At 42.8% G+C, this 288,358-nt stretch overlaps 1 protein-coding gene across 2 annotated transcripts; it reads left to right on the plus strand.

Moving 5' to 3' along the window:
* Nucleotides 1-24,862: 24,862 nt before the first annotated feature.
* Nucleotides 24,863-237,967, plus strand: LOC149451178 (galactoside alpha-(1,2)-fucosyltransferase 2-like). 2 transcript variants are annotated; one of them, XM_089691008.1, is made up of 3 exons: nt 175,847-175,891; nt 210,537-210,635; nt 235,008-237,967. In XM_089691008.1, the coding sequence occupies exon 3, from the start codon at nt 235,022-235,024 to the stop codon at nt 236,144-236,146; it is 1,125 nt and encodes a 374-aa protein (XP_089547134.1). In that variant the 5' UTR covers nt 175,847-175,891; nt 210,537-210,635; nt 235,008-235,021; the 3' UTR covers nt 236,147-237,967. The 2 variants fall into 2 exon arrangements, with proteins under 2 accessions (XP_089547136.1, XP_089547134.1); XM_089691010.1 differs by lacking the exons at nt 175,847-175,891; nt 210,537-210,635 and adding an exon at nt 24,863-24,913.
* The last annotated feature ends 50,391 nt before the right edge of the window (nt 237,968-288,358 follow it).

The raw sequence follows: 288,358 nt of genomic DNA on the forward strand, positions 1-288,358 counted from the left end.
GTTAAGCAGCTATTTATTTTACACATTTAATACTGATTTTATTAGATTTTTTTTACTACAATTTTCCCCCAAACTGCTGCAATTTTATTACTGCTCTTTCCATATGGTGCATGATGTGCTACTATTTTCTAGTGTTTGGGAGTGTACTGGATGATATCATTCATTTGCACAACTGTCTGAGGGTAAAAATGAATTTGCTAACATAATTATGTAGGATGTCATTTTTATCCTTCTAAAAATGTGTAATGCCTGATTGGCATTGGTACTTGTCATACACTGACTTGAAAGAAAAATGCAACCAGTAAGTCAGAGAAAAGACAGACATCATGATGATTGCTTGTGTCAGTTTAGTTACTCCAAAATAACTAAAGCCATTAGATGAGCACAGCCAAGCAACTAGCATTTTCAGAGGACATTCAGCAGTAGCAGGCTTCCTTTTTCATCCCATACAGGCTTAAAGTGGTATTAAACCCAAAAGCAAACATTTATTACATTGCAGCTTACCATTTCTTAGATATGATGGCTACATTCATTTTCTTTTTTTAGGCGTTCTTACTTCTATTTTCATCTATGATCCAGCCAGAAAGTCTGTTTATCAAAAGAATAAGCTCTCCAGCAGAATGTATCAGTTAGAGATGAGGCAATCCATTTACCACTGACAGGTGTGCTTACAATCATCAGCTTTTACAATGTATATTTATGTAATATCTTTACCCCCAAAAAAGAAAAAACTTTTTCTTGTAACTCACTATAAAGTATTAGCTGGAGTTTGGCTTTAATTTGTTAGTGTATCTAAATCTGCTAGTATATCTAGTAATCCCCTCCCCTCAGACTGACAATACTGCTATTCAAAGGTGTCTCTGTTGCTCCATCATCCAGAATGTAGGCGCTCCAATACAAAAGGTATGTTACTGACCAGATCTCCAGGTGAAAACAGAGGGGGGAAAAGCGTTAAAAAAAGAAAACTGATGTAGCCACCACATCTAATGATTACTAAGCTGCAATATATTAAATTTTTCAGCTTTAATACTGCTTTAAAAGTGAATTTGCCTTGAGTATACTATAGGGGCTGCCCTCGTTGACCTCCTACTGCGACTGCAATATGCCTGGCTGCTATGCAGTTTCTGTAGCTTCACTTCTTGGGTCACTGAGCAGATCAGAAATGTTGGAGAAAAATCAGAAGCATCTATCGCACGGGTGTCAAACTGGTGGCCCTCCAGCTGTTGCCAAACTACAAGTCCCATGAGGCATTGCAAGATTGACAGTTACAAGCATGATTTCCAACGGTAGAGGCATGATGGGACTTGTAGTTTCGTAACAGCTGGAGGACCGCCAGTTTGACACCCCTGCGGGTTATCTGCATACATATTCTGTCAGTGGATAAGTATATTCAAGCAGAGGGTGAGTGTTACAGGATTCAGCAGTGGGAAACATTTTTTTGCCATGATGTTTCCTTTTAAAGTGACGGGCACAAATACCCACTCCACTGTTATATTATGATCCAAATCATATACTGTATATACAGTATATTTGATAAATGAGGAGCTCTCTGTGAATGATGGAAGAAAATCCTAAGGCTCCGGTTCACTAGAATGTGGTGCAGGAAACCAGTAATCTGTGCACGTTTCCCACACCGCATTCAATCACACTGCCCTTGTGACCTGCAGAAGGTGCCAGTGCAATGTTAACACCCCAAACGCAGGTCGGAAATGCAGTGTGTTTGCCTGCACCATCTGTACAAAATGACCATGTGATCCGGTTATAATGAAATTTTAAAATTGGTACATGGTGCACTACTTTGGTGTAATGCAATGTGATATGAGCCCATTCAAAATAAATAGGCTGAAATTGCACATGTGAATTGCACAGGATTCGTAGTGTGAACCTAGGCTAAAAGCTGAAATGAGTTCCTGAGCTCTGTTCTGGCTGACAAATGTATGGTGCAATAAGAATGTTTATTTAATGAATGTACAGATTTAATTTGAATAATTTTTATGCACTGAAAGTATAGCATGTTTTGTCTATTCGATCAAATAATATAACAGAATTATGTTTATCTTGTGATGTACATAGTAGCCTTTTGTTGTACAGTCTGGTAGAAAAAAATTGAAATGGTTCCAGCCAGCGTCAATGCTAGCAGAACACCCCAGTTTAATCAGGTAATAAGGAAAGAGGAAATTGTGCAGGCCTATGTTATTATGATTGTGCTGGATGAAACCAACACAGGAGGCATTTCAAGATCAAGTGAAATGTCGTTTTAAAAAGGCACCTACAAAAATAGAAAGGGCTTCTGAGTAAATGTTATTTCATTCTCGCTCATTTAGGGACACAGGATCGATAATAAATCAGAGACAACTGGATTATACTGCCACCTACCTCTTAGGAGGATGGACATCTTTTCTCTAGTATAAAATAGTATACCTATTTTCACTCCACATATACAGATATTTCAAGATTTAATTAATACACTGCTGAGCTCTGTACTCTATAGGCTCTTTCTGATCGCCGGTATACCACCCTGCTTCAGAGTTGCCAACTTTGATGACTTGGCTATTGAATCCAATGTCCTAAGAAAAAGGGGGTCTTTCTGATTTGAAGCTCCCTACTCTCCTGAAAGCTAGGAGGTCTACCTCCCACAGGGTATACCATTGCACATGGAAATCTTACTTAACATGGTGCATGGTAAGACATTTTCATCCTAAGCAATACTCCATGAGTAGAATTTTCTCTTTTTTGTGATCAGGTCTGGATCAGCTTTCAACCCTCACTACTATTAAGGGTCAAATATTGGCCCTTGCTATCCTGTTCCAAAGACCACTTGCATCTGATTCTTTGTTAAGACATTTGTACAGTGTCTATATATATATAGTCCCACCTGTACAACCACCTGTGACTCCAAGGGACCTGAATGTGGTTTGTTCAGCTCTCCAACAAACATCTTTTGAACTATTATGGATATATCACTTAGCTCCCTTACATACAATGATGACCTTCTTGTTGCCCTCATCTATGCAAAGTGTGTGTCTCAGGTAGCTACCTTGTCTTTTAAGGACTTTTTCTGATCTTACACATGGACAAGGTTGTCTTGAGGCCCAGAACCTCCTTTCTTCCCAAAGTGGTTTCTGCTTTTCATCTCAACCAGGATATTGTACCTCCATCGTTCTAATAGCCCCAGTACACCATAAAGAGATTTCCCTCTCGTGTATAGATGTGGTTTGTGCTGTGCATGTCTGTCTTACTTCCTCTGTTTCTATTAGAAAGACTGACTCTGCTCGTGTCATTTGGTGGCCCTATAAATGTGAACCAGATTCCCAGTCCACCATCTCTCTATGGCTCAGACAGATCATCATTCAAGACTATAGGCCTAAAGGCAAGGTACCACCTTTTGCTGCCAAGGCACACCACTAGGTCTATAAGTGCTTGGTTGGCTTTTTGGAATCTGTTTCTCTTTGTCAGATATGTAAGGCCACATCTAGTTTTCTGTTGACACGTTTTCTCTAGTTTTACCCGGTGAATGTTCAGGAATCAGCTAATTCAAGCTTCATAATTGCATAATCAGGCAGCTCTTTCAGTTGCAAACTGTCTCCAGCAGGGGCGGACTGACCATTTGGGAACTCAGGCACTGCCCGAGGGCCCTGGGTCAGTAGGGGGCCCCATGAGATGCCCCTGGTACCTTTCTCATAGGCTTTTTTGGGTGTGGTTTGATTGTGGGGGTGAGGACACAGGGGCCCCATGATCCCCTATTGCCCGGGGGCCCCATGAGTTGTCAGTCCACCCCTGGTCCCCAGTATTTACATTGCCATGTCTTCAGGTCTCAACTGATGCTAGCTTTGAGACTAAGGTTCTTTGTTGCTGTTGCCTCCTCCTCTCCCTCAGTTAAACTGCTTTTGGACATCCCAGTTGTCTCTGAATTACTACTGAGTCTGTGTCCCTTAATTAACAGGAAAAAAAAGACAGGATTGTTGATCCAGCCCCTCTGTGTTTGAGATCCACTCCTTATATTGCTTTAATATAAAACTAAAGCATGTTGAAGCTGGAGGAATTATACCTGACTGGATAATGGCTTGTTTTGTTTGCCAGCATCCAATCCCTCCAGTAAATGGCAGTAATCCCAGTTGTCGGATTTATTACTGATCTCATAGTCCTTAACTCCTTCATGACCCGAGTCAAAACAAATCTTAACTCCTAGACACCGAACGCACACAAATATGCGGCCTCTCGGTGGCTGGGCCTTGACACTGAGTGGCCGCATATTTACGTGCCATTTTAAAATACATATGTGCTGAGAGCGTGCGCCGGGTGCACTCCCCAGCACATATGTCCGTGGCTCACGGAAAGGTCCCAATCTCCCCTTGCAATCGGGACCTTTTCCGATCATGTGACCACATGACCCTAAAACCCCGCCCCGCCTCCTGGCTTCTGAAACCTCTTAAAGGGCAAGGTGATGGCGCAAAGGGGTTAAAGAGGAATTAAACTCTCAATTTAAAAAAAAAAGCCCTAACAGACATAATGTTTATAACAGAAGAGACCCTAGGTTTACACAGTGGAGACCACTGTCATTGGCTAATCACAGTGATCACATGATTGGCAGCTGGTTCTCCCAGCTCCTGATCCTTAGGCCTCTTGCACAAGTTAATTCAAATGGATACTGCGCTAGGTGAACCCTTAAAACTTTATGAGCACTATGGAAACATTCACACCTCTGAAAAATTATCAAAAATTTAAAATAAAACTGTAATAGTTAAACTAAATAAGTGCATACATATGCCCTATGAAGACCCTCACCCCTCTGAAGGGTGATCGTTTATTCAATCAATTATTTTTCAAATTTTGGAGTACGATAATCATAAATATGTGTAAGAAACCGTGATGTGTGGTCAAATTAACCTAAATATCATACATTATCTATGCGCCCTATGAAGACCCTTACACCTCTGAAGAGTGATCGAGGGTGAGGATAGGTCAAATTTCAATGTGCAAAAAATTCACATTAAACATACATAAAGGTTAGTAGAAAAAACAATAACAAAAAATCCATATAGACATTAAGCATAATCCATAAGTATGAGAAGAAAATTCCACAATTGATGGTATTATAGTCGACAATGCTGTAAGTGCAAATGTAGATAAACTTGCTTCAACTGGTCACCAGAGTGCACACCACCACCAAAGTAATGAACGGAGGTTTAACCCCTAATTACAGGGGGTCCCAACCAGCTTTATAATGTAGTACACTGGCAGGCTTCCCGTATCACGCCCCAAAACATTTCCCGGACTCCAACTCGGATGAAACCTCAAAGTGTAGTGCCAGACAAGGTCATGAAAGAAAACACATGCCTCTCATAGTGCAATACGTATCAAAAAAATTCTTTATTTGCGCAAATAGGATCCTACTTACAAACTGTAGAACAATTAAAAGCATTCACATGAACCATATCCAAAATGGCTGATAGCGTGATAACGTCAGAGGGAGGCTCTCCCCAACATGTATCGTCATCAAAAGACATCCTCTTGGGGCTCTTGCACAAGTTACTGCTGTTTGAGCATCAGCATTTCTGGATGTAATTTCAGCTGTTTGTTTTGTGCGTAACCACATGTATTTATGCATGTATTTGCACAAGTATTTGCACAATACATTTCTATGCAAATCCATTAATATTTATGCTCATGTGCATATACCAGTGCAAAATACTGATCAGGAACGCAGATTTTTCTTGTTTTTTTTTTTATTCAAGAATATGCAGCACTTGTTTACACGCCTGTGTGTAGAGGCACATTGTAAACAAGGGGCTGCGTTTTAGATCAGTTACAAAAAATGCTGTACTGAGCTTTTTAAAGCTGCAGTGTGCAAGAGGTCTTAATATGAGACCAGAAGCTGTCAGTGACAGCTCAGTCTCAGTGCTGGGAGCCCCTGATCAAGTGGGCTTCTAACACAAAGTTATGCATATATGCAATGCCCAGGAAAAAAGCACACTTCCTTGACGCCACATATGTGTGTTATGCAGTAGGAAAGAAAATCTATAAGTAATTTTATGGTAGATACAAAAATTCTGGCTTTTGAAAGGCTTGTAACTGATTATCTAACCAAAGGTGTCTTTAACCACTTCAATACCGGAAATTTTCACCCTCTTCCAGCACAGGCCAATTTTCAGCTTTCAGTGTTGTCGCACTTTGACTGACAATTACTCAGTCATGCAACACTGTACCAAAATTACATTTTTATCATTTTATTCACACAATAGAGCTTTCTTTTGGTAGTATTTGATCATAACTAGGTTTTTTATTTCTTGGTAAATAAATGAAAAAAATGTGAAAAAAATGCATTTTTCTTCGTTTCTGTAATAAAATTTTGCAAATAAGTAATCTTTCTTCATAAACTTCGGCCAACGTCTATTCTGCTTTATTTCTTTGGTAAAAAATATCCAAATTGGTGTATAAATACCCCCACAAATTACTGCTTTTTGAAATTTTTGTCACAATTTTTTTGGAAATGAAGAAATTAAAATAATTAGCTTTTTTTACAATTTTTTTTTTTAACATATTGTCACCAGTGCTGTACAGCGTCATCATATAACTGGTGTGGTGGTGATCAGGGACACTGACTGTCAACCAGTATGTAAAAAAAAAATGTAAACATTATTTTTTTCAACTTTTTTTTCTGTTTACATTTTTAAAAACATTTTTAGGATTTTTGACCAGGGTAGTACAGTGTAATGATAGTAATGCTGTACTACTCTGGGAAGGTGATCAGGATTATTTTTTACATACTATAATCATTTATCAGTTATAATTACTGTTATCAGCAACCATTTCTTGTGAATGAATCCATTCATCAAGTGTGTGCTGTTGTGATTACCTGTGTTTGGCCACAGCTAGTCTCATGGTACAGATGGGCTGTGATTGACCCTGTCTGTACCATGTGGTCACTGTGACCAGTCACAGCTAGCAACACATTAGTACACACAGGTGATCACAAATTAAGGTAAAGGGCCAATCACAGTGGCCTTTTACAATTTGATCAGCTGTGTTCAATCAGAACTGATCACATGTAAACAAACTTACTGGTTATCAGCATTTAGTTTCATCACGCATTGTCACTGTGTGAGAAAAGGAAAGCCGATAACCGGCAATCCTGACAGCACACATTTACACCCTGATTATCAGTGCAGCCCCATCAGTGCCCATCAGTGCAGCTTATTAGTGTCCATCAGTGCAGTGCATGATTAAATACAACTGCCAATATCTGGCAAGTGGAGACATCTACACTGATTATCAGTGTCCTGATTATCAGTGCAGCCCCAAGAAGTTGAGTGCACGTGCTCAGCGTCATATCCAGAGGTTGTCTTTGGAAAATAGATGTATGAGTGCTGCCAGCATTGCTGCAGAGGTTGAAGGGGTGGGGGGTCAGCCTGTCAATGCTCAGACAATACGCCACACACTGCATCAAATTGGTCTGCATGCTTGTCGTCCCAGAAGGAAGCCTCTTCTAAAGATGATGCACAAGAAAGCCCGCAAACAGTTTGCTGAAGACAAACAGACTAAGGATATGGATTACTGGAACCATGTCATGTGGTCTGATGAGATCAAGGTAAACCTATTTGATTCAGATGGTGTCAAGCAACCAGGGGAGGAGTACAAAGACAAGTGTGTCTTGCCTACAGTCAAGCATGGTGGTGGGAGTGTCATGGTCTGGGGCTGAGTGCTGCAGACACTGGGGTGCTACAGTTCATTGAGGGAACCATGACAGCCAACATGTACTGTGGTATACTGAAGCAGAGCATGTTCCCCCTCCCTTCGGAGACTGGACCGCAGGGCAGTATTCCAACATGATAATGACCCCAAACACACCTCCAAGACGACCACTGCCTTGCTAAAGAAGCTGAGGGTAAAGGTGATGGACTGGCCAAGCGTGTCTCCAGACCTAAACCCTATTGAGTATCTGTGGGGCATCCTCAAACGGAAGGTGGAGGAGTGCAAGGTCTCTAACTTCCACCAGCTCCGTGATGTTGTCATGGAGGAGTGGAAGAGGACTCCAGTGGCAACCTGTAAAGCTCTGGTGAACTGCATGCCCAAGAGGGTTAAGGCAGTGCTGGAAAATAATGGTGGCCACACAAAATATTGACACTTTGGGCCCAATTTGGACATTTTCACTTAGGGGTGTACTCACTTATGTTGCCAGCGGTTTAGACATTAATGGCTGTGTGTTGAGTTATTTTGAGGGGACAGCAAATTTACACTGTTATACAAGCTGTACACTCACTACTTTACATTGTAGCAAAGTGTCATTTCTTCAGTGTTGTCACATGAAAAGATAGAATAAAATATTTACAAAAATGTGAGGGGTGTACTCACTTCTGTGAGATACTGTGTATACTGTATACGTGATTTTGCATTTCCATTCGCAGCTGTCTGTCCCGGCCGGTGATTACTCGCCGGTGCCTGGTGATTGCTGAGCATCTCTGATGGGGAGAACTGTTTGTAAACAAAACAGATTTTCTCCCTGTCAGCTCGTGCACACTGCTTTGGATGGCTGTGCACAGCACAGCCATGCAAAGCAGTGTGCTTACAGTGAAGCACATGGACACAGCACACAGTAAAACAGCACACAGTTAACCGTTTGATCACCCCCATGTTAACCCCTTCCTGCCCAGTGCCATTAGTACAGTGTCAGTGCTTTTTTGTTAGCACTGATCACTGTATTGGTGTCACTGGAAATGTCATTGACACCAAGTCCCCAGTGTCAGAATGCCCGCCGCAGTCCCGCTATAAGTTGCTGATCACCACCATTACTAGTAAAAATAAAAAATATTTTAAAAAGTCCCAGTATATATACCGCCATTTGGAAATGCTATAACTTTCATGTAAACCAATTAATTTACACATACTGTATTGGGATATTTTTTAGCAAACACATGTATCAGAATACATTTTGCTCTAAATTTATGATGAAATTTGATTTTTAAAATTTTTTTACTGAACATGTTTAATAGCAAAAAGTCAAAAATATTGTTTTTTTCTCAAAATTGTCAGTCTTTTTTTTGTATATAAAAAATTAAAAACACACAGGCGATCAAATACCACCGAAAGAAAGCTCAATTTGTGGGAAAAAAAGGACATATATTTATTTGGGTGCAGCGTTGCATGACCGTGCAATTGTCAGTTAAAGTAACGCAGCGCTGTAACGCAAAAAATGCTCTGGTCAGGAAGGGGGGTAAATCCTTTGGAGGGCAAGTGGTTATAAAGACTATAGTTCATGTTTATATGTGCACAGAATAAATGCATCTGAACAGCTATTATAGTATACATGAAATCTTATTCTTGAGAAAATGAGAGCATAGAAAAAGATTGTGATTGTGATTGTGAAATACAGCAGATGCCTATTCCACAGAATTCTGACAATGTTTCCTTTGCAAATAGCACGTTAATCCCCTGAGTACTTTCTTTGAAAGTATTAGTTCAAAATCAGATCCTGTTAACACAACGCTAGTTCAGTCAGCCTATTCAGCAAATGCCAACATAAGATGGGACTGTTACTTTTATGGCCACGCTTTGATAAACACAGTTTGAAAACAAAAGCCTTTGAACAACAGATCACAACAGACAATAGATCTCATTTCTAATGGCCATAGATATATATGCTATATATCCCTAATTCCGGCTTTATCACCTTCAGCCATAGTGCTTCTGCAACTTTTAAGACCTGCTTAAAGTGATAATAAAGGTTAGTTTTTTTTTAAATAACAAACATGTCATACTTACCCGCTCTGTTTTGCACAGAGAAGCCTGATCCTCTTCTTCTGGGGTCCCCTGCCAGCACTCCTGGCTCCTCCCCCTTGACCAGAGCCCCCAGTAACAAGCCGCTTGCTATGGGGGCCCTGGTGTGTGCTTGCTCCCGAGCCCCACTACTCTCTCCTCATTGGCTCATTGGTTGTGATTGACAGCAGTGGGAGCCAATGCTGTCTCAGCCTATGAGGGGTGAGGGAGCTGGGACAGATGAGGCTCCTGTGCACATCGCTGGATCGAGAGGGGGCTCGGGTGAGTATTGGGAGCTGAGTGGGGGAGCAGCACACAGAAGGTTTTTTTTGCCTTCATGCATTCTATAAAAACATTCAGCTTTTACAACCACTTTAATTATTAGACTGGGCATGATTAGGGACATACTGTATAAACAGGACCTTTTGAAGTAAAAAACATGGTTCACTGTGTTGTATATCTTCCAGTACTCTTTTCTGTCAAAGGATCCCAGTGGGACCATGCTGCTGAAATATGTATGACTAATGCAACTGAAGCTTGGAATGGTTTTGCATAGTATAAACTGGGAAGCATATGCCAAACATTATTCCCACTCTTATTGTACTCAAGCCAAATGTGTCTTTGGATAAATCAGCTCCCATGTACAGGGTAAAGTCATATTCTTAAAGTGGCATTCAACCTAAAAGCAAACATTTAATATATTGCAACTTAGCTTTTCCTAGATGTCATAGCTGCATTCATTTTCTTATTTAGGCTTTTTTTTGCTTCTAATTTCATCTGGTGATCCAGCCAGTAAGTCTGTTTGTTCTGTTTCTCCAATCTAAGCATTGAAAGTGTGATCTCTGTAACTTACAGTTGTGATGAGATAGCGATAACTCCAATCTTAGTTGAATATCACAGGCAGTGGCTCAATCCAGAACTCATCTTGTAGATCTTTTGACGTTTATTCCATAAACTGAGAGAATCTTACAACAATGAACATTGGATAGGTCAAAAGATCATAATGTGATCTGCTTCAATAAGACATGAGGCTTGCTGAAATGCATTACTGGGAAAGGGGGAGGGCTATCTATACAGCATGAACAAAACCAGAGGAAAGGGAGGAGCAAAGACAAAATATAAAGAACACTTAAAGGCAAAGTCATATGACAGTCATGTGAAACATGACACTATTGTTTTTTAAAAGAGCAAGCTCTCCAGAAGAATGTATCACTTACAGAGATGAGGCAAACCATTTAATACCAGCAAGTGTGCTTACAATGATCAGCTTTTATTTATTTATGTAAAACTTTTATTCCGAAAGGAAAAAAAATGTTTGCTGTAGCTGCTTATAAAGAATCAGGTGGAGTTTGGCTTCGATTTGTCAGTGTATCTAAATCTGATAGTACATCTAACACTGCCCTCCCCCAGACTGACAATACTGTTGTCCAAATGTGCCCCCTGTGTTCATTCATCGAGAGTAGGGACACTGTAATACAGGAGGTATGTTACAGTCTAGATCACAAGGGGAAAAACCTAAAAAAAGAAAACGCATGCAGCGACCACACATAATGATTGATAAACTGCAATATAGAACATTTTTATTTTGGGTTTAATGCTTCTTTATCGCTTTCCGTGCCAGAGCTGTTTTTGCAATTTTTTGCACACAGACTAAAAATAACTATTTTAGGCCTGAAGATTAGTTAAGCCCCAAACAGTACACAATTTCTGAAACCAGCGACTCTGGAGAAAAACATGGTGGTAGTTCCAATTTTATGTCACATGATGTTAGCAAAACTTTTATAATAACTATTATCAAGTGCAAATGTTAGTTTTAGTGCACCCACACTGATATCACATTGGGAGCAGTGACAGCTGCTGCATCACAATCAACTTTAATGGGACTCCCCAAAATGGGATGCACGGAACACCAGTGCTTTGGATCTGCAGTGGAACCCTTAGTGCGATGGTACCTGGTGCAGGCTGCACCCCCCCTAGGTACGTCACTGCCCCCCTCCTCCTCCACCCAGTACAGAACTCCCCCCTCTTCCCACACCCCCAGTACAGAGCTCCTCTCTCTTCCCACCCCCCACCCCCAGTACATAGAACCCCTTCCTCCCATTCCCCCTGCACGTATATTCAGCTCCCAAGGCACATGCCCCCTTCACCCACCACTGCCCCCACGCCCCTCCGTCCCAGCCCTATATGTGTGTACGTTTGTGCCCAATGGATCCTAGCACGTTACATTGCAGGAGATTTGGGTTGGGTGGACACACCTGAAATTTAGCATCTCAGACCATCACTGTAAAGTGGGGTACACACTATGAGAAAATTGGAAGAAAAAGTATGTACGAGGAACGATCGTTGGGTTTTCGTATAATCTGTATACAACTTTCGACATCTAATTTAGAGTTTCCAAATTAAAATGTCCAAAGGGACAAACTCCGAAATGTTTCTCATACATGAACAGAACTAATGATTTTTATTTAATGTGTACTGTTTTCATGCATGAAAAATATATGAACGTCTGCGTATGATCAGAAACAGTAAACAACAATAATCTACACTATAACTTTCTTATGTCAGACAAAAAAAAGCCTTTGTCGTTCGAGAATACCATCTTTGGGTTCAACTTGCTGTGAAACATCGAGGAAAACTGGACAATCGTTTGCTCGATTTCATTATGGTGTGTACCCTACTTAACTAAGATCAAATTACTTTGCTACAAATTATTTTCCTTGGAGCTGCCATTGTACAAGGTGCAATCCCAAGGCAGGGCCTTAGTGTTGGTTCACATATATGCGGATTGGATGCGGTTAAATCCCACGCCCATCACGGCAAATCGCATCGAGGGATGCTTTTGCGATTTTCCACAATTGCTGCGCAGTAAATCGAGCAACAATAGCAGCAAAACCGCATGGCGTTTTAGGTGCCATTGAAGATAATGACACTTGAACCTGCATTTTGTGATTGAAGTGTGTTTTGAGATTGCGGGCAGAATCGCAGCGATTCTGCCGCAATCCCAAAATACCCAGGTGTGAATGAGGCCTAATAGAGCGGACACAGAGCTTGATTTGGCTGCTCAGCAGGCACTAGTACTGACCACCCAAGTGCTTCCATGTGCGAGGATAACCTGAAGCAATTGTTTTCTCTCTCGTTGGAGCCAGGGTGAATAACTCTACACCGAGTTCACTATATGAACCACTGATGTATTTATACATGTTCATCATATCCCCCCTTAACCTCCCTGGCGGTATGATTATTTCAGATTTTTGGTGCTGAAAGCGGTACCATTTTTTTGCATGGAAATATGTATTTTTTTTATTGTAGGCTGTAATTTTTAGGAAAAACTCACTGAAATCTGTCCGAACAAGAGTCTAGTAAACATCCCGGGTATGATAAAATTTGAAACACAAAATCATAAATTATAATTTAATAAATAATCATAAAAATAATATAAAAATAATAAAAAATTTAATTCAATAATATAATCAAACCAAAAACACTGAAATGTGAAATAGAGCGCCAAGTTCGCACATTGCTGAGCTCAGTCGCAAAATCGTTTTCAGTTTCTGATGACGAATTTCCCCCACGAATCATTATCACTCAATTCTGTAAGTGGTTCTGATTTACTATCGCTGTTCTCTAGCTGATCTAAACCGCTTTTGACCTAAAGGGACACTTTTTGGACGCCATGGACATTTCTCAGTTTCCAGGCAGAAAGAACAGACAAAATGCAGGCAGGGCGCAGGACAAAGCACTAGGGACAAAATGTATGTGAAATAGGTTGAAACAGCAATGTTTTACTGTGTAAAATGAAAAAAAAAAAAAGACATTTTTTAAAATTTTTAAATTTCCCGCCGCCGGCGGCGCCCGTACGTCCCGACGTCACAGGGACAGGACACAGAAGCCGGATGCCGGCATCGGCCGGAGGAGATGGCCGGGGACGCTGCAGGGGACACATCGCGGGAGCGCAGGGTAAGGTAAGTGAAGAACACATGCCGGAGCAGCGCCGCATGGTATTCCCGAGTGTAGCTCGGGGTTACCGCTTTTGGTACTGAAATGTTACCCCGAGCTACACTCGGGAATACCGCCAAGGAGGTTAATCTCCTCTTCTCAAGAGAGAATACACTCAGTTCCTCTAATCTTTCCTCCTAGCTGATCTTCTCCATGCCTCTTATCAGTTTGGTTGCCCTTCTCTGTACTTTCTCCAGTTCCCCAATGTTCTTTTTGTGAATTGGTGCCCAAAACTGAACTGCATATTCCAGATGAGGTGTTACTAATGATTTGTACAGGGGTAAAATTATATCTCTCTCTGGAGTCTATACCTCCTTTAATACAAGAGAGGATTTTGCTCTCTTTAGAAACCGCAGCTTGGCATTGTATGCCATTATTAAGCTTGTGATCTACCAGAACCCCCAGATCCTTCTCCACCATTGAAGAGAAGAGAAATCCCCCAAACACGAAACAGATGGCAACTTATAAACTTTAAAGATATTAAAGTTTTTTTTCCCATGAAATAACAAACATGTTATACTTACCTGCTCTGTGCAATGGCTTTGCACAGAGCAGCCTGGATCCTCCTCTTCTGGGAACCCCCTCCCATCCTTCCCTGCTGAGTGCCCCCAGAGTAAGCCACTTACCTGAGCCCGGCTCTGTGTATCCATAAGACCCACAGAATGCGGCTCAGCCCCACTCCCTGCTCCTTGCCACTGGCTCTGATTGAGAGAAGCAGGAGTCATTGGGGCAATGAGGAGCGAGAGAGCCGAGAGGGCTTCAGCTGTCGTGCACATCGCTGGAACAAGATCAGGCTCAGGTATGTATTTAGGGGAGGCTGCAGGGGAAGCTGCATGCAGAAGGTTTTTTACCTTGCTACATAGAAAAAACCTTCTGACTTTATAACCACTTTAACAGGCTGAGATGTTTTGAAAAAGTAGATGGAAGATATACTTGTCTATTGGCAGATTTATATTTACCTCTACACAGTGGTGTATTTAGTTTTTGTGCTGCCCTAGACAACACAAAAATCGCCTGCCTCCACGGACACCGAACATTCCCCTCCCGTGGAGAGAGCCTGACATTGACCAACAGCACCCCTGCCCCCCAGTTGGGAGAGCCTTCCACTACCCAAATTCCCACCCAGGCGATAGAGAGAAAGATACTCATCTTTACAGCTCCGGCCATCCCCAGGAACAAGAGCAGCCTCTCTCGGAACCCACCTGGTTCCCATGGCGCGCATGTCTCTTCATTCATTCCCACTTCTGGGGGCAGCTGCTGCCCTCCTGAAAAATGCCACCCTAGGCAAGTGCCTTGTTTGCTGGTGCTGGTAGATTGTGAAGAGATGAAAACCATTAGGGCCTGTTTACATTAGTGTTGTTCTCTGAAGTGCAGTCTGAGGTGGATTGCTTTTCAGGTGTGTTTGAATGGCAGTGAGGATATATTGCCTATTGTCTGCTTGTTTTAACCCCTAATAGCCTGCTTGACCGCATTGCATGCTGTTGCAGTGTGACCAGGGCAGGCAAAAGAGCACCTGGATGTTCCACAGCACTACTGGCAAAATATACTGTGGACAGATGAAACCAAGATTGAGTTGTTTGGGAAGAACACACAACACTATGTGTGGAGAAAAAAAGGCACAGCACACCAACATCAAAACCTCATCCCCACTGTAAAACATGGCGGAGGGAGCATCATGGTTTGGGGCTGCTTTGCTGCCTCAGGGCCTGGACGGATTGTTGTCATTGATGGGAAAATGAATTCTAGAGTTTATCAAGACATTTTGCAGGAAAACGTACGACCATCTGTCCGCCAACTGAAGCTCCGCAGAGGATGGGTGATGCAACAGGACAATGACCCAAAGCATACAAGTAATTCAACAAAACAATGGCTGCAACAGCACAGAATACGCTTTCTGGAGTGGCCCAGTCAGAGTCCTGACCTCAACCCGATTGAAATGCTGTGGCATGACCTTAAGAGAGTGATTCACACCAGACATCCCAAGAATATTGCTACACTGAAACAGTTTTGTGAAGAGGAGTGGTCCAAAATTACTCCAGATCGTTGTGCAGGTCTGATCTGCAACTACAGGAAACGTTTGGTTGAGGTTATTGCTTCCAAAGGAGGGTCAACCAGTTATTAAGTCCAAAGGTTCACATACTTTTTCCTCCCTGCACTGTGAATGTTTACATGTTATGTGCAATTAAACCATGGCAGTTCCACCATCATCCTCGTACAGGGGCAGGTTAGGAACAATGAAAGTGCTGCACATGCAGTTGTACAGTTTCTCCATTTTCTCCATTTGTAGACAGTCTGTCTTACCGTGGACACATGAACATCAAGGCTTTTGGAGATACTTTTGTAACCCTTTCCAGCTTCATGCAAGTCAACAATTCTTGATCGTAGGTCTTCTGAGAGCTCTTTTCTGCGAGGCATGGTTCACATCAGACAGTGCTTCTTGAAATCAGTAAACCCAAAACAGGTGTGTGTTTTTTAAGGACGGGACAGCTGTCAGCAACACATCCAATATCATCACAGTGATTGGAGTCAAGGTTGGCTCACTCCTGGCTCCAATTAGCTCTGGGAGAAGTCATTAAGCTAGGGCCTCACATACTTTTTCCTCCCTGCACTGTGAATGTTTACATGTTATGTGCAATTAAACCATGGCAACATCTAATGTTTGTGTAGTATTATGTTCTGCAGACTGTGTTCTTCTATTGTTGTGACTTAGATGACGTTCAAAGCACATTTTATGCCCAATTCATGCAAAACTCCACGTAATCCCAAGGGGTTCACATACTTTTTCTTGCAATTACCCCAAAATCTGGCTGCCTTTGCAGCTGTGGCACAACCTCTTATTTTTACCACCCCTAACTGCAAGTGTAAATGTAGCCTTGCTGCTGGCAGTCAGCTGGACCAAGCTACTTAGGAAGGGAATTCTTCCATTCTCGTTTTCTTTGGCGTGGGGTAGGGGTAGCTTCCAATCCAGTTTCTAAACTCTAATAAGTGAGATTGCTTAAAGACTTTCCACTATGCAGTAAAAAATGGTGGAGCAGAAAGAAAAGGACTTCCCATAAGAAGCAGAACAAATGCGGAACTGAAGTCCATTCATACTATGACAAACATATATGTACACAAATATAATACACTTAACTTCTATAAAAAGTGAAGCTGAGAATAGTTTCCCTTTAGGGTATGACAACAACCCTTTGGTTTTTAGAGGTAATAGTTGCATTTCATGCCTTGGAATCTTCTTAACACTTAAGTGAATTAGCTCTGCCTCCTAATTATCCTTTTTCCATGCATTCCTTTGTTAGCATTGACAATTAAGATTGAGGTTTTTCCATTTAGCTCTTTAAAATGCATGCTGTATTGGATTTTAGATGTCCCTAAAGAATGCTTTGGAGTCATTTGTGAAATGCCTCATTTGGAAGTTTACATTTTTTGAGTTTTCTCTATTTAAATGCTTGCACTGTATTTACTACAGTAGAAACAGGCTGCACTCCCCGGATCCTGACAACCCAGGTAAGTAAGCAGAGGGGCACAGGACACCTTCCTGGTCAATACATTGAACATTTTGAGGGTTGACAACATTTTACCTGCAGGCAAACTTGCCCTTAGGAGATAAGGATATACATTTTTAGTACTGTACTTCTTTTCCATAAATGTAAAACACATTTTAAAAAAGCATTCTATTTCCCTCTCCCTAAGAACCCTGATACACCAGTAATGTGGGCTGGAATCCTCATAGCATGGAGCTGCTAGTGTGTAGGCCCAATTCTATTCTGAAAAGAGCCTGTATGCCCTCTAGAATTAGGGAGTGCTTTGACAGAGGGGCTTCAGGGGTCCCCTTGTTCAGACAAATACCAAATATAGGGAGTGATGTCCCAGATAACTCTTCCCCCAGTCAGCTAAAAGTATGTGAAAACCCCTAAAATCAGTTCACCACCACCTTGTTGCCCTCCGCTTGGGACAGGAGGTGAAAAAAGCCCCCTTTGCTAGCATCCTGTCCTGAGCACCTAGGGTACTGACGAGCCTCATGTCCATAAGCATTGGGCACCAGTGCTTTGGGAGTTGGGCCCCTGTTTTTGGGGAAAGCCACCTTAAAGCACCCTCCATGTTGAAGGGCTGACTGGTGTGCTAAACCTTTATTGGAAACACAGGTTTGGCACTCTCCTTTGATGTCATTGCAATTTCAGTAGAAGGTGCAATTATTTGATGGCTTGACCAGGCAGATATTACTGAAATGTTAAAGTTAGGATTTATTTAGACATGGAATTGGGGGTGGCAAAAATGCCAACCTCCCCCCTTTAAAGCTGCACTAGGCAGCAGACGTGTTTACATGCAGCGATCGTGATGCCTCACTTCACACCCATGACAAAGTTTACCTGACATGTAGGTTGCTGAGCGCGTCACACTCAAGTAAATGGGGAAGCACCACAAACACCTGCACTTGGTTGTGGTGAATTTGTCAGTAAAAATGGGGTTAGAGCAGGCGGTGAAGAGACTTAACATCACTTGCTCACTGCCTGTCAGTAGCCTTTGAAGCACCATCCAAACATGAATTATGCTTCAGAGGATATGGAGTTTTAGACTTACCCTTAGACATTTTCTTATTGAGGAGCAGATGTTGCAAAATACACCATTGGGCTGTCTCTTTGTAGAATATATTAGCCCGTCTCTTTGATGGATTGAGCCATCTCTTTGCTGGATTGGAGCGTCTCTTTACCGGGTTGGGCTGTCTCTTTGCTGAATATATTGGAATGTCTCATTGCTGAATAATTGGGGATGTCTATTTGCTTAAATATATCAGGATGTCTCTTTACTGAATATATCAGGATGTCTCTTTGCTGGATTGGGCCATCTCTTTGCTGAATATATAGGGATGTCTCTTTGCTGAATATATAGGGATGTCTATTTGCTGAAATATATGGGGGATGTCTCTTGCTGAATATATCAGAATATCTCTTTGCTGGATTGTGCCATCTTGCTGAATATATCAGAATATCTCTTTGCTGGATTGTGCCATTCTTTGCTGAATGAATGGGAATGTATTTTTGCTAGATTGGGCCATCTCTTTGCTGAATATTTGGGGATGTCTCTTTGCTGGATTGGGCTGTTTCTTTGCTGTATATATGGGGCTTGCATGTCAGTGGGTACCTGGAAGTGACGTCGCATCACTTCCGGGTCAGAACAAGAAGGGGAGGGGTGTAAATGTGTCCACGCTCCTCCCTCCCCAGTAGTCATCTTCTTTTTCAGCATGGGCCCTGGCAAATTCTAGGCGGGCTTTTTTGTGCATGGGCTTTAGGAGAGGCATCCTTTATGGACGACACCCAGGCATGCCATTCCTCTGCAGTTTACACCGTAATGTGTCATTGGAAACAATTGCCCCAGTTTTGCTTTCTACTGTAGCTAACTGCAGTGAACTTGCATGGCTGTCTCTTTGCTGCTCTTTGGCCAAAATATAACTCTTTACTGTAAATCTTGAAAACACTGATGACTTAGAATACATTTTTCATTTTCATATATTATGTTGTAAGAGTGTTAAAATAAAAGTGGGTACACTGAAGGACTCGGTGGGATGGCCAATGGGCAAATTCAGTGGGACAGCCAGTGGGTGGGCCCTGGGGAATGTTGGTGGTCAGGTATGGGGGGGCCCAGGCCTAAAGCTGTGTAAGAGGCCCCAACATTTTTTATGGCTGCCCTGGACAGCATCCAGCCCAAAATTAGCCTGTCCAATGCTCTGCAGGGCACTGTGGCAGACTAGACAAGAGAGAGCCCAATGTGCTTGCCTGCCCAGTGTCTACTGCTCTGTCCTGCTCCTGCTTTCACTCTGCAGCAGCAGGAGATAGCACTGCGGCAGGCTGGGGAACCACATTGATGAAGCGGTGTGGTAAAATTTGTTTGGGGGGGGTGACCGCACCAGGTGACACCAACTCTAGTGATGCCACTGGTTGGGTTTATTACTACTTTAATGACAAACTCCAGATATGGTATGGTTTGTATTGCATAATTACATTGGTCCAGCTTTAACCAATGTAAGTATGCATAAACCATACCTATGGGACCACAGTAGAAACAGAGAATCAATGTAGTGGGCACTGCTATTACAGTCATCTCTGCGGTCTTCCAGGTCCCATGCCGAATGGCTACCATGCTGCATAGTAACCAAAGAGGGTTGCTCATTTGGTATGACCACCTTTCAGACAATGCTTTGCATTTATATCAATTAATGCAAAGCATTCTGAGATTGGACAAGGTAGAGATGTTGACATCATTGCCCCACCTTGTCCAATGAGGAAAAGCTTTGCATTCATGGAAGAAAACTCAAGGTATTCTCTGAATGGCAGCCACTGCAAGCGAGTGTCCCCGTGGTTTCTAAGCAGCAGGGTAGTCACTCGGTAGAGAACCCGGAAGACACAGAGATCACTGTAGTTTCAGTGACTACTACAGTGATTCTTCTCTTCCACAGTGGTCCCAGAGGTATGGTAAATACAAACATACATTAGATCAAGCTGGACCAGCGTAACTATGCAATACAATCCATGCCTGGAGTTCAGCTAGAGAATGCTGAGCTCTGCAGTACCTGCATGCTATTCGGCACCCTAGGTATAACTGATTAAACACTGCTCAAAAAAATTAAAGGAACACTTTGAAAACACATCAGATCTCAATGGGGAAAAATATCATGCTGGATAGCTATACTGATATGGACTGGGTAATGTGTTTGAAACATAAGGATGCCCCATCGTTTGATGGAAATTAAAATTATCAACCTACAGAGGACTGAATTCAAAGAGACCCCAAAAATCAAAGTGAAAAAAAATTATGCAGCAGGCTAGTCCATTTTTCTGAAATGTCATTGCAACTCAAAATGGTACTCAGTAGTTTATATGGCCCCCATGTGCTTGTATGCATGCCTGACAACGTCGGGGCATGCTCCTAATGAGATGACGGATGGTGTCCTGGGGACAGATCTGGACCGGGGCATCACTGAGCTCCTAGACAGTCTGAAGTGCAACCTGGTGGCATCGGATGGACCAAAATATGATATCCCAGAGGTGTTCTATTGGATTTAGGTCAGGCAAGCATGGGGGCCATTCAATGGTATCAATTCCTTCATCCTCCAAAAACTGCAACTGCCTGCATAATCTTGCCACATGAGGCCGGGCATTGTCCTGCACCAGGAGGAACCCAGGACCCACTGCACCAGCATAGGGTCTGACAATGGGTCCAAGGATTTCATCCCGATACCTAATCGCAGTCAGGATGCCATTGTCTAAACTGTAGAGGTCTGCGCATCCCTCCATGGATATGCCTCCCCAGACCAGCACTGACCCACAACCAAAACGGTCATGCTGAACGATGTTACAGGCAGCATAACTTTCTCCATGGATTCTCTAGACCCTTTCACATCTGTTACATGTGCTCAGGGTGAACCTCTCTCATCTGTGAAGGGCACAGAGCGCCAGTGGCAGACCTGCCAATTCTAGTGTTCCATGGCAAATGCCAATTGAGCTCTATGGTGCCAGGCAGTGAGCACAGGGCCCACTAAAAGACGTTGGGCCCTCAGGCCACCCTCATGAAGTCTGTTTCTGATTGTTTGGTCAGAGACATTTACACCAGTGGCCTGCTGGAGGTCATTTTGTAGGGCTCTGGCACTGCTCATCCTGTTCCTCCTTGCACAAAGGAGCAGATACCGGTCCTGCTGATGGGTTAAGGACCCTCTACGGCCCTGTCCAGCTCTCCTAGAGTAACTGTCTGTCTCCTGGAATCTCCTCTATGCTCTTGAGACTGTGCTGGGAGACACAGAAAACCTTCTGGCAATGGCAGGTATTGATGTGCCATCCTGGAGGAGTTGGATTGCCTGTGCTACCTCTGTAGGGTCCAGGTATCGCTTCATGCTACCAGTAGTGACACTGACCCTAGCCAAATGTAAGACTAGTGAAAAACAGTCAGAAAAGATAAGCAGGGAAAAAAATGTCTGTGGCCTCCACTTGTAAGACCATTCCTGTTTTGGGGGTCATCCCATTGATTGCACCTGTTAATTTCATTAACACCAAAGCAGCTGAAACTGATTAACAACCCCCTCTGCTACTTAACTGGCCAGATCAATATCCCAGGAGTTTAATTGATTTGATGCTATAATCTGATTAAAAGGTGTTCCTTTAATTTTTTTGAGCAGTGTACCTGATAGTCCTATGTTACTCACTTTGCAGTATATGCAGTCTGATCTCTCTCTTTCTGTCTCTCTAAACTCCATTCTATAGTTTTTCACAGGACAGCTGCACATTTGCCTCTGAAAAGCTACAACTCTTACATGAAGCTCCTCACCTACTGATTAATTCAATATCCATTTTCTATCTGATTTCAAACAAAGAATACACACACATAAGGTTAGACATACTATATGCAAAGTCTTGTCAGGATTGCATCTTGCTACAAAAGGTATTAAAGCAGAACTCTGGGCTAAATAAATATAGTCTAAATACAAGAGATGTGTATTCTTACTTCTGTCTTGGTGTGCTTTGTGCACTTCTTACAGTTCTGTGCAGTCCAGTGTGAAGCTTCCTCTGTGCAAGACCAGTAACTGCTGCCCTCTCTCCTTGTGCAAGGTGACTGGTCTTGTCTCCACCCCACCTATAGTGTTTTGCAGACAGCCTGTCATGGGTGGAGTTACTGGGTCCCTCCCACATTTCTGCTCTCTGCACAGGCTATGTACAGCATGGTGATGATGTTATTACTACATTTACAAGGTAAAATCAGGGTTTGCCAAAGTGGTGTGCACAAAGTGAGTTTATGTCCTTCATGAGTACTGAGGAATATACAGTATATAAATAACAGTTTTTGTGTCCAGAGTTCAGCTGTAAATGAAATGAGGTGATAATGCCAGCGAGCTGCAGGAGGATAACCATACATGGTAGAAATCAATATTCTGCATGCTTACTCTCATTGTGGTTTATATAGAACTATAAAAACCAGTAAAATAAAAATGTCATGGCTGTTTAGTATTCCCATAAAATGGATCTGTCTAAATAAATGACTGTGAGCGTCTTTAGAGCTGTTTCATATTTTAGATTAGCTCTAATACTGCTCATTCAGATGCTGTGAAGTCTGACACATAGGATAGCATTTACTTGTCTTTGCAGCTTCCCTGGATCACTGGATTGTGTCCATAGGTTAGTCATTGGGCCAGATCAGTAAATCTGTAATAAAAGGGATTTTCCAGAATGTACTGAAACCAGCCTGCGTCTCCTGACTTCACTACGTTGTAACATGGAATGAACTTCTTTTCTGTCTAATAAGTAACTGGGTGACTCTTGTATTGCGGTTTCTTACTGAAATCAAGTCAAAGGTCATTAAAAAAAATATAATAACATGATTAACCAGTGAGTTGCAGATAGAAGTTAAACTCACTCATATTTCTCATATATTAACCAGTTCTGGCTCAGGATAATTTTGATATTCCTCTCCTACATGGAATAATCAGAATTTTTTTTATAGAATACTACTTAGAACCCCCAAACATTTTTTTTAAGCAGAGGCGTCTAGGCAATAAAATGGTGGGTGCTGCATATTTTTATGTCCCATGATATTTGCGTATCAGTTTTTAAAATGAAAGGTTTTGGAAAAATACAGTTTAATTAATTTTAATGCACAAAAAGCACAGTATAATACACAATTGTTTGGTAGAATATAAAAGATGATGTTATGATGAGTAAATAGATACCAAACATGTCATGCTTTAAAATTGCGTACCTCCGTGGACCGACGCCAAACTACCATACCTAAAAAATCTCCAAGCCTTTACAGGTTATCAGTTTAGAATTACTCTAAATTACTCTATTACTCATGTCATTAGAATTACTCTAATGACATTTCTACTTGGAGAGGTAGAAGTTAGAAAAGGTGGCCACAAAGAATATATATTTTCCAGCATGCTGGATAGTTGTTTCAAAGTCCACCATACACAGTATCTGGTTATCAAAGATATGTAAGTAGACTTTTGTGCACAGATTTTCTTCAACAGATACACTGCTGTTCAATAATATTTTTACATATTTACACATTTCCCATTTAAAAAAAAATTCTCCTTGTCCATTCAATTATTATTTTCCTGCTAATTTTTTTTCTGTTCATTTTTATTTTATTAATCATTAATATTTAAACTTTTTTTGTTTTTTTGTCAATAATATTTTTACATATTTACACGTTTCCATTTTTAAAAAGCACAAAAACACTTTTAATTTGTAAATAACTTTGCAAAGCATTGTACCAGAAACATAATCATTTTAAACAGGACAAATTCCAGAATAAAATGTTCACATCTTGTGTGCAACAACACTACTTGTTTTTACGCTAACACTGGTCAAAAAAAGAAAGTGTGTTTTGTTATGTATAATATACAATATATGTATTACATTGTTATCATCAGCAAACAAACATGCCCATAGCAGAATTGTAAAAATTGCTGTGGTCAATAGGGGGTAAACAGGTGTGAGAGATGAAGTGGTTAAAGTGGTATGTCTATAACTATCTGCCCAACAAAGACTTTGGACCAGGGGCGGAATGACCATGCCCGAGGGCCCAGGGTCAGTAGGGGGGCCCCAGGAGATGCCTCTAGTATCTTTCATAGGCTTTTTTGGGTGTGGTTTGAGTGTGGGTGAGGACACAGGGGCCCCATGATCTCCTATTGCCCGGGGGCCCCATGAGTTGTCAGTCCGCCCCTGCTTTGGACTCTCCCTTTAGTCTAGGTTCACACCTATTCAGGTTGCGCTTGATGTGTCTCTGCATTGCGTTTTTTATTTATTTATTTATTTATTTTCTTGTTGCTAGGCGCATTTTAAACACAGAAAAAATGCAGCAAAAATGCAATACATGCTTTTCTGCAGCATTTCCATTGAAGCCTATAGAACCAAAAGCGCAACGTTTTGCATTCAAAAAAGTCCCTGACCCTTTCCAAAAATGCACCGATTGAAAACGTGGAGATGTGAACATGTCCCATAGGAAATCATGTTAAATGATTACTGCAGAAAACGCTTAGGTGTGAACCTAGGGTAAAACAGGATAGTAAGTGAAAGTAATACTTGAACCTCTTTTTGAATTGCCTATTTTGCTTTTATTTCAGGAGCCATGTTTTATGAAGACATTCCCAATGAAGCATTTGGGCACTTCCTGTATAGAGGTAAGAGCACCTATTCCATTCAGTGTAATGACATGGTTTGCATAAATATATTTTTTATACCCGGTTTTCCTATGGTTAGGATGTATGCACTAGGGAAATGCAATGACAGAAAGCTACAACTAATTGTGATCATACATGATAAAACATTCTACACATCTTATGGAAATGGATTGCACTAGCATATTATTAATACAAGTTAAAAAAGAGATTTAGGCGCTAAAGAAACAAATATTGCTAAAGTCCTTTGTAGATTGTGGAATCATATAAAGAGTCTGTTAAAAGTCCAAAGTGGTATAGGTATAGATGGCGGCACCAGTGGCAGCATCCTCCAGAGGGAAGCAGTTGGATGAGTTGCCAATTTGCACTTTTAATAAATGGTATTGTTTTTACTGCTGCACTTAGTCTGGTGCCCCTTTGTGTTTTCTTATTATTAATACAAGAAATATCCTTTTCATCAAACTAGATGTTATCAAACTGATTTATTTCCATGTCAGCTTGAATGATTGTTCTCAAAGATTGTTTGAAAAGATACAGGATACCAGTTCTACCCACTTTTTTTGTAATTTTTCTGTGCTGTATTCAACTGCATGAGGTTAATCTTGTTCTGTAGTATAGAGACATCTAGTGGTGGTTTTGGGCCACTACAACTTGTTTATTATGTTATTTTAGGTTCCTCCTGATTTGTGCTAGTTAGTCCATTCCTAGATAGACCGTCGCCACTTTGTGCATGTTCCACAAGTTAGTGTTATTCACAGAGACAGGACTTAGGATATTCACGGTTTTCTTACACTTCAAAAGACTGGAAAACCATCCTCTGTACTGCAATTAGCTGAAGTTAAAGTATAACTAAAAGCAAAAGCTTTCTTTTTAGTTTTTGGAAAAGGATTAGAACAGCTGTCAGTTTGTATTGCTGTCTGTGCCCCCGTTTATCAAAGGCACCCTTTTCATTTGTCCTGTTTACCATTATCATTAAAAGTGAAAGAAAATCTACAAATTTTGGCTGTCACAAGAAAAGTATTAGAAGGGAAATTTTTCAATGGGGGACACTAGTTCTGGTTACCAGGGGGCTCCCAAGGAATTCCCTTAATTTGCAGGGATTTCCCCTCACTTCCTTTTTGTCTATAAGACAAGAAGTGAAGGGAAATCTCCGCAATGGGACACAGAAGGCAAAAAAAATTCTGACAGGGGTTATAACCCTCCCTTACTCCATCCAAAATGGAGTAGAAATGCATGTAGTGCATTTTTTATGCATTTTGCGCTTTTAACTTGCCCAGCAACAAGTAAAAAAAACATAAAAATGCTAAATGCAAAACACATCAAAAATGCATGTGCAAAAATGCAAAATGCACACGCAAAAAGCACTGCAGGAATGGATCAAACCAGGGGCGGACTGACAACTCATGGGGCCCCCGGGCAATAGGGGATCATGGGGCCCCTGTGTCCTTGCCCAAACTCAAAAAAGACTATGAAAAAGGTATCAGGGGCATCTCATGGGGCCCCCTACTGACCCCGGGCCCTCGGGCAGTGCCCGAGTTTCCAAATAGTCAGTCCAACCCTGGATCAAACACAAACTGCATAGGTATGAACCTAGCCTTAAGGGTTCACTCTATCCAATATGACTGTTTCTGTTTTGGTAGATGCTGGCCATTTTACCACCATGTGCAGCTGAGCACAACTTCCAGCCACTATGTGACCTATTTTAATTCTTTATATTCCTGATGAAGCTGTTTTCTGGAGCGAGTCTTTTTGTTTTCTTTGGGTCCTTCTTTGGGAGCACTTTTTGAATGCACATGGTATTCACTCCTCTCTCCCCCCTCTGTTTGGAGAGGTCTGTACTGTTTTACAGTGCAGCATTTGCATTCCTCAAGACAGTGAGGTATTTTTGGTGGATATGGTAATGTATGGGGCTTTTCCATGAGAGGCTGACATTTAAAGCCCGTGGATGAGTGTACCCTTACTACTTATCTGTAGCAAGATAGATTATACCAGTGATGGCGAACCTTTTTGAGCCCGAGTGCCCAAACTGCAACCCAAAACCAACTTATTTCTTTCAAAGTGCCAACACTGCAATGAAACCTGAATATCGAGCTTTTGGTTTAGAAAAAACAACTCGTACAGTAGTGCAAACTAATTAACAGTACAGGGATGACCAGAGACTGCGGACAGTACAGGGATGACCAGAGACTGCGGACACAGTACAGGGATGACCAGAGACTGCGGACACAGTACAGGGATGACCAGAGACTGCGGACACAGTACAGGGATGACCAGAGACTGCGGACACAGTACAGGGATGACCAGAGACTGCGGACACAGCACAGGGATGACCAGAGACTGGGGACACAGCACAGGGATGACCAGAGACTGGGGACACAGCACAGGGATGACCAGAGACTGGGGACACAGCACAGGGATGACCAGAGACTGCGGACACAGCACAGGGATGACCAGAGACTGCGGACACAGCACAGGGATGACCAGAGACTGGGGACACAGCACAGGGATGACCAGAGACTGGGGACACAGCACAGGGATGACCAGAGACTGGGGACACAGCACAGGGATGACCAGAGACTGGGGACACAGCACAGGGATGACCAGAGACTGGGGACACAGCACAGGGATGACCAGAGACTGGGGACACAGCACAGGGATGACCAGAGACTGGGGACACAGCACAGGGATGACCAGAGACTGGGGACACAGCACAGGGATGACCAGAGACTGGGGACACAGCACAGGGATGACCAGAGACTGGGGACACAGCACAGGGATGACCAGAGACTGGGGACACAGCACAGGGATGACCAGAGACTGGGGACACAGCACAGGGATGACTGCTGACCTTTGGGGAGGGAGGGGGAGCGGGTACCTGAATTTGACAGGTACCCGCTCTTACTTCCGCAGAGTTTTTTTTTTTTATCTTACCTGTTCCTCGATCCAGCCGCGCTCTGTCTTCCCGGCTTCTGTAGTGTGGGCGCTCGTCGGACAGCCGGATGCCCAGTGCGCATGCGCGAGAAGCGCTGCGCTTTGTGATTGGTCCGGCGGCTTCTGGGATCTGTCATGTGTCCCAGGTACCGCCTTACCATTCACAAGGAGCACTGCTTCTTGTGCATGCGCACTTGGGACCCGGCTGTCACGCACACTACAGCCGGGAAGACAGCGCGCCGCTGGATTCTCCTGGCGTGCCCACAGATAAGGCTCGGCGTGCCGGCTGTGGCACGCGTGCCACGGGTTCGCCACCACTGGATTATACTATTCAATTCATTTTATCCATGGGGTAACTCCATTTTCTTAACAGAGATTATATATTCAAGCTGATAGGTTTGTGATCAAACTACAGTGCCTCTTTGTATGCCGTCACTTCATCTAAAATGGTATGGTATTGGATTTGGTCTGGTGTTATTAACCATTTGGATGGAAAGTAATTAATTTTAATGGTATTCAGTTATATTGGTGTGCGCAGTACATTCCACTCCAATAGGCATTAATTACAGCTGGGCATACATTTTTTATATATTTGAATAAAGGTTATATTTTAGATTCATCAGTTGGCCAGATGGTGCGTAGGGAAACGTACTCTCGTTCCGTATAGATTTGTTATTTGCCAAAAATGATGATTTACAATTAGGGCTTAGTTCAATAGCTGAAAAAAAACCAGTCTGTTAGGGATAAGGCTACCAAATTAGGATACATACTTTTTTCTGCTTTCTATTTATATCCTCTTCATTTTAAAACCACAAAGGATGTTAGGGAACCAATAGGAACTGTAGCTAGTATGCTCCTAAAACTCTTTAACCTCATACTGGTAAAATCTGTGGTTCAGCCTGGGTTCACATATATGCGGTGCGGTATATTGCATGTGATTCGCACAGGAACTGCACCACATTCCTGTGCAAATCACAAGCGATTTGTGTGCGGGGCGATTGCAGCCATACATTTTGTATGGCTCTAATCACACCGCACCCACACCAAAAACGTGCAGGACCCTTTTTTTGGTCCGTACTAAAATCAGATCACATGGGTATTCACACCTATGCGATCCGATTCTGCACATTGCACCGCATTTTGCGGACCGCATTCAGGGTGTTGTTAACATACACACCCACAGAGGTTTGCATGAACAGGGTGTGATTCTGATGCGGTGTGGAAATCGCAACAGAAAATGCTGTGAATTCCGCACCACATCAGTGTGAACCAGGGCTCAAGGGCAATGCAAAATTTTGGTCTGCAACTTGGAGTTGAAGGGAATTTTGATTGATTCCCTCATTTCTAGCTTTAGTCTCAGCAAAGAGTATTTCCTTTTCTATAATGAATAGTCACCTGGAGCTGCCGGTAGCATATACCAGTGCCAAGGAGCAAATATCTAATGCCTAGTACACACGATGAGAAAATCAGATGAAAAATACCATTTTCAGAGCAATTGTCTAGATTTTCTAGAATACATTACATTATCTTGAGGTCATCACAGAGGACAAGGGGGCACTCTTTACGTCTGGAGGAAAATAAATTTAATCTCCAAATACAGAAAGGTTTCTTCACAGTAAGAGCTGTGAAAATGTGGAATAGACTCCATCAAGAGTTGGTTCTGGCCAGCTCAGTGGGTTGCTTTAAAAAAGGCCTGGATTCTTTCTTAGATACACAGAATATAACTGGTTACTGGTTACAGGTAAACTTGATCCAGGGAATATCCGATTGCCTCTCAGGGATCAGGGAGGAATTTTTTCCCCTGCAGGAGCAAATTGGATCATGCTTTGCTGGGCTTTTTTGCCTTCCTCTGGATCAACTGTGGATATAGGATTATAAGTTTTTCTTTTTTTTTTTTGGTTGAACTGGATGGACTTTTGTCTTTTTTTTTCAGTCAGACTAACTATGTAACTATTACATCTTTGTGGGTATTGTATTCTGTCTTACAAGAATTTTCGTAACTTTAGTAACCTATTCGTATGTGTTATGAGGCTAGCATGAAAAAAACAAGAAAAAAACAGTCTGATATTCTCATCGTGTGTACGAGGCTAAATTCTAAGCTTCTCAAACTGTTTTTCACTTATGATGGTGGAAAGGATAGTAAAAAAAAGAGCATTTGTAAAACACCTGAAATTCTCAAACCTACCTTAAGATGGAGACAAAGATCAAGGATTATGATCCTCAGTAAACCTAGACTTTGAAATGCATTGGAGCTGATTTACTAAAGCAGGGGGGAATGGTCTTTTTTTTTTTTCAGTAAATCAAGCCTTTTATGTATATTGTCCATTTCAGACTGCAGCTTAGGCAGACCCTTCAGCCTTTAATGCATATAAATATACTGCATTGTTCTCATACTCAAATTCACCTGTCAGTACGACAATAAACAATGATTACACAAGGCTATTATGCTGAACATTTGTTTGCTGCTGACAAAACAAAATGCACTTTTTTTCTTTTGGAATGCATTTTCCCATTATTTTGGGTTTTTTTTCAGGTTTACCTTCAAGCTTTTTTTATACTTTCGTTCTTTTTTTTATACTTTCGTTTTAATTTTTATGATTGTACATTGTAAACGTATCACTACAAGACAATATATGGCACATTTGTCACATCCAACAGCAATAGTGGCAATAAAAGTTTCTAAAGAAGACTAGTTATTATGCTTTTGAAAAATTGCCAGGATAAGGGACATTGTTAAAAATTAACCTTTCAAGTTGGATATAAATCCTGAGGTCTTCATATCATACAATATCTTATAAATTTATGCACACGGTTGAGAGTAGGCCAAATTATGGGTTGAGCTGAATCTGGTGCCTAATGAAATAATAAAAGTCACTCAAGGAAATTTACAGGGGTGGCAGGAATGTAGGGGGTCAGGGGATGGTGCTTTAAAGTAGAAAGCAAAGTGATTAATGGATGTAGGAGGATGCACTAGGCAGGGAGAGAGGCTCTTAGAACCCCAGGAGGGACAACATTAGAAAGGAGAAGGGTGAGGGGCATATGAAGGTGCAGTTATGCGATGGAGGTTGCATCAAGGCTTTAAAGAAGATCCCAGGTATGGATATTCTATACATAGTTATATTGATGCAGCTTGGACCAATGTAACTATGTACAGGTATACAGTGGATGTAAAAAGTCTACACACCCCTGTTAAAATATTACACAAATGTTACAACATCATAGAAACCTGACATTTTAACAGGGGTGTGTAGACTTTTTATGTCCACTGTATACTGTACCTGCCCAATGCCCCTGGAAGATGGCAGTTACTGTAGTTTAACATCTGTTTCTAGGTCCCTGCAGCAGCTGGCCTACTGCATTCTGAACACAGGAGGTCAGCCACTTAGCTTGAGAGATAGAGAGGCAGGGCGGTGCAAAGCATTCTCTGAATGGCACCTGTACTGAGCGGCTGACCTCCCGTGTTCAAGATGGAATTCTTCTTTAAACTTCAGTCAGAAAGAAGCTATTTGAACTCATCCATACAAGAAGATTGAGTCCAAGCTTTTTTTTTAAACCTTTGAAAAAAAATATTTTGTTAATATTTATTAATAAGTTAATAAAGATAATACAAAGTCTATAGGTAACCATTATCTAAATATAGCAATTATACACAAGGTTTATATTCCAAAAAATACTTCTAGAGGACATAGGGAGGGAGAGGGTTAATTTTGTAAAGAAAAAACGCTCTCCTTTTTTTTCTCTCTCTTTGCATTTTCTCATATATGGATACTTTAGAAAGGGGTCATTGGCAGTAGGTTCAGTATCCAATAGACCTCTGAAGCGGCTTTATATAATATTTTGTAAGGAATCGTGCATTGGCAGAACAGTGGCTAAGTGGTTAGCACTTCTGCCTAGCAGCACCAGCGTTGACAGTTCAAATCCCATCCATGGTACTACCTTCGTGGAGTTTGCATGTTCTCCCTGTGCCTGTGTGGGTTTCCTCTGGCTTTCTCCCTAGCTCCAAAGACTGGTAGGTTAATTGGCCCCTGTCTAAATTAGCCTTAACCTCCCTGGCAGTATGATTATTTCAGATTTTTGGTGCTGAAAGCGGTACCATTTTTTTGCATGGACATATGTATTTTTTTTATTGTAGGCCTGTAATTTAGGAATAACTCCCTGAAATCTGTCCAAACAAGAGTCTAGTAAACATTCCGGGTAGGATAAAACTTGAAACACAAAATCATAAATTATAATTTAATAAATACTCATAAAAAATAATATTATAATAATAAATTTAATTAAATAATATAATCAAACCAAAAACACTGAAATTTGAAATATAGCGCCAAGTTCGCACATCGCTGAGCAAAGTCGCAAAATCATTTTCAGTGTCTGATGACGAATTTCCCCCATGAATTATTAGCACTCAATTCTGCAAGTGGTTCTGATTTACTATCGCTGTTCTCTAGTTGGTCTAAAACTGACTTTGACCCCCCTAAAGGGACGCTTTTTGGACGCCATGGACTTTTCTAAGTTTCCAGGCAGAAAGAACAGTCAAAATGCAGGCAGGGCACAGGACAAAGCACTAGGGACAAAATGTATGTGAAATGCTTTGATACAGGAATGTTTTGCTATGAAATAATTGTTTTAAAAAAAATGTCATTTTGTTTAAATTTTCAAATTTGCTGCCGGTTCCGGCGCCCGTACGTCCCGACGTCACAGGGACCGGAACACGGAAGCCAGATGCCAGCATCGGCCGGAGGAGATGGCTGGGGACGCTGCAGGGGACGCATCGCGGGAGCGAAGGACAAGGTAAGCGCTGTAGGGAATCCCTGTGCAACGCCGCATGGTAAGCCCGAGTGTAGCTCGGGGTTACCGCTTTTGGTACTGAAACTTTACCCCGAGCTACACTTGGGAATACCTCCAGGGAGGTTAATGTGCATGAATGTGAAATACAGTCTATAGATTATACACTCCTTGAGGGTTAGGGACTGATTTGAATGTATAATACATACACTATATTGCCAAAAGTATTGGGACACCTCTCCAAATCATTGGATTCAGGTGTTCCAATCACCTCCATGGCCACTGGTGTATAAAATCAAGCGCCTAGGCATGCAGACTGCTTCTACAAACATTTGTGAAAGAATGGGTTGCTCTCAGGACCTCCGTGAATTCAAGCATTGTATCTTCATAGGTTGCCACCTGTGTAATAAGTCCATCAGTGAAATTTCCTTGTTACTAAATATTCCGCAGTCAATGGTTAGTGGTATTATAACAAAGTGGAAGTAACTGGGAACAACAGCAACTCAGCCACCAAGTGGTAAGCCACCTAAAATGACAGAGAAAGGTCAGCGCATGCTTAAGCGTACAGTGCTCAGAGGTCGCCAATTGTCTGCAGAGTCAATAGCTAAAGACCTCCAAACTTCATGTGGCCTTCAGATTAGAACAATAACATTGCATAGAGAGCTTCATGGAATGGGTTTCCATTGCCCAGCATGTCACATGCCTGGTGAAGGGGTCCTGCAAGACTCAGAAAAGTTTCCTTGCTGTAACTATGTAAAGCCTTTTTGGACCCATATTGGAAATCCTTGGTGACATTCCTCCCTGGTGTCATAATTGATCACATGTACAGCATTATGACAATTGCAGATCACACAGATGCTAAGATGGCAGAGGCACAGGCAGAGCTGCTCAGGACCGAGCCCACATGAGTGCCTCCATAGAAATTGACTTATTAATAAAACGGTAATAAAATAAAATGTGTATGGACAAGCTGGAGGGTCTCGCGGCTACTCCTTGTTTGTGAACACCACCTGAATTTTTCATTGTGTTTAAGTGCAATTCTTTTATAATAAACATTTTAAGTTGGTACATGTTGTGTTCTCGCCTTCTCTGCACATAATATATACCTTTGTGGATGAGTTCCCAGAGCAAAACTGAGTGGAACACTTTTTTTATTTACTAAAGCTGGAGAGTGCAAAATCAGGCTCACTTCTGCATAGAAACCAATCAGCTTCCAGGTTTTATTCCCAAAGCTTGATTAAACAAGCTGAGGTTAGAAGCTGATTGGTTTCTATGCAGAAGTGAGCCTGATTTTGCACTCCCCCCCCCCCCCCTTGAGGTGGACACAGCTGCTGTTTTTTTACTAGGACCGGAAGTGATATGATATATTTAGATTATTTTTAATGGAGGTTGAGCAGAGTTGCACTTTCATTTGATGTTTGTTTCGCTTAGTGGGAATGATTTATGATTATATAGCATTGTACAATATTGTTTATTGTTGGGTAAAATTGAGTTTTATATGCACTTTAATTTGCTAATTTTGCACACTTGCTTTTTTGCTAAATTTTTGTGTGGATTTTAGTATTAACTAAATGTTTGTATGAATTTTAAAAAGACAGTACACTAGTTTATTTCACTTGTATGTTTTAGAATCTAGTATTCACGGTTCCTCAGTGCAGCAGTCTGGCTTTATATATCCAAGTGCGAGGGTTTGATACTATTAATTAATACACAGAATGTAAAGTGTTACTAAACCCAGGACCCTGCATTCACTCTATCTGCTCTTCCACAGTACACTGAACATAGAAATGCAATTATTTTAGTATATATAAACACTAATGACCTTTTCTCATCGGCAGTTAGAGCAGTCTTGTGACTTCAACAGAGCACTGGTTAAAGCTTGTATGAGGAGTTTTCTTCTTTCTGCTCTAGGGAGATGCAGAATCCCCTGACCTCTGTCTGGGCAGTGCTGATTGACCCTGTGATGATCACACCCTCCCAAACCTCTCTAGCAATATACGCCAAACTGAGCATGTGCAGAGTGTCTCCACACAACATGTCTTATCAGGAAATAAGAGGGAGGCATTGGAAGAAGGGGAGGATAAGAGAAGTCAGGATCAAACAGCATTTTTATACAATGCAGAGGATTAACCCCTTAGGTTCCACAGTGCGTATATCAAACATGCTTTACTGCATATATAGACTGATTTTAATCTTGTGGGTTTAGTAACACTTTAACAAATACATAACATCTCTCTGTTACACTTCAAAATGTAACAACATATATATAGAACATATTGTAGTCAGATGCCTAGATAAAGTTTTGGTATGTTCTGTACTCCGCCCAGTTCCACTTTCCAGATCATGAGAGTGGAAGTTGCTGTTCAGGCTTCCAGATGTTTGTGTCTGTTATTTCAATAAGCCAATTAGGAGTAGTGTCTTGCCCAACCAAATGATCATTAACAGGTACTAACTTACTCATATGCCAATTTAATCCATCCTGCAGTCTATAAATTACTGGCCCCAGATGGCCGTGGGTTTGCGGATTTGAGGAATAGATAGACTGGGGTTAAATTTTGACTTGGTTGGTTATCTTCACACACTAGCCAAGAATAAGGATAATTGTTTTGGTGTTTCTTTTTGCATCACTAAGTTGTTGCTTTCATCTGGTACCTCTCCAATCCAGCTTGCAGGTTTCTGAGTTCTGCTACTTTATTTGGTGGCTTCAAATTTGTGATTGGGGTTTGCAGATCCTGATCTATCATCAGTTTTGCTACTGAGCAAGCATGGTTCACAAATGTGAGTGAAAGGTTCTATTTGGTTATCTATACCACCACACCTGCTTCTCTGATGACCTTCATAAGCAAGTTTTAGAATTGATTATCTCAGTGCAGTTGGCATTACTGCTCTGTGTCCTCTTAAAAGGCAATCATCCTTCCAAGATGACAACTCAGTTCTTGCTTGGTAGTATGGCTGAACATGTCCTGGCAAGGCAGGTGCAGTCACCAGGTCCTGTGGTGTAATTATGAAGACTGGTGAACTGGATATCTCATATGTTTGCTCTTCTTCTTGGTTTTCCTGTCCCTTTTCTTCTTGGTCTTCCTGTCCCTCTTCTGGTTTCAGGACAACACAGGAAAGATAATCAGCCACAAGATTTAACTTCCCTGGCTTAAAGCAAATGTCAAAGTTGTACTTCAACAGGATGTCTAACCAACTATGTATGCGAAGAGGACAGAGGCCAGACCCGGACACTGACAGCAAGGATGTTAGGTCTTGGAGATCAGTTCTCAGGGTAAACTTTTCTACCACAAAGGGATGCCAACATTCAGATGCCCATGTACATGCCAATGTCTCAAGTTCACCTGCAGAATATTTTTTGTCATCTGGGGAAAAAGTTACAGTTTATGTACCTATGTGAATATCTCCATTAAAACAATGCAGCTGCATTCTGATCTGTAGCTAAAATGTTTTAATAAAGTACTGTGGGAACTCGCTTCAAATGGTAGAGCTTGGTTAAACGCACACAGCAACTCTCTTTCTTTTTAAGGCCTTTTTAGCCCACTTTTATTTAAAGAAAATGTTCCACAAAGCTTCCCACGCAGGGGTATCCACCATCAATATAAACAAAATTCAGCCTCCTGGCTCTCTCAGCTATACACAATCTTCCACTGGCCTTCCTCTTCAGGCTTACATCTGGCTCCTGCAGACTCTTTCAAAAAATATGGCTCTCGCACACAGCTGGCCACTAGCACACAGCTAGTCTCGAGCAGCCCCTTGCTGCTTTTCGCTTCCACCTCTCCTAGGTTAAGCCCACCTGTCTCCTATCTGCCGGGGTGGAGCCCAGAACCCTGGTCCTGACTCTATGAAAAGGCCTGCACACACCTGTGCAATTAGTCTCTTGGCCATTCCCAAAACCTGGTCCCAGGATTGGAGATTTCATCCCTCCCAGATCTCTTTGAAATCTCCAGGCTCCAGATCCCAAAATGGACCTTACAAACAAAGGAAGAAAGTGAAAAGCCACTTTCCTCTGCATCCATCACTTACCCTGGAGCCCCTCAACCGGCCTTGTTGAGAATCCTGGGTAACAGATCGCCACACTGTCACAGTACATATATAGACTGCAAAGCCCTTTTATAGTTCTGTAAAATGGCAGTACAAATATGCAGAACTTACATACGCAGTGTGCTCGAAGATTGTTCTAAAATCATGTCCCCTTAGGATTACAGTGGACCTCCAGATAGGGTGCTGTGCTAGCGATTTAGACCATAAGGATGTGCCAATTAAAAGGCAGGCCGAGCAAAAGGGTCCATCCCGAAACTCCAAAAAATATCCAGGGATTCTGTGGACCACCCCTAAACTATCCCAACTCCTCAGTATCCTGTTCCTGCACTAATCCTATCTCTCCCTAGTCAGTGGGTCTCTGTCTCTATCTCACACTCCCCACACTGTTGGGTGCACCAAAATTCCCTTACATATTGCCTCTTTGTGTCCAAAATGGCCACTCAATCTTGGGAGAGCTCTGTGTCCAATCAGACCTCTAAGATGGATGCTAGGAGCCCAGTACAGAGGACAAGTCATTCTTCTATAAGGTTCCCCTAGGGCCAGAGAATTTGCTGTTTTTACTTCTGGCAGCTAATCAAGAAATGAGTGGATGATCTGCAGATCACCACTTTGCTCCCTGTTTTGCCACCAGCTTAAGCAATGACTCCACTCACTGCAGTATAGCAGCGGTTGCAGACACATAACCCAACTACACCTCTGCTTTGTTTCTCTGACAGTTTGTCGATACAGAGCTGATTCTAAAGTTACCTAAATGTTTCCCTATACAGCCAAGAGTTATTGGTGGGCTTTGATTCTTTTTGGGGATGAGCTCAGGTGTGTTCAGATTCTGGCCCAAACCCACCAGAGCAATCCCAAGAGGAAGCTGTCATCTGCACTGAGCTAATCATAAGTGGTTAAGTCATTCCCCACCCCGCAGTGTGTTTACTTCGGCCTTTGGGAAAAGGAATGCCTTGGACGTCTATTATTTGCCCAGTACTGATGACGGCTTGGTGGTGGGACTGCCCAGGTGGGTTCAGACTAGAAGCCAAACACTCCTGAGCTCATCCCTATTCCTTTTTAGCTGCATTAGACAACCTAAAAAGACTACATCCTGCGATCCTGCAGCTTTTAACCTCCAATATGTCAGTTGCTGAGTGATGGGACAACAAATCACTAGAATTGCTTCAACACAGACCTTCCATTGATCTACCTAGGAACAAAAATGCTAAGGAGAGCAGTTCAAATCACTTGTGTGACATGGCTTTAAATCGCAACCCCTTTTTTTGTTCAAGTATAGAAATCTAATAAACAAAAGGAATATTTTTCTTCCATCATTTCCTTGTGTATGGAACTGCTCCTCCCAGAAGAATATTCTAGAAGAAGCAGAATTCAGATTCCTTGCTGCTTGTTGTAATCAGTAGTAGACAGAAGGAGCAGCACATAGTGTAATCTAATCCTGTGCTATTACTTGCCACTGGCTTGCTGCACATTGAGAATTGTCCCCACTGAATTCATCTTCTGTTCTTTATTTTTCCTAACATAATATCCAGCTATTTTTAACATCTGCCACAAACAATTGCACATAACAAACCGACAAATTTTCTGCTGCCAGTGGCTAATTCAGTACAGAACCTGTATAAATACAACTTGCACTGAACATATCATTAAACTAATTATAATCACACCTGTCACCTTCTCCCAGGTATTACAGGAGCCTGCGTTGTCCGTCACCATGTAGTAGATGATCATATAATCTCACACTGTGCTGCAATAGCATACTGTAGGCTCCATTCACCAAGCTTTATATGAGGATTGGGATCTTTTATTTTCAGCACGGTGCCTGTAATTTCTATTGGATTCAGCTGAAAATAAGGATCCTAAAGCAAGCCATACATTATACACTTTTCTTTGGTTGCAGGAAACAAAATAGCTTGATTCCCCCATCAACACAGTGAGTGTTGATGGAGGAATCCCTCCCACAGGGCTATTGTGTTCTGCCATAGTGGCAGTGATTGAAAGATAAAACCCTACAGACTGGTTGTACGGAGTGTCCTTTCACACCATACCTGCACTAAAATCACGAAGGAATGCGCTGTGCGTTCCTGTGCAGTTCAACCGGCATGCAAAATGCACTGATTTTGTGATCTGCAGCAGGTGTAAATAAAATGTTAATGACACCCCAAACACAGGTTTCAAACACAATGCGTTTGCCCACACCTGCCATGTGCAGGTTTTGTACCATGTGATCTGGTTACACTGCGTTTTAAAAAGTAGTGCGTGCAATTTCAGTCCATTAACAATGAATGGGAGTGAAATCGCACTGCACAGAACTGCTTGTGAATTGCAGAGGAACACACAGAGCATTCCTGTGCAATTCAGATGGGGGCATGGTGTGAACTGGCCCTCAAGCCCGATTGATGGAGCAACTTCAGTACAACCAGCATGCCCATAGATGGATTGAATCTCGTTTGTTCCCTATGGATGGCTTTAGGCTACATTTGCACGGGTGATTTGGTAGTACTGCTGTGGCCACACCACAACTGCATGCAATGCATATGGCTGTGGCACAGTGGTGTAGACTTACAGGGTTAAGACTGGGTTCACACTCGAGCATTGCTGGACACCACATGTGACTCGCAGAGAAATCGCACTGCATGTTGATATCTGTGCGGTACGATTTGAGCCATAAATTGAGCCATATAGTTTGTATTGCATAAATTTTGTATTGCTCAAATCGCATCCACACCAAAATGGTGCAGGACCCTTTTTTTCCTCGCCTGAATCGCATCGCATGGGAGTAACTTAGGCTTTAACCTTTATTACCAAATAGAACCATTATTAACCATTAACAGAACAACATGCTTAGTCTTAGACACAAGCAGCAATATATTACACCAAGCAAATGACAGTTTACCAACCACTGTCCACCCACATTAAGATAGACTGCAACAAGGGAAAATGGGGGAGAGGGGGAAGCAGATCAGAAGATCTAAAAGGAAGGCTGAAGATAATCCAAAGGTGAACCCTGATGACAGCCTAATGCACTATCCAAAAGATGTTTAATAAAAATCTAAAATAAAACTACTCACAAGCATAGAAGAAAACATGCTTATCTTGCCACACTTCTGTGGCCAAATGGAACAATCTCCCAGGCACAGGGGAGCCACATCTGGGTCCCTGAAGGCTGATGCATTTTGAAGGAATATCCTTCTTCCTCAGAGCCTGTCTCAACATTTTCGACAATCCCATGGTGCCACTTTTCTGGTTTTCTCTTTTGTGGCTTTAACATGAGATGAGGGTTAGTTACAGTGGGCTGGTCTTCAACATTTTTTTTTCCATTCACAAATGTCCACCTCTTGAAGATAACATCATAACCCACAAGTTTATGATTTATTATAATCCTGTTTTCCTCAATGGGCACCAAGAAAACAATTGTATCATAAATACAAAAATCTTTGTTTTTCTTTACAGGTACATTTTTTCATTTACTAAGAAAATGTGATTCTTACATGGGGAAGTGACCAGGACATTATAAGCAGGTCTTGCAATTTACTGCAAGGTCCTCCTTAAGCTTGGGTTCACATTGATGTGGTGTGGAATTCACAGCATTTTCTGTGCGAATTCCGCACCGCATCAGAATCGCACCCCATTCATGCGAACAAAGTGTGAAGTGATAGTGGGCACCCTAATAAAGTTCTCTCAAATAAAACCCTATCTCTGCACCCTTAGCCTTCATTCCTGTACCTTCACACCTCAAATCACCTCAAATCCTGCACCTCCACACCTCAGATCACCCCAATTCCTGCACCTTTGTACCTCAGATCACCTCAATTCCTGCACCTTTGCACCTCAGATCACCTCAATTCCTGCACCTTTGCACCTCAGATCACCTCAATTCCTGTACCTTTGCACCTCAGATCACACCAATTCCTGCACTTTCACACCCCAGATCAACCCTTATTCCTGCAACTTCACATCTCTGATCACCCCAAATCCTTTTGCACCTCAGATCAGGCTCAATTCATGTTTCTTCACTCCCCAGAACAGACCCAAATCCTGCACCATCACAACTCAGATCTCTCCAATTCCTGTACTTTCACACCCCAGACAGCCACCTTTACACTTCAGATTAGCTGCAATTTCTGCACTTTCACACCTCTGATCAAGCCCAATTCCTGCACTTCTAGACCTCAGATCAACTCAAATTCCTGTATCTCCAGGCCTCAGATCACCCCAATTCCTGCACATTCACACTACAGATCACCCCAATTCCTGCACCTTTGCATCCCGGCTTACACTAATGCCTGCACCTTTACCTGTCAGATCACCACAATGTCTGTACTTTTGCACCCCAGATCAGTCCCAACTCCTGCACCATCACATCTCATATCGGCCCCAAATCCTGCACCTTCTGGCATAAATGGACCAAGCCATCTCCACATAGATACTCCAGAAATGAAAACCGGCCAATGCTCCAGTCAAGACAACACCACCTGTACCATACAGTAGAATTGGAGAATTGAGTCCCGATTCCTGCAGTTCCTAATTCCTTTTTCTAAAGTGGTAGTTACCAATATCTGATCTGAAGCTGTAGTTCTCAATATAAGGTCTAAAGTAGTAGTTACCAAACCTTGTTTTAAAGTAGTAGTTCTTCCTATTTCTATGCCACAGTAAATGGCAGCGGCAGGAATCTGCTGATTCTTGCTGCTGTTTTTGACACTTGTGAACTGCTAGCTGTCACCAAACAGTGGACTTTTGTGACAAGTTGGCAGCGGCCATAGCTATTTGTGGCTGTTCGCAGAACCTGCGATTACCTGTGGTGATCACTGCTGAATGCACACAAAGTGTGTGTTTAGCAGCAATCACCGTGGGTAATCACTGACTGTGTGAACAGTCACGAATAGCTGCAGCACCCAGTAAGCTGTCATTATAGTGTACTGTATGGGCTTGGTGGCTGCGGCTAACTGCTCACTGGTGTCAAAAAACAGCAGCAGGAACCAGCAGATTGCTGCTGCTGCCATTTGCACCGTGGCTGAATGCCCGTGTGAATGTAGACTAAATTAGTTCCCAATAGCTGTTATGTCAGAAAAGCTGTGCTGTGGAAAGGGTTATTAGCCATTTGAAGATAAACCTCTCTGGCTACATCCCCTCCAAGCTGAGTCAGGCACATGGATGCTGAGGGCGAGAAATGTTAGGAGGGAGGGAAGTACACCAATAGTAAAAGCCTGTCCATGAGTCGGCTCAGGCTAAAAGTGTGCTGTACCACAGAGGAGGAAAAATACTGAATATAATTACCCTTTCAAAGTGAGAATTTATCAGCCTTGGGAATCTGACTCGACTCAGCTTCAGGAACCGACACCAGCAGGAATAGAGGTGAGCAGGCACCAGCCACGCTACTTCTTCTGTATGCAGCTGCTGGCCAGCTTTATTTTTTGGGTGGTGGGTCTCCTAGGACTCCCCTTGGGTGCTGGCTGGATGATGTTGCATGCCACCTCTGGCACTAGTGCCCGGGATTGCCTACCCTGCATTAAAGTATATGTAGGATATTAAAATGTTAAAAATTATATTTATTAGTGGCAGGTTCACTTACAATGGCAGTAAATATGCTTCTTATGTAAAAAAAAAAAAAAAGTGCAGCATTACCTTGCAAACTAATCATGAATAATAGTACTATATGAGAAAAAAACATAAATTTGGTGCAAAGTGAAAAGATCTTTACAATCAATTAGTATACAATTATATACAATTAGTGACAACCACCCATACACATGTCAATCAGACAAACAGAGAGGCCCATTTAGTATAGTAAAATAAAAGAGCACAACTTTATTAGATTAAAAGAGTGCCCACTCACATTTTCCTGGAAAAAAAGTACTGCTCATTAAAACATCCAAACAAGCTTCAGTCCGGTGGTCAACAGCTGATATGAGTGACGTCTTGCTTAGTAAATACGCTTTCACAAGATGTTCAAGAGAATACGTGGCTTACTTTGTCAATGAGATTTTTCCAGTATTATTTTTTTTTCCTTTGCTTCTTTTATTTTTAGACAAACCTTTTATTTGCCATTCTGTGCATTGTAATTTCTAAAAGCAGATATTCCTGTTTAAAAACAAACAGAAGTGGCCCATGTAACTGGGGTCCGTTTATACAGAAAATAGAACTAAACACATTTTCCTATGACTGCAAACACAATGGGGTGGATTTAATAATGGCAAATAGGCACAGTCTATTTGCCTTTAGTATATCCACCCCAGTGAGAAGTGCAGTAAATGATGACTAAGAGCAATTAATCCCTCATATATACTCACCGGCCACTTTATTAGGTACACTTTGCTAGTACCAGGTTGGACCCACTTTTGCCTTCAGGATTGCCTTAATTCTTCGAGGCATAGATTCAACAAAGTGTGGGAAACATTCTTGAGATTTTGGTCCATATGGACATGATAGAGTCATGCAGTTGCTGCTGATTTGTCAGCTGCACATCCATGATGCGAATCTCCCATTCCACCACATCCCAAAGATGCTCTGTTGGATTGAGATCTAGTGACTGTGGACGCCATTGGAGTACAGTGAACTCATTGTCATGTTTGTGATGTGGTGAATTATCCTGCTGGAAGTAGCTGTCAGAAGATGGGTACACTAGCACCAGCTGTGGTCTTCTGCTGCTGTAGCCCATCTGCTTCAAGGTTCGATGTGTTGTGCATTCAGAGATGGTATTCTTTATACCTTGGTTGTAACGAGTGGTTATTTGAGTTACTGTTGCCTTTCTATCATCTTGAAATAGTCTGCCCATTCTCCTCTGACCTCTGACATCAACAAGGCAGTTTTATCCACACAACTGTTGTACAGGATATGTTCTCTTTTTCGGACCATTTTCTGTAAACCCTAGAGGTGGTTGTGCATTGAAATCCCAGTAGATCAGCAGTTTTTGAAATACTCAGACCAGCCCGTCTGATACCAATAACCTTGCCACGTTCAAAGTCACTTAAATCCCCTTTCTTCCTCATTCGGATGTTCATTTTGAACATCCATGTCTAGATGCTTAAATGCATACAGGTGATCAACTGACAGAAATCATTACTACAACAAACTATATATAAGCATATTTATAATGCTTCACACCAATGTTTGCACAAAATTACCAAGTGTGGTGCATACTACAAAAATGACAACTCTAAATAATCTCTGCCTCTCCAATCTAAGCATTGTGATTGATGATTTCTATATTTGATCCAGGTGTGGGAACATTGCTATAACTTACAGTCTTGGTAGAATTATCAGACAGTAACTCTCCAATATAAGCATTGCAAGTGTGATCTCTATAACTAATCCGGCTGTGGCAAAATCAATGTAAGTTACAGTCTCAGTAGAATTAGCAGACTAACTCGATCCAAATGATATCTTGCAGATCATAGAAAGTTTTAATGCAAAACTTGGACAGATCTTCACCATCTTCAAACATCAGATAGGTCAAAAATCATAGTATGAATAGCCCTAGCAATTACATTTGATACCAGAGAGGATCTGTAGATGTCCCCCTCAGTCAGCTCTCAGTAGCTCCCTGGATTTCAGCATTCTGGCCCTCGGGTCCCCCATCCGAAGCCTCCTGGCAGCATGAGCCAGGGAGGCAGGCGCTTCCTTGGCTGGAACTCCCTTCTCAGAGGAAGAAACACCCAGATCCCATGTGCTCACAAAACATAAATACCAGTACCCAGCATGGAAAGGGGCACCTCTCCCTGTACTTGGCTGAGATGGTATTCATAATCATGCTGCTGATCTGTATGGATCACTCCTGTTCACCCAGAACCTTCCAAGGTCACCTGGATACTCTCACTAAACAATTGTAGCTTTTCAGTTAAAGAACTCAGAGATAGGCAAAAAAATCACCCATTGTTACAGCCCCCTACACAAAACACTAAACAGTTAATACATTTGTGGAACTCCTTACTAAGTCTAACTGAATTTTCAGGAAGTCTTCATTGTAAATCAAAAGATAAGAGCATCTGCTCTCTCCCAGGAGTAGGTGTAACAGCCGGGGTCACATCATATCCTCTCCTCTGAAGAAAACTACAGTTCCCATCAACCTCTGTGAATTGCATTGAATGTGGGCAAGTACACTAGTCCTATACATGTTGAATGTGTACTTGTCCACTTCAAAAAAAATCACTCCCTCCCCCCGAATTCTCCAGGGACACTGCTCAGCACCACATAGCAGGACAGTTAGGTGACAATCTTAAAAATGTAAAGTAAGCATGTGTAAAATGTTTTGTTCTTTCCATGTAGTCTACCTTGATTAAATATTTAATTTTCCCTCCTCTAGGTTTTCTGTTACTGGCTGTGGCTTCTATCTTCACATGCAATCTCTCCCCCCTCCAGCCACAACAACATATAAACTAATTGATCAGATACTGTAGTCATACTACAGGAGATGACTTAAAACATAATCCATGCTCACACTTCTCTTTCATATGTTGTTCAGTGGGAACGCGACCTGGGAGTGGCTGTGGATCCGGAGGACTGGAGTAGGGCCTGGTCACTCATAGCTAAATGTTCATTTAATACAACCACGCTGGAAGCAGCCTACAAGGTATTGTTCCGTTGGTACTGGGTTCCGGCTCGTCTGGCCCAGGCTAACCCTGCCTGTAGTGATCGATGTTTTCGGGGTTGTGGCCATCGTGGCGATGTACTGCATATCTGGTGGTCATGCCCGAGGTTGGTTCGTTTTTGGTCTCGTGTGTTTGGCCTCCTTTTTACTTTGTACCATCTCTCCATACGCCGGGATGCTCGGTATGCTTTGCTTCATTGCCCCATACCGGGCCTCTTGGCTCGTCAGCAGCGGTTGGCTTTCTATTTGTTTTTATCGGCTACTAGGACAATTTCTCAGGCCTGGAAGAGTCCGTTTGTACTTTTCCAGGGGGTGCGGGATCGTATGACTATTATGATGCTCAACGAACAGATGTCGAGTATATGCAACGACTCTCAACATAAATTTTTGAAAGTATGGGAGCCGTGGTTGCAATACGCCTTTCCCACGCTCCCCCCGGCCAGTGTGGGGAGGTAATGGAATTTGGTACTGGTGCTCGTGGACCCCTGCTCTTTGTGTTTTGTTTTTTTTTCCCTTTCTTCTCTGCTCTTCTTCTCTCCTTTTCTGTTTGTTTTGATGTGACAGTGGACAACTGTCTTTAGTTGCGATAGTCAGAGTCTTATTGATGTTATTGTAACCTATGTGCCATTGATAGCCCCTGCGTGGGTGTGTTTTGTTGCCTCTGTTTTATACTGTTTAAAATTAATAAAAACCATTGAAATACAAAACATAATCCATGGGGTCACAGCCAAGAACACATTTATAGCACAAATACAAATTCTTTTTCACCTTCTTGAACTATCTCAGTCCAAAAAATTGCTACAGCAGGAAAATGGCTGTTACTGAAAACATGAACTTTCATGTGGTAGTCTATAACTTTGTCGCTGGCATTGTTGCAATACCATTGGAACCTGAGGAAGTTTCTCTTGTCTTCTTGAATGATAAAAACGGTGGAATATTTGCTGAATGTCAGCAATAAGAGCATCTGGTTCTTGTCTGAGGTTGAGCAAACCTCCTATAAGGTTGTTGTTTAGATTAGGCCCGATGAGAAGGACATAATTGAGGGAAACACCTTCATATCAAGCACTTGAGTCGAAGACCACTGTGTTCTGATCTGGATTGTGACGATGCTCCATACAAAGCATGAGGGGTACCAACATTCCTCTCCTTGCTTGAGAGGTGGTGCAAGTTCATCATGATCTCTCGCAAACACCTTCTGCATAAAGTCAACAAAGAGTTTTTTCAGCTCAGGCTTTCTGTTCAGGTTGCATTGTAAATAAATAAATTGTGCTTTTACATGCTGACTCTTATTTGGTAGTTTATTTCTTGAGGCACGAAATGGTAGTTTTAGTAGTGCCACCCATCTGTTGGAATTCTCCCATTAGAACTTCTTACTCATAGTTTTTAGGAACTCCTTGTCTTCCATGTTGCTTGCCAGCTCAATGTCTTTAGTCGTTACAGCAAACACTGTGATGTATACAATATCAACCCAGAAATGAAGGGCATTGATATCACCTTGTGTGAAGAACTGTTGCATGCCTTTTCTTTTGCCTTTCTTTGACATGGCAGTGATGTGGGCACTGGTTGAAACAGGTAATGCAACCATTTGGCATGAGTCTTGAAAGAAGAAACTGTAGACAACCTCCTGACAATACCCAGACAGATGTTGCCTATGATGACCAAGCCTAGGTCCACGTTTTTGGCAAATGGTGTGTCATGACACCTGTTGATAGGTTGGTGAGCCTTGTGTACCCTTGAGATGTTTCTGCCAAAAAGTAGGGGAATATCAAGATTTTTGCCAAGAGCTGGTATGTGGTTAGCTATGCTTCTCAAGTGAGAGTGCTGAGAGGTAGCTGCAAGAGTAGGGATCTCCTCTTCCATTGGAATATGGTTGTACTCGAGAGAGAGTTGACAAGAGAGCTGGCAATGGTAAGTTTACACTGCCATTCATGGAAGATACTGCAAAAACCAGTGGCTAAAATTTCTGTAATGTCAGCACAGGTGTCCAGGGTGTCTGGTAAGCTTTGATAATGCAAGAGATCAGTTGCTTTGATCATCTAGCATAGTATATAGTCTCACAGACTTTTCAGGTTGAACCTTGGGGTATACACAAACTAAGTATATTGTGGCAAAGGATTTGTCCTTCTCCATAGACATCTGTACTTGAAGAGAATACAAGGCTCTGTTTGGTCTGTGCTCTGCATATCATGCTTTGCCTTGGGAGGGTCACCCATGGACAAAGTAGAGCCATCTTGAAGTGGATGGAGCGCTTGCATGTGATCATTAATGTTGCATTCTATGCACGTATAGAATAGTAGCCTTATGGTCTTTAGCATGGTGTTTCGTGGAAGCACGGCATTTGAAGCAAGCCCCAAATTTCTTTAATATCTCTGCATTCTTGCAAGGGTATCTCTTTGAATCTGATACGCTTCCTGAACTGGTGTGGTTTGTTATGTATGGGACATTGGCAATTTGGGTACTTGATTTTCTTGTTCTGATCAGCATGGCTGGATCTAAGGGGATGCTGGGGTGGGCTATGCCCCCCCAGATTTTAGTTGTGCCCAAAGTCAGCCCTAACCTGCCACTATACTACCCTAATCTGCCACTATGCTTCCCTAACTTGCCACTATGCTGCCCTAAATTGACACAATGCCACCCTAATCTGATACTTTACTGCCCTAGTTTGAGATTATACTGCCCTAGCCTGACACTATACTGTCCTTGACTCACAGTATACTGATATCGATTATGCATTGTGTAGGGAGGAGGAGCTCTGCTGCATGTGCCCAGTCTGTGTGCAGTGCAGGAATGGGAGTAGGAGCTGTGCCCCTGTCCTCCGCTCTGCCAGTAGTGACCCCTGTCTTCTGCCCTGCCAGCTGTGACACCTGTCCTCTGCCCTGCTCACTTCCCATCCTCTGGCCCCTTGACATTTCTTTTTTGCACCCCCACATCAGACAGAGTAGATCTGACCCTGCTGATCAGTATTTTCAGGGACTGTAGTAGATACAGGTAGAATATCAGTCCTTTTCACATATATAATGTATGAGCTTGTTGGCCTTGGAGAAGGTGAACCAAGAGGGTTGGACTCCCCAAAGGGGAAATTTGGACCATTCTTAGTATCTGCAATTCTCCTAATAAACTATCAGAAGAAGGAAAGGGGAAGAATGGAAACTTTATTTTTCTCCTTGTCCCTTAATCCAAGTGATGCCCACTTTTCCTGTATACTAATAAGGTAAGACTATTGGGTTAACCCTACAAACTGTATCTAGGTAGCTGAGACTGGGTAGGTGGGTATCAGCCTTGGCGAGTTAAAGCTCCAAATAAAGGTCACTGAACTCTCTTGAAACTTTTAATTGTCTCTGCCATATATTTTTGGGCTACTGACGTTACCCTCAAGTCTCTCCCAAGTGGTTTTAAGACCTGCAGCAGGATTGACAATGTGAACAGCATTGAGCTTTTTGATACATTTAGCAGATTGGAGGCCTAGCCACCTGATAAGCAGATCTAGTTCTCCTTTAGTTGTGACATCTAGTTCACTGATTGTGGCTTTGAAGGTGGATTTCCAGCCTCTGTATTTTTCAGACAATATATTATGGGGTTGGAGGAAGATATCACTGGCACCGCATCCCAAATATTGGAGTATACAAATCAAGACAAGTAGGACTTTTACGGCACTAAATAATGAAAACAAAGTTAATGAGTATGACACATTTGTTGAGTAGTTACTCAATACATTTGTTATACTTTTTAAACTTTGTGTTCAGTTTTTTGGTACCTTAAAAGCCCCGCTGGTCATGGTCTGTGTACTCTGTAATTTTCAGGTTTATTGTCAGACTTAGTGAGACCTGTCTTGGTGAGCTCTTTGTGAAGCATGTATTTAGCAAACTGTGACATGTCTGAGTTTTCAAACTTTGTTTGCACAGCTGCTTGTGGAGCAAGGTTAGGTACACTGGCTGGTGTGCTGAGATCGTGTGACTTTGGGAGGTATGGTGGTCCAAAGGCATTCATACCTGATACTGGCTTGAAGTTGATTGCTGTGCTGGGTTGTAGCTGCAGGGCAGTATACTTGGTATGAGGTAATTGACTAGCTGTATTGTCTGTTGTCTGCATACCAATGTCCTCAGTTCACAGCCTGGAGTATTGAGCAATGAGTAGGTAGATTGTTTTGTGAAGAGGTATGCATAGCATACTAACCTTGAGTGAGGGATGGGAACTGAAGGTTTGGAAGATAGTATGAGGAATATGATGCATATGATGCAACTGAGTGTCGGCTGCTGTTACATCCTTCACTATCACTAGAAGCGGCTCTACAACCTTTAGCCTTGCCATGCTCACATTGATTCTCATAAGCTTCTATCTCTGCTGTCCTGTGTGCAGCTTCCACTTCCATCTCTGCTCTCATCTGTGCTTTCATGTGTGCAGATTCTGAGGCTTCCGCTTCCATCCCTGCTCTCATCTGTGCTTTCATGTGTGCAGATTCTGAGGCTTCCACTTCCATCTCTGCTCTCATCTGTGCTTTCATGTTTTAATAGATTAAATTGATGTGAATGATCACTTTAAGAATATTGAGTGGCTGGAAAAAAAGTTACTTTAGTAGAGGGCAGTTGTCAGATGCATGTCCCTTTAAATGAAAAAAAGTCAAACATGAGTGGCCAATTCCTTTCTTGGATGGCTTGAACTTGAATTCAAATGAATGCAAGTCAGACAGTACTTGATAGTAATGGGTTAGAATGGCACACTGCAGAAATAGATGGGCTCTGGCACATGTGCTGATTGTATAAGAATGGCAGACTGAGGCAATAGATGGACTATAGTGCCTGTGCTCAAATGCAGAGGCCTGTACTGAATGGTGTCCTTGAACTTACTAGAGGTAATTAAATATGGCCATAGAAGAGTCAGTTTTTTTCATTCAACCAAGGGGGTTAACAAAAAAACTGAATCAAATCCCTCATCCACACATTCTAGGTGGATGGGGGAATCCTCCCACTGGGCTATTGTATTCTGACAGCAGGGATGCTTCCCCGCCTGCAGAATACACTGATCAGTTCTACAGGCTTTTGAAAGCGCTGAGCAAACTGTTGGCGCTATATAAATCCTGTATAATAATAATAATAATAATAACTGAAGTAACTTTAAACAGCAAACACACTGACAACAAGGGAAGTGTTAAATGGATTAGGGCCAAGAAGGGTGAAGTCTGCTGGATGGAAACTCTGGCAAGTCTTCAAGGGATAGTTCATAGTTTACCCAATCCCTTGTCCTGGGATCAGATACCATAGCAAGGTGGGCTGGTATTTTGAACACTTTAGAGCTCCTACAAGTTGGGACTAAAATCCATTTGAAGGGGACTTGCACCTGCAAGTTGCTGTACTTTGCTAAAGAGACTACCAGGGTTCCGGCTGGACCACAGTCATTCACCTGTCATTGTTGTGGCATTTTTAAAAAAAGGAAGTTGTCCTCAAATCCTTATTCTGCAATCAAGTTGGGCTTCCCATAATCCCTATACCGAATCCAAGTTGAATTCCCTAAAAAAACAAAAAAAAAACTAAACCCATGGACTATTTCGTGTTTCTGGATGCAAGTGGAAAATGCAAGTTGCCTGGCTGTGCAGAAAGTAAAGGGCAAAACCAGTGGGTTTCTTGTCCGGGATCCCTTTATAACAACCTGCATGGCAGTTGTCCATAACAACCTCCTGTAAGGAAATAGCGGGAGGTTGCCAAAACCCTAGACAAATGAGCCATAGAGGGAACGGTGTGTTGTACTACTTGCTTTCTAGAACTGTGTATCTTGCCAAAGTAGAAAACGAAAAAAGCAATTTCAGGGATGTTCAATTCATATTGCCGGACGCCCAGAACATTAAGTTCTGGGCGCAGGGCAGATAGGATTTTTTCTACCTTTAGCCCTGCTGCGTGCCAGCAGCTGGGCTCATATGTCAGGTGGAAGCTGCCGCCCAATTTTTTCCACACAGCCAACTATGGTATTAGCCTCTGTCCCCCCGCTCAATGTCTCCCGGGCTCCACTTGCCCATCTGCAGGTCCAGGACCAGTCAGTGGCTATCGGAGTGTATAGGGGAGGGAGGAGAGCGGACACTTCTGCTCCCCTCCCCTTCTTGTCCTGACCTGCAAGTGATGTGACATCACTTCCGGGTCCCCGTTGACAAATTCCCAGCCATCGAGGCCAGGGAACAATGTAATGCAGTGCAATGTGCACTGCATTACATTCAGGGGAGACATGCAGGGTCTTTTAGACCGTGGATGTCTCAAGAAAGAGAACCTATCACCAAAAATCATCAAATAGGGGATTTTTTGTACCCTGTGTAAAGAAAAAAAAACAGTTACATTAAAACTTTTTTTTAATTTTTAAAAAATTAAAGATACACCCAAGCATATAACCCCCCACCCCCATATATGTATGCACTTACATACGTAAAAGCACTGTGGCATTGTGGTAGTATAGAAGATCTAATGATTGAATTTGTACAACCACCCTGCTGGAAAATTGCCTCTCGATCAGCACTACAGGCTTTAGCCTGTAGAACTGATCAGTGTATTCTGCAGGTGGGGAAGCCTCCCTGCTGTCAGAATACAATAGCTCAGTGGGAGGATTCCCCCATCCACCTAGAATATGTGGACGAGGGATTTGGTTCAGTTTTTTTGTTAACCCCCTTGGTTGAATGAAAAAAACGGACTCTTCTATGGCCATATTTAATTCCCTCTAGTTTTGTTATTGCAGCCATAGAGCCCCTTTGTAAAATTGGAGCTATGAAGAACTACCTGAATCTGTGCACAATTCAGTAAGAAATTCTGAAAAAGAAAAGTGTAGTTAGCACTTTATTGAATTCTCCACATTGTTAATAGAATGAGTAAGTAGTAATGCTTTTGATGCTGATTTATTACTGTCACATCCACGCTTCCTTTTTTTCTTTTCTTGCTGTCACAGATACAGGAAATGGGAGACAATCCCCATAATTAGGTCAGACTGAAATAAACTCCTGACAGACATATTACACTTGACAACGCAATTTTTGCTGAAGTGGAGTACTGGAGACCAATTTTACCTTGACTGCAGTTCTCTAAAATAAAGTGTATTTGAAATACAACAAAAGGGACAAAACAGTCAATTTCTGCTACATAATCATGTAACTATTTATCTTGGATAAACCACTTCAACATTAGCCCATCCCTAGAAATATCTGTTATATTTGGCAGTCATGTATGTTTGCTGAAGCAATCTGCATACACATGAAGGTAAACATTTCCGCCAAATGGCTTTGCTCACAATAAATGGCTTCTGTCACATAATCGGAGATAACCATACCAATCTCATATGACACCATGTGTGCCAGGCGCAGCAACTATAGCAACCACTTAATGCGGGTTGGCATGGTGTCAGCTGGTGCCTGCATACGCCATTACTCAAACCACAGATTCCTCACTGACACACAAAGCATGTAGAGATTAAAACAAAAGCAAAAAGGTGAAAAAGCCTAGTGCTTTAACAGCAAATAAATTGAAACTAAAGTCAATGAGCGCATATTCAAAAAAAGCCAAAGGCTAAAGAGTGATGTAAACACAACCCATCAGGACCCATGGTCCTGGTATAGATACATTTCATATGACCCTAACATCAGGGGTGTATATACCACAAGGCAAACAAGGCACTTGCCTAGGGCGGCATTTTTCAGGAGGGCAGCACCTCCCTCCCCAAAAAAGGGATGAAAGAAAGGACATGCATGCCATGGGAACCACGTAGGATCCAAGAGAGGCTGTGGGCTGCTTGATGGTGTATGTAGAGCCTAACTCTCATCTTTCTTTCTATCACGGGGGGTGGGGGGTAGTGGAAGGCTCTCCCGAGTGGGGGGTAAGGGTGTTGTTGGTCAACCTCAGGATTTCTTTGCAGGAGGGGGAAGGGGAGGTGGTGTTGGTCGGTGTCCATTGGGGCAGACAATTTTTGTGTTGCCTAGGGCAGCACAAAACCTAAATACACCACTGCCTAACATCAATTAGAATTGCCAACTGACGCGTTGTGAGGGACGGGCCCTCTTCTTCAAGGCTAGTCTGTGTACAAATCTCCTCTTATATAGTGGGGATTTATGAAGAGGGTAGAATTGGGGAAGCCTACCAGTCTCTGACGGGAGACAGCATCAGAGTGGTCACTCATTACAAGCCTCTTTGGGTCTCATGGTCTCCTTCTGGCTATGGTGGCATGCATATGTGTTTTTGTACACAAAGCATGTGATAGTAGGTTTAAAGAACTGAAATACTCATACACAGGGCTTTTTTTCTAAAAGACTAGGTGCAGAAACTCCCCCCTTCTGAGTCACGTCTGCCCCCCACCTCTGAGGCACCGTCCCTTGGTTCCACCCTCTACCCACCTACCAATAATGCCCCTTTCTCGAGAATACAGATCCATGTATCATTTTGTGATTCTACGTAATTTGTATGACATTTGGTAATTATAACAAGAAAAGCATTAAAATAGATCCCCTGCAGCAAGCAACAATAGATCCCCCCAGCAACAAGAGGCCCCCAGCAGCAACACCAGATCTCCCAGCAGCCAGCATAAATAGACTCTCCAGCAGCCAGCAACAATAGACCCCTCCCTCAACAGTAGACCCCTTCTGTCAACAATTGACCCCCAGAAAAAATAGATCCTCCATCAGCAACAATAGACCACCATGCAAAAATAGATTCTCTCCGGTGACAATAGATCCCCCAGCAACCAGCATCAATAGACCCTCCTGCACACCGCAGCACCCCTATCCATTACATACATTCAGTGCTGGAGGTGCCGGAACTACGTTCCACTGCATTCCTGCTGTAAAAAAGCCCTGCTCATACAAAAAAGGTATGCAGCCAGAACTGGGTGCACAACATTTCAAAGTCAATACTTTAATACAATAAATCACCCGCGCTTCTATGTGTAAAAACAATATGTGAATAAAATATATAAATCAGATATCACTAATCAATGCTGCTGTTCAAAAAGTGCAAAAAAACACCATAACATATAAAAATGAACACAACGCAAAAAATCTAATAATAATACTGAAGTCCACCATCTTAAATAATCTGTGCTTAAGTGCTCCAATAAAGAAATCCATGTCCAAAAAATATAGTATATATCCCGTTCCTTTAAGACAAAAGATGATAACACCACATAGTGCTCAGTGGACCCTCCCCTGTGTCTTCCACACTCACCAGATATGATGGACTCCTAGCTTTTTGGGCTTAAGAGTCAAAAATGTTTATTTCTGGTGAGATGTGCTCACAGAGATACCCAGGGTTCAATGGAGTACCAGACCCATGTATATGGAGTATAGGTGTAATTCATCAGTATGTTCCATAATTCACCATGCGGATAGCGGATAGCAAAATGTTATCATCTTGTCTTGAAGGAACGGAATATTTAATATATGTTTTGGACTTTCCTTTCTTTGACAAGGATTTCTTTGTTGGAGCACTTAAGTACTGATTATTTAAGATTGTGTTTTTAAAATTACATCCATTTTACATCCGTTTTTCACATCCACTACCAATGCAAAAACGGACCGTTTGTCCGTTTATATCTGTTTTTTTGTTCGTTCTGTACTTTAACCACTTCCTGTCTGGCCCATGTACATATACGGCCGGACGACAGCAGTGCCGAAGCTGGTGACCATTTATAAAAGGCCCCCGCATTCACTGCCTGTGTGCTCTCCCTGGGAGTGCGCGGAACCGCGATCCGGTGCCCACTGTTCCGGAGGACACAGCGGAACACCGATCGCTGTACAGGACCTCTGTGTGAGGTCCAGATCATGTGATCACTGATTAGCCAATCAGTGATCACATGAATAGTAGTAAGCAAGATGTCACTTCTGACATCATTGCTTATTACGTGTGAAATCTGTGAATGATTACAGAGGTCACATGGTACAAGGCTATTCACAACAATCTTGTACCAGGTGACAAGTCGTGACCAATCACAGCTCACTCAGTATTTCTCAATGGCTGCAAAAATGCAGCCAGAGAGAAGGAGAAATGATTGCTTTTACAGCCTTTATGGGTGTAAAAGCAATCAGTGTAAAAAAAAAAAAAATCTTCATCACCCCCCACAAGTAGTACAGTGTCACCATTGTGACACTGTACTGCTAAGGTGACAGTATGTAAAAAAAAAGAAAAAAGAATAATTTAAAAAAAATGTTAAAATTTTCCATTATAATTTTTGGTTAGAAGAAACTAATTTGGCTTTTGTTTTGTTTTTTTACTAAAAAGATAGCTGAATACATTTTGGCCAAAATTTATGAAGAAAGATTATTTATTTGCAAAATTTTATAAGGAAAACACTTTTTTTCAAAATGTTTGGACTTTTTCATTTATATAGCAAAAAAATAAAAATCCCAGTGGTGAATAAATACCACCAAAATAAATTTTATCTGTCTCAAAAAAATGTTAAAAAAAATTCATATGGGTACAGTGTTGCATGACCGCGCAATTGTCATTCAAAGTGCGATAGCAGTGAAAGCTGAAAATTGGCCTGGACAGGAAAGGGGTGAAAGTGTCCGGACATGAAGTGGTTAACATAAAAAAAATGCAGACTTGTTCCATGTAAAAACAGACCTGAAGTGGACAAAAAACTGATGTAAACGGATGATGTCCGTTTTTTCATCCGTTTCCCATAGTAATGCATTGCTGTCCGTTTTTCATCCATCAACAAACAGATGAAAAACAGACAGACGGAACGCCAATGTAAAAGGACCCTGGAGATCTATGCTTTGCCACACAGCAGTGGAGTTTCCTTCTTCTATATGCAATTGCAATGGCAATCATTTCAAAAGAAAACAGTTTAAAAGAGCTTATGATTTGAATCAGGAGAGCATACTGTACTAGTATGGGCAGAGAGACATACAATCTCTTCCTCTTGTGGTGTACAATCTATCCAGGAATTCTGCTGAACTCTTCGCAAAAATAAAATGCATACAGGACTTCTGGGAATGTTAGATTTATAGTTCTCTTCATTCTCTGTGAAGTTGACCATGTGTACTGCTTTGTCCTGATTTTTTTTTTTTAAGTCTGCATGTTACAACTCAGTGACTGCAGTCTATGAAAATAAATACATGGGCAAGAAAAAGCACAAAGATTCTTTGGGTTGTTGAAATGAGGCGCTTTGAAAATTGTCCAACTTGGAATATTTGAGCGTGAGTGGTCTTGGAAACACTAAAAAGGTACATTTTACTCGGCAAATTAGATTTAGATGACTTGTATTTTTATATTATCTTTTGTTTGCTGATGTAAACTATTGTAAACTGTGTAGTCTCGACTTCCTTTAGTACCTTCACTATTCTCTTTTTGTCTGGTTCCCAGCAAATCTGTTTTCTCATGTACCCAATCCTTTGTTCCATTTATTAGCAGTCGGTGTCTTATATGTTTGTAGCACCCTCCCAGTTAGCCAGGGGGAGCTAGCTAATTGTATTTTTAGTTAGATGGCTCAGTAGCAGCCTGGGTGATAGTCAGAGGGTTAAATTTGGGTCAGGGTTAGGAGGCTCTGCAGCTCAGCTCTCTGATGCCTCCCCCTGATCTAGAAAACTTGGAGAAGTTTCTAGAACTCAGTGGGCAAGGGGTGAGGAGGACCTGGTCTTCACTCTTGTGGGATCCTGACCAATCCCCAAGCAGGAGGCTTGGCATGGAGTCAGGACAGCCCTTAAGAGTGATAGAGCCTGCTCAGCAGCAGGGAGAATTTGGGTGGAAGATGTGAGAGCAGAAGCTTAAGTGTGGAGCCAGGGAGAGGGGCCCAGTGGGAAGGGGCCTGCTTCCAGGAAGGATCTGGATAGGTGGAAAGCTGAACCTCACCAACCCCCTGTGCGAGGACCATCTGTAGAGCTAAGGAAGGAGCCAGCCCAGCAGAAGGCCTGAAAGCAGCTACCAACCTGCAGCTTGCAGAAGAAGGACAGTGAATGTCCTGGACTGGAGTATGAGAGAGGGCATTTGGTTGGGAAACCTAACTAGCCCCCAGCTGGACTGTGCTCTAAGGTGGCAGATTCTAGATACCCTTGTCCATGGATTCCTCCAGATAGCTGGGTAGAGGAGAACTATCTGGGGTTTGGGGTGGTACAACAGGAGAGGCTGGAGAGCTCTCCAGGAAGAGAAACCCTTCTATGGACTTGTACAGTCTATAGTTGCCAAGATATTGTCCTAAGTTCACAGTTCATTGGGCATCCCATGCATTCCTTACCCCATCCAAGTGTATTACCCCTAATAAAATAAAATAAAAAAAAGTTCAGGGACTGTCTCTGGGATGCAAGTCTGTGGAGAATGTGTGTTGCCTCGCTGTGCAGGACTATAGGGGGACTCAAATCTTCAGCAACTCCTAAGGGGGTAGTGTTACATTTTTGTAGATTAGAACTACTACCTGTAGTGAGGTACCAAAACAAATGACACATTGGTCCAGTAGTTTATAATATAATACCCACATACTTACACTACTATATTGTCATTTGATACTATAATTCAGGTCAAAAATTCAAAATATATCTCTACCTCAGGGCTGTCAAACCTTTTGACTTTACTGGGCCACATGGGAACGAGGAATTGTCTTGGGCCACACATAAAATACACTAACAATAAAGACAGCTATAGGAAAAGGTCAGACAGATCAGGCTCTCTGCCATACAGAAAACAAACTATGCTGAAGCAAACAGTTATCTGTTCAGGACAGAAAAAAAGACAAAGGTTATTTCTCTCCCCTTCTATATACTTTATTGTGACTAGAATACATCAATATGTCCATAGATATGGAGCGGAGGTAACGGAGAAGATTGTCATACAGCTGTGGAGATTCGGCAGTGCCCAGAAACTTAGCATGGTCCATTTAAAGGGCAAAAGTGCATTTTGGCCGAAATGTACTGTGAGGTCAAAAAAGAATTTGAGAGAACATCCGTCGGTGGCTTTATGCATGCAGCACAACTAAATTTGAGGACAGAAGGTGGCTTATGTGTAAAGGCAAAGGAAACTTTATTAACAACGGTGGAGGACTTTTGATTATTAACACCTTTCCACCCGGCCTATAGCAGACTCACCGTTGTGACTGGGCGTCATATGAAGCCATATGACATCATATGGCATCATGTCAAAACAAGCCATTCACACGGCCACGGGGCCGCTCAGCGGCGCAATCTGTCACTGGCTGTGTCCCATGGACATATCACTACACTGGCCCGTTGCCAGTGTCATGTGGCCAATCACAGCAGATCACATGTCAATTGTATAAAATGGATGGCTTCCTGTCATGTCATCCATTGTATACAATTATGTTGTTAGCTGTCATTGGTCAAGGCAGTCACATGATACAGACAGGGCCAATCACAGCCCATCTGTATCATGTGATCAGCTTTGCCCAATCACAGCTTTATTCAGAATCATCAGTTTCATTCAGTAACAATCATTGCAAATATTAATGAAATACACTAGTATTAGCAATCATAATGTGTTAAAAAAAAAAAAAAAATCACTTGCCCAGAGTAGTTCGATGTTACTATGGTATGGTACTTTGGTGTGCTGAAAAATAAAATAGTGAAAAAAAGAAAAAAATTATTAAAAAATAAAAAAAGTTATAGAAACGTTTGAAAAAAAAATACAATGTCAATTATTATTATTATTTTCACCAAAGAAATTACATTTTCACCTAAATTTATGAAGAAATGTTATTTGTTTGCAACATTTTATAACAGAAACGAAGAAAAGTTTGGGGTTTTTTTTCAAAAGTTTCAGGTGTTTTTTGCTTATTCCGCAAAAAATAAAAAAAACTCAGTGGTGAATAAATAGCACCAAAAGAAAGCTCTATTTGTGTGAAAAAAATGATAAAAATATCATATGGGTACAGTGTTGCATGACCGGCCAACTGTCAAAGTGCGACAGTGCTGAAAGCTGAAAATTGGCCTGGGCAGGAAGGGGGTATAAATGCCCGGTATTGAAGTGGTTAATTAATATGTTGTCATATTTTTGTCGTTTATAATTTTTTTTGGTTATCAATATGTGGTTTTGATATAAGACATAAAACTGTTTGATGCTAGCGCTGCACTATTTTAGAATTTTTTTATCAGTTTTAGCACTGTGTTCTGATAAATGAACACATCAATATCTGGTTCGATGGATGTGGTAGCAATTCTCAATGGATTCTCAAAGTGTTCATTAGATATTTTGGTTCTAATTTGGCCTTTTGTGTGCTTCATCCTTGAAAATAGTTATACACAAATATAGGTGCTGCCAAAAACTAATGGCATGAATAAAGTGTGATTGTGAAGAGTGGGGTGTTTTCCTTTGGGAAAGTAAAACGTATAAGAGACACTGACAAATGTTTCTTAGACCACATGTGTTCACTAAGTGTGTTTTTTACAAAAAAAATCCCCCCAAAAGTTATCAACATTTTCAAGCAAGTTTACAATTTTGTGTTGGGCCACATTAATAGTCATCTGGGGCCGCAGGTTGAACCCTCATGCTGGTCTGAGCACAGGCACTGAATGATTCTCTAGTCTAGAGCAATCTTTCTCAGCCAGTGTTCAATGAAACCCTATGATTCCTACAGAGGTTGCTGGGGGTTCCTTAAAGCAGAGTTCCAGGTGAAAAAAAAAAAAAGAAGAAAAGTCAGCAGCTACAAAAACTGTAGCTGCTGACTTTTAAAATACAGCCACTTATCTGTCCCTCGTTCCAGCAGTGTCCTCACCACCACTGGTTTCACCAACCGTCTTCTCTCCCTGGCACCGATATCTTCAGTGTGGGCATCCGGCTGCGACAGCTTGGGACTTCACAGCCGGGTGCCCACTGCGCATGCGCAAGAAGCACTGCACTTTTTGAATGGCCCGTTGTTTTCTGGAACCTGTCACGTGACTATGAGGAGGGAATAAGGGGGAAGAAAACATCTGCTTCTGATCGCCTTAGGCGATCGCAGCGGAAGTGGGAGTGGGTATCTGTCGCATTTGGGTACCCGCTTCCCAAAGTTGGCAATCCTTAATGGGGAGCAGGGGACAAAGACTTAAAGTGGAACTTCCCCATTTGGGTGGAGCTCTGCTTTAAGTAATAAGCAACCCCTGCCACTCAGAAACCAATGATCTTTTTAGGTATCTGTAAGAGGAGGAATTCATCCCAACAATCACAAATGTTAGAAGCGTTCCTCTAAGTGACCATCACACTAATGTACTATGAATTGTAATTATTAGAAGGGCTTCATCTAGAATGTAGGCATCCTAAAGCAGGAAGTGACTGGCAGGATCACCAAGTGAAATAAAGAAAAGAAAAACTTAAAAAAGAAAATAATACAACCACCACATCTAAGACTTACCAAGCAGCAATATTCTGCATTCCTTGCTCTGAAGCTTGCAAAGAAGAAAAGGCATGTTTGGAATACTGTATATTACTTGTACTGCCTGCTTTGCATCTTTTACTTGCAGATCAGCAAACAAGGTACTGATTTTTCACATGTATTCCTGTATTTCTTCTTTTGATGTTTTGTTGTTAAAATAAACAAAGCAGGCAAAACTTGCCAGAAGTAAAATAGACAAATTTGTCACGCAAACCTGTTGGATGACAGTGACTTGTGTAACATAGATCCAGCATAAGAAGCCTAGGATAGGAAAAGTAACAAATGCTACCAAGCTCATGGCCGTGAAACTGCCCTGCGATCACCAAACAACACTGGTCTCCCTCACTCTGATGTTTGTTATGGTGGCCATACATTGGTAGATATTTGTCTGAGAACAATGGAACATGCATTGTAAAATTCACCAGAAGCTGACAACAGAGCCCTCATGGTAGGTGTATAGGATCAGCCCTGTGCATTAGTGAGAGTCCCCAACCTAGGGCAGCACAAAACCTAAATACACCACTGCTCACATGTGAACTTTTTGACTTTGTGACATTTTAAAATCATGGGATATTGGTTGCTGGATATTTTGAGCTGCAAGCTACAAATCGCTCATGGGTGAACAAGGTCTAACTCTCTGCGTGGAAGTAGTGGTCTCTCTGCAGAGGTTACAAGCCCTGCTAGGTCAGATTTTTACTGTTTTCAGCAAACCCTATGCCCCTGGTAATTGGGTAGCACTAGCTCTAATTTAGCAGATGTGTCAGACCTCAGCAGAGAAGACACAGAACAAGAGTCCTTCTCTACAGCATTGGGCAGAGGATGGGCTTATCTACTCAAACTATGGTTACTTTATAAAGGAAACAAATTGTAAGGCTATGCACATCTTTTTTTTCGATTCACTTAAAATGTATTTAGTTGATTTAAACTGAAAGTGTAGTTGGACTAATAATCAAAAGTCCTCCACCGTTGTTAACCACTTGAATACCAAGATACAGTATGTTTGTAAATGGCACGGTATAGCAGATGTTAAATCAAGCTGACAGCTGCGGGCTTATAACCAGCTTTAAGATCTGGCAAGGGGCTTTTTGAGTGAGAGCCACCCAATCACTTTTGCAGGACTCTTAAAGGGGTGCCCCCAGCAGCCCCCACAGTACCCGCATTGGTTCCTAGGCTCTCCTGTTCCTCTGGTAAACAGTTTCCCCAGTGAAAGCAGGAGAAACTCAAGGAACATCCTTTGCCCAATTGCTCCTATGACTAATTACCCTGGAAGTGACGTGTATTATGTCACTTCCGAGGTCACCGCTGTCATTCCCTGGCCAGTGTAGCCGAGGATGCAGCTATTCAAACATGATCTGTATTTGAACAGCTGCATTGGAAGGCAAGGGAGACACTGGGGATTTAATACAATCGCTTGAGCTCCCATCTCACCGACAACAACCTTCTCGACCCTTTTCAGTCCTACACTCCACCGAAACTGCCCTACTCAAACTCACCAATGACCTACTAACCGCCAAAACCAATGGCCACTATACTATACTCCTACTACTTGACCTCTCTGAGGCTTTTGACACGGTTGACCACCCCCTCCTCCTCAAAAAACTGCACTCTCTTGGCCTCAGAAACTCCGCTCTCTCCTGGTTCTCCTCCTATCTATCGCAGCGCTCCTTCAGTGTTACCTATAACGCTGCCACCTACCCTTCATTCCCTCTCTCTGTCGGGGTCCCTCAAGGCTCTGTCCTCCCACCCCTCCTCTTCTCCATCTACACCTCCTTCCTTGGCCAAGTGATAAACTCCCACGGCTTCAACTACCATCTCTATGCCGACGACACACAAATCTATCTCTCTACCCCTCACCCCCTCAGTCTCCAATCGCATCACCAGCCTACTAAGTGACATATCGGACTGGATGTCACTCCACTTTCTCAAACTCAACTTTTCCAAAACTGAGCTTCTAGTATTCCCCCCCAGCCCGTGCCCCCCCCCCCGACTTCTCCATCAAGATCAACAACACTGCCATCAGCCCCACCCCTCACTCCAGGGTACTAAGTGTAATCCTAGACTCCAATCTGTCTTTTCAGCCCCAGGTCCAATCACTGACAAACTCATGTAGACTTCACCTCCGCAAGATATCTCCGCATCTCTCCTAGATACGACCGTTCCTAACCTCGGAAACCACTAAGCAACTCATTCACTCCCTTATTATATCACGCCTTGACTATTGTAACTCCCTCCTCACTGGCCTACCTCATCGCAGGCGATCCCCGCTCCAGTGCATCATGAATGCTGCTGCCAGACTCATTCACCTTACTAACCGCTCTATATCTGCCACCCCTCTCTGCCAATCCCTCCACTGGCTTCTAATTGCCCAACAGATAAAATTCAAAACACTAACACTGACGTATAAAGTCGTTCATAACATTGCCCCTAATTACATCACCAACCTTGTCTCTAAATACCACCCAAACCGTACTCTCTGCTCCTCACAAGACCTCCTACTCTCTAGCTCCCTTGTCTCCTCCTCCCATGCTCATCTCCAGGATTTCTCAAGGGCTTCACCCATCCTCTGGAACTCCCTACCCCAAACTATCAGGCTATCGCCTACTCTGCTCACCTTTAGGTGCACTCTGAAAACCCATCTCTTCAGGGAAGCCTACTCTGCCCCCAGCTAATACAGGAATCCACTACTCCTCCTACCACTCCATCCCCCACAGCTAATCACCTCTTGTACCACTATCCCCTCCCTCCTAGATTGTAAGCTTCAAGGAGCAGGGCCCTCTACTCCCTCTTGTATTGAACTGTATTGTTACTGTACTGTCTCCCTCCATAATGTAAAGCGCTGAGCAAACTGTTGGCGCTATATAAGTCCTGTATAATAATAATAATAGGCCTCCAATATTTCCGTAATGAGTAAGTGTCATCTGCCTATGCTATCACATAGGGGGCGTAACCCCCCTGTAAGAACAATAAAGTTAAAAAGAACTACATAAAATACATTAAAAAAAATTTAAAGCACCCCCATCACCCTGCACACTACTTATAAAAAGTGCAGCATAGAGTGAGCACGTGTATGTAAACATCAATTGTGCCAAATATTGGAGATATCGTCATGAAAGTCTAAATGACAGCAATTCTAGGGCTATAGTCCATGGTTAACTCTAAACTGATTAAACTGATGATGACCTTTAAGGGCTTTTAAAAAATGTTGTCTATGGAAAGTTTTGAGTACCATAGCTTTTTGCGATTCCAAGGGGGTGCAAAATTTTAAAACCTGGCATGTTTGGTATCTGTCTACTCAGTGTAATATTGTGTTTGCCCTAAAATTCATTTTAGTGTATTTCTCGTAATAATATGCGTTTGATAAATAACTTTGCAAATATCATGCTACATAAAAAAACATTACCATTTAATTCTCCTGGATTTCTGTTTTCAGAAAATATATATTTTTGGGGGTGGTTTCAGTAATTCCAAGCAGAAATGCAGATTTTAGCATGCATTCCAAAAATTAAAAAATGGTCCCAGTAGGCAAGTGAATAAAAAATGATGGAGGGTTGTGCTGTGGTGCTATGAGAGCCATTTCTAACACCATTAATTATCTGCTCAATGATAAAATTGACAGATTCCTCCGTTTAATGACAAAAAAAAAATTAAAAAATTGAATATGTTTTATGCTATATCGAACTATGGCTAGCAATCTTCAGCATCAGTTCAGCGAAACATTTCTCACTATGTACACATGAACCAAAATGTGTCTAGTAAACAATGCGTAGCAGCATTCTATTGGTGAAGAATATTACAAGAATTTACATTCCTTCTAGTTACTGTACTACAGACATTGAGAACCTCACCAGCTGCAGCACGTTTGATCAATTAGGAAATGAAATACTTAAAGCGGAAAGCAATATATATTTTGCAATATCTCATCATCAATATCACTTTGGATACGCTGAACAGAATCATTCTGAAATGTTTACCACATAACTCTTCATTTTTCAAGTGCACACGTAAAGGTAAGGGTGAAATGAGGGAGGGTGCTTCCATGGTATAAACCTAAATAGTAACATTTTTGTTGAGAAAAACAACCTTCTTCTCTGGGTGATCTATATCCATTGCAGGGATTTTAACAAACTTTGTTGCAGATTCTTACCTTTTGTTATTCTGAAGAAAAAGCTTTTTGTTTGTGTCCATGTGCAAAATGAATGTGAATGGGAGCGAATTCATAATTACCAGTCAGCTACTGCACTTGCAAGGTTCAAATGTGGAAAGTGGTAAGGTCTCAAACCCTTTAAACGTGATATCCCTTTGGGACCATCTCACCAAAAATGACATTTTTGTTGCAGGGGATGCCCAAAATCTGACTTGTATCTTAGTGCAGAAATTAGTCAGCCAATCACACAAGCAGGAAATTACATTTCTGGGGGGCGTTCTGTACACCGTTTGTATATGAACGCCGATATGTTGCCATATTACATTGCATTTTACATAAAATTACTGCACTGCAGAATGAAAAGGAAAGATCATTTTAATAACATTCAATTACAATATATATCTGTGGGTGTAGCAATTATACACTATGGTAATTTGTTTTCATTTGCAAATTTTTTCCATGAAAGTAGAATTATCCTTAAAGTTAGGAGATAAAATACACTGTTCTTGTAAACTGCTTGCCTACCAGAGAAGTTTTAAACATTTTCACACATAAACGTTAGTTTTTTTTGCTAGAAAAGTACTTAGAACCTTCAAACATTATGTATTTTCTGAAATCAGAGGTCATGGGAAATAAAATGGTGGCTGAGTTTTTTATGCCACACAATATTTCCACATCCATTTTTTTAAACATAAATTGTCAGGAAAAAAAAAACATTTAAATACATTTTAGAGAATAAAAGCTTAATATTATACCCTTTTTCATAAAGTATAAAAGATGATGTTACATGAAGTAAATAGATACAAAATATGAAAGATTTAAATTTCTACACACCGTGAAATGGCAACAAAATACAGAACTTAAAATTATCCAAAGGTTATGCTTTAAAAGCCCTTAAAGGTTATTAGTTTGGAGTTTAAGATTGAATTAGGGCCCTAGATTTATTGCTTTCACTTTGAGGTTCATGGCAATCCCACATATGTGTGGTGCAACCATTGTTTACATATGTGTGCCAGACCTACATGTGAGCTTGTATTTGCATGTGTGTGCAGGGGGACGGGGTGCTATTATTTTATCTTTATTTATGTATGTATTTATTTTCACACTTTTTTTCATTTAAATACATTGGTATTACAAGGGGGCTAACAAGCCCCCTTGTGATAGCTTTGGACAAGTGATAGGTACTCTTTATGGAGACATCAGGTGTGTATTAGACAGCTCATGTCTCCCCTGCCTTTCAAAAGCAACTATCCAAGCACAAATCATGCTAGATTAGATGCTTCCCTGGCTGTATCAGACAGGAAATGAAGGCTCTGAAACCAAAAGTGACAAAATCCTTGTTGCTACCAGGATCATTCGTCACAGAGGAGATCTGGGAATGGATGTTCATCCATCTCCCCTGTTGGCAGCCATTCCATAGTGGAGAAGGTGGACATGACATAAACATTTTCTTAAGGGTATCACATTTGGACTTCATACTGGCAATCCCCCATTGCAAAGAAAGCAAGCAAAGCAATATTTAGGTATTTGGAATCATTTCACGAACAAACTTTCTTTATCTTGCCAACCAATGTACTTTTTTGAATGTTCCTGATGGCAGGCGACTAATATCAGGATCATGGCTGCAGCTGCAGGGTGGTTCACCGTGGGCAGCACCAGGAGGGGGGGACCTTCAGAGAACTGTAAAAGTGATCAGGTGACTGTAAAGCCACCCAGATCACTTCTACAAGAAAGCCAGTTGCACGCTGCCAATCCATACAAGGATCATGGCTGCAGATGAAGCCATGATCCTGGTATTAACCACCTGCCATCAGGACAGTCAAAAAAAAGTACATTGGTTGGCAAGATAAAGAAAGATTGTTGGTAAAATGATTCCATATAATATTGCTTTGCTTGTTTTCCTTGCAATGAGGGATTGCCAGTATGAATGTCCAAATGTGATACCCTTAAAACATTATTATTATTATACAGTATTTATATAGCGCTAAAAGGTTGGCTCAGCGCTGTACATTATAGTGTACATAATGTAGTGTACAATATATGTAATGTTTGTTATGTCCACCTTCTCCTCTATACCTTACTAACTAACTAACAGCACAACCAGGGGCGGACTGACCATTTGGAAACTCGGGCACTGCCCGAGGGCCCGGGTTCAGTAGGGAGCTCCATGAGATGCCCCTGCTACCTTTTTCATAGGCTTTTTTGAGTTTGGGCAAGGACACAGGGGCCCCATGATCCTCTATTGCCCGGGGGCCCCATGAGTTGTCAGTCCGCCCCTGAGCACAACTAAAACATCACAACATGGAGCTCCTGTTGCATCATGAGAGATTCTTTTTTTCCTGCTTCAAACCTATTGGGCTGTGAAATGCCGAAGTTGAGGAGTAGCCACATATACTGTAGAACCTACAACTGCATGTGCAGCACTTTCACTGTTCCTAACCTGCCCCTGTACCAGGATGATGGTGGAACTGCTGGAAAACTCACAGTGCAACCCAAATTAATACAAGAGTCTGTTTTATAGAGAAAGCCCTTTCTATAATCTTAGAAAATGTGTTTGTTGATTTGTAAGAGCAATGGCCATAGTCTGTGGTTTGGTGTTTACATACATATATACAAAGGATGACAGTCACTCCATTTACAATTAACAATGAAAGGTGTGCATAGGAAGACCAGCTACAAAATGCAAAAAACAATAATTACCCAGGTTTCCTTTGTTGTCTAGTGATGTTGGGTACTGGGGAATGTACTCTGAATGTTTGTGAATAGCCCTTCCCATTTGTGCACACATCCACAACTTCAGCTGAACATAGATTTTTATTTCACGAGTCCTACGTGGTTCATGTTCCCTGCTTATATGCTGATAACCCCCATTACTAATATAGTGTTTTTACCAATCAATATATTGATCACGAACAGAACAATACTAGTGCCTCCTTAGTATAGTGTCCCCAAAAACGCAGTGTTAGCAGGATCAGCCCCGTTCACTGCCAGCACTAGTGTTTAGCCCCTACGCTGTTTTTCACAGATTTGTATCAATTGATTGTGGGTCAAAGCAATTTATACTTACAACAATACATTGCCACCCACCCAAAATCAGCTCTTGCCAGACAATTCGCCTGCAAACCTATCATGGTTTCTGAATTTAAAATTGTTTTGGCTAACCTTCAACATGGGTATTACAATACAGAATGAATTGTGGTCATATTGGTTCACAGACCAAATTCATCATATTCTCTGCTGTTACATACTGTATATGCCCAACAAGGACCAGTAACATACCGGTACATCGCTGGACTTTGAGTGGTTATATCAGTGTCAGGGATCGGTGTCCCTGCCGCGATGCACCAGGCGGCGCATGCGCAGGACACCGATGCGCCCTAACCAGCGAGCAGCAGGACCTAGGCGATCACGATGGCCGCGCATGCTCACTCGCGATCGTGGACGCGCGCCTGGCACCAATGACAGCGCAGGGCCAGCTATTTAAACAGGACTAGATGTACGTCAAATTGCCGTTTGGTCTTTTGTGCTCTGTTCCTGATACCTGATCCTGTGTTACTTCATTGCCGACCTCTGCTTGTACTTGACCCTGCTGATTATATCCTGCTTAACCCTTGGCTTGCCTGACCATCCTTCTGCCTGACCCTATGTCCGCTAGTTACTGAACCCGGCTTGTGACACCGACCATTATCTGCCTACTCCTCCGGTACCTCACTGCCCGCACGTTGCCGACCTGGCCTGCCTGACTACGCTTCCAGCCACCCAGACGATCCATCCATCCCGCAGGGATCGTTCCTGGTCACCAGGTCCGCCAGCCTCTTCACATCAGACTCCTTACCCCGCACTCCTCTGACGGTGCTCTCTACCATTGTCGGATGTACTCAAGGGTCGCGACCTGGTCTCAGTCTGCTCCAAGTCCATCCCCACCATCAGGGGCCCTGGTGAACAAGGAGATTGGGACTTAGACCCCGCACCCTGAGGAACTCCGTGCTGTGGACTGATAGAGATGCCGCCAGAAGGATCGTGACAATCAGGATGATGCCTGCAGCTACAGGCATCATTCTGGTATTGTTTTTTTTCAGCTGGTGGTCGGCTTTTATGTAAAAGTGATCCTAGTTGCTGGATCACTTTTACAAGCAACAGGATGGGACACCCCCCTCCCTTCCCACTGCCTTCCATGGCTTTCTCAGGCTTTTCAGTGGGGAACCCGAGAATGCAGTCGGAAGTTCCGCTGACTGACCATACAGATGATCAGAGACCGGAATGGCTCCAATCATTTCTATGGTCTAAGTACAAGCATTTCATCATTTCAGTTTGGAATGCATCTGATCACACCAATCTTAGTATGATCAGATGCTTTAAGGGCAGAATAGAGATATAGGGGTTTATTTACTAAAGCTGGAGAGTCCAAAATCAGACTCCCTTCTGCATAGAAACCAATCAGCTTCTAACCTCAGCTTGTTCAATGAAGCTTTGGCAATGAAAACTGGAAGCTGATTAGTTTCTATGCAGAAGGGAGTCTGATTTTGGACTCTCCAGCTTTAGTAAATAAACCCCATAGAGTCTACTAGACCCTAGATTTCTTAGAAAAGAGTACCTATCACTGCCTATTGCTATCACAGGTGATATTTACATTTTATGTAATAACAATAAAAGTGATAAAAAAAGAAAGGGACAGTGTGAAAAAAACAAGCAAAATAAATAATAATATTAATAATAAAAATAATCTCCACCCTCCCCCATCCCTGTGCTCACGTGCAAAGGCAAATGCAAGCGTTGGTCCCGTGTCAGTATGTAAACAGAGATTGCACCATGCATGTGACGTATACAGCGCTGAGCAAACCCTTTGGCGCTATATAAATACTGTATAATAATAATAATAATAACCGCAAACGTCAGATCGAGGACAATAATTCTAACACTAGATCTCCTGTGTAAATCTTAAGTGTTGCCTATGGATTTACATAGTTTGTTGCCATTCTACGTGCATGCACAATTTTAAAGCATGTCATGTTTAGTATCTATTTACTCTACGTAACATCATCTTTTATATTTTATCAAACAATTCTGTGTTTTTGTGCATTAAAATTCAAAACAATTTTTCCAAAAAATTTGCATTTTAAAAAATTGCTGCGCAAATACTGTGTGACATCAAAAATTTCCACACCCACCCTTTTTTTCTCTAGGGCCATATAATGTTTAGGGGTTCAAAGTAATTTTCTAGCAAAAAAAATGGTTTTTCATGTAAACAAAAAGTGTCAGAAAAGGCTTGGTCTTCATGGTTAGAAGAGTGGGTGATGTGTGCCATAAGCTTCTAATGTTGGCCTTGAAATGCCAGGATAGTAGAAGCAACCCCTCAAAATGACCCCTTTTTGGAAAGTAGACACTCCAAGGTATTTGCTAAGGGGCATGGTGAGTATTTTGCAGATCTTACATGTTTCCACAAGTTTTTGGAAAATGAAGAAAGAAAACAAAAATGTATGGAATGTAAAAATACTCACAATGCCTCTTATGAAATTCCTTGGGGTGTCTACTTTCCAAAAAAGGGTCATTTGGGGGGGAGGGGGGGCTTTGTACTATCCTGGCATTTCAGGGCCTCATAAACTGTAATAAGGAGCAAGGAAGTGACATAAGAAAATATGTCCTTTGAAAGCCTAAAGGTGGTTGTTGGATTTTGGGGGTCTGTATGTGACTAGGCTGCAAAAAAGTCTCTCACATGTGGTATACCCATACTCGGGAGAGGTAGCAGAATGTGTTTTGGGGTGTTATTCCACGTATCCCCATGGCATGTGTGATATGTATATCATTTAAATAAACAAAAATTTTTTGTCATTTTCCAAAAATTTATGGCATAAATAAAATCTTCCAACAACAAACCTTCAAGATGCCTCTCAGCAAATTCCTTGGGGTGTCTACTTTCCAAAAAGGGATCATTTTGTGGGGTTTTGTACTGCCCTAGCATTTTAGCACCTCACGCAATGTGATAGACAGTCAGAAAGTAAAAACTGCGTAAATTCATATATATATATATATATATATATATACAGTCAGGTCCATAAATATTGGGACATCGACACAATTCTAAAATTTTTGGCTCTATACACCACCACAATAGATTTGAAATGAAACGAACAAGATGTGCTTTAACTGCAGACTGTCAGCTTTAATTTGAGGGTATTTACATCCAAATCAGTTGAACGGTGTAGGAATTACAACAGTTTGCATATGTGCCTCCCACTTGTTAAGAGACCAAAAGTAATGGGACAGAATAATAATCATAAATCAAACTTTCACTTTTTAATACTTGGTTGCAAATCCTTTGCAGTCAATTACAGCCTGAAGTCTGGAACGCATAGACTTCACCAGATGCTGGGTTTCATCCCTGGTGATACTCTGCCAGGCCTCTACTGCAACTGTCTTCAGTTCCTGCTTGTTCTTGGGGCATTTTCCCTTCAGTTTTGTCTTCAGCAAGTGAAATGCATGCTCAATCGGATTCAGGTCAGGTGATTGACTTGGCCATTGCATAACATTCCTCTTCTTTCCCTTAAAAAACTCTTTGGTTTCTTTTGCAGTATGCTTTGGGTCATTGTCCATCTGCACTGTGAAGCGGCGTCCAATGAGTTCTGAAGCATTTGGCTGAATATGAGCAGATAATATTGCCCGAAACACTTCAGAATTCATCCTGCTGCTTTTGTCAGCAGTCACACCATCAATAAATACAAGAGAACCAGTTCCATTGGCAGCCATACATGCCCACGCCATGACACTACCACCACCATGCTTCACTGATGAGGTGGTATGCTTAGGATCATGAGCAGTTCCTTTCCTTCTCCATACTCTTCTCTTCCCATCACTCTGGTACAAGTTGATCTTGGTCTCATCTGTCCATAGATGTTGTTCCAGAACTGTGAAGGCTTTTTTAGATGTCGTTTGGCAAACTCTAATCTGCCCTTCCTGTTTTTGAGGCTCACCAATGGTTTACATCTTGTGGTGAACCCTCTGTATTCACTCTGGTGAAGTCTTCTCTTGATTGTTGACTTTGACACACATACACCTACCTCCTGGAGAGTGTTTGTGATCTGGCCAACTGTTGTGAAGGGTGTTTTCTTCACCAGGGAAATAATTCTTCAGTCATCCACCACAGTTGTTTTCTGTGGTCTTCCAGGTCTTTTGGTGTTGCTGAGCTCACCGGTGCATTCCTTCTTTTTAAGAATGTTCCAAACAGTTGTTTTGGCCACGCCTAATGTTTTTGCTATCTCTCTGATGGGTTTGTTTTGTTTTTTCAGCCTAATGATGGCTTGCTTCACTGATAGTGACAGCTCTTTGGATCTCATCTTGAGAGTTGACAGCAACAGATTCCAAATGCAAACAGCACACTTGAAATGAACTCTGGACCTTTTATCTGCTCATTGTAATTGGGATAATGAGGGAATAACACACACCTGGCCATGGAACAGCTGAGAAACCAATTGTCCCAATACTTTTGGTCCCTTAACAAGTGGGAGGCACATATGCAAACTGTTGTAATTCCTACACCTTTCACCTGATTTGGATGTAAATACCCTCAAATTAAAGCTGGCAGTCTGCAGTTAAAGCACATCTTGTTCGTTTCATTTCAAATCCATTGTGGTGGTGTATAGAGCCAAAAATGTTAGAATTGTGTCGATGTCCCAATATTTATGGACCTGACTGTATATATATATATATATATAGTATCATAGTTTGTAGACGCTATAACTTTCACACAAACTAATTAGTATACACATATTAGGATTTTTTTACCAAAGACATGTAGCAGAATACATTTTGGACTAAATTTGAGTTTATTGGATATCTTTTTATAACAGAAAGTAGAAAATATAATTTGGCATTGCCATGGCATCTTGCATTTACAGTGCATGGAGGCAGAGAACATCACTGATGTCATTCAAAGAAGGAGAAGAATCAGCCTGTTGCATTACAGGTGAAAAGAAATCTGAAAATAATAAAAAGTTTTAAAAAAGTTCTTGCATAACTTTAACCACTTCTCCTCTGGAAGGTTTTACCCCCTTCATGACCAGGGCAATTTTTGCTATTCAGCAATTTGCTACTCTAACTGGCAATTGTGCGGTCATGCAACACTGTGCTCAAAAGAAATGTATATCATCACAAATTGAGCTTTCTTTTGGTGATCACTACTGGGTTTTTATTTTTTTGCTATATAAAGGAAAAAAATACTGAAAAAAAATGTAGGCCAAAATGTGTTCTGCTACATTTCTTTGGTAAAAATAACCCAAATCAGTGTACATTATGTCTGTGTGAAAGTTATTGAGTCTAAAAATGATGATATATATATATATATATATATATATATATATATATAGATATATCTATATATATATATATATATGAAAATTGATCATTTCTGATGTACTGACATGATGTATTTCATGAGGTCATAAAATGTCAGAACAGTACAAATTCCCCCCAAATGACCCCTTTTTGGAAACTAGACAGTCCACGGTATATAGTAAGAGGTATGGAAAGTGTTTTGAAGTTGTAATTTGTTATATTTTTTTTTTATTAAGAAATTAAATAAAATGTGGGGTTTTTTTCCAAATTTTTTTTAACATACTATCACCAGTGCAGTACAGTATCATCATATGATAACTCAGTTACTGCTGACATGCTGTGACTGGCTACAGCTAATCACATGGTACAGGTAGCCAGGTACATTTGATAGCTGTGGGCCAATCACAGCATATCAACAGTATGTCATGTACCTGGCTGGAGGGTGACTTGATGAGAGGTCTTCCCTCGCGGCTGAGCGCCGAGCACCACTGAAGGTGAGAACAGGGAGTGCAAGGATTGATTGAAAACCCAATCATGACAGCTTGCTTGCATAAATATGATGTGATCACTATGATTGTTCATAGTGATCACGTGATACCCTGGCTGCTAATAGCGGCTGGGTACTGAGCGCCGAGTGGTTAAAGGGTGAGCCAATGTCAAAATGACGCTGCAGTTATGGAATAGGTTCACACCCCATTTTTTTGGTTTTGATGAGACACTTGTGGCAAGAATTCCCACCCATTATTCCTCACTCTTTTCTGGTCCATACTGTAAATAAAAATAAAACTCATTATAATGACTAGGGAAGGCATGTAGGCCTGGGATTTTACCAACAGAGTTCTCAAGCCATATTAACCACTTGCCCTCCAGAGGATTTACCCCCCTTCCTGACCAGGCCATTTTTTGCGATACGGCACTGTGTTACTTTAACTGACAATTTCACGGTCATGCAACGCTGCACCCAAATTAAACTTACGTCTTTTTTGTCCTATAAATAGAGCTTTCTTTTGCTGGTATTTGATCGCCTGTGCATTTTTTATTTTTTGTGCTATAAACAAAAAAAGACTGACAATTTTGAGAAAAAAAACAATATTTTTGACTTTTTGCTAATAACCCCTTGACGCCGATGTAACACAAATATGCAGCCTCACAGAACTTGGCTTTTTTCCATGGGGCTGCATATTTGTGTACCTGTCTTTGTGCAGGGAGCGTGCCGTACAGCGCACTCCCAGCACAAAGACCAGGATGTCACTGAGAGCCCCGGGTCCCGTTCTAATGATCGGGGCCCGGGGCTCCCTATTTGATCACAGTGATCAGTCATTATTCAGCCCAGCCCCCTTATTTTTTTTGTTCTCTCTCTTTGAATGGAGGAGAGAGATACATTGTATCTCTCTAACTCCTGGCATAGAGGGGGGAAAAAAATGTTTGTAAAAAAAAAAAAGAAAAGATAAATGAATAAATAAATATTAATAAAAAAGAAAGAAAGAAAAAATACCTAGATCAAGGTTTGATCTAGTTCAGTGCCAGGGTAAGTGTTTGGGTCAAGGTCAGGGTCAAAGGTCAAGGTCAATTTTTTTTTCAATCGGTATTAGTATCAGTGTGTTTTGGTAAAAATAACAAAAAAACAAAATGCGCACTATTGTTTCTGGGCTGTACTACAGATACAAACAACAAATAACATACACATATATGGTATCGCTGCGATCGTCAAGAGCTGGAAAATTTATTTTGGGTTGTTCTTTGGTAGTAGGTTATGGTAGTAACAAGAAACACACAGTTAAATTTAAAAAAAAAAAAATTTTACTATTCTGGGCCAGTTTTTCTTTGATAATAAAAAAAATCAGGTGATATCCATTACCATTTACCACCAAATAAAAGCCCAATTTGTCCTGAAAAAAAACAAGGTATAAGTCACATGGATGTAAAAAGTAGTTGTGATGATATGTACAGTTTTACTAACACATGTCAATGTTGCAAAATTGTGCTTAGGCAATAAGATTTGTTTTACCCTTAGGCATGAAAGGGTTAAACATGTTCAGTAAAAAAAATTAAAAAATCTAATTTCATCATAAATTTACACCAAAATGTATTCTGCTACATGTCTTTGCTAAAAAATCCCAATTTGTGTAAATTAATTGGTTTAAGTTTTAGCGTTTACAAACAGTGGTATATATACTGGAATTTTTTTTTTTTATATATATATTCTAGTAATGGCGGTGATCGGCAACTTATAGCGGGACTGTGGCAGGCATTCTGACACTGGGGGGAACTGACTTGGTGTCACTGACATAAATAATGCCATCAATAGTGTCAGTGCTAATAAAAAGCACTGACACTGCATTAATGGAACTGGGCACGAAGGGGTTAACATTTGGGGCGATAAAAGGGTTAATTGTGTGCTGTTTTGCTATGTGCTGTGTGTGCTTTACAGTGCATGCACACTGCTTTGTATGGCTCTGCTATGCAGAGCCATACAAAGCAGTGTGCAGGAGCTGACAGGGGAGAGATCTGTATTGTTTATATATAGGTCTCTCCCCCATCGATATTGCTTGGAGATCGCTGCTTGCCAGCGGGGAATCACCATCCGGGACCCATTGATTGACATCCGAGGCCACGAATGGAAGCGCAGGTAGGGCATGCGCGTGCGCCCCTTACCCGAAACTGCAAAATAACGTATATAATATATATATGTGATTTTGTGCACCCGTGCCACCCTGTAGCAGTATTTCTATTATAGGGCGGCGTAGAAGTGATTAAAAACATTTGAGTTGTTTGAAAAACATAGTCAAAACATTTTCACTTTAATACATTCCCTGCATTAAGGGAATAAATGCCCCACTACCTGTCACCCTCCCCCCCCACCCAAACCCACACCCCTAAACACTTAAAATGTAGCCCCCAACTGTCGCTGATTTCGAGGGGCTGTCCCTCATTTGGAACAAAGTCCCTCCGTCCCTCTGTCCTCCTCATTTGTCCCTCATTTTTATCTGATCTCTATAGTTGTGTATAAAATGCACTATTTCTCTATCAAAAAGTGTTTTGCAGTGCTAAACCTTTCATCCAATTTCTAGATTGCTGCAATTGTACATTTCTACAGCCAATATAAAGGAATAAAACACATAAAAGAACACTCAACAAGTCATCGAGTAGTGCATAAACTCTTATACGTGTGGAAAATAACAAAAATATATATAAACAAAAAAATGGATAAATAAAATTAAAAAAAAGTGGCAGCATTTTGTTTATGTGTTTATACACAGTCATTATTTGTTTATCAGTGGTATTCATCACATCGCATTTAGCACAGTTTTTTTACCATTTATTATCACTCATTTTATTAAGGTATAGTAGTGGTCAAAAAATGACTTGTGGGTTTAACCATTTTTTTTTTTGTATAATTCTCTGTTAAAGGGTTGTGACTAGGTGGGGGAGGGTGTATGCTTAAAACCTTTATCAGACTCCAGTCCCAGCTGCAGCACTGCTCCTTTCACTGCTTGGTCTCAGAAGAGACACTGAGATCAGCGGGAGCCATAGGCTCTTTTCTTTTTTATTTTACAACACACACACAAATATCCCTTTAAGCATCAGTTTTGGGGGATCGCCCTTAAGTCATCTGGGGTTTCCTCATTTCTGCTGCACTTGTCAGTATAATGTACTATACATACACAAAATTTCATTCATAATAATTTATTCCCACAAGTATTATCCTGCTACAGCTGCTATTAAAAGGTTATTTTTTGAGTCAAGGTGTGCAAATAAAATAGCTATCCCATAAGTCACCATGACTTTTGAAAAGGTTGGCACAGGCTTAGTACTGCAGGATACACATTATACTTACAGCAAAAAAAGGTCTTGCTGATCACATCTGCTAATATTACGTACGACCCATTCAATGACTAAAATCTCATATATGCTTTAAAGAATAAGTTCACCTTTTCAGATAAAACGAAAAGGTGAACTAACAATTATTGAATACACAACGTAGTGAATAAAATGCAGGGGTCAGGTTTATGTAACATACTACACAGCACATAGAGTTTAGCTGTCAGGACAATGCGATGTACAACATGATGTTCAGTACAGCAGCCAGGAGTATGTATCATATAGCCCCTTACATTGCTGGTCAGTGGAAGAAAAAAAAATTTGACAGTGTCATTTGTAGGGAAAAAATGCCTTTTTGAAAAAATGCCCAGTGCTGGTGGGCAGGCAGCAAAAAATAAGTGGGTATTAAAAAAAGCCTGGAGTAAAAAGAAAGAAAAAATTGCCCGGTGTCAGTTGTCAGTAGGAATAAAAAATACCTAGTGTTAATGTCCATGGGTGTATGAATGTCTAAATGTTGGTGGTCGGTAGGGTGGGGAGGGGGAGTCCTTGCACTGGCTACCCGTCAGGTTTCTAATAGACTTTAAGATCCTCCTAATATATAAAGAAAACAAAACCTCAGCGCCCAGGACTCTCCTATTAACCATACAAATCCCCGTGAGATGCTGCTGTGCACAGGTACAAAAAACCAAAAAACTTTTATCAATGAAAACCAGCGCAAACCCACATAATCAATTGCATTACTCAACTTAGAAAACCACTTTTGTGTTAATAAAAATATATATAATAAATTATATATAAATAAGTTAATATAAAAATATTAAATTCATAAGTCCAGTGACTAAAAATCAAGTGACAAAAAAAATCAAAAAATCCCAAAAAATATATATTTAACAGTCCCGTGACAAAAAAATCAAATAAATTATAATTTTCATTGGATTCTTCCGTGTTTATGATCCCTTCACCATCCACCAGTGCAGAAATCAACATTAACCGCACTCACCAGATAGTAGTGAGTCACACGCCTTTCAGGAATATTAAGGGCTCCTGGACCCCCTTTACTTTTTGTGAGACCTCCAAATGCTGTTTCTTCTTATGTCTGGGTACCTCTTCTGCTTACTCCTCTCACCGAATCCCCCAAGGAAAATCAGGAAGAAGAAAAGACCATAGCGTGATAACGTAGTAATTTCTCCTCAAAGTAATCTCTCCAGACCACTCACATTCTTTTGCGGGATATAACCCGCCTTTTATTCAAAACAACAATAATTTTCTTCCAAAATGATCCACTTTTCAAGTACACCAACTTTTTAAGAGACCCCACAGCCTCGTGTGCAGCAGGATGGCAGACCTCAGCTACAGACTCATCTGCTAAGCTAAGATGGCCCCTTGGAACGCACCGCTCGGCGTGCGCTCCACTCACCGGAAATTACGTCAGACGACGGAACAGGCAACCGGAAGTGCGTCAACGTGTTTCGCCCCACCCACAGGGCGTTATCAAGTCTTGAAAAAAATTGAAAAAAAATCAATAAAATCAGAATGAACAAAAAATAACAAGTGTTAAAGTTCATAAAACCTGACCACCTGGAAAATGGCTAGAATGTAACAAAAATCTAATATAAAGTATCCCGTATAAGATATCAAGGATCGACTGGTGTCACAATTAATTTGCTTCCTCAGGATCTATGCCTACCATATACACATCAGATAGTCCATTCTGTAAAGTAAATACAACTCATAAATAACATTCAGCAAATGTTATTTGCCAGAGGGTCAGGTTTTATGGACTTTTGACACTTGTTATTTTTACATTTCTTTTGTGTAATAGAGATGTCACTGATTTTATATATACTGTATGTGTATGATTCCTCTATGTGGCACACTCTGGGAGTTATTTACTGAATCTTGAGAGTGCAAAATCTGGTGCAGCTCTGAACAGAAACCAGTCAGCTTCCGGGTTTTATTGCCAAAGCTTACTTGAACCTGGAAGTGCACCTTTCCACACAATGTATCAGCTTGGAAGGCCTTGGTCAACAAACCGCTTCCTTGATAAGGTCTGGGGTGGTTGGATTAATTGTAGCTCTGTAGTGTCAGATTGATCCCCCCAAATGTTTATTTGTATGAGCTACATCTCTTACCCCTGATAGGCTGGTTGCAGTGATCTTTCTGCATTGTTTTATTGGTGCTCCTGTTTAATTCCTTCATTGGAGAGTCTCTAATGTGATATCCCCATATAACTGATGCTTTGAATGAGATTTTGGTGTAACCTTATTAATCTATGCTACCATCATTATACACCATTTTTGTTTATTGAGCACTATTGTAGCCATTGGTGCTATCGTATTGTGTTCATGGTTATTTTCACCAACTGTGTTACATAGTTACATAGTTAGTCTGGCTGAAAAAAGACAAAAGTCCATCCAGTTCAACCGTAGAAAAAAAAAAGTTATATTCCTATGCCTACAGTTGATCCAGAGGAAGGCAAAAAAAACCCCCAGCAAAGCATGATCCAATTTGCACCTGCTGGGAAAAAAAATTCCTTCCTGATCCCCCGAGAGGCAGTCGGATATTTCCTGAATCAACTTGTTGTTTTGTGCTCTTACTACTGTTTAAAACAATAAAAATAAATTTCTGAAAAAAAAGCTAAATTGAACAAGCTGCCATTAAAAGCTGATTGGCTACCATGCCCAGCTGCACCAGATTCTTAGTTCTCCACTTTTAGTAAATCTTCCTCTATTTATATCCCTCACCCTACTTTTGTTGGGGTTAAAGCATGTGTCAAATGCAAGACCCGCCCTCCAGGCCATTTCATGTGGTCCTCACACCTCTCCTGCAGTCGGCAGCAGAGAGGAGGACAGAACTCCTCTTGCATATCCTGCATCTCTCTGGGCAGCTGCAGCACCCCCTTGTCTCAACCTCCCCTGCTCTCAGCATTGGACTCCAGCCCTCCTCTGGTCCTCATCCAGACCCTGCACTTTCTGCTTCCCAGCTCTGCCCCCAGCTTCTTCCCAACAGCAGGACAAAGTAAGAGGGTACACTGTGCTATAAGTCAGGGTGGGGGGACTCCTGACTTCTGATGGTGTGTGTGTGTGGGGGGGACTTGACATCTGATATAAGGGGAGTTGGGGTACTTTGGACATCTAGTCTTACAGATACAAAGATACAACTTGGCAACCATAATGCTGATGTGTCCTGAAATGAAATTGAGTTTGACACCCCTGTGTTAGAGTTTGGTTTGATTTACATATAAAGATGGTGCCCACACAGTAACATGATTGTAAAAGACAAACTCACCTTTGGTCTTTGGTAAATAAATATAAAACCTAAAAAAGATTAAATCCCCACCATTCAGTGGGCAACATTGCCACTACACTTGACCTATTCAAGTGAATGTGGCCATGCTACAACCATCCTGCAATCTTGTGTAATGCACATACTGTAGTCATGGTACAGTCTTTTCAGGGTTAAAACAAGCAGTAAGGAGGCAACATATTGCCTCCCAGTCACCTGTTAACCACCCTCTGAAAAGTGGTTCACTACAGATCACTTTTCAGAAGGGCTGTTGCATGTCTGAATGAGGCCAATAGTTTGTTTTTGGCTGAGAAGCACAGCAAAGCCTTTACAATACAGCAGGCATATTGTAGGTCTCACTTACATCACAGATTAAAAAATAAGGTGTTTATTCCTGTTTGTGGGATAGTGGACAGAGCCATGCAAATAACTCCTTCATCGCACCTGTGAGCAAATGCACATCCGGAACTGCTGGCATATAGCACAGATACAGACTAATATTATAAAGCCATTTATTCAAACTGCATACACTTGCTCAGGCCAGTTGGCCATCATCAGTGCAGTGTACACTATTTATTTATTTCAGGTACTTACATAATGATGTCAATTTACACAGCACTTTACATACATATATTGTACATTCACATCAGTCCCTAACCCTCAAGGGGTGTACAATCTAAGGTCCCTAACTCATATTCATACATACACATATTAGGGCCAATTTAGACAAGATCCAATTAACCTACCAGCATGTCTTTAGAGTGTGGGAGGAAACCCACAAAAGCACAGGGAGAGCATACAAACTCCATGCAGGAGAGGCCATGGTCGGGAATTGAACCCATGACCCATTTACTACAAGGCAGACATGCTAACCCCTAAGCCACTATGGTGGGTCTTGGAGGTATATAGCACTGACCATATTTTCATCATGTTTATTCATGGTGATTTAAGCTGCATAATCAAAATCTTCATGCTAAAAATATCAAAATTGCACAATGTGTCATTTCTTATTCAGATACTATTTCAAATAGCAGTTCTTCCCCTGAAGTAACATTTCTCTTTTCTGGTTAGAGGTCCTTAAACTGTCTTGTATTTCACCCCATCCCATATTCCCTAGCTCCAATTCACCTATTCTGTTTTTTAATCAACATTTACTGTATTTACAAAACACAGACCTGTCACTTGTCAGGTCACATTTTCAGCTGGAAGATCTTTTGTAAACTTTAAAGGTCCCCTGTCATGAGACAAATAAATGCTACTGTTTTATCTCCACTTTAAACTGTCTCATTGCTATGACTGACTTTCTGCAAAACTCAGGATAATCAATTAGTCTATACCTTTATGTCTGTTGGTGCTGATTGATTCTCACCTCCTTTTTGCCTCTCTGTGATCAGAGAATCAATCATCTTTTATGACTTTGGCCTATATCCATGGCTGGTCTGGCTTTGACCATCCCCCCCCCAATTCATGTGTTCTTTATCAATTCCTAGTTGGGGTGGAGAAGGACTCCTCATTTGATCATCTACCTATAAATTTAGACCAGCTTATGGGTGAAGTCACAGACAGGGCATTGTTCTGTGTATGGATGTTCTGCTGGAGTGTGAAACAGCAGTTTAAGTAAGGCTACGTTCACACTAGCGTTGTGTGCAGGCGGCAGAGAGGCATTTGGGAAGCATTTTTACCGCTTCCCAAACGCCTCGGACAATTCTGCACATTGCAGCACATGGTGCTGTTCTAACGGGAGCGTTAGCGTCGCGTTGCGGCAAAACGGACGCCTCTGGTCGAGTCAGGAGGCGTTGAAACCTCCTATTCTAGTCTATGGTGCCGCTCCGCAAACGCCCGGCAGTATATATATATATACTGTATATATGAGACTAACTTTCCTGCATTGAACGATAACAGCGCCACAATCTCCTGTTTCAGTGGCAAATGTACAGTATAATTTTCTTGATTTGAGACCTATTCAGAAATTGTAAAAACGTAGCTGTAAACAAATGTCCGCTGTTATTTAACCGCACGCCGCCCAGCCACTGTACATATACGGCGGCAGGGTGGCACTCACAGGCAAAACCACGTTTTAAATGTGTGTTTTGTAAACAAATAGGGGGCGCACGCGAGGCACGCCGCCGCCCTATTTGTCCCGCGGTTCACCGCCGCAGATGTCAGTTGCCGGGTCACAGCCGCTCGTTAGCGGCTATGTCCTGGCGATCGGCAGCAAACAGTGACAGAGAGCACAGCTGCAGTAGCTGTGCTGTCTGTCACTTCCCTGTCAGCTTGAGGATGAGCTGATCGAGAAATAACAGTTTCTCTTTCTCGATCAGCCTTGTCCCGCCCAGTACACACCCCCGCCCCCTAGTAAAACACTCCCCTCACTCAGATAACCCTTCCCTGCAAAATAAAGTTAACCCCTTCCTCCCCATTGCCATTAGTACAGTGTCAGTTTTTTTTTTTTTTGCACTGATCACTGTATTAGTGTTTTTGGGGATGTCAATGACCCCAAGTCAGTACCCCCCAATGTCAAAATGTCCGCCGCAGTCCCGCAGTCCCGCCATAAGTCGCTGGTCGCTGCCATAAGTCCTTGATCGCCGCCATAATTCGCTGATCGCCGCCATTATTAGTATAAAAAAAACCCCTAAAAATCCCAGTATCTTTCCCGCCATTTGTAAACGCTATAACTTTCACGTAAACCAACTAATTTACACGTATTGGGTTTTTTTTTAGCAAAGACATGTCTCAGAATGCATTTTGGCAGAAATTTATGACTAAATTTGATTTTTGCATTTTTTTTTTACTGGACATGCTTTATAGCAAAAAGTCCAAAATATTGTTTTTTTTTCCTCAAAATTGTCAGCCTTTTTTTTTATAGCGCAAAAAATAAAAACCGCACAGGCAATCAAATACCACCGAAAGAAAGCTCAATTTGTGGGGAGAAAAAGGATGTAAATTTCATTTATGTACCATATTGCATGACCGCGCAATTGTCCGTTAAACTAGCGCAGCGCTGTATAGCAGAAAAATGGCGTAAATTGCAGTATCTATACCATAGTTTGTAGACGCTATAACTTCCACAGAAAGCAATCAATATACACTTATTGGGATTTTTTTTACCAAAAACATGTAGCAGAATACATTTTGGCCTAAATTTAGAACCAACTTTGAGTTTACTATATATTTTTTATAGCTGAAAATAAAAAATATTGTTTTTCTTCAAAATTTTTGGCCTTTTTTTGTTTATAGCGTGAAAAATAAAAAGCGCACAGGTGATCAAATTACACCAAAAGAAAGCTCTATTTGTGTGAAAAAAAGGGCGTAAATTTCGTTTGGATGCAGCATTGCATGACCGCGCAATTATCAGTTGAATTAGTGCAGCGCCGAGTAGCAAAAAGAGGCCTGGTCATTAAGGGGGGTAAATCCTCTGGAGGTCAAGTGGTTAAATTTTTTAATTCATCCACCCACAAGAGTCATATTTATAGCTACCTTGCCATTTATTTATCACTTTAAGTTGTAGCATCCTCCAGAACTACGGATTGCAGGATGTTAAATGGACACAAGGGGGTTTATTTACTAAAGCTGGAGAGTCCAAAATCAGACTCCCTTCTGCATAGAAACCAATCAGCTTCTAACCTCAGCTTGTTCAATGAAGCTTTGGCAATGAAACCTGGAAGCTGATTGGTTTCTATGCAGAAGGGAGTCTGATTTTGGACTCTCCAGCTTTAGTAAATAAACCCCCCAATGTCCTTCAACCAGTTGTACAAACTATTGAAAAGCTTCATTGGCTGAATTTCACTGTTTGACAGGGAGCTAATAAACTACATGTCCCAGAAGAGGTAGCTAATGGGTGGGGGCAGATAAATACAGGAGCCCTGGAACCAGAGAACCGGGAGTGGACAGAGAACGAGCTGGTGTGAGAGAGGATCGTGCAGGATGCTGGAGGTTCCAGCTGGGCCAGACCACGGAGAGTGGAGGAGAGAGGGAAAGTTGCTGACCGCTGACATTGCTGACAAGTCTGGTGGATAACCCTGCGAGCAGGCGAGCCAGAATGCTGCTGTCCACAGTCATCTCTGAAGGAGGAACCACGAGGAAATGGGGGCCCCTGTCTACAGAGAGACTTTCCACCACCTGACCGAGACCACGGACTGGGTGAGAGAATTCCATATTCAAGCCATCTAAGCTGCACATGACATTACCAAGTTCAGCCCTTCTCTACTCCGCTTGATTGCAATAGTTTCTCAAGTTACGTGTGTTAAGGCCTAAGTTGTTCGGCCTTCTAGTAATTACAGTTCCAGCATGTCCAATCACAGGGGCCATCTGCCCGGCCCAGCAATATTATTACTCCCATTACAGTCTACCCATTTACCAAGGAGCTCCTGCATTACTGCAGCTTGCTACTGTAGCCTGGGGTAGAGCCCGACTCCACAGAAGTGTGTTTTGCCAATTCCTACTTACTGCCAAATTTTACACCTTATCCTGTGTGTGCTAAAGGAGACACCATCCAAATTCAACATCATTTAAAGGGGCAGCCTTTCATTTTCCTTTGTATTCACCCTTTATTAAGGAACTTCCACCTTTGCTCTCAAAGAGATTTGATTCCTTAAAGTGCAAAAACTCGGGCCCCATCGAGCACGCAGAAGACCTTATACTGCAGTTTAAAAGGACATTAACCTATTCAGTTTAAGAGCTCTTTCTTTGCCTCAGAATTGAAGCCTTTGAGAGCCCAAAGTGAGTTATCTGCACTGTTTGGTAGTTTCTCTGCTCACTGAGGAAAGAAACATCTCAGGACTGAATGAGATTGTGCTATGTTGTGACTAGAGATGAGCAAATCGAAGTAGGCGAAGTGGAATTCGCTTCGAATATTAGAAAAATTTCGATTCGCGCCGAATCCGAAAATAAGAAGACTTCGGATGCGCGAATCGAAATTTTTCCTAAAATGGCGGCGACATGTGCGGCGACGGAGCGGGGATGTCTGGGAAGGCGCGCAGACAAGGCGCGCTGACCCATAATGCATTCATTCATGGGACACAGAATTGTTACTCAGGGACAGACACAGAATTGTTACTTAGGGACAGACACAGAAACGTTAGTTAGGGCCACAGAAACGTTACTTAGGGCCACAGAATTGTTACTTAGGGACAGACACAGAATTGTTACTGAGGGACACAGAATTGTTACTGAGGGCCACAGAACTGTTACTTAGGGCCACAGAAACGTTACTTAGGGCCACAGAATTGTTACTTAGGGACAGACACAGAATTGTTACTGAGGGACACAGAATTGTTACTGAGGGCCACAGAACTGTTACTTAGGGCCACAGAAACGTTACTTAGGGACACAGAATTGTTACTCAGGGACAGACACAGAATTGTTACTTAGGGACAGACACAGAATTGTTACTGAGGGACACAGAATCGTTACTTAGGGCCACAGAAACGTTACTTAGGGCCACAGAAACGTTACCTAGGGCCACAGAATTGTTACTTAGGGACAGACACAGAATTGTTACTGAGGGACACAGATTTGTTACTGAGGGCCACAGAACCGTTACTTAGGGCCACAGAAACGTTACTTAGGGACACAGAATTGTTACTCAGGGACAGACACAGAATTGTTACTGAGGGACACAGAATTGTTACTGAGGACCACAGAACTGTTACTTAGGGCCACAGAAACGTTACTTAGGGCCACAGAAACGTTACTTAGGGCCACAGAAACGTTACTTAGGGCCACAGAAACGTTACTTAGGGCTACAGAAACGTTACTTAGGGCCACAGAATCGTTACTTAGGGCCACAGAAACTTTACTTAGGGCCACAGAAACGTTACTTAGTGCCACAGAATTGTTACTTAGGGACAGACACAGAATTGTTACTGAGGGACACAGATTTGTTACTGAGGGCCACAGAACCGTTACTTAGGGCCACAGAAACGTTACTTAGGGACACAGAATTGTTACTCAGGGACAGACACAGAATTGTTACTTAGGGACAGACACAGAATTGTTACTGATGGACACAGAATTGTTACTGAGGGCCACAGAACTATTACTTAGGGCCACAGAAACGTTACTTAGGGCCACAGAATTGTTACTTAGGGACAGACACAGAATTGTTACTGAGGGACACAGAATTGTTACTGAGGGCCACAGAACTGTTACTTAGGGCCACAGAAACGTTACCTAGGGCCACAGAATTGTTACTTAGGGACAGACACAGAATTGTTACTGAGGGACACAGATTTGTTACTGAGGGCCACAGAACCGTTACTTAGGGCCACAGAAACGTTACTTAGGGACACAGAATTGTTACTCAGGGACAGACACAGAATTGTTACTGAGGGATACAGAATTGTTACTGAGGGACACAGAAACGTTACTTAGGGCCACAGAAACTTTACTTAGGGCCACAGAAACGTTACTTAGGGCTACAGAAACGTTACTTAGGGCCACAGAATCGTTACTTAGGGCCACAGAAACTTTACTTAGGGCCACAGAAACTTTACTTAGGGCCACAGAAACGTTACTTAGGGACAGACACAGAATTGTTACTGAGGGACACAGATTTGTTACTGAGGGCCACAGAATTGTTACTTAGGGCCACAGAAACGTTACTTAGGGACACAGAATTGTTACTCAGGGACAGACACAGAATTGTTACTTAGGGACAGACACAGAATTGTTACTGATGGACACAGAATTGTTACTGAGGGCCACAGAACTGTTACTTAGGGCCACAGAAACGTTACTTAGGGCCACAGAATTGTTACTTAGGGACAGACACAGAATTGTTACTGAGGGACACAGAATTGTTACTGAGGGCCACAGAACTGTTACTTAGGGCCACAGAAACGTTACTTAGGGCCACAGAATTGTTACTTAGGGACAGACACAGAATTGTTACTGAGGGACACAGAATTGTTACTGAGGGCCACAGAACTGTTACTTAGGGCCACAGAAACGTTACTTAGGGACACAGAATTGTTACTTAGGGACAGACACAGAATTGTTACTGAGGGACACAGCATTGTTACTGAGGGCCACAGAACTGTTACTTAGGGCCACATAAACGTTACTTAGGGACACAGAATTGTTACTTAGGGACAGACACAGAATTGTTACTGAGGGACACAGAATTGTTACTGAGGGCCACAGAACCGTTACTTAGGGCCACAGAAACGTTACTTAGGGCCACAGAATTGTTATTCAGGGACAGACACAGAATTGTTACTGAGGGACACAGAATTGTTACTGAGGGCCACAGAACTGTTACTTAGGGCCACAGAAACGTTACTTAGGGCCACAGAAACGTTACTTAGGGCTACAGAAACGTTACTTAGGGCCACAGAATCGTTACTTAGGGCCACAGAAACTTTACTTAGGGCCACAGAAACGTTACTTAGTGCCACAGAATTGTTACTTAGGGACAGACACAGAATTGTTACTGAGGGACACAGATTTGTTACTGAGGGCCACAGAACCGTTACTTAGGGCCACAGAAACGTTACTTAGGGACACAGAATTGTTACTCAGGGACAGACACAGAATTGTTACTGAGGGATACAGAATTGTTACTGAGGGACACAGAAACGTTACTTAGGGCCACAGAAACTTTACTTAGGGCCACAGAAACGTTACTTAGGGCTACAGAAACGTTACTTAGGGCCACAGAATCGTTACTTAGGGCCACAGAAACTTTACTTAGGGCCACAGAAACGTTACTTAGTGCCACAGAATTGTTACTTAGGGACAGACACAGAATTGTTACTGAGGGACACAGATTTGTTACTGAGGGCCACAGAACCGTTACTTAGGGCCACAGAAACGTTACTTAGGGACACAGAATTGTTACTCAGGGACAGACACAGAATTGTTACTTAGGGACAGACACAGAAACGTTACTTAGGGCCACAGAAACGTTACTTAGGGCCACAGAATTGTTACTTAGGGACAGACACAGAATTGTTACTGAGGGACACAGAATTGTTACTGAGGGCCACAGAACTGTTACTTAGGGCCACAGAAACGTTACTTAGGGCCACAGAATTGTTACTTAGGGACAGACACAGAATTGTTACTGAGGGACACAGAATTGTTACTGAGGGCCACAGAACTGTTACTTAGGGCCACAGAAACGTTACTTAGGGACACAGAATTGTTACTCAGGGACAGACACAGAATTGTTACTTAGGGACAGACACAGAATTGTTACTGAGGGACACAGAATCGTTACTTAGGGCCACAGAAACGTTACTTAGGGCCACAGAAACGTTACCTAGGGCCACAGAATTGTTACTTAGGGACAGACACAGAATTGTTACTGAGGGACACAGATTTGTTACTGAGGGCCACAGAACCGTTACTTAGGGCCACAGAAACGTTACTTAGGGACACAGAATTGTTACTCAGGGACAGACACAGAATTGTTACTGAGGGACACAGAATTGTTACTCAGGGACACAGAATTGTTACTGAGGGACACAGAATTGTTACTGAGGGACACAGAATTGTTACTCAGGGACAGACACAGAATTGTTACTGAGGGACACAGAATTGTTACTGAGGGACACAGAATTGTTACTCAGCGACAGACACAGAATTGTTACTCAGGGACAGACACAGAATTGTTACTGAGGGACACAGAATTGTTCCTGAGGGACACAGAATTGTTACTCAGGGACACATAATTGTTACTCAGGGACACAGAATTGTTACTGAGGGACACAGAATTGTTACTCAGGGACACAGAATTGTTACTCAGGGACACAGAATTGTTACTCAGGGACACAGAATTGTTACTAAGGGACACAGAATTTTTACTGAGGGACACAGAATTATTACTGAGGGACACAGAATTGTTACTCAGGGACACAGAATTGTTACTCAGGGACACAGAATTGTTACTCAGGGACAGACACAGAATTGTTACTGAGGGACACAGAATTGTTACTGAGGGACACAAAATTGTTACTGAGGGACACAGAATTGTTACTCAGGGACACAGAATTGTTACTGACGGACACAGAATTGTTACTGAGGGACACAGAATTGTTACTCAGGGACAGACACAGAATTGTTACTCAGGGACAGACACAGAATTGTTACTGAGGGACACAGAATTGTTACTGAGGGACACAGAATTGTTACTCAGCGACAGACACAGAATTGTTACTCAGGGACAGACACAGAATTGTTACTGAGGGACACAGAATTGTTCCTGAGGGACACAGAATTGTTACTCAGGGACACAGAATTGTTACTCAGGGACACAGAATTGTTACTCAGGGACACAGAATTGTTACTGAGGGACACAGAATTTTTACTGAGGGACACAGAATTGTTACTGAGGGACACAGAATTGTTACTCAGGGACAGACACAGAATTGTTACTCAGGGACAGACACAGAATTGTTACTGAGGGACACAGAATTGTTACTGAGGGACACAGAATTGTTACTGAGGGACACAGAATTGTTACTCAGGGACACAGAATTGTTACTCAGGGACAGACACAGAATTGTTACTCAGGGACACAGAATCGTTTAATTAAAGAGTATGTCAGACAACATGCATAGGAGTGGCAGAGGAGGCAATGTTTTAGGAGCGAGCAGACGTGGCAGCAGAGGAAGGGGTCGAGGCAGCACTAGTCGCAGCCAGAGGCCAGTGCTCCCGGTGTCATCCAGCGGTCGTGTCTCCACCGACAACCCTGCCGTCATCGATTGGTTGGCTCGGTCGTCTTCCTCTTCCCAGGTCACCTCTGACACCTACAGCCAACGGTCGGTGGGTACGTCAGACACAACCGTTAGTTGGCATGGCCCGGGAGCAAGCCCACTGAAATCACGTGTCCTCGACCTGCCCCTGTCCTTTGGTTTTCCCTCACCAAGCGAAGTATCGTATGCTGTGGGCTCAGCCCCACTGTACAGTGAGGAAGAGCTAACAGAGGGCGGTCAGGAACGGGGGGAGACATCCGCCTCTTCAGCAGCCAGGCGAAGAAGTAGTGGCGAGGAGAGTGGCTCGGTAGCCGGTCTAGAGACAGGTCTGTCTAATGACCCACACGCAGCCGAGGGGGCTAGTAGTGAGGCGGAGACCCTAATTGATGATGATGAGGCTGATCGCACTTGGCAGCCTCGTCGTCATCAGGCTATTGCTTCCGCATCATCAGGAGAAGAGGGTGGCAGCTTGGCAGCGAGCAAAACAGTCGGTGGGTTGCCCAGGAGGCAGCAGGGTCGCAGCAGTGTCAGTGGAGGCAAACGGCCACGGAGTACAGCACCAGCTCCACTGCAGCCTACCACCACGGCCAGTAGTGGTGCCGGTGTGCACGGAGGAAGCAGCAGTCAGCCAGTGAGGAGTATCGGGGGCAAAGTTTCCTACTCGGCGGTGTGGCAATTTTTTGTCAAGCCGCCCGAGGAAGTAAACGTAGCCGTATGTCGACTATGTGGCCAGAAAGTCAAGCGTGGCCAGGGGGCCCATGTTGGGACTACAGCGTTGCGGCAGCATATGCAGCGTCGCCATTTGGTGGCCTGGGAAAACCGTGATAAAGATACGGCGGTTCTGCCCGCCCCAGCCCCCGCTCCATCACCCGCTCCGTTACTTGCTCCGTCACCCGACGTCAATCGCCCTCTATCAGCCAGTCAAGGCTCCAACACCTCTGCTGAGGGGAGTTGTCGCTCGTTGGCATCTTCCGCTCATTCTGATGCTCCTTCTCCTGCTACTCCTCTTCACGGATTCCGTCAGCAGTCTTTCTTGGAATCCGTTTCCAAGAGACAACAGTTTGCGAGCACGCACCCGACGGTGCAAAAGCTGAACGTCCTCCTGTCCAAGTTGCTGGTGCTGCAGTCCCTCCCTTTCCAAGTGGTGGACTCAGCACCTTTCCGAGAAATGATGGCTTGTGCCGCGCCGCGGTGGAGAGTGCCAAGCCGTCATTTCTTCGCCAAAAAGGCAGTGCCAGCCCTGCATTCACATGTAGAAGAGATGGTGGGCCAGTCTTTGAGCATGTCGGTCTCTGCCAAAGTGCACGGCATCGCCAACGTATGGAGCTGTAACTACGGTCAGGGACAGTACATGTCATTTACGGCCCACTGGGTGAACGTGGTGCCGTCACAGCCGCACCAGCAACTTGGACAGGTCACGCCGCTTTTGCCTCCACGTTTGCACGTCCTTGGTCCGGCAAAGATGTCCGCCTCTACCACCTCTTCTTCCGCCGTGTCCTCAGCCGCCACCCCCGTGCCAAGTCCCATTACCCGACCGGCATATCACATGCGCAGGGCGCAACGGTGTCACGCTGTGCTGCACCTGGTATGCCTTGGCGAACGTAGTCACACAGGGGAGGAACTTCTCAGTGTAATGAACAGAGAAATCGACAGATGGTTGTCTCCGTGCAAACTTAAAATCGGAACCATGTTGACCGACAACGGAAAGAACATGGTGTCTGCTCTGCGTCAAGGAAGGTTGTGCCATGCGCCAGGCATGGCTCACGTGTTCAATCTGGTTGTCAAGCGGTTCCTAAAATCCACCATCCCACTGCAAGACATCCTTAAAATGTCACGTAAACTTTGCATGCATTTCAGCCATTCCTACACCGCAAAGCACACCCTCCTTGAGCTGCAGCGGCAGAACGGAATTCCACAGCATCGCCTGATCTGCGACGTTGCAACAAGGTGGAATTCAACCCTACACATGTTAGACCGCCTTTACGAACAGCGAAAGGCCATCACCGATTTCCTGATGTTACAAGCGGATAAAGGTACTCCCCTGTGTAACTTCGATGTCAGCCATTGGCAGCTCATGCGTGACACCTGCCGCTTGCTCAGGCCCTTTGAGGAGGCCACGCTATTCGTGAGTCGGCAGGACTATGGGATGAACGACGTCATTCCTCTGTTGCACGTCCTGGAACAAATGCTGTTAACAATGGCTGGTCAGGGTGCGGTAGACGTGGCGCACAGATCTCAACGCCACATGACCCCTGTGGGGGCAGGACAGGAAGAAGAGGAGGAGGTAGAGGAGGACATTTGTGCTCAGGAATTATTGAGTGAAATGGGTGGTTTTTCCACTCAGCGGACAGGAGTGGAGGAGCAGGAGCATCTGGTAGAGGAGGAGGAGGAGGAGACAGAGGACCCAGATGCACCGTGGCAGTATGCTGTGGAGATGGAGGCAGGGAGTCCCTCGCATTCCTTGGCACAAATGGCCCATAGCATGCTCGCTTGCTTGCGTAGCGACAGCCGAATAATAACCATCAGACAGAGGGATGACTTTTGGCTGTCCACCTTGTTGGACCCTCGCTACCGTTCAAAAATGGTGGCCTTTTTCACACCTGCTGAGAGGGAGGCCAAAATAACGTACTATAAAAACCACCTATGTAGTCAGTTGGTCTCTGCCTTTCTGCGCCAACGTCCATCCTCAGACACTGTGGGCCCTGTGCGCTCGCGTTCCGCTGCCATGGCAGCAGGGGAGGGGTGGGGTGGTAGGAGCAGTGGCAGCTCCACCAGCAGCAGCTGCCTCAGTCTGCAGTCGATGATGAGTAGCTTTCTTCACCAGCGCAGTGAGGAAACTACTAACCAGCCGCAGCAGCAGCAGCAGCATCAGGTGGACCTGGAGCAGGACCTCAAACAACAGGCTTGGGCCTACTTGGACAGCACCCTGCCAACCGAGGTAGACAATCCCTTTGACTACTGGGCAACGAAACTTGACCTTTGTCCCCAACTAGCTGAATTTGCCCTTGAAAGGCTGTCATGCCCGGCCAGTAGCGTGGCATCGGAGCGCGTGTTTAGTGCGGCAGGAGGTATTGTAACTCCGCGGAGGACACGACTGTCCACCCAAAGTGTGGAGAGACTCACGTTTGTGAAAATGAATCAGGCGTGGATTAGTCTGGATTTCAAACCACCAGTTCCTGACACAACTGACTAAATCCGCCATGAATCATGCCCCAAACATGTGCCACTTTCAGGTCTCCTCACACTGCTGGTGTGTTCCATTTTTTGTCATAGGGTGCTGGCAGATTACGGGCCTCCTATAGCTACTGCCAGGCCCCTAATCTGCCATGGGCCCCTATACCGCCTCCTCATGCTGCTGCCAGGTCCAGAGTCTCTCATGGGTCCCTGTACGGCCTCCCATTGCTGCTGTCTCCATCGCCACACTCTGCCATGTGCCACTTTCAGGTCTCCTCACACTGCTGGTGTGTTCCATTTTTTGTCATAGGGTGCTGGCAGATTACGGGCCTCCCATAGCTGCTGCCAGGCCCCTAATCTGCCATGGGCCCCTGTACCGCCTCCTCATGCTGCTGCCAGGTCCACAGTGTCTCATGCCATGTGCCACTTTCAGGTCTCCTCACACTGCTGGTGTGTTCCATTTTTTGTCATAGGGTGCTGGCAGATTACGGGCCTCCTATAGCTGCTGCCAGGCCCCTAATCTGCCATGGGCCCCTATACCGCCTCCTCATGCTGCTGCCAGGTCCAGAGTCTCTCATGGGTCCCTGTACGGCCTCCCATTGCTGCTGTCTCCATCGCCACACTCTGCCATGTGCCACTTTCAGGTCTCCTCACACTGCTGGTGTGTTCCATTTTTTGTCATAGGGTGCTGGCAGATTACGGGCCTCCTATAGCTGCTGCCAGGCCCCTAATCTGCCATGGGCCCCTATACCGCCTCCTCATGCTGCTGCCAGGTCCAGAGTCTCTCATGGGTCCCTGTACGGCCTCCCATTGCTGCTGTCTCCATCGCCACACTCTGCCATGTGCCACTTTCAGGTCTCCTCACACTGCTGGTGTGTTCCATTTTTTGTCATAGGGTGCTGGCAGATTACGGGCCTCCCATAGCTGCTGCCAGGCCCCTAATCTGCCATGGGCCCCTATACCGCCTCCTCATGCTGCTGCCAGGTCCAGAGTCTCTCATGGGTCCCTGTACGGCCTCCCATTGCTGCTGTCTACATCGCCATACTCTGCCATGTGCCACTTTCAGATCTCCTCACACTGCTGGTGTGTTACATTTTTTGTCATAGGGTGCTGGCAGATTACGGGCCTCCCATTGCTGCTGCCAGGCCCGTAATCTGCCATGGGCCCCCGTACCGACTCCTCATGCTGTGACGTTGCAACAAGGTGGAATTCAACCCTACATATGTTAGACCGCCTTTACGAACAGCGAAAGGCCATCACAGATTTTCTGATGTTAAAAGCGGATAAAGGTACTCCCTGTGTAACTTAGATGTCAGCCATTGGCAGCTCATGCGTGACACCTGCGCTTGCTCAGGCCCTTTGAGGAGGCCACGCTATTCTTGAGTCGGCAGGACTATGGGATGAACGACGTCATTCCTCTGTTGCACGTCCTGGAACAAATGCTGTTAACAATGGCTGGTCAGGGTGCGGTAGACGTGGCGCACAGATCTCAACGCCACATGACCCCTGTGGGGGGCAGGACAGGAAGAAGAGGAGGAGGTAGAGGAGGACATTGGTGCTCAGGAATTATTGAGTGAAATGGGTGTTTTTTCCACTCAGCGGACAGGAGTGGAGGAGCAGGAGCATCTGGTAGAGGAGGAGGAGGAGGAGACAGAGGACCCAGACGCACCGTGGCAGTATGCTGTGGAGATGGAGGGAGGGAGTCCCTCGCATTCCTTGGCACAAATGGCCCATAGCATGCTCGCTTGCTTGCGTAGCGACAGCCGAATAATAACCATCAGACAGAGGGATGACTTTTGGCTGTCCACCTTGTTGGACCCTCGCTACCGTTCAAAAATGGTGGCCTTTTTCACACCTGCTGAGAGGGAGGCCAAAATAACGTACTATAAAAACCACCTATGTAGTCAGCTGGTCTCTGCCTTTCTGCGCCAACGTCCATCCTCAGACACTGTGGGCCCTGTGCGCTCGCGTTCCGCTGCCATGGCAGCAGGGGAGGGGTGGGGTGGTAGGAGCAGTGGCAGCTCCACCAGCAGCAGCTGCCTCAGTCTGCAGTCGATGATGAGTAGCTTTCTTCACCAGCGCAGTAAGGAAACTACTAACGAGCCGCAGCAGCATCAGGTGGACCTGGAGCAGGACCTCAAACAACAGGCTTAGGCCTACTTGGACAGCACCCTGCCAACCGAGGTAGACAATCCCCTTGACTACTGGGCAACGAAACTTGACCTTTGGCCCCAACTAGCTGAATTTGCCCTTGAAAGGCTGTCATGCCCGGCCAGTAGCGTGGCATCGGAGCGCGTGTTTAGTGCGGCAGGAGGTATTGTAACTCCGCGGAGGACACGACTGTCCACCCAAAGTGTGGAGAGACTCACGTTTGTGAAAATGAATCAGGCGTGGATTAGTCTGGATTTCAAACCACCAGTTCCTGACACAACTGACTAAATCCGCCATGAATCATGCCCCAAACATGTGCCACTTTCAGGTCTCCTCACACTGCTGGTGTGTTCCATTTTTTGTCATATGGTGCTGGCAGATTACGGGCCTCCCATTGCTGCTGCCAGGCCCGTAATCTGCCATGGGCCCCTGTACCGCCTCCTCATGCTGCTGCCAGGTCCAGAGTGTGTCATGGGTCCCTGTACGGCCTCCCATTGCTGCTGTCTCCATCGCCACACTCTGCCATGTGCCACTTTCAGGTCTCCTCACACACTGCTGGTGTGTTCCATTTTTTGTCATAGGGTGCTGGCAGATTACGGGCCTCCCATAGCTGCTGCCAGGCCCCTAATCTGCCATGGGCCCCTGTACTGCCTCCTCATGCTGCTGCCAGGTCCACAGTGTCTCATGCCATGTGCCACTTTCAGGTCTCATCACACACTGCTGGTGTGTTCCATTTTTTGTCATAGGGTGCTGGCAGATTACGGGCCTCCCATTGCTGCTGCCAGGCCCGTAATCTGCCATGGGCCCCTGTACCGCCTCTTCATGCTGCTGCCAGGTCCAGAGTGTGTCATGGGTCCCTGTACGGCCTCCCATTGCTGCTGCCAGGAGGCAGCAGGGTCGCAGCAGTGTCAGTGGAGGCAAACGGCCACGGAGTAGAGCACCAGCTCCACTGCAGCCTACCACCACGGCCAGTAGTGGTGCCGGTGTGCACGGAGGAAGTAGCAGTCAGCCAGTGAGGAGTAGCGGGGGCAAAGTTTCCTACTCGGCGGTGTGGCAATTTTTCGTCAAGCCGCCCGAGGAAGTAAACGTAGCCGTATGTCGACTATGTGGCCAGAAAGTCAAGCGTGGCCAGGGGGCCCATGTTGGGACTACAGCATTGCGTCAGCATATGCAGCGTCGCCATTCGGTGGCCTGGGAAAACCGTGATAAAGATACGGCGGTTCTGCCTGCCCCAGCCCAGGGTTCCATTTTGTCATAGGGTGCTGGCAGATTACGGGCCTCCCATTGCTGCTGCCAGGCCCCTAATCTGCCATGGGCCCCTGTACCGCCTCCTCATGCTGCTGCCAGGTCCAGAGTCTCTCATGGGTCCCTGTACGGCCTCCCATTGCTGCTGTCTCCATCGCCACACTCTGCCATGTGCCACTTTCAGGTCTCCTCACACACTGCTGGTGTGTTCCATTTTTTGTCATAGGGTGCTGGCAGATTACGGGCCTCCCATTGCTGCTGCCAGGCCCCTAATCTGCCATGGGCCCCAGTACCGCCTCCTCATGCTGCTGCCAGGTCCACAGTCTCTCATGGGTCCCTGTACGGCCTCCCATTGCTGCTGTCTCCATCGCCACACTCTGCCATGTGCCACTTTCAGGTCTCCTCACACTGCTGGTGTGTTCCATTTTTTGTCATAGGGTGCTGGCAGATTACGGGCCTCCCATAGCTGCTGCCAGGCCCCTAATCTGCCATGGGCCCCTGTACCGCCTCCTCATGCTGCTGCCAGGTCCAGAGTCTCTCATGGGTCCCTGTACGGCCTCCCATTGCTGCTGTCTCCATCGCCACACTCTGCCATGTGCCACTTTCAGGTCTCCTCACACACTGCTGGTGTGTTCCATTTTTTGTCATAGGGTGCTGGCAGATTACGGGCCTCCCATTGCTGCTGCCAGGCCCGTAATCTGCCATGGGCCCCCGTACCGACTCCTCATGCTGCTGCCAGGCCCGTAATCTGTCATGGGCCCCTGTTGTCGCTTGTTGGCATATTCCGCTCGTTCAGATGCTCCTTCTCCTGCTACTCCTCTTCACGGATTCCGTCAGCAGTCTTTCTTGGAATCCATTTCCAAGAGACAACAGTTTGCGAGCACGCACCCGACGGTGCAGAAGCTGAACGTCCTCCTGTCCAAGTTGCTGCTGCCAGGCTCGTAATCTGTCATGCGCCCCTGTACCGCCTCCTCATGCTGCTGCCAGGTCCAGAGTGTGTCATGGGCCCCCGTACCGACTCCTCATGCTGCTGCCAGGCCCGTAATCTGTCATGGGCCCCTGTACCGCCTCCTCATGCTGCTGCCAGGTCCAGAGTGTGTCATGGGTCCCTGTACGGCCTCCCATTGCTGCTGTCTCCATCGCCACACTCTGCCATGTGCCACTTTCAGGTCTCCTCACACTGCTGGTGGTTTCCATTTTTGTCATAGGGTGCTGTATGGCCTCCCATTGCTGCTGCCTCCACCGCCACACTGTGGCTCCACACTCTGGTTTTGGCCCCGTGACTGCCCAAATGAGTGAAGTGTGCGGTGATTCTAAGATCGACGGCACTCATCTGCATGTCATACTGACTGTCAGTATTATTTCTCTTCCCCAGCAGACTCCAAGGGCATTTAAATTAAAGGTACAGTGTTCTGCACTAATATAAAGACTCTCTGAAGCCTAGAAACACCCTTTTATAAGTTAAATTCGCAGCGAATATATTCGACTCGAATCAAAATTTTTTCACAAATTCGCCGAATCAGTCGAATCGAATTTTTGAATAATTCGCTCATCTCTAGTTGTGACTTTTACTTGAAGTTACTAGAGTGACAGCTGTTATCTTATGCACATATTTTCCTGTTTCTATAATGTGCCTACATTTGATCTCAATACACCCAAAATATTAGTTCACTCTAAGCTGTGTGTGAATCTTTTTTTACAGTTGCAGCCAGAGGATTCTTCTGGCCAGAGGTTTAAGGTGGTGTCTGCAAGGGTTGGGCTTCCAGAGTGGGGTCAAGAAAGACAGAGAACCCGAAACTTACGCAGCGGCCCCTGAGGGGGTAGTGCCACAAAGTGAAACGTCAATGGCGTTGTCCATCTTCTTATAACATCAGCAGCAATTCCTCTGAATTTCTGTGAATAAGACTGAGATACCTGCTGCATTGTTTACTGTACGTTCGGGCTTGGCGCCATTTGGATGAAAAACTTGAATTAATATATGTTCTGATTCAGGGATATCAAAATATACCTCTGATAAATAATACCAATATTTCTTGAAAATTGAAAATGCTTTCAACCCGAACACGGGCCATTTGTGTGTTTGGCGAACAGATGAACGGTGAGGGCATTTGGCGTTCGCCCCACAATGCACTGTGCCCTGACAGTGCATTGTAATTGGCCAAAGCAATTCACCTGAACACAGGTCAGGTACAATGCTTTGGCCAGTCATATCACATGATGATGTCACAAGGGGGTGGGGATGACCCCACCCCCTTCTGACATCATCATAGTATTGAAGAACTGTCATCCTGGCGCAGCTGTTAGATGGCGGGAGCCAGCATTTTTTCTTTTTTTGGGTCTGTGGTGGAGGCTGGCATCGTTGACGTTGGATCTACTTCAGGGGACATTTTTTACATTTTTTTTAACATTTTTATTTTTAATGAAGGACTTGCCAAAGATTGTCTACTGTCAATTTTACACTATGCTTTTTCTTTTGTGAATGGGTAGCAGTACCATGTACCCCATACTCATTCACATGGGGGGTGTGATCTGGGGGCCCCCTTGTTGGGCTTCCAGATTCCAATAAACCCCCTGCCAGCAGACCCCCACAACCACCAGCCATGGTTGTGGGGAAGGGGCCCTTGTCCCCATTAACATGGGGACAGGGTGCTCTGGGGAGGAGCCCCCCTGCCCCAAAGCACCCCCCATGTTCAGGGCATGTGGCTTGGTATAGTTCAGGAGGGGGGGGGGGACTCGCTCACCTGCCCCCTTTCCTGACTTGCCGAGCTGCATGCTCGGATAAGGGTCTGGTATGTGTTTTTCGGGGGGACCCACACACCATGTTTTAAAAAATTTTGTCGTGGGGGTTCCCCTCAAAATCCATAACAGACCCGAAGGGCTTGGTATGAATGAGAGGGGGGACCCCACGCCGTTTTTAAAAAAAAATGTCATTACCAGGCCATGCTGGCAATTCTTTTTACATTCAGCTGTCGACAGGAAAGCCCGCCGACAGCTGAAATATTAAAGAATGTCTTCACTACTAAAATGCCGCATGACTTAATAATATAGCTCATGCAGTATTTTAGTAGCTGTGCGATATCTTACTGCATACTCAGATGTGGTAAGATACTGCTTCGTGAATTGCCCCTGTTTGAAGTTTGCGGTCAAACCTTCGGTAGGTTTGAATGTTCGACTGCGAACCAAACTGGGGGTGTTCGGCTCGTCACTAGAGTTGAATAATGCCAGGGATTTGTATCTCTTGATTTAACACTGAATCCGTCATTTTTCAGACTTGTTTTAGTTGGCAAGACAACAGGAATGGGATGACAGCTGTGAGACTTTGTTTCTATAGATTTCTGCAATGGAAACCAATTGTGGTTGCAAAGCAGTACTTGAGGAACCTGTTTGATGTAAATAGATAGTTTACACATGGTAATCCATGATATTTTGGATGGATTGTTTATATAGTCTGCTTTTGCCTGGGAGCTCATTTACATTAGCATTGCCCTTTGAAGACCCATAAAAACCTGCGCCACCATGCCGCAGTCATGTGCATTGCACATGGTTGCAGGGGTGGTTGCGGCGCAGCCCCATTCATATGAATTGGTGGGGTTCAGCAGGCGACACTGAGCATGACAGGGGGTATACTTCTTACTGGGCTGGATGGCCCATCTGGATGCCATTGCAGTGTAGAGAGAGCAGTCGGCAAAAGGTAAAAACAAAGCTCAACCACCTGTTTTTACTGCTCCCCCAAACACAAGAGTAAACATAGCCTTCATTCATTACACTTTTATGAGTTAATTCTGGACTCCTTCACACAGGCAATGATAAAAACAGGTGGCTGAGCCAGACAAGGCTGTACTGCGGTCAATGGGAGTGCAGTGCAATCATGATCTGAATACTCAGCTCAGTTGTAGTGAGATATTTTAATACAAAATTACTCTTGGAATTAACAAAAGCTGGCATTCAGGAGGCTGCAGAATCACCTTTTGAATGCCTGCCATGCACCCCAGTACCCCTCTCTGAAAGGCAATCCATTACAAATTGATTTTCAGAGGGCAGTAAGCACTGCCGCCAATGTGAATAAGTCCTTAAGGTTCCTTCAGATAGTTGATAAGCTTACTGCCCTCTGAAAAGCAATACACTGTTGATCACTTTTTGGAGGGCAGGACTGCAGCCACTGATAGCCATTCAGGAGGCGCTACTGCTGCCTCCTGACACCTGTTTTGTTTTCTTTTACTTTGTTTTAAATTGCTGAACAGCAATTTTACATTGCGGGACTGTGTGTGAATGCGCCCTAAGTCTTCGGTCACTCCAGTCCAACTTTGAAATTGTGCAACTTCCAGTGAAGTCACACAATTTCAGAGTCGGATGTCAGTCTGACTTCAGGTGCGACTTGCAGGACACCAATATCTATGCAAGTTGCACCTGAAAGTGCAAAAAGTAGTGCATGCTCTACTATCAAAATCGGTGCGACTCCGATGAAGTTGGAATCGCACTGATATGACCGCTTCAATTGCGGACAATAGGGCGTGATTTGTCAGGAAATTTGAAACTATCAAATCACATGATAAATCGCACTGATATGACCGGGCACTTCGAGTAAACAGTGAGGAGTGATCAGTTCACCGCTGTTGTATGACCACTGCTTTGTGTCCGTATTTATTTGCACCTGTTTAAGAGGACATTAATTACCATTGCACTGGATGAAGAGGTAGGAAGCTTGCAACTGTTCTGCAGCTTTAAATGAACCAATGCACCGGAAAATACTCAGCGATACCGAGTGCTGATACTTTGCGGTGTGATTTATGTTAATGGACACAAATTGACTGCAAATAATAACATGCGATTTGAACAGGAATGCAGTCTCTGTCCAAATTGCATGCTTTTTCCCCACTGCTCCTGTGTGAACCCAGGTTTGTCATCACCCGAGTTCACACAGGGACTCTGGCTCAGCTGCTAACCAATCAGATGCTGTCTAGCCAAACTGTCATCACTGCAAGGGGAGAAAAGAAAGCGGCAAATCCCCGCTGCTTTCTCTCCTTTCCTACCACTGACACTCATCAGGGGATGCCTACAGGGAGGTGTGTGAACTCGGGCTATGACAAGCCTGGGATCACACAGGAGCAGTGGACAAACCGCATGCAATTTGGACAGGAATCGCATTTCTCACCGATACCGAGTGCTGATACTTTGCGGTGCGATTTGTGTTAATGGATGCAAATTGAACTGCAAAGAATAGCATGCGATTTGAACAGGAATGTTTCTGTTCAAATCTCATTCTAATCTTTGCGGTACCATTTGCGTCCATTAACTCAATTTGCACCGTAAAGTATCGGTTAAGCTATCGGTAGTATTTTCATGAGGACAAGTACTCATGAAAATACTCGGTACCGGCACCAATACTGATACCGGTATCAGTGCATCCCTAATGTGTGTATATATACTGTACAGCGCTGAGCAGGGGCGGACTGACCATTTGGAAACTCGGGCACTGCCCGAGGGCCTGGGGTCAGTAGGGGGCCCCATGATATGCCCCTGGTACCTTTTTCATAGGCTTTTTTGAGTTTGGGCAAGGACACAGGGGCCCCATGATCCCTTATTGCCCGGGGGCCCCATGAGTTGTCAGTCCGCCCCTGGCGCTGAGCAAACCTTTTAGCGCTATATAAATACTGTATAATAATTATAATATATATTTATACTGTATATATGAGACTAACCTCCCTGCATTGAACGAATCAGAATCTCCTGTTTCAGTGACATGTACAGTATATTGTTCTTGATATGAGACCTATTCAGAAACTGTAAAAATGTCGCTGTAAACAAATATCCGCTGCTCTGTAAATTCATCCACCCACAAGAGTCATGTTTCTAGCTACCTTGCCATTTCTTTATCACTTTCAGTGAAAAGTCAATGATGTTACACATTCCATCTTCTGATGACATCAGCATTTCCTCTGGATTTTCTGTGAATAAGACGGAGATACCTGCTGCATTGCTTACTGTACGTTCTGGCTTGGCAGCATTTGCTATGTATTGTATTATTATTATTATTATACAGTATTTATATACTTCAATACAGTTCAATACAAGAGGGATAGGAGGGCCCTGCTCCTTGCAGCTTACAATCTAGGATTGTATGTATGGTTGTTTGGTGTTAAACATTGCAAGAAGTCTGCTAAACAAGATATGGTGATGATGCAGTTGGGAGGACAGTACTAGCACCTCCCTATCATTAGATTTGGGGAAGTTGTTTATGAGACCGCTGTATGAAATAAGGCAGTTTTCAATTTCCTGTTCCTTTATGAAAGTGAAAGAAATGTTCTACTGCTTTATATGCTATCATGAATTCCTTCTGTCGCTGTTCCAGGTAAGTTCTACTCATGTGATCATTCTTGTAATATTGTGTTTGTTTTAAACTCATAACTAGATGTGTAGGGCTAAATACAGTGCAAAGTGCAATGCTAATGACCAAAGAATGCATACTTTGAATACAACCAACAAAGGTGTGCGAGAATCCTCAAGCTACTAAAATAAATAGGATTTGTTTGCTATATTTTCCAGCATGCAGGGGAATTATCTGGGAGCTGTAGCTGTCCCATCTGGTTTTTGCACACTGTCTGGGGTAGAGAACCACAAAGCCCTTGTCTTGTTTTGTAGCATCTGATATGTGTGTACTATCAGATCATTAAGAGGAAGGCAGTTGTTTTCCATACATAAGGGAAATAGACTGTGCAATTTGCAAGTGCAGTTGCTCCAGAGCTAAGTAAATGAGGTGAAGCATCACTTTACAAAGAATACCCAATCACATGCAAGGAAAATAAAAAAACAGCAGTTTTGCTTGCACATTAATATCACGGGTACTTATATAGTGCTGTCAATTTACACAATGCTTTACATGAACAGTATCTCACAGAAGTGAGTACACCCCTCACATTTTTGTAAATGTGACGGGAGTGACTTTTGCGGGTGGGGGGACCCCTGTGTCAGCTCATGTTCCTTTCATTATGTTTAACCCACCCTGTGCCTGTTAAGGGGTACAGGGTGTGAATGTCCTAATATTGTGTATTGGTGTGAGGATTGTCCATTGTTCACTGCCATGTGGTTGTCCATTGTTCTCTGCCATGTGCTGCATCCCATTGTTCTGTGTCTTGGTTGGGTAGGGGGTGTTTCCTGTAGCCCTTCCCACTGATGGGGCGGGCTGATGATGTGTTTCCTGTTCCTGGTTGTGTTTCCCTGCCCTGTGTATATATCTTGTGTTTGTGTGAAAATAAAAGAGTTGACTTCCTGTCTGGTGCTGTCTATTTCCTGCATGATCAGCGGGTGGTGTCCGGGGATTTGTGTTCGGACAGGGAAGCTGGAGTATAACGGAAAATACCCAAGTGCGGTCTGGGTCCGGTTCCGTTACAGTAAATATTTTATTATATCTTTTCATGTGACAACGCTGAAGAAATGACACTCTGCTACAATGTAAAGTAGTGAGTGTACAGCTTGTATAACAGTGTAAATTTGCTGTCCCCTCAAAATAACTCAACATACCGCCATTAATGTGTAAACCACTGGCAACAAAAGTAAGTACACCCCTAAGTGAAAATGTCCAAATTGGGCCCAATTAGCCATTTTACCTCCCCGGTATCATGTGACTCGTTAGTGTTACAAGGTCTCAGGTGTGAATGGGGAGCAAGTGTGTTAAATTTGGTGTTATCGCTCTCACTCTCTCATACTGGTCACTGGAAGTTCAATATGGCACCTCATGGCAAAGAACTCTGAGGATCTGAAAAAAAGAATTTTTGCTCTACATAAAGTTGGCCTAGGCTATAAGAAGATTGCCAAGACCCTGAAACTGAGCTGCGGCACGGTGGCCAAGACCATACAGTGGTTTAACAGGACAGGTTCAACTCAGAACAGGCCTCGCCATGGTTGACCCCCTTGGATCTGCTGCCACCTTTCCCAGGCTCCTGTAATATTGTTCCTCTATCTCTGTGACCCCAGAAACCAGAAGCGATGAGGATTTCATCACTTCCGCTTTGGGCTCCTGGTTTACCTGTTTGTTAGAAGCCAGCAAAGCAGCTGGTTAGACTGATCTGTGTCTGATCAGCAGCATTGGAGGCCAGAGGAGAGATATGGTTTCTAATAGACCCCAGGTCTCTCCATAAAGAGGACCTCCCACGGCCCATGCTGTCACAAGGGACGTTGTTCATTCCTTGTAAGAACAATAAAGTTAATTTTAAAAAAATTAAGAAGAAAGTGTAAGAAAAAGTTTTTAAAGCTCCCTATCCCCCCGTACTTATGCACAAATGCGAACGCATACGTATGTCCTACACTCATATGTAAGCAGTGATCGCCCCACGCTTGTGAGGTATCGTCACGAACATCAGAGTGAGAGCAATCATTCTACACAATACCTCCTGTATAACTCTAAACTGGTAACTTGTAAAGAAGTTTAAAGTATTGTCTATGGGGAATTTTAATTACCCTAGTTTGGCGCGTGACATTTCATGCTCCCAACTTTGTGGGAACAGTTTGGGGATGGCCCCTTATTTTATATTTTATATTTTTCAAAAAAGTGGGTATTTTATCATGTTTGCGTGCAATAAAATTCACTATTCACTATTTTTTCAAATAAATTGCATTCGAAAAACCAATGTATAATATTTGAGGGGTTAAAAGTAATTCTCTAGCAAAAAGTGTAGATTTTGACATGTATGTGAGAAGTGTCAAATGGGCCCTGTAGGCAAGTTGTTAAACTTAGGCTGAAGTGTTTTTCATGGGGTTCACAACTAAATATTTTGGGTCATGAGATGTAGATGGTGTAGTGATAGCAATGTGTGACTAAACTTGTGCTGGGAAACTAAGAATATACACTATATTGCTAAAAGTATTGGGACGCCTGCCTTTACACGCAGATGAACTTTAATGGCATCCCAGTCTTAGTCCATAGGGTTCAGTATTGAGTTGGCCCACCCTTTGCAGCCATAACAGCTTCAACTCTTCTGGGAAGGCTGTCCACAAGGTTTAGGAATGTGTCTATGGGAATGTTTGACCATTCTTCCAGAAGCACATTTTTGAGGTCAGACACTGATGTCAGACGAGAAAGCCTGGCTCACAGTCTCTGCTCTAATTCATCTCAAAGATGTTCTATAGGGTTGAGGTCAGGTCAATCAAGTTCCTCCACCCCAAACACACTCATCCATGTCTTTATGGACCTTGCTTTGTGCACTGGTGCGCAGTCATGTTGGAACAGGAAGGGGCAATCCCCAAACTGTTCCCACAAAGTTGGGAGCATGAAATTTTCCAAAATGTCTTGGTATGCTGACGCCTTAAGATTTCCCTTCTGTCAGGGAATGGGAAGATCGCCGTGGCGATCGAATCTGCACATGCGTAGAATCCTGAGAAAGCGCACAGGCAGGCGGACACTAGGACCCAGGCGCACCTGTCACCAATGACGGCGCCGGGCAAGCACTAGGACCCAGGAGCGCCTGTCAGGAGTCAGGCGGGCTATTTAAACCCGGCTCTTGCAATGCTCAAGTGCCTATGGTCTTGCCTGTTTCCTGAAGTTCCTTATTAGTAGATTGTCTTGTTGCCGACCCTGCCTGACCCTGATTTGCTGTCTCCTGTTCTGGTCCCTTGCTTGTCTGACCATTCTCCTGCTTAACCCTGCATGTTCTGATCTCCTGTTAACGAACCCGGCTTGTGACCTGTTTATTCCTTCTGCCTGCTGATTTTGTACCACACCGCCACCACTGTTACCGACCCGGCCTGCCCGATGCTGCTCTTGTGACCTTCTCACATCAGACTCTCATCTGCTATACACCTCCAACGGTGCTTCTACCGCAGCTGGGTGAACCCAGGAGCCACGACCTGGTCTCAGCATGCTCCAGGTCCATCCCCACCAGCAGGGGCCCTGGTGAACAAGCAGGTAGGGACTTAGATTCCGCACCTTGGGGGAATCCAGTCTGTGGAGCGCTAGAGGCTACCACGGTAGGATCCCTGACACCTTCACTGGAACTAAGAGGCAAAGCCCAAACCATGAAAAACAACCCCACACCATAATCCCCCTTCCAACAAACTTTACACTTGGCACAATGCAGTCAGGCAAGTACCAGTTTCCTGGCAACTGTCAAACCCAGACATGTCCATTGGATTGCTCGGCAGAGAGCGTGATTCGTCACTCCAGAGAACACATCTCCACTGCTCTAGAGTCCAGTGGCGGTGTGCTTTACACCACTGCATCTGACATGTTGCATTGCACTTGGTGATATAAGGCTTGGATGCAGCTGCTCGGGCATGGAAACCCATTCCGTAAAGCTCTCTACGCACCGTTTTTGTGCTAACCTGAAGACCACATGAAGTTTGGAGGTCTTTAGCTATTGACTTTGCAGACAGTTGGTGACTTCTGTGTACTGTGCACTTCAGTATACAACCCCACTCTGTCATTTTACGTGGCCTACCACTTTGTGGCTGACTTGCTGTTCCCAGTTGCTTCCACTTTGTTATAATACCACTAACAGTTGACTGTGGAATATTTAGTAGCAAGGAAATTTCTCGAGTGGCAACCTATCAAGGTACCACACTTGAATTCACTGAGCTCCTGAGAGCGACCCATTCTTTCATGAATGTTTGTAGAAGCAGTCTGCATGCCTAGGTGCTTGATTTTATACACCTGTGGCCATGGGGGTGTTTGGAACACCTGAATCTATTGATTTGGAGGGGTATCCCAATATTTTTGGAAATATAGTGTATGTATAAGTAGTAACTGTACAAGGAGGAACTAGTGGGTGTGCCACTGACGCCCACAGTACATATGTAAGTAGTAACCATACAAGGAGGAAAGAGTGGGTGTCACTGAGAATCACAATACATTGTTTAATGACATAATCTGTCATAAGGTACCAGAAACAAATACTGTTTGATCTGTGGTTGGTGTGCACTCCATTAACTGTGTGTAGCCTGAGCTGTATACAGCACTGTGTTCCAGCATTGGGACGAGGACTTTCTGTCCCACTCCCAGAACAGAACCTAAGCCAGGGGTCTGCAACCTTTAAGACATAAAGAGCCACTTGGACCCGTTTCCGAGAGGAAAAAAAAGACTGGGAGCCGCAAAACCATTGCAACATTTAAAACAAATCCGACACAGCATATATTGCAAAAAGCGCTCTGGTCATGAAGGGGGTTTAAGGGCCCAGTAAGCAAAGGGTTAATCAGGGCCATAGTGTATCGTCATAATCACAATCATAGCCTTAGGTCAGTGGTGGGCAACCTTTTTTTTCAACTGAGCCAAATCTCGCCAAAACCACGATTGAAATTTATTTTGAGAGCCACACATTTTTAAAACTGAAAATACATCCCCCATATAGTAATTCATCCCCCATAGTAATTCATCCCCCATATAGTAATTCATCCCCCATATAGTAATTCATCCCCCATATTAATTCATCCCCCATAGTAATTCGTCCCCCATATAGTAATTCGTCCCCCATAGTAATTCATCCCCCATAGTAATTCATCCCCCATATAGTAATTCATCCCCCATAGTAATTCATCCCCCATATAGTAATTCATCCCCCATAGTAATTCATCCCCCATAGTAATTCATCCCCCATAGTAATTCATCCCCCATATAGTAATTCATCCCCCATATTAATTCATCCCCCATAGTAATTCATCCCCCATATAGTAATTCGTCCCCCATATAGTAATTCGTCCCCCATATAGTAATTCGTCCCCCATAGTAATTCATCCCCCATAGTAATTCATCCCCCATATAGTAATTCATCCCCCATAGTAATTCATCCCCCATAGTAATTCATCCCCCATATAGTAATTCATCCCCCATAGTAATTCATCCCCCATAGTAATTCATCCCCCATATAGTAATTCATCCCCCATAGTAATTCATCCCCCATAGTAATTCATCCCCCATATAGTAATTCATCCCCCCTTTAGTAATTCATCCCCCATATTAATTCATCCCCCATATTAAGTCCCCAAGTCCCCCCTGTGTCAATTCACTTACCTTTGCTCCGCGCGTTCCTCTCGCCGTGTTCCCGCGCCGTTCCGGTGTAGCATGAAAATCTGTCTCCTATGAGGATCTGTCCCCCTCGACGTATCTGCGCATGTGCCAGTTTCAGGCATTAGCAGCCGATCGGCGATCTCCGGCACATGCGCAGATACGTCGAGGGGGACAGATCCTCATAGGAGACAGATTTTCATGCTACACCGGTCTTCAGGGCGGACTGTGAGAGGAGCCTAGCGGGAGCCTAGCTCCGCGGGCCGGATTAAAAGGTCCGCTGGGCCGTATACGGCCCGCGGGCCGTAGTTTGCCCATTGCTGCCCTATTGCCTGTCACCTGGTGGGCAGTGTGCTCCGGAGCCGCAGCCAAGGTGAAAAAGAGCCGCATGCGGCTCTGGAGCCACGGGTTGCCGACACCCGACCTAGGCTGAGCGCTGTTCAGCCATGAACATGAAGCTTCTGTGCGCTATGCATGAATACGAAGCACCATTACAAATATATTGCAACAACTAAATAGATAATCAATATGTCAAGCCTTAAAATTGCACATGTCCATGATGCAGCAACAAACTTTGATACACCAAATTGTCTTTAAGCAACACTTTATCAGTATTTACAGGTTATCAGTTTAAATTTTATTGTAAATCATGGCCATAGAGTCATTATTCTCACACCAGCGTTTGCAGTGATATGTAACGTGTGTAGTGCAATTGTTGCTTTTGTATGTAGGTGCACCAATCACATGAGTTTATGTCCATGTACATAGGGGATTTTATATTTTTTTGCATTTTATTTTTGCTATTTATATATTTTATTGATTTTGCTTTTTATATATTGTTTTTTTTATTTATTTTGTACAATTAACTATATTGCTGTTACATAGAGGGCCAAAAGCCCCCCCTATGTGATAACATATTTTAACCATATAAAATGAAACAAGAATGGAATAGCGCTACACCCAAAAATTAAGTAATAAATAAATCAATGGTCAACGGTCATTAATATATGTGACAAGTCCTTATTAATCATTCTTGTTAAAATCACCACATCGATTGTTATAAGTAGAAACTACCAGTTACACCACCTTGTGAGTCACCACCACCATCAGCCTCTAACCTTCACAATCTGACCTACTATGATTTCGGTCAGTGTGTGCCTTTAACCCTTTATGTCTCTGGGTTGTGGGGAATTCTCCTCCTGGCCGATATTTATTCTTCTTCTAAGGCTCATAGAGATCCAGGAAGTATATACATAAAAGATAGAAGATCACAGTGTATACCGTATATAAAATGTTGTTTATTAGAAAGGATTAAAAATGCACTCACAAATCAAGCTGCTTGGTTAGTGTATATTACACTTTGGGCGATGGTATGCGCTCTGTCTCCCCACCTGTGTTGACATTATACTTTAACCACTTGTCCTCCAGAAGATCTACCCTTTTTCATGACCAGGCCATTTTTTCGATACGGCACTGCGTTACTTTAACTGACAATTGCACTGTCATGCGACGCTGTACCCAAATAAAATTTATGTTGTATTTTTTTCCCACAAATGGAGCTTCCTTTTGGTGGTATTTGATCACCTCTGCGGTTTTTTTGTGCTATAAACAAAAAGACATACAATTTAAAAAAAAAAACAATTTTTTTTTATATTCTGCTATAAAACATATCCAATATTCTGCTACATATTTTTGGTAAACAAAGTCCCTATAAGTGTATATTGATTGGTTTGCACAGAAGTGATAGTGTCTACAAACTATGATATAGATACTGGAATTTTTATTTTATTTATTTATACTTGTAATGGCAGCGATCAGCGACTTATAGCTGGACTACAATTTTGTGGCGGACAATCTGACACTTTGTTGAAACCAGTGACACTAATACAGTGATCAGTGCTAAAAATATACACTATCACTTTTTTTAATGACACTTGCTGAAAAGGGGTTAACTATCTAGGGCAGCAATGGGCAAACTATGGCCCGCGGGCCGTATACGGCCCGGTGGACCTTTTAATCCGGCCCGCGGAGCGTGGCAAACATTGCCTGTCAGGCTGTGTGTAGGCGGGGCAGCGTGAGGAGCGGGGCAGCGTGAGGCGGGGCAGCAGGGGAGCTAGGTTCCTCTCACAGTCCGCCCTGAAGACCGGAATGGCGCGGAAACACGGCGAGAGGAACGCGCGGAGCAAAGGTAAGTGAATTGACACAATATGGGGAATGAATTACTATGGGGGATGAATTACTATATGGGGGATGAATTACTATGGGGGATGAATTACTATATGGGGGATGAATTACTATGGGGGATGAATTACTATGGGGGATGAATTACTATATGGGGGATGAATTACTATGGGGGATGAATTACTATATGGGGGATGAATTACTATATGGGGGATTAATTACTATGGGGGATGAATTACTATGGGGGATGAATTACTATATGGGGGATGAATTACTATGGGGGATGAATTACTATATGGGGGATGAATTACTATATGGGGGATGAATTACTATGGGGGATGAATTACTATATGGGGGATTAATTACTATGGGGGATGAATTACTATGGGGGATAAATTACTATGGGGGATGAATTACTATATGGGGGATGAATTACTATGGGGGATGAATTACTATATGGGGGATGAATTACTATGGGGGATGAATTACTATGGGGGATGAATTACTATGAGGGATGAATTACTATATGGGGGATTAATTACTATGCTTACTATGGGGGAATATTACTATACTTACTATGGATGACACATACACATCATTCATCTACTCTTGGTCTGGCCCCCGGGTCCAATATATGAACCCATTGCGGCCCTCAAGTCAAAAAGTTTGCCCACCCCTTATCTAGGGTGATCAAACTGTGTGCCTAGCCAGTGTTTTGTGTACACAGTAATGTGATTTTACTAGGCAGTGTTCTAGATTTAATTTGCGCTTTGCAAGGTAAGAAAATGTAGAAGGTCACCTCTGAGAGGACACAGCTCTGCCTTGTTTACATAGGCAGAGCTGTGTCATGTCACTCTCCTTGCTGATGAATGAGTGTCGGCACTCATCCTTTGGTCGGCATCTGATGATCAGCTTCTGCTGTGACAAATCACAGCAGAAGGGGCATGCCCCCTACAGCAGGAAGTAGAAAATTGCACATATATATATATATATATATATATATATATATATATATATATATGTGTGTGTGATTTTGCACAGAATAGCCGCCTTGTGGTATTAAATCTGCTATAGGGCAGTCTTGAAATGGTTAATGACAGGTTCACTTTAATGAGACATTGTTAGAAATTATGTACATACAGAACAGACAGTGCACAGTCAACATGTGGTTTTCTGCTTCACTGCAAGAAGGAAACAGGAAACTCTATTCAAAGAAAAGACATAGAGTTTACCATAGATGCAGCTACAAACATATAAACACTGCTATCTACTGGTTGAAGAATATATCTCTACTGAATATTGATTTAGTTGTTGCATAAAATACATGAACAATGTATTCCAACAGACATCAAGGATCTAATAGACCCCTGACATCTCCCCTGCCTTCCACTGATGCTAATAAGGTGCAGATTGTGCTCCATTAGCTTCTTCCATGGCCACAGTAGCTGGGAAAAGTGACAGCCAATTTCCAAAGTGATGTAATATGTATATCCTCTGTGTACATTCCCTGGAGGGCAGATAAGCTAACTGACATTCACTGGTCTCCCTCCATTCCAACCACTATGCTGGTCACGGGTCCTCAGGTTTGGAAAACAAGTTGAGAATACATGGCAGGGGCAGTCAGGCTGAGGGGGGGAGCTGTAGGTGGCCAACATCAGGGGGCTGTGGAAGTGATCAGGCTTCCTCCTGAAATCTGAAAGCCCATAGCCTGCTCCACAAATTTAAACAAATTTAAAAACACGGCTCAAGGCTACTACTAATCCCAGTCTACCAAATGCTGTTTATAAAAGTGGCTGGAAGACTCCTGTTCATGAAATCTGTTAGCATAGCTATATCTCTTTAGTTGTATCACCACTTCACGCTACTTATTTAAAAGCCAGTATTCTTGACTTGAGGAATCTCTACCCACAGAGCATTTCAAATAAAGGCACGTAAGTGATTTATCAGCATGTCTCATATGGTTAATGAATAACATTGGCAGTTTAGTGAATGAATTTTCTTGTTGAATCAAACTGCCCCTTGAAGTATACCTACCAGTTTAGCACAGTGACCGGTGATCACCGATTCTTCTGTTCAGTTCTTCTACTTTACAGTTGTGCCATACCTATTGGGCAGAAGGTCTGTATGGCTGAAGACAGGCGGTGCGAGCTTTCACAAGATTTATGCTGCTCCAACTCTCACATGCACATATAATAGACCACTAAGTCCATAAAATACCAGGCTAAAGCGTTACAGTTTACAGGACCAACAACAGAGGAGAAGAAGCAGAAAAAAATGTTGCTCTTTCTGTTTCATTGGCAGGTAAGAGTTCTCTTTAGTAATGTTCTGTATGCCGGGCTAAGGGCTCATTTAGATGTACAGCCAGAGGATGAGCATTAAAAGCACAGGGTTGTGCCACCCACCTAAACCAAGACATGTAGCTATTCAAGGCTGTAGACATGCCGTGGCAAAAATGAAAACCCCTGTTGCCTTCGGCCATTCAAGTAAATGAAGTTGCACCACAATCATCCTACACTCGTGCAAAGCACATGATTGTGGTGCAATGGGCCAGCATTTTTAGAGTTAAAGCAGGCAGTGTGAGAAGGTATCACATCCCCTCTCTAAAAAGCGATCCACCGCATATTGATTTTCATGGAGGCAGAAAGGGCTTCTGTGCTTCAGATTAAGGTGAATGCAATTAATTTGAAGACGTGAGGTCCATTTTCTTACATAACTTGATTTTAAGATGTGCTTTGTCATCAGTGTTGAAGAAATCGGAGCTCTATTCCGCAATCATGCTCTTATTAGAGTCATGTGATTGATCTCGTACATCCTTTTATGAGAGCGATTCCTGTTATTTTTGTCTGTGATTAAAGCCTGGAATCCGAGGGACTTTATAAAATAAACTCCTGTAATGATTCACCCATTTACAGATCATAGCATGTAACTCTTCCATGAAACATATTTTTCAGTAGAGTTTTTTTTAACTTTTTATAAAAATATTTGAATGGGTACTTAATTGATTTGTGGTACTCAGATACAGTTTAGTTCCACTTTAAAGTGTATGTAAACTCTAATAATACATTTCACTTATTTGCTCCATTTTGGACTGTTAAATAGACAATTGGAAGTGTTTTATTATAATGAGCGCAAAAAAAAATGCTCATCCAGAAAACCTGCGACCTGATAACTTCCTGTAATCTCTGCCTCTGGACTGTTATCAGTTAGCATTGTTACCTTTGTTTAACCAGGTTAAAATAAGAGGCAAAAAGTGTGGAAAAAGAAAATGAATGCAGACACCACATCTAAGAACTGGTAATCTGCAGTACTATAAATTTTTGTTCTTGTGTTTTAGATACACTGTAATAAATTATTTTTGTGAGTGCAATTAATACTTAAATTGTTTCAATTTGATATGTTGTTTGTGAAATGATTTATACAAAGTATGCATTGCATCTACAGTATGTGTTTATTTTTCTTAACACATAGAGGTAAAGTCGGCAGGGAAGATATATGTGAGAGGTGAGGCAGGGTGTAGCTTTACATTTTAGAAATTAGATTAATATGAAGCTGAAGATCCTCTGATTAGTCCATGCACATGGTACTGATGATGTATGAACACCAGATCTTCCTAGCACAAAGTTCCTGCTCAGAAAACATGAGGTCTGTATAATGCATGGGCCTACATGCATATATGCATGTAACAATTCTTCTAGTTATAATAGAAACTATTCAGTCAATAAAACAGAAAAAGTACGGCACTATAAATAAAATTAAAAAACTAAAATAAAAAGTCCAATAATTTCCAGCAGAAATAAAAGTTTCTCATGAAAAATATAAATTCAAAAAATTAAAAAAAATCACTATGGAAGTCCACCATCACCAGCACCTCAGAAAATACTGCCTCTTACCAGACTGAAATGACCAAGAAAAGCATAGTGTGGATATCAAATTTAGCTGACGAACTCAAACACTTTTGACTTTGGAGGGATACGATTATTTCAAAGTGTTGCACTACGCTTTTCTTGACCCGCACTTAATTGTGGGGTCATTTCAGTCTGGTAAGAGGCAATATTTTCTGTGGTGCTGGTGATTTTTTGAATTTATATTTTTCATGAGAGACTTTTTTATTTGTGCTGGAAATTATTGGACTTTATTTTAGTTTTTTAATTTTATTTATAGCACCCTACTTTTTCTGTTTTATATGCTTTATGTATTGTTACCTGTGATACTGTGCTGGCTGCTTTTTTGTTGCTATCAATCTCTGTGTGATATTTGAATTAATATAGCAGGGAAGTGTTAAATTGTTAAATATCTATTCAGTCAATACTGACTAGCAATGCAGATTTTTGTTTTTTACTTATTTAAACACGACACTAGTTTACTGATGTTTAAGCACCTGTGTGTACGGGCTCATTGAAAACAATGGGCTGTATTCAGATCCTTAATCAAGAAACCATGCCTGAATGCCTAAAAACGTGGCATTTATAATGTCTGTGTGCAAGAGCCCCAAAGTTTGAGGTCTGAAATTCAGTATTTTCCCAATTTCTCCGGGTAATTTCCACCATTTCCTTTCCTAGCCCTCGGAGCAGAAGCATGCTTAGATAGTATTTTGCCATATACCTTTATTTTCAAACAATTGCTTTGCATGAAATGTTTGCATAAATCCATTTTATGGAAGCTTTAAAGCAGTCACAAATTCAGTGAGATAGATTGAGCCTGTTATTGTATAATCCTGTAGATGAAAGTGATTGGTATAGTGAACCTTTCCCACACTCCAAAGACATGCTGGTAGGTTAATTGGCTCCTGTCTAAATTGTCCCTAGTATGTGTATGGATGTAAGTTAGGGACCTTAGATTGTACGCCCCTTGAGGGTTAGGGACTGATGTGAATGTACAATATATATGTAAAGTGCTGCGTAAATTGACGGCACTATATACAGTTGCAAGAAAAAGTATGTGAACCCCAATAGAAGTCACAACAATAGAAGAACACAGTCTGTGAACATAATACTACACAAACATTAGATGTTGCCATGGTTTAATTGCACATAACATGTAAACATTCACAGTGCAGGGAGGAAAAAGTATGTGAACCTTTGGACTTAATAACTGGTTGACCCTCCTTTGGCAGCAATAACCTCAACCAAACGTTTCCTGTAGTTGCAGATCAGACCTGCACAATGATCTGGAGTAATTTTGGACCACTCCTCTTCACAAAACTGTTTCAGTGTAGCAATATTCTTGGGATGTCTGGTGTGAATCGCTCTCTTAAGGTCATGCCACAGCATTTCAATCGGGTTGAGGTCAGGACTCTGACTGGGCCACTCCAGAAGGCGTATTCTGTGCTGTTGCAGCCATTGTTTTGTTGAATGACTTGTATGCTTTGGGTCACTGTCCTGTTGCATCACCCATCCTCTGCAGAGCTTCAGTTGGCGGACAGATGGTCGTACGTTTTCCTGTAAAATGTCTTGATAAACTCTGGAATTCATTTTCCCATCAATGACAACAATCCGTCCAGGCCCTGAGGTAGCAAAGCAGCCCCAAACCATGATGCTCCCTCCGCCATGTTTTACAGTGGGGATGAGGTTTTGATGTTGGTGTGCTGTGCCTTTTTTTCTCCACACATAGTGTTGTGTGTTCTTCCCAAACAACTCAATCTTGGTTTCATCTGTCCACAGTATATTTTGCCAGTAGTGCTGTGGAACATCCAGGTGCTCTTTTGCAAACTTCAAACGTGCTGCAATATTCTTTTTGGACAGCAATGGCTTCCTCCGTGGTGTTCTCCCATGTACTCCATTCTTGTTTAATGTTTTCCTTATTGTAGATGTGTCAACAAAAATGTTAGCATGTGCCAGAGATTTCTGTAGGTCTTTAGCTGACACTCTGGGATTCTTCTTTACCTCATGCAGCATTCTGTGCTGTGCTCTTGCAGTCATTTTTACAGGACGACCACGCCTAGGGAGAGTAGCAACAGTGCTAAACTTTCTCCATTTGTAGACAGTCTGTCTTACCGTGGACACATGAACATCAAGGCTTTTGGAGATACTTTTGTAACCCTTTCCAGCTTCATGCAAGTCAACAATTCTTGATCGTAGGTCTTCTGAGAGCTCTTTTCTGCGAGGCATGGTTCACATCAGACAGTGCTTCTTGAAACCAGTAAACCCAAAACAGGTGTGTGTTTTTTAAGGGCAGGACAGCTGTCAGCAACACATCCAATATCCTCACACTGATTGGAGTCAAGGTTGGCTCACTCCTGGCTCCAATTAGCTCTGGGAGAATTCATTCAGCTAGGGCCTGAAAGGAATGATTTTCTTTTCCCCTCAGAGACCCCCGGTCTGTGGAGAGATTCCTGGTTTATCAGCAGAATTCTGGGAACACCCCTTGAACACGGAAATCATGACAGCTTATGTTCAGAGATGTTCAAAGTTTATTAGACATTAATAAGATTATATAGACTACAGATAATAATAAGGGAGGGGGGAGCGAGTTTCAAAACTGTAACTTGTAACTTTCCATCATGAGCTAACTACATGAAACATGACATATACATTTCTTGGTACAAATTATTTTGGCTAACTTTCTGGGAAAACAGCCAGACAAAGACATTGTCAGGGTCGTGTTAGCTTCTGTTGATACATCCTTGAACAACCAAAAACAGTTTCATTAAACTTTTAATATCTCTACAAAAACTAACTTAATACTTAAAATGGCGTACATAATACAAAATGGAAGTTATCTAGATCCTTTCAATCCCCTCTAAGATCATGAACATGATCTCAATTCTTTACATAGCCAGATAACCTTCATTTGTATTTTGCAGCTTTGTAGCTCTAGCAATGCAATAAAATGAGCATTTAAAACATAGATATAAAAATAAAACAAAAAACAATATCATGACTATGCTTACAGCGATACCTTTCTTCCATGAAAAGATGGAACCAAATCCTGATCCTAACCAATCAAAAGGAGTCCATCCATCTTTTCCTATAGCTCTAGCTTCTTCCATCAAACCATCTACCTGTTCCCTGTGTTGCTTTATTATTTCATAATAATCTGGAACAGTCATTGTGGTATTATATATCCAAGTACAACATTCAGAATCCTCTGTCATCTCACACAGACCTGTCAGAGCAGCACTCATGCTTTCAATAGCTAATTCTTGCATCTCCAGCTGTTTTCTAATAGCTCTGGTCTCAGTATTTAGCAACCCCATGTCCTTAGAGTTCCTCTCCAGTATGTCATCAATAATGTTTGTGTAATTATTTATTTTGTTCATAAGTGTTATTCCCCATCCAGTGTAAGTAGGAAACCATGACCAAACCTTATCCCCTGTAGAGAATAGATCTACCTTTTCTTGTTTGGTTTCCCTTCTCTGTCTCAGAGTTAGTTGGTATTTTGGGTATGTACTGGCTTTTACCTGGTGTTCCTTTTGGTCTATAGCTGCCATAATTGGCACTAATTGGGCTACATAGCACCAGCCCTGGACATTACTCGGTATCCAAGGGTAACAGATCTTACCACAACAGATATAGGTATTGTTTCCCAAGGAGATCGGCAATTTTTGTATTGCAGAATGAAATTCAGGGGTGACAACAAGTGTAAAATAAAAACTTTTCCAAACATAGTTTTCCCCACATTATCTTGTATCCCTTCTAAACTTTCATTCAGGGTTTTACCATTTACTTGCCAGAGTTTCACAGAAGAAGTTCCATCCCTCCTTCCAGGATCAGATATGTTTAATTTGGACTGAGAGCACATTCCCTTTCCCTTGTGAGAAGTATTCCCCAGTCTAAAACACCAATTGGGGAGTTGAGTGACTCCCAGAGTTGGAAAAGATATGGTGGCATTAGAAGTAATATTGGTCAAACCAATACTTACATTCCCTTTTATTAACAAAAATATTTTGACTGGAGCGGCCAGAAGAGGAATTTCCTATGTGCTCGGATGTAACTTACTACATATCCAACATTTATCAGAACCTGACTTTTGAGCATAAGCATATTTAAACTGCATCATCAACATTTTTCCTGAAAAAGGATTGTTCTCTTCAAAACTTTCTTTTTGACTTTCTTTCACTTTTGGTTATCTGGGTCTCATTTAAAACTAGTCCTTGACCACAGATACCTTTTATTAGGCCCAAGTCCTCAGGGTGATAAATACAGTTAGTTAGGATCCATACTGGCAGGAAAAAGAGCACAGTCAGTGTGCCCAATAGGACCCAGAGTTTCAAAGCACCATGAGGGGCAGTAAAAAATTTCATCTTCAGGGCCTTTTTCACTTACTTCACCCACTCTTCGAGGATTTTTCTCTCATACTTCACCTCCTTTTTCCATCTCGTGTTTCTCAGGTGTTTGGTTCACCTTCTTCACTCGACTAGCATGGATCCAGGACTGGGAATTCTCCACCAGAACAGCCGTTCTGGTAACCGCTATCACCGTAGTAGGTGGTCCAAAGGGGTAGCCTTGCTTCTTTCTTTAGCGAGTTGGCGGACCACTACGACATCTCCCACTTGGAAAAGGTGGGTTGGTTCCTGAAAAATAAAAGAAAAAGTGCGAGCATCATTTCTTTCAACCTTATCTAAAGTTTGAATCAATTTTCTCACATATTCTTGTTGTACCAGGTCAAGGTCCCCTCTTTCTAACATAAGTGGCTGTCTAGCCCAAGGAGTGGGGAACGGTCTTCCCATTAATATTTCAAAAGGAGATAACCCTGTAGTCTTATTAGGTGTCATTCTTACCTCTGCTAGAATTGCAGGTAACATCTTCTTCCAGTGGGTATAGGTTCCTCCAGTGGCCTTCCTCAACTTATCCTTGATTGTCCTGTTTTTGGCATGTGGGTAAAATCTATTTGTAAATGGGTGAAAGGTGTAGTTGGGTACACTAGATGCTGGTGTTGTGATTTCTTTGGGTTCTGTGGATTGTTCCTTATACATGTAATGCACCTAGAAACATATTCTTTCACCAACCTAGATAAACCTGTAATGTAAAAATCCTGCAATAATATTTCACATGTTGTTTTCCATCCTCTATGTCCTAGACCGTGGTACTGTGCAATGAACAATGGGGCACTTGACATGGGAATGCATGGTTTCCCCTCTAAGCACACTAGACCAGAAGCTGGATCTAGTTGTGCTCCAGAACCATCCCAGTCTGCTAAATCGATTTTCGTAGCAAATTTTTGTAAATCTGCATACATCTGGTCATGTGGGGTAGTTGTGGCGCCTGAAGTGAGCAAAGGCATCTGCTCACTGGCCACCTGTTGTAATGCAGCTTCCTTTGCTACCTTATCTGCTAATGCATTTCCTTTGGCAATATGATCTCTGCGATTTGTATGTGCCCTGCAATGTAGAATGGCTAATGTTTTTGGTAACTGTATGGCTTTGAGTAGATCAGATATCAAAGAAGAGTGAGATATGGTTTTTCCATCAGCAGCAATGAATCCTCTTCTCTCCCAAATGACCCCAAAATCATGTACAGCACCATGGGCGTACTTGGAGTCTGTGTAAATGTTGACATCCTGTCCTGCAAATAATTGACATGCTCTTGTAGGGGCAATCAGTTCGGCTGCTTGGGCTGACTGATATGGAATTGGCTTTGCCTCGAGTATTTTGTCAGGAAGTTGCACAATGCCGTATCCTGCATGGTAAGTACTATCATTTGGCCTAGAACATGAACCATCTACAAACACATCTGGGGCCCCATCAAGAGCCACAGCTGACATGTCGGACCTAGGGGAAGTGTCTTGCTGTATGTGGGTTATACAATTGTGTTCTGGTGCCACTTCATCCTGTTCCCCCTTTAGCCCCATTAGGGCATTCAAAATTGGAGTAGGACCTGAATTTGCTGAAGAATATTTAATAATCAAGTTGGAATCAGATAGAAGGATCACTTCATATCCGCTCAACCTTTGTGCTGACATGTGTTGAGTGTGTATGTTTTTCAGTAGTAAGGACACTTGGTGTGTGGTGTGTAGGGTAGTTTCATGTCCCAATGTGAAAGAAATAGCCCTCCCCCAGAATTGCGCACGATGCAACAGCTCTCAGACAAGCAGGCATGCCCTGAACCTGAGTTGGCACTACTTTGGAAAAAAAAACTACAGGGCGGAGCTTGCCTCCATGTTCCTGAGCCAGGACCCCCGCCATGGTTGTACAATTTTCCCTAGCATACAGATGAAACATTTTCTTATAATCGGGTAGTCCAAGACCAGGGGCCGTTACCATAGCATTCTTTAGGTACACAAGGCATCAACCATTTCATTTGACCATGTGAGAATGTCAGGTGTTTCTGAAAGTGTGGCAGACATCAGAGTGTGATCATAGAATGAACAATCAGGTATCCATTGGCGGCAGTAACCAATCATACCAAGAAAAGTTAGCATGTCCTTTTTCGTTTGTGGGCGGGGCAGACCCACGAGAGCCGCAGCTCTTTTGTGACTGACATTCCTCTCACCATGACCCAGAATAAAACCAAGGTATTCAACCTGTTTTTGGCACCATTGCAATTTCTTTTTAGATGCTTTGTGACCATTCCCTGACAACCATTCTAACAGAGACCAACTATCCTCCTGACTGGCCTCCTGACTTGAACTACAAATCAATAGGTCATCCACATATATAATGAGGACCGAACCATTGGGAGGGGTCCAGGACCTCAGTGTGGTCTGGAGGGCAAGTGAGTAGACTGCAAACAAATCTACATAGCCCTAGGCATTCTACACCAGGTCATCTGGCAATTTTCAGAATATAAATACAAATAGTGCCCTTGTCTGGTGGTCCACAGGAACCGAAAAAAATGCATTTGTTAAATCAATCACTGTAAAATATTCTGCATCGGACGGAATGGAGGTAAGGAGTGATGGCACGTCAGGCACTATTGGGGCTAATGGAACCACCAAATTATTTATGGCCCTCAAATCTTGTACAAACCTGTAAGAGCCATCCGGCTTCTTAACAGGATTGATAGGTGTGTTGTAAGGAGAAACAGAGTTTCTTCTACCTTCTGTGGTGTTCAGTTTATAGGCAGTAGCCTGTGTATTACTTGGTTCTATGTGACTAATGCTTTTTACATTTATCCAATCCCAAGCTGGATTATTTCCCAGAATACCATCAATGATCAATCTCATATCTTCCTGTGTGTAATTTCTTCCTAAACATGCCTTTTTTAAATAAGCAAGTGTACCTCCAGGAGATACTGTAGGCTTGGGACAATGTTTAACAATCTTATTAATATCTTCTAATTCTATGGGTTTTTTAGAATTAGTTCTCCTGCTGTGAGAAAAGGTAGTGTCAATATAGCCAACTCCTTTCCTCCTACGGCCCCCTCATCTTCTCTTTTTCCCTCTGGTTTCTTATCCATGGATCTAAGCTGCATTCTAAATTCCTCCACATCTCTCTGCCCTTTCTATGACTGGTGTCACTTCTTCTCCATTGACCATCCTTTTTCTGTAATTTTATTATATTTACCTGTTTTTCGTATTCCAACTCTCCTTCGTTGTCATTATTCTCTGTAAGGATGCCTTGAACTTGGCTACCCTCCTCTTGTGATTTTATACTAATGATCTGTTTGGGTCTAGTGGAGGGGCTTGGCTGTATTGGTTGTAGATCCGGGACGGAAAGTGGCGCAGGGACAGGGGCAGGGGCAGGAGCTGCAGAGACAGGAGCAGGGGCTGGAGGGGCATTAGGCTGGGGTGTAATCATCCCCAAACTAATCAAAAAATCATCATCAGCAGCATTTTTAAAACCACTTAATGAAGGATATATATTATACGGAGGGGGTGGGATTGGTGTCTGAACTGTTTTCAGTCCAATCTTGGGTCTGCATGTCTTTTCAGATTGATGCTTTTCCTGGCATATTTTTAATGTATCCAATTTCAACTTCCTCTTTTGTTTTAAAGAGAAAATCAAATTGAACTTTCCCTTGCTATTATCAACCCAATACGGTGACCATTTTAACCAGTTTTCTCCCCCTTTCTTGGGAATGGGTCTGTACTCCCCATAGCTTCTGTCCAGCCTGCCATACAATCCACCCAGGGATTTATTAAATAATAGTCCGTCCCACAAACTCTAGCAACATAATCTTTACAATTTTCTCCCTTTTCTGGGGGACCTTGTGGGTAACTACCTCCTTGACCCATATTTAGACAGTGGATAAAACAATTTTAGCTTAAAATCTTATTTTGTTCCACACAACAAATTATCTTATACTTCTACGCAACAGAAAGAAAAAGCAAAAGACAGATAAACCAGAATCTGCTCCACAGACTTATTAACCTCTTGATAACTTCCCAAAAGTTATCTCTTCACTGTTTTACCAAAAACAGTGTGTTCTTCCAGAGAACTGTGTTTACCAAAACACCTTTTTTTTATATTATAGTGCACTATTTTGTAACTCTTACCAAAGAGTTAAGTCTGCTTTACCAAAAGCAGCTACAGGTTATCACGGGTCTATATAGACAATACAGAATGATTCAAGACCTTCCCTCAACACAGGGCAAGAAAGAGCTTTTAGTCATAAAAAGACAAAAGGTTTACTTACCAAGTGAGGTGGGTGGTCATCCCGGGCTGAGCCCCCAGCTGAAAGGAATGATTTTCTTTTCCCCTCAGAGACCCCCGGTCTGTGGAGAGATTCCTGGTTTATCAGCAGAATTCTGGGAACACCCCTTGAACACGGAAATCATGACAGCTTATGTTCAGAGATGTTCAAAGTTTATTAGACATTAATAAGATTATATAGACTACAGATAATAATAAGGGAGGGGGGAGCGAGTTTCAAAACTGTAACTTGTAACTTTCCATCATGAGCTAACTACATGAAACATGACATATACATTTCTTGGTACAAATTATTTTGGCTAACTTTCTGGGAAAACAGCCAGACAAAGACATTGTCAGGGTCGTGTTAGCTTCTGTTGATACATCCTTGAACAACCAAAAACAGTTTCATTAAACTTTTAATATCTCTACAAAAACTAACTTAATACTTAAAATGGCGTACATAATACAAAATGGAAGTTATCTAGATCCTTTCAGGGCCTCACATACTTTTTACTCCCTGCACTGTGAATGTTTACATGTTATGTGCAATTAAACCATGGCAACATCTAATGTTTGTGTAGTATTATGTTCAGCAGACTGTGTTCTTCTATTGTTGTGACTTAGATGACGTTCAGAGCACATTTTTTGCCCAATTCATGCAAAACTCCACGTAATCCCAAGGGGTTCACATACTTTTTCTTGCAACTGTAAGTACCAGAAATAAATAATAAATAGTCAGAAATTGTGGGTTTATAATTTAAAAAACTATGCTGACCTGTTACCTGCTGGAGAACAAAGCTTTCTAATTAGAAGTGTCAGGCCTGTCAAACTTTGTGAGAGCCCATGTGTTTGTAGTTTCTCCATGTCCAGATCAGAGGATTTGTGTTCTTGTATAATTGGCCAGAGCGCTCCATGTACCATCAACTTCTAATCTAGATCAAGTGGGGAGAATAAGACAGCCTATACATTGATCATTTTTTGTTCAACCAGCAGGTTAAACAAAAAAAATAAATAAATTACCAGATTCCTCCATCCACACATTTGAAATGGATGGGGAAATTATCCCTGCTGTGGTATTGTATTTTGACAGCAGGAAGCCTTCAATGCAACGATCAGTGTTGCTGGCTATAGCCGGCGACACTGATCATTCAGGTAAATCCCAACAGGCTGATTGTACACAAATCAATTGGTAGACACGGACGGCTCGATCCATGTACTGCTTGGACGGCTTAACAATGAAGACAAATACTTTCATATGCATTTATGTGGAAAGGTAACTACATCCCACGTAAATTGTTGCATTTTTCAACATATTTAACAAGCATTAGATCATCATTAAAAGGCTGAAAATAATATGAAGGGAAAATACCTACAACCAAGTAATTAAGACAATATACAACAGCATTAATAGCAAATTCCTGACTAGGGATGAGCTCCAGCATGTTCGGATTATAGTCTGAACCCATCTAAGCTGTGACTACCAGGAAGCTGTCACTGCACACAGCCAATCATAAGCAGCCATGGCACAGCCTAGGTGGGTTCAGACTAGGATCCAAACATGCCGGAACTCATCCCTGACCCTGGCCCCAAAAAAAAAAAAGAATCACAAAAAGACAAACAGGAATGGTAAAATGAAATGCATATATAAGCAGATTTTTTTTTAAAACGACATATAAAACCTTTAAAACAAATACCTCCCCCATGAATTATTAAAAATGATGTCATTCCAACCATAGGTCATGCACCCATCCACATCTCAGTCACACCCTGAGGTACCGGTACTGATCTAAAATGCTAATGCAATATATAATACACCCCATAACATGCAAGGGGAGGAAAGTGCATCTTTTCAACATTTTATTCAACAAAAGAAGCTAGTAATTAACACTCCTTCAGCAGAAATGACATTTTGTAGGCATATTTCATAACTAACCACCAATCTATGATACTGGTGACATTTTTGACCACTTCCCCATGCAAAGTTTCTTCAGTTGTAGGACGTGTAGGTCTCTGTAGTATTATGTATAGGTTTAAAGTTTTTAGCAGTGTGTGAAAAGATTAACAGATTCAAACATTAAAAAAGTAAGCAATAGACTCAGAAATGAAAAAGACATACATTCATTCAAGTTTTAAATGTGGAAGGAAAACAGTTACATATTAAAAAAAACAACATAAGCTGCAATAGAGTCATCTATTCACTGAGGAGCACACACACACGCACGCACGCACACACACACACACACACACGCACACGTAACTGATGACCTTTGGACAAGTACTGCAACATTCAATAATCCTGGCACAAGACTCAAGCTGATATGGGTAATGCCTCATTGTACTTTACAGGCAACATGTACCATGCATCGATAACCAATCACAACTGAAGTAAAGAAGCTTCTTACAGTATAACTAAAGGCAAATTTCTTTCTTTTTTTTTTTTTTTAGTTTTTTATAGAGTGGAGAATGCTTGTCAGGAGAGTCACCCTCGCTATTTGTCCTCTTTACCATTATCATTGAAAGTGAAAGTAAATGAAAATCCCACATTTTGCGTCATCCTCAGAAAAGTAATAGAGGGCAAATCTTTCAATGGGGACAGTTCTGGTGACCTTTGGGTCCCCAAGGAATTCCCCAAGTGATATTAAAGTTTTGTTTAAATAAATAAATAACAGACATGTCTATACTTACCTGTTTTGTGCAGTGGTTTTGCACAGAGCAGCCCCAATCCTCTTGCTCTCAGGTGCCCCGTGGACGCTCCTGGCTCCTCCCCCTTGAACAGTGCCCCCATTAGCAAACTCCTTGCTATAGGGGCACTGCTGCGTGCTTGCTCCTGAGCCCCACTCTCTGCATCCATAAGACACATAGACACATGGTTGTGTGACGTTGGCTGCATGACATTTCATACCAAGGTAAATGTGGTCTTAGTATACTTCATTTAGTGAGCCCTCATAGACCAGCTTGGACCAATGTAGCTCTGCAAATATATGCTGGAAATAACTGTAGTAGACACTGCTACTCAAATGGCCTCCAATAGGTTCTGTGCCAAGTGGCTAACCTGCTGCGTTCTGAACACAGGGAGTCGGCCACTAGGCATTGGCACCATTCAGAGAATGCTTTGCATTTTCTCAGTGAATGTAAAGCATTCTCTGATTGGACAAGGGGAGAGGAGGGGCAGTGACATAAAAAAAAGAATAACTTATTGGTCTACTGCAGTGGTGGGCAACCTTTTTTTTCAACTGAGCCAAATCTCGCCAAAACCACGATTGAAATTTATTTTGAGAGCCACATTTTAAAAACTGAAAATACATCCCCCATATAGTAATTCATCCCCCATAGTAATTCATCCCCCATAGTAATTCATCCCCCATATAGTAATTCATCCCCCATAGTAATTCATCCCCCATATAGTAATTCATCCCCCATAGTAATTCATCCCCCATATAGTAATTCATCCCCCATAGTAATTCATCCCCCATATAGTAATTCATCCCCCATAGTAATTCATCCCCCATATAGTAATTCATCCCCCATATAGTAATTAATCCCCCATAGTAATTCATCCCCCATATAGTAATTCATCCCCCATAGTAATTCATCCCCCATAGTAATTCATCCCCCATATAGTAATTAATCCCCCATAGTAATTAATCCCCCATATAGTAATTCATCCCCCATAGTAATTCATCCCCCATATAGTAATTCATCCCCCATATAGTAATTCATCCCCCATACTAATTCATCCCCCATATAGTAATTCATCCCCCATAGTAATTCATCCCCCATATAGTAATTCATCCCCCATATAGTAATTCATCCCCCATATAGTAATTCATCCCCCATAGTAATTCATCCCCCATATAGTAATTCATCCCCCATAGTAATTCATCCCCCATAGTAATTCATCCCCCATATAGTAATTCATCCCCCATAGTAATTCATCCCCCCCATAGTAATTCATCCCCCATATAGTAATTCATCCCCCATAGTAATTCATCCCCCCCATAGTAATTCATCCCCCATATAGTAATTCATCCCCCATTGTAATTCATCCCCCATATAGTAATTCATCCCCCATAGTAATTCATCCCCCATATAGTAATTCATCCCCCCTATAGTAATTCATCCCCCCTATAGTAATTCATTCCCCATATTGTGTCAATTCACTTACCTTTGCTCCGCGCGTTCCTCTCGCCGTGTTCCCGCGCCGTTCCGGTCTTCAGGGCGGACTGTGAGAGGAGAGGAGTTCGTCACGCTGCCCCGCCTACATCCTGACAGCCAATGTTTGCCATGCTCCGCGGGCCGGATTAAAAGGTCCGCCGGGCCGTAGCTTGCCCATTGCTGGGCTAGCTGCAGAGTCCTGACTTTTGGGGTGGCCGCCCGAGAGGAGGGAGGGGAGCGGGCGCCCGGCACACAGAAGAACCGCATTGAAGTGTGTAAAGAGCCGCATGTGGCTCGCGAGCCGCGGCTTGCCGACCACTGCTCTATTGTCTTCCGTTATATTTTAAAGCGCTGAGCACACTGTTGCCACTATATAAATTCTGTATAATAATAATAATGTATCACTTGTGCTGATTCCTCTTCTGTTAGTACAGTGGTTCTCAACCTTTCTAATGCCGCGACCCCTTAATACAGTTCCTCATGTTGTGGTGACCCCCAACCATAAAATTATTTTCATTGCTACTTCATAACTGTAATTTTGCAGTGGGAGGAGTAGTGCTATGTCATTGGTGTCAGTGGAAGAAGTAGTGCCCCATCACTGATGTCAGTGGGATGAATAGTGCCCCATTGTTGGTATCAGTGGGAGGAATAGTGCCCCATCGTTGGTATCAGTGGGAGGAATAGTGCCCCATCACTGATGTCAGTGGGATGAATAGTGCCCCATCATTGGTATCAGTGGGAGGAATAGTGCCCCATCGTTGGTATCAGTGGGAGGAATAGTGCCCCATCACTGATGTCAGTGGGATGAATAGTGCCCCATCACTGGTGTCAGTGGGAGGAATAGTGCCCCATCACTGATGTCAGTGGGATGCATAGTGCCCCATCGTTGGTATCAGTGGGAGGAATAGTGCCCCATCACTGATGTCAGTGGGATGAATAGTACCCCATCACTGGTGTCAGTGGGAGGAATAGTGCCCCATCGTTGGTGTCAGTGGTAGGAATAGTGCCCCATCGTTGGTGTCAGTGGGAGGAATAGTGCCCCATCGTTGGTGTCAGTGGGAGGAATAGTGCCCCATCGTTGGTGTCAGTGGGAGGAATAGTGCCCCATCGTTGGTGTCAGTGGGAGGAATAGTGCCCCATCGTTGGTATCAGTGGGAGGAATAGTGCCCCATTGTTGGTATCAGTGGGAGGAATAGTGCCCCATTGTTGGTATCAGTGGGAGGAATAGTGCCCCATCGTTGGTGTCAGTGGGAGGAATAGTGCCCCATCGTTGGAGTCAGTGGGAGGAATAGTGCCCCATCGTTGGTGTCAGTGGGAGGAATAGTGCCCCATCGTTGGTGTCAGTGGGAGGAGTAGTGCCCCATCATTGGTGTCAGTGGGGGGAGTAGTGCCCCATCATTGGTGTCAGTGGGGGGAGTAGTGCTCCATCACTGGTGTCAGTGGGGGGAGTAGTGCCCCATCACTGGTGTCAGTGGGAGGAGTAGTGCTCCATCACTGGTGTCAGTGGGAGGAATAGTGCCACATCATTGGTGTCAGTGGGAGGAATAGTGCCCCATCATTGGTGTCAGTGGGAGGAGTAGTGCCCCATCATTGGTGTCAGTGGGAGGAGTAGTGCCCCATCATTGGTGTCAGTGGGAGGAGTAGTGCCCCATCATTTGTGTCAGTGGGGGGAGTAGTGCCCCATCATTGGTGTCAGTGGGGGGAGTAGTGCTCCATCACTGGTGTCAGTGGGGGGAGTAGTGCCCCATCACTGGTGTCAGTGGGAGGAGTAGTGCTCCATCACTGGTGTCAGTGGGAGGAATAGTGCCACATCATTGGTGTCAGTGGGAGGAATAGTGCCCCATCATTGGTGTCAGTGGGGGGAGTAGTGCCCCATCATTGGTGTCAGTGGGGGGAGTAGTGCCCCATCATTGGTGTCAGTGGGAGGAATAGTGCCCCATCACTGGTGTCAGTGGGGGGAGTAGTGCCCCATCACTGGTGTCAGTGGGAGTAGTGCCCCATCACTGGTGTCAGTGGGAGGAATAGTGCCACATCATTGGTGTCAGTGGGAGGAATAGTGCCCCATCATTGGTGTCAGTGGGAGGAATAGTGCCCCATCATTGATGTCAGTGTGGTGGAGGGGAGAATAGTGCCCCATCATTGGGGTCGGGGGGGGGGGAATAGTGTCCCATCGTTGGTGTCAGTGGGGGGGGGAATAGTGCCCCATCGTTGGTGTCAGTGGGGGGAGGAATAGTGCCCCATCATTGATGTCAGTGTGGTGGAGGGGAGAATAGTGCCCCATCATTGGTGTCAGTGGGGGGAGTAGTGCTCCATCACTGGTGTCAGTGGGGGGAGTAGTGCCCCATCACTGGTGTCAGTGGGAGGAGTAGTGCTCCATCACTGGTGTCAGTGGGAGGAATAGTGCCACATCATTGGTGTCAGTGGGAGGAATAGTGCCCCATCATTGGTGTCAGTGGGAGGAGTAGTGCCCCATCATTGGTGTCAGTGGGAGGAGTAGTGCCCCATCATTGGTGTCAGTGGGAGGAGTAGTGCCCCATCATTGGTGTCAGTGGGGGGAGTAGTGCCCCATCATTGGTGTCAGTGGGGGGAGTAGTGCTCCATCACTGGTGTCAGTGGGGGGAGTAGTGCCCCATCACTGGTGTCAGTGGGAGGAGTAGTGCTCCATCACTGGTGTCAGTGGGAGGAATAGTGCCACATCATTGGTGTCAGTGGGAGGAATAGTGCCCCATCATTGGTGTCAGTGGGGGGAGTAGTGCCCCATCATTGGTGTCAGTGGGGGGAGTAGTGCCCCATCACTGGTGTCAGTGGGGGGAGTAGTGCCCCATCACTGGTGTCAGTGGGAGTAGTGCCCCATCACTGGTGTCAGTGGGAGGAAGAGTGCCACATCATTGGTGTCAGTGGGAGGAATAGTGCCCCATCATTGGTGTCAGTGGAAGGAATAGTGCCCCATCATTGATGTCAGTGTGGTGGAGGGGAGAATAGTGCCCCATCATTGGGGTCAGGGGGGGGGGGGAAATAGTGTCCCATCGTTGGTGTCAGTGGGGGGGAATAGTGCCCCATCGTTGGTGTCAGTGGGGGGAGGAATAGTGCCCCATCATTGATGTCAGTGTGGTGGAGGGGAGAATAGTGCCCCATCATTGGGGTCAGGGGGGGGGGAAATAGTGCCCCATCGTTGGTGTCAGTGGGGGGAGGAATAGTGCCCCATCGTTGGTGTCAGTGGGGGGAGGAATAGTGCCCCATCGTTGGTGTCAGTGGGGGGAGGAATAGTGCCCCATTGTTGGTGTCAGTGGGGGGAGGAATAGTGCCCCATCGTTGGTGTCAGTGGGGGGAGGAATAGTGCCACATCGTTGGTGTCAGTGGGGGAGGAATAGTGCCACATTGTTGGTGTCAGTGGGGGGAGGAATAGTGCCACATCGTTGGTGTCAGTGGGGGGAGGAATAGTGCCCCATCGTTGGTGTCAGTTGGGGGAGGAATAGTGCCCCATCGTTGGTGTCAGTGGGGGGAGGAATAGTGCCCCATCGTTGGTGTCAGTGGGGGGAGGAATAGTGCCCCATCGTTGGTGTCAGTGGGGGGAGGAATAGTGCCCCATCGTTGGTATTAGTGACACAAATGATGGGGCACTATTCCTCCCACTGACACCAATGATACTTACCTTGCTGACCCCTGCTCCAGCCTGGGCTCGCTCTCTCACTTACCTGTCAGCTGTCTTCCTTCTCTGGCCGCTCTCCTCTTCACTCGCTCCGGCAGCTCCCTCGGTCTTCTTTGATGTATGCGCGCTGCCGCTCGGCTCCTCCTCTCCAAGCTCCACCTCCTCGCCGGTGATTGGCCGCCTGTGTGCCTCTCCTAAGCTACAGTTCCGGTGGCCAATCAGCGGCGAGGAGGCGGAGCTGCTGAGCAATCCCGGAGGTGTGGCCAGGTGACAGCAGCGTATCATCCCGCCCACACATCGCCGGAGACTGCAGCGGTGTCTCGGTTCCTAAGACCATCGGAAATATGTGTTTTCCGATGGTCTTAGGCGACCCCTGGGAAATGGTCGTTCGACCCCCAAAGGGGTCGCGACCCCCAGGTTGAGAACCGCTGTGTTATTAGAAGTCCTCTTCCATCTATGTCCCTCCCCAGTCAGTGCTGATGGAGAAATCTCTCCTGGGAGAAGACAGTGATTACTGCTAGCAGCTATAATAGCCACTATCAATTTTTGCATGTAAAATACAACATGCTGGCTGTACCCAAGTCATACAACAGTCGATTTGGGTACAGTCATCCTGCCTATAGATGGTTCGAATCTCAGCTGATCCCTGCTGCCTCAGCCAAGATTCGAATCATATATGGCCAGTTTAAGGGACTGTCACAGGTTCTCATCAAAAAAGCTTGACTGTACCTGCTGTTTCCACACAGCTACTCCATTAGAAGCCAATAGTTTCTATGAAACAGGATTTAAGAATCGAGGATGAGCAGATGATTGACAGGTCTGCTCCCTCTATTCATAAATTGAGGGAGCTGCTATAGTGTAAACATAATCTATGACTGGAGGGAGCAGACCTGTCAATCACAGCAGTACTGGGCAGGCATAGTCAGGCTATCTTTATGGGAGCTTGTGAGAGCCCTTTAGTTATATTAACCCCCACTGCACTGGAAGATCATGGTGGTGGGTGTGTGTGTGGAAAGGGGGAATGCCAGAGATTTCAGATTGCAAGTCCAAGCCTGTACTCTGTCAAGATCAGTTTCAAAATCCCTAGTAAAATGAAGATGTTCCTTTACAATGTGAAGCTCTATAAAAATGTTATCGGGCAATCTCAGTGTTGGATTTACTTTACTATGTTTTTTCAGTATAATCAGCATGGAGGATCTATGCTTCTGGCTATTTTTGTTTAACTCCTCAAAGCCGTAATGAGAAAGGGATCTATACAGAACAAGAAGTGCCTATAGGAAACAAGAAGTGGGGAAAATACAGAGGCTGCCATTGCTAACCTTCTTCTAGGCATCACAGTTGCCTGGCCACCTGTGGCCATCTGTGGCTTTAATAATTTCTGAATAACTGGCATGAAACAAGTATGCAGGAGAGAAGTCAGAAGTGATCTACACAGGAGTGTATTTACTACAAGGCAAACAAGGCATTTGCCTAGGGTGGCACTTTTCAGGGGGGCAGCACTGTCCCCTGGAAGAAGAGACAGAAGGGACACATGCAGCATGGGGACTGGGTGGGATCCAAGAGAGGCTGTGGGCTCCTTGACGGTGAATGCAGAGCCTGACTCTTATTCCAGGAGATGTCTGGAGCTGTGAAGGTGAGTGTCTTTTTCTTTCTCGCAGGGGGGTGGGATGGGGGGTAAGTTGGCTGGTGTAGGGAGTGTGGTAGTAGTGGGAGGCTCTCTTGGGTGGGGGGGGGGGTGGTGTTGGTTGGTGTCAGGCTCTCTCTGTGGGGGGGGCATCAGATTTTTGTGTTGCATAGGCTAGCACAAAACCTAAATACACCACTGGATCTACATACAGTACATCCTTGTTTTAGGTCAGTGTCTTAAAAAGAATAAAAGTCAGTGGAATAGCCTGACAGCCAGGCAACTAGCATTCTTCAGAAGCAGTATGAGCCTTCCGTTACGTTTAGTAACTTTTCTTTAGTTAGACTCAATTGTAACACATGCTTTTGTGTAATTGGTGAACTTCTCTATGTCAAAGTGCTAAATTCTGGAAGTCCACTTATAAGAAGGTTACCAGTTTCTGTAGTCCTGTGAGCTGCCAACAAATTGATGTGCTTCCTTCCTATGGCCCTGTTCACACTTCTGAAGTGCGTGAACACAAGCAAAATCACACATTTACTCACAGCACACTGAAACATGCACTTTTTTTTCCGTATTGTAATTCCTAATGGCAGCTCAACACACCTTGCCAAAGTTGATAAATTGCACACCAAAACACATAGTAGCAAAATATATGATGGGGAGATGGTGAAAATTCTCAAGGCGGTTCATGAACAAGTTCACTTCAGACAGAGGAGAGTATCTGTGATTATATATGATAACACGTTACATTGACAATATTAAACATATGCAGTGACAATCCAATGTACGCTTGTGTATATAAGGTGATCAAGATCCAGACAGCAATTTAACCACTTCAATACCAGGCATTTTCATCCTATTCCCGCACAGGCCGATTTTCAGCTTTCAGCGCTGTCACACTTTGAATGACAATTGCGCAGTCATGCAAGACTATACCACTCTGTTGGAAAATTTCAACTTGATCAGTCCTGCAGACTATAGACTACAGTGCTGATCTATGTTTTTTGCTGGTGGGGAGGTCTCCCTGCTGTCAGGGTACAATGACTCAGCGGGGAGGATTCCCCTGTCCACCTCAAATATGCAGGTGGGAGATTTGGGTCAGTTTTTTTAATTCAACCAGCTTTTGAGCAAAAAAAAAAAACTGACTATATATGGCCAGCCTTAGGGCTGCATATTCATGGAAACATTATGAAATCATACTTCTTCCAGTTTATTCACTTGCCCTCCTGAGGGTTTTCGCCCCTTCATGACCAGGTCATTTTTTGCATTACTTTAACTGACAATTGCACGATCATGCAACGCTGCACCCAAATGAAATTTACATCCTTTATTCCTATGAATTGAGGTTTCTTTCGGTGGTATTTGATCACCTGTTCGTTTTTAATTTTTTGCGCTATAAGCAAAAAAAGACAGACAATATTGAGAAATAAAACAACATTTTGCACTTTCTGCTATTAAACATGTCCAGTAAAAAAGTTTAAAAAATCAAATTTTGTCATAAATTTAGACCAAAATGTATTCTGCGACATGTCTTTGATAAAAAAAATCCCAATCCGTGTAAATTACAGTAATACCTCGGTTTAAGAATTTAATTCGTTCTGCAGGACTTTTCTTATAGCGAACAATTCTTAAACCGAAATGCCGTTTCCCATAGGAATGCATTGAAAACCAATTAATCTGTTCCGGAGATCAGAAAAAATTAAACGCTAATAAATACCGCATGAGTTATTTTATCAAGTCATGCGGCATTTTAGTAGTGACAACCATGTGTTAATATTTCACTGTCAGCGGGGTTCCCCACTGACAGCTGAATGTAAAAGAATTGCCGGCAATTAAAAAAATGATTTAAAAAACTGTGTGGGGTCCCCCTACCCATCCATACCAAGCCCTTCGTGTCTGGTATGGATTTTGAGGGGAACTCCCACGCCAAAAGTTAAAACAAAATTGCGTGGGGGTCCTCCCAAAAATCCATACCAGACACTTTTCAGAGCATGCAGCCTGGCAGGTCAGGAAAGGGGGGGGGGGGCAAACAATGTTTCTTTTTAGTTTCTTAAAAGAAACAACATTTTCGTTAACTTTGGGGAAAGTGACAGTTAATTCTGTGAGCTATAGTGAAGAAAAAAAAAAGAGCCAGCAATTGCGTTTAAAAATCAGCACTGACATACACTTCATATTGCGAAACAAATTCATACAAAATTTGTAAGCCGAGGCATTATTTTCAGTGGATTTTCATTTGTAAACCGAAAATTACTTTAACCGAGGCATTCTTAAACCAAGGTATTACTGTAATTAGTTTACGTGAAATTTATAGTGTTTACAAATGGCGGTATAGACAATGGGATTTTTTTTCTACTACTAATGGCAGCAATCAGCAACTTTTAGCGGGACTGCAACGGACATTCTGACATTGGGGAGGAACTAACTTGGTGTCTTTGACACTCCAGTGACACCAATACAGTGATCAGTGCTAAAAAAAAAGCACTGACACTGTACTAATGACACTGGACAGAAAGGGGTTAATGTGAGGGGCGATCAAAGGGTGTTCTTCACTGTAAGCACACTGATCGGGATGGCTGTACTGTGCACAGCTATCCCGAGCAGTGTGCTCGAGCTGACAGGGAGGAAACAATCTTCTTCCCCGTCGGAGATGCTGGGGCCAGGAGGTGCCGGCGCTAATGTGGAATGTGGAATGTGAGCAGCACAGTGGCTAAATGGTTAGCACTTCCACCTGGCAGTACTAGGGTTGTTGGTTCAAATCCCAGCCATGGCACCACCTGCCTGGAGTTTGCATGTTCTGCCTGTGTGGGTTTCCTCCGGGTACTCTGGTATCCTCTCACACTCCAAAGACATACTGATATGTTAATTAGTTCCTGTCTAAATTGGCCCTAGTATGTATCACTGTGAGTTAGGGACCTTAGATTGTACACTCCTTAAGGGTTAGGGACTGATGTGAACGTACTATATATATATATATATGTAAGAGCTGCACAAATTGACAGCGCTATATATGGTAATTACCTGTAATAAATAACACAGCTGAACAGAAAGACCTTTTTCTTTTGCTTCAGCTTGGCAGGTGGTCCTTGCCGCTTTCCCGTATTTGGGACTAGCCTGCACAGGACTGTTTATATATACAGAGCTAATAACGGGACAGCCACTTAGACATGAATTATACAATTAGGGAGTACTGCAGATTCTCACATATCATTCCCTTCCATAGGGCTAGGCGTACACATTCAAACTACTCACTCTGACCTACAAAGCCATTCACAACACTGCCCCTAACTACTTCACCAACCTGATTCCCAGGTACCACCCTACCTGTACCCTTCGCTCTTCACAGGACCTCCTTCTATCTTGCTCCCTGGTCTCCTCCTCCCATGCACGATTGCAAGACTTCTCCAGGTCCTCCCCCATCTTCTGGAACTCACTACCCTAATCCATCAGACTGTCACCTTCCCTCCTTACCTTCAGGCGCTCCCTGAAAACCCATCTCTTCAGGGAAGCCTACCCCACCCTCACCTAACAGTCGCTCTCCTTCATTCCTCCTACCACTCCATCCCCCACAACCACTTCCTCCTGTGCCACTACCCCCTCCCTCCTAGATTGTAAGCTCGAAAGAGTAGGGCCCTCTAACCCCTCGTGTGCTGTTTGTAGTTGCTGTACTGTTTCATGTATTGCCCCCCCCCCACCTCTATTGTACAGCGCTGAGCAAACCCTTTGGCGCTATATAAACTCGATGTAATAATAATAATAATACACATTAGACATAAAATGATTTCAGCACAACCAGATTGTCTATCACTGTGGTTCTTCGCATCATTGTGCAGGAGCAGGATGTATGTTCAGTGTCCCGTCTGATTCACACCACAGCACATGTTCTATACATTTACAACCCCACCCTCCCTGTGACCAGTAACCACATTGCTAATTTTGAAGATACGTACCTCCTCTGCTGGAAAATCCGCTATTTAAAGGCACAAGCCTCTTCTCTAATTCCTTCATTGTTTCACATCTTCTGACTACAGATTGGGTAAGCTTGAGATCTTAAAACGATGTAAACCCTAACTGGCTGACATTTAGTTTGCCTTTTTCTCATCCTCTTAGTGTTGCTGATTTTCTCCGTTGTATTCCAGGTGCTTCCTGTCTATATGCACTTGCTCCTGTGCAGGCTGTACATCTGGACTACCTGGTTGATAGTGTGTTGGCTTGGCTGCTTGTAGTCCTGCACCAGGGGTGGAAGAGAAAGAGAGTAGGAACACAATTGGTAGATAGTTGTCACTCCGTAACAAAAGGTGCCTGAACAAAACAAAAAGTGCCTGAACAAAACAAAAAGTGCCTGAACAAAACAAAAAGTGCCTGAACAAAACAAAAATTGGCTGAACAAAACAAAAAGTGCCTGAACAAAAAAAAAGAATTACTTGAATTTTGGTATATTTTGTGTATTCCGTACAGATCTGTGCATGAATCCAGTGTGAAACTTTTCTGTTGTACAGGAACTTTCTATAATGAAGACCAGTCACCACTGATCTCTTTATTTGTGCAGAGTGACAGGTCTTATATCTACCCCTTGTACTTTTCTGCAGGCACCCTGTAGTGGATGCATGATGTTTCTTGCCACAGCTGAGCTCTCTGCACAGTGATGTCACTGCTACTTTTAAATGATATTATCTGTTAACTGATCTTGCAACCCTACAGTGATCCGCGGGATCAGCTTCAGCGGTTTGCAGCCTGTAAGGGGTTAACTGTGGCAGCTCTGTGCTAAAGTCGGAGATCGGCGATCGGCTTCTTCGGCTGAAACCAGCACATGCGCAGTTGCTTCAGGGGATACATATCTTCACGGGTCAGGATACTCATTTTTCCGCTACACCGGGGGCAGCTGTCACTGTGCCAGGAATCCAGGATCACCCCAATAACTAACTAGGACCTTCACAGAGCCCAGAAGCTCTGCTGGCATCCTGCTCCTGCACCCCCTGTGATGGTGTCACCCGGTGTGGCCCGCACCTCCATAGGGGTGATGAAACGCGTAGGGAAGAGCCAGAACACATGCTAAGCATGCATGTGTAATCTGCCGCAGCTATCTTGGATTCTGGCATATGGAAGATCGGATTGTCCTCGAAGCTCTGTTTTGTCTTCTTTTCATCGTATTATTACTATTATACAAGATTTATATAGCGCCAACATTTTGCGCAGTGCTTTACAAAATGTAGGCAGACATTACAGTTACAATAAATTTGTTATTCAGAGGGCCCTGCTCATTAGAGCTTACAATCTAAGAGGGACTGTCAAGTGATACAAAAGGTATTAGTTGTGGGGGATGGGCTGATGGATAAAGTAAACACGCATTGTAATAGGAGCAGGATAGGCCTCATTAAAGAGAAGGGATTTCAGGGATCGGATCATCAGTAAGTGATTATACCAAATAAATTACCCTTTTTCCAACTGATCTTCACTATGGAAAGCCTCTATTCTTTTCTATGAAGTTCATACATTGATCTTCACAACATGTATGAGCGTGGTCTGCTGTGGGAGTGATAGTCTGACAAGACAGCAATGTTTATATTTGCAAGCTGAGATATTCCCAAGGCGGTGTGATAGACCTAAGAGGACAGAATCAGGCAATGTTTGACCACTCTTCACTTTGGGGTCATTCAACTCTGGGAAGCCTCTGCCTACCTCACATGGGTGGTGTGCTGTGTTTGCTACCTTGGATTGGAAGACTTTCTGGGGTTTATTTACTAAAGCTGGAGAGTGCAAAATCAGACTCACTTCTGCATAGAAACCAATCAGCTTCCAGGTTTCATTGCCAAAGCTTCATTGAACAAGCTGAGGTTCAAAGCTGATTGGTTTCTATGCAGAAGGGAGTCTGATTTTGGACTCTCCAGCTTTAGTAAATAAACCCCTCTGTGTCCTACAACCTGCTGCTTATACCTGCTATTTCTTGGTACATCACTTTCTTCTTCATTTGTTCTTCACTGGGACTTATTTTGCTATTTATTAATGTGATGATTATTGCTATTGTTAATGTGATGAGGATAATATCAGTCTTTTTGATCATCTACTACATGAATACTTCCAGTTGTGGTGGGTGTAAATCTTTTTGTATGTTTTACCTTTTTTGCTCTTTTATTTACACTTCGCACTATATTATTATTATTCAGGATTTATATAGCGTCAACAGTGCTTTACAATATAACGAGAGACAATACAGCAACAATACAGTTCAATACAAGAGGGTTAGAAGGGCCCTGCTCCTTGGAGCTTACAATCTAAGATTGCATTGGTATGTAATTTTGGTATTCAATCTTTTTTTTCTAGTGGTTTATTTCAATTTAAACCTTTGAACTCAATTTATTTTTGTCTTTTTTGCTTTTAACAATGGATAATAGTGGAATGCGTATTGATTATTTCTGGAGAATTAGGATATTGTTTAGTGTCACTTTAAAGTGATTGTAAAATCTATATTTAATTTTACAACAAACAGGTTATACTTACCTGCTGGTTGTACTAGATGAACTTGTGTTTTTTTTTCAAATAGAGACTCAACCAGACTATGTAACTATGCTCTGTGCAGTGGTTTTGCACAGAGGAGCCGTAAACCTTATCTTCTTAGGCCCCCCCCCCCCCCTGGTGTTCCTGGCTCCTCCTTCCTTCAGAGTGTTTCTATAGAAAACCGCTTGCTATGGGGTTACTCATGTGGGCATGATCCTGAGCATAGACACATGCTTCCATAGACACAGGCAGCGCAGCTCAGCCCCAACCCCTGCTTCCCCGTCACAAGATTTCAATAACAGAAGCTTCTGCTGTCTCAGTAAAGCCTATGAGAGAGGGGGGTGCTGCTACAGACAGGCACAGCGGTGGATTGAGTGAGGGCTTAGGTAAGTATAAGGGGGGTGAGGGGGCGATACTGCCACCTAAACATTTGTTACCCTAATGCAGGGAATGCTTAGGCTAAAAATGTTTAGGCTTTCGAACCACTTTAGGTATTTTTAGGACAGCCTCAGTCTCCAGGGATTTTCTTCTCCAGGACAGGTCTCCATGTCCGTTTCCCTAGTGCTCCACTGCTGCATCAAAGCACCTTTGTAAAGTGTGGTCCCTTACTCCAGTCCAACAGAACTCCCATCCTGGTGTACTACCCATGTACACCTTTTCTATGCTAGGTATAAAGTGACCTGGGCAGGGGCGGACTGACCATTTGGAAACTCGGGCACTGCCCGAGGGCCTGGGGTCAGTAGGGGGCCCCATGAGATGCCCCTGGTACCTTTTTCATAGGCTTTTTTGAGTTTGGGCAAGGACACAGGGGCCCCATGGTCCCCTATTGCCCGGGGGCCCCATGCGTTGTCAGTCCGCTCCTGGACCTGGGTGGCTTCCTTTACTATACAGTACTAGTATTTTTGTAGATTGATACCGGAGGTCTTTAGCTCCCATTTGAGCTGAGCTGGGCTTCTGGTGTATACCTGCCCTCAATCTACCTATTTCTTTGACTGTCTCTAGATGGGAGCTCTGTTAGAGTGGGTTTTTATTGACCACAGTTTACAGTGGTACATTGCAGTGTGGCTTTCACATATATTTGTAAATATATGCAACAACAACGCAAATCGCTAAAGAAAAAGTTTAGACTATGTGTTTTTGCTGACAAATTGGTAAGTGCATTTAGGCTTTTTTGTATTATATTGTTCTGTGAACTGCTCTGCACCAAACAATAAACCACAAGACAGGGTCAGTCTGGAAAAAAAAAACATTAAAATAAAGGGCAGGGCTGGACAAAACAATAAAACACTGTTCAGGACCAGCCCAAAAAAAACCAATAAATCGCAAGGCAATGCCAGAGAAAAAAACAAACAAACCCACAGGACAGAGCCAGGCCAAAAAAAACAAAAGACGAAAAAGCCCAGGGCAGGGCCAGGCCACAAAAATAAAACACTAGGGCCACATAAAAACAAACAAATAATAAAACACATAGCAGAGCCAGCCCCCCCCCCCCCAAAAAAAAAAAATAAAAAACTGGGTAGGACCAAGTCAAGAAAAAAACAGGGTAGAGCTGAATGCTCCTACAGAAAAAAGCAATACAAGAGCAAAGGTTATTACAGACATGCATTTCATAATCACTATGCAAACTACATAAGAACAACATTTGATAGTAAAGCCATCCGTACAGATCAAGTTATCATATAGCAGGTGTGTTGTGGTAACCAGTGGTGTATTTTGTTTTTGTGGTGCCCCAGGCAACACAAAAAATGCACCCCGCCCCCCCCCCCCCCAAATGAAAGAGAGAGAGAGAAAAAAGAGGGAGAGAGGAGAGGAGGGGGGGGAGAAAAAAGAGAGGGAGGGAGAAAAAGAGTGAGAGAGGGGGGGAGAGGGAGAAAGAGAGGGGGGGAGGAGGGGGGCAGAGAAAGAGAGAGGGGGGAGAGAAAGAGAGGGGGGCCGAGAAAAAGAGAGAGGGGGTCAGAGAGAAAGAGGGGGGCAGAGAGAGAAAGAGAGGGGGGCAGAGAGAGAAAGAGAGAGGGGGCAGAGAAAGAGAGGGGGGCAGAGAGAGAAAGAGAGAGGGGGGAGAGAAAGAGAGGGGGGCAGAGAGAGAAAGAGAGAGGGGGGGAGAGAAAGAGAGGGGGGCAGAGAGAGAAAGAGATAGGGGGCAGAGAGAGAAAGAGAGAGAGGGGCAGAGAGAAAGAGCGAGGGGGCACAGAGAGAGAGTGGGGGCAGAGAGAAAGAGGGAGGCAGAGAGAGAAAGAGATAGGGGCAGAGAGAGAAAGAGATAGAGAGAGGGGGCAGAGAGAGAGAGAGAGAGAGAGAGAAAAAGAGAGAGGGGGGGCAGAGAGAGAGGGGAGAAAGAGAGAGGGGAGAGAGAGGGGGGGGAGAAAGAGAGAGGGGGGAAAGAGAGAAAAAGAGGGGGGGGGAAAGAGAGAGGGGATAGAGGGAGAGGGGGGAAGAAAGAGAGAGGGATAGAGAAAGAGAGGGGGAGAGAAAGAGAGGGGGGGAGAAAGAGTGAAGGGGGAGAGAGAGGGGCGAGAGAGAGAAAAAGAGGGGGTAGAGAGAGGGGGGGAGAGGGGGGAGAGAGAAAGAGGGGGGGAGATAGAGGGGGGAGTGGGGGAAGAGAGCGGGAGAAAGAGAGGAAAAATGCCACCCTGGGCAAATGCCTTGTTTGCCTCGCAGTAAATACACCCCTGGTGGTAACGCGTGTGTTTTTCTGTACTGCATGTCCTTTGTGAGAAAAGTGTCTTTAATCGCTCACTTTCAGGGTTTATAAAAGACTCCAGTTCCTTTTCGGTAGAATAAAAAGATGGTGCTACTGATATTGTCCTGTCCCATGATAGGTGTGCAAATGTTTATCAAATACAATAATTTATATCAAAATACACTAAAAAAAATCATTATTGGCACTTACAAACATAGCATAACTTACTAAATTCCTACTAAATCTAAAAGCTAAAGCTGTCTTGGTTTAATAAATAACAAAATACCCCCATTACTTTGGTGCTATATGTAATGACACCAAGGTATTGGTAAATCAGGTCTGTTTCATAAGGGTTCATGTACACTGCAGCTGATAAACTGACGTTTAGGAGCTGTTCAGTGTTTTTTTTTTCAGCAGCCCCTGAACTCACCCTAATGTTTTCCTATGTGTCCATGTACACATCTTCGTTTACAGTTGTTTACAGGCATTTGAGTTTGCAGTTGTTTTTTTGAATGGAGAAAACTTGCGTTCAGCAGTAGATTTTATCAGCGTTTCAAATGCCAAACGCTTTTAAACGAGGCTAAACGCAGCTAACCGCATTTAGAAGCATTTGCGTTTGAAATTTTTTTTTAACTCTTCCATTTCTAGATGCTGTCCAGAGCTTTTCTTCATCATGAAAAATGCATGCAAAGCGTTTTCCCGGTACTCAAATGGACCTGGTATACCATACTTTGAGCTTTCGCATGAAAGAAAATATGTTAGACACTGCTGCAATAATTTCTGCACAGAAATAAGCTGGAACATATCCAAACACCACAAAAAAACAGCTAATCTCAACAAATACTGCTCTCTCTGCTTCTGCTCTCTCTCTCTCTATTGCTCTCAAAATGTCTGAAATAGTTCATTTTTGACTGTTTTTCAGTGCATTCTCTGCATTTTGAATGGTCTTCTGAGGTTATCTTTAAAAAACGCTTCTAAATGCAAACACTTATAAACGCGGTATGCAAACGTGGCTAAACAGACGTTTTTAACCTACGTTTTCCAGCAGTCAGTTTCCATCATTCAGAAGTGTACATGGAGCCTTAGGAATATGCAGCCACTTGTCCTGAAGTGGTTACACTAACGTTCCCTTGAAAATAATTGCTAAAGGACAACACAGACACTTCCTATGGACTGTTTCACACAAGGCCTTCCTTTAATACTACCCAATGTATCAGTCTATTAGCAGCAACAGCATGACATGCTTAGGAAATCCATGCATTATATCTGTTGTCTTATCTTGGTTTAGAACAACAGTACTTATCACTGCTCTTGGCACAGCTACTTCCAGATAAGAACATACTGAAGTGACTTCAATCCTTAAAAATCTTGTACTGTGAATAAGACCAAACAAATCCAACAGCAATTTTAAAACTTTATTATTATTCTGTTTTTTAAATTCTGATCCAATATTTTTTGTCTTATGGTCCTGGCCTATTAGCTTTAACAAACATGTATGTTTTATGGAGTTTATTATACTATAATGTAAACCTACAATAGGTGAATATGATAAGTGAGGGCTTAAAGAATGTTACCTCAGTAGTTCATAGCCCTGGTATGTACCATGTACTTGTGTTAAAAAGTATCCTGTTCTCTTAGTATTGTTTACTTTGTGTAAAACGTCTGATGTTATTGCCAGTCTCCCTGCTTTCCTATTTCAAACTGACCACGTTAGGCAGGAAAGCACATCCTTCCCAGTGCAGTCAGTTTTCTGGGCATGCTGGGAGAACAGCCTACCTGTCCTTCAAGGGTCAAAATGTGTGCTGACACGTCCCCCTGCACAACCATTCACTGGGAAGATCAGTGTACTGCCGTTTCTCCACCCCTAGCTCTCTAAGCCCCTCATGCAGCTGAGAACAGAGGCCATGTGATCACTAATCTAAAAAAGAAGGGAAAAAAATGTATTTCTAATGTGTGTGTGTGTGTGTGTATATATATGTGTGTAATATGTGTGTGTATATATATATATATATATATATATATATATATATATATATATACACACAGACACACACACAAGTGTTTGCCCTTCATTTTCAACTGAACGGGTCGTTTTACAAGGTGATTGTTCACATATAAGTATAACTGATGTGAATGTACTATATATATATATGTATGTGAGTGTAAAGTGCTACGTAAATTGACGGTGCTATATACGTACGTGAAAATAACTGCGTACCTGTGCCCACCCCCAAAAAAAGAAAATGAATAAGCAGCTAACAAAAAAAAAAAAGAGATATCCTTTTCACCAAATAAGTCTAAATAAAAATGTGTTGCGCATAACCTAAATAAACATTAGTGTTCAGATTATACAGAAATGTCATAAACATATAACAGTACATATAAATATAGCATCCTTATATATATATATATATATACACACCACACATACCATATAACTCCAGGTGAATTATATACATTGCAAGGATTTAAAGCTGAACTCCAGGCAAACTGGTAAAGTTAAAGTGAAATACAAAGTGAACCTTTCCTTCTATGCAGAAGCTTCCTGTAATAAAGTGTGGTCACCATTGCTCTCTCTTCTTGTTTAGGGTGACTGGGCTGGAGGTGTCACTGCTACTTTTACAAGATAAAATCTGGGTTTGCAAAGGCATTTAGTACACATAAAGTGGATTTATGCCTATATGGCTATTGAGGAGTATATTTAAATGAGAGGTTTTGTGCCCAAAGTTCAGCTTTAATGATCCATTGAGTAGCGACAGCCCCATAGTTGTAGTCAATGTGTCCAACCACCTAGTAGTCGGTCTCTCTCTTCTCCTGGTTCCTTCGATCTTCCCAAACATTATTTCCTTCTCCAATGACCTCTCTCTTCTAACAGTGTGACCAAAATAAAACAGTCGCAACATCATCATTTGGCTTCTAGTGACATAGCTGGTTTGATCTCTTTCAAAATTGAAATACTACTTCTATGGGCTGTCCTCGGCACGCATAAAATCCTTCTCCAGCACCAAAGCTGAAATTAGTCGATCATCTTTCTGCCCCGTTTTCGTTGTGTCTAGCCTTTAGCCCTGCCTCCTTCTTGGGACTACAAGTCCCAAGGTCCACTGCTCTTGTTCGAGGAAGCAGAACTGCTCTATAGCTAGGAAGTGACGGAAAAGTCTGAGGGCAGCACTGGAGGGGAACGTGTTGATCTGTGGTTCCGAGTACAGTGTCCTCTGTATTCAGCTTGTAATAGCTGGCACCTCGCTACAGCAGTAACTAAACATTTATCAAACAATAAGGTATCAATGGTATCCCATTTGAGTTAATCAGAGGCTTCAAAAGTGCTATCATGGCCCTTACTCAACTGTGTCAGTGTATTTGGAAGGAAAAAACATGGCCAACCGACTGGAGAAGATCACGGTTTATTCCTTTACTGAAGAAATTCCTTTACTGAAGAGCCATAATTGATAACTGAGATGAGTGCATGGATGAGTCTGATCTTTGTTTTGAGCTTTAATGTCTTTACCTTTGAATACTTTGTCAAGAGTCTTCATTGTGTGGTTACCAAGTGCTCTTCTGCAAAGTATTTTGACACTACTAGTTGCGTCTTTGTTTTTGAAAGAGTCCTATGATCATCAAGCTCAAAATTGTCATCATTTTCTGTGTTCATGATCCTTGTCTTGTTTATATTTAATTCCAATCCCATGTTTCGACTTTCGGTTTGGACTTTTCCCAGTAAATACAGTATACCTGCTGGTGATGAGCATTGTGTTGTCTGCTTAAAGCAGGATGTTTATGTTTCGGCCACCGACTTTAATACCGACATGTTGTACAAGTAAGGTGACAAGATGCATTCCTGCCTGATGGCTCATATTATTGGAAACCAGTCAGTGTTGCTTTATTCAGTTCTCACTGCGGCTTCTTGATTTTTGTTGAGACACTTGATCAGAGTTATGTGTTTAGGTATTCCTATTTGCAACAGACTCCTCCAGAATTTATCATGATCCACTTAATCAAATGCTTTGCTGTAGTCAATGAATCAAAAGTATGCAGTCTTTTGGTATTCTTTACACTTCTCTAATATCCATCTAACATTGACAATAATGCCTGTTGTTCCTAAGCCTTCCCGAAACCCAGTCTGAGCTTCAGGTAGTTCTTGCTTAATGTATGTTTGTATGCTTCATTGCATTATTTTTGACAGTACTTTGATGACATGTGGAATTAATGTAATCATTATGTAGTTGTTACATTCTTTGGCATTGCCTTTCTTCAGTAAAGGAATGAACAGTGACCTTCTCCAGTCGGTTGGCCATGTTTTTTCCTTCCAAATACACTGACACAGTTGAGTAAGGGCCATGATAGCACTTTTGAAGCCTCTGATTAACTCAAATGGGATACCATTGATACCTTATTGTTTGATAAATGTTTAGTTGCTGCTGTAGCGAGGTGCCAGCTATTACAAGCTGAATACAGAGGACACTATCCTCGGAACCACAGATCAACAAGTTCCCCTCTAGTGCTGCCCTCAGACTTTTCCGTCATTTCCTAGCTATAGAGCAGTTCTGCTTCCTCGAACAAGAACAGTGAACCTTGGGACTTGTAGTCCCAAGAAGGAGGCAGGGCTAAAATGTATGTAATGTTTGTAATGAAATGGTACCAATAGTTGAGGTACATTGCAGCAAACTTAAAATCAGTGTACAAATAAGGGGCTAACAGTGGCAAAAAAATGTCCGTCAGTGGTGTCACTAGAAGGAAAGAATGACACGGTGTCGGTGGTGTCACTGGTGTCAGTGGTATTATTACAGAAATTACATATTCTTTAAAAATAACCTCTAGCATTAGTGACAGTTTGCACAATAATAACCCTCAGCATTGGTGTCAGTAGTAGCAATTAGAGATGAGCGAATCGAACCAGGCGAACCGGAATTCGAGTCGAATTTCAGGAAATATTCGATTCGCGTCGAATCCGAAATTTTGCCTACTTCGGGTGCGCGAATCGAATATTTCCCGATCAGCCGGCAAAAGTGTCCCTGCAGTGAGCTCCACTATTTCTGACAGTTCTCTGACAGAAGGAACACATGTTTAGCGGTTGAAACATTGTATTTATTAGTTTCCATTTAGGATACAGATGTTTCAACCGCTGTACATGTGAAGAAGCTGTCAGAGAACTGTCAGAAATAGAGGAACTCTGCACATACACTTTTTGCCGGCTTGGAATTAATCTTATTTTCATCCTACTTCTTCTTCATCCTCATCCTCAGAAGAAGAAGAAGAGGATGAGGATGAAGAAGAAGAAGTAGGATGAAAATAAGAATAATTCCAAGCCGGCAAAAAGTGTATGTGAAGAGTTCCTCTATTCTGCAGATACACTTAGAGGAGCTCTGCAGATACACTTAGAGGAGCTCTGCAGATACACTTTTTGCCGGCTTGGAATTAATCTTATTTTCATCCTACTTCTTCTTCTTCATCCTCAGAAGAGAGAGAGAGGATGAGGATGAAGAAGAAGAAGAAGGATGAAAATAAGAATAATTCCAAGCCGGCAAAAAGTGTATGTGCAGAGCTCCTCTAAGTGTATGTGCAGAGCTCCTCTAAGTGTATCTGCAGAATAGAGGAACTCTGCACATACACTTTTTGCCGGAAACCGCTGTATGGAGTGAATGTCCCAGAACTGTCAGAAATAGACTATTTCTGACAGTTCTGGGACATTCCTTCCATACAGCGGTTGAAACATTGTATCTATTTGTTTCCATAAATATCCATTTATGGAAACAAATAGATACAATGTTTCAACCGCTGTATGGAAGGAATGTCCCAGAACTGTTAGAAATAGTCTATTTCTGACAGTTCTATGACATTCCCTCCATACAGCGGTTGAAACCGCTGTATGGAGTGAATGTCCCAGAACTGTCAGAAATAGTCTATTCTTCTTCTTCATCCTCATAAGAAGAAGAAGAAGAGGATGAGGATGAGGATGAAGAAGTAGGATGAAAATAAGAATAATTCCAAGCCGGCAAAAAGTGTATCTGCAGCGCTCCTCTAAGTGTATCTGCAGAATGTCATTTATGGAAAAAAAATAGATACAATGTTTCAACCGCTGTATGGAGGGAATGTCATAGAACTGTCAGAAATAGACTATTTATGACAGTTCTGGGACACTCACTCCATACAGCGGTTGAAACATTGTATCTATTTGTTTCCATAAATGGATCCATTTATGGAAACAAATAGATACAATGTTTCAACCGCTGTATGGAGTGAGTGTCCCAGAACTGTTAGAAATAGACTATTTATGACAGTTCTGGGACACTCACTCCATACAGCGGTTGAAACATTGTATCTATTTGTTTCCATAAATGGATCCATTTATGGAAACAAATAGATACAATGTTTCAACCGCTGTATGGAGTGAATGTCCCATAACTGTCAGAAATAGACTATTTATGACAGTTCTGGGACATTCACTCCATACAGCGGTTGAAACCGCTGTATGGAGGGAATGTCATAGAACTGTCAGAAATAGACTATTTCTGACAGTTCTGGGACACTCACTCCATACAGCGGTTGAAACATTGTATCTATTTGTTTCCATTTGTTTTCATCTCCAAGGGCATTTAAATTAAAGGTACAGTGTTCTGCACTAATTTAAAGGCTCTCTGAAGCCTAGAAACCCTTTTAATAAGTTAAATTCGTAGCGAATTAATTCGCATCGAATCGAATTTCATACTGGAATTCGCCGAATCAGCCGAATCGAATTTTTGAGAAATTCGCTCATCTCTAGTAGCAATAATAACCCCAAGAATTGGTGTCAATAGTAGCAATAATAACCCCAGCATCAATGCCAGTATACACAACAATAACTCCCAGCATAGATGACAGTCTCTGTAATAATAACCCCCAGAATCAGTGCCAGTTTGGCAACAATATCCCCCAGCATTGGTGTCAGCAACAATAACCCCTGGCATTGGTGCCAGTTTTGCAATAATAACCTCCAGCATCGGTGACAGTTTTGCAATAATAACCCCCAGCATTGGTGCCTGTTTCTGCAATAACAATCCTTGGCATTAACCCCCAGCAATGGTGCCAATAGCAGCAATAATAACCCCAGCATAGGTGGTCAGTGGTGTTATGCTATTTAAACCCCACCTAAAGTGGAATTTCAGCTTAAACCTAACTAGCCCTAAAAATCCCCCCCCCCCCCCCATCCTTCTAACACCTAAGGGGACTAACCTGTATATGAAAGATGTATATGATTACCTATCTTCAGACCACTCAGGTCCAGTCATGCGATCTCCTGTAACAGCCAGCAGCAGCTGCAGGGAAGAGGAGAGAGCACTGACAATGGCTGGTAAAGCCTGGAGACATGGCATCACCCATGTCCCAGCTGCTGTTGGTTCTTCTTCCGCTCCCCTGCATAAACTGCTGGCTCAAACAAGGGATCATGTGACTGGACAGGAATGGCCTAAAAATAGTTAAGTCAGCATAGGTGTTAGGAGGTGGGAGGTAATATTAAGGCTAGTTAATTTTAAGCTGAAATTCTACTTTAATCTTTCTGCACTGATGGTCAGCGGTAGTTCTGTTTCAAATATTCCTCTCCCCCCATTGGTGGGCAATGGCAGTGTTACTAAACCTTTTTGTGCTGCACTAGTGGCCACAGGCAGTGTTTATTAACTCTTTCATGCCTCCTCATAAAGAGGTTAATTAACACTGACACTGGTACCACTAATGCATCAGCAATATATTAACCCAGGGGTGGGAAACTGTGGCCCTCCAGCTGATGGTGAACTACAAGTCCCATCATGCCTCTGCCTTTGGGAGCCATGCTCGTAACTGTTAGTTTTGCAATGCCTTGTGGGACTTGTAGTTCTACAACAGCTGGAGGGCCACAGTTGCCCACCCCTGTATTAACCCCTTCATGCTCCACATTACTTATGGCATTGTTATTCCATTAACCCCTTCACCACCAAGTTCCCCCCCCCCCCCGTGAGTTACCCACTACTGTTCACGGGAGAGCCTTATGACTGACACTGTAATGCACCGTCGGTGTCTCAACAAGTAATGTTTAGGGGGATCTGCCATCCAATGCCTGCTGCGTTTGTCATTCTTCTTTGCAGCACCAACGCCATTCTCTCCTCCTCTCCTAGATTCCACCCTCTGAATGACGTCACATACTCAGAGACCAGTACTAGAAATCATCAGTCGGGTGGAGATTACTCCGCCTGACCAAGAAAAGTATGTATACCTTCCAGCCTAGTGCCAGGTCCAGGAGCGCACTCAGCACACTGTTACAGCTGTCAATACGGTGTGCACAGTGACAGTGTGCTCAGGATCTACTCTCTTAATATACAGCAGTGGAGGCTATCTGTGAACTGGACTGGCTGTGCGCTCTACCACGCACCCACGCACCTATATTGATATAGTCAATTTGATTACGATGCATACCATTTGGATAGGTCCATGTGTATAGCCAACTCTTATGGTGCTGAAATTGTGTGTTCATGACGGACAGTTGAATCATTTTGCAAAACTGTACAAAGCTATCACCAGCTTAATTTCTGTCTCCTAGACCGTATTTTCCAACTACTGCATCTTCAGATGCACACCCTACTTTTACATTGAAGTCTCCAATGATAATCAGTAGATCTTGATTTTCTACTAGATCTATTGCTTTTTTGAAGTTGTTCATAAAACAACAATACACCTCTTCTGCATCTGTTGTTGGAGCATACACTTGGATCAGGGTAACATTGCTCGGCCTTCCCTGTAGATGGATTGACATGACATTGACATGATTCTGTCACTAATAGTATTGTACTCTAGTAACGTCTTTAAAAGCTAATTATTGAGGATGAATGCCACACCGTTTTTCCTGTAAGTTTTGTTACCAGTATAGAAAATTGGATTTAACCACTTCCTGTCCGGACACTTTCACCCCTTTCCTGTCCAGGCCAATATTCAGCTTTCAGCATTATCACACTTTGAATGACAATTGTGCGGTCATGCAACACTGTACCTATATTAATTTTGTAGCATTTTTTTGAGACAGATAAAGCTTTATTTTAGTGGTATTTATTCACCCCTGGGATTTTTATTTTTTTTGTTATTTAAATGAAAATGTCCAAAAATTTTGAAAAAAGTGTTTTTCTTATAAAATTTTGCAAATAAATAATATTTCATTATAAATCTTGGCCAAAATTTATTCCGTTATCTGTTTAGTAAAAAAAAAATAACACAAATTAGTTTATAACCAAAAATTATAATTTTTAAAAAATGTGTTTTACATTTTTTTTAATTTTTTTATATTATTTGTTTTTGTTTTTTACATAATGTCACCCTAGCAGTACAGTGTCACCATGGTGACACTTTACTACTTGTGGGGTGTGATGAAAATTTTTTTTTTTTTTTTACACAGATTGCTTTTTCACCCATAAAGTCTGTAAAAGCAATCATTTCTCCTTCTCTCTGGCTGCATTCTTACAGCCATTGAGAACTACTGAGTGAGCTGTGATTGGTCACAGCTTGTCACATGGTACAAGGCTGTTGTGAATAGCCTTGTACCATGTGACCTCTGTGATCATTCACAGATTTCACACGTAGTAAGCAATGATATCACAAGTGACATCTTGCTTACTACTCTGTATATGATCACTGATTGGCCAATCAGTGATCAGATGATCGGGACCTCACACAGAGGTCTCGTCTGATGATCGGTGTTCCACTGTGTCCGAAGGACACAGCAGGCACCGGATCGCGGTGCTGCGCACTCCGAGGGAGCGCGCACAACTAGAAAATGCGGGTGCCGTTTATGAACAGCAACCTGCCCCTAGAGTGACACCGTCCTGCCGTTTAAAAATAGTAGGTGGACGGCAAGTGGTTAAAGTGTCCCTGTCCTGTCCATTTGAGTAGGCTTGATGATCACTATTATTAGAATTGGTATCACTATTCAAAATATTTTTATGTTTTATGTTATTTCATTTTATTTTTGTTTTATCGGGTTTGTCTGCAGAAATTTCCACATACCTGCTCGCGAATGGTGAGTGGAAATTATGGTGGGGGTTAGTGTGTCCCCCAGGGCCGTCTTGCTGAGCAGGCTTGGAGCTCAGGCTGGATCTATCATTGGTACTGGGAGCCGTCAGACTGCTCAATAGCTGAGTGCAGTGAAAGCAAAGGAAAGAGCGTGTGCTGTGCTCTCTGCCTCCCCCTAGAGTGCAGTACCCGGCTTTGTGAGTGAACAACGAAGTACTGCACCTTTTCATAGGGGTGTGTGTGTGTGTTTGTGTGTGTGCCTACCTAATTTCAGCTCACTCTGGTCACAGGACCCTCTATGTCAGCCAGTGTTGGCTTCAGGGGAGAGCACTTATTTATGTCAGGTACTTATATAGCGCTGTCAATTTATGCAGCGCTTTACACATATACACCGCGTTCCAAATTATTATGCAAATTCTATTTAAGTGTCACAAAGATTAAATATTTTGTTTTTCAGTTTAACTCATGAATGGCATTGTGTGTCAGGGCTCTTTTGATCACTGAAAACAATCTCGGACACCTGTGATAATTAGATTGGCAGGGGAGCCCAATTTAAGGAAAAACTACTAAAGGAGGGTGTTCCACATTATTAAGCAGAGCACCATTTTCAAGCAATATGGGGAAGAAAAAGGATCTCTCTGCTGCCGAAAAGAGTGAAATAGTTCAATGCCTTGGACGAGGTATGAAAACATTACATATTTCACAAAAGCTTAAGCGTGATCATCGCATTATTAAGAGATTTGTGGCTGATTCAGAGCACAGACGGGTTCGTGCAGATAAAGGCACATTGAGGAAGATTTCTGCCAGATCCATGCATCGGATCAAGAGCGCGGCTGCTAAAATACCATTACATAGCAGCAAACAGATATTTGAAGCTGCTGGTGCCTCTGGAGTTCCACGGACATCAAGGTGTAGAGTCCTCCAGAGTCTTGCAACTGTGCATAAACCTTCTATTCGGCCACCACTAACCAATGCTCACAAGCAGAAACGGCTGCATTGGGCAGAAGAATACATGAAGACTAATTTTCAAACAGTCCTGTTCACTGATGAGTGCCGTGCAACCCTGGATGGCCCAGATGGATAGAGTAGTGGATGGTTGGTGGACGGCCACCCTGTTCCAACAAGGCTGCGACGTCAGCAAGGCGGTGGTGGAGTCATGTTTGGGAATCATGGGAACAGAGCTGGTGGACCCCTTTAGGGTCCCCGAAGGTGTAAAGATGACCTCTGCAAAGTATGTGGAGTTTATGACTGACCACTTTCTTCCCTGGTACAGAAGGAAGAACTATGCTTTCCGTAATAAAATCATCTTCATGCATGACAATGCATCATCTCATGCTGCAAAGAATACCTCTGCATCAATGGCTGTTATGGGGATAAAAGGAGAGAAAGACATGGTGTGGCCTCCATCCTCCCCTGACCTCAATCCTACTGAGAACCTTTGGAGCATCCTCAAGCAAAAGATCTATGAGGGTGGGAGGCAGTTTACATCCAAACAGCAGCTCTGGGAGGCTATTCTGACATCTTGCAAACAAATTCAAGCAGAAACTGTCCAAAAACTCACAAGTTCAATGGATGCAAGACTTGTGAAGCTGCTATCAAATAAGGGGTCCTATGTTACAATGTAACGTGACCTGTTAAAATGTTTAAAAAGTTAAAATGTTGTTAAAAGTTTGATTGAAATAGCTTTTGATATCAGTAAATATGCTGCAAACACAACACATGACAATTTTCAGTTCTTTACAACCTATAAAGTGTTTTGAAACTTACTGTGTGTAATAATTTGGAACAGTGCATTGTAAGTTTTTTATAAAAAAAAAACATTTTTTATAAAAAAAATCCTGTTATCATTAGGAGGTTTGTTCAATAAAATTTGAATTGTACTCTTAATAATTGATAACATGAGAATTATGCTGACTGTTATTTACATCAATTATTTAGGTAAATGAAAAAAATATCATTTGCATAATAATTTGGAACATGGTGTATATATATTGAACATTCACATCAGTCCCTAACGCTCAAGGGGCGTACAATCTAAGGTCCCTAACTCACATTCATACATATACATATTAGGGCCAATTTAGACAGGATCCAATTAACCTACCTAACAGCGTGCGTGCGTATGTGTGCGTGTCTGTGTATGCATGTACATGTGTCTGTGTGTATGTACAATATATAAATATGTAAAGCGCTGCGTAAATTTATGGCGCTATATAAGTACCTGAAATAAATAAGAAATAAATAATGTACATGTGTGTATCTGTACATGTGTCTGCGTGTATGTGCATGTATGTGTGTGTGTGTACATGTGGCTGTGTGTGTATGTACATGTGTTTGTACGTACATGTGTCTGTGTGTACATGTGTCAGTGTATGTATGTACATGTGTCTGTGTGTATGTACATGTGTCTGTGCATGTGTATTTCTACGTATGTACATGTATCTGTGTGTATGCATGTCTGTAGGTGCCTGTGTGTGTATATGTGTATACATGTGTCTGTATGTGTGTGTGTGTGTTGTGGGAACTCGCTTCAAGTGGTAGAGCTTCTTCAAAGCACACAGCAACTCACTTATTTTTGAAGGGCCTGTTTGCCCACTTTTATTTAAGAAAGTTCAAACAACCAAAATTCTTCCCACGCAGGGGTATCCACCATCACACGAATTCAAATAAACAGTATTCAGCCTCCTGGCTTGTACGCAGTTTTAAGTCTGCCTCCTGCAGACTCTTCCCCAAAGTATGGCACTAGCACACAGCTAGTCTGGCTTCCACCTCTCCTAGGTGTAGCCCACCTGACTCCACGGCAGAGACCTCCTGTCTGCCGGGGTGGAGCCCTCCCGACTCCATTTGCCGGGGTGGAGCCCAGATTCATGGCCTGGCCTCCACAAAAAGGCCTGCACACACCTGTGCCATCAGCACGCTGGCTGCTCCCAAAATATGGGCCCAGGATTGGAGATTTCATCCCTCCCAAATCTCTTAGAAATCTCCAGGCAACAGGTCCCAAAACAGGCTTTACAAACCAAAGAGGAAACTTATAAACCCGTTTCCTCTGCATTATGAGAACTGCCTGGAGCCCCTCAACCTGCATGGTTGAGAATCCTGGGTCTCCATCATGATTTCCACCGTGGCAGGATACCGTACTGCCACATATCCCCCCCCTTTGTTTTGATCCCGTAGGGGGCAGAACACACAAGCCCAAACGCTTTAATTTGGCACCTCTGTGCCAGCTTTCACCCATATGAGCCCATTCCTGACTGACCTTGCTTTCTAAGGGAAACTTTCCTTCCTGTCTTATGAGACGACTTTCCCTGTGTTCTAGTACATGGACTTGGGCCCTATAAAGACTCCGTGCCTTTTTACGGGTACGCTTCCAAAAGCGTTGCCTCTCTATTTTCCTTGGGGCCACCCAAGTCACCTTCCCATTAAGGAACTTCCAAAACTTGGTACCTTTCTGAGGATGAGGTTGACGCCTGAGTTTTAGGTGTTGGATAACATTACAGCTACGCTGCACTTTCAACCGCCTGTTTCCCTTTACCTTTGAAGGAGTCACGATTTTAAACACAAAAAGTGTGGGCTCTTTTATTGGGGTTCCCTTAGTCCCTCTCTGCATTCTATGTACATGCATCCTCTTATTGACCAAACTTAGCTCGGTTGGTTTCCCCCCGTACACTGCATGCTTCCTTTGGTCACTGACAGTCTCAGATGACAGCAATGTCCTACTCTCCTTCTGAAGGACAGCCCGATTGTCTTGCACTTCAGATGTTTTTATGTCAGGGGACCTCTTTAAATAATCCACTTCCCTAAAGTTTTCCCTCTGGGCAGATAAGCCATTTAAAGTTTCTCTTCCAAGACTACCCTCCTGAACCTGTAGGGGGCCCAATTCTACTGCAGCTTTTATCTCAGCTGTGTCTACCACATCATTACCCACCACATCACATGTTTCAGGGTTATCATGCATGTCCTCATGACCTTCAGGTCCATCATTAAGTTTATGGTCACCCACAGAAACGAAATGATCGACATTTACCAGTGCCTCGCACTTTTCCTCATCATAATAACTATGAACATTTACAAGGGCCTTGCATTTTTCCTCATGGTCAGAAACATCCACACCTTTGTCAGAACTCATTTCAATGTTTGGCAGGGCAGTGTCTGGAAACCAAGTGCACAGCGTGGAGTGGTTGTCTCCCATGGCAACGTCACTATCTACCAGCTCCACTGGCACATGAACCTCTTCCAGCAACTGTCCTGACACCCGACCGTCATAACATAATTCTACATTTGGTTTACTGACCCCAATCACTTGACGTGTGCCATCTGACACTTCCACCAACACTGGCTCAGTTGGGATCACACTATTCATTCCCACACCATTCGATCCTTTGTGGTTTGTGGGCACGATCTCAGCTATGTGCTCAATCTGACTTGGCCCGTCCATATTGGGAGGGAGACCATCTGCAGCAACAGCAAGTGTGCCCTTGTCTATAAGCTGATCTGCCGTCCCTCCATTTAGCACAGCAGAAGTCATGTCCACTCCACTGTTGGAAGCAGAGGTCCCTTTTAACAAAGCCAACAGGTTTTCAGCCCATCTGTCCCAGTCTACTTTCTCTGCGCTCCAATCAGAGGTACTACGCAGTACCGCACCAACTGTCGGAGGAGACACAGGACAGAGTGGCTCAGCAGACACATCACATATATCACTTTTGTTCAACCAAAACTGTGGCACTAAATTTTTAACCTCAACAGGTTGCAATACCACACCCTCACCACCGTACTCTGGTGGCGCTTCATTCACCTCATGAACACTTCCATACCTATTGTCATTACTGACAGACTCCATTAACCCATTATCACCAGGAGCATTTTCAAAAATTCCAGTTTTAGCATTTAAATTATCAAGTACTCTCTTGTCCAGAGCAGCACCATAGTTGTCCAAGGCAACCTCTGGCTCCAACACACAGAGCTCCCAGGAGGTTTCCATGGACACCTTTGCAGCCTTGGATACTGTTGCCAAGGGCAACAACATATCTTCAATCATATTCATATAAACACTATTATCTTTAGTGAGCTGTGCTAGCTCATCACCAACCATAACATTATATTTACCAACAGTAACACTTTTGTCGGCATGACCATCAGCATTCTCATTGCATATAGACATCACTGTGGTTTTTGCAGGTAATCCCTGGCTATTACCCAGCTGAGCAGCCTGTGAGCCATGCTTCACAGCACGCTCTCTCTTTAAAGGGACACTATATTCAGTTTTAGCAGCTCCATAGCTGACCTGGGAAATCCTCTGCTCCGTCACTGCGGGCTCCTGGGAGGTTTCCCTGGGCATCTCTGCAGCGCCTGTCACTAGGGAACACGGTGCCATGACAGTTTTGGTCACCCCTAGTTTACCTTCCCCAGCCTTCTGCTGGATTATAGCAGGCACATGCAGAGTCCCCATGTCCTTTTCCATATTTAGTCCTGCTGATCGTTGGGCTTCCTTGGACTCAGTCCCACAAACTGAAACAGTCTTACCCTTTCCTGAAGCAGGTGTCATAGCCTTCACTTGAGTGCGCAGTCTCTCCTCTGCTTGGCTTTGGCCACCCAGTTCATCCATGCAGCTATAGGATGATACCGTGGCAGGCACTTCTGACTCCTTGGCACCCCCTGCAGGCACAACAGGTACTTTTTCACTGTTGCCATAGGTGGCTGCCAACATTTTTAAAAACGAATCTGGGCTTGCAGATGAAGACTTTTGCTCAGTAGCACCCTCATCAGTGGTATTCCATAATCTGGGGCAGGAAAAGATACCATGCCCAAACTGACCACATTCCAGGCAGGGTATTACCTTCTTGGGATACGGAACGACATCTCCCTTGTAGCCCCTTCTCCTGGTTGGCAGGCTTTCTCCTGTTGCTATGGGAGATGGCACTCTCCCAGCTGAACTTTGTGGGTTCCTCCAGATGCGCTGAACTCTCATTTCTGCGTTGTCACAATCCTCTGCAGACGACACTCCTCTTACATGGTCCGCAGGCCTGAAGTCACATGTGTTGCTATGGGCAACCACATTCTTCTCAAACTTGTGGTCAGGCTGTCGCTCCTTCCTTGCACTCAGAGCCGGCTTGCCTAACACAGATGCAGTCCTTTGCTTTGATATGCAACTTTGCAATGGAGGCTGACACAAAGGGCATTTAGAGACAGTGTGCCCCCACTCCCTGCACCGCAAGCATCGCTCTTGCCAGCGTGTCTTGTCCAGGCTCCCCACATTGCAGCCGTTTTCCAGCTTAGGACTCTGCACATTCATAGCTGGTCTCCTTTCACCAGTGTTGCCAGCAGCAACAACATGCACTTCCCATTTTGGCAAACTTTGTTCATTTATGTATGGGGCTTGTTCTGGGGATAACAACCCCTCCAGCCACAGGGCTCGGTCTCTCATATCAGCAAATCTTGCTTCTTTTCTTTGCTTTGACCGCCCCATCTTCACAGTCACTTCACAACACTTTTGCACAGTCCAACAACCAAGAAATGAAGCACTGTCTCTTTAAGGCAGGTTCTCCTCACCTGCACACACACCAAATTGTGCTGTCCATTGCACAGAAACACAGTTCATATAACTGATGAACTTACTTTTGCAGGGATCTCCAATTATGCCCACTGCATCCTCCACCATATGTGGGAACTCGCTTCAAGTGGTAGAGCTTCTTCAAAGCACACAGCAACTCGCTTATTTTTTAAGGGCCTGTTTGCCCACTTTTATTTAAGAAAGTTCAAACAACCAAAATTCTTCCCACGCAGGGGTATCCACCATCACACGAATTCAAATAAACAGTATTCAGCCTCCTGGCTTGTACGCAGTTTTAAGTCTGCCTCCTGCAGACTCTTCCCCAAAGTATGGCACTAGCACACAGCTAGTCTGGCTTCCACCTCTCCTAGGTGTAGCCCACCTGACTCCACGGCAGAGACCTCCCATCTGCCTGGGTGGAGTCCTCCTAACTGCCGGGGTGGAGCCCTCCCGACTCCGTTTGCCGGGGTGGAGCCCAGATTCATGGCCTGGCCTCCACAAAAAGGCCTGCACACACCTGTGCCATCAGCACGCTGGCTGCTCCCAAAATATGGGCCCAGGATTGGAGATTTCATCCCTCCCAAATCTCTTAGAAATCTCCAGGCAACAGGTCCCAAAACAGGCTTTACAAACCAAAGAGGAAACTTATAAACCCGTTTCCTCTGCATTATGAGAACTGCCTGGAGCCCCTCAACCTGCATGGTTGAGAATCCTGGGTCTCCATCATGATTTCCACCGTGGCAGGATACCGTACTGCCACAGTGTGTACATGTGTCTCTGTGCATGTGTGTACATGTTTCTATGTGTGTGTGTATATGTACATGTCTGTGTGTGTGTGTGTATACAGGTGTCTCTGTGTGTGTTTGTTGGTGGCGAGTAACTCTTAAGGCCTGGCTAGTAGCTCAGGACTTGAAGTTTTAAGCCCTGTATACACAGTATATATATATATATATATATATATATATATATATATAGATATAGCTATATATATATAATGTATTTTTTGCAATTTTAAGACATATTTTACTTTGGTATTTTTGCCTCTACGTAATCAACATAATGTTCACATTTTTAATATATGTATAAATAGCTGTATATATATCTATATATATATATATATATATATATATAGATATATATAGATATATATATATATAGTGTTTTTTTTTCTTCCTTTCTCATGTATTTGTTTCTCAGTATATTTTTCATATTTGTTTAACGGGCCTGAAGAAGGGAAACTCTTTTCTCCCGACACGCGTTGGCTTGATGTACTTGTCATTACTCTCTATAAATACCTCCTAATCTACCATGAAAAGTGCATTCTTTTGGACATGGGGCGCTCCTTCTTTTCTATTATTCCACTATCCATTTGAGCTCACTGATTCCTTGGTTCATACTTCATATGTTCTATGTTCCAATGGTGATAATGTCTTTACAGCTTTTTATCTCCCTTTTCTGCCCAGCTACATCACCATCAGGACGTCTTGTCGTATTTAATTCATCAGCTTTATAAGTACTGGGCTTACACTTGGTGATCATCAGCTCTTCCCTAGTAGCATGATGAGTGTCTTCCAACTTAGGGGACCAATTTCCAGCACTATATGACAGTTCTTCGTTGTCCCAGCATCTCAAGTTTTCATGGCATAATACAGAAATAGACTGCCGGGCCTTTCTTCTGCACAGTACAAGCTCGATATATCTCCACCAGAACCTGTCCGCCTTGGGAGGCTGGTAGTGAAATCGTTGGCATAACTTTTGGCTTCATAGATACATGCAAGCCCCGGCAGAGCGATAAGCCTATGTACCATATAATTAAGTATTACAGACCTGCATTACCCTCTTAAAGCAGTTAGAATTTTTTTTTCACCATGCAGTGGGCCCCCACTGCATGGATCAGCTGCTTGTTTTTTCTAGGGTTGAAGACTAAGCTCATACTCGCCTGAACCACCAATCCTAAAGAAAACTGCACTCCCTAACGGTCCAGCGGTGGACTGTTCCTGTCTGTGCTGATGTCAGGAATAGCTCTTCTACAAAACTGCTGGACCATGGAGGGGCAGGAGCCGAAAGGACCGGTCTTGTGTAGGGAGGATCAGCGGGTCAGGTGAGTATATCTTTGGTGTCCTCTCCCCTAGAACAAAATGAGCATTTGAACCATGCATTGTGGGCACATCCTCACTGCATAGGCCAAAAACCTTTCCCCCAGATTTCTGCTTTAAGCTCTGGAAGGTTTTACCCCCTTCATGACCAAGGTATTTTTTCTATTAACTGGCAATTGTTCGGTTATGCAACAATGTGCGCAAATTAAATGTATATGAAATGTATATCATTTTTTTCACACAAATAGAGCTTTCTTTTGGTGGTATTTGATCATCGCTGTTTTTTTTTTTTAATTATATAATTTTTTTTTTTTTTAAATGCTGATATTTTCTACTTTCTGTTATAAAACATATCCAATAAAACATTTTAAAAAAATTAATTTTTTCTTTAATCCTTTAATGTAATTTCTTCATAAATGTATGCCAAAGTGTATTCTGCTACATGTTCTTGATAAAACAAAAAATCTCAATAAGTTTATATCAGTTGGTTTGTGCAAAATTTACAGCGTCTGCAAAGTATAGTATATATACTGGAATTTACATAGCTATGATGCTACACTGGTAATGGTGGTTATCAGTGACTTATAATAAGTCTTTGATAGAGTGGTGGGAAATATGACACAAACTGACCCTGACTGAGAGGGGAAATTACTGACTAACTGACACATCAATTGTGACACTAATACAGTGATCAGTGCTAACATTGTACACTGTCACTGTTCTAATGACACTGTCTGGGAAGGGGTTGACATCTGGGGCAATCGAAGGGTTAACCATGTGCCTAACTGTGTATAATATGTGCTGCTTTTACTAATCGATGCAGGGTGAAAACACAGTCACAACACTGCTCTCTGTGCAGATCCCTGAGTTGTTAGTAAACATAGGGCTCTGTACTGTGATTCACTAAACCAATCAGCAGGTAATGGCCATAAATCATTGGCTGGGACCTGGTGACTGACTTGTGCTGTACCGAATGACAGCACAGATTGGACGCAGAGGGGTAGGGTGGAGGGGCGCTTGCATGCACCCTGTAACCAGAAATGCTGGATCACTTACTGGACCACCCACAGTAAAAAGTCTGTGGGTGGTCCTTAAGCGGTTAATATGTGTCTTTTTTTTATCTGCCTGGAATTCAGCTTTAAGTAAACATTTTTGCTTATCTGAAAAACTTGCTCTTAGTACAACTGAGCAATCAAAGTGTTGCAATAGGAGAAGTTGCAGTGTATGCAGCTCTTGGTTTAGGTTTGGTTTCTGTATATGGTTTGGTATGACAATAGTTAAAGACACTGCCTATAAACACTGCTAACATTCAGTCACAAGTGAAGGAGCAGCAACGGACCCACATATTTCATAACGCTGTTTAGTGGGACCCCCAATTGCATTAGGGATTAGAGATGAACTTTGGGTTTGAGTTGACCATGAGATTGATTCTAGCCCGAGCTGTTTTTGCTGCACAGACAAATCAGATACCCGTTCCCCACTTAGTGATATTTAAAAAGAATAATTTGTTTTGCACTTGTACATGTCCCATATGGCAGTGAGAAGCTGCCTATGCCCCTTTTTACCAAAAGCTTGCAAATTGGCCCTGAAATATGTTTGGGGTTCACAGATTTCAGGCTGGGTTCACGAATCCTCCTGTAAAGTAAACCCAGACCAGTTCATTCAACTCTATAAATGACCAATGGGAAACTGTAGTTGGGGGAACAGTCAAATTCAGTGTCTAAAGGAAACAGTGAGATTACCTTAAGAGTAATGCTTTTCTATTAGGATTATATATTAGGTGTGAGCGGGAGACAATGAGAGGTGCCCACAGTGAGGAAGTGGGGGTTAAAGTTCAAGGGGCTTTTAGCAATTTTGCAAGATCTGTGGTTTACCAGCAGGGCTGGATCTAGCCTATCTGATCTGGAGGTGCAAACACTTTCATTTTATCCTTGTGGCTGTGTACACCATGGTGGGTTGGGCTTCAGTGCCTCATTATAGGGTCCACCCTGCTGATGACACTGGTCCGGGGGGCGATGCCAAGATCCCCAGCACCCCCCTAGTTCTGACCCTGCTTACCAGCCAAATCAGACTGAATTGCAAATGGTACAGGTTTAGTCCCACCTCTGGATCCTGCAGCCTATGTCTGAATGTGACTCAAGAGAGGTCAATGTGTGTGGGTGCTTTGTGTGATTAGTGACGAATCAGTGGCTCAAAGACTCTTCCCGGATTGACTCTTCAATTCAAAGCCAGTCTGAATTACTAAGGACTCTGCTCTGCCAGATAGTATGTTCTTTGCCAATATCCCAGAAATAGCCTGCATTACTCAGCTCTGTCAGGAACCCAACAGAATTATTTTGTGGCATATCGGTTATTAACAATTTTACATGCTCATTTTTTTCTGGTTTAACAGTTTTGCTATTAACATTATATCTAGGAACAACCTTGGCTTCTGAACACATAGGAGCAATATTTCAGGAAACTGTGCGGGGACCTATTAGCACCTGCCTTCAGACACGAAGCATAGTTATACTACTTTACGATAATCTCAAGACCTGTCAGTTTCTACAAAATTATTATTTTTTGTACCTGTTAAAAGATAAAATGATAGCTGAATTCCAAGAATTAGATCAAATATACCCTTGCAAGGCAACCCCCACCTCTTGCACTACAAGGGTTAATTGCTCCTTTGGTCTAGTGGAACAGGGATAGGTGGTAATACTTACCTTATTCCTGGCTCCAACAGGCTCCCTCATTCCACGTGACCTGTCCAGTGCTCCCACCTCTCTAAGGCTCTCTTGGATGAGGTCACATGCTTGCTTCTCTACATGCAATGCATTGTTAATAGCCCAGCATTGAACACAGTTATATTGAGGGACTGCTCACAGCCTGGAGCTTTGGGTAGTTTGGGCAGCACTGTAGCATGGGATAATTAGTATATGTTATCCCTGCACGCAGGGCCGTGTATAAAGGGGGTACCACCAGCCCTCCTATACAGGACCCAGGCCAGCAGGGGGGGCCCAGACATCTGAGTGAATTAGGGAGGGTGATTGGCACAGTGGGGCGGCAATTACTGGAACCGATCCCCTGTATGGCTCTCTCTGCAGCAGCTGACAGCCAGCTTCTTCTCCTCTCCCTCCCACTGGTTTTCAGCTGCTGCAGAGGGCCATACAGGGGATCAGTTCCAGTAATTGCCCCTCCACCTCACTCATCAACCTCCCTGAGCACCATATGTTTCTCCCCTGCCAGCCCCTTTCTTTCCTAAATTAACACAATGAGTGATTAGTACCGATCACTGTATTCATTCATAACTGAAGCATAGTAAACTGTGTTTTTTTTGGGGGGGGGCGCTGTCAGGTTGGTTCTGTAGGTCCTCGTGGTTTCTAACAGCAGCCCTGCCTGCACGCCTAGAAAAAATGGCCATTTAACCCTTGTAGTGCAGGAAGGAGGGGTGAGGATAGATTTTTTTTTCTATTTCTGAAGCTTAGCTTTAAATCCAACAGTGAAACGAAAAAAAAAACTGAAAGAAAAATTAAGTAAGGGGAAAAAAAAGTTTTTTGTCAAATTAACACACTTTGAAACTATTGTTACAAATGATTCTTAACCATCTTCCGCCCGCCATATAGTTCAATGACGGGCGCAAGGTGGTTCTCTCGTTCTGATAGGACGTCATATGACGTTCTTTCATTCTCACCGCGCATGCGTGGCGATCGCCGGTGCGCTGTGTCCCTTGGACACAGCGGATCACGGAAAGAGCCGAAGATGTCGGCTCGGTCATGTGATCAGCTGTGTCCAATCACAGCTGATCACATGTAAACACGAAATGTCGTTTATCGGCATTTCTCTCCTCTCGAGCTGTCTCGAGAGGATACTTGTTACACATTAATCCACCAGTACCTTTACACTGCTATAAAAATTCACTGCCTGTCCATATGTTGAACTGACCCATGCTTGCATTCCTGACCTTTGGAAGCTAACCTGTCAGCCAACATTAAGAGGTTTGCTAGAATGAATGAAATCAGATTTATGGAAAGCCTGACAGCTAAGCTCTATAATAGAGAAGATAAATTTAGGGGCACCTGGCTGCCATGGATCGCCTATACTTTTTCTCCCCAGTACTTTGCCTCAGTACCTGAAATGTTGATCCATGTACAGTGACGGGCTGACTTTGAATATCACCGTTCTGCTCTTTGCTGGTCTCCCATGGGCCCTCCTTCCCTCATCTCCATCCCTTCCCCCTTGCCCCCCTTTTACTCCTCACCCCTCTTTTATAGATGTAGCACCCTCCTAGTTTAGAGTAGGCTGCTTGGTAAATTTATTTCAGCTCCTCTGTAAACAGGGGTTGATTACTTGGGGCTGCTCAGGGTTTCACAGGCTGCTGCCCTGTCACTTCTCCTTGTCTTCTAAATATTTCTAGAATATAGTGGGAGGGATGAAAAAGTCTGTAGACTGAATATTTAGAGAACTCTAGCCAATCCCTGGTCAGATTTGCCCAGAAAGTGGAAAGAGAGACCATAAGTAGTCTGAGGCCTAAGCAGCAAAGTGCAAGTTCCTGGGTCCAATCCTTCAGGAGGAGACCCATGTGCACGGGCTCTGCCCCTGGGACAGAGAAAGCTAGTGGAGCCTTTGAAGACATGAGCTGAAGTAAGCTGGGGTCCAACTATTCTGGGACTGAGTGAGTATTTGTTCCTGCTATACAGAGGAGAACTGACTATGGGGTGGTCTGACCTCTCCAACAAGTGCAGTGCAGCCAGGAGTTGTGCAAGACAACCAAGAGAATACAGTGCAGCCATAGGTTGTGCCATGCAGCCCGCATTTTTTTTTTTACAGAGCAGCCAGAAGCTTAGCAGTGCTCAAATTGTACAGTTCTAGAATTTAGGGTTATACCATGCTCCTCATCCCTATCCAAGTTACTGTTCCAATAAAAACCTTCCTTTAGTTCCAAGACTGGAGACGTACCAGGCCCATTAACAGCATGAGAAAACTGTTACACTTTTTGGTGACCTGCGGTGTATGACGGGTTGAGTACCCCCATGACTATACGGCATTTTGTGTATTTTTATTGTCTCTATCCTACTTTTCAGGAGGTCACTACTCTTGTCTTCATTGATATGTCATGAGACAGTAATGTGAACTTGTCATGTCATTTTAATCTGTACTTCTGACTTGGAATGTGTTTTGTAAGGTCCACAAAGAGAGAATTAAAAAAATAGGTGTAGCCCCACCTAGAATTGAGACACTTCTCACGGCAGCACAATGTATTCTGCATGATATTATCAATTCACAAGTAACTTGTTGCCTGGAATTGTTCTTTAATGATACTTTAAGGAAATATAATTTGTAAGGCTCATTTATATTGTTGTGATGCATAAACACACCCCAACAGCTGCAGAATATGACTGCACCTTTTTTTTCAGCCCAGTACGCTACAATGCACAGAATATTTATATCCAACATGAGTTGCAGTGTGCTGTAGATGTGTGTTGTGTGACAATCATTTAAATACATTGCACAAGGTACATCTCAACACACTTACATCCTATTAATATGAGTTCTGGTATTGCGCACATTTTACCGCCCTTTACTGCAACGTACATACTGTATGTGTATGTGGTCTTAAGCTGACCATACAAGTAAAAATTTCTCTTGTTCAGTTGAGCAGGCGGAATGAGAGATATTAATGGATTTCCCCACCTACACTAAATACCATATTTTTCGCTCCATAAGACGCACTTTTTTTCCCCAAAAATAATGGGGGAAATGTCTGTGCATTTTATGGAGCTAATATTGACCATGGCTGACTTTTAAAATACAGCCACTTACCTGTTCCTCAGTCCAGCAGTGTCCTCACCACTCTGGCTAAAGTGGCTCTGAGGAAGAGGCAAGTCCTCGAAACGCGTCAGCCTTTTGGATGTCTAAACTCCCTATTGCGGACTGTTACTCAGCGCGGTGTTGATCCAGCTGTTCTTTATGATGTGCCTTGACTATATTGTCGTTTGTGAGTACAACACCTACTTTATTTTTTATTAAACATTTTTTATGGTAATGCACTAGGCCTGTGCGCCCTCTTTTTGTTCTTTCCCCATTCAGTGTCCTCACCACCGCTGGTGTCTTCTGTTCCAGGCGCCGGCATCTTTAGTGTGGGCACCCGGCTGTGACAGCTTGCGGCTTCACAGCCAGGTACACATTGAGCTTTTGAGAAGCGCTGTGCTTTGCAAATGGCCCCAGAAGTCTACGGGGAGGAAGGGAGGACAACTTCCACTTCCGATTACCTAGGTGATCACAGCGAAAGTGGGAGCGGGTACCTGTCAAATCCGGGTACCCGCTCCCCAAAGATGCAAAACCTTAATGGGGAGTGGGGGTCAAAGCATTAAAGCAGAACTTCCCCTTTTGGGTGGAACTCCTCTTTAAGCCCGCACGACCCTTAGATTGGGGCCCTGATCACTGCACTGCAGAGCCGACAGGGTACCCTGAAGACATCGTTCTGAGCCCCGCCCTCAGAGAGGATGCTGAGCCCGGCTGGCCAGGTATGTCCCCCCCCCCCATAGACTGCCTGTGGACTACCAAACTGTATATATGTGCATTGCTGAAAAGTCTCTGTTCATCCCCTGTACTATGTCCGCAGTCTCTGGTCATCTCCTGTATTATGTCCGCAGTCTCTGGTCCTCTCCTGTACTATGTCCGCAGTCTCTGGTCATCTCCTATAGTATGTCCGCAGTCTCTGGTCATCTCCTGTACTATGTCCACAGTCTCTGGTTGTCTCCTGTACTATGTCCACAGTCTCTGGTCATCTCCTGTACTATGTCCGCAGTCTCTGGTCATCTCCTGTACTGTGTCTGCAGTCTCTGGGCATCTCCTGTACTATATCTGCAGTCTCTGGTCATCTCCTGTACTACAGTATGTCCGCAGTCTCTGGTCATCTCCTGTACTATGTCTGCAGTCTCTGGTCATCTCCTGTACTATGTCTGCAGTCTCCGGTCATCTCCTGTACTACAGTATGTCCACAGTTTCCGGTCATCTCCTGTACTATGTCAGCAGTCTCCGGTCATCCCCTGTACTATGTCTGCAGTCTCCGGTCATCTCCTGTTCTATGTAAAAAAACAAAACCTCAGTGCTCAGGACTTCCTATTTACCATACAAAACCCCGTGAGATGCTGCTGTGCACAGGTACAAAAGACCAAAAACTTTTAACAATAAAAACCAGCGCAAACCCACATGATCAATTACATTACTCAGTGTAAAAAAACATTAATGTGCTAATAAAATTATATATAATAAATTATATATAAATTATGTTGATACAAAAATATATATATAAAATTATGAGTCCAGTGAAAAAACAAAGTGACAAAAAATCAGAAAAATCCCAAAAAATATATATATATATATATAATTAAAGTCCCGTGACAAAATTAATCAAATTAATTTATAATATATTTTCCATTTGATTCTTCCGTGTTACGGATCCCTTCACCATCCACCAGTGCAGAAATCAACATTAACCGCACTCACCAGATAATGGTGAGTCACACGCCTTTCAGGATTGTTAAGGGCTCCTGGACCCCCTTTACTTTCTCTGAGACCTCCAAGTGCTGTTTCCTCTCATGTCTAGGTACCTCTTCTGCTTACTCCTCTCACCGAATCCCCCAAAGGAAAATCAGGAAGAAGAAAAGACCATAGCGTGATACCGCAGTAACTTCTCCTTAAATTAATCTCTCCAGACCACTCACATTCTTTTGCGGGATATAGCCCGCTTTTTATTCAAAACAACAGCGATTCTCTTCAAAATTGATCCACTTTTCATGTACACCGATTATATAAGGATTATATAAGGACCCCACAGTTTAGTGTGCAGCAGGATGGCAGACCTCAGCTACAGACTCTTCTCCTTAGACTAAGATGGCCCCTTGGAACGCACCGCTCGGCGTGCGCTCCACTCACCGGAAATGACGTCAGACGACGGACCAGGCAACCGGAAATGCGTCAACGCGTTTCGCCCCACCCACAGGGCGTTATCAAGACGCTCATTACCACTTCCCAGCCGCTTATAAAGCTTTGGGAGATCCCTCCCACTAATTCCCCTGGCACAAAAAACCTGGATACAGGCATATCAATCACCACCATCCATCTGCACACCCAAGTGGGGTCCCTGTACATCGGAAACCATTTCAAAAAATACATTACTTAAAAAATACATTGCTTCAAAAACATACTTTACTTAGAAAATATTCTTTAATATAAAAATAAATATAAAAATAAAAATAAATAAATATAAAAATAAAAATAAATAAAAATAAAAATAAAAATAAAATAAAAATAAAAATAAAAATAAAAATAAAAAATAAATAAAAAATAAATAATAAATAAATAATAAATAAGAAATAAAATATAAAAAAAATAAATAAATAAATAAAATAAATAAATAAATAATAAATAAATAATAAATAAAAAATAAAAAATAAATAAATAATAAATAAAAAAAAAATAAAAAATAAAATATAAAAATAAAAATAAATAAAAATAAAAATAATAATAAAAATAAAAATAAATAAAAATACTTCCAGTGAATTTGGAGATAAGGTTAAACAAATTCAGGAATATGTTAAAAAAGTGGATGAAGATACACAGAAAAAGAAAATTAAGAAATACTATCGGGATATGCAGGATTATAAAAATAATAATGTTTATAAGTGGCAGGAAGATGTTACAATTAATAATAGTGAATCTAGGAGCTCCTCACCAGGAACAGGAAATGAGAGGACGACAGGGAAATCACCTATGGTCAAAAATAAATCCCCTCAGGATAAAAGAAAATCCCCCATAAAAAATAAGGGACAAAATGGGACACCAAAATATAATGTGCCAGTATATAATAGGTTTGAGCCATTTAACAATTGGGGCAATCTAGCACCTCAGGAATATGGTTACCCTCCAATGAGGGAGGATTTTCAGAGGGGGGGGTATGGGGGACCCCCGTGGAGAGGGGGAGGAGGAAGAGGGTCTTTTCAGATGAGGGGAAGAGGTGGACCTTTTTATCCACCGAGGAGGGGAGGAGGAGGGTGGAGACCTCCTATGAACCAACAAGAACCCTACTGGCCAAAAGGAGGGGATGCAGAGGGGGGACAAGGAAAAAGAAAGAGGTCAACTTAAATCAAGGGATCTTCAATTTGAGTGATTCTGTTTTAAATGAAGAAGAGTTAAAAGTTTTAGCATTAGGATTGAAATACGCACCGGACAAAAAACTGAATAAACTGGAAACCTATATTGATATACATAAGTTTGTAAGGAAAATAAATTTAAAGAAGTATTGGGCGAATAAAACTAATTTTGAGTATAATAGTGCAAAAGGAGATGATTATTTTCTACATACACAGTTGAGGAATAAATCGGTGTTCAATCCGAAAATTTCCAACAATTGTTGTGTAGAAACGTTTAAAAAAATGGTAGAACATGATCTGGAGGATTTAGCCATTCCCTTTATGAGGAAGAAACAAGATTTAGATATTGGTATAAAAAGGCTGGAGGAAAATAAAAATATTGTTATAAGGCCAGCCGACAAGGGTGGTGGCCTGGTAGTACTAAACAAGGTGGATTATTATACAGAACTAAGTAGATTGGTAGATGATGTTGAAACATATGAGTTGCTAAGGGGTAACCCTATCAATAAATATAAGAGTTTGTTAGTAAAACATGTTAAAGAAGGGGGTAGAAAAGGTATACTTAACAAAAAAGAGACCAAATATCTGGTACCCTCTGCTCCAATAACACCTGTGATCTACCAGTTACCAAAAATTCATAAAGATCTTAAAAAACCCCCTGGGAGACCCATTGTTAGTGGGGTAGATTCATTGTTTTGTAGATTGGGTGAATATGTGGATAAATTTCTACAGCCTCTAGTTCCAGTGTTTCCAGCGTACCTGAGGGATAGTGGAGATTTGATTAATCTGATTAAGGGAATTAGGGAAGAGGGGAAATGTGTGATGGCGAGTGTGGATGTCAATTCCCTGTACACTAACATAAGGCATACGGATGCATTAGGATCTGTTAGATGGGCCTTGGAGGCTAAGGCAGGTTTAAAACCACAACAAACTGAATTTTTACTTAATAGTCTAAATTTAGCTATGTCACATAATTACTTTTGGTACTCTGGGAAATATTATAGGCAGGCAAGAGGCGTGGCCATGGGGGCCAAGTATGCACCATCGGTGGCTAACTTATTCATGAGTAGGTGGGAAAGTGAAGCTATTTTTAAGAAACAAACCACAGAGTTGCTGGTGTATAGAAGATTTATCGATGACATCTTTATAATCTGGAGAGGTACAAGAGAGACACTGGAGGAGTTTATCCAAAAAATGGGGATTAATTCTTATAACATATCATTTACTAAAAATATTAGTGAGGTGGCAGTTGACTTTTTGGATCTGACAATTTACAAGAAAGATGACAGGTTTTACACTAAGACATATTTCAAGCAAGTAGACAGGAATGGATATATCCCAAGTTTTAGTTGTCACCATGAAAATTGGCTAAAATCCATTCCTAAGAGTCAGCTTATTAGGATCAAACGTAATTGTGATGATGAAGGTGTTTTTTTGGAACAGGCTGAAGTGTTATTGCAAAAGTTTAGGGAGAAAGGATATAGAGAAGAAAATTTGGCTATGTCATTAGAACAGGTTAATAAGATTAGTAGAGATGAACTTCTTAAGAAAAAAGCAAGTAAAAATAAGTTGGGGGATGTGGCTTTTATCACAGGATATTCTAAGCATTACAAATTAGTTGAAAACATAATCAAAAAATATTGGCCTATTTTGATGAGGGATGAAACGCTTGCGAAAGTGTTACCTAGTAAGCCCTTGTTTATATATAAAAAACCAACTACTTTAAGGTCTAGACTTGTTAAAAATGTTCCAGATGTACCTAAAAAATTGGTTACCTTCTTGGATAGGGTTGGTTTTTTCAAATGTGGGAGGTGTTTGGTTTGTAGAACCCTGAAAGGGGATAAAAAGAAGCAAATAAAGGTTTTTCAATCCTGTTATAATGGAGGATCCCATAAGATCAATAAATTCATATCATGTGATAGTACGCATGTGACCTATTTGCTGGAGTGCCCCTGCAAGCTCCAGTATATAGGGAGAACAACTAGGAAACTTGCCACCAGATTGGGAGAACACATTAGGAACATAAAGAAGGGGTTCAAACATCATAGTTTATCATACCATTTTAGAAGATATCATAATAGAGATCCGGCATCGTTGAAATTTTGTGGGATAGATAGAGTAGAAGTCCCATGGAGGGGAGGCAATATGGTAATAAATGTGTCCCAAAATGAAACGAAGTGGATTTACCAAATGGGTACATTGCATCCTAATGGGTTGAATGCAGATATTGATATAAATTGTTTCTTGTCGAATTGGTAATATTCAGTTATAGGTCCGTAGTGCGTGTTCATGATTAAATTTAATTATTTTTATTTTTATTTTTAATTTTATTCTTATTTATTTTTATGTTTATGTTTATTTTTATTTTTATTTTTATTTGTATTTATTATTTATTTTTATTTTTATTATTATTAATTTTATTTCTATTTTTTATTTTTATTTTTATTTTTATTATTATTTTTATTTTTATTTATTTTTATTTTTATTTTTATATTTTATTTTTTATTTTTTATTTATTATTTATTTGTTTTTTATTTTTTATTTATTATTTATTTATTATTTATTTATTTATTTTATTTATTTATTTTTTTTATATTTTATTTCTTATTTATTATTTATTTATTATTTATTTTTTATTTATTTTTTATTTTTATTTTTATTTTTATTTTATTTTTATTTTTATTTTTATTTTTATTTATTTTTATTTTTATTTTTATATTTATTTATTTTTATTTTTATATTTATTTTTATATTAAAGAATATTTTCTAAGTAAAGTATGTTTTTGAAGCAATGTATTTTTTAAGTAATGTATTTTTTGAAATGGTTTCCGATGTACAGGGACCCCACTTGGGTGTGCAGATGGATGGTGGTGATTGATATGCCTGTATCCAGGTTTTTTGTGCCAGGGGAATTAGTGGGAGGGATCTCCCAAAGCTTTATAAGCGGCTGGGAAGTGGTAATGAGCGTCTTGATAACGCCCTGTGGGTGGGGCGAAACGCGTTGACGCATTTCCGGTTGCCTGGTCCGTCGTCTGACGTCATTTCCGGTGAGTGGAGCGCACGCCGAGCGGTGCGTTCCAAGGGGCCATCTTAGTCTAAGGAGAAGAGTCTGTAGCTGAGGTCTGCCATCCTGCTGCACACTAAACTGTGGGGTCCTTATATAATCCTTATATAATCGGTGTACATGAAAAGTGGATCAATTTTGAAGAGAATCGCTGTTGTTTTGAATAAAAAGCGGGCTATATCCCGCAAAAGAATGTGAGTGGTCTGGAGAGATTAATTTAAGGAGAAGTTACTGCGGTATCACGCTATGGTCTTTTCTTCTTCCTGATTTTCCTTTGGGGGATTCGGTGAGAGGAGTAAGCAGAAGAGGTACCTAGACATGAGAGGAAACAGCACTTGGAGGTCTCAGAGAAAGTAAAGGGGGTCCAGGAGCCCTTAACAATCCTGAAAGGCGTGTGACTCACCATTATCTGGTGAGTGCGGTTAATGTTGATTTCTGCACTGGTGGATGGTGAAGGGATCCGTAACACGGAAGAATCAAATGGAAAATATATTATAAATTAATTTGATTAATTTTGTCACGGGACTTTAATTATATATATATATATATATTTTTTGGGATTTTTCTGATTTTTTGTCACTTTGTTTTTTCACTGGACTCATAATTTTATATATATATTTTTGTATCAACATAATTTATATATAATTTATTATATATAATTTTATTAGCACATTAATGTTTTTTTACACTGAGTAATGTAATTGATCATGTGGGTTTGCGCTGGTTTTTATTGTTAAAAATCTCCTGTTCTATGTCCGCAGTCTCTGGTAATTTCTTGTACTATGTCCGCAGTCTCTGGTCGTCTCCTGTACTATGTCCGCAGTCTCTGGTCGTCTCCTGTACTATGTCCACAGTCTCTGGTCGTCTCCTGTACTATGTCCGCAGTCTCTGGTCATCTCCTGTACTATGTCCGCAGTCTCTGGTCGTCTCCTGTACTATGTCCGCAGTCTCTGGTCCTCTCCTGTACTATGTCTGCAGTCTCCAGTCATCTCCTGTATTATGTCAGCAGTCTCCGGTCATCCCCTGTACTATGTCTCCAGTCTCTGGTCATCTCCTGTTCTATGTCCGCAGTCTCTGGTAATTTCTTGCACTATGTCCGCAGTCTCTGGTCATCTCCTGTACTATGTCCGCAGTCTCTGGTCGTCTCCTGTACTATGTCCGCAGTCTCTGGTCGTCTCCTGTACTATGTCCGCAGTCTCTGGTCGTCTCCTGTACTATGTCCGCAGTCTCTGGTCGTCTCCTGTACTATGTCTGCAGTCTCTGGTCATCTCCTGTACTATGTCCGCAGTCTCTGGTCCTCTCCTGTACTATGTCTGCAGTCTCTGGTCATCTCCTGTATTATGTCTGCAGTCTCTGGTCATCTCCTGTACTATGTCCCCAGTCTATGGTCATCTCCTGTACTATGTCCGCAGTCTATGGTCATCTCCTGTACTGTGTCTGCAGTCCATTGGTTCAGAATATTTTTTTTCTTGTTTTCCTCCTCTAAAACCTAGGTGCGTCTTATGGTGTCTCCAATGGAGCGAAAAATACGTCAGTTTGAATGGACAAATCTAGTGTTGTCAGCTATTAGGGTTGATTTATTGCAATTGGAGAATGCAAAATCTGGTGCAGTTCTGCATAGAAACCAATCAGCTTCTATTGTCATCTTGTTCAATTCAGCTTTGACAAGAATACTTGGAAGCTGATTGGTTTTTATGTAGAGCTGCACCAGATTTTGTACTTTCCAGTTTTAGTAAATCAACCAAATTGTATTCTGACCGCCGCTGTCAGAATACCTGACAGTGACTGCATCTGATTGGCTGCATTCATTGTTTAGCCAAAATTGTTTGCTCAGCTCCTTTGATTTCTGATTCAAAGTTTGTTTCAGCAGGTTTACAGGTCTGAGACAAAACGGGAGCTGTGCTTGGCCACCTTTCAGGTGGATATACACAGGCAGATTTCTTGCTGGATTAGTGAGACAGCTTCCCATCTCCAAACAATGTACCACAGGGGTCTGCCACAATCCCGGTTCCTCTTTCCCACTTAAATGGGAAAAATTGGCTTTTGGCTGCAATCTTATTTGCTAACATAATGGAAAATGCATCAACCACTTTCGAAGAGCAAAAACATTCATTCATTCTGATCACTTGATTGGTTGCTTACAAACCAACCCTGCATTGTGCAGCCAACCCCCGAAGGTCTGCTGAAACTGTGACAAATAGGACTTTAATTAAAATGATTGTAAACCCTCACCTTGTAAAACAACCCATTCAGTTTAAAATAGAAATGAAAGGCAAAACATTTCTGCATAAATATAAAAAACACTCTAAATACCTTTTTTTTATAAGTGATCACATACTGTTTGTTCTTAGCTGCATAAGAGCTGGGGAAGAAATAACAGCAGCACAGTGATCTTCCCAGTGAAAGCCTGAGCAGGGTGGTGGCGTGTCAGGACAAGTCTGATCATTGGAGGGGAGCAGGCTGAGTTTCCAGTTTAGCTAGAGAACTGACCACATTGTGCGCTACTGATTAGAGTGGTCAGTTTTAAATAGGAACTGGCAGGAACGTCAGAGAAGCAATACAGAGAGAACAGGATACAATTCATACAAAAACCTGGTACAGCAGGCACATATCAGGAATATGAAATGTCGAGTTTGCATATTCTTTATTGTGCTCCTGCAACAAGAACCTGACAACCAGTCATCGAGAAAGGGATACAATGAAATTCTATCCGACTTTCATTGCTGTCTGTGTCCCCAACTGCAGATATTTTTCTTTGCTTCTTGCTACACTGACTTAACATGAAGTGAGGGGAAATCCCCCCCAGTGGGGACACAGATAGCTATAAAAGTCTTACAAAGGTTCTAACACTTTCCTGTCACTTGCACAAAAAGAACAAAGGTTACCATGCTTGGTAGAAACTTGCAATAAAGGCGTGTAGACACAGAGGACATAGAAACCTGAAAGGACTTCTGTAATCAGCAGCCTCTTTGTTAGGCAAATGACTCACGCCTCATGCCCTGAGGAACAAGAACAGAGCAGGAGACCATGAAGATTCCCATCTTTAAACATTCAGGGAAAAATAAAACTAGGAAGGCAGGTGTTGTACAGGGAGAGCCCTAGTACCTTGAAACCTGACACTTCCCAGGAAATGATGGAAAGCAAATCTCCTGTACCATTGCTGGACTCTGACACCTAGTGCTGGTAGGGCGCCTTACTAATACGCATACTTCCATTCCTTTTTATGACATAATCTCCTGACTTGACGAGTACATCTGTCAGCTCACAGGACTTTCTACCTGCCTTCTCCCACAGGTACGCAGATGGTCTAGGAACAAGAGGGCTGCAACGTTCTCCTTGTAGCTCCCAGAGGTAAGGAGTGGGATCCGTACCCGTTCAGTCTTCCAGAACCGTTCCTTGATTGCCATTTCCAGTATGAGTGCAATCCCAGAAAAGATCTGATCGAACTCTACTGTTTTGTGATATATTTTATCTGGTTAATAAGCAATCCAGTTTGGCTTTGTTTTTTTTACGACTTCAAATGTTGTGACTTCTTCTCCAGGGCTTTTCCGGTCCCTAGACTTTAATTAAGAAGCAGGTAGAATTCATTCCATGGGTAACCCATGTGGATTGAAAGGTTGTGCGTCTCCTTGGAAAACAGACAGTAGTTGGTTTGAGATTTTTGTTGTATTAGTGTATTTGGCCTTATGAATAAGTAGTGTTAGGAGTGCAGGATTGCCAGCGGTTTAGGTTTCAATATTTTTTATTCACTATATTTTTTATAAGACCTCATGCACACAGGATGTTTTAAAAATGATCCTCCTCTTGGCAGCAGCGTTTTGGCATTTTGACATTTGTAAAAGTGTTGAGTGCTTTTACAAGCGTTTAGGCGCGTTTACAGGCGTCAAGTGCTTGGGCGTTAATTAATTTAATTGGCTAGAATAATAATTTATAAAAATGAAATGAATTAACGCTGAAGCGCTAAACTCACCTAGCATTAGCATGCATAAGACGCATTTACATTCATCAAGATTTTTTTCTGCCAAAAGCTGCTGCTCCTGGACCCTGGGTTTTATTTTTCTGCTGGTAAACGCTCTTGCTACTAAAAGCTTAAAAGAAAATGGAGTTGATTTACTAAAGGCAAATAGACTGTGCACTTGGTAAAGTGCAATTTCTCCAGAGCTTAGTAAATGAGGTAAAGCTTCACTTTGCAAAGAATACCTAATCATGTGCGAGGAAAGTGAAAAAAAAAACAGCATTTTTGCTTGCACATAATTGGATGATGGAAGTCAGCAGAACTTCTGCTCATGTACTAAGCTCTGGAGCAACTTTAAAAAGTGCAGTCTATTTGCCTTTAGTAAATCAACCCCTATGTGTGCATGGACATATAGGATAACATGGAGAGGTGTTTGGAAGAAGTAAAAAAAACCGCTTGATTCCCCTAAAAGAGGCTGCAAAAAAGCCCTGTGTGCATGAGACCTTATTATGTATTATGTATATTTTATAATGTTTTCTTTATGATGTATATTTATTACAAGTAGCTCAATACAATAAAACATGTAATAACAGCTTAAGTCTACACGTTGTAGAAACTGTAGAAACATTGTATTGGCAATCTGGTAGCATGTACCTTAATATTGTGAACATGTTCAGTGATTAAAAAGAGCTCTAGGGCATGATAATGAGATTCCTGTTGGCTGTGCTCAGTGATTACCAAAGAAGAGCCTTTCAAGCAAACAAATGCTGAATAAGGGCTCATTCACACAGGCAGAAAAAACACTGTGTTTAGATGTGCACTGCGCATCTCAACATGGCACTATAGTAATCAATGAGCCCATACACACAGCTGCGCCTACCTATGAAATTGTGCGTGGCACTGAAAAAAGAGTAGGACACCTCTGCATCCAGGGCCACTCAGATTTGCAGGTTGTATGCGTACAACCTAAATGTGCACATGCTTACAAGTGTAATTTGCATGAAAGAAAAATTGTACACCCCTAAACGCTGCACACCTCTAAATGTGTCAAAACACAAGTACTTAGATACTACAGGACCTTCTGCCAGCAAGAACCTGCATTTCTGCAGAAAATATGCATGTCTTTGTGAATGAACCCCAATGGTGACTGTAAATTGCTTTAAAATTATTTATTATAATGAACAATATTGATATTTTTTATATAAATTATAGGACAGGAATTCAGGTCTTTGGCAGGGAAGAGTGCCTGTGTATTTTAACATCAGTTGCTTTGAATTCTTTTCATCTCTGCCCATGTGCATAGTCACCCTCTGGCGACTGTAAAGTGTAATCTGATTGGTTACTGTAGGATGATTGTAGTCTGTGTTGCCTAACTGAATAAGCCCACTGTGAACTATATAGCAATTTTTCTTGTTTGATTAGAAGGCTCTTCCAGTGTCTTCTTCATGGCTCTTTCACACGGGCAATAATGCTTACTGCCCTCTAAAAAGTGATCTGTAGTGAATTGCTTTTCAGAAGGTGGTATAGCAGCATCTGACAGGCATTCAGGAGGAGCTACTGCTGTCTCTTGATACCTGTTTTTAGTTTTTCACTTATTTCAATCACCAAAATGGCAATATTGCATTATGAAATGGTGCCAGAACTGTGAGCTAAGTGTTTGGCTCACAGTTGTGGTGCGGCCTCATTGATCTTAATGGATGAATATGACAGGTGATGCTGCCTGTAAAGCTCTGCACCCTGAGTTAAAACTTCTGCAGCTGCAGCATGTGTATACTTTGTCAGGCTGTGATATTAGAATTCCAGTGTGGGAAGTAAACCACAGCTCAGCTACCTGTTTTTATCGCCTCCACCTGGCAGTGTCAAAGAGCCCCTAATGCTTGTTCGCAGTCTTGATCCAGGGCATATCTGGAGATTATATTAGTTTTTTGCAATAGTGATCTTTTTTATTGCATTTTTTAAGGGTTTTAATATTGAATACATAAGAACAATAATAGAAATGCCAGAAAAGACAAAGAGCACATAAATCATCCAGAATGAATCAGTTAGACATGCAAAGTAATTAGTAATAATCATGAGGAAGGCGTTAAAAATGGACCATAATAGAATGAACCAGGTAAAATAACCCGATGTGAACTAATTCAAGGATTCTGAAAGAAATAAGGTAGGAGAGGTCCCATACAGGAACAACTCCTTATAATGAAATGGTGAAGTTTTAAAACCTGATTTGTCTTCATGCATAGAGAACACCAAAAAGAAAGGGTGCAACAAGCCCATGTGCTACCCTAAAAATATGTGGAAAAAACAAATGGCTAGTATTGCACTTCCAATCAGAAGGATCGGTCAGCTATGTCATTATAACATCCAGAATAGTTATTACTCTGCATTGTCTTATATTACCCTTTTCCCTCTTTTTAAAAACCCACATGCTGAACAAAAAAAAATGAACATGTATGGCTAGCTTTAGGGTGCTAGCTTTTCAGATGTACATTTTTTTAAATCTGTTGCCTTGTGGATTTGTTAAAGCCCAACTAAAATAAGTGTTTTAAAGACCACAATGGTAATACAGGCATTTGGAAAAGCTAATACTCTAAAGCTGGCCAATCTCAGATAGACTTTCTCATTCAATTTGGCAGATTCCTCCATCCACACTCTGCAGTGTGGATAGATGAGACTGCATGGCTGACAGCTGACAGTTGACAGCTGACACTAGCGCCTGTCACAATACCAGCTGCATCTGGTTGGACTCAGCTGCTATTTGGCCAATAATTTTTCAATCGACTCCTTCGATTGACAGGACCTTCCATGGAGCAAATTTCATACTAAATTTGCAAAATGAACGGCAGCTTTAGATGAAAAAAAAATAGAAATGAGATTGGTGAAAAAAAAGATACAAGTGTGTGCGCACAATATTGAAAATTGCTTAAACCCCAACTTCAGAAAAAGCTTTCCCTCGCAGTGGGGCTGTGCCCACACTGCAAGAGTTAACTGCTTGTTTTTCCTTTGACCCTCCCCGCACAAGACCTGAACTTGTGGCTCCTGCAGCCTGCCATAGCCCCCCCCAGTCTAGCAGTCTTGTACAGTCGACACTGACGTCATCAAGCCCATAGACCTGCTCTGGACATGTGGATATCAGGAACATCTCACCTCTGGAGCGGAGGATTGGGTAAGTATAGGTCACCCCTGGACAAAACAAGCAGTTAATTCATGTAGTGTAGGCACATCCCCACTGCATGGGAAAAAAAATTCATTTTGTAAAGCGCTGTGCAAACTGTTGCCACTAAATATATCATGTATAATAATAATAATAATAATAATATTACTCATTTTATTTCAAAACAGCTTAGATAAATATATATTAGCTTAAACTACTGAGTTTATATGATTTGACATTGAGATGAAAAAAAGAATGTGTTGAGTTTATTTTGTTGCGGAACAATCATGGACAATTCTATGGCAATGTCATGGGGATGTGACGTTTGCAACTGCTGCTGAGCCCATGGCCCTGGAAGGTCACAGCCATGACTGTACTTTTATAATGTTTGCTTGTCGGTCACTGCACCCAAAGAAGCCTTTTCTATAGTGAGTGTGTAGCTTAGAAGGGGCTTTTATTTACTGTGTGTACGTGCTTCCATAAAAGGTGTAATTACAAATACTGTATATAGCTGGCTGTCCTGGTTCACACTTTGCATCAGGGTCCAGAAATATTTCATTTCTTTTCCAAGGACAAGCCTTGGTAACCAGGGACTGGAAGTCACAGGGAGTGGCTGATTTCATTGTAAAAGGGATTCAGCCATGGAAGTGACATGTTGAATCAGGTTGGGGAAAAGAGTGTAGGATTCTTGCATTCTCTCAGTAAACTGAAACAATGAAAAGGATCATTAACACAGGATATCTGTTCCCATACCTGTGCAAAAAAAAAAAATGCCTAAAGCTCCTCTCTGGTCAGGGCCCCTAACCCCCAAATAAACATAAGCCCCCTCCCTTTTTAACTTTCCATTGGCTGTCTATTAGTGGGGTCCTCACGGTGGCCTGAAATGTCCCCAGCAGTGAAATGATGATGTCACAGCGCGGGGCAGCAAAAAGACTAATTGATAGTGGCCCCAGACTGCAGTTGGATGACCGGTCCATACTAGCAAGAGGGTCACATGATGGCAAATTCAAGTAAGTTAAAGTGCAACTAAACTCTACAATACATAAAGTGGAACTTTAGTCAAAAAATTAAGTCCTGCTAGATCACTTCATGCTGGCCCTTTTTGCAGGTATAACTGTGTAAAACATTAAAAATAAGTGCATATATTGTTTAAAATCCAGTATTACACTATCTCACCCTGCTCTGCACATGCTCAGTTGCTCTCTCTTTTTGGCACTGTGCAGAAAAAGTAGAAGTAGATCTGCTGACAACCTAAAGATTTACTGCTGCTCAGGGCCTTTGGGCTTTAGCAGAATGGCATCCTCCGACTAAAAGAAGCAGGAGCAATGCTGGAGGCAATTCAGAGCACACTAATTTTGGTAACATAGTTATTAATGATGAATGTATGTTCATTGTTAAAGAACATTATTTTTTATCAAGTTTGTTATGGGAAAAGTTCCGCTTTAAGCTGGCCAGAGATGGATCATCATTCGGTCAGTTCAGCTGGGACTGGCTGAATTTTGATCTGTCTATAGCCATTCCCATTCGAGAGCAGTTGATCTAAGGACTGTGCTCTCAAACGAGTTTGGTGGAAAAGTTTGCTTTGATCAGTGCTGTAAAAAAACAATCCATCTATGGCCAGCTTTACCTTCACTTCAACAGTTTAACATCTTTGAGGTCCCTTAGCAGCACCAGTATCTTCTCCCCCAACTCCATCAAGGTTCAGAGTGTTCAGCTGTTTTGATTGTCTAGCGCAGGATTACATAGCTTCTGCACATTTGCTGAGGTTAATTCATTCCAGTGCCAAGGCACTGTGCTAAGAATGTACCCTGAAGCTGCACATTCTAAAGCCTGTGAAAAGGCAGGTAAGTCTGCTTTACTCTAAAAGAGACATGTCATGTATCTTCAGCAAATAAACGTCTGCCTGCTTGCTTTCCTTTTTTTATATACATTTTAGTTCCACTTTAAAAGGGTAATATGAGAAATGGGTGGTTGGGAAGGATGGGTTGTTTATAGAAAGGGGCAATAGAAAGAGAGGTGCATCTTTAAAGCTGAGCTCCAAGCACATATAAAAGACTTTACAGCATTTTATTTAATACATCTTTATTTTTTGTAATGCAAACAGTGTAAGTACTTGTATTTGAATTGGTATCTGCCTCTTGCAGTGTCTGTACAGCAGACCTCAGAGAGGGGGCGAGAGAAGCAGTACAAGGATCCGATCAGTTGTGTTGCAGTGCAGGGAACATGCAAATAGGAGGAGAGAGCAAAGTCGCAAAATGGACTCCTCAGTCCATCAGCAGGATATGAGTTCCAGACAAGTGACTGTACCTTGGCTGAGAACTGCTTTGGATGGAAATGTTTTCTTGAATGAACAAAGTTCGTTCACTCGATTCACTCCAAAATTGATTGTTAACAGCAAACATTTTTGAAATACTTTTGAATGACAATTGTCATGTCATTGAATGTACTGAAGACCATTTTGGTATGTATGTCCATATGAACATTTGTTAAAAAATCTTCTAGTGTATGGCCAGCTTTACTCTGACTGGGAAATTGTATATCTGGACATATACTTGTAGCACACCCTTGGGTGGAACTTGGCTAGATGTATAGGTTCAGCTCTCACCTGAATCTGGTGACACCTCCAATTATACCCAGAACACTCCGACACTCTGAAAATATTTTATATGGGTTTTATTGAAGAAAACAAACCCTGAAAAAGAACTAGCTGATTTAACACAGGTAAGGTACATAAAACACAGATACCACTTTGCATAACACAGTAAGAAGTCACAATTCACTCGCCAAAGACTCCAAAACTGACTAGTATCACACTGACTAGGGTGACATTGACACATGAAACAATAACTGTTAATGAGGGTAAGCAGCTTATTGACATTTGTTATAGCAGTACTATCTAGAGCAGAAATATCCTACCTAACCACTGGCCAGTGGAATGAACCTTAAAGTCTCTCAACGTTGGGGCCCTTTAATCAATGGAAGAGCGCTCACTCTCTGCATGGGAGAGTATTTGTAATCCAGGGTTAGCAGGATAGCGCAGTCTCCTTTAAGCAGAATCTTCCAATGAACATTGCAATAGAAAACAACACTTCAACAAAGTCTTTACCATACGGTTGAAATCCTGATATACTGACACTTGCTCAGTATATTCAAAGCAGCAAGCTTCTGTGGGGATTTGGAACTAAACACACTCTTAAACCACAGCACAAGTCTTGAGGAGACAAACCAGTAATATACAGAGACAGAGTTCTCTCATCAATCAGCAGCAGGATTCGCTAATTCTGAGCAGCTTGGGCTTTCCAAGATCTGTGTCACTCTGAGAATTAGAGAGCAGGCTTTCTCATGACCATTCTCCAGAGATGAACAGCAAATGCAGCAATATCAAATCCCCTTTCATCACAGAGTACTCACTGTTTCTGGATTGTCCTCTAGATAGCATTAGGCAGCAGTAGAAATCCTCTCTCTTTCAGCAGCTCCAGACTTTGAGAGACACATGCACTTGAGTGGCTGTAATCCTGAGTGTCAGGCAGGACAATCCTTAGTTTGCACACTGTCCTCCTGCAACAATTTCTCTGCTACACACGCCCAGTTTATGGGTTCCAGCAGCACAGAGAGTGAGACTCTGTGACTTTACACCAGGAGCCCTTGCTCCATGCGGTCCCCTGAAAATGTCTGCTTCTTCATGTGCTTCTTCCTTTTTTCTCTCTCCTTTCCTCCACAGCCAATCATAAGTTCAGCTGCAACAGTGCTGCTATGGGTGGATCCTTCTCAGCTGTAGCAACCACCAATCAGAGTACAGTCCTGCTTTTCCTGTCTGTCACTCACAACGAGGGATAAGAAAAAAATGCTTTGCAACTGCTGTTTAAGATTTAAAGCTACCAGCACATCTCTACATACTGTTAGTTGTTTATCATTTAGCCAGTGGGCTTGGAGGTAGGTTGTCTACTGTAAGTTAGCTCGCATGGTTGCCCAAGCCAGGAGGGGTTAATGTCCTACCTGGTTTTGCAGGCTTTATGGGCCAGACCCACTGGCCCTGTGCTTTTATAAAAGGGATGAGAGTCTGGATCCCTGGGTCTAGCCTTTCCGAGCCCTGAGTACCACAGGGCTGCTGCTAGAGAAGAAAACACTGATGCATAGGGACACCAGATTCTGGGATATCACCTCTATAGAATTTTCCTGTAAGGGTTCTACCTGTGCAGGTATGCTGGGGCAGCCACAGGTTTTGTTATGGAAAGGACATTTTGTTCGGTTGTAGCTACAGTGGGGATCGAAAGTTTGGGCACCCCAGCTAAAAATTTGTATTAATGTGCATAAAGAAGCCAAGGAAAGATGGAAAAATCTCCAAAAGGCATCAAATTACAGATTAGACATTCTTATAATATGTCAACAAAAGTTAGATTTTATTTCCATCATTTACACTTTCAAAATAACAGAAAACCAAAAAATGGCATCTGCAAAAGTTTGGGCACCCTGCAGAGTTAATATCTTGTACTGCCCCCTTTGGCAAGTATCACAGCTTGTAAACGCTTTTTGTAGCCAGCCAAGAGTCTTTCAATTCTTGTTTGAGGTATCTTTGCCCATTCTTCCTTACAAAAGTCTTCCAGTTCTTTGAGATTTCTGGGCTGTCTGTCACGCACTGCTCTTTTAAGGTCTATCCATAGATTTTCAATTATGTTGAGGTCAAGAGATTGTGAAGGCCATGGCAAAACCTTCAGTTTACGCCTCTTGATGTAATCCCCCATGGATTTCGAGGTGTGTTTAGGATCATTATCCATTTGTAGAAGCCATCCTCTCTTTAACTTCAGCTTTTTCACAGATGGCATCAAGTTACCATCCAAAATTTGCTGAAGTTTTATTGAATCCATTTTTCCTTCTACTCATGAGATGTTCCCTGTGCCACTGGCTGCAACACAACCCCAAAGCATGATTGCTCCAACCCCATGCTTAACAGTTGGACAGAGGTTCTTTTCATTAAATTCTGTGCCCCTTCTTCTCCAAATGTACCTTTGCTCATTCCGGCCAAAAAGTTCAATTTTAACCTCATCGGTCCACAGAACTTGTTTCCAAAATGCATCAGGCTTGTCTATATGTTTATTTGCAAAGTTCAAACGATGATTTTTGTGGTGAGGACGTAGAAGAGGTTTTCTTCTGATGACTCTTCCATGAAGACCATATTTGTACAAGTATCTCTTTATAGTGGAATAGTGTACCACAACTCCAGTGTCTGCCAGATCTTTCTGGAGGGATCGTGCAGTCAAACGTGGGTTTTGAATTGTTTTTCTCACAATCCTGCGAGCTGTTCTGTCTGATATTTTTCTTGGTCTTCCAGATCTTGCTTTAACTTCCACTGTTCCTGATGACTGCCATTTCTTAATTACATTCCGAACAGAGGATATTGACATCTGAAAACGCTTTGCTATCTTCTTATAGCCTTCTCCAGCTTTGTGAGCGTCAACTATTTTCAGTTTCAGTTTTCTAGACAACTGCTTAGAAGAACCCATGGTGCTGATTGTTGGGGCAAGGTCAGATGAGTCTGGGCATTTAAAACCTTTGAGATTGACATCACCTGGTCTTCCCAGACGATGATTGAGAACAATCCATGACACTGGCACGTCTCAGCTTTGCAAAGGGGGCAATGCATGCTATAAATTCTGCAGGGTGCCCAAACTTTTGCAGACGCCATTTTTTGGTTTTCTGTTATTTTGAGAGTGTAAATAATGGAAATAAAATCTAAATTTTGTTGACATATTATAAGAATGTCTAATCTGTAATTTGATGCCTTTTGGAGATTTTTCCATCTTTCCTTGGCTTCTTTATGCACATTAATACAAATTTTTAGCTGGGGTGCCCAAACTTTCAATCCCCACTGTATCATGTCTAGATTACAGTAAAGCCTTGAAATGTTGCCCGGCCTGGTCTGAAGTTATTCAAAGAAGTGTATGAAATTAACATACATTACACTTAGTCTCTTCAACTTGGGTCAATTAAAGCACATTGGGGTATGAAGATTTGCAAGAGTTAACATGGTGTTGAGCAAGTAGTTGCCAAGGGTAATGGAAATCTAGTAACCAGTATAAGCAGCCTCTCATGAAGCATGGTACCTGTTCTAGACAAGATATCCTCCGGTAGTAAATGGGGTTACCTCTGGGACTCCCTCACGTAGCGACCCATATCCCATAGCAACAGGAGCAGATCAGTGTCACGGAGGCCCTTGGCCAGGACAGTAAGAAAATAAAGTGCATGCATGAGGTCCTGGCAAGGTGCATGGCAGGACGCCATTCTGTTCCTGGGAGTGAGGTGACAGAGATATGCTGGACAGGTAAAGTGGGATCAGCGTGTCCCTCCTAGATGCCAACAAGTACAGTCAAGTTGTGCATTGGCACGGGACCAGAGTTACCTGGAGTCCAGTTAATTCACTCAGTGTACATGGTGTATGGCCATCTCTAATTTGGAGGACCGCCTTAAGTTTGATCGTCCCTGAAAGCGGTCCCCGTCCTGGAGCAATTAATGAGCAAAACACAGTAAAGGTACCTGATGTGCAGGGTGAGTGACCCTGTCCATGCTGCCTAGCATAGTCCACAAGAACCCACCTCAGTGTAGGCCTTTTATGTCACCCTGCACTTTGCCAATGGGGGAACACAGAGAAAAGGCCACCTTGGTAGAACTCCCCCCCCACACACACACACAGGCTGCAAAAAAAACACAGACTCGCCTCATTTGTGTGAATGGAGGAATCCCCCCAGCCAAGACATTGCATTCTGACAGTGGCACCCTCTTCTGTCAGAATACACTGATCAGTGGCTGCAACTGCCGATCAATAGAAAGTTTTTCAGCACTTCCTCTCAAAAGTAAACTAAGGAATCAACATTTGTCAAGCGGGGGAGCCAATACAATGTATTGCCACCATAAAGAAGATCTTCTTTGGTCATTTAAAAAAAAATAAATGTCAGCAGCTACAAATAATAACAGACAGTCAGTCAACAGTGAGTATAAACAAGCTCGAGACAAACATAGATCTATACTCTGACAAAAAAAATAAAAAAAACAACAAAAGCATCAAAAGCATAAAAAAATGGGCTGGCTCGATAAACCATTTGGTTCTTTTCTGCTATCACTCTTTTATGTTTCTAGGGTGATCTTTCTAGTACAAGCCTTTTTTACCTATTTTCTGGCTTCATCTTACACAAACGAATTGGAAAAACAGGTGTGGCACAAATACAAGAATATCCACAATAGTAGGGAACCTATTGTACACTGTATCTCAACTCACCTTTACTGTACTGCTTGCTGTTTGAACAGCTTACTTCCTGTTCCCACTTTCTTTTTTGTTCTTTTTCTTTTATCTCACAAAAAAAAGTAGTATTTTTTTTTTAATGAATCGATACAAGGGGGAGAGAGCAGCAGTGACTGGTCTTTTTTACAGGAAGCTCCTGCACAGAGGCAACGTTTCACATTGGATTACTGCACTGATCTGAACAAACTACAAATAACACACCAAGATTAAAAGAAAAGAAAAAAAATACACATGCCTCTTATGTTCAAGCTATATTGTCTTATCTCGGAGTTCACCTTTAAGGTAAAAACAAATAAGAGTTTAGTAAGAATGTAGTATAAAAGCTACATTACTTCAGTGTCTATATGTAGTTTAAGTGTTTCTCAGAATTTATTATGTAGTACCTGTCTGAATTATGATTTCCACAGCAAAGAAAGCATTATCCTTGTGGCAGCTGAGAGGCACATTATATACTATAAAGCAGTATGCACAGGAGGAGATTTACTAAAACCGGAGCACTCAGAATCTGGTACAGCTGTGCCTGGTAGACAATCCGCTTTTACCATCAGCTTGTTCAATTAATCTTTGACAATAAAACCTGGAATCTGATTGGTTTCTATACCAGATTTTTCAGTCTCCAGTCCTATACCTGCCACAGTCCTAAAAGCACACACATATTTTTGGAACAATTTGGTCAGATGCCAATTAACCTCCCAGAATGCAGAGTCCATGATTGTAACTGTACCCAGGACCCCAGTTCTGCAAGGCAAACATGCCACATAGCCACTGTTTTGCTTCCAAAATCCCCACTTCACTTAACTCTGTAAACCTGCCAGCACATCTTTGATGCTTTTCATCCAACAATTGTCATAATGCACCCCAAGAGCAAATTGGATCATCCTTTATTGTTTTTTTTTTCCTTCCTTTGGATTAACTGTGGGTATATGGATGCTTATATAGAGGTTTTCTATGTTTATTTTTTTCTGTTGGTTGAACTGGATGGACTTGTGTCTTTTTTCAACCAGAGTAACTTTGTAACTATATGCTCTGTGGAGTTTGCTCATTGTGAGTGCACCAGAACAGAGGTGCAGTGGACACAGGTGCACAATTTGAAAACTTGTATGTGGATAGGGTAAGTTTATTTACCTTTTAATATTGTGGTTGATGCTTTGTTGTTATTGGAGATCACTAGGTTTTGTTACTACTAGGTTTTGTTACTACTGGTGTCATTGTTTATTGCTGACTAAAGCCTGCTATACATGGCTGGAATTTCATCCAATTCCTGCTGAATCAGCTGAAATTCAAGCCATGCGTGGCCCAGTTGGCACCACCTGGTTCAACAAAAGTCAGAGGAGCTAGGATGTTTGTCAAAGGAGCCAGGTGGAAAATTACTGACTGATCATTGACTGTATCCAATCAGATGTACCGTAGGTGATGACTTCATCCATTCTGTTTAGCAAGAATAGAGAAATCTAAAGTGTTTATTTATAAAGCATAGAATGTGACTTTCACAATGTGTTGGTGGAGAATCAATGTCCCATCTAAAACGCCTGATTCTCCACCAGAGAATATTTTTTAAAGTCACATTCTTTGCATTATAAATAGACCCCTAAGTGTGTATGGCTATCCTAAAGCTGGCCATACATGTATGCAGAGTTCAATGTATGATTAGGGCCTCATTCACACTGGTGTACCGATCTGCGCACACATGCGACAACAAGAATGAGAATTCTTTTTGGAGACTCAATTTCTCTTGCTTTGGAATGTTAACATTTACGATCTCTGACTTTGCAGGGTTTATTTTCAGGTTTGACAGTTCGCCATATTGTTTTAATAGTCTCATTAAATTAGACAATGTTATTCTAGGATTTACTATATAACATAACATATTGTCTGCGTATGCTGCCACCTTATGCTCCACTTCCCCTACCTTTATACCCACTATATGTACACATCGTCTTACCCTTGCCAAGACGGGTTCCAGTGATGGTACAAATAACAATAGAGATAGTGGGCATCCCTGTCTGGTACCGTTATGCATTTTAAAAGACTGGGGGAGGGATCCGTTGACCTTGACCGCCGCTGTTGGTCTGTTGTAAAACCCTCTTATCAACTTCAACATTTTGGGCCCTAATCCTAAGATTTCTAACGTATTGAACATAAATCCCCAGTTGACCTTATCAAAAGCTTGCTCAGCATGTATTGATAGAAATATTGTCGGCAGTTTCTCTTTCTTTACTCTTTGTAAAAGGAACAGTGATCTCAGACCATTGTCCCGACCCTCTCTTCCCTGAATAAATCCTACCTGATCCAGGTGTATCCACTCCAGCATCAGCTCCTTCAATCTAGTTGCCAAATCCTTAGCAAACAATTTTGTATCCACTTTTAATAAGGATATTGTTCTATAGCTAGCACACTGTGAGCTATCCTTGCCTTCTTTGAGTATAATAGTTATATGATCTTGCATTGATTCCTCCCTCATTTGCAACCCTTCTCCTATTGCATTTATTTAGCCACACACTTTGGGGATCAAAAGATCTCTACATTTTTTTAAATAACCAATCGTATATCCATCCGGACCAGGGCTCTTTCCTGAGGTTTTGTTCTTTAAGGCCAAATTAATTTCCTTTGGGGTAATAGTTCTTTCTAGGGCCTCTAGTTTTTCTTCTGCTAATCTTGGCAACTGTGCCTCCTTTAAATACTGTTGCAAGAAAAAGTAATTGAACCCCTTGGGATTACGTGGAGTTTTGCATGAATTGGGCATAAAATGTGCTCTGAATGTCATCTAAGTCACAACAATAGAAGAACACAGTCTGCTGAACATAATACTACACAAACATTAGATGTTGCCATGGTTTAATTGCACATAACATGTAAACATTCACAGTGCAGGGAGGAAAAAGTATGTGAACCTTTGGACTTAATAACTGGTTGAGCCTCCTTTGGCAGCAATAACCTCAACCAAACGTTTCCTGTAGTTGCAGATCAGACCTGCACAACGATCTGGAGTAATTTTGGACCACTCCTCTTCACAAAATTGTTTCAGTGTAGCAATATTCTTGGGATGTCTGGTGTGAATCGCTCTCTTAAGGTCATGCCACAGCATTTCATTTCTGTGCTGTTGCAGCCATTGTTTTGTTGAATTACTTGTATGCTTTGGGTCATTGTCCTGTTGCATCACCCATCCTCTGCGGAGCTTAAGTTGGTTGTACGTTTTCCTGTAAAATGTCTTGATAAACTCTGGAATTCATTTTCCCATCAATGACAACAATCTGTCCAGGCCCTGAGGCAACAAAGCAGCCCCAAACCATGATGCTCCCTCCGCCAGGTTTTACAGTGGGGATGAGGTTTTGATGTTGGTGTGCTGTGCCTTTTTTTTCTCCACACATAGTGTTGTGTGTTCTTCCCAAACAACTCAATCTTGGTTTCATCTGTCCACAGTATATTTTGCCAGTAGTGCTGTGGAACATCCAGGTGCTCTTTTGCAAACTTCAAACGTGCTGCAATATTCTTTTTGGACAGCAATGGCTTCCTCCGTAGTGTCCTCCCATGTACTCCATTCTTGTTTAATGTTTTCCTTATTTTAGATGTGTCAACAAAAATGTTAGCATGTGCCAGAGATTTCTGTAGGTCTTTAGCTGACACTCTGGGATTCTTCTTTACCTCATGCAGCATTCTGCACTGTGCTCTTGCAGTCATTTTTACAGGATGACCACGCCTAGGGAGACTAGCAACAGTGCTAAACTTTCTCCATTTATAGACAGTCTGTCTTACCATGGACACATGAACATCAAGGCTTTTGGAGATACTTTTGTAACCCTTTCCAGCTTCATGCAAGTCAACAATTCTTGATCGTATGTCTTCTGAGAGCTCTTTTCTGCGAGGCATGGTTCACATCAGACAGTGCTTCTTGAAACCATTAAACCCAAAACAGGTGTGTGTGTTTTTAAGGGCAGGACAGCTGTCAGCAACACATCCAACATCATCACACTGATTGGAGTCAAGGTTGGCTCACTCCTGGCTCCAATTAGCTCTGAGAGAAGTCATTAAGCTAGGGCCTCACATACTTTTTCCTCCCTGCACTGTGAATGTTTACATGTTATGTGCAATTAAGCCATGGCAACATCTAATGTTTGTGTAGTATTATGTTCAGCAGACTGAACACATTTTATGCCCAATTCATGCAAAACTCCACGTAATCCCAAGGGGTTCACATACTTTTTCTTGCAACTGTATTTCTGCCTTTTTCTTTTCATATCATCCTCTATTTCTTTTTGGTTTCTCTGGCTCACTTCATAAAGCCTACTATAATATTCTTGAAACCTGTTAGCGATGTCAGTGGTGAAACATACCAGTAATCCTTAATCAGTTTGAATCCTATCTATAAAGTTTTTAGATTTCTTTTCCTTTCACCTTCTCATTAAAAGTTTTCCAGGTCTATTCCCCCACTTATATCTCTCTTTTTATACGCTATTAGTTATCTTCCTCAACTCCTGTTCCGTAAGATCTTTCAGTTCTTCTCTTTTAAGGATTATATTCTGATTATATGTCCATGCCTCTCTTATTTGTTTTACGTAACTGTTGTAGCTTATATAGCTCCTCCATCACCCCCTTTATATTTTCCCCCCATTCTTTCTATTTTTGGCCCCTACTGCTATCAATATTCCCCGATATATGCCTTAGGAGCCTCCCACAGCGTGGCTATGGAGACCTCCTTGGTCTTAATAAACTCAAAACATTGCTCAATTTCCTGTCTAATCTTTCTTTCTATTTCAGGATCTTGTATAAGCATCTAATTTAGTTTCCAAGTAGTTATTTTGTCCTGCTCCACTCCACCCTGAAGTCTCCTTGTGACAGGAGCATGATAAGAGATAGACATGACCTCTATATTGGAGCTAATCAGCAACTCCAATTGTCTATGTTCGATCAAAATATAATCCAGTCTTGAGTACGTTCCATGTACTGGAGAGAAGAAGATGTAGTCTCTTTCTCTTGGATGAGGAAAGAACAAACAGAGGGTGCACAGGCCTAGTGCATTACCATAAAAAATGTTTAATAAAAGATAAAGTAGGTTTTGTACTCACAAACGACAATGTAGTCAAGGCACATCATAAAGAACAGCTGGGTCAACACCGCTCTGAATAACAGTAGGAAGTGTAGACATCCAATATACTGACGCGTTTCGAGGACTTGCCTCTTCCTCAGAGCCACTGTCCATGAGTCATTTGTGTTTGCTTATTCTTTCTCTTGGATGTTTTACTCTCCAAGAGTAGGTCAATTGACCTTGATGTAGTAATTTCTTCAATGATTTTAATTTCTTACCTCCTTCTCTCGACGTACCTGGTGACGCATCCAAATTCGGATCTAGACACAAATTACAATCTCCTGCAACAACCAGATTACTCCTTTTATATTTTTCTTAACGTACCCTCCAGGAATGTTACTGGATATTTATTCGGACAATAGTTGTTGACTAATGTATATTCAGTTCCCTGTAGACTTCCCTTCAAGAATAAAAACCGACCCTCTGGGTCTGCCAGTCTCCCCTCCGGGGTGAAGCTAATATTTTTTGAAAACCCAATTGCTACCTCTTTAGCCCTTTTAATTGGGGAATCAGCATAGTACCATGTTGGATAGTACTTCGAATATACTGTAGTTTCACATTTTTGTCATAAGTTATATGTGTCTCTTGTAGAAACACTACATCTATGGAATGTTGGTATATTTCCATGAGTATCTTATGTCTTTTTGTCAGGGAGTTTAATCCTTTTACATTATAAGTCATGAACCTAATCAATCCCATTTCTGATATTCTTTCTCTATCTTATCCACTTGCCCAACATAAGGACACAGATTTGAGACAGATATGAGCAACCCAAGACAGGTTGCCCCCCCCCCCCTCCACAACCCTCCCTCCGCCACTTTGGATTATACCAAGACCAGTATTATCCAATGCTTTTTCTCCTCTGCCCTTAAAAGCTTTGGATCATACCAAGATCAGTATGGGCCAATGCGTTTTCAAACCCCTAAGGGTTTGTTTACAACTGTGAAACCGGAAGTGATGAAATACTCATCACTTCTGGTTTCTTAGACCATCTAGATTATCGGAGGTGGGAGGTGAGGGACGTCCCCTCCTGCTGTGTATAAAAGCAAACAAATGGAGACCAAATATATTTGCAGTGCTGCTAAATCACATAAAGAGTAGTTAATGGCTAAATTTATTAACAAAGGAGATAAAATCTTTTCTGTATATATCAGTGACAGGAAGATGCTATGGGATCACAAAAAGGAAAACAGGTACTTATACATATGTTGTGGAAGCCATACAGGAGATGTAGCAAAACTATGACTTACCACATGTTCACCCTTCTTAGACATACAGTAAATGACACTAACTAATGCAAGATCTATGGTTTGAGTTGGATCTAGATGTGAAGGCTCATTTCAAGGGTTCTTAACCGTTTCAATCCCGTGCAATTTTACACCTTCCTGCCCAGGCCATTTTTCAGGTTTCAGCGCTCTCACACTTTGAATGACAATTGCGCGGTCATACAACACTGTACCCAAACTAAAATTTTATCATTTTCTTCACACAACTAGAGCTTTCTTTTGGTGGTATTTAAACACTGCTGGAGTTTTTATTTTTTGCTAAATTAACAAAAAAAGTCCAAAAATTTAGAAAAAAAAACAAATTTTTCTTTGTTTCTGTTATAAAAGTTTACAAATAAATAATTGTTCTTCATAAATTTAGGCCGAGATGTATTCTGCTACATGTCTTTGGTGAAAATAACCCAAATTAGGATGTATTTTTTAGTTTGTAGGAAAGGTATAGAGTTCACAAACTATGGTATAGATCTGAAAATTGATCAATCCTGAAGTACTGACAGCCAATCTAATTTCTTGAGGTCCAAGAATGTCAGAATAGTACAGATATCCCCCAAATGACCCCTTTTTGCAGAGTAGACAGTCCGACGTACTTCATAAGAGGCATGGCGAGTTTTTTGAAGTTGCATTTTTTTGTCATAATTTTTCGGAAAATGAAAAAATTACACCTGTGCAGTACAGCGTCATCATATAACTGGCATGGTGGTGAACAGGGACACTGACTGGTGACAGTATGAAAAAAAAAATATATATATATATTTTTTTTTTTTTATTATATTTAATTTTTTATTACATTTTTTTTATTTTTTTTTAAGATTTTTTTTTCATATTTTACTATGACCAAAGTAGTACAATGTTACCATAGTAACATTGTACTACTTTGGGGAAGTGATCAGTATTTTTTTTTTTTTTTACACAATTTGCTTATAGCAAAGAATTACTTTGCTATAAGCAAGCATTTACCTGAATGAAATCGATTCATTCAGCTTTTTTTTTTTTTTTTTTTTGTGCTTAGCTGTGATTTGGTCACAGCTAATCACATGACATGTGCATGTGATTAGCTGTGACCATTCACAGCTAGGCACTAGTATACAATGGATGGCATCATGAATGAAGCCATCCATTGTATACAACTGTCATGTGACCTGCTGTGATTGGTCACAGCAGGTCACATGGTACCAGCAACGAGAGCCGGTACTCGGATCTGTCATCGGCTGTGTCCGAGGTGCATGGCCGGTGACAGATCGCACTGCTGCGTCGCTCTGCATTAGCGCAAACTGCGCATGTGCGGGAGCACGTCAAATGGCGTGCACCCGGAGTGCAGAGACACTTTTGAAGCCGCCAAACGGCCATTGGCCGGGCGGCTAATGGTTAAAGACAGAGGTAGCAGATGAACTGGATCGCTTAAAGTGGTTGTAAACCTAAAAAACACAAATCAATCTAATCCAGTGGTTCTCAATCTTTATAATGCCGCGACCCCTTAATACAGTTCCTCATGTTGTGGTGACCCCCAACCATAAAATTATTTTCGTTGCTACTTCATAACTGTAATTTTGCAGTGGGAGGACTAGCGCCCCATCACTGATGTCAGTGGGATGAATAGTGTCCCATCGTTGGTATCAGTGGGATGAATAGTGCCCCATCGTTGGTGTCAGTGGGAGGAATAGTGTCCCATCGTTGGTGTCAGTGGGAGGAATAGTGCCCCATCATTGGTATCAGTGGGAGGAATAGTGCCCCATCATTGGCATCAGTGGGAGGAATAGTGCCCCATCATTGGTATCAGTGGGAGGAATAGTGCCCCATCATTGGTATCAGTGGGAGGAATAGTGCCCCATCATTGGTATCAGTTGGAGGAATAGTGCCCCATCATTGGTATCAGTGGGAGGAATAGTGCCCCATCATTGGTATCAGTGGGAGGAATAGTGCCCCATCATTGGTGTCAGTGGAAGGAATAGTGCCCCATCATTGGTGTCAGTGGGGGGAATAGTGCCCCATCATTGGTGTCAGTGGGAGGAATAGTGCCCCATCATTGGTGTCAGTGGGGGGAATAGTGCCCCATCATTGGCATCAGTGGGAGGAATAGTGTACAATCATTGGCGTCAGTGGGAGGAATAGTGCCCCATCATTGGCGTCAGTGGGAGGAATAGTGTACAATCATTGGCATCAGTGGGAGGAATAGTGCCCCATCATTGGTATCAGTGGGAGGAATAGTGCCCCATCATTGGCGTCAGTGGGAGGAATAGTGCCCCATTGTGGGTATCAGTGGGAGGAATAGTGCCCCATTGTGGGTGTCAGTGGGAGGAATAGTGCCCCATCGTGGGTGTCAGTGGGAGGAATAGTGCCCCATAGTGGGTGTCAGTGGGAGGAATAGTGCCCCATCGTGGGTGTCAGTGGGAGGAATAGTGCCCCATCGTGGGTGTCAGTGGGAGGAATAGTGCCCCATCGTGGGTGTCAGTGGGAGGAATAGTGCCCCATTGTAGGTGTCAGTGGGAGGAATAGTGCCCCATTGTGGGTGTCATTGGGAGGAATAGTGCCTCATGATTGGTGTCAGTGGGAGGAATAGTGCCCCATCATTGGTGTCAGTGGGAGGAATAGTGCCCCATCATTGGTATCAGTGGGAGGAATAGTGCCCCATCATTGGTGTCAGTGGGAGGAATAGTGCCCCATTGTGGGTGTCAGTGGGAGGAATAGTGCCCCATTGTGGGTGTCAGTGGGAGGAATAGTGCCCCATTGTGGGTGTCAGTGGGAGGAATAGTGCCCCATTGTGGGTGTCATTGGGAGGAATAGTGCCTCATGATTGGTGTCAGTGGGAGGAATAGTGCCCCATCATTGGTGTCAGTGGGAGGAATAGTGCCCCATCATTGGTATCAGTGGGAGGAATAGTGCCCCATCATTGGTGTCAGTGGGAGGAATAGTGCCCCATTGTGGGTGTCAGTGGGAGGAATAGTGCCCCATTGTGGGTGTCAGTGGGAGGAATAGTGCCCCATCATTGGCGTCAGTGGGAGGAATAGTGCCCCATCATTGGCGTCAGTGGGAGGAATAGTGCCCAATCATTGGCGTCAGTGGGAGGAATAGTGCCCAATCATTGGTGTCAGTGGGAGGAATAGTGCCCCATCGTGGGTGTCAGTGGGAGGAATAGTGCCCCATCGTGGGTGTCAGTGGGAGGAATAGTGCCCCATCGTGGGTGTCAGTGGGAGGAATAGTGCCCCATCGTGGGTGTCAGTGGGAGGAATAGTGCCCCATCGTGGGTGTCAGTGGGAGGAATAGTGCCTCATCATTGGTGTCAGTGGGAGGAATAGTGCCCCATCATTGGTATCAGTGGGAGGAATAGTGCCCCATCATTGGTGTCAGTGGGAGGAATAGTGCCCCATTGTGGGTGTCAGTGGGAGGAATAGTGCCCCATTGTGGGTATCAGTGGGAGGAATAGTGCCCCATTGTGGGTGTCATTGGGAGGAATAGTGCCCCATCATTGGTGTCAGTGGGAGGAATAGTGCCCCATCATTGGTGTCAGTGGGAGGAATAGGGCCCCATTGTGGGTGTCAGTGGGAGGAATAGTGCCCCATTGTGGGTGTCATTGGGAGGAATAGTGCCTCATCATTGGTGTCAGTGGGAGGAATAGTGCCCCATCATTGGTGTCAGTGGGAGGAATAGTGCCCCATCATTGGTATCAGTGGGAGGAATAGTGCCCCATCATTGGTGTCAGTGGAAGGAATAGTGCCCCATCATTGGTGTCAGTGGGAGGAATAGTGCCCCATCGTTGGTGTCAGTGGGGGGAGGAATAGTGCCCCATCGTTGGTGTCAGTTTGAGGGAGGAATAGTGCCCCATCGTTGGTATTAGTGACACAAATGATGGGGCACTATCCCTCCCACTGACACCAATGATACTTACCTTGCTGACTCCTGCTCCAGCCTGGGCTTGCTCTCTCCCTCTCCCATCTACAGCCTGCATACCTGGCTGCAGCAGCAAAATTTGCACTTACCTGTCAGCTGTCTTCCTTCTCTGGCCTCTCTCTTCACTCGCTCCTGCAGCTCCCTCGATCTTCTTCGATCTCCGCGCGCTGCCGCTCGGCTCCTCCTCTCCAAGCTCCACCTCCTCGCCGGTGATTGGCTGCCTGTGTGCCTCTCCTGAGCTACAGTTCCGGTGGCCAATCAGCGGCGAGGAGGCGGAGCTGTTGAGTGATCCCGGAGGTGTGGCCAGGTTACAGGGGCAGCATATCATCCCGCCCACAGATCGCCTGAGACAGGAGCGGTGTCTCGGTTCCTAAGACCATCGGAAATATGTGTTTTCCGATGGTCTTAGGCGACCCCTGTGAAATGGTCGTTCAACCCCCAAAGGGGTCGTGACCCCCAGGTTGAGAACCGCTGATCTAATCCTACAGTTGAATAGATTTTACCTTTACTAAGCAATTGAGCTTAGTTTGGTATCTTGAAGTAATCACCTTCTCCAGAATACTCCCCTGCTCTTCTGAACAGAATAAATCCGACATAAGCAGAAAAATGGTGTTGCCACTCTCCTTCTCCTGTGAGTGACAGGCTGTGCTGAAGACGAGACCATCATGAGCCTCCATGTGATACACTGCAAAGGGGTGGGGGAGCAGGTGTCCTCTCTTTGCTGGTCTCTGCCTTCAAAACTCAGCACCAGTGATTGTTCTTGAGCCGAGGCCGGAGGGTGTGTATAACCGAGAGATTGTGTGACATCACATCTCCGCCTACTATTCTCTGGTCCTAAGCCACGCCCACAGATCAGCAGTTTTTGGAGGGCTGAGACAAGCTAAGGGAGCATTTTTCTGAGGTACACTCACAGCTGTATGTATGTTTACATTAAAATGTATTCATTTATTGCAAAAAGTATTTTTTATTATATTTACATTTACAACCACTTTAAATATACCTAAAAGCAAAACTTATATTTTTTTAGTTGTAGAGAAGGACGAGAACCCCTATCAGGTCTTTATTGCCTGTGCCCCTTTTAACCACCTCCCACCCGCCATATAGTAATATGACGGACGCAAGGTGGTTCTGTCGTTCTGGGAGGATGTCATATGACATCCTCCCATTCTCACCGCGCATGCGCAGCTCAGGGAAAGCGCAGCGCGATGATCGGCGGTGCGCTGTGTCCCTCAGACACAGCGGATCACTGATCACGGAAAGAGCCGAAGATGTCGGCTTTGTCATGTGATTAGCTGTGTCCAATCACAGCTCATCACATGTAAACAGGGAAATGCCGGTTATCAGCATTTCTCTCCTCTCGAGCTGTCACGCTGACAGCTCGAGAGGAGAGCCGGTAATCGGCTTTCTGCGGAGGGGACATGTACACTGATCATCAGGGCACTGATGATCAGTGTAGCCCCATCAGCACCACCTGTCAGTGTCCATCAGTGCCAGCTGTCAGTGCTCATCAGTGCCACCTGCCAGTGCCCATCAATGCCACATATCAGTGCCTACCAGTGTACATCAATGCAACATATCAGTGCCTATCTGAGCTGCCTTTCAGTGTCACCCATCAGTGCCAGTCAGTGCCACCTATCAATGCCAATCAGTGCCACCTATCAGTGCTGCCAATCAGTGCCGCCTATCAGTGCCAGTCAGTGCCGCCTATCAGTGCCAGTCAGTGCCGCCTATCAGTGCCAGTCAGTGCCGCCTATCAGTGCACAATCAGTGCCACCTATCAGTGCCAGTCAGTGCTGCCTATCAGTGCTGCCTATCAGTGCCATATATCAATGCTGCCTTTCAGTGCCCATCAGTGATGCCTGTCAATGCCCATCAGTGCCACCTATCAGTGTCCATCAGTGCAGCCTATCAGTGCCCATCACTGCAGCCTCATTAGCACATATCAGTGAAGGAGAAAAATCACTTATTTACAAAATTTTATAACAAAAACTAAGAAAAGGCGTTTCTTTTTTTTCCTAAATTTTCAGTGGTTTTTGGTTTGTTTAAGAAAAAATAAAAAACCCAGAGGTGATTAAATGCCACCAAAATAAAGCTCTATCTGTCACAAAAAAATGATAAAAATTTCATATAGGTACAATGTTGCATGACCGCGCAATTTTCATTCAAAGTGTGACAGCGCTAAAAGCTGGAAATTGGCCTGGGCAGGAAGGGGGTATAAGTGCCCTGTAGGCTAGCGGTTAAGGAGATTCATCCTCTCTATTTGTCCTGTTTACCATTATCTCTGAAAGTGAAAGTAAAAGAAAATCTCAAATTTTTAGTGGTCACCAAAACTGAAATAGTGGCAAAATCTTCCAATGAGACACTTGTTCCGGTGAGTTCCAGTCATGAGAAGTCAGCAACAAGATGAGAATAAAATGCTGATATCTTTATTGTTAATGCAAAGTCAAATGTTCCATATAACAAGCAACACTGACGCGTTTCAATCAGCAAAGACCTAATTCATAGGTCTTTGACTGAAACGTGTCAGTGTTGCTTGTTATATGGAACATTTGACTTTGCATTAACAATAAAGATATCAGCATTTTATTCTCATCTTGTTACCAACCTCTTGTGACTGGAATTCTATAGGTGAGCGGATGGAGACCGCAGGTCTGGCACAGTGAGATCTATATTCCACGTAGGGAATGTAATATAAGAGTTGCAGCACTTTACCTTGGTTTGGAATATTTTGGACTTTTTTCGGTGACTCTGGTGACAACTGGGGTTTCCTTCATTTTGGAAGGGTTTTCTCTCACTTCCTCTCTTGGCTATAGGACCAGAAGTAAAGTGCTATATGCCCAATGGGTCACAGGTGGCAAAAAAAAACCCACATTGAAAGCAGTTATAAATCTCCCTTACTCATGCCAGCCTTTGGTTCTAATATAAAGGTTAATAAAGCAATTGACCTTTGTGCTATTCACCCCAGAGTTCTAAGAAAACTTTGAAGTATAATTGTTGAATCATTAACTGACCTTTTTAATCCATATTTTCCAAAAGTCCATGTCTGGCAGACAGCTAATGCTGTGCCTATCCACAAGTAGGGTAGTAGGCAAAAACCTGACCATTGCAGGCCATTGAGTTTAAATCTGCAGTACTAAAAGTAATGAAATCACTCCAAAAGATAGAAGGATCATTGAACATTTGAACATTAAAAGTACACAACTTGCAAAGCAGAATGTGCTTTACTGAGGGCAGATCATGACAGACTAATCTGAATGAATGTTTTGACTAGATCACAAATGTTTGGGAGGTGCTGCTAGCCTACCTTGATTTCAACAAAGCATTTTATAGGTTCCACATAATAATCTAATAAAAAAGTTGTAGGTGCAAGAACCTTGGGTGGTTCAGAGGATACACAGCTGAATAAAGAATGGATACCAGAGAGTGGTTGTAAATGGGGTTCATTCTGATCAGTGAAGAGTCATTGGTGGTCTACCACAAGGCTATTTGTATTAGGTCTTGCTTTGTTTAAGTTGCATGTAAGTGATATACCTAAAGGGTTGGTGGGTAGGTCATGTCTATATTTCCAGTCCAGGAAAAGTGGGTACCGGCTCCATAACACCCAGGAGGAGCTGTCATATTTAGCCATGGTAAGAACACTGCTAAATGTTTCACTTCACACTGCAACTGAAGGTTTGTTCCTGTGTCCTGTGTGAATGGCCAAATTAATGGGTGTTTAGTATTGATTGGACCCTGAGCAAACATTCCCCCCCCCCCCATGAAATTTACTCTCCACCTGCTCTGAGACATACAGTAAATAGATCAGTTTACTGCAGCAGATCAGGCAGCAATTGCAACTGATTGCTGGAGGTTACAGCATATCATTACCGCCCACTGACTGGTTGCTAGAGGTTACAGCACACATTACAGCTCATTGATTAGTTGCTAGAGGTTAGAGCACATGATTTCTGCTCACTGATTGGTTAATAGAGGTTTCTGCACATCCTTACCGCTCACTGATTATTTGCTAGAGGTTACTGCTCATCATTACTGCTCACCCATTGGTTGCTGGAGGTTACTGCACATCCTTACCACTCATTGATTGGTTGCTAGAGCACTTAATTATGTCTCACTGATTGGTTGCTGAAGGTTACAGCACATCATCTCACTGCCTGCACACCATGGACTGAGAAGGTTAGGGGACCCAACAATAGATAGAAAACTCCTAGGACATTTGGGATCAACAGCAGTGCTAGACGTGAGGGTGTGATCAGTGGTAGTGGTGGGGGGAGGGTTGATGGGATCAGTGTCAGTGGTGGGTGGATGGGATCAGTGGCAGTGGTGGGGAGGGTGGGATAAGTGCCAGTGCTGGGGGGATGGGATGAGTGACAGTGCTGATGGGGGGATGGGATCAGCAGCAGTGCTTGGAGGGGGGGGAATGAGATTAATGGGGTGGATAGGATCGATGGCAGTGCTGGATGGGAGGTGACATTTCTACACTGACAACCAATGTTAGGGGGATTAACACCGATGACCAATGTAAGGGGGATTTACTTTACACGGACCACCGATGTAAGGGCAATTCTACACTGACCACCAATGTAAAGGGAAATTTACACTGGCCACCAATGTAATGGGGAATTTACACTGACATCCAATGTAATGGGGGATTTTACACCAACAACCAACACATTTCTACACTGGCCACCAATGTAAGGGGGAATTTACACCCACCACCAGCAGAGGTGTTGGTGGCTGGAAGCTTGGGGAGGGCATAATATACATATGAATGCCACACTGCAGTCTCTATTTACATATGAATGCCACACTGCTGCTGCTATTTACATATGAATGTCGGCATTATTTACATGTGAATGCTGCACAGTCTGCACAGGAGTCATCTGTATATTGCAATAGGACAGAGCTGGGCAGCATAAGTGAGAGCACTTCACACTGAGATATTGGACACAGCCTGGAACAAAGACTTCCAGGGACAAGGTAATGTAAGCCAGTCCAGTTGGCAAGTATGGGACAGCTGCTTTGGGCCCCACAACAATGACTGGGCCCAGGGCAGCTGCCAATTTTAAGGAACTTTACCTCCTTAAAGACAGCCCTGGTGTTTGACCATGGTTACAGGACTCTCCATAGACTGTACACAGTGCAGAGCTCTCCTTTATATTATTTTTCTAGTTGAATGTTCTTGGTTAAGCTATAATCTCTACTGGTGAATGTTAACTCTCATAGTCAAATGTTCTCTTAGGATCAAACGTTAGGGAATGTTACACTCACCCAGCGAAAGGCAACAAAGAAACAATTACACACATACTGTATTACAAACATTATGGTATTGATTGTTACGCATTAACCTTGAGACATTCCCAAAGCATTATTTTTTTTTTGGATAAATAGACCCCTAAGAATGTGAATACTGTTTAGGAGGGCAATATTATCAGTATGAAGTTAAGTACAAGAACATGAGGACATGTCCTGAAACTAGTAGAAGGAAAGTTCAAAACTAGCATTGGCATGTAATATTTTGGAGAAAGAGTAGTTGATACTTGGAGCAGACTTGCAACAGAGGTAGTGATTCAGTCAGCAGTAAAGGAATTTAGACATGCTTGAGACAAACCTAGATCTACTGTGTAAGCAGAGAAAAAAACATAAAAAAGGAACAAAAAATGTAAAAAGGCCCCTTCCGGTCTAGTTGCATGCACTCTATTATGCATCCCATTTTGGACTATATGCATGCACTCTAGCTATGCCGCCCCTTCCGCTCTAGTTGCATGCACTCCAGCTATGCCGCCCCTTTCCGGTCTAGTTGCATGCACTCTATTATGCAGCCCATTTTGGACTATATGCATGCACTCTAGCTATACCGCCCCTTCCGGTCTAGTTGCATGCACTCCAGCTATGCCGCCCCTTCCAGTCTAGTTACATGCACTCCAGCTATGCCGCCCCTTCCGGTCTAGTTGCATGCACTCTATTATGCAGCCCATTTTGGACTATATGCATGCACTCTAGCTATACCGCCCCTTCCGGTCTAGTTGCATGCACTCCAGCTATGCCGCCCCTTCCGGTCTAGTTACATGCACTCCAGCTATGCCGCCCCTTCCGGTCTAGTTGCATGCACTCTAGCTATGCCGCCCCTTCCGGTCTAGTTGCATGCACTCTAGCTATACCGCCCCTTCCGGTCTAGTTGCATGCACTCCAGCTATGCCGCCCCTTCCGGTCTAGTTGCATGCACTCTAGCTATGCCGCCCCTTCCGGTCTAGTTACATGCACTCTAGCTATGCCGCCCCTTCCGGTCTAGTTGCATGCACTCCAGCTATGCTGCCCCTTCCGGTCTAGTTGCATGCACTCTATTATGCAGCCCATTTTGGACTATATGCATGCACTCTAGCTATGCCGCCCCTTCCGGTCTAGTTGCATGCACTCCAGCTATGCCGCCCCTTCTGGTTTAGTTACATGCACTCCAGCTATGCCGCCCCTTCCGGTCTAGTTGCATGCACTCTATTATGCAGCCCATTTTGGACTATATGCATGCACTCTAGCTATATCGCCCCTTCCGGTCTAGTTGCATGCACTCCAGCTATGCCGCCCCTTCCAGTTTAGTTACATGCACTCCAGCTATGCCGCCCCTTCCGGTCTAGTTGCATGCACTCTAGCTATGCCGCCCCTTCCGGTCTAGTTGCATGCACTCTAGCTATGCCGCCCCTTCCGGTCTAGTTGCATGCACTCTAGCTATGCCGCCCCTTCCGGTCTAGTTGCATGCACTCTAGCTATGCCACCCCTTCCGATCTAGTTGCATGCACTCCAGCTATGCCGCCCCTTCCGGTCTAGTTACATGCACTCTAGCTATGCCGCCCCTTCCGGTCTAGTTGCATGCACTCTAGCTATGCCGCCCCTTCCAGTCTAGTTACATGCACTCTAGCTATGCCGCCCCTTCCGGTCTAGTTGCATGCACTCTAGCTATGCCGCCCCTTCCGGTCTAGTTGCATGCACTCCAGCTATGCCACCCCTTCCGGTCTAGTTGCATGCACTCTATTATGCAGCCCATTTTGGACTATATGCATGCACTCTAGCTGTGGCTGCATGGATTATCTCCCAACTGTCCCTCATTTAGGGTCTATTCACACCAAGTGCAGTGGGACTACATTGGGTGGCTATCCCAGTGCAGTCCCACTGCATTCCCACCACAAGACAAGGCAAAATGCCTTCTCTCTGAGGTAGCTGGTTCACACAACTGCATTGTGGTGGTGTGCTAGCAGTGTGTGCTGAAAAAAAGAAATACTGTGTGCAGGACTTTTTTCCAGTGCAGCATGGGACACTGGCTGATAGAACTCCATGAAATGTGACATTTCAATAAAGTTCTTAAAAAAAAAAAAAGAAGAGTGAACAGTGTGATGCACCAGTATTAGCGCATCAACACTGTGCTGGTCTGGCCAGACCACACCAGACACTGGGCACTGCAATGCAGCAACGGGTGTTAATGTACCCTTCGAGAAACTGTCCCTTTTTTGGAATCAAATGTCTCTGTCTCTCTTTCATACTTAGGTGTCCTTCTTTTTTGTCTAATTTATGCACCTCTATAACATTGCGATATTACTATTATTAGTGCTTCACTAAATTTGTATCCATTTGCTAGAATATTATTTTGTCAATATTAAAGGCCAGGAAACATTGTGGTAATAAAAGCACATATTCGTGTTAGTGCAATCAGTTCTGGCATATTTATTCTTCAATGTCTGTATAACTGGGGGCCTATCAGGAGTGTATCCAATCTCAGAAAGTTGGGAGGTATGGCATTGGCATTTCTTGGGGTGGGTTCCCTGATGGTGACAACAATAGTGTGTCTTGAATTGGCCCACTTGTAGTCTTCATCAGAGGCCAGGGTTGCCAAAGGAAGAGCACAACTCAAACACGAGGACTGAGCATTGTCACCCTATAACAGGCCTAAACATAGACCCCGGTATGATCACCAGGTATTGTTTTAATAAAAGCTGCAAATTTCAAAGTATTAAAAATGCATGAAATGATTTTACTGTGTTAAAGCTTATGAGATTTTAGGGCATGGGAGTATTTAAATGTTAATGAATAGTTATTTGTAGCTTGAATCAGGATGCTTTTAGATAAACATAACAATACTAGGGTTCCTGTGTAGCCAGTATTTCCATGGCATTTTTCCATTAACACGATAAAGAAATAGGCTTTGTGTTACTGGATGGTTTATTATGACAACCAAAGGGAAGCAGAGCACAGACTGCACACTTATGCCATATCAATATCCACATTCATTTAAATCTGTAGAAAACCTACAGAGAATTTTTAGTACGATGTTTTGAGCTTGCATTTATCTTTGTGCATCTCTACGCATCATGTTTAGGGCAGCCTTATGTAAAAAGAACTTCAAAAGAAGTTTTGAAAAATCGCACCGCACCATGATACATGGTACTTTGGTGTGGTAGATCCATGGGGGTGCCATTAAGAATAAACAGCACATTTTAAGGGACTGTCCCTGTTTTAGAACCAATTCCCTCTGTCCTGTCAAGTTAAGAAACAAATTGTATATGGTTTAACCACTGCTTGTGTACAATTACCCACTTCTCTCACTTCTGTTTTCATTTCATGGCCTCACTGCTTTTTCCAAATGTCTGCAGTAAGTAGAAGTCAAATTACAAGTATCCCCTGCAATATGACTTTTTTTTTAGTAAAAAATAGATTATCAGATATTTTTTTCTTTTGATCAATGTCGGCTGCTATAGCCGCTAGCATTCATCATTGTGTTCTGCTGGCAAGGCTCCCAACCCGTAGAACAAAATAATGTTGCAGGAGGAATTTCCCCATCAACACTGACTGTGTTAATGGGAAACAACCTATTTTCTCTCCTGCAATCATTGATTGCAGGAAAGAAAATTGTATAATGTATGGCCTGCTTAAGTAGAGGGATGCTGAGGCTGCAGCTTTAATCATTGTTTCCAATGCTTATATTAGTATCTAATAGAAGTGCGAATCTTGGTAAACTCTTAGTGTATAGGTCATTTGAAGAATGTTCTTTTTTTTTAAAGCCACTATGTGGTATACTGAAAGTATCTTTAACAAGGCCACCTGTAAAGAAGGAAAGAAATACATACCTGTCTATGCTACCAAAAACAACTCGGATGCTGTGTAATCCTTGGCTGACGTTTCTTCCAAAATCAACACTGCTGGAAGTGTCAGGACGGCTTCACACTGATCCACTAGGCTATGGCGGCAGCACAGTGTATCCAGTGTATTTGTGTGGATTAGCTGTGCTCTCCCATAGACTTCTATTATTTCCCACAATTTCGGTGTGCTCTCTGAAAATGTACCAAAAGTCCTGCAAGCAGCTAACTCACAAGAAAACTAAGGGTACATTATAGCCAAAGTAGGGGCAGTGTAAAAGCACCCTTAATCTCTTGGGTCCCCTCCAGTGGTTCCTGAAGGTCCCCACCCTGTTTATAAGTGTTAAAGGTCAGTATATTCCCCACTCCCCTATGAAATCATTGTTGGACAGGTTGTTTCTTCACTCCCCCCAGAAGCATTTGTGGTCAGTGGCAGTTTCCCCTCCATTATAAGCGTTTGTGGTCAGTGGACATTTCCCCTCCATCATATGCATTTTTGGTCAGTGGCAGTTTCCCCTCCATCATAAGCATTTGTGGTCAGTGGCTGTTTCCCCTCCACCATAAGCGTTTGTGGTCAGTGGCTGTTTCCCCTATACCATAATCGTTTGTGGTCAGTGGCTGTTTCCCCTATACCATAATCGTTTGTGGCCAGTGGCTGTTTCCCCTATACCATAATCGTTTGTGGTCAGTGGCAGTTTCCCCTATACCATTATCGTTTGTGGTCAGTGGCAGTTTCCCCTCCATCATAAGCGTTTGTGGTCAGTGGCAGTTTCCCCTCCACCATAAGCGTTTGTGGTCATTGGCAGTTTCCCCTCCATCATAAGCGTTTGTGGTCAGTGGCAGTTTCCCCTCCATCATAAGCGTTTGTGGTCAGTGGCAGTTTCCCCTCCATCATAAGCATTTGTGGTCAGTGGCAGTTTCCCCTCCATCATAAGCGTTTGTGGTCAGTGGTAGTTTCCCCCTTGTGGTTTTGGTCCCCCGCCACCTAAATGGTAATGGTAGTCAATGATGTATTCTCCCCTTCCCCCAAATGTTACTCGTAATCGGTGATGTATCCTCTCACCCTATTGGCATTGGTAGTCCGTGTAGTGATGTTTCCTCCACTAATGACATTGGTGTTCAGGGATTCCCCCCCCCCCCCCTCCTCAAGTGGCACTGGTGGTCAGTGATATATTTTCTCCCATCGCCCTTCCTGGATGTTTTCCTTCTAATGGCATTGGTGTTTTAGTGTTAAGTGGGAGACAGCAGAACATAAACCTGTACTGTGTCCTACACCACTGCCTGCGTGGTGATGTCACTGCTGGAACTCTGCTCATACTGTTGTGTAGGAGATCACGTCACCTGGCAGCCTGTGCTTAGTTTTGGAGCGGAATTATGGAACAAGTGTTCTGGCACTTGGCTGCAGAACACAGCCCAGATCTGCAGGATGCTGAGAGTTTGCCAAATTCCTAGGAAACTCCAGCAGAATCCTGGACAGTTGGAAGTATTTGTGCACTGTTGTGTGCTGCCATTTATTGTGAATAGCACTCCATATATAGTACAGTAAATGCAAGTACACCTGTAAAAAAAAAAATTAAAATTAAAAAACCATTTTGTGTTGTGCTCCACTAACCATATACACAAAAATCAATTAGTGCAAAACAATAAACTGATTACTAATATATTTCTATAACGAGATATCAATCACACTAGAAAGATGCAAATTAGAGGCTAGAGGAGGAAGAGGATGAAAGCTGCTTTGATGTTTGGGAACACACATATAGAGAGGAAAAAGTCTGAAAGGAGCCAAGAGACCCCCTAGAGGGAACAGGGATAACTCCATCTATCCATCCATACTCAGGAAAAGGATCTCTTGACAAGGGCGAGACCCCCTGCTGGAAAAAAGAAAAAACTCTATTCATCCATCCATCCATCTGGGATACAGGAATTATCCATTTGTCCTATTCTGAGCCCAATTAAAGGGACACAAGCCTGTATGACCTCACTTAACAGTTTGGTCATACACATCAGGTGAGAGCACAGCTGGTGAAGGAGCACAGTATACATTTATAAATTTGGTGGACTATTTTTTTATATCTTTTTTTAATATATATATTTTTATTTCTTTATTCTCACTGTTATTTTCCATTTTTTTATATATCATAGAAGACACTATAGAATCACGGATTGTTTTGAGGATTCCTTTTGAGGACTTTATATGTGAAGATATGCATGCATTAGTAGCGTGATTAATAATATCACGTTATGGAAATATATTAGTAATCAGTTTATCAGTTTATTGTTTTGCACTAATTGATTTTTGTGTATATTGTTAGTGAAGCGAAACACAAAATGGTTTTTTAATTTGATAAAGACACATTTGTATGGGTATGTGTATAGTGTAAGCGACCCACTGATTCAATTGATATACAGTGGGGATCGAAAGTTTGGGCACCCCAGCTAAAAATTTGTATTAATGTGCATAAAGAAGCCAAGGAAAGATGGAAAAATCTCCAAAAGGCATCAAATTACAGATTAGACATTCTTATAATATGTCAACAAAAGTTAGATTTTATTTCCATCATTTACACTTTCAAAATTACAGAAAACAAAAAAATGGCGTCTGCAAAAGTTTGGGCACCCTGCAGAATTTATAGCATGCACTGCCCCCTTTGCAAAGCTGAGACCTGCCAGTGTCATGGATTGTTCTCAATCATCGTCTGGGAAGACCAGATGATGTCAATCTCAAAGGTTTTAAATGCCCAGACTCATCTGACCTTGCCCCAGCAATCAGCACCATGGGTTCTTCTAAGCAGTTGTCTAGAAAACTGAAACTGAAAATAGTTGACGCTCACAAAGCTGGAGAAGGCTATAAGAAGATAGCAAAGCGTTTTCAGATGTCAATATCCTCTGTTCGGAATGTAATTAAGAAATGGCAGTCATCAGGAACAGTGGAAGTTAAAGCAAGATCTGGAAGACCAAGAAAAATATCAGACAGAACAGCTCGCAGGATTGTGAGAAAAACAATTCAAAACCCACGTTTGACTGCATGATCCCTCCAGAAAGATCTGGCAGACACTGGAGTTGTGGTACACTATTCCACTATAAAGAGATACTTGTACAAATATGGTCTTCATGGAAGAGTCATCAGAAGAAAACCTCTTCTACGTCCTCACCACAAAAATCATCGTTTGAACTTTGCAAATGAACATATAGACAAGCCTGATGCATTTTGGAAACAAGTTCTGTGGACCGATGAGGTTAAAATTGAACTTTTTGGCCGGAATGAGCAACAGTACGTTTGGAGAAGAAGGGGCACAGAATTTAATGAAAAGAACCTCTGTCCAACTGTTAAGCATGGGGTTGGATCAATCATGCTTTGGGGTTGTGTTGCAGCCAGTGGCACAGGGAACATCTCACGAGTAGAAGGAAAAATGGATTCAATAAAATTTCAGCAAATTTTGGATGGTAACTTGATGCCATCTGTGAAAAAGCTGAAGTTAAAGAGAGGATGGCTTCTACAAATGGATAATGATCCTAAACACACCTCGAAATCCACGGGGGATTACATCAAGAGGCGTAAACTGAAGGTTTTGCCATGGCCTTCACAATCTCCTGACCTCAACATAATTGAAAATCTATGGATAGACCTTAAAAGAGCAGTGCGTGACAGACAGCCCAGAAATCTCAAAGAACTGGAAGACTTTTGTAAGGAAGAATGGGCAAAGATACCTCAAACAAGAATTGAAAGACTCTTGGCTGGCTACAAAAAGCGTTTACAAGCTGTGATACTTGCCAAAGGGGGCAGTACAAGATATTAACTCTGCAGGGTGCCCAAACTTTTGCAGACACCATTTTTTTGTTTTCTGTTATTTTGAAAGTGTAAATGATGGAAATAAAATCTAACTTTTGTTGACATATTATAAGAATGTCTAATCTGTAATTTGATGCCTTTTGGAGATTTTTCCATCTTTCCTTGGCTTCTTTATGCACATTAATACAAATTTTCCGCTGGGGTGCCCAAACTTTCGATCCCCACTGTATGTCTTAATTCAGTCACTAGATAATGTTTTCACTTTTTATTTTAATTGATCAGATAATTTAAATACACCGTAGTAGCTCACAAGAATCACGCTTTCCTGCCTAATGTATGTCTCATTCTGTTTCTTTGATTTAACAAGCAATCATGTAATTTTTACAGCAGTTCTCAAGCTCTGATACATTTTATTTCTTTGTGCCCCAAGAACAAGATGTAACATGCTGTGGCATTCCTTCCTCCAGATAAAACACAACTATTACTTCTTCAAGCACTTCTGTTACCAGAGTTCAGTTATCTGACACAGGTTAGTGTTTCTATGTGCAACCATACAAGCATAGGCTTATCACATTACTAATTGTTTTGCTTTTGCTAAATATTTTTCAGTTGTACAGCAGTCTTCAGTGAAGTATAGATATCAAAATAGAGCGTAAAAAGAGTATTTTTTTTACTAGATTAAAGATATTAAAAAAATGTGTACAGAAAGTTGTATGGATTGAGGGCATGTTCACACCACTATCTGTTTTAGCATGTGGGCTCGTGTCCATTCTATATAGGTGTTGGAGGGCAGTGCCTTGTATTTTTACAACACAATGCAATGCTTACGTTTTTGTTTTCTTTTTTTTTTAATTATACTTATTAACCGGTTCCCAACCGCCCTTTAGCAGATATACTGCTACAGGGCGGCACAGGTGTGTAAAATCATGTATATATACGTGATTTTGCATTTCCGAGCAGGGGGTGCGTGCGAGGCGCATGGCCATCCTACCTGCACCGCCATTCATGGCCGCGGCTGTCAATCACCGAGTCCCGGCCGGTGATTACTCGCCAGCGCCTGGTGATTGCCGAGCATTTCTGACAGGGAGGAGAACTGTTTGTAAATAAAACCGGTATCCTTCCTGTCAGCTTGTGCACACTGCTTTGGATGGCTGTGCACAGCCATCTAAAGCAGTGTGCTTACAGTGAAGCACAGACACAGCACAATGTAAAACAGCATACAGTTAACTCTTTGATCACCCCTCATGTTAACCCCCTCCTGCCCAATACCATTAGTACAGTGTCAGTGCTTTTTTTAACAGTGATCACTGTATTGGTGTCACTGGGGATGTCAGTGACACCAAGTCAGTTCCCTCCAGTGTCGGACGCCCACCGCAGTCCCACTATAAGTCGCTGATCACCGTCATTACTAGTAAAAATAAAATTCCAGTATCCATACCGCCATTTGTAAACGCTATAACTTTCATGTAAACCACTTAATTTACATGTATTGGGATTTTTTTTTAGCAAAGACATGTAGCAGAATACATTTTGGCCTAAATTTATGACGAAATTTGATTTTTTTAAATTTTTTTACTGGACATGTTTAATAGCAAAAAGTGAAAAATATAGTTTTTTTTCTCAAAATTGTCGGTCTTTTTATTTATAGCATAAAAAATAAAAAATGCACAGGCGATCAAATACTACCAAAAGAAAGCTCAATTTGTGGGAAAGAAAAGATGTAAATTTCATTTGGGTGTAGTGTTGCATGACCGCGCAATTGTCAGTGAAAATAACAGTGCCGTAACGCAAAAAATGGCCTGGTCAGGATGGGGGGTAAATCCTCAGGAAGGCAAGTGGTTAACTATATTAACCCTAAATCATCTGTTTAGCCTAGTTTAACCCCTTTGCACCGCCACCTCTTGGCCCTTTACCTGAATTGAAATGCTGGGAGATTCTGATCATGGTGACCATTGTGTTTGGTTGTCACATGATCGGAAAGTATCCAATCGCAAGTATGCATCAGGTGCTTACTGTTACATGCTAGTTGCTGTGCTGTGAGTATGCTCGCTTTCGGCACAGTAAATTATTTAGCAATAGATGCATATATACAGTACTGCCGCTCAGCATTAAAGTCCACCCACTGAGAGGTCGCATATATGCGCCATGTCATCGGGAAGAGGTAAAGATTATACCAATATACACATGTAGCACCCTTCTAGCTAGTGTAGGTTTTTTATTATTATTTATTACAGGTACTTATATAGCGCCTTCAATTTACGCAGCGCTTTACATATATATTGTACATTCACATCAGTCCCTAACCCACAAGCGTGCAATCTAAGGTCCCTAACTCCTATCATACATACACATACTAAGGCCAATTTAGACAGGAGCCAATTAACCTACCAGTAAGTCTTTGGAGTGTGGGAGGAAACTGGAGTACCTGAAGGAAACCCATGCAGGCACAGGGAGAACATGCAAACTCCAGGCAGGTGGTGCTGTGGTTGGGATTCGAACCAACAACCCTAGTACTGCCAGCCAGAACTGCTAACCATTTAGCCACTGTGCTGCACCTCTGCAAAGTAAATTTAGTTTAGCTCCTTTGTAGTCAGTGGAGCAGGAGTGGAAGGAAAAATATAGAGGCAGCATGAATATTTATGGGGATTCAGCCAATCCCTGGGGAGGTGTGTCCAGTAGGTGGCTGGAGAGCATATCATTTTTCTGAGACCTGGGACAGAGTGTGTGGATCTCGGGTCCAGTCCTACAGAGAGGAGACCCCTGTCTGGTGGCTCTGCCCCTAAGGGCAGGCTGCTGGAGGCGCTATTCAGGAGTCACTGAGGTCCCAGCTGGAGCTTAAGCTGGGGGGGGGGGGGTGGCTGTTTGCAAAGTCTGGTCTGGGATTTTTCTGGGTCTGGAGAACTCACTGAGGAGTACCTTGTGGAAGTTTGGGGAATTGTGTCCAGCTGTCCTGTGGTATTGAGGGTCTGTGTTTCCCTTACTGAAGAGTGCCCGGTGGATATTGGAAGGAGGTGGCCAATGATCCTGTGGCATTGTGAGTAAATAACCTAAGTACTGTGCCTTAGTGACTGTGTGACGTTCTCAGTTCTTTAATGGAAGTCATAGGCACTATTCAACTAGTAGAGAGTTGTGCGGGACATTTTTGTGGAGTGCAGTGTGAAGAGAAGAATCCTCAAGAAAGTAATTTCAGCAGATTCTGGGGTATCCCATGCTCTCTTCATCCCATCCAAGTTTATTTTGCAATACAGCATAAAAACACTCCTAGATTGATCTTTTCTAGCCAGGAATGGAGAAAATGCTGTGTGGGCACTAATCTCGGGGAAGGGAATCAGTTATCACCAGGGGCTCTTATGGGGATTAATTGTTAATTATCTTTAAATTAATGACTTCAATCAGTTCTGATGCTTGATGCATGCTCCTGCTTTGGTCAAGAATAAAGTAGAACTATAGGCAAAACTTTTTTCCTATTTGAATAGAGCAATAGAGGATTATAACCCCTGGCAGGTTTTTTTCCGCCATCTGCGTCCCATTGCAGATATTTCTCTTCAATTATTGTCCCATAGACAAATAGGAAGAGAGAGAAAATCCCTGCAAATTAAGGGAATTTCTTGGGAATTTCAAGTCACCAGAACTAGTGTCCCCATTGGAAAATTTGCCCTCTATTACTTTTCTGGGGACAACCCAAAATGTGGGATGTTCTTTTACTTTCACTTTCAATAATATTAGTAAACAGGACAAATAGAGAAGGTGAATCTCCCTACCAAGGGCGCAGACAGCAGTAAAAACTGAGAGGTATTCTAATCCATCTCCACTCTGTTCAAAACAAAAAAAAAAGTGTTGCCTTCAATTATACTTTAAGGATGTACAAATCTGTCCAGGTTTGTTTCACATGGGCTTCTCCTAACCCTGCTTGCAGTCCCTGAGACCCCAACTTAGCACCAACCCCATTGAAGTTGATGGGTGGGGGGGGTCTTGATACTAAATTCTTGCCATTTCCAAGGCTATTTGGCAAGGTATTGCTAAAAAATTGGCATAGAGAGTTGGGTACTGTCATAGAGGACATTTAACAAAACAAAACAAAAAATACTGTACAGCAGGGAGAGGGTCCTCCTATTAATGCAACTTCAAGGCTGACATGGGAAAAACACCAATCCTTTCAATAACATGCCTAGGATAAGCCTTCACGTTACATGTTGTATTACGAAACACAGCGTCAGCGACATTGTATCTGGCCTCAGGGGGATGGAGGCAACATGCAAGGGTTCTTTCCTAAGACAACAGCAAGTCTTCTGTTCTTGCTGTGCCTCCATTGTCTGGTCTATAAGTCAATGGACTGTTTGCTCCAGGAGGCACACAAGATAAATTGTATTACTAATCCCTGACTTCCTGTTACGTCTCACCTTTTTCATTCCTCTCATCAAAAGGTACCAAAATGCTGCATGCATCTTGAATTATGAACCAATGCAGCAGTGAAAAGAACCCTAGCTCCTCAGAGCCTTCCTTGAACTGTAATCACATGGGTATTCATTGATAGCATGCTGCTGATGGTGCAGCTTCTGCAACATGAACAGTGTTATCTTTCAGTTAATGGAAATGGCACAGATCTGATGGATGGCGGCCAGCTTGTGTTGTCGTTGCAGTCGGTGACTGCCAAAAGTGACCACAAACTTTTCTGGTCAGACAAAGGACTCCCCAGAGTTCTTAAAGAGGTACTGCTGCACCACGAGGCTGAGAACATGTGCGAGGCAATGTATGTGTGTGAATTTTCCCTGGTGAAGGGCAGCCAGCAGATTAGTGCCATAGTTACACAAAACCTTACCTGGTTGAAGATGGCGTAAGGTCAGCCACCTCTTGGCCTGGACCTGAAGCACCTAAAGAAGCTCTAGTTTGGCTCCTGCCAAGACTACATAACAGCATGTCAGAATTTAAGAGACGTTACACATTCTCTGGACTGTTTGGGTTGGATCTAAACCTCAACCTCATCCCTAGTTAAGATGGAGTTCACAGTTAGAATGGGTATACATGTTGAATTCTTTTTCATTCAACCACCAAGCTTTAGTCAAGAAGTATGGGCATGGCTTCACTTTACCTTTCAGTCTGTAGCTCTGTCTGTTCTTCACAAACATATGGCTGTTTGATCTCACTTCCTTAACCACTTTCCCTCCGGAAGATATACCCCCCTTTATGACTAGGCAATTTTATGCTATACAGCGCTGCTTTACTTTAACTGACAATTGCACAGTCATGAAAAGCTGTATATAAATGAAATGTATGTAATTTTTTCTCACAAATAGTTTTCTTTTGGTAATATTTGACCACCACTGGGTTTTTGTATTTTTTGCGCTATAAACAAAAAAGACCAACAATTTTGGAAAAAAAACAAAACAATATTTTTTACTTTTTGTTATAAAACATATCCAATAAAACATTTAAAAAATAAAATTTCTTCATAAATTTAGGCCAATATGTATTCTGCTACAAATGTTTGGTAAAAAAATCCCAGTAAGCATATGTTGATTGGTTTGCGCAAACGTTATAGTGCCTACAAACTATAGTATATAAGATGGAATTTTTGTTTATTTTTTTTATACTAGTAATGGCGATGATCAGCGACTACCGGGACTTCAATATTGCAGCGGACAGTCTGACACGAACTGAAACTTTGTGGGAACCAGTGACACTAATACAGTGATCAGTGCTAAAAATATATGCTATCACTGTATTAATGACACTGGATGGGAAGGAGTTAAACATCTAGGGTGATCAAAGGGTTAACTGTGTTCCCAACTAGTGTTTTTGTGTGTACTATGTGCTGTTTTTTCTAGACAACGTTCTGGATTCTTTCCCTGCTTTGCAGGGAAAGAAAATCCAGCAGATTGCTACTAATAGGACACAGCTCTGCCTTGTTTATATAGACAGAACTTTTTCCTGTCACTCTCCTATCCAATCAGTGTGTGCTGGTGCTCATCCGTTGGCTGGCACACGCTGATCAGCTTCTGCTGTGATCAATCACAGTAGATGTGGTGCTCAGGCGACACTCCCCCAAAATCAGGTAGTGCAAAATTACACATATATATATATATATATATATATGTGTGATTTTGCACAGAACGGCTGCCCTGTAGCAGTACATCTGCTATAGGGAGTTCATAAAGTGGTTTTTAATTACCAGCCATTTCAAACTAGCTCAGCAATTCATTTAATCATTTAAATAAAAGAGGCCCGGCTACTGACTGAACCTGAAGATGCAATGATTCTTTAATTTTCAGATAGTACCTAAAAAATGATGTTCCATATTTTGAAATAGCAGCACACAAGGGTATGCATTCCAAATTTGGATATTTGGCCAATATTAATAATACGAAAGAGGTCATGAGACTAGTATTTTTTTCCTGAAAAAGGGTGTGACCCAACACATTATCTAGAATAAAGTAGTGATGTGCTTTGATACAAAATATTGGATGTGGCTTGATGTAAGACGAGCTGATTCACATATGGGGTATGCGACAACCATTGCTTGGCTTTGCTTGCTGGGAAAACAGAAATGTTCACTTTTTAACTCTCTAAAGTTTGTTAGCAGAGATAATTCTTCTTGATAGGCAGTTTACTGTCAGCTTAGCAGCAGATCAGCATATAAGCAGGTTGAAATTAGTTAGGTGCTGCCTCAGATGGGAGGGTAATGCCTTTCCTGGTTCTTTTACTTTTTGGTGGGATGTTTGGGTTTCACCCACTGCACCTGTGCATATAAAAGGGGGCAGTAGGCTGAGTCCAGGGTCCTTGCTTGGGTCTTTGTCTTGCTTTGTTCCTGACTTCCGGAGGAGTACGAAGATGTCACATTCTATTTTACAAAGATGTAAAGTTGGCAGAACTTGAGGTTCACCCTGAAGACACCAGCTGCTGGAGAAAGCCTCTGGTAGACTCTGTAATTACATGGACTCTGCATTTTTTAGGTATGCTGGGGCAGCACATAGCCTGATTAGGATTAGGGATTTAGGAAGAGACTGTGTTATTTGGACTGTTCTGTCTATGTTTTGGACTTTTAGTACTGTGCATACTTTTATTCAGTAAAACGTTAAAAACGTTGCCTTTTGGCCTTATCTGAAGTGCTTAAAAGGGGTGCGTTGCATGTAACTGGCATTATCACACACTTAGTCCACAGCTTGGGTCACTTTCACCTGGGGTATGAAGAGTTAACCTTACTGCAAGTTATACATGTGGTTGTCACGAGCAACAGAAGGTACAGTTAGCAGTGGTTGGCTCTGAGGAAGAGCCTAAGGCCTTGAAACGTGTCAGGCTGTTGAGACTCCATTGTCCTATTATTTTATGATGCAATTTGGATTGGCCTTTGCTGTTTCCATGCGATGAGCTTGTACTTTTAGTCTACTTTGTGAGTATAATACTTAACTTTCTACATAATAAAGCCATAATTTAAGGACAATGCTTTAGGCTAGTGCCCCTCTGTGTTGTTTGTTACAGTTAGCAAGCAGCCTGTCGGAATGTGTGCCTGTTATAGGTGGAATTTCCTGTAGCCGGAAGGGAGATGTTGTTGGCACTCCCTATGCTGCATTTCCTTGAAGTTCAAGAGTGAAAGTCAAGGGCACGTTGGAGCCCACGCTATGTAGTGGGAAACGCAGAACAGTTGGCTGTGGTCAGTGTTTTCGGTATGACTCGCCTAAGTGCAAACTACAGTGAAAGGATGTACATTTACACAGGGACCCAAAAAGTAACTGGAGACCAGCTGCAGTGCATGTGTACATGGTGTATATTCATCTCTAAGAGTAGAGGCCCACCTTAAGGTTGAGTATGCCCTGATGACAACCTTAGCCTTGTCCCAGGGGATTCATGAAAACTGCAGATTAAAGGTACCCCATGTATGTGAAGTAGAGGGACCCTGTATAAGCTGCCTAGCATAGCACAGAGGAACTCACGTGACCCAGACTTGGCATCCAACAAGTTAATTGGGAAACATGGAGGACATGACAAACAACCACCAAGTGGACCACTTTTAGTTTGTGAGTGCACAGCGCTAATAGTTTTAACTGTTAGCATCTGAAACTGTGTAAATCACATAGTTCCCAAAAAAATTCTTATGTTTCAAAGTGTCCCTAACAGTAAAGCACCCCATATCTTTAACCCCCTAACCTGTACTTGCCTGAACCCTTAGTATATAAAACAGAACTTCAGCTATTTAATTTTGCTTAATTTGAAAAGATATTAAGTTTGGTTTTTAGTAGAGAAACTCTGAAAAGACAGGCAAATGGCTGGATGGAATTATTTAAAAAAAGATATACTGTACAAAAATAGTATAAACAGCAACGTATGTCAGTAGCTCGATTCTTTTCCATCACCTGAAAACATTAGACCACATGCCTTAACCTTCAAAAGAGATTTGCTTAAGCAAGTTTAACTTAAAATGGAACTTTACTCATAAGAAATTGATACAAAATAATGTTATTTAGCAAGAAACATACATTCCACATTAATAATTAGATAATTATTATTACTAATTATAAAATTAGTGTGTGCTGTAAATGGCTTTCAGCATTGTTCCAGTTTCTGCTTGCCAGAGGCTGCCATTTTGCTGAAGCCCAGAGCCTCTGAGCAGCATTCACTCCTTAAGCTGTCAGCAGATCGGCCCCTACAAATTCGCCACAGTGCAGTCCTACAGAGGGAAGTGCTCGGGACCAAGAAAACGCTCCCTCCATTTTGACAGGGTAGCATCCAAAGACACCCAAAAAGTAGGAAAGTGAAACTGTAGGGCTTTTAGTAAGCTAAACAGGGAACAAACTATGCCAGTTGATTGCCACAATGAATAGGTCAGCACAGTGGCTAAATGGTTAGCACTTCTGCCTGGCAGTACTAGGGTCCTTGGTTCAAATCCCAGCCATGGCACCACCTGCCTGGAGTTTGCATGTTCTTCCTGTGCCTGCGTGGGTTTCCTCTGGGTACTCTGGTCTCCTCCCACACTCCAAAGACATGCTGGTAGGTTAATTAGATCCTGTCTAAATTGTCCCTAGTATGTGTATGAATCCAGTTAGGGACTTTAGATTGTACACTCCTTGAGGGTTAGGGACTGATGTGAATGTACAATATATACAGTATGTAAAGCACTGCGAAAATTGACGGCGCTATAATAAATAAATAATAGGTTGGATTTTTCTCCTGATTCCATTTATATTTCACACTGGACTAGAATGTACTCTTAAATATTGTGAAACAATGATTAGACTCTGTAATTCTTTTGGCCTTACCCAGCCTTTTGCAACCTTTTTACCATGGAGGAACCCTTGAAATAACATTTTGTCTTCAGAAAACCGATGTTAAAAATTTTTGTATCTAGAGTTCACAGTACACTATTGTGGTGTCAGTGGGAAAACTCTCCCTTTGCAGATTGCTAAAAGGATATAGGTGTCAGTGGTCACTCATCTGAGAAGCAGAAATCTCTTACCAGTCAAAGGACCCCTGGCAACCTCAAGAGGAACCTAGGGTTCCATGGAACCCTAGTTGAGAAACGCAGGTCTAACCTATAAAAAAAACAGGTTCTCCATTTAAAACAGCGTCTGTTTGTAACATCACCTTTGCTCATACAATGAATCCTTCTGTAAGTTTCCTCTCTGTATGTAACATGACCTTGGTAGAAAAAAAAATATTTACAATCTATTTCTGATAACAGATAAGTCACCAGCAGCCTTCCTGCCTCTTTCTCTATGTACACAAGACAGAGGGTGTTTTTTATTAACTGCTTAGCTGCTTGTGAGTCGGCTATGTGTTTGCTTCCAAGCTTCACGGTAATGTCGGCCATAAACATACAGATTTCTGTTTGATAACCTTCATTTTTGAAGGATCAGAATGGAAAATCTTTTTCATTTCAATTCAAGTCTAAGTGTGAATGTGATTTTAACACTGTGCCTCATAGATGCCTTGTTACTTAGTAGATAAGATTGGAAAAAGACGCAGACCCAACGTGTGCGTGTCAATTTGAATCTTCTATGAATATACACACCCCTGAAATTGTGCACATTAAAGAAGGCATCAAGAAGTTTTTTGGAATTTGTCAACACTCCCAGCTGATACCATACTATCTAGGGAAGACATTTCAAAACTTTTAGTGCTCTAACCATAAAGAATCCTCTACACAATTTCAAGTCATACCTCCATTCCTCTAGCCTCAAATTGTGGCCTCATGTACTTGTCAGAGACCTTTTTTGCAGCCACTACAGTCACAATTGATTAATTTATAGATAGTGATCATATATCCTCTTACACTTTTTCCCTCTAAGTGAACAAGCATAATTTGCTTAGTTATTAATTGTAGCAGGGGTCCTCCACCCCCTTATTAATTATGTTGCTCTACACTGAGCTCTTTCTAATTCTATTACATCTTTCCTGTTAATAAGTGAAAAATCTCCTAAAATGAGATTTAACCAGTTGTTTTGTAAAGGGTGCAAAGAATCAACTTATCCCTGGAATAAATACCCTTTTTAATGGATGAAAATATTCTGCCTGCATTATTAGCTGCACCCTGGCATTACATGCCAATGTTAACTCTGTGGTCTAACAAGATCCTCAAGTCTTTTTCCATCACTGATTCCTGCAGTGTAACATCTTCCAGTGCACCTCATCTGCTAAGTTTCCAGCCATCCCTTTTTTCTATAGAGGTCTTCCTTAATGTTGTTGCATTCTGTGCCAAAATTATTTTGTTACATATTTTGCTGTCATCAGAAAATACTGAAAATCTAAATTCCATTTTCAATGTCATTGATAAACTTGGCCACAAGTGGGAACCATTGGGCATCTCAATTACCATCCTAGACCACTCAGAGGCTGGATTATTTACCACTAGTCTTTGCATCCTTTCCTGAAGCCAGCTTTCCATGTACATACAGTGGCTTAGTGGTTAGCACGTCTGCCTTGCAGTAAATGGGTTCGATTCCTGACCATGGTGCCTCCTGCATGGAGCTTGCATGTTCTCCCTGTGCTTGTGTGGGTTTCCTCTGGGTACTCTGGTTTCCTCCCACACTCCAAAGACATGCTGGTAGGTTAATTGGATGCTCTCTAAAATTGACCCTAATATATGTATGTGTTTTAGGGACCTTAGATTGTACACTCCTTGAGAGTAGGGGACTGATGTGAATGTACAATATATATGTGTAACGCGCTGTATAAATTGACAGTGCTATATAAGTACCTGAAATAAAAAAATACATACAATTTTCTCCACTCCAATAGGTCTTAGTTTGTAGATTAAGCATGTGAGGGGGCAGTGTCAAATGATTTCGCAAAATCCAGATAAATTGCGTCTACTGCCATTCCTTTATCTAAGTTATTGCTCACTTCCTCATAGAATGTTAACTGGTTGGTCTGACAACAGTGGATTTTCATAAACCCATGTTGGTGCTTACGTATAATACCCTTTTCTCTGACAAAAGTCCCACAGCATCCTCTCAAATACCTTACATACTATTGATGTTAATCAGTTGGTACCATTCCAGTCATTAAGGCATACATCTCAAGTGTCTCTGATTTGGAGAGACTTTGTCCCCAAATTCCTTTGCCCATCTTTCCTTCTCATTTATTCCTCTTTCCGGACAGATGTTTGGTCTCCATAATAAATGCAATACTTAACTACCAAAAGTGTTACACTACACTAAACTTTTCACACAAACTTTTTTATTATCACATTATCGTTTTAGAACACCAGTATAAAGGAAACAGTGATGAAGAAAGAACTATTGGGTCTGGTCAAACAATTTTTGCTCACTAATTTTTCGCTGGCCACATAACTGGGGGCATGGCAAGATGTTTGTCCTTTGCACACACATTTTGTGTTTAAAGGGTGTCCCTCTTTCCCATCTCAGAAACTTGGGTGGTATGAGTAAGGTGCCATTAGAAATCAAAACTAGTGGAACTACTACCACTGAGCAAAGTTCCCTGACGACCCACTGGTGTAAATCATCAGGTTCTGTTGATTTATTGTCACTTTGCCTTTCTAGTCTTCTTCGAACACTAGTTTCAGACAAACACAAAGGTTCTTCATTTCCATAGGTGTTGGCATTACTATTTCTTCTATTAAGTTTGTATCTTTGGTGTGTTTAAACTGAAGAAGAAAATGTTCTTAATGTAGCCTTTTCCTTGTCATTTCTGACCAGATGTCCACATTTTTATGCCATCGGGTCTTTGTGTTCTGCCCTATTTCTGCTAATGTGTATGTAGAATTTTTATGGGGTTTTCCTACTTTCCATGGCTATATGTTTTGACTAGTTTAGTCAATTTTTTGTCTTATTTAGCTACTCTGCTTTCATACATTTCTTATTGCATTTCCTATATCCCTTGTGTTGTAGAGGTGCATTGTGGTGCCATTCAAACTTAATCTCACCACACCATATACGTTGTGTTACAACATGTTGTGGTAATTTTTGTTTTACTAAGCATTGCTACAAAGGACATGCAAATGAACCCTTATTAAGAAATAAAATTAAAAACTTCTAGTATACTCTTTCAATTTGCAACTGCAGCACCTGATTACTCATTCCCTCCCTCTCCTTATTATATCTTATTTGTCAAAGCTGCCTCACTACCATGGAATCTTGGTAGGTGGTGAGTTGGTAATCTATCACAATCTCTTGACCTAGTACTGTAGCGAAGTTCTGTAAATACAGTCAGTCTGTATATAGTTGGATATCCCTGCTGACTGTAACCCACTTTTAAAGCACACGTATTTGGTGAACTGTAACCCACTTTTAAAGCAGAACTTTACCCATAACAACTTGATTAAAAAAAATAATGTTCTTTATCAAGGAGCATACATTCTCCATTAATAATGATACTACCAAAATAAGTGTTTGCTGTAAATTGCCTCCAGCATTGTTCCTGTTTCTTCTTTCTAGAAGCTGCCATTTTCTGAGGTCCAGAGCAGCAGTAAATCTTTAGGCTGTTAGCAAATAAGTACATTGCTGAGAAATAGAGAGCAACTGAGCTTGTGCAGAGCAGGGTGAGACAGTGTATTACTGAATTTTAAACAGTATAGGCACTTTTTTGTAATATTTTACGTAGCTATATCCAGAGGCGTAACTAGAACCTTCAAGGCACCAGTGCAAGAAACCATGAAGGGCCCTCCTGAATGCCATCCAGGGCCCTTCCCGCTGATCCTGGGGCCCTTTACTTGCATTACGGGGCCCTTTATTACGGTCCCGCAGCAGACCTTTTCACATATTCTGCAGTGGGCCCCCTCCACAGTGGTGGAATGCCAGGGCCTGATCGCAAGTGTGACCATGGTAGTTTCACCACTTGCGTTAGTAGTTTTTTAAATTTTATTTTAAAAATTTTTTTACAGTTTTATTTTTTTTTATTTTTAACAATTTGTTTAGACGCCCCGCTGGCTTTGTTGAGATATCAGGGGTCTAAACAGACCTCTGATGTTCCACCTTTCAGACAGAGAAAGGAAATTGAGGACACATCCCTAAATCTCCATCTTTGCAGTCTTAGCAGCACATAATGAATGGACAGGCATAACTCTGTACAGAGCTTCCCAATCATTCACAAACTGAAGCATAGTAAACAAAATATACTATGCCTTAGCTATGAATGAGCAGAGTCAATGGTCAGTACTGATCACTGACTCTATTCATTCAAACTCAATCTTTAAATACTGTAGTGCAGCCTCACAAAAAAAAGGAAAAAAAAAAACCTGACCATGGTCTTCTTGCTGATAATGCCACTCGTGGGCCAGTGTCATGGCCAAAAGATTGGGATTGGGTCGCACTGCATGCAGTGTCAGATGTTTGCTTTACATTTTGCCAGGCTTTATCTCCGTTTCCTTCATCAGCTGTTAGACATATCTGATAAATTTGGGGGAAGCAGGATGCACAATTTAATGTTACGCATGCAGAAAGGATCTATATTCAGCTCTGACATCAGAGTTTTAGCACATCCTCACCTTCTCATTGTTCAACAGAAAGCGTCAATAACTCCCAATAAGGCCCTATTGGACCGAGAGGATAATCAGGTGCTCAGTATAAATCTGCTTTCTGGCTATCAGAGTAGAGAAGAGGCATTGAAGTGTATGTAAACCTTCATAATGAACTTCTTATTTGCTCCGTTTTGGTCTGTTAAATATACAACTACAGTGTTTTGTTATATCTGTTTTGATGAGTGCAGATTGATCCTGCTATAAATCCAGTGGGGTAGAAGCTTCCTGTGCACTCTGCTTCTGCTGAACTGAAATCCCAAAAAGTGTTATCAGCCTTCCCAGTTTACCAATGTTCACCACAGAACACCTTACCTAAATGTTATGGAGATTAGGAGAAGGTGAGGTGTTCTTAAAGTGGTAGAAATGTCTGCTTTTTTACATGTACCTACCAATGAACAGTTATTCACATTTGTAGCAGTTGGTGACGTCACCGCTGTATGCGCAGTGGACTCTTAAGTGGACGGCACACTCATGCCTTCCATTCAAAGACCTAAAACACTATTGTGATTTCTGAGCGCATGAGTGACATCATTGCGGCCGAAGCCTGCAGACCCAGGAGGAGAAATGGGTGAATATGAAAGCCCTGGCAGCAATAATGGTGTGCCTCTGGAGGGCTCAATTTTACAGGTAAGTCTTTCATAATAGTATGTAAAGCAAAACTGATTTGAGTGGCTGAAAAGCCACTCAATCACTTCTGCGGGCGACTGTACAGTATTAGCACTGATCATTGTATTAGTGTCACTATTGATATCCATGTCAGTTTGTATCCCTCCTAGCCAGGGTCAGCTAGTGCCAGATTGCACACCTCACTATCACAGTCCTACTATAAGTCGCTGATCACCACCATTACCAGTATAGCGTCATAAATTCCTATATTTATACCATCTTTCTTAAACCCTATAACGCTTGCACAAACCAAATATTATACACATATGGGATTTTATTTATACCAAAGACTACAAAGACCATAGCAGAATACATTTTAGCCTAAATTTATGAAGAAATTTTTTTTTTAATTGGATATGTTTTAGAACAGAAAGTAGAAAACATATTTCCAACATTTGCAATCTTTTTTTCATTTAAATAATAATAATAATATTAATAATAATAAAAAAAACTTAGTGGTAATCAAATACCACCAACACAAAGCTCTATTTGCATGAAAAAAAAATTGAAATTTAATTTGGATACAGTGTTTTATGACTGCGCAATTGCCAGTTAAAGTAGCACAGTGCTGAACAGCAAAAAAATGGCCTGGTCATGAAAGGAGTAAAACCTTCCGGAGCTCAAGTGGTTATGGTTTGATGTGTATATAGCAAACTAACCCTCCCTGGTTCACTGGTATCCAGACTTAACACTGATATCTGATCCATTAAAAAATATAACATGTGACAACCAATAATAGGAAAAAAACATAGTACTGGCATGCTTGGCTGCACGAGTAACTAACATGGAGCTGAACCATGATAAAGAAACAATCCACATTTAAAAAAATATATATACAGTTGTTCATATACACACAGTAGTGCTTGAATGCACTAATCAAACAGTAATATAGTATTTAAAAGTAATCAGTTCCTTCAACAAAACATTTTTGGATTAGGGGGAATTCTTTAGTCCAGAAGAGACTACTATGGTCAGAAAGTATGATATGTTTCAATATGTTTAGAAACCCAAGCGCTGCTTTTGTTATATTGATGTCATCTTGATCACCTGGCCTACAAGAGGGCCACACACTAGCAACATGTTTTGTGCATTGAGGTGCATTGATTTTGTTGGATGCATTGGTGTCAGCGTATGCAATAACAGCCATTAGCACTGGTGTCAGTGACCTCAATAATAACCTTGAGCATTGCTGTCGGTGACCACAATTATAATTTGTGGTGATTTCAGGTATAGAGGAGCACAGCCCCCCCATGTGATAGTGCTTGTGCCTAAGTGGCCAATAACCAGACCCGAACACTCATTGACACCAGAGCTTAGTTAGAGTGGACTCCTGCAGTGAGATGGCAGCTAGGGAGCATGGATGAGTGAGGAAGTAGGTTACCAGCAGACACCGTCACTTTGCCCTCAATAGACAAAGTGAATGTGTTTCTTTCAAGTGGAACTTTAAATTAGGAAATTAAGTCTGGCTAGATTAGTTCACGGTGGCCCCTTTTGCAGGCATAGCCAGAGGCGTACCTACAGGGGTCACAATTGCGACCTAGCCCCACGCTCCAGGGGGCCTGTGCAGCTGCCCTGTACAGCTGGATAGGATAGGCAACATATAGTGGAACTGATGCCCTCCATTTTCTTACTGCAGCCTTTCAGCAGCTGTAGGAGGAAAACGAAGGGGAGTAGTTCCTCTACATGCTGCCCCTTCTATCCAGGTCCTGCTGCCCTTGGGCCCCTGTGTACTCCTTTGACCCCACTCCTCCGCCGGAAGCTCTGCCAGGTTCCCCCCTCCCCTCTCTCGAAAGCTGTTGTCGGGAATGTGTCAGGATGGAGAGCAGAGAAGGGGCCTGGTAAATGTGTCATGAATGGAGTTATCTCATTATAAAACACAAGCAAGAACTCCCATAGCGTAATAGTATTTATTTTATAAAGAAGTAAAGGAAAATCCTCTAAAATATACACTCACATTTCAATACATCTTGGTCAGAGCATTAATAGGAAAAACCTATTGTTCTGGGTGTAGTTGCATGGGTGTACAAAGATGACGTCCAAACCGGAAGTGCGTCACCGCGTTCCTATGCGTTATGTCACGTTAGTCACATGACTTCCTCAGGGCTTCTTTATAAAATAAATAGTATTACGGTATGGGAGTTCTTGCTTATGTTTTATAATGAGATAGCTGGCCACATCTTACGTATCTGCCTGGAGAGGAGGTTTACCACCATTAAGCCTGTCCTTGAGGGGGAGAACACTGTGGCGAAAGTGACGCCATTCCAGAGGAGTCTCATGTATGGAGGATCCAGTGTAGTGATCCTAAAAGTGTTTTGACCCTTTGAGGATCGAGGCAAGGAGGTGAGCGTGCATTACAGCCATTTGTGGATAGCTTCTTGTCATCGTATACATCTATCACCCACCTTCACGGGTGTTTGTCTTATTTGAATATATGGTGGTTTCACACCACTCCGGACATTTATTCATCTGTCTATTAGCATTTATACGCATTTTTAGTGACGTGTTTCTTTAGTGATTGCTTGTGTATTCAGGTCATGTGAAAGTTTGTATGCACTATCACGCATGTGGTCATGTGTGCGTTGTTTGTTGACACTGTTTTGTGTATAGATATTTGAGTTGTATTTTGGTTTTTGGGGAGTTTTTGCATGTGGTTACATGTGTTATTTCTTGTTTATCCCAGTTTGGGCACACCTGATGCACTAGTCCCATTTGGACTTTTTGGATGTTTTACCATCACTTATAGATCCAATTAGGATCAATTTGGGCACACCTGAAGCACTAGTCCCATTTGGACTATTTTGGATATTGAACACCACCAGGGGCGAACTGACCATTTGGGAACTTGGGCACTGCCCGAGGGCCCGGGGTCAGTAGGGGGCCCCATGAGATGCCCCTGGTACCTTTTCATAGACTTTTTTGTGTGTGGTTTGATTGTGGGCTAGGACACAGGGGCCCAATGAGTTGTCAGTCTGCCCCTGAACACCACTTATAGATCCAATTAGGATCAATTCACACACACAGTTGACACTTTCTGTTTATTTTATTTTTTTTCACGTTATCAATTTTCACCATTATGATACCTGGAAGATAAAATTTCATATTCAGACCTCACAGTATATAGCCGGCGCCTATGAGGTATAGTCACATTGTATACTCTGTCTTATATTACTTATTGTTTATTTATGTTTATACATGTTGTATTTATATATCTTCCACATATATTTGTGCGTTTCACTTACGCACCTTTTGTTATTAGCGCTACATCATATATTTTGTTATTTGCTTATAGATCATTAGGTATATGATTGGATGTTGGCAGCTTCATTAGTTTTATTGATTTAGGAGCGCAGGAGGTTTTCACTCTCATCAGGCATTAGAGTGATTTCTCTTGAGAAAAAACAGCCATAGATTGATTGATTAAAAATCGGCTTGCTGATATGGACAATTTTTGATCCATCTATGGCCAGCGCAACAGACTGACTGACAGGCTGAGCTACTTTATTCAAGTTGCTTACCCAGAATAAGTCTGCAGATAGGGATATCAGACTTATGTAGACAATACTCATAGATTTTTTTTTTTTAAATAACCCTGCAGGCTGAAGGAATATAAACTAACCAATTCATCCACTGTGGCTTTTGTATTTTGAAAATTGGTGACACCAGCTGTCAAAATATCTGAACAGTGATTGGATGCAGACACTGATCAACCAACAATTCTCCACCCAAAATTCTTTGATTGATCAGTAAAGGATGTTGGGTGGGAAGCAGCAGACAGGGCCACCCACTGAGGGAATTTCTTCAGGTCCATCAGAAACTAACCAGGCTTAGGTCTGACCTTCCGGTTCTGTATATTTGCTCCAGGTTTGTGACTCCAAAATTACTGAGGCCAGAAGACCAGCATTACAGCCTGGCAACTAGTATTTCATCAAGGAGGTGCGCAATCTCACTTGGACACTTAATTATGAATCAGCAATCCCAGGTAAATAACAAGCATGAGCTTAAGGCTTGGTTCACACCTATGTGTTTTTTTAGTGCTTTTTGCAGGAACTCCCTGCAGTCTATTTAACATGGTTTCCTATGGGACACGATCAAAACTATGTGTTTTTTAGTGCTTTTTGCAGAAACTCCCTGCAGTCCATTTAACATGGTTTCCTATGGGACACGATCACAACTATGTGTTTTTTAGTGCTTTTTGCAGAAACTCCCTGCAGTCCATTTAACATGGTTTCCTATGGGACACAATCACAACTATGTGTTTACAGATGCTGCATTTTTGGAAAGGGTCAAAGACTTTTTTTTTCGCCGCAGCATATTTCAACATACTTAGATGTGAGCCAGGCCTTACTGCACACAGCTTTTCTAGAAAAAAATAAAAAATAGACCTATTGCTATAATAAGGCAAGCAATACCCAGCCATCTTAAGTCAAAGTGATTGTTATTATTATACAGGATTTTTATAGGGCCAACAGTTTGCCCAGTGCTTTACAATATAACGGGAGACAATACAGTTAAATACAAGAGGGTTAGGAGGGCCCTGCTCCTTGGAGCTTACAATCTAAGAGGGAGGTTATATACACCTAACACTAATAGCAGGAAATGTTACTTTATGTCACTGGAATTAACCAGCTCAATGCTCAGGACTGCACCAGCTGTCCACAGAAGTACACCTTATGGATGGTCTGCATGCTGCACCCCTTTAGTGGAGGTGGTGTATATCATATACATCAAATCCAGACCGATATAAAGGGACACATACATTAAACAAAGGAAAGGACACACTCTGATGTGTTTGGTAAGTGTAGATATAATTATGGAAGCTTGTATTGTATATTGGGTTTTATATTCATAAAAGGAAATCTGGGATGAGCAACTGCTGACTTGTTTTTAAAGGTGCAGACTTCAAATGTATTTGAACGCAAAATCAAAAACTTAATATATTGAAACTTACCGGTAGATGTAGTGGCTGTGTTATTTTTTTTTTCCCAGGCTTTTCCCCTTTATTTTCACATGACTGTCCTGCAAATAACACACTACTCGTCCTGGAGTAGTTACACTCACTCCTCCACTGTATCTATGGAAGGAACCATGTCTGCTTGTGTTCATCTTCATTACATGGGGGTGATAGCATGTATCTTTAAAAAAAAAGTCAGAAAAGGCTGTTCCCTTAGTTGTAATACCACAGGTTCACTTTCAAGCAATAGCATTTACACATACTGTTATGTATTGCCTGAAGGAAGCCTGGGTGATCTTACACCCCAGTCACATCGGGTGCGACTTGGGATGCGATGTGCATGCCATGTGACTTGCAAATCGTATGCCAAGTCTCACCTTATTGTCTGCTATTAGAGCGGTCATGTCGGTGGGGTTCTGACTTGGTCAGAGCCGCACTGATTTCTAAAGCATTGCATGCACTACTTTTGGTGCGATTTGCTGACAAATCTGTGGCAGATGTCTTGCAAATTGCACCTCAAATTGGCAAGTCACCCGATTTTGAAATCGTGCAACTTCACTGTAAGTCGCATGATTTCAAAATCTGCTTTGACGTGATCCGGGTGTTAATCTCCTGTTTACTGAGAGATCTACCCATGTGCTGGAAGTAACCTCCTTAGGCTGGGGTTACACAGGAAATTTGTGGTAGTTTTAGTCATGCTGGTGAAATCACTAGTGAATGCTTTCTAGGAGTAGGATTGCCACCACATCCCTTTAAACCCATACACATATTAATTACATAGGTTCTGAGGCTAATTTATTCCAGATAAGGCTAGGTTCACCCCTATGCAGCTTGTGTGTGTGATCTGTTTCTGCAGTGCTTTTTGCGGTGCGTTTTGCATTTTTGCAAATGCGTTTTTAATGCGTTTTCCTTTTTAAAAAAAAAAGGCTCATTGCCTCTCCATGTCCCCACTAGTAAAACAATTCTTGCCAAATTCTCATTGCATTTAATGTCAAACAAAACTATAACTTGACAAGACCCCTTTCTCAGATTTGTACCCTAGGTAAATAAAAAAAACTGCTAACATTACCTATTCTTGAATCTTTCTGAGTCAGAAAGTCCATAAATGAGCATTAATAGCTAGATTATTTACACATTGTCAGTTTGAGAGCAGCAGTCAGCTGGTGGGTGACTTCTCATTCTATAGACATAAGGTTGTCATTTGATCAGGCCAAAATTGTCAGGATTAGGTGACAGCCATCCCTTGTCTATGGCCAGCTTTAACTAATGTGGCAGTTACTGGAAAAAAGCAAAAAAGGGTTTATTCTCCTCGTGCATTACCATGATAAAATAGAATTTATTGAAAATGACAGAAGTATTTATCTTTCACAGGGCATACCAAACACCGGTTAGATTGTTTGAATGGGGCAGGAGAGATACACCTTTGTGCCCAAAGTGTATGGCACACTGAGGGGACTTTATACACATGATTTGGAAATGTCCAAAATTAGAAAGATATTGGGCGGATGTTATGGGGTTGTGTCTTCCATCTCCCAGACTCCTGTCCCTTTGGATCCCTTAGCGTGTCTATTGGGAGCGCTGGACCCTGAGCTGTACTCTCCGGGTATCTATATCATGATTACTCGTCTCTTGTATTTAGCAAGAAAACTAATAGCTAGATATTGGCTGTCTAGTACAATACCTTCTAAGAAATGTTGGGTGGAGTATGTTAATTCTTTCCTTTTTATGAGAACAAATTGCCTATCGTCACTGTAATGCCCCATGTAAATTTGAGCTAATCTGGCAGAACTGGTTAGATATGCCTGGCTTGGCACCTCCAAGATTGATAATGAACAGGCTTTTACAAATCTAATACATTACGGCTAGTTGATTGTTGAAATGGAACTTGATGGCCCACCTGCAACTGTTATTATCGTTCCTGTTGTGTGTTCTGCTCTTCTTTTCTTTCTTTTTCTTTCTCTGACTTTTGTTTCCTCTACTCAACCTCTACATACTCTGTAAAATTTTGACTGATGTGATCTTAAAACTCTGCAGCAAAGGGCTATAAAGATGTAATCCTATTGTGTATGCTGTATATGAATAATGCATTTTTTTGTACCCATTTGTATGATTGTCTACTGCCCTGCTCTTTGCTCCTGTATTTCCCTTCATTTTTCAATTTAAAAAAAAAAAAAAAAGTTTGGATTAAAAAAAAATGACAACAGTATATACTCACAAACCAAGAGTCATGTATACAAGCAAGGAACCAATGTGACAGTCCCAGCAAATGGTGGTCTTGCAACAGGTTATGCTAACGCGTTTTGGGAGACTAACTCCCTTCCTCAGAGCTGAGCTGACAAAGTGTTCACAGCTGTGCTTTATGTAACATTGTTCAAACCCATCATTCATCTATACAAAGTGCTGTTCGTGATGCTGTGCTGGACCTGATTAACACCAGACTGCCTCTGTATACTGCACAGTATATGTTACATACTCCACACTGAGTGCTATGCTGTACACTAGGGGGCTCCAAACTTTCTAAGAAAAGGGCCAGTTTACTATGCTTCAGATTTTATGGGGGGGGGGGGGGGTGGCGACTGTGGCCATTGGGAGTAGAAAATGCCCCAGCATCATTAGCTCGGGCTTGGTAGTCATTGGGATTAAAGAAAAATGTACATAGTGCCTGTAACCAGTAGGTAGAGGAATAATGCCCTGTCGCTTGTATTAGTGGGAGAAATAGTTGTTTGTATTGGGGGAAAGAATGGTGCCTCATCAATAGTGTCCATGGGAGAACTATTGCCTCATCAGTGGTGTCAGTACGAGGAATTATGCTCAACTGTTGGTGTCAGTGTAAGGAATGGTGTCAGTGTAAGGAATAGTGCCACATATCAGTGCTGGATAAATGCAAGCAAAGTTCCACATTTGGCCCATGGGCTGCAGTTTGGAGATCACTGCTGTACACCATATGCTCTACCATGAATATTACCCAATATGATATACACTACTCAATCCCACTAGTCATCACAGTGTCATCATATAGAAGGTATTATTACCACTAGATCTTTGTTAGTCAGCTTTTAAATGCCCAATATTCATGTTTGATTGGAGTGCACCTTTAAACTGAAGTTGCTTACATTGTGCTCACAAAAGTACCTGCTTTAAATGAGCTTTATCAGAAAGATGATCCTGTATTTACAACTAGCAAAATTCCATCCAAGGGTCCCATATTCCTTTTTTTTATGGAGGAGATGTGGACATATCTGCAGGGGAACATAGCAGACTCAACTTTGTAATTGCCACGGCAAAGAACAAAATTGTCAATCGAAAGTGCTACCAGAAACCCCAAAAAGTTAAACCAAAAGTAAAAGGCCAATTTTGGGTAAGATTGCATTATCAGGTTTTCTTTTGCAGTATGGGAGAATTTGGTTGATTACTGCAGGGCAACAAAGTCTGGAATGCTATATAGTGCTTGGTAGTTGATTAAGCTATTTATGGGTACACCTTTTAGGGAGGAAGCAATCACTTCTTACTTATGAACTTTGGACTTTGTAAGTTAATTGCTTTAACCAGCCAGGGTTTTGAGTTGAGTAATCTGCTCAGTCCTTTTCTCTCACTAAAGAAGCAGAGAACCATGCTTGTGTTCTGCTTCAATCCTATAGGCAACTGGTGCACAAATGACAGGTCCCAGTGTGAAAAAAGACAGGCAGGCAGGTGACTCCCTGCCCATTGTTTTCAGCGACATCTGCCCCTCCTGTGGCCAGCTAATATATGTGAAGTGAAACAAAAAAGTGCACCTACCTTGTGCATTACCTCAGTAAAATGTGATTTTATCGACTTTAAAAATATACTTACAGAGAAGTATAACAAGTGTACAAGATCTCAACAAAACTCTAGGAGTGTGAGAACAGCGCGAGACCTATCACAAGGGAAGACTCTAAAAGTCAACTGACGCGTTTCGAAGGAAGTCCCTTCTTCATCAGAGCTGCCTAGACAATGAGTGCCCTCTTCCATATATACTCTAGGACTGAAATTAGACCCTCCCACCTGGGCTGGGCAGCCCTGGAAAAGGAGGAGGGACAAAGGTGTCATCAGAACATGCCAATAATAACAACAATAGAGAAAAACTTCATCTGATGTAGTAAAAAACATTAACATGCAACACATTAAAAAAACACAGAACTGTGGTGTATATAGCATATGGAGTTGATATTGTGTGTGTGTGTGTATGTATGTATGTATGTGTGTATATATATATATATATATATATATATATATATATATATGCCATATTGGTAGTGCTACATGTAGCAAAGATGGGGTTCAGTGAAATTACATTATTATTGTTAAATAGGCAGAAATCTTTAGGAATAAAATAAAGAATTTTATTAAATTTAGTTAAAAGCCTGCTGGCTACTCAGTTGTTAGATTTTCCATGGAGATAAATCCTAATGAAAAGTAAGTATAAACATACATTTCATTAACACCCAGAATGTACTTGCTTTGTGTGTGCTGTCAGTATGATCATTCGGCAAATCTTTGTCTTTAGAGGCACAGAGTATTCATAAGTAGTATTATGTACTACAGTTCTGCGTTTTGTAATGCGTTGAATGTTTCTAATGTTTTTTACTTCATCAAATGATGTTTTTCTCTATTGTTGTTATTATTGGCATGTTCTGATGACACCTTTGCCCCTCCTCCTTTTCCAGAACTGCCCAGCCCAGGTGGGAGGGTCTAATTTCAGTCCCAGAGTATATATTTAAAGAGGGCACTCATTGTCTAGTCTGTTTTAGTGGCTGAATGATTTTTATATCCAACATGTGCTACTTGTAATATGTGATCCAAGCCAATTGGGATTTGTGGCCTACACTTTTATCTCCTTGGGTTTCAGATATGTAAACGAAAACTCTATGGGGTTACTATCTAGTGGTAGGAAATCTGCTGGAGATCTGGTTATTAAAGTTGAATACAAGCATAAGGATGAGCATTATGAGTTGGCACAATTCACTTGTTGCATTCACTATCCACTTTATTGAATTCTATTTTAGTTTGCCTTTTAATAATTTCTATAACTCATGAATATAGTTAAGCTTGTTCAGTGACGCTAAGAACAATATACTTATGAGATAGCATTCATATCACAAATTGCAGTAAACTAAAATCTGATAACTTTTAGTAATTTGATGGGATTTATATAGGACAGAGAAATAGTCGTATAAGTTGGGGGAAATGTCGTAAATGAGACATTCTTCTATATTGTATTTCTCAGGATCGAGTTTGTTTTTTTTTCAGTTGCACCCAACATGAAATATTCACTTCTTGCTTTTTTCTTCTAACAGGCATTAGGTTTTTTATGGATGAGCCTTTATTACCGTCCAAGGTACAGGACCGATACCAAATGAAGATGGAGTTACCCAACAAGAAAAAGAAAATTCTTCTTCTAGGATGCATCTTTGTGTCAACTGTGGTGTTCTTTATTCTGTACAGACTGCAGCTTCATTTACAGTTCTTAAACTTTTCTGTTAATTTGCCTATATCTATAATCTGTCCTGAGAAAGACAACAACCCTGTGGCGCCAAACCAAGATCAGCAAGACTCAAGTACTAATGAAATTGTAACAAAGTGCAGAAATGCTGGAATATGGACAATTAAACCTGATGGCAGGTTAGGTAACCATATGGGGGAGTATGCTACCTTGTATGCCTTGGCCAGAGCAAACAAACGCCAAGCCTTCATCCTTACAGATATGCATAACTATTTAGCTCCTATATTTAAGATCACCCTGCCAGTGTTGCATAATAACGTTGCCATTCGTGTTCCATTTCAAGAATACTGGATACATGACTGGATGTCTGAAGAATATAATCACATTGAAAGTAGTTTTATAAAACTTACAGGGTACCCTTGCTCTTGGACGTTTTTTCACCACCTACGGAATGAAATCCGAAAGGAACTTACAGTACATGACTACCTTAAAAATGAAGCCAACCATGTCCTGGAGACAATAAAAGGCTCCAGAAAAAATGCAACATACATTGGAGTCCATGTCCGAAGAGGTGACTATGTGAGTGTCATGCCAAATGTTTGGAAGGGTGTGATTGCAGACAGAGGTTATTTGTGGGAAGCCATGAATTATTTCCGCAACAAATATAAAGAACCTGTTTTTGTGGTTACCAGCAATGGGATGGATTGGTGTAAAGAAAACATTGACAATTCCAGAGGAGATGTCTACTTTTCTGGTGATGGTAACGAATCAACTCCTGGCAAGGATTTTGCACTTCTGGTTAGTTGTAACCATACAATCATGACAATTGGGACCTTTGGTTTCTGGGCAAGTTATTTAGTAGGAGGAGAAACAATATACCTCACAAACTTCACATTACCAGAGTCAGAATTCTTAAAAGTTTTCCATTATGATGCAGCATTTCTCCCTGAATGGAAAGGGATAGCTGCAGATCTATCACCTCTTAAACATTGATACAAATGCTGGAATAGCCAAAGCTGCCTGTGCCTCACACACTCTAAGACATTTATACAAATAAAAATACAGCCTGCCATATTGCCATGTGTCTCACAAAAGACATTTGGATATATTTATAAAAACTGAGGCAAAAAACTGGAGGAGAATTAATGATTGTATGTTTCCCTTTAGAAAGTCAAATGTGATCAGTAGCTAAGGAAAGCATTTCAACTTTCTTTCCTCTTTTTTTTTTTTTCTTTCAATACATGAAGTTGGCGTTTTAGTGAACATTTCCTGCTGATCCTGCTGATTCTTATTAGATGTGAATATTTTGTACTTTACTATTTATTTTTGTGGATTCTGCAGGGGTGTTCTAGCATTCTGTCTTGAACATTCCAAGGCATTCACAATTTACTTTAAAGCTGACAATCGCTGCTTTCAAAAGGAGGTGGGAGATAGCAAACACTGATAATCTTTAAGTGAGCTCCCTTGTGCAGACACAGTAGAAGTTTTTGCATGTTTTGCATTTTATTCTGATTGTAGCTCACTTCAATTTCACTGATTACAGGTAATGCAAATGGTGCAGTAGTTGGCACTTTGAAACCTATGGTGAATGCATTCATAAAGTTGAACCGATAGGCTGAGCACTGAGTGGAGAGCAGTAGTACATACTCAGAACTACTGTTACTGGTGAAGTTTCTTTAGAACTGGAGGCTTATTCAATAAAGTGGTAAAAGGAATATAACCCATTGAAACAAATCGATCTCCAGTTTCCCTAAATGCGTTCTGCTAGATTTCTGTGTGTAGCTGTATTTTGCACATTGTTTTGTTCGTTCCTGATTAAGCTTCGATGCACTATGAATTATACTTACATATTAGTAAATATAATTCAGCAAAGGAACCAGTCTCGCCTATATGTAGTGTAGTTCAGTAACTGATTGGAGAACAATGGGATAAGAGGTTTCCTTATGCAGGCCATAGACTGGTCCGCACGGAAAATTGGCCAATATTCATGTCGTTAGTGGGGCCAGTCCGTCGGACGTTTTTCGCGGATCTTCTCGTTTATTTTTATCGGTCATGCTGGAAAATCCATGAAAAACAGCCGTTTTTCGTGGACATTGGTGGCAGCATTGATGCCAGCAACGACTGATTTTCTGTTTATTGGCCAACAATTCGGCCGATAAAGGGCCCGTCTATGGCCAGCCTTAATGTGCTGTACCTCACAAACCACTGCAACCAACAAGTCAAAGATGTATGGATTTACAGACTACTGCTAAAGAGAGGAGGAAATGAACACTGCTGCCTTTTATAGTTGTTCCACCAAAGACAACACATTATGGAAGGAACAATCCTGCCTTTCTGTTAATTTATGCACATATTTACAGGCTATAGCATATGATAATATACATTGTGCTTAAGGTGGTGATACATTTGATCTCCTGGCATTGAGAGTAAAGCACTGAATGATTTCATTTTGTGTAGGGGGTAACGATGGCAGAGCCATCCTCCCCCTTAGGAAAATTATTAGTATATCAAAGACTATTTATATATGACTGTTGTAAACTAAAGTGTGCCTTATTAATAGTATTATGCAAATAATGGTTCAGCTATTGGACAATAAGTTGAAATTACCAAAACTGTTGTATATTTGTCATATCTGCTAGGGAAATATATTTGTTTTAAATGTACTAAGCAAATTTGTAGCTGTATGACTAAAACCACAGAAAACTGGGGCCAGTATATTGAAACCAACCATTCAGTTTATATGTTTAATTTTGCCAGTACACATTTAAGAATAAATGATGAAAGCTCAGTGGTTAGCATTGGCAGTTGGCACAATTTTCCTTGGCTCTGGTTTTCATTCAGCACCCTCTCAGGTATTTTTGTGAAGCTGAGCTATTACTAGTAGCTAATCTTTTTCCATAAACTTTTATGACATAAAGCAGGTGCCGTGAAGCACGTGTTGCAGTTACTTCAGGACTAATAAGATGAGTTTGAAAAATGGCTGTTTAGGATGTGGTAAGAATTCAACCACATACCTTTAATATTTTTAATGCGCTAAATGGTGATTTCAAACCTAACAGGGATTTATATTTGGCAGCATTTGGGTGGCAAGCAGAGACTTGTTCTGTAATCTACTGCACACGCAGAATTAGCAATTTCAGAAGAGTGCTACCTTTACCTGCTACAGTGAAAAAATTTTGTGAAGAATAGTTTGCAATTGGTCACTGGAAGTTGTGCAACAAAAGCATGTGGAGCAAGCTGCTATTTGACATGAACAGACTTATTCAATAAAAACAATACAAGGAGCAAAGCTCAAAGGTTCATACAAGAAAGAAAAACCTTGTACCATTCATGTGGTATAATACAAATTCTGCCTTTTAAATGAATAGATTGTGTTACAGTCTTTAGAAAGGTGTCACCTCAAAGAAAGCCCCAGGCTAAGTTCTTAGATTACTGGAATAACTATATAAGTTGAGTAAGTCTAGTAAAGGCAAAAGTGCAGTACCCACCCAACAGGAACCATCTTTTACAGGTCTGGCTTTTTGTTATAGCAAAAACTCAGAATTGCACACACATTCAGTGGCTACGTCGAGGCACATACCTCTTTGATATAGAAATGTAGATTACTCCCTACCTTGGGAAGACATATCATTTTCCTCCTACAGAACTCTGTGTCATATTGAATTCTTTGGATGTTTGAGGCCTAGTTACAGAGAATAATGGCCACCATTAGATTATGTATACATGACTTTATTGTCAGTGGCAGGGGTCTCCAAACTTTCAACACAATGAGCCAGTTTACTATCCTTCAGACTATAGGGGGGGGCGTACTATGACTATTAGGAGTAGAAAAGGTCCCAGCATCAGTGGGGAAAAAACAATGCCCCATCATTAGTGCCATTGGGAGCAATTGAGACCCATCATTGGGGTTTTAGGCAGGGGTGTATTTACCACAAGGCAAACAAGGCATTTGCCTAGGGCGGAATTATTCAGGGGGGCAGCAGCTTTTTTCAGGGGGGCAGTACCATCCAATGAAAGTAGGAGAGGAAGAAGGGACACACGCAGCATGGGAATCTGAGAGGCTGCAGGCTGTTAATGGTGTATGCAGAGCCTGACTCTTGTTCCAGGGGATGCCCAGAGCTGTGAAGGTGAGTGTCTTATCTCTTGCCAGAGTGGGGGGGGGGGCATTTGCCAATGTATGGGGGGTGGTGGTATTAAAAGGCTCTCTCGGGTGGAGGTGGGAGGCCTGGGATGTTGTCGGTCAATGTCAGGCTCTCTCTGTGGGATGGGGGGGGGGAGCCTATTTTTGTGTTGTCTAGGGCAGCACAAAACCTAAGTGCACCACTGGTTTTAGGGCTTCATTGTTGTATGTCATTGCGAGATATTGTGCCCCATCGTTGGTGTCATTGGGAGGAATTGTACCCTTTCTTTAGTGTCACTTGCCTGATTGTTGGTATCAGTGGATGAACTAGTGCCCCAAGGGCCGGATAAAAGCAAGCACAGGCCTGCAATTTGGAGGCCACTGCTCTACGGACATGCCTTGTCCATGTGTAGACATTTTACAGTTACTGTAGACACCACAGAGGAAACACTTTAAAAGAGAAATACTAGGTTTCCTCAGCATACTTTTACAAGAGAAGCATGCCATGGTTAATACCACTTTCTGCAAATACTAGGTTCCAGGCTGTCATAGTGAACCCCTAGCTTTGAGACATCGAGGCACTGACCTGGAACCAGGATGCAGTAAAAGGAGATCATATTTTACTGATCTTGATGCTTGTTTCAAGTCACTGCAGTCAGTGGGTCAGCACAATACTTGAACAGCTTGCATTTTCAGAATGAAGTCAGCAGTGGCAAGCTCCATGCTTCGATCAGGAAAGATTAACTTTTATTACTTTGTAAAACAGATTCCACGTGCATTTTTACTGTGGGCTTACCCTTTAGGTGAGATGACTTCTACTTCGTTATGAGGAGTTACTAAACTTTGCATTTGGCTCTTTGTAGTGTTTACTAAATAAGACTATAATGCTGTGGCCCTCCATCTGTTGCAGAGCTACAAGTCCCATCATTCCTCTGCCTTTGGGAGTCATGCTTGTAATTGTCAGCAGCTTGCAATGCCTCATGGGACATGTAGTTCCGCAACAGCTGGAGGTCCACAGGTTGAGCACCCATGCTGTAATGCATTGCTTTTGTTCCTTGTAGCTTACCATGGCCTTTAATTCAGCAATAAGCACTGTTGTATTTATGTATTTATTTTCCATTGCTTCAGGGTCAGAATCTACGGAGTGCCTATGCTGCTTGAAGGGTTCCTACATATATTTACATCTGTAGGTTTGTTCTGAACATTCAAATTGCCACATTCTTCTTAAATGCAAACTGTAACAATATATGCCTGGAGTCATTTGCAGTTCATCTTTTGTGACTATGTAATTATTATACGGTCCTGCAGTAAAAGAACAGAAGCAACATGGCAATCGTGTAGTCACTGTGTTACCTGTAATGCACTGTTATTTACATTTCTACCAGTGTCTAAATCCATTCTTTGATAGTAACTTTAATGAAATGCTGCATACTGTATATTTAAACGTCTCCAATATTTCCTTATCAAATTGAGTTGACAAACTATTTGCATTGTGACAAAAAGTAACAGTTAGTTGATCCACTTGTGTGTATCTGTTCATAGAAAATTTTATATCCATTTTTATTAAGTGTTTTGGCCATTTATGGAGTTCTAGAAGAAATGGGTTTTGTTCCCATACAAACTAACCTTTCCTGTCCTTTTTATAACTTGCACTTAACAAATACCACTGAAAGCTAACTGGCTGTTCTATATGGTTTTGGCTTTTGTGTTTGAAAATACAAAAATAAAAAAATTGTCGGTCCCCCAGTAACTATTCCATTCTATACCCATAGCATCTGTTTGCTATAGGTCGGGGGTCTGCAAACAGGCTACCTATTATATATTACTTACCCCTGAACTGTGCACTACTTAGTACTGACCCCTGAACTCTTCAAGCCTTCCTTATTTTTAATGGGACCATGCTAGGTTATCCTTAATGTATATGTGAACCCTAACCTTGTAAAGCAACCCAATCAGTTTAAAATAGATATAAAAGGCAAAGCAGTTGTGTATACATATAAAAACATTATAAATACCCTTTTTTTCCCCTTTTTTGTAAGTGATAACATAAGCTCTGTTGTCAGCTGCACAAGGATTTTAGAGTGGTAGGAGAGATGAAACAGCAGTACACTGATCTTCCTAGTTAATGGCTGTACAGGGGTAGCTTGTCAGCACAAGCCTGATGGTTGGATTAGATCCCAGCACAGTCTGAAAACTGACCACACTGCACTCTCATGCCTGATATGGTCAGTTTTTAATAGTTTTAACAGTTTTCATACAAATACATGGTACAGCAGGCACATAACTGGAATATGAAATTTTGGGTTGACATATTCTTTCTAAAGAAAAAGCCCTGCATCCTGGTGATCTTTTGATCCCTTCCATGTTGTTCATCTAGGTCTCCACCTTTCCACAGTTGCCTACCTCTTATAATTCCTATATATTTATATAAGGATTGTTTTTCATCTTTCAATATGTCCTATCCTGCCATGAATAATGAGGGGAAGATGAAAGGCATGCACTGTTTGCACTTTGGACACTGCTGTAAAGAATTTAAGAATCATTTGTCAAGGGAACACAGCCCAGTGCTTACAAGCTAAGAAACCACATTGATTCTTAGAGAAATAACGCCTAATTACATTTATAGTCAAATGAGTATGTGAAACTGCCATTGCTAGCTTCTTATTCTTCAAATGTCAGTTCCCTGACTGCCGTGTTGACCCTCCTCCATCAACCCTCTTGGTCACTAATCCAGAATATGTGTGCTCATACTGACTTATCTTTGACTTTCCTGATTCCTTATCTTTTTGAGAGAGGGATTTACATTGTAAAAAGTAGGAAACCAGAGGGTCTCCATAATGGAGAAGCAACTAACATTTGCAGAAGAAACTCCTTAGTGACAGCGCTAAGGTTTATCTTACTTTAAGTCAGATATACTAAGAGACAAGCATGGGATTGCAGGCCGCACGCTCCCCCTTAATATATACTTAAAATAAAAAACACACAAACACAAAATTATGGCAAAGAAATTGACTGCAGGATTTTATTGGTTTCAAAACAAAACACATCTCATATGGATTATTTTTATTTTATAACAAATACCAGATATTGTACCATAACTACCGCTTAGTCATAGGACTCAAGCAAAACATTACACAAATCTGCACAACAGCCCCCCCCCCCCTTGATTCAAGGGTGACAAACCACATAAAAGTACCTATGACAAAGGAGGGTGGGCAGGTGCTCCCTGACCTGTGGCTGCCAAACTGCACCATTCCCAAAGGCTGGCTGCCTTTTATACCCTATTCCCTGCTTCTGAAAGCAGCATGTGACAGGATCCTACCAGTAAATGCTACCTGTACAGGTAAGGTAAATCTTTAAAGGAGCAATGGCCCCCACACACCCGAGCAGACATTATAATTAGTAAATGATAGAAGCCTAATGGGGAGGGGTGCAGCCACAAGCCCATGTTGGTGGGCCCACATTGTGCCCACCTTAAGACCATTCCTTAAGGTGTGCCAGACTGTCCCTTACCCATAATAGCAGGCTGAAGCCAGCAGCCAGGAAACATGGTTCAGTAGTCATGCCAGATCTGGGCATTCTACGGAAGATCTTACAGGGCATGTAGGCATCTGAGGATGTCTATTAATGGATAGTTTGACACATTATTTTAATCCACAAATTCATATAATCTTTGAAGGCGTTTACAATTTCCATACCACTAAAAGGTATAGAGATACATTTAGTATATAAAAGTTTAACAAAAATATATAATCTACCATTGTATAAAGATTTCATGACCCAAGAATAGGATGATGAAGCAAATTTGTCTATCATAAGGCCTATATTGTTTTTTCACAAGCATTAGTGTGCAGACCTATCCCTGTGTTATCTGATGAGCACTTCAAAGTTGCAGCATGTCCTGTTATGCTTTGCTGGAGCATGGTAGCACTGAGCTAGGGTGGACTGGCCAAGGCAGGATTGTGTAATATCAAGTCAAGTAGCAGTTATGTATATAGAAATGTCAATTATGTTTACATGAAACAAGTAAATCTTTAAGAGGTTATTTAAAATATACAACCAGAGGGTTTGGTTTAAAATGTGTGTGTGTGTGTGTGTATATGTGTGTGTGTGTGTGTGTGTGTGTGTGTGTGTGTGTGTATATATATATATATATATATATATATATATATATATGTGTGTGTGTGTGTATGTGTATGTGTGTATATATACAGTTGCAAGAAAAAGTATGTGAACCCCTTGGGATTACGTGGAGTTTTGCATGAATTGGGCATAAAATGTGCTCTGAATGTCATCTAAGTCACAACAATAGAAGAACACAGTCTGCTGAACATAATACTACACAAACATTAGATGTTGCCATGGTTTAATTGCACATAACATGTAAACATTCACAGTGCAGGGAGGAAAAAGTATGTGAACCTTTGAACTTAATAACTGGTTGACCCTCCTTTGGCAGCAATAACCTCAACCAAACGTTTCCTGTAGTTGCAGATCAGACCTGCACAATGATCTGGAGTAATTTTGGACCACTCCTCTTCACAAAACTGTTTCAGTGTAGCAATATTCTCGGGATGTCTGGTGTGAATCGCTCTCTTAAGGTCATGCCACAGCATTTCAATCGGGTTGAGGTCAGGACTCCGACTGGGCCACTCCAGAAGGCGTATTCTGTGCTGTTGCAGCCATTGTTTTGTTGAATTACTTGTATGCTTTGGGTCATTGTCCTGTTGCATCATCCATCCTCTGCGGAGCTTCAGCTGGCGGACAGATGGTCGTAGGTTTTCCTGCAAAATGTCTTGATAAACTCTGGAATTCATTTTCCCATCAATGACAACAATCCGTCCAGGCCCTGAGGCAGCAAAGCAGCCCCAAGCCATGATGTTCCCTCCACCATGTTTTACAGTGGGGATGAGGTTTTGATGTTGGTGTGCTGTGCCTTTTTTTCTCCACACAGTGTTGTGTGTTCTTCCCAAGCAACTCAATCTTGGTTTCATCTGTCCAAAGTATATTTTGCCAGTAGTGCTGTGGAACATCCAGGTGCTCTTTTGCAAACTTCAAACGTGCTGCAATATTCTTTTTGGACAGCAATGGCTTCCTCCGTGGTGTCCTCCCATGTACTCCATTCTTGTTTAATGTTTTCCTTATTGTAGATGTGTCAACAAAAATGTTAGCATGTGCCAGAGATTTCTGTAGGTCTTTAGCTGACACTCTGGGATTCTTCTTTATCTCATGCAGCATTCTGCGCTGTGCTCTTGCAGTCATTTGTACAGGACGACCGCACCTAGAGAGAGTAGCAACAGTGCGAAACTTTCTCCATTTGTAGACAGTCTGTCTTACCGTGGACACATGAACATCAAGGCTTTTGGAGATACTTTTGTAACCCTTTCCAGCTTCATGCAAGTCAACAATTCTTGATCGTAGGTCTTCTGAGAGCTCTTTTCTGCGAGGCATGGTTCACATCAGACAGTGCTTTTTGAAACCAGTAAACCCAAAACAGGTGTGTGTTTTTTAAGGGCAGGACAGCTGTCAGCAACACATCCAATATCCTCACACTGATTGGAGTCAAGATTGGCTCACTCCTGGCTCCAAATAGCACTGGGAGAAGTCATTAAGCTAGGGCCTCACATACTTTTTCCTCCCTGCACTGTGAATGTTTACATGTTATGTGCAAAATAACCATGGCAACATCTAATGTTTGTGTAGTATTATGTTCAGCAGACTGTGTTCTTCTATTGTTGTGACTTAGATGACATTCAGAGCATATTTTATGCCCAATTCATGCAAAACTCCACGTAATCCCAAGGGGTTCACATACTTTTTCTTGCAACTGTATATATATATATATATATATATATATACATTCACCAGCCACTTCTTTATTAGGTACACCTGTTCAGTTGCTTGGTAACACAAACTTCTAATCAGCCAATCACATGGCAGTGCATTTAGACATCTATTTATGGTGAAGACGGCTGAAGTTCAAACTGAGAATCAGAATTGGGTAGAAAGGGGATTTAAGTGACTTTGAACGTGGCATGGTTGTTGGTGCCAGACGGGCTGGTCTGAGTATTTCAAAAACTGCTGATCTACTGGGATTTTCACACACAACCATCTCTAGGGTTTACAGAGAATGGTCCGAAAAAGAGAAAATATCCAGTGAGCGGCAGTTGTGTGGATGAAAATGCCTTGTTGATGTCAGAGGAGAATGGGCAAATTGGTTCAAGATGATAGAAAGGCAATAGTAACTCATGTCAATATGGACCTAAATCTCCGGAATGTTTCCATCACCTTTTTGAATCTATGCCATGAAGAATTAAGGCAAAAGGGGGTCTAATCCAGTATTAGCCAGTAAAGTGATGAGTGTGTATGTATGTGTGTGTGTATATGTATGTATGTATGTATGTATGTATATGTATATATGTGTGTGTGTGTGTGTGTGTGTGCATATATATATGTGTGTATATATATATATATGTATTTATGTATAATTTTTTTTTTTGGGGGGTGGGGGGAGTATTTTATTTGAAGGACTCATAAAGCAAATAGTAATGAATTAAATGAATGTGTATGAACTGTTTTCCTCAGCTGAATCTAATCCCATCGGCAGCAGAAGATTTGCACATGTACAGCTGAGTTACTTTTTTTTTTACAATAAATAAAGATGCTATACGATGATTTCTTCTTTTTATTCATGGGGGTAGGTGTTACACCAAATGTCGTGATAGCACCAAGAAATAGTTGGCTGTTTTTTATGCCTTGCTTGTCAGCAGCTGGCAGGACCTTACAATTACATTGAATGTCAACCAGTTTGGGGGTTTAAAATGCACATGATACAAGATATACTGTATAGAGATTTGTGTTTACAAATAAATATATTGACTTATAAAGAAATGTTGGTGCATATCTTCTGGTACTGTGTATTCTGTAGCAAAAAGAAATTTACAGTATTTGGTGGTGTTGTCTACAGCAATATTTGAAGCTACCTATTAGATTCCATAATGTTGGTATAATATTCCACAATATTGACATCTTTATACCAGGGCTTAAAATTTCGAGTCTAGACCTACTAGCCAGGCACAAACCTTACTCTCCACCAGTTGCCCCACCCAACCTTGCCAAGGTCTGCCCCCAGCCCTGCCCCCAACCATGCCCCCTTAAAGCTTATGAAATTACATTTTTTTTAGAATAAAGAGTACAAAATATAAAAAACTGCAATTATAACATAGGTTTATTATGTCAATTTAAAAACAAAAAAAGACTGACAATTTTGAAAAAAAAACTATTTTTGACTTTTAATATTAAACATGTCCAGTAAAAAAAAATTACACCAAATTGTATTCTGCTACATGTCCCAATACGTGTAAATTAATTGGTTTACATGTAAGTTATAGCGTTTGCAAATGGCGGTATAGATACTGGAATTTTTTTCTTTTAATTTTATTTTTACTAGTAATGGTGGCGATCAGCGACCTATAGCAGGACTGCGGCGGGCATTCCGACACTAGGGGGGAACTGACTTGGTGTCACTGCAAAAGCACTGACACTGTACTAATGGCACTGGGCAGGAAGGGGTTAACATCTGGGGCGATCAAAGGGTTAACTGTGTGCTGTGTGTGTTTTATTATGGGGCTGTGTGTGTGCTTTCCACTGTAAGCACACTGCTTTGTATGGCTCTGCTATGCTGACAGGGGAGAGATATGTAGGGTTTACATACAGTTCTCTCCCACGTCTGTAATACTTGGCAATCACCATGTGTCGGTGACTAATCACCGGCCGGGCCCCAGTGATTGACAGCGAATGGTGCCGCAGGTAAGGCACACATGTGGCCCGTGCATGCCCCCTACCCGGTGATGTTGTGCACTCCTGCTGCCCTGTAGCAGGATTTCTGCTATAGGGTGGTGGGAAAGCGGTTAAATTACACTAGTAAATGTTTTATTCAGAAGTTACAAAAATAAATAGTAACAACAACAATGTAAACATAAAAGGAAAATAAGTGCTTTACAGCAATAGGGACACCAACGCTGAGGCACTAACTCTCCTAGTGATACCAAAGCTGAGGCACAATTTCTCCCACTGACACCAACGATGGGGCACTATTCCTTCCACTGACGCCAATGATGGAACACTATTCCTCCCACTGACACCAACAATGGGACACTATTTCTTCCACTGACGCCAATGATGGAACACTATTCCTCCCACTGACACCAACAATGGGACACTATTCCTCCCACTGACACCAATGATGGGACACTATTTCTTCCACTGACGCCAATGATGGAGCACTATTCCTAACACTGACACAAAAGATGGGGCACTATTTCTCTCACTGATGCCAATGACGTGGCATCATTCCTCCCACTGACACCAATGAGGTGGCATCATTCCTCCCACTGACACCAATGACGTGGCACCATTCCTTCCAGTGACACCATTAATGGGGCACCATTCCTCACATTGACACCAAGCATGGGGCATTGTCCCTTTTACTGATACCGATGATAGGGTACAATTCAACCACTGATACAAATGCTGAGTCCCCATACAATGGTGGTGTGTCCCAGCACAAAGATCCACAGTTTGGGGCCCTGGAGAGGTCTTTACTTGTGTTGTCAGTGGCTGTCATCCATCCGAGTGGAGTGTCCTCCGTCCTCCCCTTGAGTACCTGAGCTCCTCATCCCTCCTTCAGCTCCAGGAACAGCAGTGCCATGCGGGGTGAAATGTTGGGGTCCTGGCGTCCGATTCTCGGGATCAGAGTGGCCACTGCATGCCAAGTCACACCCATCTTGTCCCCGTACATTGGAGTGGAGCCCACCCACAGCTCTAGAATTGGTCAGAAAGTCACTGCAGCTCATGGCCCCGCCCGTTCCTTCCTCGCTGTGGAATAATATACAGCCAAGCTTGCCACTGCCTGTCTCCTGTCTTGTGCAGAGTGTCAGCACACACTCACACCCACATTATTTCCACTTGCCAAATGCGAGCAGGTGAGTGGAAATTTCAAGGCCTGTTTTATACTACTGCACTATATGAAAGAAGTTTTAATTGTATGCAAATGATATACAACACCACTTCCAAAAAAGTTGGAATGCTGTGTAAAATCTACATGAAAACACAATGCATTGATTTTCTAAATCTCATAAACCCATATTTTATTCACAATAGAAAATAGAAACCATCTCAGATGTTTAAAATGAGAAAATTTTACCATTTTAAGAAAAAAATAAGGTAATTCTGAAATTTATGGCAGCAACACATCTCAAAAAAGTAGGACAGGGCCATGCTTAACAACAGTGTACCACCTTCACTTTTTTAACAACACTCTATAACTAACACTATACCCGAGGATACCCGTTCTTGGAGTTTTGGGAGAGGAATGTTATCCCATTCTTGTCTAATATAGGACTCTAACTGCTCAATAGTCCCGAGTCTTTGTTGTATTTTTAATTTGAAGATGTGCAAATATTTGCAGTTGGTGAAAAGTCTGGACTGCAGGCAGGCCAGTTAAACACCCAGACTCTTCTACTATGAGCCACGCTGTTATCATAGATGCAGTATGTGGTTTAGCATTGTCCTGCTGAAATATGCAAGGCTGTCCCTGAAAAAAGATGTCGTCTGAATGCTGCTCTAACACTTGGATATATCTTCCATACAGGGGCGGACTGACAACTCATGGGGCCCCCAGGCAATAGGGGATCATGGGGCCCCTGTGTCCTTGTCCAAACTCAAAAAAGCCTATGAAAAGGTACAAGGGGCATCTTCTGGGGCCCCCTACTGACCCCGGGCCCTCTGGCAGTGCCCGAGTTTCCAAATGGTCAGTCCGCCCCTGCTTCCATATGAGCAAGCTGCCAGTTCCATATGTACTAATTCACCCCCATACCATCAGAGAGGCATGCTTTAGAACTGAGCGCTGATAACAAGCTGGAAGGTCCCCTTAATCTGTAGTCTGGAGTATGTGGCGGCCATGGTTGCCAAAAAAGAATGTAAAATTTCAATTTGTCTGACCACAGAACAGTTTTCCACTTTGTAACAGATCATTTTAAATGAGCTTTGGACCAGAGAAGATGGCATTATTTCTGGATCAGGTTCAGATTTGGCTTCTTCTTTGAATGATAGAGCTTTAACTTGCATTTTTGGATGGCACAGTGAACTGTGTTCACAGATGGTGATTTTTGGAAGTATTCCTGAACCTATGTAGTGATGTCCATCACAGAATCATGCCTGTTTTTAATACAAAGCCATCTGAGGGCCAGAAGATCACAGGGATACAATATTGTGTTTCGGCCTTGTCCTTTTGCACACAGAGATTTCTCCAGAGTCTCAGAATCTTGATGATATGTAATGTAGATGATATATTTAAAGTGATTCAAAAGGCTTTTTTTTATAAAATAACAAACATGTCTATACTTACCTGCTGTGTGCAGTGGTTTTGCTCCTCCTCTGCTCGGGTCCCCAGCCAGCATTCCTGGCCCCTCCCTCCTGTCGGGTGCCCTAACAGCAAGGAGCTTGCTATGGGAGCACCTGCTGCTCTGTGTGTCCATTCGCACACAGAGCCGTGGCTCAGCCCCGCCCCCTCTCTATTCTCATTGGCTCACTGGCTGTGACTGACCCAACTTGACTTGAGTGGCATCAGTGTATCCACAGATTAGTAACACAGTCTCTGTGAGGAGCACATGGTCCACTCCAAGTGAACCTATTCAGACCCTAGCTAGGAAATGCCCATCCACCTTGCTGTCTTTGAAGAGTATCCTGGAGCAAGAGATTCAAGAATAGACCTGTAGCCCTGGTTGGGTATAGCACCTAGCAGTCTTCTCTCCTGTAGGCCCCGGAGGGTGTAGAGATACTCATACTGTCCTTGTGTCCTGTAGCTTTGGATAAACTGCTTTCAGGCTTTTTTCTGGGCTGGTTTCCTTCCAGGCTAACAGGCTGTCTTTCCCCAGTGGACTGTAAGGCAGTCCCCCTCCTCTGGGACCCCCTCCCAGGCTACACAGCAGCACAGCTCAGCACTCCATCTTCCACCTGACTCCCATGCTGGCCAGGCCATCTTCTATTTATGGGTCTGTCTGACCAATCCCAAGCAGGTGACCTGTTGGTGTGGCAGACTCCTATGAATATGCAGATCAGCACCTTCTGGTCTCCACCCACTGGCTTCTAGAAACCTCTCCAAGCTTCTTGAACCAAGGGAAGGTACCAGAGGCCTGACCTGTAGAGCCCTTGAGCCTGACATCAGGTAAATTCACTGACTCACACCCAGGCTTCTAATAAGCCTCTAACTACACTACAAACTATGCATACTTCTAAACTACAACACCGGTGAACCTCCTAGCCATTGACTATCAGACACCTCTTCTGAATTACAATACTGGTGGGCCTCCTAGCCATTGACTATCAGACACCCCTTCTAAATTACAATACTGGTGGGCCTCCTAGCCATTGACTATCAGACACCCCTTCTAAATTACAATACTGGTGGGCCTCCTAGCCATTGACTATCAGACACCCCTTCTAAATTACAATACTGGTGGGCCTCCTAGCCATTGACTATCAGACATTCCTTCTAAATTACAACACTGGTGGGCCTCCTAGCCATTGACTATCAGACGCCCCCTCTAAATTACAATACTGGTGGGCCTCCTAGCCATTGACTATCAGGCACCCCTTCTGAATTACAATAGTGGTGGGCTGTCTTTCTGCATTGGCAGACAAAGCCTAGTTTGCTATGCACTTTATGAAGTCTATCTTTATTCCAATAATACATTTCAACTTCCAGACTTCATTACATCCTCTTTTGGCATCACACAGTAGCAGTTAAAGTGATAATTTACAAATCATTAGTGCCATGCTCCAGGCTTTCTCCGACATTTCTCCAGGCTGCAACAAGCGCAAAGACACATGGCGTGACATGCATAATTATCGCTGTTTTTATCAAAGCTAATGGCTCCATAATTATCACCATATGATTTTGCAGTCGTGGCTGATAGTACGAATAGGATTAAAAATATTAGCTCATTGGTATTGTGTATTAACTTCAGGGAAAAATCCACAAAGTAATAGAGCAAACATTATGTGATTTCTTACCACCCAACTGCAGGACAGATGAATTAATAAATGTCTGAGAGCTCCTAGAGAAGTACTAAGTGGTGACTGGTTTTCCAGGTTGAATAGCACTTGGCATCATTTGACCTGAAACACAGAGGACATCTTGTGGTGAAGAAGCAGTACTGCCCACATGGAAGAAAAATATATTTGAAATATATTTTAAAAATATTCTTCCCAAATATAATGACTTATATTTGAAATACTACAATTTTGGCCATATTCAATATATTTCAGAATATATTGCAATAAATATATACTGTATGTTGAAATACACTTTCAAATATACTCTATGTCTTTAAAAATATAAATCTACATTTTTGGAATGCATTTACATTTGCATTTAAAATATATTTTGTTTTAAAATATATTCTTCAGATTTTTTTTAACTTCTAAAAAAGTTATTTTAACATATATTTTTACATCTATTTGTAAATGCATTCCAAACATGTAGATTTGTATTTTTAAAGATATTCAGTATGTTTAAAAATATTTTTCATATTTTGTAATAAAAACGCATTTCAACATCCACAGTGTGTGTGTGTGTGTGTATATATATATATATATGTGTGTGTATATATATTATTATACAATATTTATATAGCGCCAACAGTTTGCTCAGTGCTGTACATTATAGTGGGAGACAGTACACGAGACAGTACAGTAACAATACAAAACAATACACGAGGGGTTCGAGGGCCCTGCTCCTTGGAGCTTACAATCAATGAGGGAGGGGATAGTGGTACAGGAGGAGATAGCTGTGGGGGATGGAGTGGTAGGAAGAGTGGAGGAGATCACCAATTAGGTGAGGGCAGGGTAGGCTTCCCTGAAGAGATGGGTTTTCAGGGTGCACCTAAAAGTGAAGAGGGTAGGTGACAGTCTGATGGATTGGGGTAGTGAGTTCCAGAAAATGGGGGAAGCCCTGGAGAAGTCCTGGAGACTGACATGGGAGGAGGAGACCAGGGAACTAGAGAGTAGGAGGTCTTGTGAGGAGCGGAGAGTACATTTTGGGAGGTAAATGGATATCAGGTCGGTGATGTAGTTTAGATATATGTATGTACTGTATGTATGTATATGTGTATATATATATATAGAAATATATTAAATATGGCCAAAAATTGTAGTATGTCAAATATATGTCAATATATTTGGGAAGAATATTTAAAAAATATATTTCAAATATATTTTTTTTACATATGGGTGCTAGGGACAGCTTTGGATTGCAGGGGAGTGTTTCAGCCAACCTGTACTGAACAAATGTGGATTTCTGGATATGGAATGCCTGGATATTAGAGTGATCTGTTGGCCTCAAAACTTTCTGTACTGCTGCTTTAGAAATAGTGTGCAGATCTGGAGTAAGAACTTTAATCTGACTTTCTAGTCTGTATGCTTGTTCTGAGTCAGTGAAAACAGTGCAGCCTTAAAAGCCAGGGAACTAGCATTTTCAAAGGGAAGTCCGCAAACATGGGCTCTTTATTTCCCTAATTCAGATGAAGGGGAGGGGCCTGAACATGGCGCTGGGAGACTGCTAAGTGTAGGAGCTCCCGATGCCCGCCATGAGGAAACTGCCTGGGGCCTGACCTACCCATATACCACCCCGAAAGCCTTATCTGTTCCTGCAGTTGATCCCGTTCGAGGCCATGTGGTGCGCCTGCGACGCACTGAGACGGACGGACCCAGAACCCCAGGCTCGGAGGGTGATGGTAAGTTGCCATGGACAACGGGAGGAGATTTAAAGTCGTTACTGTCTTCTGTTGCTAAGCAATTGTATACCTGAGTTGTGGGGCTGGGCGGTCAGAAGATTAAGGAGTCGGGGTTTCTCAGGGGCCAAGTTTTGATGCTAATAACGTGTGCGCTATAAATGTTATTTGGGACTGTAAAAGTTACTGGAGACGGGTCCCCCTGGAGATGTGACAATATTGTATTTTGAACATTGAGTATAATATCTGTGACTAAGCAGAGTTAATGTGAAGAGCAGATCCACTAAAGGCGGGGGAGGGAAAACCCTGCAATCCAGTGTAAACAATAGCCGAGCGGCCCCGCAAACATCGAGCGAGGGAGAGGCCGGAGTGAAGAAGGACAGCTGACAGGTAAGTGTGCCGTGCTGATGGTGCTGCTGCAATCAGGTATGCTGGCTGCAGCAGCACCATGCTGGAAAAGGGGTCAGCAAGTTAAGTGTCATTGGTGTCAGTGGGAGGAATAGTGCCCCATCATTGGTGTCACTGATACTAATGATGGGGCATTATTCCTCCCATTAACACCAATGATGGGGCACTATTCCTCCCCCCACTGACACCAACGATGGGGCACTATTCCAACCCCCCCACTGAAACCAACGATGGGGCACAATTCCACCCCCCACTGACACCAACAATGGGGCACTATTCCACCCCCTACTGACACCAACAATGGAACACTATTCCTTCCCCCACTGACACCAATGATGGGGTACTATTCCTCCTACTGACACCAATGTTGGGACACTATCCCCCCCACTGACGGGGCACTATTCCCCCCCACTGACACCAATGACGTACTATTCCTCCCACTGACACCAAAGATGGGGCACCATTCTTCCCACTGACACCAATGATGGGACACTATTCCTCCCACTGACATCAATGATGGGACACTATTCCTCCCACTGACACCAATGTTGGGACACTATCTCCTTCCCCCACTGACACCAATGATGGGGCACTATCCCCCCCCACACTGACACCAACGATGGGGCACTATTCCTCCCCCCACTGACACCAACAATGGGTCACTATTCCTCCCCCTACTGAGACTAATGATGGGGCACTATTCCTCCCACTGACACCAATGATGGGGCACTATTCCTCCCACTGACACCAATGATGGGGCACTATTCCTCCCACTGACACCAATGATGGGGCACTATTCCTCCCACTGACACCAATGATGGGGCACTATTTCACTTCATAAGACACACTTGGTGGGAAATGTCTGTGCGTCTTATGGAGCGGCCGGCCCAGTATTCCCGCCGCCGTTGTATGTCTGCAGTCTCTGGTCATCTCCTGTACTGTGTCCACATTTGTTCATAGTTTTTTTTTTTTTAAACTATAGTCTGGCACCCCAACGGTCTGAGGGACAGTGAACTGGCCCCCTGTTTAAAAAGTTTGAGGACCCCTGGTCTAGATTGTCATTTGGAGTACGGGAAGAGAATCAGACGAATGAATATATAACTATTTACAGCGTAAATGATTTGAACGTCTCGGAACAACAAAGAGTCATATCACAAATCCCCACAAAAATGGAGATGGTGGAAATGTTTGCAAAACTGGAAATTAAATGGCAGTAATTCATAAAGATCTTGGACGAATGTTGACAAGGGTGGAAGAAGTGGAGGAGAAAATAGAGACACAGGTTCAGCAGATATCTAACCTGGAGAGGGATAGGGGGCTCCGGGGGATGAATTGTTGTCCCCCTCTTTCCCCCTTTTTTTCCCTCTCTCCTCCTCCCCACCTCCCTTGTGTTCCCAGCAGGTCTTCGGGGAAAATAAGTACAGTTGGCGGGGCGTCGGGAGGCCAAACAGGATATTACACACTTAAGCCCTATGTTGAGGGTGGGGGGTATTATTATTATTATTATACAGTATTTATATAGGGTAGGAGTGGGTGTTTCTGTTCAGAGTATTACCCCAATTTAGGAATCACCAGTGGGGGAATCCCACGTCAGATTCCAAGGCAATATACAGGCCAAGGGGTTTTTAGTAATTTAGGTAAGGGTTGGGGTGGGTGCGAGGGGGGGGCAAGGGAAGGGAGGGGGGAGGGGGAGTGGTGGGATGGAGAGGACATGGGAGGGGCAGGGTTGGTGGAAAGTCCATGAGATGGGTAGTCTATACTGCTTTCCCTTTGAACAAGAGAGAGAATAGAAACACTAGACAGCTATGAGCCTGATTAATTTAACGACATATAATGTGAAAGGTTTAAATTCTCCTACCAAAAGACAAAAGATACTTATGTAGGTAAGTTCAAAAACTCTCCGCAGACGTTGTGTTCTTACAGGAGACACATTTATCATATGATACTACAGTTAAATTACACTCAGGGTACTACCTAACCTGGTATTATGCGGATTCACCAATAAAAAGGGCTAAAGGAGTAGTGATCGGGTTCTCAAAAAACATGGGTTTTGCTGTGGAGGAGAGATTGGTGGACCCGGAGGGACAGTTTCTATGCTTAAAGCGGAGCTCCACCCAAAAGGGGAAGTTCCGCTTTAAAGACTGGTCCCCCACTCCCCATTAAGGATTGGCACCTTTGGGGAGCGGGTACCCTAAATTGACAGGTACCCGCTCCCACTTCCGCTCGCCTAGGCGATTGGAATCGGAAGTTGTCCTCCTACCCTCCCTCCCTGTAGTCTTCTGGCACGTGACAGGTCCCTCAAGACTACGGGGCCATTGAGGAAGTGCAGCACTCCTAGCGCATGTGCAGTGGGCACCTGGCTGTGAAGCCACAAGCTGTCACAGCTGGGTGCCCACACTGAAGATGCTGGCGCCTGGAACACAGGGAGTTCCAGAGGATGGGAGAGGCTCTAGAGAAGTCCTGGAGGCTAGCGTGGGAGGAGGTGATGAGGGAGCTAGAGAGGAAGATATCTTGGGAGGAGCGGAGTGGGCAATTTGGGCAGTATCTGCGGATGAGGTTGGCGATGCAGCTAGGGGCAGTGTTGTGGATGGCTTTGTAAGCTGTGGTTGGTATTTTGACGTTGGGTTATTGGAAGCCAGTGAAGGAATTGGCAGAGAGGGGCAGCAGTCGCTGATCGGTTGGTAAGGTGTACGAGTCTAGCGGCAGCATTCATAATAGACTGAAGGGGGGATAGCCTGTGTAACAGTAGACCAGTGAGGAGGGAGTTGCAGTAATTGAGGCGGGATATAACCAAGGCGTGAATATGTTGTTTTGTGGTGTCATTGGTCAGGAAGGGGCGGATTTTGGAAATGTTCTGGAGGTTGAGGCGGCAGGATTTAGCCAGTGAGTGGATGTGGGGCCCAAAGGAGAGGTCAGAGTCTAAGATTACGCCTAGCACCCTGGCATAAGGGGAAGGACCAATGGTTGTGCTGTTGATCTTAATGGTAAAGTCGTGGGTGGGGGATCGGGGAGGAGGAAATATTACAAGCTCAGTTTTTGAAAGATTAAGTTTGAGGTAGTGATGTGACATCCATGCTGATATGTTGCTTAGTAGATTTGTGATATGTGAGGAGATTGAGGGGGTGAGCTGGGGAGTGGAGAGATAGATCTGGGTGTCATCAGCATAGAGGTGGTATTGCAAGCCATGGGAGGTTATCAGTTGGCCCAGGGAGGAGGTATAGAGAGAGAAAAGGAGGGGCCCAAGAACAGAACCTTAGGGTACCCCAACAGAAAGGGGAAGAGGAGCAGAGGAGGAGGAGGAGTTGTATGTGACACTGAAAGGGCGCTGAGAAAGGTAAGAGGAGTTATACAGATTAGAACAGGCAAATAAAAAGAGACAGGATACAGAGGTCCATTCGAAGATTATGCTTAAAAGAGAAGAGTTAAAAGACCTATTGGAACAGGAAAAAAGGATGATCTTCAATAGGGTTTCAAAGGAAAGATATCAGTGGGAGAGTAAACCAGGAAAATATTTGATGAAAAGACTTAAGGAGAAGAAATCGAAAAATTATATTGAAAAAGGAGAAATGGTTTACTCCACCACTGATATTGCTGAAAAGTTCCAAAAATTTTATAGCAGGCTGTATGATGTAAGACCTAAGAACCCAAAAGCTGCAGAGGAAGAAAAGAGGGAAAAACGGCAGGAATTTCTAAAGGCAGCAGACCTGCCAAAAATATCAGAAGAAAAATTAGTATCGTTAGAACAAGCGATCTCCCAGGAGGAAATTAATATGGCCCTGAAGAATACAGCAGGAGGGAAGAGCCCAGGACCCAATGGGTATACGGTGGGGTATTATGAGAATTTTGGAGACTTATAGGTCCCTACATTTTGTGTATATATACAGTTGTGTTTAAAATATTAGCAGTGTGTTGAAAAAAGTGAATAAAGCTCAAAATCCTTCTAATAGTTTTTATTTCCATACACACAAATGCATTGGGAACACTACACATTCTATTCCAAATCAAAACATGAAGAAAAATATATCAAATTTGTGTTGTTCCTCTAAAAAATTTAAGAAAAGTGAATATTAGACTGTTCAAAAAAATAGCAGTGTTTGTATTCTTCTTTACAAACTCAAACATTCACTATATAAACTGAAAAATGTTTGAAGATTTTGCTTTCCTTTGAATCACTTAATTAATATTTAGTTGTATAAGCACTGTTTCTGAGAACTGCTGTAAATCTGTGTTGCATGGAGTCAACCAACTTCTGGCACCTGTGAACAGGTATTCCAGCCCAGGATGATTGGACTACATTCCACAGTTCTTCTCTATTTCTTGGTTTTGCCTCAGCAACTGCATTTTTGATGTCACCCCACAAGTTTTCTATTGGATTAAGATCTGGGGATTGGGCTGGCCGCTCCATAACGTCAATCTTGTTGGTCTGGAACCAAGATGTTGCACGTTTACTGGTGTGTTTGGGATCGTCTTGTTGGAACACCCATTTCAAGGGCATTTCCTCTTCAGCATAAGGCAGCATGACCTCTTCAAGTATTCTGATGTATTCAAACTGATCCATGATCCCTGGTATGCGATAAATAGGCCCAACACCGTAGTATGAGAAACATCCCCATATCATGATGCTTGCGCAACCATGCTTCACTGTCTTCACAGTGTACTGTGGCTTGAATTCAGTGTTTGGGGGTAGTCTGACAAACTGTCCCTGGCCACTAGACCCAAAAAGAACAATCTTACTTTCATCAGTCCACAAAATGTTGCGCCATTTCTCTCTAGGCCAGTCAATGTGCTCTTTGGCAAATTGTAACCTCTTCAGCACATCTTTTTTTCAACTGTGGGACTTTGCGGGGGCTTCTTGCAGATAGCTTGGCTTCACATAGGCGTCTTCTAATTGTAACAGTACTCACAGGTAACTTTAGACCTTCTTTGATCTTCCTGGAGCTGATTGTTGGCTGAGTCCTTGCCATTTTTGCTATTCTTCTATCCATTCGAATGGTAGTTTTTCGCTTTCTTCCACATCTTTCAGGTTTTGGTTGCCATTTTAAAGCATTTGCGATCATTTTAGCTAAGCAGCCTATCATTTTCTGCACTTCTCCTTTATATGTTTTCCCCTCTTCAATCAACTTTTTAATCAAGGTATGCTGTTCTTCTGAACAATGTCTGGAACGACCCATTTTCCTCAGAATTTCAGAGAGAAATGCACTGTAACCAGCATGTACAACATTCGCTGCCTTCCTTCCTTAAATAAGGGCAATAATTGCCACCTGTTTTCCAAAGAATGAATGACCTCACTAATAGAACTCCACACTGCTATTATTTTGAACATGCCCCTTTCAATTAGTGATTCAATTACATAGAATCAGCAGCATGCATGTCATGACTGTTGGGTCTGTTGGATTTCTATTACTCTACTACACCTGCTAGTAAATTATTTGTCATGTAGAAATATCATTTCTACCAAAAACAGTGATTGATCAGGTTAGTGATGTCTGACTGCTATTATTTTGAACACAACTGTATTACCGCCTTAGGAGAGGGAATGGGAATAAGAGCAGAATCGCTGCAAGCGTACATAACAATCATTTTAAAAGAAGGAAAGGATAGTTCATAATGCGCTAGCTATAGACCTATATCACTACTAAATACAGATATAAAACTGTTTGCGAAGGTGCTAGCTACGAGGTTAAAAGAGCTGATGCTGGAATGGATACACTTAGATCAAGTGGGTTTTGTCCCAGGAAGGAAAGGGAGGGATAATGGTCTAAGAACATTGCTTCTTTTACAGAAGGCAAAGAGAGAAAAGTTACCAACAATTTTATTGTCGATCGACATTGAGAAAGCTTTTGACAGGGTAGATTGGGGGTTTATGATAAATACCCTAGAGGCCTTGGGAATAGGGTTTAAGATGATAAGTTGGATAAAGGAGCTCTATAACGGCCCGTCAGGTAAATAGGTCCCTCTCAAGGTTTTTTAAGATGTACAATGGTACAAGACAGGGATGTCCCTTATCCCCGTTATTATTTGTTATATCCGTGGAATCTTTGCTAGCGATGGTAAGAAAGAGTGTAGATATTAGAGGAATCAAGATAAGTGAGACAGAGCATAAGGTAGCAGCATATGCTGATGATATGCTGTTTTACATTGTGAACCCTGGGTAAACGTTACCTAACCTAATGGGTTTACTAAAAGGGTACGGAGAGCTTTCAAACTTGAAAATAAACCCCTCAAAATCAGAGATCTTGAACATTAATGTTTCAAAGAATGTGATTGTCAGGGATCCCGGGTCCTCGGCGGTGCGCGCATGCGCAGACTGCCGATCCGTCCCAGCCGGCGAGCGCCGAATCCTCGGCAATCGCGGCGGCGGCCGCGTATGCGCAGTAGCGATCGCGGCCGCACCAATGGGAGAACAGGGCGCTCTATTTAAAGCTGCCCTGTGCATCTCCAGGTTGCCGCAAGGTCTTGTTCCTGTCCTGTAAGTACACTTCCTAGTTGCCAAACTCTGCCTGTTCTGACTTATGCTTACCTTCTCCTGCTCTGACCCCGGCTCGTCCCTGACCATCCTTCTGCCTGACCCTCGGTACCTCGTTGCCCGCTATCTGTTGAACCTGGATTGTGACCCCGACTATTCTCCGCTTACTCCCCCTGTACCACGCTGCCCGCACAATTCCGACCCGGCCAGTCTGACCTCGTCCACTCCTGACAGTTGCCCATCCATCCCGCTCGGATCGGGATCTGTCATCCCATCCATCCCGCTCGGATCGGGATCTGTCATCCCCTTCACAGCAGGCTCAACCCGGGCACATACCCCCAGCGGGACCCCTCTGCCGCCGCCGGGGGTGCCCAGGAACGCGACCTGGTTTCAGTCTTGCACCAAGTCCATCCCCACCATCAGGGGCCCTGGTGAAAAGGCAGACTGGGACTTAGACTCCGCGCCCTGGGAAACCCCGTGCCGTGGACCACTAGAGATCCCGTTGGGTGGAGCCTGACAGTACCTTGCGGCCATGACTGAGCCTGGAAGGGGAACTTCCCCTCTGGACGACATCTGCCAACAGATGGAGACCCTTACACTGGGAATTAGGGGCCTACAGGAGGGTTATACGGAATTGGAGAGTCGCATGCAGACTTTAGCTACCTCTACCAGGGGGCCTGGGGAACCCACTAGGGAGACACCGGGGTTGTTACCCGCACCAGAACCCCGTGTCCCCACACCAGAACATTTTTCTGGAGACCGAGGTAGATTCAGGGCCTTTCATAACTCCTGTCAGTTATACTTTGACCTCCAGCCCCGGACCTTTTCCTCCGAATCGGTGAGGGTAGGGTTCGTTATTTCCCTACTACAGGGAGGACCCCAGGACTGGGCCCACCGGCTCCGAGAGAATCGAGACCCCCTGTTGAAGTCGGTGACGGTATTTTTTGAGGCTATGGCCCTCTTGTATGACGACCCACTGCGCACCGCAACGGCCGAGAGGGCCCTATATACGCTCAGGCAGGGTCACCGGACAGTGGAGGAGTATGTCGCCGAATTCAGGCGTTGGCGTAGTGACTGCCAATGGAACGAGGCGGCTCTGCACCACCAGTTCCGCGTAGGGTTAACTGAATCCCTGAAGGACGAATTGGCCCGAATAGACATACCTAGCACTTTGGAGGCCTTAATTGCTTTGACTATTCAAATTGACCGCTGGTTGCGGGAGCGCAGGCAGGAAAGGTGCAACCAAGGACGAGGCCCAACGGGAACACCTCCTCAGGTTTCAACCCTGTTCCAGCCGGCAAGCCGGAATCAGGATGCTATGGATACACCCGAGACCGGTCCATCGGGAAGGATCCGGCCGACACTAACACCCGAGGAACGCCAGAGGCGTCTTACCTACCATCTCTGCCTCTACTGTGGGGGAGCAGGCCATATGGTATGTACCTGTCCAGCCAAGAGGGGTAAGTGCTCCGCTATTTTCTCTACAGTATCTTCTAACAGTGTGGGCAACACTAGTTATCTAGCGGTACCTGTGTCACTTCAGCTACCAGGGAGAACAGTAGTGACCACGGCTATTGTGGATTCTGGGGCGTGTAGTTGCTTCATAGATTTAGACTTTGCAGTTCAGCAACAAATTCCTCTACAAACCAAGGAGGTGGGATTGAATATTTTTCTAGCAGATGGGTCACGCATTAAGTCAGGGGTAGTGGACCACGAGACCCCACCTATCCGTACTACCGTATCGACCCATCACGAGGAACTCCTTCGGTTGGACGCCATAGCATCCCCATTATTTCCCATTATTTTGGGGCTCCCGTGGTTACGTGCCCATAATCCCCAAGTGGACTGGAAGGCGGGTTCTATCCAGTTCCTCTCCACATACTGCCAGCAGCACTGCCTCCCTAAGATCTCCCCGATTCCACCGACCGTGTTGTGTCTAGAGACAGATGCGGAGCTGGCGCGAGTCATTCCTTCAGTCTACCATAATTTTCTGGATGTGTTTAGCAAGCGGGGGGCGGACTCTCTCCCCCCGCACCGAGCTTATGACTGCCCAATTGATCTCCTCCCAGGGTCGGAAATCCCATTTGGGCGGATATTCCCCTTGTCCGAACGGGAGTTAGGGGTGCTAAAGGAATATATAGATGAAAACCTCCATAAGGGGTTTATTAGACCCTCCACGTCGCCCGCCGGGGCGGGCATTTTCTTTGTGGAGAAAAAGGACAAGTCCCTCCGGCCCTGCGTAGATTACCGGGACTTGAATAAGGTCACAGTAAAGAACCGTTACCCGCTACCACTGGTCCCCGAACTTTTTCAGAGGCTGAAGTCTGCATCTGTCTTCACTAAACTAGATTTGAGAGGTGCCTATAATTTAGTCCGTATCAGAGAGGGGGACGAGTGGAAGACAGCATTCCGTACCAGATTCGGGCACTATGAATATTTGGTTATGCCCTTCGGCCTATGCAACGCCCCTGCCACCTTCCAGCATTTCATAAACGATGTGTTCAGGGACTACCTAGATATCTTCGTCATCGTATACCTAGACGATATCCTTGTTTTTTCCCCAACCTTGGAGGACCATAGAGGTCACGTGAGGCGCGTGTTGGAACGGCTCCGCCAACACAGCTTATATGCCAAGGCAGACAAATGCTGCTTTGAACAAAGTAGTATTTCGTTTCTGGGTCTAACCATCTCTCCCACGGGAATAGCCATGGATCCCCAAAAGGTTTCGGCCATTTTAGATTGGCCAGCGCCCACCGACAAGAAAGCGGTCCAACGCTTCATCGGCTTCGCTAACTTCTACAGAAAGTTCATTAAGAACTTTTCAGGCCTAGTGTCCCCGATCACCCAGCTGACCAGGCAGGGGGTTCGCTTCCAATGGACACCTGAGGCACAGAGGGCTTTCGAAGCCTTAAAGGAGTTGTTTACGGCAGCTCCTATTTTGAGCCACCCTGATTCGTCCTTGCCATATGTCTTGGAGGTGGACGCATCCGAGAATGCGGTCGGGGCGATCCTGTCCCAGAGGAAGGGCATCAAAGAGCTCATGCACCCGGTGGCCTTCTTCTCCAGGAAACTAACTCCAGCGGAAAGGAATTATGATATCGGGGATCGAGAGCTCTTGGCAATCAAGGTGGCACTAGAGGAATGGAGATACTTGTTAGAGGGAGCGGTACACCCAATATTGATTTTTACGGATCATAAAAACTTAGAATATCTGAGGACAGCTAAACGTTTGAGGCCACGTCAAGCCAGGTGGGCGCTGTTCTTTTCACGGTTCTTTTTCCACATAACCTATAGGCCAGGGTCTAAGAACACAAAACCAGACGCGCTCTCCCGCATGTTTGGGGATCCCGAGGAGAGTCCCAGGCCAGACACTATCCTGACCCCAGGGAATTTCCTAGCCCTCCAATCGGAGCTCCATTCGCAACTGCAGACCACGTCCGTAGGGATGCAAGGTCCACCCGGTGTCCCCTTATTAAATAGGGAAGGACTTTTCTGGAAGGAGGATCTGATTGTGGTCCCTGAGGAGGCCCGTACCTTGGTATTAGGATACTGCCACGATCACCCGCTGGCCGGGCACTTTGGGGTACGTAAGACCTTGGAACTGCTGCAGCGTACTTTCTGGTGGCCTAATATGGCCAGAGAGTGCGAAACCTACATAAAGACATGTCCCGTTTGTCAGAGAAACAAACCCACCAGGAACAAAGCTTGGGGTCTCTTGCGCCCATTACCCATACCCGACAGGCCATGGACCATGATTTCCATTGATTTTATCGTGGAACTTCCACCCTCTCAGGACCACACTGCAATCTTCGTGATTGTCGACCTCCTGTCCAAAATGGCCCATTTTGTACCTCTAAAGGACACACCTACGGCCCTTGAGACAGCACGGGTATTTATTAAGGAAGTGGTAAGACTCCACGGAATTCCCAGGGATATTGTATCTGACAGAGGGGTTCAGTTTACGTCCAGGTTCTGGAGAGCTCTATGCGAAACCCTGGGTATTAAGTTATCGTTCTCTTCAGCCTATCACCCACAGACCAATGGCCAGACGGAGCGTACAAACCAGACCCTAGAGCAGTACCTCAGGTGCTATACCACCTTCCTCCAAGATGACTGGTTTACTCTCCTGCCGCTTGCGGAGTTCGCATATAACAATGCAAGCCACTCTGCGACTAAACAGTCCCCGTTTTTTGCGAACTATGGGTTCCACCCTGTTTTCCTGCCCGATCTAATCCCGGAGGCCGCAGTCCCAGCCACGCAGGATATGCTGACCTTTCTGTCGGCCAATAGCAAGGTATTGCAGGAAGCAATGGCAAGGGCCCAGAATGACAATAAGAGGGCATTTGATAGGAAAAGAAGGGGGGAATTGAGTTTGCGGCCGGAGGACCAGGTTTGGCTGTCCACCGCGAATTTAAAAATGTCCTGCCCTTCAAAGAAATTGGCTCCCAAATTCTTGGGGCCTTTTCGGGTCAAACGTAGGATCAACGAAGTGGCATATGAACTGGCACTGCCCGAGTCTATGAAGGTTCATCCGGTCTTCCATGTGTCCCTGTTGAAACCAGCAACTCCAGATCCCTTCCCGGATCGAAGGTAGAAACCACCGGAGGCGGTAAACGTGGATGGGGAGGAGGAATTTGAAGTTGAAGCTATCTTAGAGTGTAGGAAGAGGGGAGGCCAAACTCAGTTTCTGGTGAAATGGAAAGGATATGGGGCGAAGGAAAATTCATGGGAGCCGGCCCAAAATGTGCACGCCCCAAGGCTTGTGCGGGAATTTTTTCAGAACCAGCCGTTGCGTAGGGGTCGGTTGGGCATCCGGAGGCTGCCCGTAGGGGGGGGGCAATGTCAGGGATCCCGGGTCCTCGGCGGTGCGCGCATGCGCAGACTGCCGATCCGTCCCAGCCGGCGAGCGCCGAATCCTCGGCAATCGCGGCGGCGGCCGCACATGCGCAGTAGCGATCGCGGCCGCACCAATGGGAGAACAGGGCGCTCTATTTAAAGCTGCCCTGTGCATCTCCAGGTTGCCGCAAGGTCTTGTTCCTGTCCTGTAAGTACGCTTCCTAGTTGCCAAACTCTGCCTGTTCTGACTTATGCTTACCTTCTCCTGCTCTGACCCCGGCTCGTCCCTGACCATCCTTCTGCCTGACCCTCGGTACCTCGTTGCCCGCTACCTGTTGAACCTGGATTGTGACCCCGACTATTCTCCGCTTACTCCCCCTGTACCACGCTGCCCGCACAATTCCGACCCGGCCAGTCTGACCTCGTCCACTCCTGACAGTTGCCCATCCATCCCGCTCGGATCGGGATCTGTCATCCCATCCATCCCGCTCGGATCGGGATCTGTCATCCCCTTCACAGCAGGCTCAACCCGGGCACATACCCCCAGCGGGACCCCTCTGCCGCCGCCGGGGGTGCCCAGGAACGCGACCTGGTTTCAGTCTTGCACCAAGTCCATCCCCACCATCAGGGGCCCTGGTGAAAAGGCAGACTGGGACTTAGACTCCGCGCCCTGGGAAACCCCGTGCCGTGGACCACTAGAGATCCCGTTGGGTGGAGCCTGACAGTGATGCTGACCTTACAAAACTATTTCCCATTTTCATGGAGGGAGAAGGAATTAGGTTACCTAGGTATAAAGTTGACTCCTATAAAAAATATATACCGGGTAAACTATATTCCATTAATAAATGAAATAAAGGATGAATTGAGAAGACTTTCAAGGGGAAGGGTCTCTTGGATCGGGCATATAACCTTGGTTAAAATGGAGATAGTCTCAAAAATCCTATATAAATTCTACATGCTCCCAGTCCATATCCCAGGATCCTTCTTTGGGATAATAAAAAAAAACTAATACTAAAATATATATGGGCTAATAAGAAACTGAGAATAAGGTATGAAGTTCTGTGTAATAAGAAAGAGAAAGGAGGATTAAATCTGCCCAATATTAAGAATTACTATATGGTGACAATACTGTCACGAATTGTAGATTGGACATATAATTCACAGGGGAAAAGTTGGGTTAAAATAGAAGGTATATTAAGTAATACACGATTAGAGAGAATTATCTGGATACCACAAACATTTTGTATTATGGATGAGACAAGTAGTACACTGACACAGGAGGTATTAAGAGTATGATATAGATTGCACAAGCAAATGGATTGGAAGTACAATTCACTGTTGATTCCACTGGTGGGTACTTAGTTTTTGCCGTTGGGGAAGGATAATATTTCAGGGAAATGGTTTAAAGGGTTAGATGTGCGTTTGGGGATATAGTAGTTAAAGAGAAGTTGGGCACTTTTCAAGATTTAAAAAAATAGTTATTTGTGGCATTAGATGAACTCAGATATTATCAATTAATACATTTTGTTGTGAAGTTGCCCCAACCACTGAGGATGATGGAGGACATGCTCTTGTTTTGAAAAGATGTTGGGTTCCATTATAGCTCCAAAACATGTTACTTCTGGGATATATAAAATCCTTATAGAATTGGGGCGGGCGGTTCCTCCGCTGTTCTTAGATTAATGGGAAAGGGAACTGGGAACAAAAATTAATGAATCACAGAAAAAAAAAATGTTTAAATTAGCACATGGGGTGATCAACATGAACATGGTTGAGGTTAATTATAAATGTTTGACAAGGTGGTATTTGACACTGAATGTTGTACATAAACAACAGGTGGAAGTCTTACAGATATGTTGGAGGGGATGTGGAGCTAAGGGAACAATGGCACCTATATGGTGGGAGTGTCCAAAAATACAGGGGTTTTAGCAAGATCCAGCTTATACAAGAGATATTGGGGACAACTATATAGAAGGATCTGTGGGTGTGTTTATTTCACAGGACAGAGTTACCAGTGAGGCAATATAAAAATAGTGTATTATACCATCTAATTAGTGCGCCTAATGGGCTTATTCCTAAATTTTGGCAGGTACAGGAACCTCCAACAATGAGGGACTGGTTAGACAGGGTGGAATATATAAAGAGGATGGAGGAACTGTACTATATAGACGAAGGTAATATGGGTAAATTTAGAAAGGAATGGGGAAGGTGGTCTGACTTCAAGGCATCCGAAAAATATATGGAAGTAGTGGGAGGCACAGGGATCTGATTGGAAGTAGGAGAATAAAGGGAATGTTTTGTAAGGCTGTAGCAGGAATAGGAGAAGAGAAAAGAAAGCTTGGAGGGTAAGAAAGAATTGTAAGAAAAAGGAAGAGTCGGAATTGAGGACAGAGGAGAAAGATTATAAGTATGGATTGAATAGTTGGAAAGAGAAGGGAAAAGCTATATGGACCAGGGTAGGTTGTAATGCAAAATTCAGGGGAAATATTTGTATGAAAAATGATATTTTGCCATGTTTTTGTAACGGAAAAAAAGTCGGGACATGTAGGCACTCATTCACAGAACTTTGACTGAGTGATGTGGCCATGTGGGCGGAGCCCCGCACAGCCACGCTGTTGTCAAATCTGACTGATAGTATGGGGAGAAGTTTGCCTGTACTGTCTGTCAGAGGGGGGGGGGGGTGGCAGACTCAGCTGCAGCTATGGGAACATGTAACATGTTCCAAAGGTGAACTTATCTTTTAAGTGCTAGACACAATTGCTCATGTGAAAAACAGAGTTGGGAAAGCTAATTCCCTCATTTAGCAGAGATCATTTGACTAATTACCTAGATCTTTGAAGATGTGGCTAGCACTAGAAGCCTTGGAGCAGCACTTTTTCAGGGAGTGGTGAACAGTTTAGTACTGTAGCTGCCTTTCAGCTACCTATATCAGTAAGACTGTTGATATTGGAGTGTACCTTTAAGCCGAACCACTGGCAGATATGAAAGCAATAAATGAATTCAGATCTGTATTCATTAATAGATCAATAAATGTATTTAAAAAAAACTAGTGCCAGTACTTGGCGGTATCGGCCTAATGCATTCCATGTCCAGAGGTCAGACTGCTATAGAAAAAAAGCAGCACAAGGAGTCTGTCAGTTGTGTTGCCGTGCCTGTGTGCTAACGAGGAACATACTAACTGGAGGATTATTATTATTATTATACAGGATTTATATAGCGTCAACAATTTGCTCAGCGCTTTACAATATAACAGGAGACAATATACAGTTTAATACAAGAGGGTTAGGAGGTAAAAGAAAAATTGATTTTTTAAGTTAAAAAAATCAAAACATTTTAATGAAAATGTTCAAAAGGAAAAAGAGAGAAACTCATCAGTGTGCTGCTTCTCCTTTCACTGTCCAATCACAGGTTGGGGAAAGGACAAGACCTGCAAGTTTTGAATGACTTTGGTAAATAAAAATCAGGTCTGTTGCCCTACCAGACAGGGCTGCACTGTGTTGCAAAGCTCTGGAAATCTTTAGCAAGTAAAATAGCCCTCATATATGTATTTCATCTGTCTATGTTTTCACCAGGGGTCCAGCTTTAACCCTTTAGCACCAGCCACACCACCTTCTGGTCATAAAAACCCACCTAAAAGCCTGCTTCTGTATCATGTGACTGCTGAGATTGGCTCTCACAGAGGTCACATTACTGGGAGCCCACTAGGCTTGACCAAGATCTGCCAGTGACGGCTCAGTCAGTGTGCTGGGATTGTGCTATCAGCACACAACCTTCTGCTGCCATTGACACTAGGGGTGCCACCTCATCCCTTTAAAAATGAACACATAGTAATTACACAGATTCTGTGGCTGATTAAGGTGGTAATTAAACTCACTTGATGCCTTATCTGTATTAAATTTGCCCCAGTATCTGTGTAATTACTATGTGTTCGGTTTTAAAGGGATGAGGTGGCAGCCCTAGCTGACACATATGTGCAACAGCTGGACGTGTTAGTCCACCTTTCTTGCTGCCGCATATTTATGTTATGTTTGGCAAGAGGTGAAACACTGAGCTTCTCACAGTGTGCATTAGAAGTGGAGCAAGTCACATACAGCCCACCTCATTTCCTGCTTGGAAGACATCTAGTATCACATAGTTCTTTCCTGTCCAGCCTGGCCCACCCCTTTCATTCACTTGGTTTCAGTTCTTTCAATCATGGAGGCTCAGCATCACATGTTGGCATTACCAAGGACGGTCTGCATGCTAAATGAGACACGTCTAGGAATTATGTTTGCTATAGACTATACTCACCTTAGGCATGTTGACATCCTCCTCCCAAGAGCCAATCAGGGGCGGACTGACCATTTGGAAACTCAGGCACTGCCCGAGGGTCCGGGGTTAGTATGGGCCCCATGAGATGCCCCTGGTACCTTTTTCATAGGCTTTTTTGAGTTTGGGCAAGGACACAGGGGCCCCATGATCCCCTATTGCCCGGTGGGCCCCATGAGTTGTCAGTCCGCCCCTGGAGCCAACCTACTGCTTGCATCAGGACTGAGGGTTTTTAGATGGGAGTACTGAGTCAGGGTGCTGTGATGTTTTCAGGACACATCACCCTGTAGGTTCCTCCCACCAGCCATGATCTTTCTACACTGCAGAGAGAAGCACAGAGTTTGAAAGATTCTATCAATTATATCACCACTGGATCTAAAAAAGGTATGCAATGAAAATGGAATTTTTTTTTAAATATTTGATTAGCATGCTGATGGGGGGTGGGGAACCAGGGATGGCAAAATAAAACTTCAGCTTTAAGATGATGCTATTCAAATACATATTTTAAAAAAAGTAACAAATACTCTCTGTCATCTCTATCCTGTAACACATGACCTTCTCAAGCCTTTTTTCGTGCCCATTCACAGGAGAATGCATTACAGGAAACCTGCATTCCATGTGCGTTTCCGTCATCGTGTTCAAAATGCACTGCAGTTGCGATCTGCAGCTAGTGTCAATGTTAAGTTAACGTTGTCCCAAACGCAGGTTGCAATCACAGTACATTTGCTTGCACTAGATTGCATTGGACAAAGGTACCATGAAGTCCAGCTGCAGTGTGTGTAGTACATGTACAACCTTTGGTGCGTTCCAGTACGATTCAGCCCAAAAAAGAATGGGTTCAAATCGCCCTGCTCTACACCGCATGTGAATCGCACAGAAACACACATATTCCTGGTGTGAACCAACCTTTACACTGGCAGTTGACGGGCTGTAAAACCATGCAGTTGAGCTGCAGTTTTACCAACGCTCCCCACCGCTCCTCTTTATGCCACCAAAAGCCATGGTTGAGGAAGTATGCATGCTTTGCATCTGTACTGAGGAAAAATGATCCCTGCTGTTGCATTCAGAGAGCAATACCATTTGCTGGCTGTTACCCATTCTAATGAATGGGAGTGCCCTGCAACCTCTTGCAGTGCACACAGTTGTGGCGCGCTAGTGCAGGGTTCAAGGAGGAAAGCAGGTGGTGAGGAGGCGATACAGTGTCTTGTCTAATGCTCTCTGAAGAGTGATCCAATAGCCAAAAACTAATAAAATGTATTGCAGATGTGGTGACTGCTGAGTTTTATTTTTTTTTGTAGTGTTTTGTTTCCCTTTATTAATATAATTTCCCCACACCCGTGCACATCAATATAAAAATAACTATATACAAATAATCAAATTGTGATTTTTACACAAAATAAATGAATATATAAATGTGAAAGCTGTTTGTCATCAGACTCAAATGAAAGTCTAAAATAGTAAGAAAAAAACCTCAAGGGTTTGACCGTGCTTTCATAAACTTTCCAAATAAATAATGTGAATAAATAGAAAAATGTGTACCGTAATCATAAATACACAAATAAATTGTCCATATAGACCTTAACAAAGTCCAAATAGTGAGCAGTGCAACTATAATCCACACAAAGGGTGATAAACCTGTGCCACCATATACCATACTTCTCCTCTCCACCACGCAGAGACACTTGGCACTCACCAGAGGTGACCTTACTTCAGCTCCGCATAAGGACAAGCAGTGATGTATTTTGGTTCAGTGTTGCTCTAGGCAACACTAAAATCGGGCGCCCCCCCCCAACATCTGAATTTATCCCACGCCAGCCACAGTATGCTGTTCCGCGCCAAATTACAGTACCTAAAAATCTCCATAGGCAACATTTTAAAAGCCTTTACAAGTTACCAGTTTAGAGTTACACAGAAGATCTGGTGCTAGAATTCTTGCTCTCACTCTGATGTTTATGGCAATGTGTGGTGCGATCGCCATTTACATATACGTGAGGGACCTATGTGCGTGTTGCGTGTGAGCACGAGGGTGCTTTATTTTTTCCTTGCTATTTTAATATTTCTTTGTTTCATTTTTTTTTGTTTACAAACATTTTTATTTTTTAAGAAATAGGATGTCATTACAGCAACAAATAGAATATACAACAGAAACAAGGCACATCTGTAGTATTGATTTCAAAAGGTACAATCATGTAAGGTAAAAAAAAAGAGAAAAGAAATTAAGTACATGAGCAATATAGGTAGAGAGGTAGGCAGAGCTATATAGCTACCAACAGAGTAATTCAATCAATCAAATCCATAGTGGTCATTAGTCATATAGTAAGTGCCTATGAGTTCTCCAAATTTACCATTTTCTGTCAAATAAGTGCATCTTATCTAATAAAGTATAATTCATTTTTTCCATGAGCATCACCGCATCAACTCTATGTAGAACTGTGGCCAATGGTACCGTGAGAGATTTCCAGTGTAGGGCAATAGCCCATAGGGTGGATATACAGATGGTATGGATTAGTCTCATAACCTCAGTCTGAACTCCCGAGATATGGGCTCCCAGTAGGCAGGACTGCATAGACAGATGCACCGGGGTATCTGCCACAGCAGAGGCCACTTCAGAAATCTTGTGCCACACCAATGAGAGGTAATTTTTTTTTTTAACACTGTACCTTGAACTTTTTTTTTATCAACTTTATTTGTATTACAAGGAATGAACAACATCCCTTGTGATAGCATGGGCCATGACAGGTCCTCTTTATGGAGAGGTCTGGGGTCTATTAGACCCCAAATCTCTCCTCTGGCCTCCAATGCATGCGATCAGACACAAATCAGTCTGATCAGTTCCTTCACTGGCCGCCATCAGCCAGGTAAACAAACAGCCAAAATAGGAAGTGGCGAAATCCTTGCTGCTTCCTGTTTCTGACATCACACAATGGGAGAAAAAACATCCGTTCCTATCACTGTCTGCCTAGAGCTGGATGCCACTGGTCACATCCTTGCTGGGCTCCCTGACTGCATGGGAGAGTCCTGTGAAGGCAGCGGCGGCAGGAGGAGGTGGGACTCCCTTCCGCTGCCTGTAAGGCTACGTTCACACTAGCCTTGTGTGCAGGTGGCAGAGAGGCGTTTGGGAAGCGTTTTTACCGCTTCCCAAACGCCTCTGCCAATTCAGCACATTACAGCACATGGTGCTGTTCTAACGGGAGCGTTTGCGTCGCGTCGCGTTGCGTCGCAGCAAAACGGACGCCTCTGGACGAGTCAGGAGGCTTTGAAGCCTCCTATTCTCTTCTATGGTGCCGCTCCGCAAACGCCCGGCCGGCGTTTGCGGTGCGGTTGCGACGCGGTTGCGGGGCGTTTGCGGAGCGGTAACACCACTCAAATGCATTATAGGCGTTTGTGGGGCGTTATTAACGCTCGGCAAACGCCTAGCAACTGCCGCTAAACCGCGCATGCGGCGTTTGCCGAGCGTTTGCCGAGCGTTAAAAAACGCTCCGCAAACGCCGGACCAACGCTTGCCAAACGCTATAGGGGCGTTTGGCAAGCGTTGGCAAAACAGCCTAGTGTGAACGAGCCCTAAAAGTAATCCAGCGGTTTGTTAGCCTCCAGATTACTTTGATCTTGTGCAAAATCACTGGGGCTAAAGAATGTTATCTTGATGATTGCTGCAGCAATGACGGAGATATCACCCTTCCTGTCCAAGGATGTTCATAAATGTACATTGGAAGGAAAGTGGTTGAATGCAGGACACCTTGTTGGTAGAGGGAGAGAGGGAGTAGGAGAGAGGCGATGGGTTGTCCTCTCCTGCACCTCCTCTTCATGGTCAGCTGACCTCTAGTCTCCACCCTCAGGCCCTGACGGCCATATGAAGTGAATTGAATAGACTGCTGGCTGGTTGTAGAGAGGCCGGGTGAGAGTGGGTTCAAAGAGCAGCCCAGCTGCTGCAGCTGCCTTGGGCATGTGGCCCTGGTGTGCCCGATGGCCAGTTCAGGCCTGGGCTTGAACACTTCCTGCCAGATCTTAACCATGTCAGTGGGTGCGGCAGGGAATCGTTGCTGTGGAGAGGCACAGAGAGGGTAAGGTAGCTTGTTTGCTGTGAATTTAGGATAGCATAAGCCGAGCCCACCTTCCCCTGCTCGAGAATTGCCGAGCCCACCGCCTGTCTAAACCTTGCCTCCTTCGTGCCGAGCTCTCCCAAACTGCCAAGCCCTGGTCCCTTGTCCCTTCTGCCTGGGGGTGGCGCTGCTCCCCCCCTTAAAAAATGCTGCCCTAGGCAAACGCCTTGTTTGCCTCGTGAGAGATACGTCCCTGAGGTCAAGGGGCGGTGCTTGGAAAAGTGTGCATTCGTGGAGATGATCAGTTGATACTGGGCAAGCAAATGTTGACTTCTTTTTAATTAAGGGAGTCAATACCCTCTGGCGAGTGCCCTGTGTCTCTGTGTGGTGAAGAGGAGAAGCACACTATATGCATACCTCTCAACTGTCCCGGATTCTCCGGGACCATCCTGGGATTTGATATAAGTCCCAGCAAATCAAGGCTGAGTCCCAGAGTAAAGCACAGTGCCGGAACAAATTCTAGCACTTGGTTTCAGTGTTTTCTCCGGCGGGGAGCATTAGCATGGGCACTGGTAATGTCTGCCCCGCAGCTTGTGCAGGGTGTATGGGGTACCACACACCACAATCCAATCTCTGTATTGCACCCTACATCTCCCCACCGGCTGCCTGTGGATTGCTGCATTTGCAATGCCGGCATACTGATCACCAGAGGGGTGAACTCAGCCTTTCATCAGCAGCCTGGTGCTCCATGAGGTCTGGAGGAGAGTGGACCTCGCACGTATGAGCTGCTGAGCATCGGGAGACTACACTAAGTCCTCCTGCTAGTTGTCACCTGCAGCTGCCTAATTATCCACCACCACCACCATGGGGTAAGTGTGAGCTGGTAGTCCCCTTTGATCGATGTATATGTCTTAGTCCTCCCAATGCCACCTATCTGTAACTTTGTGTATTGGGGGGGGTCACCCCATATAGTAATGTGTAATAATGGGGGTCACCATTGTGTGCTCAGACCTCTGTACTTCTGTACATGATCATGACTGGGTGGCCCCTCTGATCTCTACATATGTACTAAGGGGAGGTTGCAGTTAAGCAGGGTATAAGATGATATGTTCTGGAAGGGTGCTTTGGGAGGGCAGATAACTTGTTCTGGAGGGGTAACTGGATTTGAAATCCCCCACCAGAGCACCCCCCCCCAGTACATATTTGACCCATCCACCAACCAGCACAAGTCCTATCCCCTCCCAAAGCACTTCCTCAGTATGTATCTGACCTCCCAGCACAAGTCCACTTCCCTCCCAAAGTGCCACCCCCCCAAGCACAAATCCACCCCCCACCTTCTAGCACATGTCCTCTATCCTCACAAAGACCCCCTAGCACATATTTGACCAGCCAACCTGCCTTCTAGCACAAGTCCTCTCCCCTCCCAAAGCACCCCCCCCCCAGTATATATCTGTCCCCCACTCTACCCCACATTCTAGCACAAGTCCTCTACCCCTCACAGCAACCCCCCCACAATATACCCAAAGGTTGGGTTTTGTTTAACCCCTCAAGCCCACCCCACTGTAAAGTCTGTCCACACACCACTTTTTGCATGCTTCGTGTGCTGCAGGCTTCTACCTCCCCCCAAGTGTCCCTCATTCTCAAGTTTGAAAGTTGGGAATTATGCATATGGTGGCTCAGACTTATCACCCTTTTATCACCCTTTGTGTGAATTACTGTATATTTGCACTGCTCACTATTTGGACTTTGAAAGTCTATATGGACAATTTATTTGTATATTTATGATTGCACATTTTTCTATTTATTCACATTTTTTGTTTGGAAAGTGAATTAAAGCAGGGTCAAACCCTTGAGGTTTTTTTCTTAACATTTTATTTTCTTTATTTGCTTTGTGTCTATGGAGGATCAGTGTTGTCAATTTAGTCTGGCGTACAAACACTTTTCCTCTCCTCATCTCTCTTACATAGAAGGGAGTTGTTTTATAGTGTCTAGAAGAGAACTGGGAAGGCTGATGACACTGTTAGAGATTTTCTGGGAGGATCAACTGATATTTCTGTATATTTGTACTTGCAACAAAAAGAAGCCTGGAAAAAACAAAAGGTGCAGCAGCCACATCTAACAGCTGCTAAGCTGCAATATTCTTTTTTTTCTCAATCTACAGTCAGTACCCCATAATGACAAAGGGAAAACAGAATTTTAGAATGTCTGTGAATATATTAAAAAGAAAACAAAATGAAATATCATATTGGCATAAGTATTCAGTTCCTTTGCAACAACACTTGAAATTTATCTCAGATGCCTCCCATTTCTCGCTGAGAGTCCTTCAGGTTTTTTTGTAAACTCCAAGTGGGCTTTCATGTGTTTTGCACTGAGGAGAGGCTTCTGTCTAGCCACTCTGCCATAAAGCCCAGAGCAGTGGAGGGCTGTAGTAATGGTTTTTCTTCTTGAACTTTGTCCCATCTCCACACAGGGTCTCTGGAGCTCAGTCAGAGTGACCATCGAGTTCTTGGTCACCTCTCTTAGTAAGGCCCTTCTCCTTAGGGCTCAGTATGGCTGGACAACCAGCTCCTGGTTCTGACAAACGTCTTCCATTTGAGAATTGTGGAGGCCACTGTGTGCTTGGGAACCTTCAGTGCAGCAGAATGTTTTTTGCAGCCTTCCCCAGATCTGTGCCTTACAATAATCCTGTCTCTGAGCTTTGTAGGCAGTTCCTTTGATCTCATGGCTTTTGCTCTGATACAGTATGCATTGTCAGCTGTGAGGCCTTTTATAGAGATGTGTGCCTTTCCAAATCATGCCCAATTAATTTAATTTAGCACAGGTGGACTCCAATCAAGCTGTAGAAACATCTCAGCAATAACCAAGAGAAATGGGACGGATCTGAGCTAAATTTCAAGTGTTGTTGCAAAGGGTCCGAATACTTAAAGTGATACTAAACCCAGGACCCTGCATTCACTGTATCTGGTTTCCTACAGTACACAGAACATGTAAATGCAATTATTTTAGTAAATATAAACTGCTAAATACCTTTTCTCATCAGCAGTTAGAGCAGTCTTGTGACTTCAGCAAAGCACTGGTTAAAGCTTGTAGGAGGAGTTTTCTTTCTGCTCTAGGAGGATGTGAAACCCCTGACCCTCTGTCTGTACAGTGCTGATCACATGCACTCTCCCAAGAAAAAGAAACCCTCTCTAGCAATACACACCAAACTGAGCATGTGCATGTGACTACGGATTCAGTCTGTATCAGGTGGTCATTTCAACAGGGGCAGAAAAGAAAGGATAAAACAGTCTTTTTACACAATGCAAAGGATTAACCCCTTAGGTTCCATGGTGAGTATAACAAGCATGCTTTACTGCATATACAGACTGATTTTACTGTTGTGGGTTTAGTAACACTTTAATTGGTTTGTGTGAAAATTAGCGTCTATAAACTAACATATACTATACAGAGCTTTGAAAAAGTATTTATGCCCCTTGAAATTTTCCACATTTTGCCATGTTACAACCAGAAATTTAAATGTATTTTATTGGAATTTTATATGATAGACAGCACAAAGTGGCACATAATTGTGAAGTGGAAGGAAAATGATAACTGATTTTCAAAGTTTTTTACAAATAAATATCTGAAAAGTGCAGCGTGCATTTGTATTCAGCCCTCTGTACTCTGATATCCCTAACTAAAATTTAGTGGAACCAGTTGCCTTCAGAAGTAACCTAATTAGTAAATAGAGTCCATCTGTGTGTAATTAAATCTCAGTATAAATACAGCTGTTCTGTGAAGCCCTCAGAGATTTGTTAGAGAACATTAGTGAACAAACAGCATAATGAAGACCAAGGAACACATTAGGCAGGTCAGGGATAAAGTTGTGGAGAAGTTTAACTGCTTCCCGATGATCAGCAACTTATAGAGGGACTGTGATAGGGTGGTGGGCAATCTGGTGCTAACAGACATGTGCTGGGAGGGACACTAAATGACATTGATGTTGCTAGTGACATGAATACAGTAATCAGATGCAATACTGTACACTGTAATAACGAGGCTGACAGGGAAGGGCTTAATATCAAGGGGTTAACTGTGTGCCTAACAAGTGTAATGTGTGCTGCTTTTACTAACAGATTTGGCTGTTTTTTTCTCTCTGCTTTGCAGGGAGAATAAACAGCCAGATTGCTGTTCTGTGTGTTTGTTGTGTGATTGGACACAGCTAATCACCAGGTGTCAGCCAAAATCACTGGCTGTAACCTGTTGACTGACGTCTGCTCTATCTAATCACAGCATGGGTTGGCAGGGGGCGCAACCCTCTGTGCTGAAAAACAAGCATTTCTTTGTGTTGGAGAATGCTGCCCAGTGCATCCCAATGCAAAATGTGTTCATGAGTCCATATACTTGCCTGTCCATCAGGTAACTTGTCAAATCTCTGTTTCTTTTCAGAGATATTGGGACACTGCTGTTCAACAGTCCTGGATAGCGTATCCCTTGCCAATCTCTGGTCTTGGGATTCCTTCATACGGGGCATACATCAGTGTGAGGGAGGGGTTTGCCTGCATTGTGCATCCCCATGCAGACAGTCCCATTCATGTCAATTGGGACACGGTGGTTGCACGGACACGGTGGTTGCACGGACATGGCTGCTGCTCCCAATTTTGACAGCTGTGCGGTTATTGGCTCATGACCCCAAATGCACACGGTCTGCATTAAGGGACCTGCACAGCTGTTAAACTGGGAGCAGCAGTTGTGTTTGTGGAGCCACTGACCATTGACATGAATGGGGATGCAGAACATATGACAAGACCATACAGGAGAAACCTTACCTAGTATGAAGGAGCACTTGACACACCAGGCAGTGTGGTGCTGAGATCTCTGGAAGGAATGAGTGATTGACTAAGCGATAACAGGTGCATTCATTGCCAGAACAATCATTTATTTGTGTGACTATTATTTGTAGGTCTCAATACAAGTGTTTGTGGAAAATAACATTTGTTATGACAAACAATCATTGCGTCTTAGTAAATTTAGACTTCAATAAGACGTCTAGTGGTAAGAGTACCATAAATCTCAGATTGTTCACTCGAATCCCTATGTGAGTGATCAGATTTAGCTTGTGAATACTAATCCGAACATCAGATTTCTTAGGCCTATACAATGCTTTCAGCAAACCTTGCATGGCTTTCTTGTAGCCATTGAAAGAAAGCTGCGCTGAAAGGAGTCCTAATGTCTGAGCCACTAGCCTAGAACAAGTTTGCAGATTTGGAGTCCTGAATTCACTTGCTACATGCTTTTTTAGGTCGGTGACTAAGAAAAGGCAGCGGCAACTAGTATTTTTAACCTCTTCCATTCTACATAGATGGCGGACGGGAAGCAGCACCAATGCAGGTTAACATTCCTGTACGTCAGCCCACATCGATGGCTCATGCACAGCTCACAGAGTGCGTACCCGGGAGCCCAGTGATTGGTGTGTTGTCTGTACACAGCAGATCTAATTACCGCTGTAATCGGGTGATCACGTGGTGTTTTACCATATGACTGCTGTGACCAATCACAGCACTCACGTAGTAAACACTAGAAACTAAAAGTAAAGATTGGTTCTCTCTGCTCTCAGTGTGAGATCAGAAAGAAGCGATCCTGCAGTGTGTGAATATACAGCAACCTGTCAGGCACTTGTAAACCCATACACTGCAGTGCCAGCCACCCCACTGCCCCAGTGTCCCCGATCACTGCCCCTTAATGTCAATAATAAATAATGCAGGGAGGCCCTGTCACCTGTCCCGGTGCTCACAAAACACCCCCATACACAATACCAGTGTGCTGATCACTGCCATACACCAAACCAATGCCCTGATCACTGCCATGTGCTATAACAGCACCCTGATCACTGCCATACCCCATACCAGCATCCTGATCACCCCATATGCCATACTAGCATCCTGATCACCGCCATACCCCATACCAGCATCCTGATCACCCCATATGCCATACTAGCATCCTGATCACCACCATACCCCATACCAGCGTCCTGATCACCACCATACCCAATACCAGCATCCTGATCACCCCATATGCCATCCCAGCGTCCTGATCACCACCATACCCCATACCAGCGTCCTGATCACCCCATATGCCATACCAGCATCCTGATCACCACCATACCCCATACCAGCGTCCTGATCACCCCATATGCCATACCAGCATCCTGATCACCACCATACCCCATACCAGCGTCCTGATCACCACCATACCCAATACCAGCATCCTGATCACCCCATATGCCATCCCAGCATCCTGATCACCACCATACCCCATACAAGCATCCTGATCACCACCATACCCCATACTAGCTCCCTGATCATCTCCATACACCATACCTGTGCCCTGATCACTGTTATACACCATACCAGCATCCTGATCACTGCCATACCCCAAACCAACACCCTGATCACCTCCATACACCGTACCAATGCCCTGATCACCATTATACACCATACCAGCATCCTGATCACTGCCATACCAGCATCCTGATGACCTCCATGCCCAATACCAGCATCCTGATCACCCCATATGCCATACAAACGTCCTGATCACCACCATACCCCATACCAGCATCCTGATCACTGCCATACCCCATACCAGCATTTTGTTCACCGCCATACCCTATACCAGCATTCTAATCACCACTATACTCCATACCAGCGTCCTGATCACCACCATACTCCATACCAACATTTTGTTCACCGCCATACCCCATACCAGCATCCTAATCACCACCATAGCCCTTACCAGCGTCCTGATCACTGCCATATGCCATATCAGCGTCCGGCATTTTAGGATCTCAACCAATCAATTTTCAAATATATACCCCATAGTTTGTAGACTCTATAGCTTCACACAAACTAAATAATATAAACTGATTTACCTCCAAAATTTAGCACAATACATTTTGGCCTAAATTTATGAAGAAAAATGATCTATTTGCAAAGTTTTATAACAAAAACTAAGCAAAAAAAAATTTTTTTTTGTATATTTTTGGTATTTTTTCATTTATATAGCAAAAAATAAAAACCCAGTGGTGATCGAGTACCACCAAAAGAAAGCTCCATCTGTGTCAAAAAAAGGATAGTTGCTCGACTGAGTAATTGTCACTCAAAGTTTGACAGTGCTGAAAGCTGAAATTTGGCCTGGACTGGAAGGGGGTGAAAGTGTCCAGACTTGAAGTGGTTAAAAGGTCAGCAATGGCAGCTCAATTTTGTTTTTCAGCACCTATTTTCTTTCTAGTTTGTCACTAGAGCAATTTTTAAAATTGTTTTGCAACAGTTAGAAATCTGCATTTTTGGCTATAAATTTACTTTAAAACCCAGAATATTGCATATTTTCTGAAAGCCAGACGACTTGTAGAATAAAAAGATAATTGTTTAAATGTTTTATGTTGCATGATATTTATGCAATGCTCCTATATATGTTGTACCAGTTTATCTGCACCATCGCTTCTACAGATCATTCTAAATACACACAAATGAAAGGATTTTTTTCTCAGCTCCAGAAGTTGGGGACAGCTTAAATTCAACACTCTGAGGATAACTCTGAAAGCTGATTAGAGGGAAGGGACACACTCCTCCATACAACACACAGGAACAATGCAGATAAATCACAGGCTGTGTGCTGTAGCTCCTTCACATCACCTGTTTATCTCTTGGTGTTAAGAAATCTGTCAGAAATAAGTCATGCAGAAGGAGGCAGTTGAGAGAAATCACACTTGGTACTTTGGATAGAGACCACACAGTATAGAAGGATGTGCTTTTTTCATATTTCAAATCAGAGGTTTGCAACCACTTTAACTGTGAGCTCTGGTGGTAAAATGATTGCTCTCACTCTGATGTTTGCGGTGATACCTCACATAATTACATCATTAATAAGACTGAATAAAGACACTCTCCCATCCAGTTCTACCTGAGTGTGTTGGTGACTACAGTTTTCCATATCCCTGTACATTGTGTTCGCTAAGAAACACATCTAAAAGTTTTTTTTTTCTTGTTGACGCTCTCCACTGACACCAACTGTGGAAGGGAGTTCCACATCCTTACCTTTCCAACAGCAAAGAACTCCTTACACAGTTTAAGACTGAACAGTCTGTCATCCAGCTTCATTGTGTGGCCGCTTGTCTTCATTAGAGTCTTAAAGTGTTACTAAACCCAGGACCCTGCATTCACTGTATCTGGTCTCCCACAGTACACAGAACATGGAAATGCTATTATTTTAGTAAATACAAACTGCTAAATACCTTTTCTCATCAGAAGTTAAAGCAGTCTTATGACTTATATCAGTGTCCAGCAGAGCACCGGTTACAGCTTGTAGGAGGAGTTATCATTCTCCTGTAGCAGGATGCAGGGCCTATGACCACTGTCTGGAGAGTGCTGATTGGCACTGTGCTGATCACATGCACTCTCCTAAGAAAAAAAAAAACCTCTCTAGCAATACACACCAATCTGAGCATGTGCAGCACTGGAAGAAGGGGAGGATCAGAGAAGAGAGGATCAAACATCCTTTTTACACAAGGTGGAGGATTAACCCCTTAGGTTTCACAGTGTGTATAACAAGCATGCTTTACTGCATATACAGACTGATTTTACTGTTGTGGGTTTAGTAACACTCTAAGATTGAAAAGTTTCTTGCCAACCCTAGTTGCCTTTCTAGGATTTGTATATTACAATAATTTTTCCTGTTAAGCACCTCATCTCCAGGCAGGGTAAGTGTAATGTTGGTAAATCGTTCCTCATAACTGCGGTTCTCCAGCCCCCTTTATTAGGTTTGTTGCCCTTTTCTAGACTCCCTCCAGTTCAAGCAGATTGTTCTTGAGGATTGGCGACCAGAACTGGATAGCATACTCAAGATACGGCCAAACCAGAGTTTTGTAAAGTGGTAGAATTATAGTTTTTATCTCACGAGTAAACATCCATTTTAATGGTTGATAGTTGCATGCTGTTGATGAGTCTGTTGTCTACTAAGACCCGCCCCAGATCATCCTTTTCAATTCGGCCCCCCCGCCGGCTCCAGAGGTTCTCCCTTTAGCATTTACCTTGTATGCATATTTCTAGTTCCAAGTGCATTATTTTCCTACATTGAACCTTGTATGCCACAAAGCTGCCCACCCCTCTATTTTATCTAAGTCTTCTTGTAACGTTGCTTAATCCTGTTGTGAAGTTATTGCCCTGCTTAGCTTTGTATCATCAACAAGCATGGAGTTTCGTTTGAACTATTTATTCCAACCTCTGTGGTGAACAAGTTAAACAGATTTCCAGCTTCACATCTCCAGACCATCCAGAAAATATGCCATTAATCACCACCCTCTGGACATGCTCCTGCAACCAGTTTCCTATCCAGGTAAACTGTCATCAATGCCAAATAACCTTAACTACTTCAGCTCTGAAAGGATTTACCCCCTTCATGACCAGGCCATTTTTTGCTATACTATACTTTAACTGGTAATTGCTTGGTCATGCAACATTGTGCTCAGTTACAGTGCCAGGGAAAAGTATTTATACCCCTTGAAATTTTCCACAATTTGTCATGTTACAACCAAAAACGTAGATGTATTTTATTGGGATTTTATGTGATGAACTAACACAGAGTGGCACATAATTGTGAAGAGGATGGAAAATGATGAATGGTTCTCAATATGTTTTAGCAATAAATATCTGAAAAATGTGGCGTGCCTAACCCTTTACTCTTTAAATGTAGGGCTGAACTGGGTTAAGAGTCCTTCAGATCCAGTCTGCCAAATTAGTTGGGGCTAATATCAATAATACATATAGGATATCACAAAGCAGGTATCCTAGCCTTCTTTAACCACCTCCCGCCCGCCATATAAGGAAATGACGGGTGCAAGGTGGTTCTCTCGTTCTGGGAGGATGTCATATGACATCTTCCCATTCTAACCGCGCATGCGTGGCTCCGGGAGCGTGCAGCGTGGCGATCGGTGGTGCGCTGTGTCCCTCGGACACGGCGGATCACTGATCAATGGAAAGAGCCGAAGATTTCGGCTCGGTCATGTGATCAGCTGTGTCCAATCACAGCTGATCACATGTATATAGGGAAATGCCGGTGATCGGCGTTTTTCTCCTCACGAGCTGTCACGCTGACAGCTCGAGACGACAGGAGAGCCGTAATCGGCATTCTGCGGAGGGGACATGTACACTGATCATCAGGGCACTGATGATCAGTGTAGCCCCAGCAGTGCCACCTATCAGCGTCCATCAATGCCAGCTGTCAGTGCTCAGTGCCACCTGCCAGTGCCCATCAATGCCACATCAATGCCACATATCAGTGCCTACCAGTGCACATCAATGCCAGATATCAGTGCTCATCTGAGCTGCCTTTCAGTGTCACCTATCAGTGCCAGTCAGTGCCACCCATCAATGCCAGTCAGTGCCACCTATCAGTGCTGCCAATCAGTGCCGCCTATCAGTGCCAGTCATTGTGGCCTATCAGTGCCACCTAACAGTGCTGCCTATCAGTGACACCTAACAGTGCCAGTCAGTACCGCCTATCAGTGCCACCTATCAGTACCATATATGAGTACTGCCTTTCAGTGCCCATCAGTGATGCCTGTCAATGCCCATCAGTGCCACCTACCAATGCCTCCTCATCAGTGCCCATCAGTGCCACCTATCAGTGCCCATATCTGCAGCCTCATTAGCTCGTATCAGTGAAGGGAAAAATCGATTATTTACAAAATTTTATAACAAAATCTAAGAAAACACGTGTTTTTTTTTTCAAAATTTTCAGTTTTTGGTTTGTTTAGCAAAAAATAAAAAACCCAGAGGTGATTAAATACCACCAAAAGAAAGCTCTATGTGTCTCAAAAAATGATAAAAATTTCATATGGGTACAGTGTTGCATGACCGCGCAATTGTCATTCAAAGTGCAACAGCACTGAAAGCTGAAAATCCGCCCAAAAGTATCAAATCCAGAACTATTGATTAAGTGAGCACAAGCAACTGTCGTCCTCCAGTCTGGTGGAAAGAAACTAACTGGAGGAAAGTTCAAAACTAATCTCAAAAAGTATTATTTTACTGAAAGAGTAGTTGATGCTTGGAATAAACTTACAGCAGAGGTAGTGAGCCAGCCAACAGTAAATGTGCTTGGGACAAGCACATATCTCTACACAGGCAAAAAAGTTAACAAAAACAAAACAAAAAAGGGTAGACTCAATGGACCACTCTGTCTTTTTTTGTCGTCACTTTTTTGTGTTTCTAAACTTCGTCAGTGATGAAAGCCAACATAGAATAGCATGTGTTTTGAGTGGGCCCCACACCTTATGAAACTTTGTAGGACGTCCCCTTGCCTCATACGTTCATTTATAGAGGAACATTGCTTGGTTTTTAAGTTTTTTCCATAACCCAAGGTGTAGGACCAGTGTGGGTCCAGTGCAGAGCAATCGTTTTCCTTGCATAGCAAAACAACAAGCAAAGGAAATGTTTGGTCACTGCAAAGACCTCTTGTTCCTCAAATATACCTAGAAGGCACCATTTGGGACAACATACATGGGGTAAATCAAATGTTTCTGCAATAAATGCTGTAACTTGTGACCAGAAGAGGCAGATTCTATTACAGCTTCCAACCATATGCAAGAAATCTCCCTTCTCGCATTCACCATTTATGATAAGTTGGAGTAGATTTCCCATGCATGTGAAGTAAACGTGTTGGTGTGTAATAAACTCCGTACAAATAAAGTAGCAGGATAAGCCTATCTTTGGCTGAGATAACTGTGCTGGCCTTTGAATTAAATAATTCCTGCCATTTTTCTGCTGGAAAGTCTGGAAAGTCCCCCAACCGCCTATTTTGCATATTAAGTAATAAAAGGAGATAAACCTGTATGATTAGATTGGAGAAGGGTGCGTTCAAGCCGGGTATTACTAAGGGAAACATTACGTAGGCCAAATTGGGCTCCCGCTGCATGACGAGCTGTGCATAATACAATGACCACTGTAACGGAATATGCAGCTCACGTCAAAGTTGCTCAAAAGACCTCATTGTACCAGCCTCATATAATTGGTATAAATATCATAGTCCTTGTCTTGCCCACTGCAGACCACAGGGAAGTGAGAGGAAATGAGGCAATCTGGGATTATGCTAGAGCAGTGGTCGGCAAGCCGCGGCTCGCGAGCCACATGCGGCTCTTTACACGCTTTAATGCGGCTCTTGTGTGCCGGGCGCCCGCTCCCCTCCCTCCTCTCGGGCGGCAGGGGCTCTGCAGCGTGACCCAAAAAAAAAACAGCCAGGGCAGCGCGCTCAAATGCAATGATTGGCCAGTCTCGCTGCCACTCACATCCTGATAGCCAGTGATTGGCTGTCAGGATATGTGTAGGCGGGGCAGCGTGACGAACGTGAGAGGAGCTAGGCTCCTCTCACAGTCCGCCCTGAAGACCGGAACGGCGCGGGAACACGGCGAGAGGAACGCGCGGAGCAAAGGTAAGTGAATTGACACAGGGGGGACTTGGCTTACTACTTGCTACTTACTTACTACTACTATATGAGGGATGAATTAATATGGGGATGAATTACTATATGGGGGATGAATTACTATAGGGGGGATGAATTACTATGGGGGATGAATTACTATATGGGGGATGAATTACTATATGGGGGATGAATTACTATGGGGGATGAATTACTATATGGGGGATGAATTACTATGGGGGATGAATTACTATGGGGGATGAATTACTATATGGGGGATGAATTACTATGGGGGATGAATTACTATATGGGGGATGAATTACTATATGGGGGATGAATTACTATGGGGGATGAATTACTATATGGGGGATGAATTACTATGGGGGATGAATTACTATAAAAACTTATTGAAACTAAAAACAGTGTACCATCCCATGTATTTTCAGTTTTAAAAATGTGGCTCTCAAAATAAATTTCAATCGTGGTTTTGGCGAGATTTGGCTCAGTTGAAAAAAAAGGTTGCCCACCACTGTGCTAGAGGGGTTGATTAGGTGAGCACAAGTGACTGTCTTCCTCCAATATATTTGAACATTGGGTATAGATTCAAAGGAACATATCGATAATAGCCATACCCTTGGTTACTGGTAATGAGCATCTATACAAAAGTTTGGATAAGGTTTCATATGAGGAGACTATAGCAGCCTCTGTACCAGTAGCAGCATTGTTAAGTTGTGAAAATAGCCACCAGTGTATGTAAATGAGTTGGGCTGCAAAATAATGCATTTCAGATCCAGTCTTGGTGGTCAGCTTGATAAATATATGTGGCTTCTGTAACAGCGTATACCCAGAGACTGACGCAAGCCTCCATTTTGTTAAGTGTTCTCCATGTCCCCCCCCCCCTCATTCTCCCCCTTCCTCTCTGTTCAGCCACAGTGACATCTGGTTGTGGGTCACTGGCAGGCTAGAGCCAGCAGGGAGCCCAGAGCTATAAAACACCTCTCTGAGGAAGGTGCCTGGCTGTCTGAGCAACCTGTGCCATTTAACACCTCGTATAAGATAAGGCAAGCTTTCCCAGGAGTTCAAAGAACATTCCAAGGAAACACGACCAGGTAACCTTTGTTAAAATCCATTTTTCCCCTATGTCTTGGAATATGAGAGATTTACATAAAAAACTGACATATCGTCAGATTAGCTAAGAGGAGGCAAACATTTTGGTAGGTCACTCGCCTTGTCTCGAATACCTAGGAAAGCCGAAAAGTAGATCTTGTGAACCGCTCAGTGTATAATTTCATAATTCATATCTAATCAATCCTCAGACGTGTCTGCATAATAATCTACCCACGGGTGGAATGTCACTTGTGCAGATGGAAAGTTATGGGCCAAAATATGAGTTAGGAGAGATTTTGGCTCTAGTTGAGGTATCCGCCCAGACCTCCACAACCTAAATGGGGTATTGGTCCTTGACTTCAGAGACACCCCCTGCTCGGGAACTACAAAATGGGCTGTCAGGCCTAACAGGAAAAAGTTGAAGACGTCTCCCTTTTTAACATCAGTACCACCTGTGGAGACCCGTGCCCTTTCGCTCTGAAACTTGGATCTGCTAACCCAGGACTTTGGCAAGTACCTTAACCCTTTCACCTCTCTCTGATATCGCTGTGCTGTTGGTCTCTGTATATTTATATATATATATATATATATATATATATATATATACAGTTGCAAGAAAAAGTATGTGAACCCCTTGGGATTACGTGGAGTTTTGCATGAATTGGGCATAAAATGTGCTCTGAACGTCATCTAAGTCACAACAATAGAAGAACACAGTCTGCTGAACATAATACTACACAAACATTAGATGTTGCCATGGTTTAATTGCACATAACATGTAAACATTCACAGTGCAGGGAGGAAAAAGTATGTGAGTCCCTAGCTTAATGACTTCTCCCAGAGCTAATTGGAGTCAGGAGTGAGCCAACCTTGACTCCAATCAGTGTGATGATATTGGATGTGTTGCTGACAGCTGTCCTGCCCTTAAAAAACACACACCTGTTTTGGGTTTATTGGTTTCAAGAAGCACTGTCTGATGTGAACCATGCCTCGCAGAAAAGAGCTCTCAGAAGACCTACGATCAAGAATTGTTGACTTGCATGAAGCTGGAAAGGGTTACAAAAGTATCTCCAAAAGGCTTGATGTTCATGTGTCCACGGTAAGACAGACGGTCTACAAATGGAGAAAGTTTAGCACTGTTGCTACTCTCCCTAGGCGTGGTCGTCCTGTAAAAATGACTGCAAGAGCACAGCGCAGAATGCTGCATGAGGTAAAGAAGAATCCCAGAGTGTCAGCTAAAGACCTACAGAAATCTCTGGCACATGCTAACATTTTTGTTGACACATCTACAATAAGGAAAACATTAAACAAGAATGGAGTACATGGGAGGACACCACGGAGGAAGCCATTGCTGTCCAAAAAGAAGATTGCAGCACGTTTGAAGTTTGCAAAAGAGCACCTGGATGTTCCACAGCACTACTGGCAAAATATACTGTGGACAGATGACACCAAGATTGAGTTGTTTGGGAAGAACACACAACACTGTGTGGTGAAAAAAAGGCCCAGCACACCAACATCAAAACCTCATCCCCACTGTGAAACATGGCGGAGGGAGCATCATGGTTTGGGGCTGCTTTGCTGCCTCAGGGCCTGGACGGATTGTTGTCATTGATGGGAAAATGAATTCCAGAGTTTATCAAGACATTTTGCAGGAAAACGTATGACCATCTGTCCGCCAAC

This window comes from Staurois parvus, unplaced genomic scaffold (genome assembly GCF_062004578.1).
Source record: "Staurois parvus isolate SC_StPar_1 unplaced genomic scaffold, SC_StPar_1.0 ptg000548l, whole genome shotgun sequence".
Classification (NCBI taxonomy): Eukaryota; Metazoa; Chordata; class Amphibia; order Anura; family Ranidae; genus Staurois; species Staurois parvus.

Bases quoted from the DNA above. Each gene is read 5' to 3' on its own strand.
- LOC149451178 (XM_089691010.1), top strand. From the start codon at position 235,022: ATGGATGAGCCTTTATTACCGTCCAAGGTACAGGACCGATACCAAATG.